This window comes from Paroedura picta, chromosome 3 (assembly GCF_049243985.1).
Source record: "Paroedura picta isolate Pp20150507F chromosome 3, Ppicta_v3.0, whole genome shotgun sequence".
Classification (NCBI taxonomy): domain Eukaryota; kingdom Metazoa; phylum Chordata; class Lepidosauria; order Squamata; family Gekkonidae; genus Paroedura; species Paroedura picta.
Window position 1 is genome coordinate 81,959,724 of NC_135371.1, and position 219,950 is coordinate 82,179,673.

The 219,950-nt window shown below is 45.0% G+C and overlaps 3 protein-coding genes across 5 annotated transcripts; 2 read left to right on the top strand and 1 right to left on the bottom strand.

Moving 5' to 3' along the window:
* Nucleotides 1-77,861: 77,861 nt before the first annotated feature.
* On the top strand, nucleotides 77,862-87,173 carry RPS14 (ribosomal protein S14). The gene is made up of 5 exons (XM_077326573.1): nucleotides 77,862-78,075; nucleotides 82,466-82,616; nucleotides 83,438-83,599; nucleotides 86,314-86,390; nucleotides 87,067-87,173. The coding sequence occupies exons 2-5, from the start codon at nucleotides 82,468-82,470 to the stop codon at nucleotides 87,132-87,134; spliced, it is 456 nt and encodes a 151-aa protein (XP_077182688.1). The 5' UTR covers nucleotides 77,862-78,075; nucleotides 82,466-82,467; the 3' UTR covers nucleotides 87,135-87,173.
* A 6,831-nt stretch (nucleotides 87,174-94,004) lies between these two features.
* Nucleotides 94,005-116,700, top strand: CD74 (CD74 molecule). Of its 2 annotated transcripts, XM_077326574.1 has the most exons (9): nucleotides 94,005-94,268; nucleotides 100,375-100,550; nucleotides 101,350-101,432; nucleotides 104,905-104,958; nucleotides 107,497-107,592; nucleotides 108,639-108,720; nucleotides 112,513-112,701; nucleotides 113,384-113,451; nucleotides 115,626-116,700. In XM_077326574.1, the coding sequence occupies exons 1-8, from the start codon at nucleotides 94,177-94,179 to the stop codon at nucleotides 113,449-113,451; spliced, it is 840 nt and encodes a 279-aa protein (XP_077182689.1). In that variant the 5' UTR covers nucleotides 94,005-94,176; the 3' UTR covers nucleotides 115,626-116,700. The 2 variants fall into 2 exon arrangements, with proteins under 2 accessions (XP_077182689.1, XP_077182690.1); XM_077326575.1 differs by lacking the exon at nucleotides 113,384-113,451 and having other exon boundaries at nucleotides 94,006-94,268.
* Nucleotides 116,701-123,849: 7,149 nt separating this feature from the next.
* TCOF1 (treacle ribosome biogenesis factor 1) lies at nucleotides 123,850-188,147 on the bottom strand. 2 transcript variants are annotated; one of them, XM_077326577.1, is made up of 20 exons: nucleotides 187,840-188,147; nucleotides 183,941-183,996; nucleotides 171,763-171,893; nucleotides 169,062-169,159; nucleotides 167,601-167,961; nucleotides 162,695-162,780; nucleotides 161,879-162,137; nucleotides 160,838-160,929; nucleotides 159,926-160,150; nucleotides 159,087-159,329; nucleotides 148,714-148,894; nucleotides 141,726-141,859; nucleotides 138,938-139,159; nucleotides 138,010-138,304; nucleotides 136,976-137,058; nucleotides 132,954-133,188; nucleotides 130,087-130,554; nucleotides 125,636-125,718; nucleotides 125,179-125,212; nucleotides 123,850-124,412 (listed from the first exon to the last, which is right to left on the bottom strand). In XM_077326577.1, exons 1-19 carry the CDS (start codon nucleotides 188,014-188,016, stop codon nucleotides 125,183-125,185), a joined length of 3,459 nt encoding a protein of 1,152 aa, XP_077182692.1. In that variant the 5' UTR covers nucleotides 188,017-188,147; the 3' UTR covers nucleotides 123,850-124,412; nucleotides 125,179-125,182. The 2 variants fall into 2 exon arrangements, with proteins under 2 accessions (XP_077182692.1, XP_077182691.1); XM_077326576.1 differs by having other exon boundaries at nucleotides 138,010-138,307.
* Between the last annotated feature and the right edge of the window lie 31,803 nt (nucleotides 188,148-219,950).

Below are 219,950 nucleotides of genomic sequence, written 5' to 3' on the forward strand. Positions count from 1 at the left end.
TCTCAGAAAGCAAAAGAACCCATCAATAATACACAAGAAAATAAAGAAGCCTTCCCACACTGCACAGCTTCATTCATCAAGATTTCTGCAAACCACCTTAGCATCCCTGAGCATTATCAGCAGCGAATGCAACATTAAGGCTATTAAAACAAAGCAGAATTCTGTTCATACTACTTGACTGGCAGGCACTGTAACAAGAGACAGACGGCACAAGGGATCCACAAAAGGTTTTCCCTGTACTTCATTTTTCTTGACAGTTTCTCATTATGTTTTTTTCCCCCTTTGATTCTGGAGGGGAGAGCCACAATGGAAGTCACAGTTAATCATGTCAAAGAATAACTAGTTTATTCTCTCCCACACCCTCCTGTACAATTTCATAGATTAGAATAATATCAGATCAACACAGGAGCAGGCTTAGCATGAGCCCATGATAGTTCACCATCCATTAAGCAGAGAGACATTATTAATTCTTCTGTAGGAGGATGTGGGGAAGCTAATTTGACCCTACAACCAAATGTTTGCAAACTATGAACTCCATACGGAGTGGTTTTCAGAGAAAGGAGAGAGAATTTTTAAAACCAAACGGATCAATTTGCTTCCACATCATACTAGTGTTTGAACCCCTGCAGGGGGAAAGTGAACAGGAATTTGAGTCGAATCCTCTCCCCCCCCCCTCCACTGGCTTGCTACAGTATCCCATTCAACTTGCTGCTATTATTAGCCCCTTTTATTTTCAGTGGTGTCAGCCTTAAAGCCAGAGATATACAAGAGTCACAGCCCTAACTTCTCCATGTGTTTTCACCTTTGCAGCAGTCCACTAATACCCTTCCCTTAGGCAAGCAAATTACAGTATCTTCAACCTGGTAGCCTGTGAGGAAAATAAGGATCAGACCCAATAGAAGTAGGCATCCAACAGAAAGACATGTACGAAAACCATTGTAGTGTAGTAGGCGATATTGACTGCTGACCTTCCAAGCCTGTTATGCACTGCATTTGTTGTCTCATATCAAAAGACCATCTAAGCACGATTGTTTGTGTCTCCCTAACTTTGCACCTGCCCATAACTTTTCTAAGAGCCTCTTGTGGCGCAGGGTGGTAAAGCGGCAGAAATGCTCTCTGAAACTGTCTGCCCATGAGGCTGGGAGTTCAATCCCAGCAGCTGGCTCAAGGTTGACTCAGCCTTCCACCCTTCCGAGGTCGGTAAAATGAGTACCCAGCTTGCTGGGGGGTAAATGGTAATGACTGGGGAAGGCACTGGCAAACCACCCCGTATTGAGTCTGCCATGAAAACGCTAGAGGGCGTCACCCCAAGGGTCAGACATAACCTGGTGCTTGCACAGGGGATACCTTTATAACTTTTCTGGTATCTCAAGTGGATATAATATATTTGGGGGGGGGGGATCTCAGGTACCCAACATATGGGACAAATCAAATTTAGGTTAAGCTTGGATAGGTGGAAAAGTTGCCCTAACAACAATATTTTACCTCTGACAAGGAATACATACTTAATGACAAGAATACATACTTATATTGGTATTTTCCAATTCATCATTATTTGAAGACATTTCAGGACATAAAGCAATAGGACTTAATTTGAGAAACAGTTTATTGCTTAAAGAAAGCTTTGTGGGTTGCAAAGCTATGGTCTATAATGCTTTTAATGCAGCATTATAGCAAATGGCAAATAGAGTTGTCTTGAGTATACAAAACATAGAAATAACTGAACAGCAGTATTCTTTATGCTATTACTATCAGTTAACTTTGATACTTTATAGAGAAATTATAGAGAAGCATTATATAGAAATTTTACAACCTTACTGAAAAGAAGTCTAAGTTTATGCTAAGAAAACAAAGGATATATGTAGATATAAAATAGCCTGCTCGCATATAAACGTGCTGAATGCCAAAGATCCTTTGACCAAAGCCTTGCTCTGCACACACTACCTTCTGAAGTTACATGGATGGTTACCACAGATAGGGCTTTTTCTATTGTGGTGCCTAAGCAACTCCTTCCTTGCAATTGTTCATCATCAGCATCTATATTTTAGACTTTTAGGCACCAGATAAATATGCTTTCATTTTCCCAAGCCTTTCGCACAATTAGCAAGGGGTTTTTTTTCTTCCCTTTTCTGTTTTTAAATCTTTTGTTGCTGCAGTACCAAACTTTTGTTGTGTATGAATAAACCCAGGACTGGTAATTCACTTTTCTAAAAAGTATTTTTTGGGAAAAGCCTTAAGAACTATGTTATGCAACTCCACTATAATGCATACACACACATAAAGTGATATAAACATTAACTCTTTGGGGTTAGAAATTATGAAAGTAGTAAACAAAAGGAACTGAGATGGAATTTAGCTGGTTAATCTTATATCAATTTAAAAAGAAACCTACAATTAATCCTAGAGCAGATTTTTGAACATTTTGGGTACATTAACTTTCAGAATCAAAGTGGGAGGCTTTTCCCTCTTCCACGTAAGAAATAAGTATTTTATGATGGTTTCTGTTGCTACCTATGTACATCACCTAAGCAAACAAAAAGGTGATTTTCCTCAGAATTACTGTATTTCTGAAGAAACAAATGTACATGTAAAGCAACTAGAGTAATACAGTTAATTGACTTTCATTTCTTTAATTGGGTGACAGACTTTGAAAAATTAGTACTATACCCAAATATAGACTTATTAAGTTGCTCTGATAAATCCCTTTACTCTAGTTTGGCTCAAGCCTGTCAGGCCGAGGGAGATCAGCAGGGCTGGACAGAGCCAGTACTTGGATGGGAGACCACCAAGGTAGACCAGGGTTGCTATGCAGAGGAAGGCAACGGCCAATCACCTCTACTTAGCTCCTGCTTGGAATGCCTCCCTGAAGGGGTCGCTGTGAGTCTGCTCTGACTTGATGGCACATTCTTCTTCTGTATACATAAGAACACTAACAAACAGATTGCTACAAGAATTATGAACACTGGGAATGGGAAGCATATACAAACACCAGCAGTTGGGTTGCAAACATATGGGAGGTCGCAGTGAGGATGATGCTTTCCATCCAAGTCAAAGAAAGAAGGAATAAATACTTTGAGTTTTGTAATGCCAAAAGGATGATTAATGTTAATTACATAATTATTTTATTAGATAACATGATACGGCTCTCAAAATACATTTCAGATAGAATAGGCTTTCTGCATATTCATGGTATCTGGATAATAAACGCAACATTAATTAACCTCTGGATGAATTTATTATGAAACACTTAGGAGTACTGCAATACTCCAGGGCATATTGGGAATGCTCTCCAAGCTGTGGACATCAATTTAGATTCTAAATGGTCTCTGACCAGAGAGCAAGGAGCACTTTGTCACCTAACTATATCACCATATAGAATTAAATACCGAAAGCAACAACAAACGTTTGAGGACTTTCTGCTCTTATTTTGTACTCAGAAGACTATGCCAACCTGTTTGTGGCAACTCATATCTCATTACTTATTTTCTTATTTCACACTCTTGCTGAATGAGAAGAGAGATAAAACAGTCAACATTATGGGTACAAATCTATGCAAGGCTGTTCTAAAGCAGGGTAGACATGTGTGACAAGATAGCTTGAGTATAGAGAATTCTGAGCTCTTCCCAGTTAATCAGAGCAAATTAATGTTGTGTCTGACACAGAAACACATACCATAACAGCCACTCCAATATGCTCCAAGCAAACCAGGCTGCTTCCTCTACACACCTTCCCCATGAGAATCAAAATAAATTTTTACCACACAAAGAAATGCCAGTCAAACTGTTGGCTTTTCTCTGCTGATGAAAAGTCAAGGGCACATATGAGACATCCAATTTAGGAATGCCTTAAAGGGGAAGGGCTGCCGCTGACAGGAATGAAATAAAGCATAGCAAGGTTACCAATGAAAATTCATTGTTTCAAAAGTACATCAACCTCAGATCATTTACTTATGGTTCTTTAAATAAACAGCCTAAATAAGTGCTGTAGGAGGGACTAACAGACAAACTCAAAGAAGATGCTAATTTCCCATTCTCTGGTTACCTTTTGATCAGGGAAGCATGGGGAGGGGAAGAGGGGATTAAAGAGAATGTTGTCACAGTGTGCTCTCTAAGAACGAATCCCAATAATCAAGGAAAGGAATGGAAAGAACTACTATTCCTGGACAATAAAAGCACTCCCTCACAATAGATAAGAGACCATTCCCATGAATATTTTCCCATCAAATTTATGCTACTCATTCACAGTTAAGCAACAGTTCAAAACAAAGAGAGCGGGGAAGTAAATCCCCTTCAAGGGGCTGGGAGAAGATCAAAATAAAGATGGAATATAGGTGTAAATTACAAAGGCCATGGGAACATGTAACATATGTGCACAGGGATTTCCAGGCTGTAGGTTTCATAAAGTAGTAGAGGTAGCCCTATTCCCCTGGAGTGGGGGTGTGGGGAGGAACATAATTCAATTACAAGCTTCCATGGAATCTTGACTGTCCTACACAGTCTCCGTTTTTCAAAAGGGGAAAAAAACTACAGTCCAATATGGTCTCTGTTTCTCAAGAGGATCGGCAACTGTACTATGGAGCTGAGAGCAAGTCATGCATCAAACACTGGATCCATCGTCATTCCATCGATTCATCCTCTAAGGAATGATCTTCCCATAAATAACTGTGGCTTTCACCAGAAGAACACAGACGTTGCTGCAGGCAACTCATAGATGTTTTCCAACTGCTCTAACAAGGACTAGGCAAGGCAACAAGCCAGTTGAGAAAGGGTGGGCATATAAAAACCTTAAGTACCTCCGCAGTCTTCCATCCTCTCTTCCCTTTATATGGCTGCTTCTCATTTGCAATACACTAACTACGCTTTCAGAAACAATGTTTTGGAAACAGAGCTCACATGAACAGATAGCCACAGAAAACACATTTCTCCTGTAGCCAGCCCTCTATCTTGTCTTTCTACCTCCTCACTCATTATCTCAGTCTAAATAGGTAAAGGTAAAGGTATCCCCTGTGCAAGCACCGGGTCATGTCTGACCCTTGGGGTGACGCCCTCTAGCGTTTTCATGGCAGACTCAATACGGGGTGGTTTGCCAGTGCCTTCCCCAGTCATTACCGTTTACCCCCCAGCAAGCTGGGTACTCATTTTACCGACCTCGGAAGGATGGAAGGCTGAGTCAACCTTGAGCCGGCTGCTGGGATTGAACTCCCAGCCTCATGGGCAGAGCTTTCAGACTGCATATCTGCTGCCTTACCACTCTGCGCCACAAGAGGCTCAGTCTAAATACATACTGCAAATAAAGGCTAATATCACTGTGCTGTTTTCTACACAACACTGAGAACGCCATCATCACAAACATTTAGCTTCTAAGTCAAGAGATAGCACAAAGTACATTACATCACTTGTAAGTAGTCCTTCATGGTAATAAAATTCTTGTCTTGGGAGTTTGCATAGTATTATCCTCTGCTGGCAATCCTGTTAACCTCAGGAAATAAGAAAGATAGGCACACAAATACAGTGCATTGTAGTTTTGAAAGCGTGTGCACACCTTGTGTGGTGAGTTTAGCAAAGGTTTTCAGATAAGCCAGGTCTTTCTTAGCTGGTAAATTCTGTCCGATTTAAGAGAGAAGAAGAAAAACCCACTAAAGGACAGAACGCCTGCCAGGGATTAAGAATTAGGCTGGTCTGGCAGACCATTGCTCAGTGTTTCGTAGTCTGGCACCGTGTCTGGAATATGCTGCTATAGTAAGAAGCCAAAAACTGTCAAAGGAAGAAAACAAAAAAGCAACAACTAAAAACAAAGCTTTGTACACAGAAAATCTCAGTACTCTATAAAAGTGTAATGTGTAACTTGATCAAGAGAGAAAGAATCGAGTGGATTAATAACAAAATGCAAAAACAAACAACCCACTGGAAATATACACAACTTGCCCACTTTTTGAGCCACTATCTATCTTCTACAAAGCACTCAATAGGAATGCCTTGTGTACATCTTCATCTAATAATCATATCTACCTCCACAAGAAGCTAAAGCTTTTTAAGACAACTTTTACAGTGAGAAAGAACTAAACTATGGTTCATGGGCCATAATAGTATATGGAGGAGGTAGCATAGAAAGTGATCAATCATTCCATTAAAAAACAGCTAGAATCAACTACTTTCTGACACTGGTCACTGCTAAACATTAGAACGACTATGGAGTACACAGCAAGACAAAGTTTAAATTAAATAAATATTAACTACCTTTCTTGAGCTTATGCCAGCCTTGCAGGAGGAGTCCAAGATAGTTACTAGCTCCAACTCTTTCCCAATCTACAAAACTCACCGAGTTCCACAGGGTCTGTAAAACAGAGCTGTTCCATCAGGCCTATGGTCAGTAAACAGTTAACATCTAGAACAGCCTCCCTCCTGCATCACACCCTACCTATAGCCTTAGATGTCTGGTTTTAGACTTTTAGATTTTGAAAAAATTAGCAAGATTTTATTACAATGGATTGTATTATGTTTATGTTGCTCACCTCCCTGAGTCTGTCTAATGTGGAGAAGGTGGGTTATAAATTTAAATAAATACGTAAATGTTCTTTGATAAGATATCCCCTCCAGAGACCCACTCACTACAGTAGTAACCATTAAAGTGGCTATATACAAGCCTGGTTTATGTTATCAGAGCCTATGTGGAAATGAGTTTACAACTTCTAACTGTTCAAGAGATTGCTGATAGGTAAAATTACAGTGCTTGAAAGGTCATGGGAAAAGGAGGAATAAGAAGACAGGGCCACATCAGGAAAACACATTCAACACAGGAAGCATAAAAGTTCAACAACTGCATAATGCAGTCAAAGGAAGGGAGATGGGAACACTATGCTACAAAAAACAAAACAAAAAAAACAATGTATTCCAGGAGTACTGCCACATACAGAATATAGTTAAAATGAAACGCCCAAGCATGTGCACTCCTTCTTTCACACACATCCCACTTGGTCAAGTAAGACTAGAACAAACTGAAAAATCAGCCCTTACGCTGAAGACAGCAAACAGTGGCTCTGATCAAGATCTATGCATGTACAGCATGCTCTGTCTCAACTGCAGAAGTGTGGTTTTGTTCTCTTCCCCCGCCCCCTTTCAATGTACTCTTTGGGAACAGACAGATTTGCACTGAACACACTTGCTCAAATGCACAAGAAAAAGCCTACCAATATCAGAAAGCATGATTTCCACTGATTTTAAAATAATAAAACTGCATATTTTCTGTACAGTTTATTTAAAAATCTCAAACCCACAAGAGAACCCTACTAGCCAATACATCACAAAGGGGTGTGAGAAACCAGATAAGATATATAAGTAAACTCTAGAGCAAGGCAAAATATTATTTGTTTATTTGTTTATTTATTTATTTGATTTCTAGACTGCCACTCCCAAAAGACTCATGGCAGATTACAAAATATAGATATATAAAATTCCCAATAAAATTACCCCTAAAAATTTATTTAAAGTATTCACATAATCAACAAAAGTCCAAGATGTACTGCGACGAAGAAAGCCAACTAAAAACATCCCATACTATCACCTCCGGGGGTAGACATAGGGGGATATCAACAAGATGGCCCAGAAGTATAAGAATTAACAGTTTAAATTCTTCTTTGAACTGTGCTTGTCAGGATATATCTATCCACTCATGCTGCCCCACCATAGAATTCTTACTGAGATACTGAGAGCCCTGCCAAACTGCAAACGACCTCTGATTACCTGCTATAGCTTCTGCTGTGAGGGACAGAGAGAGACAAACTGCAAAGGAGCCCCAAACTGCCAAAGACCCTTGCTGCCCTGCTACGAAGGTGTCCCCTGGGTCCTAGCACCCATTGCATTCCTGGTTGCAATGGGCTTTCTTGCTAGTGTAAAAGGTAAAGGTATCCCCTGTGCAAGCACCAGGTCATGTCTGACCCTTGGGGTGACGCCCTCTAGCGTTTTCATGGCAGACTCAATACGGGGTGGTTTGCCAGTGCCTTCCCCAGTCATTACCGTTTACCCCCCAGCAAGCTGGGTACTCATTTTACCGACCTCGGAAGGATGGAAGGCTGAGTCAACCTTGAGCTGGCTGCTGGGATTGAACTCCCAGCCTCATGGGCAAAGCTTTCAGACGGCTGCCTTACCACTCTGCGCCACAAGAGGCTCTTGCTAGTGTAATAATCTTTAAACCGCTCCCGCGAAGCAGCTCCTGATTGGCCCCTCCGAGTGTCACTCCACGGCCAAACGGCCAGGCTGCTTGGCCCGTCCTCGGCTGGCCCAGCCAGGGAGTTGCCACGCCAAGGAAAGAGGCTTCCCCGCAGGTAAGTCCACCGGCCGGGTTCCCTTCACGCTGGGGAAATGAGCAGGAACACCGCGTCGAAGACGTGGCGGCCCTGCTCCTTTCCTGCTGGCCACACAGCCGGCTTGGCCCTGCTCCTTTCCCGCCCATGGGCTGCCACGTAACACTGGGGACGCGAGGCCTTCACCACGGTACGAAGACCGGGCCTGCCGCGTCCCCGACTCATCGGCCATGGTCTTCTCCCCGCGCCGAGCGCCGCCCTGAATTGATCTCCTGGTCAGTACTTAGATCAAAACTGATTTTGCCTATCTAAGGCTACACTCTCAAGAAGACCTTCCTAGGAAAAAAGCTCCAATGAATATAAAAGACCTGCTTTCTATTGTTCTCTAAAGCTGCCTTTTATCAACCAACCATCCATTGTGGAATATATAATCCTGTTCTTCATTTTAACCTCAACCAGAATAAATTAAGAACCATATTCTTAGCAGAGGATGAAGCAAACAAATGTGTAGTATAAAATACTGCCAGGTTACATGGAGATTCAGTTTTCAAACAAAAATACTAACAAGCCACGGAGTGCATAAAGGAGCAATTTTTCCTGCTTTCCAGACATTAAAATAGTAAGAATATTACTAGCCAGATGTTTTCCTCTCTTCCAAACCTAAACATTCACTTCTCAGTGTTTTGATTTTTACATGCAAAAGGTACGTATCTTCTATATAAACTGGCAGAACCCCCTAACAAAATATACATCATTCTGATTAACCATGCCCAACATTTAGAGAGCTCGCCTTCTGATGCCTTCTGCCTCTGTATTGTTCTAAAACTGCAGAAAGCCATCTCCAACAGAAAAAAAAATTAAAATACAATAGTAATGTAATCAAAGGATTATTATTGTTTATTAGAACATATTAAAATGGCACAGTTATGAGCAATTTTTTAAAGTTTCCAAGAATTCTCCTTCAGGCCAGATGTTCAGTTTAAGCAGTGAGGGGAGAAGAGAAAAGAACCAACATTATTGGGCATGACATAGAAACACATTAATTTGCAGATGGCAGCAGTTTTTTAGATGGAGTACAGGGAGTGTTAAAATGACTGAAGTCATGCTTGGTGCAAAAAAGGGAGCTATCAGGTTGCACCAAGGCTACTGGGACATAGACGTATTGGCAACTCTCCCTTTGAAAAAATAGAAACCAGTGGTAATTATGCTCTGATTCCAGCAGCAGTCAGAATACATAGATTCTTACTCAGGGAAAGAAAAGTTTTAAGAGTCCTTACATTAACAAAATTGGACATTGATGTTATGTATTACATTATTTGTTGAATCAATAAAGCTGAACTGGAGAATGTCACCTGGCAGACAAATGCATATTAAGTCCCATAAGCAGAGTCCTAACATGAGAAAGCAAAAGCAGACAATCACAGATGATCTCTGTAGGCAGCATGGCCCAGGTGGGTCAGCACTGCTGTTGGATTTAACAGCAGCGTTTAATACTGTCAATCATGGACTATTAGCCCACCGCCTAGCCATGGTGCTGCCCTTAAATGGCTGCAATCTTTTCTCCAAGGTCAGGGAAAGAAACTGACACTAGGGGAGAGATCTTCAGAGCACTATGCAATAACAGGTGGGGTTCCACAGGGCGCTATTCCCTCCCCGATGTTATTTACCATAATAATTGTCATCTTTATTCTTATACTAGAAATATAGCCCATTGCAGATTGAAATGCAATGGGCGCTAGCAGTGAGAGTGGGTATGGGGGGGGGGACTACCTGCAGTCTTTCGGCGGGTCTTGCGGCGGCGGCGAGCGGGCGGCGAGCGGCTGCATGTGTCCCTGGAGTCCTGGGGTTGTGGCGGCGGAGTCCTACACTTGATCTTAGCCAAAAGGCCGAGAAGCAGCGGCGGAGTCCTGTTTCTTGGAGCAGTCCTGGGGTTGCGGTGGCGGCAGCCTGACGCGGCGAGAGGCGCTTCGCGCCTCTGGCCGCATCAGGCCACCGGGCAGGGAGCCCCCGGCAGCCGCGCTCTGCGCGACTGCCAGGGGCTCCCTCAGGCGGCGGCCTGACACGGCGAGAGGCGCAAAGCGCCTCTCACCGCATCAGGCTGGGAGCAACTGCGAGCTGCGCTGCGCGCGGCTCACAGTTCCTGGGGCTGGGAATCAGAGGGACCAATCGGCAGGTGCTTCGCACCTGCCGATTAGTCCCTCCGATTGTCTGTCATGAGGAAGGGTCCAATCTGGACCCTTCCTCATCCCGGACACATCCCGCCCCAGAACCCCTTACGGTTTTATTTAGTCCGTGGCGCCACGGGCGGTTTACAGATGCTGCCCTTCCTGTCTGGCTTTGGGTGGCTCGTAGCAATCTAAAACAATTAATACAGATGCTAATCTGTAACCGCTCCTGGGGAGGAGTTAGGCGGGACCAGTCCAGGATAAAAACTCGGAAGGGTCGAATCAGGAGCCGCTTTACAGCTCCTGATTGGGCCCCTCCAAGTGCCACTCGGGGCCAAATGGCCAATTGGCCGAGTGCCACTCGGGGCCCAGTGGCGCGCCTCCCTATTGGACATTCCACAGTCATGGCTTGCAGGTTGCAGTTCCAACAGACTTAAAGTGGAATCTGGTATGCCAAAAAAGCACCTCTTGCAACTGCACCCGGTTCTCTGGTCATACAGCCAAATTCATAAACTTTATTTAATCTAGCTAGCCATGTTGCCTTAATAACAATAGCCATTGGGCAGTTTCTGGTTTGGAGAAAGCTACTAAGTTACTACCTCTGTCCAAGACATATACTATCTCTATGCCAGCTGTGTATCCATGTATATTTACTTCAAGAACACATAAGCCAAAAGAAAACTTGCTCTTCTTATATAAACACAAACAACACACCTAAATATATTAGAAAAATAAATGGCTGCCATTGCAAATTAGGAATTGAAACGAAACTGGAATAACTGTTAACACCATAGGATTACACAACCTAAGATAGAGCTAGATTTTGTAACTAGTGTTTATCCAAACTGCAATTATATCCCATTTTGGATGGATGTCAGTTTCAGCCAAGAAATCAGTGTGAAAAAATGAAAGAGAAACAAACTATGTTGTGGCCAGGAAACTCACCTAGGGCAGGGACAGGAGATCAAAAAATGCTTTGGAGAACTGTGCCAGCACAAATAACTGTCAGAAGATATGGAAAGAAACCATTTCTACAAGGAGGTGGAAAATGCAAGAGGAAGATGAATGGCCCCTAGCAGGACCAAGAGTGTGCAGGTCAGAAAAATAAGAAATACAAGATAAACAAGAAAAGTAAGGCAAGCCTACAAGGTGTGAACTAGAAGCAATCAGCAACTCCTAGATAACAAGGAAAGCAATTAGGCAGCCAAAATATTTATTAGATCACTTCCTGTTAAGCCTTAATATAGCTTCAAATGGAAAAGCGCGATGAGTCAGCAATTAGGATAGGAGTAGAATGGCCTTCTGGCACCAACATTACTGATCTAGTTACCGGACAGTTCCCTGTCGCACTGTAGCAATTCCAGATCAAATCACTTATAGACCAACAAGATTTTTATAGCCACCTGCTATAAAGATTAAATACACTAGAAAAGGGTGGGCAGAAGATAGTCTGTCTAAACCAGCCTTTCTCAACTTTTTTACTGTTGTGAAATCCCTGAAACATTCTTCAGGCTTTGCGAAACCCCAAAAGTTTCAAAAACATGCAGAATGTTTGGGAAGCATAGCTGTGTACATGCCCACTCAGCGCCCCACTAATTTTCTCTCTCTCAACTCCGCCCACCCATTCAGAAAACCCTTCCATGGTTGTCAAGAAACCCTAGGCTCTAGCTGCCTCCGCCACCTCTCCATTCCCCCTACAGCAAGAGTGACAGTGGCGTCTGCACACGCGCGCTGCCAGGTGAGCGTGCACCCCGCCGCCACCCCACCCCTGCTGTAGGGGTCGCAAGGCGGTGGAGAACCGCTGCTCTAGAAACTATTACTGGCATGTAGGCAGCTCCCTGATCATGCAGAAGCTTTCAGTTTTACAAAGAAATTAGATGCTTGTGTGGATGAAGAGAGGGAGCACAATTCCATTTTAGGAGCAATCTAAAATGACAGGAAGAACATGTGTTCTGGGCCCTACACTCACTTTTTAAAAAGAACATAAAGGATGAGATAGCAGGAAAACAACTACTAGCTACCATTTAAGAAATTAAAATGTTTTTGCAAGCATTGTTCCCTTGTTTGTGACCATGGTAATGAAGTTGGTGTTACAAAAGGTTTTGCTGTCCATACCTTCTCTGAGATAGCTTTATTGCAATTTTTAAAATCTTTTCTGGTGTCCTTATTTGGCCATCAGGATCACTTTAAAAAGTTTTTCCTTTGAGAACAATTCTTAAACAGACATGAGAATCACTTTGATTAGTTTGCACCTTTGAACTTGTGAAGCTGCTTTATACTGAATCAGACTATTTGTCAATCCATGTCAGTATTGTCTACTCAGGCTGGCAGCAGTTCTCCAGGGTCTCAGGCAGAGATCCCTCACATCACCTACTACCTGATCCTTTTAACTGGAGGTGGTGGGGATTGAACCTGGGGCCTTCTGCCTGCCAAGCAGATATTCCACCAATGAGCCAGAGTCTCCTTTTTAAGTTTTAGATGTGACAATCATTTGTAAGACTACAACAGTCCTACCACAAAGAAGTTAACAGTGGAAAACTGAAGACACAATCAAACTTGAACAAGAAGTTGGCTATGTGCTACAACACAATTATGCAACAGCAAAGATGAATCACATCAACAGCACTGTCACCCCATATAGTGCACTGAACCAGGATTTTTAGATTCATGTCCATCCATATTAATCATCCAATCTAGTCAGAAATGCATCCTTGTTTTTTCATGGTGCAAATGATGATCAGGTTTACCAGGATTCAAGATACTATTACTACTGAAGTATAGCTAAATTGGCTGAGATCCAGGAACACCAGTTTAACCAGTCTGGGATTCAGCTGAGCTCCAAGCATTCTTATCTTTGATAGCTAGAAATTGAGTGAACAGTGCACTTCTATTTGTTCCACTAAAATTATATCATCTTGGCCAAAAGTAAGAAAAGAAAAAGAAATTATTCAGAGATAAATGGACCTCTTGTACAACAAAACATTAACAGATAAAAGGAATTCCATTTGTTGTGTATGACAATAAGCATAGTCTGAGGAAGAGTGCTTGCAGTCAAAAGCTCACATCTTGAATAAATCTTTGTTGGTCTTAAAGGTGCCACTGGACTCTGATTTTGTTTTGTTGAATAAACATCCCAGATTACTACAGCTTTATAATTGTATTCCCATTTAACAGCTGTTCTAAAGGAAACAATATTTTTAAAGGGCCTCACTACTAAATATTCACAATATTAGATTTTGAAAAATGCAAAAAAATTGTCTCAAGGTCAGTTCCAAAAGCAAACATTTTATTGAATCATTAACATACTCACTTTAGCAAGTAAACCATGTTGCAAACACTTTCTAATCTTCTGCAAACAATGCAAGTTGGTTACTGAGATGCCGAAGCATGTCTACATCCCCATCGTTCTAGGGAAGCTGTAACAATTACACTGTTATTTAGTACACTGAATGTGTTTCTTCTGCAGAATAGACATACACATACTTCCTTAGGTTTAATTCCCTTCTTGTACAGCCCTTGCAGTGCTCATTCAGCAGCAACAAGCTTATTGTGACTGTTGAATACTCCTTCTTTGGGAGGGAAAAAGAGAATAATCTTGAAAACAATGGCTGGTTTTCCAGGCTGCTGAAATACACAAGGATGGCATTGTTGGTTTTCATGTTTGTGATTCAGCCTCTGTAAAGTCTGTAAAGCTCATGGAACATTTTTTGTTTGTTTTTTGTTTGAAACAACAGGAATTATACTCCAAATAACTGTGTCACCAAGCTTGTTTCCGACATCCATTTTAGGACTTTTTTTGGAATTCACAGAGATTTCCCACTAAAATCTGAATTCTGATATTAAAAAGTTCAGTGAAAAAATATTACTGGCAATTGTTAGAGTTTGCCTAGTTTCTGACACTTCATATAACAAGACAGAGATGACAAAACAACCACCATACAGCCATCACAAACATTATGTTCTGGACATCTAATGTGGCTCCTTAGATTGTCACATGACCTCCCCTTCCTTAATGTTTTAACCATTATGATCTACTATACGAACTGTATAGGTCAGAGCAGTAGGTCCTCATTCAGACATTATGATGCCAAATCATGTCAGCATAGGTGATTGTCAGCATAGAGGCACATTCGCTGGATTAGACACACTTCTTTCTTCCTCCTTAGGGCTAACATATAGCCAAAAAAACTGTACAAACACACTACTACTGTTTTGTTCCCCCAAAAAATTATTCCCTAAATTCTTACATGGCTCAGTAATTATTCTCCCTATTTTACCATACATGGTGGATAAAAGGACTCAGACTCAATTCTTCAAGATCAACTCTAATACAATAGATCATATACTTCTGGAAAAAATAAGAGGAACCTGAACACCAATGAAGCAATACTAAAGCACATCACTTTGTCTAAAAATAAATTTAAGGAGACTATGTTGTTGTTGTTATGTGCGAAGTCGTGTCCGACCCATCGCGACCCCATGGACAATGATCCTCCAGGCCTTCCTGTCCTCTACCATTCCCTGGAGTCCTTTTAAGTTTGCACCTACTGCTTCAGTGACTCCATCCATCCACCTCATTCTCTGTCGTCCCCTTCTTCTTTTGCCCTCGATCACTCCCAGCATTAGGCTCTTCTCCAGGGAGTCCTTCCTTCTCATGAGGTGGCCAAAGTATTTGAGTTTCATCTTCAGGATCTGGCCTTCTAAAGAGCAGTCAGGGCTGATCTCCTCTAGGACTGACCGGTTTGTTCGCCTTGCAGTCCAAGGGACTCGCAAGAGTCTTCTCCAGCACCAGAGTTCAAAAGCCTCAATTCTTTGACGCTCGGCCTTCCTTATGGTCCAACTTTCGCAGCCATACATTGCAACTGGGAATACCATAGCCTTGACTAAACGCACTTTTGTTGGTAGGGTGATGTCTCTGCTTTTTAGGATGCTGTCTAGATTTGCCATAGCTTTCCTCCCTAGGAGCAACCTCCAATATGTATCTGTAGGGTAAGTGGGTATTTATCAACAATCATCCATGCCTTATATTCCAATCAAATATTGGTGGTTATCATGTATCCAAACTTGGTGGCTGTGTGTTAAAAAGATAAGCTTAAAATCTGGCCCAAGAACTGTGACCAAGAGAAAAAGCTTAACAATTTGTTGTAAGGAGGACATACAGATTTGTTTGTTGTTGTTGTTTTTTTAACAATAATGCAATCAATGGCTAAAAGCTATTAGTATACTGCAATTCAGAAACAAAGAAGGCCCCTAGGATTATGAAGTACTCTGTTTAAGACAGCACTACAAAGACTTGAAATAGTAGGTAGCATGGAATGTTAAGCCAATTCACTCCTGCAAGTGCTGATTTTCTTTAATCTTTAATTTTAATTAACAGTTTTCTCTCTCTCTCCCCCCCCCCTTTTCCGGGCAATGACATTTCAAGAGGATCTTATCCACAGGTCTTTCCATCAGCGTACGGCTAGAACAGTATGCCTTGGTTTCTTGAACGTCAGCCTATTTATTAGCTTTGTGGCAGCTACCTGAAGGCTCTGATCAATGGTGGAGAGACGGCTCTAGCTCTACTGATGCAACAATCTGCAATGTTAAATATATTTCACATTTATGCTTGCATATATTATACAATGCTAGCTTTTTCTTTCTCATAAATCCTAGGACAACACCTTTAAAACAAGAAGAACTGAAAACCACAAGGGGATTATGGCTTTGTGGAGCCAGCAGATCTCTAAGCAAGCTTTTCATCCTAAACAGTGGAGGCAAGGGCCTTCCAGGCTTCAGTCACTTCAAGGAATAGTGTGCTTCTGAGGATGTACCAGACAATCAGCAGTAACAGCATGCAAGACAGCACAAAATTCAGCAGCCCTAGTCATGATCCCTGACCTTGCTTCCCGCTTTCTACAAAACATCTCTTTCTAGGAGAACTGAACCAACCAGCAGCCATCCAACCCTCAGCTTCAGCCAAGAATCTCTGGGATACCCGGAGTAATTCAAGAGCAGCAGCAGCAGGAGGTTCTCTGGCACAGCTCTTGCTCCCAGGCTCAAATGCCAGCACAGAGAAAATGCAACAGATGCCCTCTTTTGAAGAAACTCTGAGTTCTGCATATGCTATTTGAAAAGAAGACTAAAATGCATAACAACAGTGGCTAATTTCTGATTGCCTACATTCCAAACCATCAAGGAAAGTGACTTTAAAATTAACAGAAAGTATATGGTAATGGCCTAGAAATCCGGATTCAAAATGTTATACTTAGGTAACATAATGACAGTCTTAAGAGGTGTACAAATGTAGCCAGACAATTACACATTCAGAGAACACACCTCGCTGAGCTTAATGCCTGGTCAGATACTTTGCAGTGGTTACATGCTAAATAGTACGTTTTGTTTTAATTTTTTCACTTATATGGTAGGCAAGAGACACTTCATTTTTTTATTCACACAACAGCCCTCCATGTAAAATTGGTCAGCTTGAGAGTCAGGCCCAAGGTCACACAGCAAGCTTCCACAGGCAAAATGGGAATTCAGACTGGGTTTCCAGCTCCTAGCCTGACATTCTAACCACTACATCATGCTGGCTTAAGCTGTGAAGTCTCTTTGTTATTATCCCCAGTTATTGCATGGCAATGTTTAGTACTTTAATCCAGTTGGTACCTTTACAGTACTCCTGAATGAGTAAAAGCAACAGGGATTTTGTACATGAAGTTTTTATCAGCAGTATATTTATTGTATATTTTTATGTGCCTTTATACTATTGTTAGCAAACCCCTATGTTTGCAACTAAATTTTAATTGGCCTATCCTAGCCATGAGTTCAGAGCCTCTTGTGGCGCAGAGTGGTAAAGCAGCAGACATGCTGTCTGAACCTCTGCCCATGAGGCTGGGAGTTCAATCCCAGCAACCGGCTCAAGGTTGACTCAGCCTTCCATCCTTCCGAGGTCGGTAAAATGAGTACCCAGCTTGCTGGGAGGTAAACAGTAATGACTGGGGAAGGCACTGGCAAACCACCCCGTATTGAGTCTGCCATGAAAACGCTAGAGGGTGTCACCCCAAGGGTCAGACATAACTCGGTGCTTGCACAGGGGATACCTTTACCTTTAGCCATGAGTTCATCAGGCTGGACATTCCAGACGACATTCCCAGTCGTATTTATTTCACATCTGGGGTAACATTTTGCATTTAAACAATTAAAATGCCAAAAAACCCTATCAAGGTGAGATACATATAATTGTTGCAACAGCAATACCATTTCCAATGAGGCCTCTCAGTAGTTGGTATAACAGAAGCTTGTATACAAAGCAGCAAATTAGGAAGTGCTATGAGCCTCTTGTGGTGCAGAGTGGTAAGGCAGCAATATGCTGTCTGAAACTGTCTGCCCATGAGGTTGGGAGTTCGATCCCAGCAGCCAGCTCAAGGTTGACTCAGCCTTCCATCCTTCCGAGGTCGGTAAAATGAGTACCCAACTTGCTGGGGGGTAAATGGTAATGACGGGAAGGCACTGGCAAACCACCCCGTATTGAGTCTGACATGAAAACGCTAGAGGGCGTCACCCCAAGGGTCAGACATGACCTGGTACTTGCACAGGGGATACCTTTACCTTTATAGGTAACACCCCTCTTTTCTCCATAGCCAGATATTAGCTAATAAGTCATTGTGAGGTATAAATAGTACTCCATATTAACTTAGATTCTGTAACTATCTGATATAAATATACCAGACAGTCAGAAGTAAAAAAGAAATTTTATAGTTTATTCATTTTTAAGAGAAAGGGAAGCAGTTTAATCTCTCTGTTCCTTTATGGACAAGAGTTTCTTCCCTTTGACATCAGATCTAAAAACATCCATGATCTGAAGGCATAAAGTTTAACAGAACATTCCTGGCTGTATTCCATCACCTGTCTGCATGGCCTCTTTGCCATTTCCCTCTAATCTTCAGCACTGGGGGGACACAGCCTCCACTGGCATTAAAAAAACTGCAGGCCTGAGCTTACCCAAGAAGAACAAAGCAACAGTCCTGAACACAAGACAGCATTAGGAAGAGCCCCCTTTGATATTCTGCATAAATCATTCCAGGTTAAGCTGCCATCCAAGGGATGTTGAGAGGATCAGTTAATGAGTGTGAAAGCACTTTGAAGATGAAAAGCAATCTAAGCACCAAGTATTATTTCAAATTGATATTTATGTATGCTGCATTTTCATACTTTAAGATGTGCCTTGGCAAGCTAAAGGGCTCTTTTTATCAGACCGTCTCCAGAGCAATTGGTAGAGAAAGAATTCGTTAAAGACACAAACAACATTTATGTATTACTGGTTGGTGGATGGGAAGAGATATTTACTGGGAATACCACTACCACCACTTTGGCAGCTTTTAAAACAGTGGCGCTAGGAATGGGATGCGATAAGGGCCACTTCACGCTGCCCAGTTTTCCAGGACCGCTCTTCAACCCCCCCCCCCCATAACCACATGGGTCCCAACAATGTACTGTGGGAAACAAAAGTTTTGCCCGTTCTTAGAAATGGGGGGATGGGGAGGCAAAGAAAGAGGGGAAAAACCTCTCCAGTAACTGTAGCTACAAGGGTTCCCCTCCTGCTCCCATAAGTATAGGAATATATATCTTCCCCCCCCCCCTTCTTTTCTTTAATTTCAGCCTAGGACTGCGACCATGAGTAAAGACGGGAAGGTAGCCAAAACCACGAAGGAAAGCTGAGGGGAGGACAGAAAGAGAGAGGGAGGCTTTTGCTCCTGTAGGCCCTTCCTTCATCTCCCCCTCACTAGCCCTTTACTCTCGGGTTGCACCGAGCTAACAGTTCGCCTACACACACCCCCTCCTTTGTCCACAGCCCCCTCCCCCCATGCCAGGCAGGTTGGCCTCCCGCGCCCGAGCGCGCGCCCCCGATTCCCGCCACCCACCCCCTCCCTCCGTAAAGAGCGCAGCCCGAGTAGAAATCCGGGGCTGGAGCTCCAGCGGGGCCTGCACGCGCCTCCCCCGCCCTCCTTCATTAAGCCGGCGAGAGCAGCCCGTCGCTTCCCCGCCGCGGTGGCGGCGGCAGCAGCAGTCCTCCGTACCTGTTGTGTGCAAGCTCCGAGGCGAGCCCGGCGCAGCACCTGAGGAGCCGGCGAGGGCGGGTGGCAGCGCGGCCGGGCTCTGCCTGTCCTCACCCGCCGGGCGGCCGCGGCTCCGCAGGCGGCGCTGAGCGAAGCGAGGAAGGCTCCCGGTCCCGGGCTCTCCGCCGTGCCTGTCTCGCGGGCGAGGGCGGGCTGCTGCTGGATGCGTTCACAGCGTCTCCTCAGAGGCCACAACACGCTCTGCAGGGAGCACCGACAAGGAGCTGGTGCCGCCGCAATTAACCCTTCCCGGCCCGGAGCCGCTTGAGCGAGCCGGCCGCCCGACCGCCTGCTTCTCCGCCCTGCTCCCATCAGATTTGATCCGCCCCTTCCCTCCCCCGTCTGAATCTCCACCCACCCAGGCCAAGGTTGTTTTTCTTTCCGTCGCTTTCTTCCTTTTTAAAAAATCAAGGCGGCGATGTGGAAAGCCTTTCTTCTGTTGACAGAGGTCTACTCTAGAGAAAGTGGTCGTGATCCATCAGCAAGAATTTGCCTGAGAGGATGTTTGTTGTAACCCTATGACCGTTTATGCACTGGAGGTTTCATGCTGAGCTGCAGGCTGGAGTTTTATTTGTTGCAGGTTGTCCCACCTCTTCCTGCATCCTGCTGGACAATCACCTGCATCATTCCTTTCTCCAAGTCTGCTTGTGTGCCAGCTTTTGCATTAAAGTCGCCCATTATGTAAATTAAATCCTTCTTGGATACTTGTTTTAAGGTGTCTTGAATGGCAGTATGAAAGTATTCAATTTCTGCCTCTGTTGCATCAGTTGTCAGAGCATATACTGCTGCGATATTCATTGGCTTGGCACAAATTCAGATTGTCATGATTCGATCATTGATCATCGGAAAGCTTTTCACTGCATGAGAAATTTTTTTGATTAAAATGAAAACCACGCTGTTCCTTCTTATGGAGTTGTGTCCTGAATAGTAGATGGTGAAATCCTCCAGTTGACAGAAACCATTCTCTGTCCAGTGAGGTCAATATTCAACCTAACCATTTCTCTTTGGCCAATTTGTAATGTTCCTTGAGTCAATCCTCTAACATTCCAAATAGTTATTCGGTGCATCTTCATAAAGTGCAGACCCTTGCTTACACCATTGGCAGCATCAGCACCTGAGACTCCTGCTGGATTTGCCCCAGGCACATAATAAAATCCAGGGCTACTTGCTGCAGGTCCCTGCTGTGCCTCAGTCACTTGCTGGATTCCTTCTGGTCTCAGGGGCTCACCATTGGTCACCATATCAAAATCATTTGAGAGCTGTACCATAGGATTTTCTTGGCAGAATTTTTACAAGGTAGGTTGCCAGATCTTTCCTTAACCCTCCCCAAACTTTATATATATCCATACTCAAAGAGTCCATACTCAAAGGGTTCTAGAATGCAACCTTATACACCATCCCTATAACTCTTAATCACATTTTATTTTAAGATGCATAAATCATTTAAATCAGACATATTTCCTGGCAGGTATTATATCCTTACCATTGGATTCTAGACACAGGAAGTCAAAGCAGTTTTCATCAGGTTTGCATATGATCTTTCATTCAAGTAGCTTACATACATACTTAGCTTCATCAAATCAAAAATAACTTTTGATACCTGAAGACCAATGGCCATTTTGGAGTCCCTTTGCAGGAGGAACAGGTTATAGTTAGACCTTACTTCATCAGAAGCTGAAATATTACCTTCATCAATAAAACTATGTTGTACCTTTAGACCATTTTCTGAGCTCAGTGAGGCTCCCTGGCAAATAATACATTAATTTTGCCACTCAGTAAATATATTTAGAACTGGGATGTTAATATCACTTTTCAAGATAGAAGTGAGTCCTGAAGGCAACACAAGGTAGAAAATCAGGAGGGCATCCATTTACCACCCAGGGCAGAAACCCCCCCCCCCCACACTTCGGATTGAACCCTGGTCCCTAGATTCACATTGCCTTAAATGATTATAAATGGTTTAGACTGTCATCAGTTTGGGGTCAGAAAGGCCTTTGGAAGAACTACTGTAAGCTGCTCTGAGCTAATGGGACAGAGTGGGGTATACAATAAATACAAACAAAAATGTACAAGATCATAGATCAGAGCATTTACATTGTAACTTCTTTTAGCAAGGACTGGTCAGTTTTAAACGCAACCAGTTCAGGGTGTTTAGTTGTGGACCTGGATGGGAAGGGGAAGATCATGTCAAATGGCAATTAAAAAGAGATTCTGAGCAGCTGTTCCTCACAATCATAAAAAAATGGCCGAGATTATGACTCATCTCCTCCTGAACTTATCCACATTTCAAGAATTTCCAGGACATAATAAGTCATTCACTATTTCAAAATCTGCCAGCAAAGTCAGTTTCCCCATATATTCATATATGAACTGGACCTCAAATGGCAATATCAAATACCAGTTGAAAAAAAAACATATTTTGTTGGTTAGAGAGCTCCTTTGCTGTCAACTGGATAAAATGTCTTCCACCCTCCTCAGGGCATTTAGTTATTTCTGAACAATGAATGTAGCCAGCAACTTTGAAACACATGTACCTGTCTGCATGCAGGCATTCATGCAAGGGATTCTAGCCAAGTCATCATGAGATAGTGTTGAACAAAACATGGGGCCGTTCCGCACAGATTCTTTGTAGCAGGACTGTGGCAAATTGTAATCGCTACTAAAATGCAGTTATGTACAACGTCGTAGACAATCTGCCACACTCCTGAAACCGATCCGCAAAAAGCACTTTGTTGTAGCGCTTCCAGGGAAATCCCAAAAAGTGGATTCACCCTCTGGAAAGCGCTACTCTCTTGCAACCAATCTGCAACACTAGCGGAAAAGTTCTGTGCGTTACCATTGTTGCAGTTTCAGCAAAGTCCTTTCCCCTGGCTCTCTCCTCTGATCTTCCGGCAAAGCGATCACCATTTTTTTTTCTCGGAGCGAGCGGAGAGCAACAAACCAGCGAGCCTTCATTCACCCAGTGAGGCTTCCCCAGCTGCAGTCCCTCTGTTTTAAGTCACCAAGCACCACACAGCCCCGTTTGCTGGTTTATTTTCCCTTTATTTTTCCCTTTATTTTCAGCTGAAATTTTCCCTTTATTTTCAGCTGAAACGCCCGGGCACGGGGTGGGGGGGTGGATTTTTTTTTCACTTGGGGGAGCATGGCAACGATGAAACGGCAGCTCACACGCCACCTGCTAGCTAGATGGGTCTCTCAGTTGCAACGAATCAATGCAGATTCGTTGCAACGTGTTTTTTTTTTTAACCTGCCTTAAAGGGAAAGGGGCTTTTCGGGAGCATGATAACAGCCGCCCATTGACTGCTCGTTTGATTGACGGCCAGGGGCGGGAGAAAGCTCAGCAAATATCGCTTCCTTCCTAGCAATTTTTGCCGAGACCGGAAACCTGTGGGAAACTATAGAAACGCAACTGGATTCCACTACAAAGGCAGGTGTGCATAACGACAAATTCCACTATTTAAAATGGTGTTTTTTCGTTCAGAAACCGATTTGCAACATTGATCCTGGTGCGGAATGGACCATGGTGTTTTGCAAAGCAATGTAAACAGAAACAAGTCAGCTCTGGGCAACAAGAAATTTTCAGTCTCTATTTCTACACTAAGAGTCAGGAGAGAGGAAAGAGAGAAACAAGGGATGAATAGCTAGGGATGAATGTGAGCAGATACAGAGCCACATGCATCAGCATATAGACCAATCCTGTACATGTTTAGTTCGAAATAAGCCAGAGCTTGTTCACTGGGGCTTACTCCTAGGTGAGTTAGGACTGAAACTTTATTTTCAACTGGAAAGCAGGACTCACAGAATTGGTAGAGGGAAAGTGTTCAAATATGCTAGATCTGTAGGGTGCATGATTCAAAAGGATATGAAGAATATCCTACAAGGGGAGGTGTGTAGTTAGCATATTTAGATCAGGAACTTCCTGGTATTTTTCTTTAATCTCCTCCTGTGTCCTGATTGCCTCAATAGCAGACTTCTGGCTCCTTTGAGCATACTTCCTCCCTGCTTGCCTCCAGAACAGAATAAATGAACAAGAGAACAGAGTTCTGCATAGCAGGATAGGCATGACACCAGGATGTTCCAGTCAGGGCAAGCAGTAGTCAGGAGCATAGTCAGAATACAGTCTAAGATCAGGCCAGGCAACAGTCAGTCTCCAATACAGTACAGTACAGCATCCAGGAGTGTGAACAGAGGCTAGGCTGAACATCAGGACAGGCAGAGGGTCAAGGCATTGCCTAGAAGCTGTGCAAATGTTTTAGAACAGGCCAGATGGTTCTTGTGCAAAGCTGAGCCAGTATTCACACATATTGCACCCATACTGACTTGCTGTTGCAAACCACTTATATAGGGCATGGCAATCCCCATTCCTGATCATGGAATTACTTCCAGCAACTGGGTCCCTACATTCAGACCTCATCCTGGGAAGATCTCCCTTCTTCCCCTTCCCTGTGGTACTGAGCCTGTAGACAAGCAGTCTTCTCTATTTCAATTCTTATCTACGCTGGTGGCTCCTTTCCCTAAAGGTGTATGGCTTAGGGGAGCTGGGTACTTGTTTTTCTGACACTGCTCATGGCTCACGTGTGCGAGGTATGTTATCACTAAACATTATAAAGTTGAATTTGTGTGCGGCCAAATCCCTATGATTGGGTATGCCACCAATAGGGAAAGTATAAAAGAGGGCTGGCCAAATGGAATAATCCAAACTGAAAAAAAATCATCCAATTGGCTGGTACAAAAATGTGATCTTTTTGGTTATACTATTCCATTTTATATTGTAGATATTGCCTTCATATCTTTAATGTGCAAATATAAACCAAAACGGGTTCCGGTTAAACACATTCCCCCCCCCCTTTTTCAATGGCCCATTTTCAAGGATGTTGTCTTCCTCAGTGGTTTGTAAATAGTCCCTGAATAGTCCCTCAGGCTCAACATTTTTCTGGAGGTGACTGCTGCTGCTCTACCACAACCTCTCCCCGCCTTCTTTCCAAAGGCGTCTGTGGACTTCATTCCTGCCACCTGCCTCTCCCAGGAGATTCGCCTTGAAAAGAACATCCCCCCCCCCCCCCAGTTCTGCCATACCCTCTGCCGGGCTTGAAAACCCACTGAGGAAGAGAACAACCTTGAAAATGGGCCATTGAAAAAGAAAAAAAATGTGTTTTTCTGGAACTTGTTTTGGTGTATGTTTCGCATGTTATAGATATGAAAGCAATATCTACAAAATAAACTGGAATAAGTATAACCAAAAAGATCACATGTTTGTATCAGCCAATTGGTTGAATTTGTTCAGTTTGGACCAATAGGGAGAGAGCACTCTGCCACTGAGGGTCAATCAATTCAAATTGCATGCTGGCAGCCAGGAAAAGCCTCTATCCCAGGGAATGTGTACTTATGAGTAAGTTATGGCTCCTGCCCTGGGAATGTTTACTCACAAGTAAGTAATGGCCCTCAACCAGGATAGCATAGTCCCAATAAGGAAAAGCTAATAATAATCTGAAAAGGGAAGAATGCTTTGAGGGTAGCCACCATAGGCAATTGCAGCGGGGAAAATAATGCTGAAGTGGGTGGGACTGGGAAGATGTAGACTGTCCCTTTCCATATGGATGCCACCTTGGTCTTGCTGCAATCTTCCCAAGACCATCACAATAAAGCTAATTTGAGGTCAATGACATGGAAGATGGGGAAAGTATAGACAGGGCACAGAAACACCATGAGGCTGTGGGGATGTGTGGAGAGAGGAGACACTGTTTCCCCGTAACATCAAGAGTTAATTTTTATAGTCTCCTTTTCACTTCCCAAAGGAGAGTGGCTTCCCTTCCTCACCCCACACCCTGTGAGGTAGGTGAGGCTGAGAAAGCTCTGAGAGGAATTGCTCTGTGAAAACAGTTTCTAACAGGACTGTGACTATCCCAAGACCACCCAGCATGTGGAGGAGGAGGGAATCAAATCCAACTCACTGTCAGGACCAGTCCTCTGCTCTCTGCCATGACTGTGCCAGGCTAACCAGAGAGACTCCATCTTTGTGTGTGTGTGTAACCTCTTAGTGCTCTTCACTCTGTGTAACCATTTGTGCCTATGACTCTGTAGCATTCCTTTGAACCTCTATCCTTCCAAAGCTTTTCACACTGCATGTTCCCCTGTTGTGATACTTTGTTGCAAGTACCCCTGTAAACAGCATATCTACAACCTGAGACGCCGAGCAGACCAAAGCCGCGGCAACAGAGACACTTTGGCAGGAAGCCCAGGATGGCACCTGGTAGGGGGGAACTAACCCTCCTATGGGAACAGGGCCAGTTTGGGCGGAAGAATTGTATTGATAACTGCTTGCTTTCCCGATATCGAACAGTCTTGACTTCAGATGTTTGAGTATTCAGATCTACTTCCAATTAAAGCTTTCTTTCATAGAAGCCTTGTTGTGAGTTCTGTCTGCCTCTGACAGTAAGTCAAGACTCACAACTCCCTTCCTCTGGACTGATGGCTGAGTTTGGTGGGGGTCTATCTCTTATTGACCTCCTGGACAATGAGGAAAAAGGTACAGGCACCCAAGGTGGGGGTACCAAGCCCGCCGACCAAGGGGTCCTGGTTGTCACCCCCTTGGGGCATGAACCCGGATGGCCACCCAGACCCTGTACAGGTCCGGGATGGCACGGGCACTGGATGGCTACAGCCCAGCGCCCCAGTTTTTCCGGGGGAGGCATGTCATGGAATGGCGCCGAGTGTCCATGTTCGATGACCCTACGGTCATGACTGAGTGGGACCTGGCCTTGCGGAGAGGAGTACCCGACCAAGAGGCGGCTACCATGATGGAGGTCCTAGATCTCCGCAACTGTGTGAGCCGGCTGGGAGAATGGTTGACGACAGTGACGGGCGAGTTGGGTGAGGAATCCCAGACGGGAGGCCGCATTGTGGACTGCCGCCATCAGGAGATGGAGCAGGTCCCCGGGAGCCGAGAGGACCAGTGCAGCCCATGGGGGCAGCCGGAGATGGGCAGCCCGACGGCCAGTCAGCTGGACCACAGGTGCCGCCGCAACTCCGAGGGGCCGAGGTCCGCCAGCTGTACCATTTCAAAACCTGTTTTGATGGGGACCCCGACGCGTTTCCCGGGTTTCTGGTCCACCTCCAGGCCTACATGATGGAAGTGGGGCACACCTTCTAAGATGACAGCGAGCACATTCGTTTCACTGGTGATTGCATGGACGGAGAGGCCGCTAAATGGTTCATTGACCTTTCTCGCTACGTCCCGGCAGAGGTCCAAAGCTATGATCATTTCATGCGCTGAATGAGGGAGTGTTTCGAGGACCTGTTTGAAGTCAAAATAGTGGTGGCCAGCCTGCGGGCTCTGAAACAGGGAGCCATGAACGTCAGCCAGTTCACCAGGGAGTTCCAGAAGTTGGTGGCAGCCATCCCGCGCTAGGGGAAGGACCAGCGCATCTGTGCCTACCGTGAGGGTTTGCACGGGGATCTGGCACAGAAATACCTGCACCCGGATGACCCCAAGACTATGATAGGTTGGGTGCATCTGGCTGGAGAAGTGGAGAAGCACCTATTCGTGGCAGCCGAACTAGGGGGCAATAAGCCAAACCCCCCCACCCAAGACCTCTACCCCAAAAAAGGGGGCTGGCCACGAAGACGCCCAGGACGGATGTGGCAGAGCGCAGTCGGCACCAGGAGAATGCTCTTTTCCTGGGTTGTGGCGGACAAGGGCACTTCCTCGGCCAGTACCCCTCCAAGAAACCATCGCCTTCGTCTAGAGAGAAGCCGACCAGCAACCCCGCGGCTGCCAAGCCAACCGTGTCTGCTGCCAAAAGGAAGGCACCTGCAAAGAAGATGGCCCTTACCTTGCTCGCCCCCCTCGTGGAGCCTGCAGCGTTTGAGCCAACTTCCGACAGTGGGGCAGAGGAGGAAAGTGCCTCGGGCAAGCCATCGGGAAATGAGGACGACCTGCTCGGAAGAAGCCCCACCAGCAGGGCCCCGGCAGGGGCAAGTGATCGGTGAGTGCCCCCCCCCTTGTCTTCCTCCCAGTGACTTTGACTGTACCCAAAACGGTGAAGACAGTGGGGGTCCAGAGCATCATGGATTCAGGGTGTACTAAGACTTTGATAACCCTCCGCTGGCTAAGACGTTGGGGGTGGGTGAGGAGCCGTTGGCCAAGCTGCTCTGCTTTACCCAGATGGATGTGAAGAGCATCCCGGGGGATGAGGCGGTGAGCAGGACACTCCCGTTAGAAATTGACGTAGCCGAGCAGTGGGAGAAAATTCAACCGGTGGTGGCTCCTAGTTCAGCATTTCCGTTTATGTTGGGGCTAGACTGGCTGCGCAAGCATGACCCAAGCATCCAGTGGTGCACGGGAAAAGTGAGGTTCATGGACCTGGGTTGCGAGGAACACCGCCACCCAGAAAGGCAGGGGGCTCCAGCGAGGAAGGGGGCTGAAGTAGCTGCGTTAGCTTGAGTGGGTCCCGAGGGTTTGCCTAAAGAATACTGGGACCTCCAGGATGTTTTTGCAGAGAGGGAGTGCGACCAGCTGCCCCCCCCATAAGATGGATTGCGCAATTGAACTGAAGCCAGGGGGACCCCTTCCTCGGGCCAAGTTGTACTCCATGAGCCCGCGGGAGATGCAGGAACTGCGTGCGTTCCTTGATAAAAACCTGGCCCGTGGTTTTATTCGCCCCACTACCTCCCCCATGGCTGCACCAGTTTTGTTTGTGAAAAAGAAAGATGGGACCCTGTGGTTGTGCACAGACTACAGGGGATTGAATGCTGTCTCTACTTCCAATGCCTACCCCTTGCCTTTGATAAAAGATTTATTGAGCCACCTGTGGCAGGCGCGCATTTTCACTAAGCTGGATTTGTAGGAGGCTTACTACCGGGTCCGGATTAAGGAGGGGCACGAATATTTGACTGCTTTTAACACCCCATTAGGGCAGTCTGAGTACATGAACATGCCGTTCGGCCTGGCCGGCGCTCTGGGTGTGTTCATGAATGTGATTAACAAGGTGATGCATGACCTGTTGTACAAAGGGGCCCTGGTTTATTTCAATGACTAGTAAAAAAGCCCACTGCAGTCAAAATGCAGTGGGCGCTAGGAGGGCAGGCCATGAGGGCGGCGGGGCTCTGCGGGCTCGCTTGGCAAGGCCAGGTTTGCGCTGTGGGGCCGGGGGCTCGCGGCCTACCTGGAGTGCGGTAGGCTGGCAGGGCGTGGTGGAGGGCGGCGGCACCGGCGCTGGGGGCTCCTTAACCGTGTTGCTGGCGGCGGCAGTCCCGAAGCGTCCTCCGGTGGGCGGCAGTGGCTGGGCGGGCCGAGGGGGCGATGTCTTGTTGTGGCGGCGCTTCCGGAAGCGACAGAAGAGCCAACGGTGCTCTGACGGGCCCGAGACAGGCAGGCCGAGCGTGGCAATGGCGGGCGCCGCAACAACCCCAAGAGCTTTTCAGAGCAGCAACGGCCGACTGCCGCCACGCCCCCACCGCGCCCTGGCGGCAGCTCGACCGAGCGGCCTTACTGAGGAGGCGGGTAGGGAGCGAGCATTGAGGCCGCCGCCCGAGGGAGCCCCCGTCAGCCGCGCTCTGCCGCCCAGTCATGGGAAAATTGTAATCTGGGTGGTAGTGGACGCGTTTACCAAACAAGCTCACTTCATCCCGAGCCCGGGGTTGTTGTCTGCACTCAAGTTGGCCTCCCTGTTCGTGGAACACATGTACCGCCTACATGGGATCCCGGGGAGGGTCCTGACAGATAGGGGCTCCCAGTTCGTTGCCAAGTTCTGAAGCTGCTGGGGGTGGAACAAGCCCTCACATCTGGTTATCACCCTGAAACTAATGGCCAGACTGAGCGGGTGAATCAAATTCTGGAACAATACTTGTGGTATTCTCATAAATCACCAGCAGTCAGACTGGGTCTCCCTCCTGCCCCTCGCCGAGTTTGCCTACAACAATGGGGTCCACTCGTCTACGGGAGTGTCCGCTTTCAGGGTAGTCTATGGGGCCGACCTGACGGCGGTACCCACCTGGAAGCTTACTTCACCGGCTACCCCAGATGTACAGAAATGGACCGGTGGGATTTCATGAGCGTGGCCTGAAATTATTAAGTAACTGAAGTAGGCCAAGCGATCCTACAAGGCTCAAGCGGACAAAAAGAGAGCCACCACTCCAGCCTGGGTAGTAGGGGACCTGGCTTACTTGTCTACCAAGAACCTACACTGCCAGCAGCCCTCGCGCAAATTGGGGCCGAAATTCGTAGGGCCATTTCCAGTGAAAAGACTAATTAACTCTTCTACCTATAGACATGTGCATCCCGTTTTTCATTCCAGCTTGCTGAAGCAGGCCCCGCCTCTGGACGACTGGCACCCGGCAACTGCTGCACCCATCTCTGTTTCGTAGATAAGGACACTCGATACAAAGTGAACAATATCTTGGACTCTCATTGGCATAAAGGGAAATTGCAATACCTAGTGGACTGGAAGGAGTTCCCCATGAGGGACAGGGAGTGGGTGGAAGCGGGGCATGTTCGAGCACCTAAGCTGCTGAGGGAGTTTCACCGCAAGTTCCTGTATTGCCGACGACCCATTGACGGGGGTTGACGGGTGGGGGAAGGGGCTCTTGGGACGGCGGAATGTCAGGATCAGTCCCCTGCTCTCTGCTGTGCCAGGCTAACCAGAGAGACTCCATCTTTGTGTGTGTGTGTAACCTCTTAGTGCTCTTCACTCTGTGTAACCATTTGTGCCTATGACTCTGTAGCATTCCTTTGAACCTCTATCCTCCCTTTGATGCCCTTGAGCTTTTCACACTGCATGTTCCCCTGCTGTGATACTTTGTTGCAAGTACCCCTGTAAACAGCTTATCTAAAACCTGAGGCGGCGAGTAGACCAAGGCCACGGCAACATAGACACTTCGGCAGGAAGCCCAAGATGGCACCTGGCAGTGGGGAACTACCCCACCCATGGGAACAGGGCCGGTTTGGGCAAAAGAATTGTATTGATAACTACTTGCTTTCCCGATATCGAACAGTCTTGACTTCAGATGTTGTGAGTTCAGCCTTGTTGTGAGTTCTGTCTGCCTCTGACACTCACCACATTAGAATCCGCTGGTCTTTACCAGGTGAAAATCTGGTTAATAACGTTTGCAATTTGAGAAGAGATTAATACTTTTGTCTTCTGTTTTCGTTCTCTCTCTCTCTCTCCAGCCCTCTGATCTCTGCAGTCTGAAGAAGAGCTTTCATTCTGTGGGTTCTCCACATCCCACCTGGATGCTGACACTCCTGACCAGTGGTGGGGATGCCAGCCTCCAACTGGAACCTGAAGATTCCGCTTCTGGGGTTTCTCAAAACCTGAAGAATATGGTTAAAATGTTGAGAAAAGCTGACATAGCGGCAGTAATGGAGAAACCCTCTTTAAGTTCTTTGCCAACCAGTGTTTTCATGTTTGATTGTAACGTACAATTGTTTTTTGATTTACTCTGATATTGAACTAAACTGAAGAATGTACTGACTGAAGTGTGTTCAGTTCCTTAAGCAAATTTTGCTATCAATTAAATATTTTCATTGAAGGAAGAAACTGTGACAAATGTATGAATTATTTGATGTTTATTTTTATTAGCAATTACTATCTCCCAGCATTTCTCTTTGTTTCCCACCTGGAGCATGGCATCCCTGCACCTATATGGGATCCAAAGCAAGGCTTTTCTCCAGGAGGACTGATCTCTGTTGCCTGGAAATGACCTGGAATTCCATCAAATCCCCAGGCCCCAACCTCTCCCATCCTGCAACCTCTCTGTCACAGAGTTCCCCCCTCCCAAGCAAGTCCTTTCATCAAGAGCCTGGAGAGGAGCTGTCATTGTAAAGTCCCCCCTCCAAAACAGCCATTTTCCCCTGGGGAACTGATCTCTATAGTCCAAATCCAGGAGATTTCCCAGCCGTAGCTGGAGGTTGGTGCCCCTGGGTCAGGAATGTTCCTTGACGTTTGGAGGCGGGGCCTCAAGAGTCCAAGGGTGGGCAGGAGCTTTTGCCATGTAGCCAGCCCCCAGGAAGGCCACAGTGCAGGTGTGCATCCTAGCACCCGTTGTATTCCTGGGTACAACGGGCTTTGCCTCTAGTCAGAAGATAAACCTTCTGTAGAGTCTCTCTCCAGACTGTGCTTCAGGGTGTTTGCTGGTTATGTCTCAATCCAAATTGATAGAGCCTGATTCCTTGTCTCACAAGCTGTTGTCCTGAGTTGACTCATGACAATTAGGAATCTCTCTCCCTTTTTATAAAAACAAAATCTCTGCGGAAGTCCAATGGCACCTTCAAGACAAAGTTTTATTCTAGGTATTCTTTGTGTGCATGCACATAAAAGCTCACATCTGGAATAAAACTTGCTGGTCTTAATGGTGTCATTGAACTCAGATTTTGTTCTGCTACTTCAGACCAACATGGCTATGCACCTGAACCTTTCTATACAAAGCTTCTCTTCAAAATAAAACTATTTTATTCTTTTAAGGAGCTTGGTGTTGTACTGCTTTTTGGAAATTTAAACTCTGTCAACACAGAAAAAGGTTCTGATGTCTTCAAATAGTATCTTCTTTTCTGTATAAATCACTACAATCATTTTCAAAATGATTCAGGATATGAAGATGATGTTCTGACAAAAATGAACCAAGCCTGCCCCTTAAAAGGTATGGCATCTATAGCCCATACCACTGTATCTGTTCCCCCCACCCCCCAGAACTGCTGCATGGCACTGAACCAGGGAGAGAGGGAGCACAGCTGTGCTGATCTAGGAAACAAAAGTAACATTTTGTAGTGAGATTTACATGGGCAAGCAGCTTAGCAGAAGAGATTTGCCCAGCACATGGTTCTTACTATCACTTCACTTGTGTAAACTGAAGTGCCATTCTTTGCATATATCTGTGCATTCTAATGTTAACCATTCAATATTGACCTGATTAAGATTTTATCATGCTTACAAGATGAATTTGCAAATAACATTTTTTTTAAATGTTAGTAACAGATGACTGAATTAACTAGTTCTAAGCATTCATTCAAGGCAATAAGCACAGTTCCATAGATCTGATCAGTGTCTGTGCCCTATACAAACAGTGTGGAGACATGTTAGGGAAACATGTTGTTTGCAACTTGTAGATGTTCCATGGCACATTTGTGAATGGGTGTGTGGATCCTGTGCAGTTAGTTCTTGAAAACCACTGCTTAAAACAACAAAATTAGGGTTGCTAGCTCTGGCTTAAGAAATATTTGGAGAGGGGGACATGCTTGGGGAGGTAGCTCAGCAAGGATATGTTGTAGAGTCTCCCCTCCAAAGCTGCCACTTTCTGAGAAATTATTCTCTGTTCAGTACTTACCACTGACAAACACAATGGGAAGGCATTGCAAAAGAGTAGGAAGGTCATCACCAGATCTTGGACTCTCAATAAATAAGCCAACTGTATCTAGGCATGCTTGGTTACAAGGTTCTTGTGTGCTTAGCAACTCACACCTTTCTTTCTGCTAGCCTCTTTGACAGGTAGATGAAAGTAGTCAAGGTGGTAACTTTTATTAATCTAATACAGCCTTTCTTAACATTTTTACCATTGAGAGCCCCCTGAAACATTCTTTAGGCTTCAAGAAACCCCAGAAGTGGTACAATCATGCAGGATAGGGTTGGGAAGCCTAGCTGTGTGCACGCCCACCCAGGCCTCATCCCTTTTCCACCTCCTCCAGGATGATCATTGGTCATGGGGCTGGGGGTGGGGGCAGGGCAACATGACCATATATGGTCATATAATCTGATAAATTTTTAACAATTTTTAAAATATATTTAAAAGCTAATTAACTCCCACCCATTCAGGAAACCCTTCCAGGGCCATCAAGAAACCCGAGGGTTTTATGATACCCTGGTTGAAAAAGCCTGGCCTAAAGACTGTGGGCAGGAGTATGTAAACTCAGGAAGGTTGTTAAAGGGTCATTAAGATGGCACAGGTCCATACCAAGAAATCAATTTATTGTGAGACAAATATTTCTTACAGGGATATTTCCCCTACTTCTTTGGTGGATACGTATAATTTTCAAAGCACACCATCTCCTAGTTATTGGTAAGTGTAATTTTAAAAGCATTAACAGAGAGAATGATGCTAATTGCAGAAACTGCTGCTTTCTACAAGATTAAAGTCCTTCCCAGAAGCCATTCAAAACACCATACTGGAGCATATGCCATGGACTCAGGAGCAGTCTAGATTTCTATGCATGCCCTCTGCACTGTCTTTTGCTTAAAATTAAGCTGAACTCCTCTCAGCATGTACAGTGTTTCTTTCTCCCCAGGATTTTTAAAGCCTGGGGGCAAAGTGTTCCTAAATACATGCAGAGTGCCTTTCCCTGAATGAACTGTCTCCTTACTCACTTCACATGGTTGAATATGGTGTCCTATGTCTCAACCTTAGTCTGGTGAGACAGATGGACAAGTCTGGCGTGCTGGTTTGTTTGTCCACATCTAGGCAACTAATACACATGAGTTCATTTCATTTGTATTTATTTGTTCATTAAACATAAGTATATATTTACTAAAATATGTATATCCTAGTTTTGTATAAAATGTCCAAGATGGCTTGCCAGATACATTCTATAGAACAGTGGTCCCCAACGCCTGGTTTGGAGACCAGTACCAGTCTGTGGATCAGTCAGTACCGGGTTGCGGCGGCTCCTCGCCCTCCTCCCCGGCTGCTGCCTCGGGGGCTGCCCTGCCACTCTGCCGCCGGTTCACATTTGGTGCTATCCAGCAGCCACCATGGCTGGGGCTCCCCCTCGGTGAGGCACTGCGCAGCTACTGCTGGCAGCGCCCGCAGCTGGCGGTGGGAAGTCAAGGGCACCGGTGGGAAAGCAAGCAGAGCAGGGGCTCAGGCGGCAGTGACGTCTCTCGGCAAAAGATTACCCCACCCCGGGCCTCAGTAAAATTGTCAAGGGTTGACCAGTGCTATAGAAGGATATCAGCCATTCTCCTATTGAGGGACATAACTCTATAAAGCTGCATTTTCTGTATGCATTTGCATTCATAGCACATAACTTCCATGGCTCATTCATGTACACTTTTATACTATAAATATCATACCATGTGATGCCTTAGGCCATGTATATTAACTATAGCAATGTACTAAGCCCACTGATCACAAAAATGACTGGAGTGAAACTTTTTGTGACTGTTCAGCCTACAGTTGTGGCAGGTTGCTAGGAGGGTTATATTTTGTCTCGCTGGCAAGCAAGATTCGTGCCAATCTAGGAGAACAGGTTCCATTATATTGTATCTGAGGAAGTGTGCATGCACATGAAAGCTCATACCTTGAATAAAATTCTGTTGGTATTAAAGGTGACCCTGGACTCTAAATTTGTTCTGCTGCTTCTGACCAACACGGCTACCCATTTGAATCAGGTTTGTTTCATTCTTCCTTCCAGTGTCCCTATTTGTGTTCAGAGTCCTGCAGAGTTGCAGTATATGGCCAGTACATTCTTGAATTGGGATTGGAGGGGAAAGAATCTATCTGGAAAGACACCCTGACCCTTGCAGGAGACCTTTCTTCTGTGTTCATCTCAGTACCTCAGAACATGCATGAAGGATTGTGGGACATTAGTTTTGGATAGATTATCATGAGTTATGTGATAATCTTTCAGCAAAAGGATTCCCCCAACACTACAATTAGTGTTTGATGCTCTGTTCTGTGATATCTATTTCCATGAAGTTCCATCTCCCGCAAGTATTTGAGAGGCAAACATGGTGGGATGTTTTGGAGGACCAGATGAAGTGGCATGCTTTTGGAGTAATTGGTATGTCTGGCTGATGTTTTTTTCTGGGAAGAATCCTTTTATTATGCAATTGGTATGTGCTTGTGTGTCCTCATGCATGTCAGATTTTTTTAAGCCAATTAACTCTGAGGTTTCCCCACCACCTAACCAGGAACTGAGAAGAAGCTGCTGGCTCATCAAATGATTTCAACTTTTCACGCTTCAGTTGAGAGATGAGGTACAGATCAGCTTCAGCAGCCAGCTGCATGTTGGACTTTGCCTAGCTACCAACTCTGCTTGAGCCTGCAAAGAATTCCCTTCATTCCTTGGCTGGGAGGGGGGAGAGGGGAAAGAGGCACAGATTAGTCCCAGTTCAACATTTTCTCTCTTCCCCTTCCTTCCTGCCTGGGGGCTCCTAAGGAGAGCTAAATCATATCCAGACAAAGGCAGAAAAATCGTAATGGTACTTGAAGTCACCTTTGATAGCAGCCATTTATAGATAGATCTCCTAAATGTCAGGCCAGATTACATTCCAAATATAAAGAATGACTAAGGATATATTCCCTTTATTGTCAAAACCAAACAACAAACAACCCTAATTGAACTACCCCGCCCCCATTTGGTCACCACCCTCCTGTCAGAAATTAAGGAAGGCCTGGAACCACTGATTACAAAGGTCCATGGAGTAAGTAAGAAATTTTGCCCTTTCTTAAACAATAAAAAGACAAAAATAATAACCACTGTAAAAACAGACAAGTCACAATGACAATTGATGGTGAAGAGATGGAATGCATTCAAAATTCATTTTTCTTGCAGCACAAATTGATGGGAGTGGCAATCGCAGTATGGAAATAAAATGTCGAATTGCTCTGGGTCGATCAGCAATGATGAGCTTGAACTGAACATGGAAAAGCAAGGACATAAGCCTGACTACCAAATGCAGATTAGTTAGATCTATTGTCTTTCCAATAGCCACTTGCGCCTGTGGAAGTTGGATGATGAAAAAATCAGCCAAGAGAAGAATAGATTCATTTGAACTCTAGTGTTGGAAATGGCTTCTGCAGATTCTATGGGCAGCAAAAGTCACAAACAAGGAAATACTACAGCATATAAAGTCTGATATATCATTGGTAGGCAAATCACGAAACTCTGGCTCACTTACTTTGGCCATATCATGCAATCCAACTTGATGGAGAAAGCAATTATGCTAGGATTGGTCAGTGATAAAAGGAAACCAGGCAGACAAAGAACACAGTGGTTATACATGATCAAAGTGAACATTGGCCAGAACATTGCATGGCTGAGGGAGGCGGTGCGGGATCAGGGATCATGGCGACAGCTGTGCCATGGGATTAGGGATATGCGATTCGGGTTCAGAAACGTCTGAATTGCCAGAATCGGACGTTTCCGAATCAGAAACGGTCCGAATCGGGCCTCCAGCTCCTCCTGGCGGTCCAAATTGCCTAGATTTGGCGATTCAGACAGCCAAATCGATTCGGATTCCAATTGATTCGGCCGAGTCGGAGGCCAGGCAGCCGTTGCCTGAAGCCTCTGGCTCCCCGCCTTTTTTTTCTTTTCTTTTCCCGCCGAAAATGGTGGCGGGGGGAGGGGGGAGTGAGTGGCCAACCAGAATGCCTGTAGCCACTCATAGAAGACTTTTTATTTTTTAAATCCCCTTGCATTGTAGCCTGCCCAGGAGGAGGCTACTTAAAGCAAGGGGCTGCTTGCTGGAGCTTACTTCAGCTCTGGCTGGCTGGCTGGCTGTGCTGCTCCCAAGCTCCCTGTGTGGTAGAGCGGCCTGCCTGCCTGCCTGCCTCCTGGACCTGGCCTGTGGACAACTGGACATCGCTGGAGAAGACATCCAATAGTTTGTTTTAGGGTTTTTTTCTCTCTTCTTTCCTATTTTTCTCTTTTTTCCCTCCCCCTTCTCCCTCTCTCTCCCTTCTCTTTTCCAACGTTTTTTGCCTTTGGGTTTCTGTGGGTAGGGGCCTGGGGGGACTTTTGGGGAATTGTGTTTGCTGTTTTATTAAACTTGTGTTGTTTGCTGTTTTACTTTAACAGTATTTTGAGGGTGGGGGTTGGGGCTTGTATTAAGTTGTACTGTTACTGGTTGTTTTTGGGGGGGTTGTATGATTGTTTTGTTTTTGTAACCCCAGGTTTTCTCAGTTGCCACCTTTGGGGGAGTGCCCTGGGTGGCTGCTGGTCGTTTACTAGTTGTAGGAGTTTTTTGGTGGGGGCTAGTTTCAGTTTGGGGGGGGTTGTGTTTGTTTTCTGGTTGGTTTAGCTGTTAGGGCCTTGCAGGGCCAGTTTTTCTGGATTGCAAGCCACCTTTGGGGGAGTGCCCTGGGTGGCTGCTGGTAAGGTTGTTTGTTTGTTGAAGCCATTTCTTTGGTTAGCCTAGGCAGAGTTAGCTTGTTTGGTTAGCTGTTAGGGCCTTGCAGGGCAGGTGTTTCTTGGTAGGCACTTTTGGGGGAGTGCCCTGGGTAGCTGGCAGCTGGTTGGTGCTTTAGAGATTGTTTCCTGGGGTGAATTTCTGCATTCTTCTTGGGGTGCCCAATTAGTGACCCTTTAAATAGGCAGTAAAATCCATAGTTTCAGAAAAAAAATTAAAGTGCTACTAATTATTTAGAATAGATAGGATTGCATTTTTATAAGATCTAGGCTAAAAAGAACTTCCTTGGTAGTTTAAAAAACTTTAAACCAGCAGGGGCTGTGCCTTATTGAAGGCCAGCTTTCCTGGTAGAGACAGGAATTGATTTAGAGGCCAACAGGTTTAGGGGTTCTTCTTAGGAGATCAGGTGGGGGCTTGGTGCACAAATCTGCTCCAGCCTTCCTTCTAGCTAGTAACACTCAGCTAGCTTAAAACACTTTAAAAGTGTAAAAAGGTTTTTTCTAATTTTTCCCTGCTGTAGATTAGGTAGGACCAGTTAAACTTAGCTAGGCCCAGACAGGTTCCTTAAATTTTAAAAAAATCCAAGAGAGAGAAGGACAGGAAAACTCCATAGAAGTTAGGTCACCTTTGGCTCTATCTAAAAAAAATAAACAGGTAGCTGGTGGGAGGTTTTATAAGTTGCAAGGTTTCCTTAGAAACAGGTGTTAGGGCAGTTAGTGGTAGAGCCTCAAATTTCCCTGTCTCTTAGATTAGAACTAGAAACAGTTTGTCCAAGGGAACATGCGTGGCAAGAAGGAAGGTCAGGCTAGGGGCCCTGGGGGAAAGGCCCTACAGAAAACTAGAGGGGTGGAGGGGAGTGAGAGGGGGAAGGAAGCGTCCTTCCCCCCACCTGAGAAGAGGCCTGTCTTGGGTCGACCTTCTACCACTCCGACCTCTGGCCGGAGTGGTGCAATAAAGAGTGTCCGCAAGGGTCTCTTTATTGAGGCGGCTGCCGGGGCGCCCCTTTCTAAGGTGTGTCAGGCAGGGGTCTTTGCTGGAACTTCTGCGGGGCCTGCTGATCAGGCAGCCCCTCGTGTCGCTCCTTTTGCTAGTGAGGCATGGGGGCGTCAGAAGGAGTTGCCTGATCTCTCCCTTGGGGTGAGCCTTGGGGACATGAGTGGCTTGTCCTTCATGTCCCCAGGCATCACCTCGGGGGTGCAGAGAACCCTGGAGGAGATGGGTGAGGGACTGGCCCGCCAGTCTACTCCCCTTTCTCCTCCAGGATCCAGCAGGCTTCAGTTGGGGGGGGGAACAAGAGCAGATGGATGAGGTGGTGCAAGAGGGAGAGATGGAGGTGGCACCCCCTGCCCCACTGTCTCGACCCCTTCCCCCTCTCTCACCTCCTTCTGTCCCCACCTAAGGACATGGTGTGTCCGGCCCGAGCTCCTCACAGGAGGCAGCTCAGAGGACTTCGCAGGCTGCGAGCAGCCTGCATTGTCCAAAGGCTCCAAAGTCTGGAATTACTTCCAGACAGTGGAGGGAACCCACCTAGCAGAGTGCCAGCTCTGTAGGCAGAGGGTTAGTCGTGGAAGACAAGAGCGTCACTACATGATTAGCGGCCTTATGAACCACCTGAAGAGGCACCACCAGGCTGTCCTGCTTCAGGGGGAGAGGCAGTGGGGTGCCTGCACAGGCACAACCTACCAGCACGGGGCTGGAGAGTCTACCTGGGACCTCCACCTCGAGAGCTCTCCCTAAGAGTTCTGCTCAGGGGGCGGGTGGAGTTAGACGGAGGCAAGCGACCATGGTGGAGATGCTTGCCCGGGCTGGCAGTGGCATGCCAAAAGGGGGGTTTGAGGCAGGGTGTAGGGCCGCAAACCATGACCTAGCTGCGCTCATGGCCGTGGGTGGGTACCCCTTTCGTCTGGCCGACGACGTGTACTTCCGCCGACTATGCCGTCGCATATCCACCTGCTACACGCCTCCTAGTCGTACCATGATTAGCAGGTCAGTGTTGCCCTCTCTTTATAGGGCAGCCAGGTGCCGCATGGAGGTAGAGATGTCCCAAGCTTCAGGGACTGTACAGTTCACGTCGGACATATGGACGTCATGTCATGCGCAGGACGAGGATGTTTATGCCTGGGGAGTGGCTCACCCACCGAGAGTGGGAGATCATTTCTCAGACCGTGGAAGTTCTTGGGCCCTTCAAGACTTTCATGGAGATGCTCTTGTCTGACATGGCAAGTTTGGGTCTGGTCGTGCCCATGGTCCACAAGGCCCGTGTGGTGCTGGCCCCCTTCCTGGACCCGGCTCGAGGACATGCAGACACTGTTCCAGCCGTGCGCGCGCTTGCGAGGAGGCTTCTGAGAGGGCTTGAGAGCCGCTTTGAGCCCCTCTGCATGTCAGTGACATACAGGCTCACCGCCATGTGTGATCCGCACATCAAGGGCAGCTTAGCAGAGAAGGAGAGGAGCCTTCCTGAATGGCGCGAGCTGCTCATTCAGAGGCTTGCCTGGTGGAAGTCCAAGGAGGCTGAGGTTTCAGGCCAGGCAGGGGAGGAAGGAGCCAGCACGTCCACTGCTCCTTCCCCCCCAGCCTCAGCTGGCACATCAGCCACTGCGGGCCACCCTAGCGAGAAGGCTGAGCAGGGCAACTTCTTGCTGGGGTTCCTCCAGCCCACTCCTTCTCTTGAGGGCAGCGGGTGCCCGAGGGAGGACAGTGCGTCTGGGATGGTGAGGGCTTACCTCGGTGAGCCCCAGGAGTCCGAGAACGCCTGTCCCTTGAGATACTGGGCCAGGATGGAGGCGGTCTGGACGGCCCTCTCCTGCCTGGCCCGTGTTTACCTTTCGTGCCTGCCAACGAGCGTCCAGAGCGAGCGGGCATTTTCTCATGCGAGTAGCACTGTCTGTAAGTATGGCTCCCACCTGGCGCCCACAAGAGTCCAGCAATTGGTCTTCCTCAAGGTCAACTTGCCGGCTCTTGGCCATCCAAAACTATTTTTGGAGGAGGACTGAGGTGAGCACAGAATTGCTGTGACTGCATCCCCTCTGAGTCTGTTCTGAGTGGCGGGGATGAAAAACGCTTGCCCAAGGTAAAAATTCAGACAGGAGCAGTGCCCTGGCCAATCTAAATTGCCCCCCCACCCCACACACAGAAATTCTGCAGTCACCAGAGGGCCAGAGATTAAATCTGGGTCCCTCAGTCATGCCACCCATTTGGAAAACTTTCCCAGTCCCAAAGTGAGCCTTAGAGCTCATGTTAAACCCAAGAAGTAACTGAGCATTTCTCAGTGGGTGCCCAGGAGGAGTTTGTTGTTGTGCGTGCGCCGATTTGTCTTTCTTCTGCTGCCAGGGCTGTTCTCCCAGAACAGCTCTGTCAGGGCTCTCTCAGGATGTGGCCTGGGTAGAGCAGTTGGATTAGAGGTGGTTTAAGGTGGTGGCCTGTTAGGTTGTTGGATTCCCCACCTGTGTTCACTGCGCCATGTGTGGACTTCTGGTGGGGGGGCAATGTGTCTTTCTGCTGCTGCCAGGACTGTTCTCCCAGAACAGCTCTGTCAGGGCTCTCTCAGGATGTGGCCTGAGTAGAGCAGTTGGATTTGTGGCATTTGAGGGCGGTGGCCCAAGTGTAGGAAGGGAAAGGTGACTGGAAGCTGCTTTGATAACCTTTGGGTTGTGAAAAGCAAGTCTTCCTCTTGCTCTGTATTTGTTAGAGGGGAGGAGGCTGGATGGGAGAGCCAGTGAGGAGTCTACAGCATGGATGGAGCATCCAGATTCGCCTCTGAGCTCCTCCATTTGCTTTCTGAGGCTCTCCCGGGTTAGTGCTTTAAAGCTTCACTGGGGGTTTGGGGGGGGATCTCCAGGTACTTGGGAACCCCCAGGATGGGACCCCCTGGTGCAATCTTCCTGAAAATTTCAGGGGACTCAGGGAAGACCCTCCCTGAGCTCCCCAAGAAGTTTCAGGGGTGCAACTGACACTCCTCCCCCCCCAGCCCCCGGGAAAGGCGGGGGAAGGATTTCTAATGCAAGTCAATGGAGCCATTGACTTGCATTGGCCCCGAATCGATTTGGGAGGCTTTCCAATGCAAATTAATGGCCCTGAATCGGGCTGATTTGGATCTGAAACGGTCCGAATCGGGGCGATTCGGATCTGAAACGATCCAAATCGGGGCCTCCCTGCACAACCCTACATGGGATTGCCAAGAGTCTGACACAACTGAATGGCTGACAACAATAGCGATTTGGTTTATCTGACTAAAAATAAATTTCCTTTTCATCCAGTTAGATTGCACTGAGCCTATTTTGACCAGTAAATGGCCCCCCTGGGTGGCCTCTGCATCTCCTATGGCTGCTGGTCAAAGAAGCTTTGTGGATTGTGATGGAGTTCTACCATCTCCCCTTCATTGTAAAGGACAACATGAGTTACTAAAATATGTCTGGTCTACTAACCATTGGCGTGGACCCATCCCAATTGACAGCAGGAGGAGCTTGCCTGGCAGCTGCATTCCTTTGGACACAACATTCCCTTCTGACAACAGGAAAGCTGATTTTTGGGATTGTGGGACCCATGTGAATGAGCCATGTAGGCTGAAGAAGCTGGGGTGAGGAGGGGGGGAGGGGCACAAGCACCCCTCACCTATGTTCTGCAAACTCAGCTCCCCTGACAAAAAGAGGATGGGCAATTTCACCCTTTTCCATTCCTCACTGCAAGCCTCTCACCTATTAAGTACACATGGATCCCACAAGCCTGGATCACAACTTTCCCAATATTGCAAGGAACTGATGTGTGGAAAGGAGAACAGGGCAAATATGCACATCTGCTAACAGATTTTGTGATCTTAACAGCAAAAGAAACTATGGGTGAGTGGCAGAGTATCTGATGTAGGTTCAATGCCAGAAACATCCAGTGAAAATATGCTAGGGAAAAACCCTTCTCAGATTGGGACCCTGGATGGGTACAGCCACTCAGAGTGGACAGCACTGGGCTAGATTAATTTGTTATAAGGGAGCTTCATATTTCCAGATCTTCTGCCTTCTGCGTATGTAGTGACAGCTCTATTTTGTTGCAGGGATAGTATTTATTTGTTTGTTTGTTTATTATTAATTATTAATTGTTTATTATTAATTTAACTTTCTGACCTGCCTGGCTGACAATTTCATTTATCAAATGGTAGATGAACCCACAAGAGGTTCAGCCATACTGGACTTAAAACTGACCAACAGGCAAGAGTTGGTGGATGAGGTGAAGGAGGTGGGGACCCTAGGGGGAAGTGACCATGTCCTCATAGAATTCCTTTTGAGATGGGGGGGGGAGCAAGGAAACTCGTAGCCAGACACAGATGTTGGATTTTCATAGGGCAAACTTTAATAAACTCAGAGACATGATGAGTGTCATACCATGGACGAGAATGTTGGAAGGGAAGGGAGCATGTGAAGGGTGGGCACTACTCAAACAAGAGCTATTGCATGCTCAATCAATGACTATCCCAGAAAGACGAAAACACTGCAGGAGCTCTAAGAAGCCTATTTGGATGAACAGAGAACTTTAAGAGGAACTAAGAAAGAAAAGGGAAATGGAGGGAAGGACAGAGCTCTAAAGAAGAGTACCTACAGGTTACTAGGCACTGTAGATCAATCATCAGAAAGGCCAAAGCTGAGAGTGAGCTAAGATTGGCCAGGGAAGCCCATTGTAACAAGAAAAGATTTTTCAGTTATGTGAGGAGCAAACGTAAAGTAAAGGAGGCAATAGGCCCACTGTTGGGTGCGGATGGACAAACTCTAACGGAAGATGCAGAGAAAGCAGAAAGTCTTAGTGCCTATTTTACATCTGTTTTTTCCCACAGGTCAAAGTGTTTAGGCACATCTAGAGATGGCCGTAGCCAAAGGATAGTGTCTGGGTGGCAGGTTAACATGGTTAGAGAGGTTGTCGAGAGGCATTTAGCTGCACTGGATGAGTTCAAATCCCCTGGTCCGGATGAAATGCACCCGAGAGTACTCAAAGAACTTTCCAGAGAACTTGCACAGCCCTTGTCCATCATCTTCGGAACCTCTTTAAGGACTGGAGATGTCCCGGAGGACTGGAAGAGAGCAAACGTTATTCCAATCTTCAAAAAAGGGAGGAAGGATGACCCGGGAAACTACAGACCAGTGAGTCTGACCTCTGTTGTGGGGAAGATAATGGAGCAGATATTAAAGGGAGTGATCTGCAAACACGTGGAGGACAATTTGGTGATCCAAGGAAGTCAGCATGGATTTGTCTCCTGCCAGACCAACCTAGTTTCCTTTTTTGACCAAGTAACAGGTTTGCTGGATCGGGGAAATTCGGTTGATGTCATTTACTTGGATTTTAGTAAAGCTTTTGACAAGGTTCCCTATGATGTTCTGATGGATAAGTTGAAGGACTGCAATCTGGATTTTCAGATAGTTAGGTGGATAGGGAATTGGTTAGAGAACCGCACTCAAAGAGTTGTTGTCAATGGTGTTTCATCAGACTGGAGAGAGGTGAGTAGCGGGGTACCTCAGGGCTCGGTGCTCGGCCTGGTACTTTTTAACATATTTATTAATGATCTAGATGAGGGGGTGGAGGGACTACTCATCAAGTTTGCAGATGACACCAAATTGGGAGGACTGGCAAATACTCCGGAAGATAGAGACAGAGTTCAATGAGATCTGAACACAATGGAAAAATGGGCAAATGAGAACAAGATACAATTTAATAAAGATAAGTGTAAAGTTCTGCATCTGGGTCAGAAAAATGAAAAGCATGCCTACTGGATGGGGGATACGCTTCTAGGTAACACTGTGTGTGAACGAGACCTTGGGGTACTTGTGGATTGTAAACTAAACATGAGCAGGCAGTGTGATGCAGCGGTAAAAAAGGCAAATGCCATTTTGGGCTGTATCAACAGAGGCATCACATCAAAATCACAAGATGTCATAGTCCCATTGTATACGGCACTGGTCAGACCACACCTGGAGTACTGTGTGCAGTTCTGGAGGCCTCACTTCAAGAAGGACGTAGATAAAATTGAAAGGGTTCAGAGGAGAGCGACGAAGATGATCTGGGGCCAAGGGACCAAGCCCTATGAAGATAGGTTGAGGGATTTGGGAATGTTCAGCCTGGAGAAAAGGAGGTTGAGAGGGGACATGATAGCCGTCTTTAAGTATTTGAAAGGTTGTCACTTGGAGGAGGGCAGGATGCTGTTTCTGTTGGCTGCAGAGGAGAGGACACGCAGTAATGCGTTTAAACTTCAAGTACAACGATATAGGCTAGATATCAGGAAAAAAATTTTCACAGTCAGAGTAGTTCAGCAGTGGAATAGGCTGCCTAAGGAGGTGGTGAGCTCCCCCTCACTGGCAGTCTTCAAGCAAAGGTTGGATACACACTTTTCTTGGATGCTTTAGGATGCTTTGGGCTGATCCTGCGTAGAGCAGGGGTTTGGACTAGATGGCCTGTATGGCCCCTTCCAACTCCATAATTCTATGATTCTATGATTCTAATTCAATAATTTCTATACTGCTGTTCCTACCCAGCTAGCCTGCAGCAACTTACAACAAACAACAAACAAATGCAAGTAATACTGCTTATTTTTTGACTGCCTCGTTTGCTCCCTTCCAACAGTCCCACGACTGCCCCATCCATGTGCCAGCACCCTCTGTGTATTGAGGCTGTGTGCCACTTTTAAGTGCCCCTTACCCTGATTCACTTGTTCCCTATCTCTTACTGCCTTCTTTTGCCATGTCAGTGGTGGGATTTCTCTTGTTCTGGTTTTGTTTTCCCTGAATGAATAACTTTGTTATTGTGCAAGTAGATACCAAGCAGAGAAAAACAGTGCCCAGCAGCAAAGCAGGATAAACTATCATTCTTTGAGTCTGACATACACATATTTTGACCAAATGAACTCTTTCAAGAAAACCATAGACAAATAGATTATTTCAATCATCCACCATCAAAAGCACTTTAACATAAAACATGCCATTTTAAAAGCAGTGGGTTTCATATATATCCAAATGTTCATATGTGCCACCAACCTGAATGCATTGCTTATATAAAGTTCCAATTTTAAGAGTTATACCGAGGGCCAATTCACAAGTTACAAAGTCCCTGACATGGCTGCCCTGGATCCTGGAAACCAGACATTTTCCATGAGTTTCATACTGAGAATTCAATTTCCAGAGTTGTTTTCAATTGTGGAGAACAGCCTAGGGAGAGAGGGCTTAGGTCTCCTCCAGCTGCACTGTTTTCCTGAACAGAAGCCCCCAATGGTCCTGCTGGGGGATACACATGTACTGACGGGAGAAACATTAGTTCCATGGGGGGTCTTTCAAATTAGGAAAAGTTCTGTGGAAGGGAAGGATTAGGACCCTTCTCCCTGTATGCCAAATTTCCAATCCTTATCAGGGTGTAGTCTAGCTTGGGGCTTTTTACCCCTAATCCGAATAAATCCCAGCCGTTAACACTGAATTTGATTTCCATTTTGATTTGGGCTGCTTTAAATTTTCCCTCTGCAACATGCATGATTGATCCAGAGTGATCCACCCAGAAGTGGATGTAATCCTCAATATTTGAAAAATCGGCATCAGGAACTGTGCAGATACCTGCTTTGTGCAAATAAACTCCCTTATCCGTACCTTGTAGCAAAACAGTTTTTCCTGATTGGCCAGAGAGTCAGTTCAAAGATTTCCTGGTTCCCTGTTGCAAAGCTTGACTTAAAGTGACTGCGCTTCAGAAGCCCTAACTCAGTGGTTCTCAACCTTCCTAATGCCATGACCTAATGCAGTTCCTCATGTTGTGGTGATCCCCAACCATAAAATTATGCAAGTGTTCTTTCACAGAAATTAAACCGAAACTCACAAATGGCGTGAAGATCCATTGTTCATGATTGTATATATATTGGGGTTTTTTATGCCTCTTGTCCAACCATGCCAATCTCACTCTTTTCCACTGCTCCAGACAGACAAATGCTCTATCTCAATCTACTCCACAAGGCTGTGGTGTGGATGGCACCCCCCCTGGCCAAGCTGTTTGCCTTGCAGCGACCCCTATGAAAGGGTCATTCGACCCCCAACAGGGTCCCGAACCCCAGGTTGAAAACCACCGCCCTAATTTCTCTTGGCAGAGATTTGCCTTATTTCCCCTCCTCTGCTGTCTTTTGGCAGCTGGGTCCAGCATCCGGGAAGCGCAGGCCGGACAACCAGTTCCTGTGTCTTGGACAGTGCCGCCCAGATGTCCATTTCCCAAATATTGAGAGGAACTGTGGTAAGGATAGTGGTAGGAACAACAAACAAGGTACAGTGGAAAGTGGAAATACATGTTTGTAAATGTTCAGTTGACATGTTAGGGAGTTGACATGTTAGGGTAGCAATCAGCTTGCTTAGTCTGGGGGTATATACAGGATTCTTGGAGTTTTGAGACCTACCACTTGCTTGTATGACCTTTGCCCCTCCTGGCTGTTTAAATCTCCTGTGGGGTGGGGGGAGTCCTAGTCGACTGGAGACCTAAATGCCTCCCTGAGGGAGTGGTAGATTGCTTCTGCCTTGAAGCAGGCAGTGGTGCATCCAGTCCTCAAGAAGCTGAGTGCCAACAGAACGACAGCAATTCAACCATGCCTGGCTGGAAAACAAAGATGCTTCTTCCTGTATTGTCTTTTACATGATGGGCAATCACCAAGCATTAACATATTTTGGATGTTAAGTGCCCGGTGACAGTCTGGAACCTCTGATTCAAACTGTCCTGTTGTCCCCCACCCCCATACATGCTGAATGTATGACTCAGGTTTTGTAATCCTGATCAGTTCTCTTCCTGTTGTTCTTCCCTCGTGCCATTTAGTCAGTTTTATCATTTTCTCCTGATAAATTGTCCTGTCTCAGAAAGAACCTACTTTGTTCTATGGGCCAAACTCAGGATAACTTGATAGGCTTGAGAAGTGGGCTAAATAAAATGAAGTTCAATAGGGACAAATGTAAAGTTATGCATTTAGGTAGGAAAAACCAAATACACCAATATAAGATGGGGGAGACTTGTCTTGGCAGTAGCATGTGTGAAAAGGATCTAGGAGTCTCAGTAGATCATACATTGAACATGAGTCAGCAGTGTGACTCAGTGGCTATAAAGGCAAATGGGATTTTGGGCTGTATCAAACAGAGTATTATGTCCAGATCACAGGAAGTGGTGCTACTGCTGTACTCTGCTCTGGTTCGGCCTCACTTGGAGTACTGTGTTCAGTTTTGGGCACCCCAGTTGAAGAGGGATGTTGACAAACTGGAACGTGTCCAGAGGAGGGCAACAAAGATGGTGAGGGGTTTGGAGACCAAGAAATATGAAGAAAGGTTGGTGGAGCTTGGTCTGTTTAGCCTAGAGAGGAGACGATTGAGAGGGGATCTGATAACCATTTTCAAGTATTTAAAAGGCTGCCATATGGAAGATGGAGCAGAATTGTTCTCTCTTGCCCAGAGGGGCAGACCAGAATGAATGGGATGAAATTAATTCAAAAGGAATTCCATCTAAACATCTGGAAGAAGTTCCTGACAGTTAGAGCGGTTTCTCAGTGGAACAGGCTTCCTTGGAAGGTGGTGGGTTCTCCATCTTTGGAAATTTTTAAACAGAGGTTAGATAGCCATCTGACGGAGAGGCTGACTCTGTGAAGGCTCAAGGGGGTGGCAGGTTACAGTAGATGAGCGATTGGAATGTGAGTGTCCTGCATAGTGCAGGGGGTTGGACTAGATGACCCATGAGGTCCCTTCCAACTCTATGATTCTATGATTCTATGATTCTAACTTTGGCTTTAGAACCATTCATTGGAGTCTGAGTCTGGGTGCCAACTGACCAGGAACAGAGGCTCATAACACATACTGGAACCCTTTAATTTCTTTGCAGAGCACAACAGAATCTGTCCCCCTTTTCAAACCACACTTGCACCACGCTTTACCTCTCTCTGCTCTTGAACCTTGCACATCTGGAACACTAGACACCTTTCCCAGCTGATGTGATTTCTCCTCTGTCTTATTCCCCATTTCCCCACATGTACACCTTCAGGTAACTTCTGCTCCAAACTGGAATAGCTCTGTGGAAAGTTTGGTGGTCATTGCTATATTAGTTAATATCAGGAATGTGCCTGTGATTTGATTAAGTACCTCTTTGCTTAGGATAAGTTCTGACACACACACACATACACAAACATTCTATATTCCTTTAAAATCAGGTTTCTGTCATTTCTCCCCTTACTAAAATGTGCTACTAACAGCCATCTCTAGATAAAAGATTTTGGTTTTCTGTGCCCTGCACAAACACACAAGTTAATTCTCCAAGTTAACTCTGAATACATACATGTTTGTGGGGGTGTGATAACAGTTTAATAACTATCTCCCAGTCTCAAATGTACCATTCTTGAGCAAAGTGATTGAAAAAAATGGTAGCCGGGCAACTTCAGAGATTCCTGAATGCAGATAGCTTGGATCAATGCCAACCTATTTTCAGGCCTGGTTATGGGATTGGAATGACCTTGGTCACCTTGGTAGATAAGCTACTCCTGAAGAAGCAGGTTCATATCTTGGTTGTACTGCTGGATCTTGAATTCCTTTTGGATGAACAGGTGGCAGAGGTGGACAGGGGCACCTTTCACCAACACTGGGGTGAGCCAACTGCAGCTGTTCCTGGGCATAATATCTTATCACTGTGGTGCATGTAATGGTAACATATAGATTAGATTACTGCAATGTGTTCTGTGTACAAGAGCCCTTGAAGACTGTCCAGAAGTGACAGTTGCTAGAAAATGCTGCAACCAGAATGTTGATTGGGTAGGACATAGAGACCATATCTAGATTTGCCACGTCTGTCCGATCAGCCAGTGGGGGATAGGCATGAACTTATCAGGAGCATGGAGAGAAGAAGCCAGAAATAAACACAATGTGCCTATGTCATCAGGAAGTGACATAGGCATGTTGGGAACGTCAAGGGGGATGCTCTGGTTTGTGGGCAAAACTTCTATGATGGAATTAGCTTCTTATCATAGAACATTGCTTCAGAACCAGAACATCTCCCCTCCCAATGTCATTGATGTTCCTATGTAACTTCCATGTAATATAGGCATGTTGCGCTTATTTCCAGCTTCTTCTCTGTTTGGGAGGGGGTATTTCCCCATTGGCCAGTTGGCCCATGGTGGAGAGGAATACCCCAAACCAGAGGACTTCTGCTCACATCAGGGGATATGGCATCCCTAACCATATCACTGCAGTCTTGCCCTATTGACATTGGTTTCCAATCTGCCTTCAGGCTCAGTTCAAGGTGGTGGTACTCACATTTAAAGCCCTATCTGGCTTGAGGCCAGCATACTTGAATGATTGCCTTCCGCTATGTCAGCCTATCTCCCCTCCCCAATGTCTTCAGAAGCCCTGTTTCAGCAATCTGAGAAAGGACCTTCTCGATCATGGCACTGAAACTATGGAATTCCATGGAAATTTGTTTGTCTTCCTCTATTGCCTTCCTCCAGCAACTGAAGAGTTTTCTTGTTTCCTTTGGCTTATCCCCAGTGTCTCTTGCTGGCCTTCCTCCCTGGTTGTGATGTTATGTGTGTTCATGTGTATACAAACTTCTATTTAATTATTTTAACTATTTTATATATGTGTTCCTTATTTTAAGGGCCATTTAAATCTTTTAAAGTGTTGATGTTCACTATCTTGGGAACCCTGTTTGCATGGAAGGGCAGCACAGAAATGCTTTAAATAAATAGATAAAGCCTTTCCACTGTTTGTCTCTGTCTTTTTACAAACACATATTTCTGGTTTATATCTTTCAGTGCATGGCATCAATGTTCATGCAGCAAGTGCTTATTATGTAAAGATTGATCCTTCCCAAAATCATTCTGTCACCCACCCCAGAATACAATTATCAGTGCTAATAATAAAGATCCCCAAATTCCTTGTCTTTTCACTTAGGCCTCTTTAAAAAAAAAAGATTCTTTAATTTTAAGACAACATTCTACTTGCAGCAGAATTGCCACCTATGTTTGAACACAGAGATATGTATCACAATGAACTTTTACATATATGACAGGAATAACTTCGCTTACTCAACTGAAGTTAGAGACACAAGAAAAGGGTCAGTCAAACCTACTTTTCAGATCAACCATGGAACATTATGGCTATTGCTCATTGTTATGAATCTTCAGAAATTCCAGTTATAAATAAGAAAGCTGGAATCTGATCTATAAATATTTGATCTGAAAATTCTAGCTCTTCATCAGAATCTTGAAAGGCCAGAGACAAATTCCCAGTGTTTTTTGTGTCTCCGTGGCTGGATCTGAAATATCCCCAAAGTCTCCAGAACATGCAATGAAGCCAAAGCAGTCCTACCTAAGAAAGGTAATCACAATACACATTCCAGTTTTCCATCACTGACCCAGCTTCTGTGCCTCCATTTCTGTTTCCCAGATCTGTGATTCATTTGTGGTTTCACACACTAAACTTAGAATATTTAATAACATAGGAAAAGAGATCTGCAATATTTTGTGTGCTAGACTAGATAGGGATGAAGTGGACTGTATGATCTCTGGAATTTGTCCTCTGGCATGGATAGCTGGAATAATTTCCCATTCACAAATAGACAAAGAAGCAATTTAAATAAAAACCACCAGCTACCTCTTTCTACGAAAAGCAAGATAACAACAGAAAGGAGAAGAGCGGAGCCACAATGTTTCTAATAGGATGTAAAGGATAAATTCTACAACCAAATTGTTCCCATTTTTAAAAGAGTTTGGTTTTTAAACTCCTTTTGGAGTTGTTGCCTTCATACCTTCTTTCTAAAGATATTTGCTTCTCTCTCTTCCTTATAAATTCAAATACTTCCGTTATCAAGAAAGAGCAGAATGATTTTCTAAAATGTGGTCAGTTAAGTAAAAAGAATGATTTTGGTGAGAACTAAAATGGTTCGCAAGCTCAGCTAAAATTGTTCCAAGAAAAACTTCATGTATTTTAATATATTTGAACTCTTGTGAGAGCTTTGGAAGGGGAATTCACACAGAAATCTTCATGCCTGACAAACAAATCCCCCTCCCCCAAGTAATATGAGTAATAACTAGCCTTGGAGCTAAAGTTCATAAAGTCCAGTGGAAAAAGAACATTCTCACTGATTAATTTTTCTTCTGGGGGAAGGAATTTGCTAAGAATTCAGTCTGGCACTTCTAAACAACTGTCAGCCCACACAATAACCATGTAACCCTTAAAGAGGTTCAGAAGGACATTTGTCAATTTGTGTCTTTCGATCATCAGTCAAATAAAATGGACCAGGCCTTTTAGAGTAAGAGAAAAGATAAACAGATTAGATCTCAAAACATAATTGTGCAATTTCATGATCATCACTTGGTGGGAATGGGCAGACCACACAAGAAGAATGGATCAGCCTTGTACTGAAGAATTTCTTGACTGAGTTTATTTTAAAAAGTCAGCTAGCAAATTAGCTAGCAAAGGTTTACAGCCTTTGTATAGCAAAGAAGGGCTCAGGATGACTGTATTCTTTTGACCAGATATTCTTGAATTATCTCATGAACTTCAGAGGTGCTTCTCTAGAGCAAACTAGATTCAGGATTAGTGTTGTATACACATGTATAAAAAGCAATCCGAAGGAGATCAACCCAGGACTCTATTCAGGTCTTAATCCCATGAAGTATTATTCTTACAAACATATTGCTACTACTAATATCTAGTAATATACCAAATAGACAGAGATATCTATAATACTAACTACCGCACCATTGCACTCATTTCTCAGTTTATGCTAGCAAAGTTATGCTCAAAATCCTACAAGCTAGGCTCCAGCAATATGTGGACTGAGAACTTCCAGAAGTGCAGGCAGGATTTCGAAGAGGCAGAGGAACTAGAGATCAAATTGCCAACATACACTGGATCATGGAGAAAGCTAGGGAGTTCCAGAAGAACATTTACTTCTGTTTCATTGACTATGCCTTTGATTGTGTGGAGCACAACAAATTGTGGCAAGTTCTTAAAGAGATGGGAATACCAGAGCATCTTATTAAGCTTGTGCGATTCGGCCACTTCAGCGGCCGAATCGCACAAGCCTACATCTTATCTGTCTTTTGAGAAACCTATATGTAGGTCAAGAAGCAACAGTGAGAACCGGGCATGGAATCACTGATCGGTTCAAAATTGAGAAAGGAGTTCGACAAGGCTGTATACTGTCGCCTTGCCTATTTAACTTGTATGCGGAGCACATCATGAGAAAGGCGGGGTTAGATGAGTCACAAATTGGGATCAAGATTGCAGGGAGAAATATCAACAACCTCAGATATGCAGATGGTACCACTCAAATGGCAGAAAGCTAAGAGGAACTAAAGAGCCTGTTGATGCGGATGAAGGAGGAGAGTGCAAAAGTTGGCTAGAAACTCAACATCAGGAAAATGAAGATCATGGCATGCGGCCCTCTCAATTCCTGGCAAATAGATGGGGAAGAAATGGAGGTAGTGACAGATTTTATTTTCTTGGGCTCCAAGATCACTGCGGATGGGGACTGCATCAAAGAAATTAAAAGATGCTTGCTCCTGGGGAGGAAAGCTATGGCAAATCTAGACAGCATCCTAAAAAGCAGAGACGTCATCCTGCCAACAAAAGTGCGCCTAGTCAAGGCTATGCTCTTCCCAGTTGCAATGTATGCCTGTGAAAGTTGGACCCTAAGGAAGGCCAAGTGTCAAAGAATTGAGGCTTTTGAACTCTGGTCCTGGAGAAGACTCTTGCGAGTCCCTTGGACTTCAAGGCGAACAAACCAGTCAGTCCTAGAGGAGATCAGCGCTGACTGATCCTTAGGAGGCCAGATCCTGAAGATGAAACTCAAATACTTTGGCTACCTCATGAGAAGGAAGGACACCCTGGAGAAGAGCCTAATGCAGGGAGCGATCGAGGGCAAAAGAAGAAGGGGACGACAGAGAATGAGGTGGCTGGATGGAGTCACTGAAGCAGTAGGTGCAAACTTAAATGGACTTCAAGGAATGGTAGAGGACAGGAAAGCCTGGAGGATCATTGTCCATGGGGTCGCGATGGATCAGACACAACTTTGCACCTAACAACAACAACAATCTTTTTTTCTTGGTATTCAGTTCAAAGCAGTTCCTTGGATTTGCTTCCTCTGCTGGTGTTTTGATGCCATTTCTCTCCCTGCTCCCAAGTGATCCTAGCCAATCAGGGATCACATAATAAAAGGAACGATATCATCACATTACATAATCAATCAGATGTTATTACGTGACAACATCACTTCGTGAAAATGAAGCCAATTGCTTGCCTTTATTCTAAAGTAGTATGTAGAAGAAAAATATTCCGGCTGCCAGGGCAACCAGGCTAATGATCCCTATCTTGCAGCCATTTAATTGGCCATCACCTCAACCTTTTGGAGTGAAGGTCAGTCCAGAAAACATTCCCATTTGCTTTCTAGCTGAGCTGCAGAGAAGGGGGAGACAAGGGATATACAATTCCAGGTGGGAGGCAGGTTACCTTGGAGGCCTTCCCAGGGAGTTGGGCAAGGTTCCACTGGAGAAACAGAAGACCTTTTCTAATCAACCATCTTGTATGTACTCTTTTGAACATGAAAGAGACACTGAGGAATCCTTGCAGCCCTGCTTATAGAATCATAGAATCATAGAGTTGGAAGAGACCTCGTGGGTCATCTAGTCCAATCCCCTGCACTATGCAGGACAAAATCATAATCATATGCAGCTCAAAATCATAAAAGGTGTGATACATTTCACAGTGGATGGAAGAATGGTTGAAAAGCTCCTACCAGTTTTGGCTCTGCAAGCAGACCTTTGATATGGCTGATCTCTCTGAGTGCAACTCCCCTCATTTCTTTCCCTCTGCCACCACCTATGAAAGTAACACAAATTCTATTCACTGGTTGTTTTTTTTAAAGATCTGTTATTTTCCAGTCTACTACCTTGAATCCATTTGTATTTTTCATAATTATTTTTAATGTGCTCTTGTATTTAATTAGTTTTACCTAAAGAGCCTGAGCACCAGAGCTGAGGAGGAAGAAAGCACTGTAGAAAATTACATGTAGGCAGCATATAATTTGTTCTTGAATTTGAAAACTTGTACTAAAGAGCTACAAACTGAGTGGCTTTGTGACCGTGTTCAATACCATCTATTGCAATTTGCAAAACTTGGTGGTACAATTTGGGAAGAAACTATTTTATAGCAGAAGGAAGGAAGGAAGGAAGAAAGGAAGAAAGGAAGAAAGGAAGAAAGGAAGAAAGGAAGAACATGAGCCAAGGTCATGTGCTGAGAGGGGTGGTTTTATAGATCCAATCAATTAATAAATCAAAGGTCAGGAAGTAACAGAGGCAGGACTGCAGGCAGAAGGGAGGCCTAAATGTCAGGCACAAATAGAATTGTGAATCAGGCATCAAGTGAGTGGTTTTAGTAGTGTATTTGGCACATAATAGCCAGAAATGGAGTGCATGTGCTTTGTGGAATTCAGGAGAAGTGGCAACAAGAGTGGCAGAGAGCATCATTCATGAGTGGGGAACACCAGTGAGAGGGCAGTAAAAGCAATTAGAGGAGTATTTCATGAAAGATGTAGTCAGGTTGATGAAGGAGGGGGATATAGATCACACGACTTCCCACATGAGAGTTTGTGATTCTTAGCTGGACTTGCTAGCGCCCTACTGACTGCAATCCAGTAACACCAGTGACAAGGATCTATAAATCATCCTCTGTGCCTTTTTGTTTCCAATATGATCACATGCATCAGCTGATTCAGAATCTCCCAGCTCAAGAGGTTAGTGGAATTCAGATGTCACTCCGTTCATGTGCCTTCCCATGGTTAGGGTAGGATCTCAATGTGGGTGGCCCGTTGCAACCAGACAACACAGGAAAGGTAAATGAAGTGGGATATTAATTTATTCCAGAACTGCTAGATGAGAAAGGAAACATGTGTATGGAAGAAGGGGCTGAGTAGATTACAGACAGAATTAGCATCCAAGAGGATACAGCCTTCCTAAATGAATAGTTGGAAACAGATGTTGTGGGAGGTGGTACATATTTGTTTTACAGTGTCAGCCAGAAGGGTTCCTGCTAGAGCAGACAAACAACTGCTAGCTCCATGTCTCCCCATGACTTGGGGAGCCCTTGTCCAAGGAGCCTCCAGAGGGCTCCCTCCTCTTAGCCTGGACAGTAGCAGATACTGACTGATACTCCTCCTCCTCCTCACTGCAAGAGGAAAAGGCTGGATGGGTTTGTTAGCCAAGAAGGGAACAGCAGTTCTTTCTCCCACAGAAGAGTTCGTGGCAGGAAAGCAAGGGGGGGGGGGAGAGAAAGAGGCTGAAGGCTTTTGAATACCCCCTCTCACTCCAGTGCTGCTTTCCCAAGTATTGATCTGCCATTTAATTGCCTGATGTCTTCCTTGCTCTGCTTGCTATCTGCAAATGTCCCAGACTGTAGGTCTTTCTGGGCAGAAGACAGATAAGGAGTATAGAGGGATGGCATAAGCTTCTTCCTTCCCTAACCTGCCTGCACATACAGCTCTTCTCCTTCTGGTAGGGAAGAGGGGGAGGTGCCGTTGCTGGAGATGCACAGTTGCTCTGTTTGGGCTACATAGTGGCTTCAAAAAGCAGCAGAGCCCACTGCGGCAGAGCAGGAAAGCCATGCTTCCACTTAGAAACATTGGATCAACCCTCCGGACACACTGAGCATGCCGTTATTGTGCTGTTTGTGAGTGGCAAGCTTAGCTGCAGACTGCGCTTCTGCATCACTTCTTTCTTACTAATTCCATACTGGTTCTGGAGACTCTATAATCAGTTGTGGATTCCAGCCATGCTGATTGCTGATGCTGGGCTTCCTGATAATAGTCTGAGGTTTCTAATACAGCAGGAAGGCCGCAGTGTTACTTTTATATGCTGTGTCTGAAGACTGTCTTCTCCGCTCCCTTTTTCCTGGATCAGAAATTACAAGTATGTGTGTCTGTGTGTGTGCGTGTGTGCCAATTATATAGGCAACCAAAGGTGCACCATGTCAATAGCAAAAGGGATGCAGCTTTGTCCAGCAGCCTGGTCAATGCAATCAATGTGAGAGCCTTTCCTGACTGACATAAAAGGCTCTGTCACAAGTTAAGGATAATTTAATTTTCAGCATTTCATTCCAAGGAAGTCACAAATGCAAAAGTTGCACAAACCTTTATATTAGGATAAACAACAACAGGCCTTGTTCAGGTGTGGTCAGGTGCATCCCTTTGATATACAATTCCAACCTCACCTGTTTTTGACCAACAGCCTCCTAAAACTGTGTTCATAATTCATGGCTCTTTGCTGGTGAAAGGCTTTCGTTCATTCGTTAATTAATTAATTAATTCATTCATTCATTCATTCATTCATTCATTTTTAAATTTGTTCCCCACCTCTCACGACAATGTCGCCTCGAGGTTGCTTACAGAATTAAATTATAAAAACAATATATTCCATAAAATCCCATTTAAAACAGCAATAGCATTAAACACAATATCCCACAGTCATAAAATGGCGGTAACAATGATCTCCCAAACCCAACTCTGCTGATCCTGACCAGAACCAGTGTTATTTATGATCTTAATTATAATCCTTGGATGCTTAGATAGGGTGGGACCCTCCAATCAAAACTCCGGTCAACAACCATCAACCAAACACCTGGTGGAAGAGCTCCATCTTGCAGGCCCTGCGGAACCCAGACAGCTCCGTCAGGGCCCTTATCTCTTCCAGAAGCTTGTTCCACCAGATTGGGACCAAGGTCAAAAAGGCCCTGGCACTGGTTGGGGCAAGGCAGATATCTTGGGGGCCCAGGACAAGCAACAGATTCCTACCCGCAGAACGGATAGCCCTGCCGGGGGCATAAGCAGATAAGCGGTCCCTCAGATAGGTAGGACCCAGGCTGATAATAGTCCCAGGCTATAGAGATCAGACAGTCCACTTCATACCTATCCGGTATCCAGTGTAGTTGTCGCAATACTGGCTGAATGTGGGCCCTCCAAGGAATCCTAGTAAGGACCCTGGGTGCTGCATTCTGTAGCAGCTGAAGTTTCCAGGTCAAAGAGAAGGGTAGGCCAGCATAGAGCGAGTTACAGAAGTCTAATCTGGAAGTGACCACTGCGTGGAGCACTGTGGCCAGGTGTTCTGAAGACAGGTAGGGCACTAGTAGCCAAGCTTGGCGTAGGTATTAAAATGCTGTATGGGCTACCTTTGTGATCTGAACCTCCATGGTAAATGAGGCATCAAAGATCATCCCCAAGTTCCTGGCGGTTCGTGCAGGTGTTAGTTGCTCCATGTTTGTTCCATGGTAGTACTGTAGTTATCTATTAGGAGACATTGAGCCTTCGACTCAATTGATAGGGAGAGGCTTTGGCAGAAACCAGACAGGACAACTTTGGATAAGCGCCTTTTGTACCTTTTGTGCCAATTACATACTGACACATTGGCAAAAATTAAAGTGGGACCATCAGGATCTCTAACAAAGGATATTCCAATCAGAAAAGGAGTCAAGCAAAGATGTGTCATGGCTCTTTTGCTCTTTAATTTATTTACTAACAATATAGTGCAGAGACTAGCCAGCACACAATTTGTGGCACCTTCTATAGGCCAGCAGAAAATCTCAGTCCTGCTGTATGCAGATGATATGGCCTTTTTCTCTCTGACCAGAGTTGGACTAAGTAGGCTGCTGGATAGATTGGGTGATTACTGTAGAGAGGAAGCTCTAACCATTAACTATCAAAACAAAAGTCATCGTCTTTAAAAGAAAACCAAAAAGATCAGCTTGGAGCATACAGGGCACCCAAATCGAGCAATGCAAATCATTTAAGTACATAGGTGTGACATTCTCTGAGACCCAGTCATGGAATGCCCACATAGCATCCCTAAAAGCATCAGCAATAAAGACCTTGGGGGCAATCATGAGATTTTACCAGACAAAGGGGGGACACCTCATAGACCCAGCTGTCAAACTGTTTACAGCTAAAATCATCCCCCGCTCACTGTATGGCATCGAACTTTGGGGCCAGAGGGAACAAGCACAGTGGTCTAGAATCCATCCAGAACACCTTCATGAGATGTGTCTTAGCTCTTCCCAAAGGGGCCCCAGCTGCCTTGATGACGGCAGAGCTTGGACTTCCCTCTTTTAGAGCTCACGCTCATTTAGCCCTGCTAAAATGGTGGAAAAAGAATACACTGTCTACTGCAAATTCCTTTAGCCATCAGTGCTTCAACTCTGCCACAGAAGCTAAAGGGTCACTTTCTGCCTGCACCAATGGTAGTATTTCACATTACACTGTCCCAGATGATTTACTAGCAGAATCAGGAAAAAAACAAAGACCTAAGAGAATGGGTTTTCTCCCAGGACACAAAAATCGACAGATCTTTAATTGTGCAGTCCAGGTGTGCACCATGGTTTAAGACCTTTAAAAAAGATCACAGCAGAGCCCCATATCTTGGTAATATAAATGTGAGCAAGCTAAGAGTAGCGTTTTCAGCCCTGAGATTTCAGACAATGCCCTCTTCTGATCTGAAAGGGAGATATGCTCAAATTCCTCTGTTACGTCTCTGTATTTGTGGGAACCCAGTAGTTGAAGATTTGCTACACTATATACTGGAATGCCCACTGGATACAGATCCAAGGAGGAAATTTTTAAATAAAATCATTCCAGGGGCATTTTCTTCAGCTCATGATAGATTAGGGTATTTGCTCTCCGATACAGACCCATTTGTGTCACAAAGGGTTGCCACCTTTGTTTTGGCCACAAGAAAGATTCGAGCTGGCCTTGCGGCAAATACTTATACGTTTGTGTGGGGCACTCTTTCACCCCTTTTGGGGAAGTCTCTTTCTCTGCCGTTTCCTCAAAGACAACTGCACACAGCCAGCCAGACTTTTCCAACAGCTAGTTTATTCTCGACACTGCAACTGGTACAGACTGCGTGCTTCTCCCGTCCTTCACCAACCACCCTACCTCGTGCTACCCACCATCCTTATATCCCCAGTTTAAGCTCCTCCCCCGTTACATATACGCCCAGCCTCCCACTTCCGGGTTCACCCATCCGAAGACTCGATGTTTCTTCTCCCCGCCAGGTAAGTGTTCTTTCCTAGGTTCCACAGCTGCCGTTGTCTTGGACCTGCCCTTCCCTGCGGCTGGCGAGTGGAGACTGTTAAGGTGTATCGCTCTCCCTCCATGCCTCTCTCGCCCCTTCTACTGATCCTGCTATCAACTGCCGCACGTTCCAGGTAAGTCTTTCCCTCAGCTGTCCTATTTCCCCTTTCTCCCCACACGCCTAAACTCCCCTGGCTCTCTGCCTTAAGTCCGGGTGGGCTTTTCTGCCCTGTCTCCTCTACCGACAAACCGCTGATGCCTATTTCTCTCTCCTTCCTGCCGTAGTCGTCAACCCCGCTGTCTGGCCTACCCCCGACGTCTGCTCTGTTCTTTTCTCTCACGTCTCTGTCTTCTATGCTGCCTCTGTCTAGCCCATCGAACCCCTTAGACCACGGCCCACCCGGACAGTTTGAATACAACAGCAAGGAAAAGGAAAGAGAAGAGGGTGGAGGAGATATAGGAAAAGTTGCAACAACTGGAATACCCACACCAACAACGCCGAACAAGAAGATTAGCAAAGCAGATCAAATTACTGAGAATACAGAGAGATAATTTGGAGGTAGAAGAGATGCGGAGGAAACTGGATTATCTCAAACAAAAAAACTTTGAGTGTGCAGACAAACCAGGGAAATGGTTGGCTAATAAACTGAGGAAGAACGTTCAAAAACATAATATAAATAAACTAAAATGTGATGGAATAAATTACAGAATTACATGTCTGGCTACATTTTTCCAAAATATCTATAAAAAAACAGGACAAAATTTGGATCCCAGTCCATATTGTCAAGGAACATCAATTAACAAATTCACAGATAACCACAGGAAAATTTTAAATCAAAGAATTACTATGCAAGAGATAAATGATGCTATAACCGCAGTAAAAGTAAAAAAAAACTCCTGGACCTGATGGGTTAAGTGCAATTTATTATAACAAAATGGAACAAATAATCTCTTCTTATTTTTTACAAGTATTAAATGAGGTAATGGATAAATCTGATAAATCTTTTCCAAAGTCGTGGCAACAAGCATCAATTGCATTGATTCATAAAGAAGGAGGAGACACGACTTCACCTTACTCATATAGACCAATCTCTTTGTTGAATGTGGATTATAAAATTTTGGTGAAATTTTTGGCGGAAAGACTGAAAAGATGCATTGGCGATATAGTACATCAGGATCAAATAGTTTTCATGCCAAGAAGATTAATGAGGAGTAACATGCGATTTCTTTTGAATGTGTCAGATTATGTGTCCAAAAAAAAGTTGAAAGCTGCCTTCATATTCCTGGATGCAGAGAAAGCTTCTGATAATGTTTTTTGGGACTTCCTATTTGAAACTCTAAAAACACTAGAATGTGGGGGCTTCTTTTCGGATTTGATTAGGTGCATATATTCGGAACAAGAAGCAAGAATTTTAGTGAATGGTATGCTCACAAATCAATCTATTATCATAAATAAAGGGACTAGGCAAGGATACCCACTATCTCCATTATTATTTAATTTGGTACTGGAAATATTGGCAACTAAAATCCGAGAAACAAAAGAGATCACCGGAGTCAAGATTGAAGGTGAAGAATGTAAATTGAAATGTTACACAGATGACGTAGTCTGCACTATGACAAACCTAACAACTTCAATTCCAGCACTCCTGGATCTGCTGAGAGACTTTGGGCTTTATTCTGGATATAAAATAAATAAAGCCAAAACCAAAATTATGTTACAAGGAGTTCTTCAAAAAAAGGAGGAAGGATGACCCGGGAAACTACAGACCAGTGAGTCTGACCTCTGTTGTGGGGAAGATAATGGAGCAGATATTAAAGGGAGCGATCTGCAAACATCTGGAGGACAATTTGGTGATCCAAGGAAGTCAGCATGGATTTGACTCCAACAGGTCCTGCCAGACCAACCTGGTTTCCTTTTTTGACCAAGTAACAGGTTTGCTGGATCGGGGAAATTCGGTTGATGTCATTTACTTGGATTGATAAGGTTCCCCATGATGTTCTGATGGATAAATTGAAGGACTGCAATCTGGATTTTCAGATAGTCAGGTGGATAGGGCATTGGTTAGAGAACTGCACTCAAAGAGTTGTTGTTAATGTTGTTTCATCAGACTGGAGAGAGGTGAGTAGAGGGGTACCTCAGGGCTCGGTGCTTGGCCCAGTACTTTTTAACATATTCATTAATGATCTAGATGAGGGGATGGAGGGACTACTCATCAAGTTTGCAGATGACACCAAATTGGGAGGACTGGCAAATACTCCGGAAGATAGAGACAGAGTTCAACGAGATCTGAACACAATGGAAAAATGGGCAAATGAGAACAAGATGCAATTTAATAAAGATAAGTGTAAAGTTCTGCATCTGGGTCAGAAAAATGAAAAGCATGCCTACTGGATGGGGGATACGCTTCTAGGTAACACTGTGCGTGAATGAGACCTTGGGATACTTGTGGATTGTAAACTAAACATGAGCAGGCAGTGTGATGCAGCAGTAAAAAAGGCAAATGCCATTTTGGGCTGTATCAACAGAGGCATCACATCAAAATCACAAGATGTCATAGTCCCATTGTATACGGCACTGTTCAGACCACACTTGGAGTACTGTGTGCAGTTCTGGAGGCCTCACTTCAAGAAGGACGTAGAAAAAATTGAAAGGGTACAGAGGAGAGCGACGAGGATGATCTGGGGCCAAGGGACCAAGCCCTATGAAGATAGGTTGAGGGACTTGGGAATGTTCAGCCTGGAGAAAAGGAGGTTGAGAGGGGACATGATAGCCCTCTTTAAGTATTTGAAAGGTTGTCACTTGGAGGAGGGTAGGATGCTGTTTCTGTTGGCTGCAGAGGAGAGGACACGCAGTAATGGGTTTAAACTTCAAGTACAACGATATAGGCTAGATATCAGGAAAAAAAATTTCACAGTCAGAGTAGTTCAGCAGTGGAATAGGCTGCCTAAGGAGGTGGTGAGCTCCCCCTCACTGGCAGTCTTCAAGCAAAGGTTGGATACACACTTTTCTTGGATGCTTTAGGATGCTTAGGGCTAATCCTGCGTTGAGCAGGGGGTTGGACTAGATGGCCTGTATGGCCCCTTCCAACTCTATGATTCTATGATTCTATGAGTTACAGACTCGGAGATACAAGCCATCAAAGGAAATATTGGTTGTGAAATTAACCCAAAAGGGGTAAAATATCTTGGGATTTATTTGGATAATGACCTTCAGGAACTTTTTGTTGGTAATTATGATAAACTTTGGAACGATATTCAATTGGGTATCAAAAGATAGAATGACATGAAATTGTCTTGGTCAGCATGGATAGCAACAGTTAAAATGAATATACTGCCAAAGTTCAACTTTTTATTCTAAATGTTACCATTGGATATCGCGGAAAGAACCTTCAAGAAATGGCAATTGGCAATCAATAAATGTATCTGGAGTGGAAAAAGACCTAGAATCGCTTATAAAATATTACAAGATGAGAAAAAGAGAGGAGGACAAGCTGTGCCGAACCTAAAGTTATATCACCACGCAGCAGCACTTACATACATAGCAGATTGGATACGGGAACCACAAGCAAGAGAAATGATTTTTGAAAAAGAGACAATGGGAAATAGCTTTCATGAAAGGCTGTGGCCATCAGGAAAACAAAAACAAGAAGCAATTAAAAACTCTTGGATTGTCGGACTATTGAATGTGTGGGCAAAGTACAGAAGAAGGCTATCTCCAGCACCATCGTTATTAAAATCGCCAATTGAAGCATATTTCAGAAAAGCTCAACAAAAAAGACTGTCTTGCCTCCAATATAAAGATTTGTTATCCAAATCTGGTGTGTTCAAAAAAAGACAGGTGTTAGAAAAAGAAGGTGTAGATATCCAATGGCTGTATATAACCAACTTTTATCACAGTTTAAAGCGGAGTTTCAACAACCTGTAGACTTGGGGGTTTCTATACCAGAATTTGAAAACTTACTGATCAAAGAGAAATCTCATTTACAAGGGCAAATATATAAAATGTTACTGAACTATGAAACTGAAATGGAACGGTTAAACCATGTATGATTAAATGGATGCAGAATTTAGAGATGAATGTAACAATAGAACAGTGGGAATATGTATGGTCTAGCTGACTAATAGTAATATACTCAGAGAAAACTGGTATAAAATGTTTTATAGGTGGTATGTAACACCAAAAGTAATAGCCAGAATTGCAAAAAAATGTGATGTTGGAAATGTGTAGAAAAGGTGGGTTCTTTTTATCATATGTGGTGGAAATGTGAAAAAGTATATAAATATTGGGCTAAAGTGCACAGTATAATTCAGAAAATGTGGGGTTTAAGATTCCCATTGAAACCTGAGAACATGTTATTAACATACCACTGCAGTGCCTCCCAACGCAAAGTAGAAGCCTGTTCTTCCACGCGACGACTGCAGCAAGGCTAGCTTTGGCTAGAAAATGGAAGATGCAAGATCTACCTTCGATAGAGGACTGGTTGACCAGGTTGGCAGACCTGGCCAAAATGGCTAAACTGACACTGTTAGTCAACAGAAAGACAGAAGAAGATTTTCAAGAACAATGGGGCTCCTACTTAAACTATCTGAGAAGATAAATTAAACGGGGATAAAATAATTCATTTTGTATTAATGCGATACAAGAGTATAACTTGTATAATGTATAACAATTTATTCTTTATATATATACTCTGTTTTTTCTATAAATGAAAAATAAAAATCTATATTAAAAAAAGAAAAAAAAGAAAGGTGATTTGTTAGGGAACATGTCATATACAAACACATATACAAATATCCCTTTTGTCCATAAAATTTGTTAGAGAACATTAGGCACAGCCCTTCTCATTAATGACTAAAGATATGATAGCAGGACTTTAACAACAGGCAGTGTTAATGGGCAAGTAACCCACCAGGTTGAATTCCTGGAATCTGAATCACTATAGGCCGTTAAGGTCTATAAATGATTCTAGAGTCTCAAATGATGGATAAAGAGCAAGTTCCCATGAGTCCATTTCCCCCTTGAACTCTAGAAATCTATGCCACTGCTCAATGAATGCTTGTTGCTTGGGGACCTACTATCACATCTAAATACAGAGCAAGAAAGTAGCTAGGGCATTTTTAAAGGAGTCCAGTTGGTGTCCTTTATTTCGGGCCACCTGGCTCTTTCCCTTGCAGGCTTTTGATCTGAGGCAACGGACCCTCCATAACATGAATGAATTCACATATGCAAATACACAATTTTTCCCCAAGGGAGAAGCTTTCACATTAATGATGATACAGCCATAAGAAATTCCTGCCTGCCAGTAGAAAAGATTGTAAAACAATCCTGTCATCTCTGAAATTGTTGGCTTTGATTTTTTTAAGTGTCATTTCTGAACTATCAGTCAGTGACCAATATTACAATCCTGATTCCATTCCTCTTCAAAAGTCTATGCATTGTTGCCCTAAGCAAATTTGCTCTGAATCCTACTTGAGGGACCCATAAATAATGTAAAAAATAAATAAATAAAACCCAGGTCCCAATACTTTAGCATTAAGGGCTGTGCTTGCTCATTTACCCTGTGGTTGTATCTCTTAAAACAGGACACACATCCTTCCCCTATATCTTGTGTATGTCTTGGGCAATTTGGGCAAGGAAATAAAGAAAACCCAATAAACAAAAGAGGCTAAGCACTTATTTTCATTTCATTTCACCATTTATTTTCATTTCACAGGCTTCCTTGGGAGGTGGTGGGTTCTCCATCTTTGGAGATTTTAAACAGAGGCTGGATAGCCATCTGACAGAGAGGCTGATTCTGTGAAGATTCAAGGGGGTGTCAGGTTACAGTGGATGAATGATAGGGTTGTGAGTGTCCTGCATAGTGCAGGGGGTTGGACTAGATGACCCATGAGGTCCCTTCCAACTCTATTATTCTATAATTCTAGTAACTGTAAATGGCCAAAACCATTCATTTTAGGGAAATTACGCACAGCTCACAGATACTTTGAACTTATACCATCCTACGGTTGATTCCTGGCATTTCTAATTATAAAGAACATTTAGGTTGCCAATCCAAGAAATAACTTCCCCCACTACAAGCAAAGCAGCTAGCCTCCCCTACCCCCATTCCATTTTTTCCAGCTGAACTTTCCTAGAGTTCTTTCCTCTGCCTGTTCAAGTATTCTGTGAGCCAATATGACCGTGCTTCATCTTCTTTCTTCCGTTCCTTTTAACCAGGAAATAAAGAATAGGGATAAATGGACAGTTTTCGCAATGGAGGACAATAAACAGTGGGGTCCCACAAGGACTGGCATTCATAAATAATGTGGAACTTGGGGTGAGTACTGTAATGGCCAAGCTTGTAGATGACAAAATTATTCAGGATGGTAAAAGCCAAGACTCACTGGGAAGAGCTTCAAGAAGACCTCCACCAACTGGGTGAGTGGGAAAAAATGAGGCAAATGAAATTCAGAGTTGGTTAGTGTAAGGAGATGTGTATTGGGACAAAAAAAATTTCCCAACTTCAAGAATAGGCTAATGGGGTCTGAACCAATAGGAAAAAAGATATTGGGGTTGTAGCAGATCTCTCAGTGGAAGTGTCACCCCAGTGTGCTGCAGCAGTGAAAAATGCAAATTCTGTGTTAGGGGTTATTAGGAAAGAGACTGAGCTTAAAGCGACCAATATTGTCATTATTAAGTCTGCGGGTTCAGTGATCACAGACTCCAAGTCTTCAAAACAGCACTTTTTATTTAGCAACTCCAGCAGCAGACTACAACTACTGAACAGAGAAAAAAAGGCAAACTCATGCACTTTTATACCTTTCAGGCAGCCAGCTGCTGCCTCTGATTGGCTCTAAGCAGAGCAATCTGATTGGCCCTTGCGGAGCAATCCGAGCAATCTGATTGGCCCTTAAGCAGAGCAATCCAATTGGCTCTAGCAGAGCAATCCGATTGGCCCACAGCACAGCAATCCAATTGGCCCTAAACAGAGCAATCGGATTGGCTCTGGCAGAGTGATCAGGTTCCTTGATTGGTTAGTTCCTTGGCTAGCAGAGAACCCTCATTTGCATCATACCGCTCCCCCTTAAGATAGGCACCCACCAAGTTACAAACAAAGTCCCCCAGGTATTTGGGTGTAGTACATTGCCTGGTAGAGCGCCTCAGTTCAGGAGTGGCTGGGGGAGGCATCGGAACTGCCTCTTCTTGGGGTGATGTAGGAGGTGGCGTGGACGGTGTCTCTGGTGCCTTCTGGGATGTCTCCACCTCTGGTTTCGGGTTGCTTCCCATGGGGCTGTCATTTGGCTCACTGTCATCCGGCTCAGCCGGCACGTTGGTGAGTTGAGGTAAAGCCGTGTTGAGGGCAGGAAGGCGGTCCCGTAGCTGGTTGATGTGGCGACGTAGCAGGCTTCCATCCTCGGTCTGTAGTTCATATGACACCAGTCCGGTTTTCCACAGAATCGTAGCTGGAATCCAGCAGGGACACCCCATGTAGTTGTGGACATAGACCTCGGCTCCACTGGCAAAGGAGCGCGGGGTCTGATCGACCTCTCTGCTGGGAGGTCGGGTCATGGTGAGGTCTGGGTTCAGACGGTCCAGGATAGAAGTAAGGCGATGTCCCATTAAGAGTTCAACTGGGCTTCGGCTGGTGGCTGATGATGGGGTGCTGTGCTGGTGAAACAGCCACTCCGCTAGTCTCTGATGCCAGCTACCCTGCACTATCCTTCTGAGTGCATCTTTGATTGATCGCACCATCCGTTCAGCCTGTCCATTGGTGGATGGATGGAATGGAGCGGAAGTAACGTGCCTGATCAGCAGGCTCGTGGTGAAGGCATGGAATTCCTCAGAGACAAACTGAGCCCCGTTATCTGATACCAGTGTGTCCGGCAGTCCATGTGTTGCAAAAAGAGATCTCAGGACGCTGGTGACAGTCTTGGAAGTCATCGAGGACATGGGGGCCACTTCAAGCCACTTTGAATATGAGTCCACGACTAACAGGAATGTTTGACCCTGGAAGGGGCTGGCAAAATCCAGGTGAACCCATGACCAAGGAGTTCTAGTCGATTCCCACAGCTGTATTGGTGCCTGTGGCATCTCTGGGCGATTTTCCTGGCATGTGCCGCAGCGCTTAACCCAGTTCTCTATGTCCTTGTCAATGCCTGGCCACCACACATAGCTGTGTGCCAAAGCCTTCATGTGGATAATTCTGGAGTGGCTGATGTGCAAAGCTGCCAACACCCAAGATTGCAGCTTAGGGGGCACCATTACGCGATTCCCCCACAGTATGCAGCCCTTGTGGGCAGACAGTTTGTGCTGCCTTGTGGTAAATGGGTCAAAAACAGCCAAAGGCTTTTCCTTCGGCCACCCCTCCATACCCAGTTCAAAACACGGCTGACAATCTTGTCTCAACCAGACAGAGCAGCGATGTCAGAGGCATGAAGGGGGGATCAGGTAGCTCCTCCAGCAACAGGATGCAATGCGCAGGTGAGGGGTCAGCGCCGATCTCCGAGAGTGGCAGGCGACTGAGGGCATCCGCATGGCCCATGGACTTGCCCGGATGGTGCTGCAGTGTGAAGTTGTATCCACTCAAGAAGATAGACCACCTCAGCATCCTAGGTGACAGGATTTGAGGCATCTGCTTGTCTGGGGTGAAGAGCCCCCAAGGTGGTTTATGGTCCGTAAAGACAAGGAACGGCCTGCCAAACAAAAAATCATGGATTTTTTCACCCCAACCACGATGGCCAGGGCCTCCTTGTCAATCTGTACATAGTTGCGCTCAGGAGCTGATAATGTGCGGGAATAGAAGGCAATGGGTGCTTCTTGGTCGTAAGGGTACTGATGACTTAGAACGGCTCCAATGCTGTAGGGCAGTGGTCCCCAACCCCCGGTCTGGAGACCGGTACCGGTCTGTGGATCAGTTGGTACCGGGCCGCGGCTCCTCCTCGTCTTCCTCACAGGCTGCTGCCTCGGAGGCTGCCCTGCCACTCTGCCAACAGATCACCTTTGGTGCTCTCCAGCGGCCGCCATGGCTAGGGTTCCCCCTCAGTGTGGCCCTGTGTAGCTGCTGCTGGCAGCACCCCCCAGCAGGCGGCGGGAAGTCAGGAGCACTGGCAGGAAAGCAAGTTGAGCAGGGGCTCAGGAGGCGGCAGCGACGTCCCTCGGCAAAAGACTACCCCCCCCTGGCCTCAGTTGTCAAGCATTGACCGGTCCCCGGCGATAAAAAGGTTGGGGACCACTGCCGTAGGGTGAGGTATCGCATGCCAAGGTCAGCGGCAGGGCCTCTGAGTAGTGCACCAAGATGCTGTCTGATTGCCTGGACTTTGGATGGTGTGTGCTGGATACCTGATGCGTCCACGAGAAACCCCAGGAATTCAACTGCAGGAACACCCAGGTGACATTTCTCCTTCTTGACTCGGAGACCTGCACCATGGAACTTGGACAGGACGGATCGGAGCCAGGAAGCTAGCTCTTCTTCCGACGACCCACAGATCAGCACATCATCAAAATATGGATCCACCCAGGCAGGCCTTGCAGGAGGTCCTCAATCAAATTTTGGAAAATGGCGGGGTCTGTGCTGACTCCGAATTGTAACCGCTTGACCCAGAATGCGCCCTGATGCGTCACAATAGTTTGTGCGTCTGCAGCAATCTCGCTAACTGGAAGTTGCTGGTATGCCTGGGCAAGGTCAAGCTTTATGAAGATCTTGCCTCCTGCAAGTGATGCCAACAGGTGACTGACCACAGGAACTGGGTACGCATGTTGTTGTAGGGCCTTGTTGATGGTGCATTTGTAATCTGCAGAAATGCAGATGCTCCCATCAGCCTTGAGCGGCATCATGATAGGAGTTTCCCATTTGGCATGCGGCACTGGTTCCAGAATGCCTTGGTTAATTAGGTGGTCCAACTGCTCATCTATACGTGGCTTGAGAGCGAAGGCCACTCGACGTGCCTTTAGACGAATCGGCTTGACTGCCGGGTCGAGATCGAAGGAGATCGGCTGGCCCATGTAGCAGCCAAGTGTGCCGTCGAATACAGCCCCGAACTCCGCACAGATGGCCTCACGTGGTGAGGGCTGTAGGCGATGGATACCGGAGATGACGATGCCCATTGGGACAAACCACTCAAAACCCAGCAGCCTGGTGTGGCGGCCATCAATGATGACCAGACGTAAGGCCTTGGTGATGGACTTGAGTTGCACCCGGAAGGTGCCGTTGCCAATGACAGGGACGCAGTTCCCCTGGAAGTCAGTCAATCGCAGTCTGTGGGGTCGCAGGTGTGGGACTCGCCAGAGACTAAACTTATCGAGGGTCTCCTTTGAGATGATGGAGAAGGAAGACCCAGAGTCCAGTTCCATACTACAGGGAGCTCCTTCTATTTTGACTGTCACACGGATCTTCCGTTGCATACTGTCAGTTGATTGGATTGTGGTGGGTTGCAATCCTTGGTGAATAGCATTCAAGTCTGAGTCTGAGCCTGCTGGGTTGAACCGGCAAGCCCTGGCGATGTGGCCATGTTTGACACAGAGCTTGCACTGTGCCTCGCGGAAACGGCAGGCAGTTGGCTGTTGTTTCTCAAATGAGGAGGGTCGAACCTCTTCAATTTCCTCTTCGGATGTGTTGGCCTCACAGTTGGTGTCATTGGTGTGGACTGGGGCTGTTCTCGGGCGGAGTCCAGCAGATGTGTGAGCCCGGTGAACAACCTTGGTGTTGGCTGTGGCCGCCTCAGCTGCAAGTGCCTCATCGAGGGCTTTATGGAATGTCAAGTCCCGCTGTGAGAACAGGCGCCTTTGAGTCCGCTCATCTCACAGGCCACACACAAGACAATCTCTCAGCATCTGCTCGACATTCTCAAAGGCACAGTGGTGCGCGGCCAGTCGCAGGCCTGCCACGAACTCGGTAACAGATTCTCCATCGAGCTGGTAGAAGGTGTCACGATGGGCGATCTCTGCCGGCTGAGGGTCAAAATGGTCTTGGAGCTTCTTGACAATTACCTCGTATGTGGCATCTCTTGGCCTGACCGGAGCAAGCAGGTCCTGGGTGTGGGCAAACGTTGCCTTTCCACATAAGCTGAGGAGCGTGCTGCGCTTCTTTGCGGGATCAATGATGTTGTTGGCTTCGAAGAAGCAGTCTAATCTGGCAACATAAGACTCCCAGTCCTCGGCATCATCCCCTAGGAAGGGCTCAAACCAAATGGGGAAAAAAAACTTTTTGTAGATGAAGAACCAACCACAATTCTTTTTCAAACCCTAAGAGACAAGATCATATTCATCGAGCTATGCCATTTAACTTCTTGTTGCCACAGACCATATGGTATTTTAGGTTTGCCAGTGTTGAAGAGATTTTGTGTTTGTTTCCATCCTGTGTTATCAGATGCACCCTCTAGTGGGAATAATAAAAATAACACCATTCACCTGTTGGTTTTAAAGCCTGGGTTGGCATGGAAGATGAGAGAAACACCTTTCAAAAAAGTATATAAAAATCTAAATAAATAAATTAATTAACAAGCAAGCAAGCAAATAAATAAATAAATAAATCTTTAAACCGCCCGTGGCGCCACGGACTAAATAATCGGTTAAGGGGCCTTGAGGTGGGCTTTGTCCGTGATGATCCGGACCCTTCCTCACGACAGACAATCAGAGGGACCAATCGGCAGGCGATTCCCAGCCCCCGCGGCTGCTGGGGGTTCCCTGCCTGGCGGCCTGACGCGGCGAGAGCCGTGAAGCGCCTCTCACCGCATCAGGCCACCGCCACCGAAAGAAGCCCGCCGCCGCCGAAAGAAGCCCGCCGCCGCCTAAACAAGCTCACCGCCGCCGACCAAGCCGCCGCCGACCAGCCCGCCGCCGCCGGCTCACCCACAGTAAGTGCCTAGCGCCCGCTGCATTTAGCTGCAGCGGGCTTGGTCACTAGTAAATAAATATTTCTCTTAATCAAAGACCTGTGAGGTTAGGAAATGGCCTGTAGGTTGTCTTATTGTGCAATCCTGAACAGAACTACACTGTTCTATGACCATTAAAGTTAATCACTAAACACTATAAAGTTGAACTTGCATGCAGCCAACTCGCTCCCTACCTGATTGGTCCTCCCTTGGGGTATGCCGTCAACAGGGAGAGAGCACTCTGCCAATGCGGGCCAATCAGTTCAAATTGCACTCTGCCAATGAGGGCCAATCAGGTCAAATTGCATACAGACAGCCAGGAAAAACCTCTACATTGGGAATATCTACTCATTAGTAAGTTATGGCTCCTGCCCTGGGGATGTTTACTCACAAGTACGTCATGGCCCTCAGCCAGGATAGGTTAACCCCAATCAGGAGGGCCCTCAGCCAGGAAAGGCTAATAAGGGTTAAGCTCTCCATCTCCAGTTTGTTTTTGATTTACTCTGATATTGAATTGAACTGAAGAATGTACTGAGTCAAAGGTTTTCGGTTCTTTAAGCAAATTTTGCTATCAATTAAATGTTTTATGTGAAGGAAGAAACTGTGACAAGTTTATTAATTATTTGATGTTTATTATTGTTAGCAATTACTGTCACCCAGCATTTCTCTTTGTTTCCCACCTCCATGGGATCCAAAGCCAGGGTTTTTCTCTTGGAAATGACCTGCAATTTCAGCAAATCCCCAGGTCCCAACCTCTCCCATATTGAAACTTCTCTGCCACAGAGTTCCCCCACTCCCAAAGAAGCCCTTTCATCTCCAGGAGCCTGGAGAGGAGTTGTCATTGCACAGTTTCCCCTCCAAAGCGGCCATTTTTCCCTGGGGAGCTGATCTTTATAGTCCAATTCCAGGAGATTTCCTGGCCGCAGCTGAAGGTTTGGAGGCGGGGCCTCAAGAGTCCAAGGGTGGGCAGGAGCATGTCGCCAGCCCCCAGGAAGTCCACAGTGCAGGTGTGCATCCTATCAGCCTTTGTATTCCTGGGTACAATGGGCTTTGTCTCTAGTGGTTGTAGAAAGATAAAACTCTGCTGATGACTGTACTATTAGTATAAAACTTTATATAGAGAGATGACTATGTGGGAAAATGATAGAGATTTGTAAAATTATGTGTGGTGTGGAGAAAGCTGAAAAAGAGAATGTTCTCTCTCTCTCTCTCTCTCTCTCTCTGTGTATATATACACACACACACACAGGCACATAAAAAGCTCTATTCTACTAGAACCAAAGAAGTCTACCCATAGTAACTGCTTAAGGAAAAATCAATGGCAGTCCCAGATCTGTCATTCTCGTCACAAAATCTGTGCCATTCAGAGCAATAGCCTTATGTCCCCACAGAGAGATGTGTGGATTAAAATCTTCACCAATTAGATCCTAAAGAGAAAATGTTCTGTAGAATTATTGCATACATTAAAATCCCCACATACTGTTTCATAATTCTTGAATACCTCCAACACATATAAATTTCCATAAGAAGGCTATAGCTGTGTTATGAGTTGTCTCCTCGGGGCTTCATTTAATATTAATTGTATTATATTCCTATTTTTTTAATGAAAATCTTTTAACACTAAGAGACATACACCTTTGGGGAAGGTTAGCCGCAAAGATTGCTGCTTAGAAGACATTTTAAGTGTAAGAAGAGCAATGTGTGTTTGGAAATTGTTTTAAGTGTGCAATTTCTGCAGTGTGCACTCAGCTGACAGATCAGCCTGTACCTGCTGCTTCACTACTAAGCTGCCAACAAATGCACTCTACATAGAGCTGCCAGCTCTGGGTTGAAACATTTTGGGGTGAACCTGGGGAGGGCACAATTTGGGGAGGGGTCTCAATGTCATTGAGCCCTTCCACCTTCCAAAGCAGCAGTTTTCTCCAAGGAACTGATCCCTGCCACCTGGAGATCTCTTGCCATAGTAGAAGGTCTCCTGCTACCACCTGGAGGTTGGCAAACCTGCCTCTATAACATGTCCTGAACTGATGTACTCAGTATGTACATTTATCCTTGTAGATCAGCAAAAATGACTAACGGCTTAATGTTATACACACCTTGTTTGGAATCAGTTCGTGACCATGGTAGAACTCACTTCTGCTTAAATATGCATTCAATTGACCATTAGGTCGCCTATTACAGACCTTGCTGCCCCTTACATCAGCCTTAAATTCTTTCCGCAAGATCCAGTGATTCCAGCTTTGGGACAGGTTTGCGGAAGTCTTCTATGATGCACAAGCAGGATTTGGAACACAGCCAATAAAAAGAGAAAAGTCAAGGTACTGATTGTTGTTAGATCAAGAGCTGACTTGGTTTTGATTCATTCTTTCAGCCCAACTTACCTCTTCAGTTGTTAGTTACAAGGATGGAGGAAATAATGACTTTATTCATTTATAACCTGCTTTTCTTTGTGATGGTGACCCAAAGTGGATTACAGCAATTCCCCTTTGTATCCTCACAATACCCTATCAGGTTGGTTATTTTGAGAGACAGCAACTGGCCCAGGATCACCTGCTAAGTTTCCATGTCAGAATGAAGATTCAAACCAGTATACTGTTATAAGTGGCTTTGGATCACCATTACGGAGAAAAGCAATATTTAAATATCCTGATTTTTTTAAAGCTCTGTTTTGTTTTCAAGATAAACAACTTAATCCCATTCAACCAGTTTGACTGAGTCATTTATGACCACATTAAAACTGATCTTAGTTTAAAAGAACTAGCCCCGCAATATTTTGTTGTTGTTTGCTTTTCCCCCCTAGCCCCCATCCAATATTAAATGACAGATGGAGTGCTAAATTACGACTACTTCGTTGTCAGAAAAATGGGGAAAGGAAGAGTGCCCATTTATATCCACCAATCAGTGTTTCCTTGTATCAGCATGGCTTCTCACTTATATATCCGCCCAGGACTGTCAAGCTGTGACAACCTGAATGAAAGGAACATCACACACTGCAGGGATATTTTAAAGGTCCTTTTGAAATGTTTGGCAAATCTCTGTCTTAAAATTAGAGGAAACTAATGAAGAAGCTTTGTTCCAGATGAATCAGAGGTGTCAATGCAATCATTCCTTCCTGCTGTAAAATCTCCTGGCAAAGCTTCTCAAAAGATAAATGACATGTAATACATTGTCTTGATAAAATCAGAGTCCAGTAGCACCTTTAAGACCAACAAAGATTTAATCAGGGTGTGAGCTTTTGAGTGCAAGCACTTTACAGTCATATTATCACAAATAAAATACATAGTGAGGAATATGGATACACAAGTTGAACAAGGTTAGCATGAATAAAAAATGCCTTTGTCTCTATTGAGTCCTGGGTATGTCATAGTCTCTATTGAGACAATAGTCTCTATTGACTCTCTATTGAGGCTGAGATCCTATGGCTGATGAGTGAGCAAATGGCAGCTGAAGGAGATCCAATTAAAGAGTGATTGGGAAGATCTTGAGTCAAGAAGTGACATCCTGTGCTATGCAGATAGCTGTTAGTAGTACCTCGTGAGATTACCACCTTGCTTCCTGAGGCTTTAAGATCCCAATTATTCTTATTTAATATGATCATGCACAACTCAGTATCCTGCTGCAGCATTAGAAAGACCTTGAGGTATTTTGCTAAAACAACATCTTATTCCTCAACTCTGCATCTGTGAGTGGTTTCAATGCATGAAACACATCATGTCATTTTTTGTTATGCATTGCAAACACTCAATAGAGACAAAGGCTTTTTTAAGTCATGCTAACCTTAAAATCAGAGTCCAGTAGCACCTTTAAGACCAACAAAGATTTAATCAAGCGTGAGCTTTCGAGTGCAAGCACCCTTCATCAGACTATGATCTTCTACTCGAAAGCTCACGCCTTGATTAAATCTTTGTTGGTCTTAAAGGTGCTACTGGACTCTGATTTTATTGTGCTATTTCAGACCAACACAGCTACTCATTTGAATTCATGCTATCCTTGTTCAACTTGTGTATCCATATTCCCCACTATGTATTTTATTTGTGATAATATGACTGATAGATATGGCATTGTAATGGAATTTTGAGTTTGACTCCCTGTCCTTGGGAAGTGACCAGCAATTCCCTGGGAGGAATGTCTCACAGTTGTATGGAGCAAGCAACATATGGAGAGGTGATAGCCTTTGATCTCTCTACCAGCAACACTTTGGTTTCTCTTTGGAAAGTACACTGAATTCATTGGCTGTTTTGACAAAGGATTATCATTGGCTGTATCTGGTTGTGACACAGATGTAACAGAACTGATTTTTGCTATATATTCCCTGTCATGTAAGATCATAGTCTGACGAAGGGTGCTTGCACTGGAAAACTCATGCCTTGATTAAATCTTTGTTGGTCTTAAAGGTGCTACTGGACTCTGATTTTATTGTGCTACTTCAGACCAACACGGCTACTCATTTGAATTTACATTGTCTTGAGTAAATGGAACAGGGTAATAAAGAGACTGGAACTGACTACAGATTTATTCTGCTGTACATTTTGTTTCTTGGCCAAACTCCTGCTTGCTCCATTTTCTGCATCTGGAATAATTGAAAACACCTTTAAACTCAATCGAATGCCATATTTATGAAGTTTGGTGGGTTATTTTTTTTTGGGGGGGAGGTTGTAGTAGCTGAATGTTATGGTGCCTCTGATGGATTTAATAAATCTTCCACCAACTGTAGAGGAAACAGGTACATTTGGGATTGTTCTGAGGTACATTTGGGATTGTTCATAGATGATACTTCATTTACAGCCACAACTCAATGACATTCAGTCTTTTCTATCATGTAGGAACCGTGTAGAACCTGTGTGTTTTCCAGTTGGGAAACAGGAGCTCCAGAAAGGCTAGGTGATGTTACTAATGAAAAGAAATATTGGAGAAATAATTTAAAAACAAAAATAAGCTTGCCCCTGAGCTACAATTAGATTTAAATTCACTCAATCATTCCTACTTACACATCTTGGAAAGTTGGAGACTTGTTCTCAGGTCTCCTTGGTGTCAAATTTACTTTATCTCCAAGATCCTAATCAATCCTGTTGAAATGCATGCTCATAATTTTAAGAGCTAAACTCTTTTAATTTAGTACTTTGCAATTGATACGATATTACAATATGTGTTTAAATTGTTATGCATATAAAGGTGATACTACCATCACAGTATGAGCCTCTTGTGGCGCAGAGTGGTAAGGCAGCCGTCTGAAAGCTTTGCCCATGAGGCTGGGAGTTCAATCCCAGCAGCCGGCTCAAGGTTGACTCAGCCTTCCATCCTTCCGAGGTCGGTAAAATGAGTACCCAGCTTGCTGGGGGGTAAACGGTAATGACTGGGGAAGGCACTGGCAAACCACCCCGTATTGAGTCTGCCAGGAAAACGCTGGAGGGCGTCACCCCAAGGGTCAGACATGACTCGGTGCTTGCACAGGGGATACCTTTACCTTTACCATCACAGTATTTCATCTATAGTATGAAAGTGTTTAGGATTGGCTTTTGTCAGAGGCAAAAGATGTTTTTGCTTAGCAGATTTGCTGGAGTCAGAAAAGCGTTTCTGGGGCAGGCAGAATTCAAAAGCCAGGCATATTTCTTTTAAAATCGGGCATACTGTTAGCCAGTTCCTTAAGTACCACGCTTTCCCCTTCCCCTGACAATCCTCAAACAGACCCGTCAGGGGCATGTGCACAACGATACGGATTGTAGAATTACGCAGAAATAAACCCGAAAATGTTCGGTGTTGCTGACTGTCATATAGGGTAGGTTTACTTTGATGCTGTTAACCCACGCTGTCTGCAAATGAACTGTTTTATGTTCATTTTTGAAATTTTACATTGCATACTAGAGCTCGGCCGCTGTTCTTTCAGGTGGGGAAGGAGCTCCGCCCTTCACTCCGTCACAGCGAAGTCACCCTAACTATACTGCAAACGATTCATGCGGGTACAAAGCTGCCATCTTTGAGCAGGGCAGAAGTATTGCCTTCAGTCCCCATGTTTAGGTCTGGCACCCGAAACTTAGACAGCGCCAACTGCGCAGGAGTGGCACGCATTAATAATGACGGATAAGAAGACCACTGTTTTATGCTGAAAGGCAAAGCCATGCGAATAGGTACGGATGTTTGGCTGGCTCGGGATCTCGTTGCTCGTCCGCAGGCATGGCCATCACCGCCATCTTTAGAGAGGGCTTTTGTGGCTCCCGGCGCCATCTTTGGAAGGGTCGCGTCTTTTTTTTTACCCCGTTGCTGATCCCTCCCATTTCTGTCCCTCGAGCTCTGCTTCAAATTTCAAGCCGCTTGAGATCGGCCGGTGACGAAACTAAACATTAGCCTCACGTGGAGAACGTGACCTTCCCCCCAGAAGAACCGCTTCCGGGTGAAGCGAGGCGACCTTCGGCCCCGTGACGCCGACCTCTTCCTTTCCGGTGCTGGTCGCTGCCTGCAGGGACGCTCCAGTAAGTGGCGGGGGAGCCTCCATCTGTCTCCATCCTCGCCCACCGGCCTCCCTCCGGGCGCTCCCCGGGCCCCGATGGCGAGAGAGGGGGCGGGAGGGGGCGGCGGGGGCCCTGGGGGCAACAAGCGATGCAAACGGGCCTTACTTCGGCCGCGACTTACCGATTGGCCACTTCCCCTCCCTGCATCTTCCTGGAGAGGCCAACCGTGATCGGGGGGGGGGGGGGGTATGGCCTCATGCAATGTGAATAAACAAAAATATAAAGATATATAAGGAGACAGTGGCCTCAGCTTGTGACGGAGCTTGCTGCCCACTAGGCTCGCTTGGCCTTTTGTGGTAAGGGAGTGCTTGGAGGAGTTGAGAAGGGAACCGCTTTATTTGGCTCGTTGGGTACGAAGAATCATAACGCTTCGGCCCGAGAAAGTAATCTCTCCCCCCCCCCCCAAAAAAAAAGATTAATCTGGTAGGATTTTTTTATGTCACTTCTTTTTAAAAGTTGTGCACATGGTGGAGTCTGTTGCATGTGTAAGGCTAGGCGCTGCATGTAAGGGGGGAGTCAAAACTCCTTGGGAGGCAGCAGAGTGTAAGTAGCTTGTGTGCAAATTTACAGCCCTCATCACAGAACTTCAGTTTATGTCTCCAGATTCCTAAGAATTCTGCACTTGACAAAAAAGAGAAATAATTATTTTATTTCTGTTGCCATTTGTATGCTGCCAAAGGGGGCTTAGAGTGAACACAACAATCATATCAAACAACACATAAAGTAATATAAGTTTGTTGTGCAACTAGATACTTTTTTTCAGAAAACAGTTAATATGTTTTCACTTTATCCCATGCAGCTATATGGGCAAAAGGAGTGTAGTGTGTTGCATTTCACATCAAATATTAGATTTCAGGTTGTTTAGATGTCATTCCCATTCTGGTCTTTGTAGATCCTGACTTTAATCTTTCTTATTTTTTGCAGTTTAGAACTCAGTGAGTAGGTAGTCTAATGTGCTAAATAGATAAGGAGCAAATGTGCTGTGAAATCTGTGTTGCTCTTAATGCATAAACTCCTAAACCTCTCTACATGGCTGTTAATTGGTGTCTGTGTCAGGCCACTATAGTCAATGCAGGGATCCATTCAGCCCCTTCACATTTTGGAGAACCAGGCTTCTTTAAAAAAAAAAAAACCTCCTCCTTGTTTCCTTGGGTTATAAAGCATAAGGTAAAGGTAAAGGTATCCCCTGTGCAAGCACCGAGTCATGTCTGACCCTTGGGGTGACGCCCTCTAGCGTTTTCATGGCAGACTCAATACGGGGTGGTTTGCCAGTGCCTTCCCCAGTCATTACCGTTTACCCCCCAGCAAGCTGGGTACTCATTTTACCGACCTCGGAAGGATGGAAGGCTGAGTCAACCTTGAGCCGGCTGCTGGGATTGAACTCCCAACCTCATGGGCAGACAGATTCAGACAGCATGTCGCTGCCTTACCACTCTGCGCCACAAGAGGCTCTTTATAAAGCATAGGGTGGTGGTATAAAGTCTTTGAGGTGGCTCTCATGATATAAGCTTCACGAAGAGCAAGAACACTGTTGCAGGAGTTGTATAAAAACAATGATTTAAAAGGTAAATTAGTTAAATAATACTTCAGCAGCAAACATCTAAAGTCACAGGAGAAGCCTGGCTCTTGAATTTAAGCTAGTTTCAAGTTGTAATTTAAATTCTCTTGAACTCTTGAGGTTACAAACTGGTTTTCATTGCCTAGTGGCCATGTTGGATTCTAACTTACACCTGCACCAGTCTGCCCCTTCCCAAGAATCAGACTGTTCATCACCAAAGACAGGAGTCACAACTGGATGCTCTGTCCTTTCCCACAGATAGGGTTAAACTGCTCTACCATGTTTCCAGGGAGAGCTACCCTTTAAAATGCATACTGTCTTGCTGAGGCAGACCCAAACAAGACAATACAAATTGGTACAGTCCTGTTGAAGAAACCCAGGTTTTGCTTGTTGACTAGTCTTGTGGAGGTGCTCCTGTGTGTTGAACTTAAAATATATTACATATATGCCATAATCAAGGGTAGGACTTTTCCAAGTTACACAGTGAGCAAATATCATTTATTATCTTCCCTCAAGAGTACTAGTTCCGGCATATTAGTGGGTGCTTCAGAGGAAGGCATGGGTTTGTTTCTTGACTTCTGGGCAGGCTGAGCATGAATTCAGTATCTTAATTAATGTGGCAAATTGTGGTTAATGAATCTATCATCTGCATATTTTGCTTACCCATGTTTTTAACAAATACTGTACAATGAAGAAGCAAATGCAAAATGCAAATCTGGTCTTTGGCAGAGACCTCTGAAGGAAGGCTAGAATGTTCTCTGTGCAGGTAATATTAAATATAAAACTACCTGAATCATGATTTTCTCATTCTGTCTGACAAGGAAAAAGCTGAGATGATTTAATTCTGGATAGTGGGTAAAGAAGGGTACAGGTTGCTGGCAATATGAGTGATGCATGAAAAAAGTGGACGATTCCAAAATTGTAACAAGGGAGAGACAGAATCTGTCCAGTGACTTAATTAAGTATAAGAAGATAAAAAGTCTCTTATCTCATTTATTTAGACTTTGACTCTGCCAAAACGGTCTCTAAATTCATTTGTTTTCCGTTTTCAGTCTGGCTTTCGTCAGTGGCAATGAATCCTACATAAACAAATGTCCTTATTAGTATAACATATAACAAATAACAAATAATAATTGGAAATATACAAAAATATCCATACCCCCACATAGTTGAATTAAATACGTGATTTTTTATAACCAACTCTGGGTAACCTCTGTCTTAAAGCATTTTCTAGACTGTTGCATGCCTGTTCACAAGTAGTAGTTTTATAATTGATCCGTTTATTGTCCATAAGGCAAATTGTTTTTTAAATGGAGAGGGTAGAAGCTATCATAATGTAAGAGTGTACTTCGATCTGTAGGTTTTTTATAAGTGGATGCTAGTAATCTGCCTTCCTCATTAATTGTTATTAGAGTATCCAAAAATGGAATTTGCACTTTATAGTGGTCACCTGTAAACTTGATTGATGGGTGCATGGAATTTGCCCAGACAAGGAAATCCTTGACTAATTCTTCCCTCAAAAAACCCATAAAAATATCATCCAAAAATTGTGCGTAAAAAAATATGCACGCAGCGAATGGATTTACTTCTTGATTGTATAACCATTGGTTTTCAATGTCTATCATAAACAAATTTGCGATGGTAGGGGCCACGGCTAATCCCACACCATGAATCTGCAAATAAAGCTTATCTTGAAATTCAAAACAGTTATTCTCAAAAACAATATCCATTAAGTCTAAAAGAAAATGAGAAGGTGGTGATTTAAACTTTCTACTCTCTAGCAAGAGCCTCTTGTGGCGCAGTGGTAAGGCAGCAGAAATGTCGTCTGAAAGCTCTGCCCATGAGGCTGGGAGTTCAATCCCAGCAGCCGGCTCAAGGTTGACTCAGCCTTCCATCTTTCCGAGGTCGGTAAAATGAGTACCCAGCTTGCTGGTGGGTAAACGGTCATGACTGGGGAAGGCACTGGCAAGGCCACCCTGTATTGAGTCTGCCATGAAAACGCTAGAGGGCGTCACCCCAAGGGTCAGACATGACTCGGTGCTTGCACAGGGGATACCTTTACCTATACTCTCTAGCAAATTTTGAACTGACATCCTAGCTTCATCTAAAGGTATGTTGGTATTGAGGGCTGTAACATCCATTGTGAGTAAAATGGAATCTTTTGGCACAACACATTCCTCAATGAGGTTTATGAAATAAGTAGTATCTTTAATAAGTAGTATCTTTAATTAGTTGGAAAATTAGTTTGTATGTGATAATCCAAAAATTTTGAAATTGGTTCTAAAAATGAATTGCATTGAGAAACTATAGGTCTGCCTGTAGGAGGCAATATGAGTGAGACAGGTTAAAAAGGGATTTCTCATCTCCAGGTGCTTGTACATTCCCTTTCTGAACTGCAGAGAAAGAATTCTTGCTTCCTTAAGCAGCTGCAAATCTACCCCTTGTAGCTGCTTTCAAAGTGGTTGCTATGCAGCTATATTCAGCCTGAATTATTTACTTCCATCAGCATGGTATGCTGCTTCTCAGATCACTTTAATTTCATGTAATACATTTTAAGTTGCTGTTTTTGATGCTCTGTATAAGCTAGGCCTATTGGAACCTTAAGAGATGAAAAAATGGGGGGAAGGGCATAAGCTTTTGAGAGTCAAAGCTCCTTTTGTCAGGCTCTCGAAAGGTTGTACCCCAAAGGTCTTGTTGGCCTCTATAGAGCTACTGGACTGGAATCTAGCTGTTCTCCTGCAGTCTAACATAGCTACCCTCTGAAAATATCTGTACAACCTTTTCTTTTCACAGAAATGGCACCTCGTAAGGGTAAGGAAAAGAAGGAAGAACAGGTGATCAGCTTGGGACCACAGGTTGCTGAAGGGGAGAATGTGTTTGGAGTCTGCCACATTTTTGCTTCCTTCAATGACACCTTTGTCCATGTGACTGACCTGTCTGGCAAGTGAGTAGCAGATGCTGCTGAAGTCCTCAAATGATGTTTAAAAATGGAAAATATTTGTATGTTCAGGATGTAGGGTAAGCCTGTCTACATATATTTCTGTGACTACCTCATATGTGCTTGCTTTCTTGGCTCTTCCAGGCCAAATAAGGTTCTACCTTGAATAGATAGTAGGTGGATATGGGGTTTTGGAGGAAATAGGGCTTTCTGACATGATTCTTATAGTAGCCTGCATAGTTTGTGACTCAAAGGGCAGCTGATCAGCCATTTAAACCTCTTGCTCCGGTTACATTCCAGAGACCACCTGTAGTGGAGATTGACAAGCACCTTGGTCAGTCACAGATAGTACAATCTTGCTTTATAGCATTTGACAATCTTTGCCACCTCAGACCTAAATATACCTTGTTAGGCTGCTTGAATACTGCTTGCCACAGTACATAACACAGCATTAATATCATGGAGAGACTCTGGATATTGTAAAGAAACTCAGACGCGGCTGCAGCCTCCTTGTTAAGCATCCACTAAGTGTCCCAGGCACTCTAGATGGTGGGAAGATGCTAGCTTCAAACATATTATGGTAACATATAGGGAGCTTTCCTGGGAGATTCAGATGGCTCATTGATGTGGTAGCTGTAGCCGAACCATAGTCACTATTCAATGAGAGCAGCCAATAAGTTTTTGAAATGGGTATCTGTCTTCTGTAAACAGTTTGGCAAGGAAAACAACTACAGTTCATGCAGTAATAGTGTACTTTGTGTTTTCTGTGGAAACAAGACTAAGCATGGATTCCTTCACCAATGGATTGATTGCTTCTGTCTTCTTAGGGAAACCATCTGTCGAGTAACCGGTGGCATGAAAGTCAAGGCTGACAGAGATGAGTCTTCTCCTTACGCTGCTATGTTGGCTGCACAGGATGTGGCTCAGAGATGTAAAGAGCTGGGCATCACTGCTCTTCACATTAAGCTGCGGGCTACAGGTGGAAATAGGTATGCATCTCTTTTGTATACATATAATACTCAACAGAAAACTGACCCAAAGTGCACACCAACGGTTCCTACATTTTGTAGATATTTTAAAGGCAGCCAGTGGTTGTCTCAAATAGACTTCAGTATATAGGTGTATTGTTTTGCACTCTTGAGAAAGTGCTCGAGAGTGCTCAAAGAACTTTCCAGAGAACTTGTATAACCCTTGTCCATCATCTTCGGGACCTCCTTAAGGACTGGAGATGTCCCGGAGGACTGGAAGAGAGCAAACGTTATTCTGATCTTCAAAAAAGGGAGGAAGGATGACCCAGGAAACTATAGACCAGTGAGTCTGACCTCTGTTGCGGGGAAGATAATGGAGCAGATATTAAAGGAAGTGATCTGCAAACATCTGGAGGACAATTTGGTGATCCAAGGAAGTCAGCATGGATTTGTCTCCAACAGGTCCTGTCAGACCAACCTGGTTTCCTTTTTTGACCAAGTAACAGGTTTGCTGGATCGTGGAAATTTGGTTGATGTCGTTTACTTGGATTTTAGTAAAGCTTTTGATAAGGTTCCCCATGATGTTCTGATGGATAAGTTGAAGGACTGCAATCTGGATTTTCAGATAGGTGGATAGGGAATTGGTTAGAGAACCACACTCAAAGAGTTGTTGTTAATGGTGTTTCATCAGACTGGAGAGAGGTGAGTAGCGGGGTACCTCAGGGCTCGCTGCTCGGCCCGGTACTTTTTAACATGTTTATTAATGAGCTAGATGAGGGGGTGGAGGGACTACTCATCAAGTTTGCAGATGACACCAAATTGGGAGGATTGGCAAATACTCTGGAAGATAGAGACAGAGTTCACCGAGATCTGAACACAATGGAAAAATGGGCAAATGAGAACAAGATGCAATTTAATAAAGATAAGTGTAAAGTTCTGCATATGTGTCAGAAAAATGAAAAGCATGCCTACTGGATGGGGGATACGCTTCTAGGTAACACTGTGTGTGAACGAGACCTTGGGGTACTTGTGGATTGTAAACTAAACATAAGCAGGCAGTGTGATGCAGCGGTAAAATAGGCAAATGCCATTTTGGGCTGTATCAACAGGGGCATCACATCAAAATCACAAGATGTCATAGCCCCATTGTATACGGCACTGGTCAGACCACACCTGGAGTACTGTGTGCAGTTCTGGAGGCCTCACTTCAAGAAGGACGTAGATAAAATTGAAAGGGCACAGAGGAGAGCGACGAAGATGATGTGGGACCAAGGGACCAAGCCCTATGAAGATAGGTTGAGGGACTTGGGAATGTTCAGCCTGGAGAAAAGGAGGTTGAGGGGGGACATGATAGCCCTCTTTAAGTATTTGAAAGGTTGTCAACGATATAGGCTAGATATCAGGAAAAAAATTTTCACAGTCAGTAGTTCAGCAGTGGAATAGGCTGCCTAAGGAGGTGGTGAACTCCCCCTCACTGGCAGTCTTCAAGCAAAGGTTGGATACACACTTTTCTTGGATGCTTTAGGATGCTTAGGGCTGATCCTGCGTTGAGCAGGGGGTTGGACTAGATGGCCTGTATGGCCCCTTCCAACTCTATGATTCTATGAAATTAGAGCTTCTAAAGCCTTTTGTGGAATTACTGTGTAGCATGATGCCTGAAAATCTCAGCTAGTGAGGAAAATAGTCTTTCACAGAGGGTAACAGTTCTTTTTAGTCCAGTGCTTTAACTGCTGCAGTTGAGCAAGGCTGAGACCAGTACCCCATGCTCCCACTCCATAACTGCCTAGACAGAGACAGTAGCCAACCTTCCTTCCTCCCCTTCCCAAAACCATCTCCCGCATAATGGTGGTTTTCGTCATTGTTGATCCCCTGAAGGATCGACTGGTAATCTTCAGAGGCCCCCACCATGAGCCCTTGGGGAAGGGCAGCATATAAATCCTTATCCATGGTTCCTCTTAATATTTGTGAAACCGGCCAGGAGGTGGAGTGTGTTCACGGTGTCCAAGTTGGAATAGGGCCAATCAGGCTGTGGCCAGCTTTGCTGGTCACACCACTTGGCGCTCCTGCCCTTGCCGTCCACTTGCCCCTTATCTCGTATACACCGCAAACACAGGATGACATATGATGGTGCCACCGGCCACCAGCCTGCCAACTGCTCCCTGGGACTCTGCAAGGTGACAGGGAGGGAGGGGGGAATGGCCGCCACCTCCCCCTGCTCCCAAAGCCCTGCCGCTGCCTCTGCGCCACTCCACAGGGCTCTAGAGTGAGGGGGAAATGGCCACTGCCTGCTCCCGCTCCGCGCCTGCCTCTGCAGCACTCCACGGAGCTCTCAAGTGTTGCAGGAATGGAGGGCGGAATGTCTGCTGCCTCCCCCTCTCAAAGCCCCGCTCCTGCCTCTGTGCCACCATGCGGGGCTCTACAGAGGGCCAGAGATGGAGCAGGGAATGGACGCTTCCTTCCCCCAACATCCCGTGGCCATCTGTGCGATCTTTGCACTGCCTCCGCTGTGGAGGGGGGGGGGGCTAGAGCCTGTTGTATTTGACATACAACAGGCTTATCTGCTAGCTGGATAAATAAATCTGAGACTACACTGGTAACAACCTGAGAATAGATATTTTTAAATAATTCTAGAATCTTCCCTGGGCATTTATCTCTGTAGGTTGTAACAAGGAACAGCTGGATTTCACAGGAGGTTGGTAAATGCTAATCTGGTCCATGTATTCTGTATCTTGCAGAACAAAAACTCCTGGACCTGGAGCACAGTCTGCCCTCAGGGCTCTGGCTCGATCTGGCATGAAGATTGGGCGCATTGGTGAGTCATCTATTGGGAATGGATTTTTAAATCTGGCAAATAAATTCAGTGGCCCATGTGGGTTCAAAAAGGGGACCTTGAGAGCCAGCATGGTGTAATGGTTATGAGTGGCAGACTCTAATCTGGACAACCGGGTTTGATTCTCCCCTCCTTCACATGCAGCCAGCTGGGTGACCCTGGGCAAGTCATAGTTCTTATAGAGCTTTTCTTGCAGAACAGTTCTTTTAGGGGTCTCTCTGTCCCACCTATCTCACAGAGTATCTGTTGTGAGGAGAGGAAGGAAAAAGTGTTAGTAAGCTGCTTAAGTACTCCTTTGTGTAATGAAAAGCAGGGTATAAAAAAAGCTCTTCTGTGCTTAACTGTATTTCCATAACACTAATAATGCACCTCTAAGAATCTTGTTGGCACACATACTCTAGGCTCTTCCTGGTATTTGTGATTAAGTGGAATGAAGTTCCTGAAGTTGCTGCTGCAGCATCTTTCACATCCTCAGTTGTCAAAGCTAAAATGGAGAAGTAGCATAAGCCACATTCACTTAATGTCAAGGTTATAAATGCCAACTTCTGTATTTTTAAAAACTATTTGCCCATTGACTTCTGGGGCTTCATGACTGATTGTTGGCATTGTGTGTACTAAACTTGAATCTGAACGTGAAATGTTTCCTCTCCCTCCTCAGAGGATGTGACCCCCATCCCATCGGACAGCACCCGCAGAAAGGGCGGTCGCCGTGGTCGTCGTCTGTAAACAGTAGCTGATCTTTCATCATTAAAGCTTTCAGATATACCTTTGTTCTCCTGTGTTCTTTCATACTAGTTAATGTGTTTTGATGTTCCATGCTATTACTTGCCTGAAAACCATTCTCTGGTGAGTGTTTCCTCTGTGCCAGTAGCTCCCACATGCATTTCTGTTTTGTCACTTTTCAAGTTGTTTTTTCTGTGAAGTTGTTTCACACTAAAGACAAAAATGCCTTGATACAGGCTGAGGATGCTGTTTATAATAGTGTGGTATTGAAGAGGGAAAGATAATGGTGGAAAATAGATGTAGATGTGGAAAGTACCAAAATCTCTTATGATCTTACAAATAGCTTCTGGACCTCAGAATTAGGGAGGTTAATGCCCAGCTCTAACACTGTGTCCTTAAGCCTGGGATTGTCCAGCAGGGTCCACATATTTCAGAGGTCCCAAATACAAGTAATATTCTGAATATTTGCCCCTTTGCACGTATTTATATTTATATTTATACGTGCCCCTTTGCACATATTTATATTAATCAATTTCTGGTGAAGTTTGCTTTGGAAATTTACATTACAGTCATACAAATTTAGTAATGAAATGGGTACACACCATCGGTTGCGGGTGATCAGTAGGTTTAAGGCTATTGGTTCTGAAAGATGGCTTTGCCTAGGAAAAACTTAAAAGATAACTGAGATTTGGATGAGGACGTTCTTTGATCTTCATTAGAACTTTTTTTGGGGGAGGGGGTCATCATCTAGATGTAATACCGCTTTGTAAGAAGCAATATCCATGTGGCAGGTGTCATCCTTAAAATGCAGTTGGGTGCACTAAGCCATACCAGTGTTAATCTTACTCAGAGCTCACTTGTGTGCTAATTCTGCATGAATATGGGCTGGTGAATTTGCTTATTCTACTTTTAAAACATTGGAGTTTGTATCATCAGTCTTGCTGTCTAGATCCAGACTTGAATAAGAGGTTGCTACTTTGATACCACAACCAAAGTAGCTTTTTCTCAGTTTTTTTAAAAATTAAAATCAACTGGCCTGTTAGAGGCAGCAGGTATCTTGGATTGCACTTAGCTTTGGCGTACTTCTCTGTGCAGTTAATACGATACAGTACAATATTTAATAATACAGACTTGGCTACTCTGAATTCCAGAAGCTCCTTTGAAACTTTCTTGTTTTGTTAATGTAGTTTTAATGGTGGGCTAGTTGGTGGCTGCAGAATTATCGTGGGATCTCCCTGGCCTTTGAAAAAATGAGAGATGGAGTGTAACTCGAGTCTGGTTTTGTATTCAGGTTTGATTGCAGTATGCGAAAGGGAAAAGCATCTCTGGTGGCTCATTTCCCCCACACACAAACATATCTGTTGAGACTGACATCCGATACATAATAGTCATTTGTATTCAGTTATTTTTGTGGGAAAGGCTTTTGTGAAATAAAAGTTCCTTTCTTGTTTTCGGTTGTGTTTTTGTGTGGAGGCAAAGTTCCCTGTTGAGAAAATGGTGGTCATGTGCTGGTCAGTGAGAAACTAGCTACTTCCTGATGCTGTTACTAGGTAGAAGATACTGCAAAAACCCCCAAAACAAACAGTTTAATAGATCTGGAGGCATTTTATAGCATAGGTAATATAGATAAAGTAAAACAGCTGGGTTCTACCATTTATTGACCCTTCTTTTCAGTCCCCTAATTCAGTTTTTTTACTTGTAAGAAAACATATTTTAATAACATCAGGTCTGATAATTAAGAAGAACAGAAATGACTGACACCTCTTGAGACTAATGTGGAGCCAACAGCGCCAAAGAGGAAAAGAAATGCCCTGGGTGCTAAGACTTCCAGGAATTTGATTCAGATGGAAAGCTGTGTTGGACTGAACCAGCAGAATAAAGTTTGAGTAAAGATACCAATGGACTCAAACTTGGTTTTCCTGTAATAAAATCTGTTAGAATTAAAATATTGAATTAAATAGAATTAAAATAGAATTAAAATATTGTTCAATGCACCATTATTCCTATTTCAGTCTATAATTTGTCTACCTTACCTGATATGAGCCTCTTGTGGCGCAGAGTGGTAAGGCAGCCATCTGAAAGTTTTGCCCATGAGGCTGGGAGTTCAATCCCAGCAGCCGGCTCAAGGTTGACTCAGCCTTCCATCCTTCCGAGGTCGGTAAAATGAGTACCCAGCTTGCTGGGGGGTAACGACTGGGGAAGGCACTGGCAAACCACCCCGTATTAAGTCTGCCATGAAAATGCTGGAGGGTGTCACCCCAAAGGTAAGACATGACTCAGTGCTTGCACAGGGGATACCTTTACCTTTTACCTTACCTTGGAAGCAGTGACAGAATTCATTTCCCTGGCCTCCATGATCACTGCAGATGGGGACTGCAGCAAAGAAATTAAAAGACGCTCTTGGGGAGGAAAGCTATGGCAAATCTAGACAGCATCCTAAAAAGCAGAGACATCACCCTGCCAACAAAAGTGCGTTTAGTCAAGGCTATGGTATTACCAGTTGCAATGTATGGCTGTGAAAGTTGGACCATAAGGAAGGCCGAGCGTCAAAGAATTGAGGCTTTTGAACTCTGGTGCTGGAGAAGACTCTTGCGAGTCCCTTGGACTGCAAGGCGAACAAACCGGCCAGTACTAGAGGAGATCAGCCCTGACTGCTCCTTAGAAGGCCAGTTCCTGAAGATGGAACTCAAATACTTTGGCCACCTCATGAGAAGGAAGGACTCCCTGGAGAAGAGCCTAATGCTGGGAGTGATCGAGAGCAGAAGAAGAAGGGGACGACAGAGAATGAGGTGGCAGGATGGAGTCACTGAAGCACTGAAAAAGTTCTCAACGCTGCCATTCATGTTGAACCTCTTAATATCCTTTGAAAGGGGGAGATTGGTAAACTATTTTGTGATCATATATTTTAGAAGAAGGTGGTAAAGAGTTGGTTTTTATACCCCACTTTTCACTACTCGAAGGAGTCTCAATTGCTTTCCCTTCCTCTCCCCACAGCAGACAACCTGTCAGGTAAGTGGGCCTGAGAGTTGGCTGCATATGGAGGAGTTGAGAATCAAACCCAGCTGCCCAGATTAGAGGCCATCACACTTAACCACTATAGTTTTATATAACTGCTGATATATCTCAATCTCATATTTCTGACACCCTTGCAGGTTTTATAATGGATCATTAATGGCAGATAAACAAATTCAATTGCACTTATAAAAATTTGGGGAACCAAGATAACCGAATCCTACCCATTTATTTGGAAGAAAAACACATTTAGAAATGTTTTAAATAAATAAATGCATATATTCAGATATTATTTTACTCTCAGGAGAATGCTCCCGTGATTGATTTTTGCTAAGTATACTGAATTTTAAATTAGTCTACAGAGATGTCTTGCTGATTGACTGTACTTTTTCTGCACTTGTTCTATAAAGTTTGAATAATTTTGATTTAGTTCTGTTCTACTCCATCCATGTGATGAGTTCTGTTCAGTTGGGGGCAGGGTGGAAGCAGAGTGTAGCTAGGGACTTTTCAGACTTCCCTGCTGGAAACAGTCAAAATATAAGCAATGAGGAAACCATGATCATGTTCCAGCCAAAGAAAAATTAGCCATTTCCTGACGCTGGCAGTCACCAAGCAAACATCTATGAAACCAGGCTAAAGCAGCAATTCTTCATTTTGTAAACATAGCTGAGAGTGTTGCAGATACAGCACAACTGTTTTGTTGGCTGTTCTTTCCATGGCGTGTTCTGTTAATATAGGCCATAATTCAATTATAGATGGTTAAATAAAGATGATTCCTTTCTTGTTTCTCCTGTAAGATCAATCAGCAGGTCTGTGAATCCTTTGTAAAAACCATTATTTCCCAGGAACTGGTCAAGCAGTGTGAATTATACAAATTGAGCCAATGTATTCATAGTTTCTTATTTTAGAGTTGCTAGCCCTCCAGGTGTCCTTTAGAGCAGTGGTCCCCAACCTTTTTATCACCGGGGACCACTCAACGCTTGACAATTTTACTGAGGCCTGGTGGAGGGGGGGTTGTTTACTCCTCTACTCTCAACCACTGCCCTAACGCTCTCTGATCGCTATGGTAATGTTTAAACATCCCTTCAAACTAAGATACAGACACACCACAACAATGAACATAAGGAACATTTTATTTTCATGGAAATTTTAACTCATGACAATGGCAAATCAATGGGAACCCTGAGCTTGTTTCTCTGCAACGAGATGGTCCCATCTGGGAGTGATGGGAGACAATGACACCCGAAGTGTGTTGTAAAGGGCCAGGGGGGATGAAGTAAAGGGCCGGGGGCGGGGGGAGAAGGAGTCCTTCAGGGCCCACCTCCAATTAGTCGAAGGACTACATGTGGTCCGCGGCCCACAGGTTGGGGATTGCTAGTTTAGAGCAGTGGTCCAGAACCTTTTTCAGGCTGCGGACCGGTGGGGAGGAGGGTGATCTGGGTGGTGTGCATGCGCGGCAGCAGATCCGTACATGCATGCTTGCACCAATGTGCAGCCACAAATGTGCATGTGTGGCCACAACGCGCATACACGACACTTTCGCGCATGTGTGCGACTGCCGCACATGCACATTTGCGGCCACGCATGGCACAAACACGCATGCCTGGAACTGCCGCGCATGCACGTTTGTGCCGGCGGCCGCGCTTCCCTCTCTCCTTTCCCTCCCACAAAAAGAAGCTTGCCGGGCCGCAAGCTAATTGGCCTCTTTGGCAGCTGATTTGCTTGCGGCCTGGGAAGTTTCTCACTGCGGGGGGGGGGCGGGGAGAGGGAGCTGCAGCCCGGTGGTTGGGGACCACTGCTTTAGAGGTTTCCCAGAATTACAACTTATCTCTAGACAACAGGGGTCAGTTCCTCTGGAGAAAATAGCTAATTTGGACCGTTTCTTTATGCCCTGTTGCGGTCCCTTCCATCTCCAAATCCTGTCCTCCACCCCCAAATCTCCAGGAATTTCCCCACTCCAGAGTTGGCAACCTTACATATTTTGTATTTGGATATTGCCAGCTATGGGGATGGGATGAGGAGTTATACAGGCCACCCCCCTCTCCTTTGCCTTTGAATCCTGCAAATCTCTTTTCAGACAGCCTCGCACAGCTTTTGACAGTTTATACAGCAGTGTTTTTATTCCCACCATTAGTTTGATCAGCTTTCAACTTCTACCACATTCTTCAACATGTGGCTGTCTGAAATTCAGACATTAAGTTCTCTCTTGGGCTCATGCGTTTACTCTGGGGTGTTTCCTCAGGGTAGTATCACATATAAGCATTCCAGGATATGGGTTTGGTGGTGGTCATCCAGTAAATTTTAGTAGCAAAGTGATTAATAAAAGTTATATGCTTTGTGTAGTGGTTAGGAGTGTGGACTTCTAATCTGGTGAGCCAAGTTTGATTCCCTGCTCCCCTGCATGCAGCCAGCTGGGTGACCTTGGGCTCGCCACAGCACTGATAAAGCTGTTCTGACGAAGCAGACTCCTTTGGGTAGAGAAAAGCAGCATATAAGAACCAACCTCCTCCTCCTTCTTCCAAATACATTATTTTCAGGCATCTCAAGCAGATCTCACTTTTTATAAACAACCATTTTACTGATTAATACTACTGTTCTGTCTTTTATATTTTTCCATAACTATTTTTTAACTAAAACTACTAAATATCTTGGAATGGGAGGGTATAGGCCATTATTTTAAAAGATTGTTTCAAATATACCATCCCCTGGTCACAAGGGAACCATGCTTTAAAATCTCCTCTCAAGGGAAATAGCAGGATGAGAACCTATTTTTATATTGAGAATCAGAGCTTTGCATAAATTCAGCTCTATTTCTCATTTGTGATAACCAGCATATAGTCAGCAGTACCCACATTGCAGCCCAGGTCCAATAGCTTCTCCCATGAGAGAATTAATTCCCACAAAGTTATCAGGAACGGCAACCTAGACCATTGCTCATGTCTGGTCAGGAGAGCATTTAGAATTAATGCATGTGGATAACCAATTCAGCAATATTTTTAGAAATCCATCCACAGGCAAAGTGCACTCAGGGAGGCAATGCTGGGTAATGATAGAATAAAGATGGGAGGAACTAGAGGACAGTATTAATGCAGCAAAACTACAAGTTTTTCTAATGCAGGCAGACTTTTTATTTCAAGTTCCTTGTAAATGAATGCTGACATCTATTACTAGATGGTCTAACACAGTGGTCCCCAACCCCCGGTCCAGGGACTGGGACCGGTTCATGGCTCAGTCGGTAACGGGCCACGGCTCCTCCTCATCCTCCTCCCTGGCTGCTGCCTCGGGGGCTGCCCTGCCACTCTGCCACCGGCTCACCTTTGGTGCTCTCTGGCGGCCGTCATGGCTGGGGCTCCCCCTCGGCCTAGAACTGCACAGCTGCTGCTGGTAGCGCCCCCCTGCGGGCGGTGGGAAGTCAAGGAAAGCAAGTGGAGCAGGGGCTCAGGCAGCAGCAGCGGTGTCCCTCGGCAAAATACCATCCCCGGGCGTCAGTAAAATTGTCAAGCGTTGACCGGTCCCCGGTGGTAAAAAGGTTGGACACCACTAGTCTAACACTTCTTTAAAATAATTAAGAATATAACAAAGCAGCTCTGGAGTTCCTTCTGTCATTAGTAACCACCACAATTAACAGTTTAGAAGGGACCCCCCCCCCCAACAGCATTGTGGATGAAAGCTGCCAGCCAGTTAGTATTTCAACTCAAACTATGTGATAAAAGGAATTCTTGAAGAAGTCTGCCTGGCACCCAATGATGTCATCTAAGCAACCAATAGGAAGTTAAAAAATTAAACCAGTGATAAGATAGCCCACTGGCAGCCCTGTATATGAAACTGGTGTGGGAGGGGGAAGGGAGGGGTATTTCCAGTTGGTAAAATCCTGCAGCTTTCACTTCTGCCAACATTCTGAGGAACAGAACAGAGTATCTCAAAAAAGAAAAAAGAAAACCTCTTTAGAGCCAGTGCTGAGGCAAGGAAGAGCATTCCACTTGCAGCCAGCCATCACAGCAGCAGGTCACCTCCAGAGGAAATCACCGGCACCATGAATAATGACAGAAGCAACCTTCTCGCCAATCAACGGACACCCTCTGAGACAACCGTATATGCTGATACTGTGCAGAACCAGCAGCAAGGGTATTTATCTCCCCCCTTAATTGTTTTGTATCTTATTTGCACAAGATAGATCTTTGCTGTGTTTGCCCAGTATGAATTGTCTGTCCCATGGAAAGGCACCAGTGGGTGGGAGATGCTGGGCCATTATTTTGGGGAAAATGGCTGCTTTGGAGAGTGGACTCTGTTTGGACATTGATTAATAAAGTAGTCAATGTCAGCATAGGGAGACAGAAGTTGGGGATTTAATAGAGCCTTGTTGTGTGGGCAGAAAGTATTGTGGGATGTGGTCCTTGTCTTCCATTCTCAAATTAGCAAAAAAGAAAAGAAAAAAAGGGGGGATTATGGGAGGCCTTTGAAATGGGATGTGAGGGGAACCAAAAGTAAAAACTTGCAAAACAGGAGAACTTAAGGTAGGATGTTCTGTCCCATTCACCCAGTGTTTCTTCCTTTGAAAGTACTGACCATGCATCACTTTTGTCTGAAACTTCCCCTGTCCGGCTAGGGCAGTTTTATCACATATGTTGGTTCCAGATATGTAATTCCCTCCATGCAGACGGGAATCCTGTCAAGTCTTTTGGGGCTTTTCAAAACATGGAGGCTGTAACAAAATTGCTTTCTGTATCTCCTTGAACTGAATTTCAAACTTCCTTGCTCCCGATTCCATAGCAACGTTTTCTCAGCAATCTTGTGCAAAATTTACTCCAGTCTAAACTCAGTAAAATCTGCTGGTATAAGACTGAACTGAACAGTTGGGTTGCTTTTTCATCACTGACAGACAATTGTGAGTCTGCTCACCCCCACTTCCCCACGCAGGGTGATTCTTATTTTATACAGTGCTCTTACTATCCCAGTTTCAGCTCTGTGATTTTGGATACTCAGTTTAATGCCTCATTTATATCTCTGTCTCCCCCAAAGACATTCATCTCCAAATCAGAAACATTCTGATAGAACTATCCTCACAACAAGCATTAATCAGTCTAAAATCTCTTCCATTAAAAATAGTATTATTGGGCTAAACTGCAATAGAGTAACTTCCTGGATGAGATGCTTATTTATTTGTTACATTTGATCTTAACTTTCCTGCAAGAAACTCAGTACAATATTTCAGGCTCACAACAACCCTATGATTTCTTAATAATAGTCACCATTACAAAGGATCCCATTGCTCTGATGCTGGCAACAGGCAATATGTGACGAACTAAACAAATACAGCCAATGAGAAATTAGGTACTGGATAACATCATATGTTACTAGGGAGAAGGGTGTTCAAAAGGCTCACATTCATGCTTCAGCTTCTTTACAGAGTTCCTGACCAGCCTGAATCCAATCGTGGTGTTTATCTGAAAATACATCATAGTACAAATGGAGTTTAAAACACAAAAATATGTTCTATTAATGGTTTAGCTCTAGAAAATTTTTGACTGAAGAATTATCTCAGTTTATGAATTCTAGTCTTGAATTAATGTGAGGAGAAAAATACAGACATGAGATCTATTAAGGCAATTGTGAGTGCCTCGCTGGGGAATGTCAGGGACCAGGAAAGAAAGAAAGAAACAATATTGAATACATACTTGGTAACAAAACTGTAGACAGTTAAGGTAGACTCATGGTAACCTTGCAGAGAACATTGAAAGGGAGATGACTGCGTGTTTGAGATCACTGTGAACCCAGTTGCCTTTGATGTGGGGAGAAGGAATATTTAAAAGCCAGAAGTCATCAGAGGGAAGAAGATTTATTCGTGTATTATTAAACCAGGCTTCAAAGCCCGTCCATAAGGACGGGCTTTGAAGGGGGCAGGACAGACCCCCCTGCCCCACGTCTCCGGTGAAGCCTCCCCCAGCCGCCCCCTCCCCCGCCAGTCCCCGGTTTCAGCGCTGCCCTCAGAGCAGGCCCGCCGTAGGGCTGTGCAGAAGCCTCCCCTGGCCACCCCCCTCCCCCACGAGTCCCCGGATTTGTGCAGAAGTCTCCCCCGCTCGGCCGCCCTCCTCCCCCGCAAATTCCTGGCTTCGGCACAACCCCCCACCCAGCCCCCTTCCTGCGGGCCTCAGAGCGTGCTCCAAGGCCTGGGGAAAGCCTTCCCTCGCCAGTGTTCCCCTGGCTTCCATGCGGACCTTGGAGCTCCAAGGCCCGCACGGAAGGCTCTGCCACCTGGATGCCTACCCCGGCAGTGGATTGAAGGCAGGGAACATTGTGGGGTGCGGGTGTGTGGGGTGTGTAGGTAGGTCAGGAGGTGCGCTGGTCAGTCCAGGGCCAATCGTTGCCCCCCCCCATCCTGGACTGAGCCCACCCCCACACCCCTTAGCACCTCTTTGTGAACAGGCTCGGGGTGGTTTACAACTGTGGTCCCCAACCCTCGATCCAGGGACCAGTACCAGTCCATGGATCAGTCAGTACCAGTCCGCGGCTCCTCCTCGTCCTCCTCCCCAGCTGCTGCCTCGGGGGCTGCCCTGCCACTCTGCCGCCGGCTCACCTTTGGTGCTCTCCAGTAGCTGCCATGGCTGGGGCTCCCCCTCGGCGTGGCACTGTGCAGCTGCTGCTGGCAGCGCCCCCAGTGGGCAGGGGGAAGTCAGGGGCGCCGGCGGAAAAGCAAGTGGAGAAGGGGCTCAGGCGATGGCAGTCACGTCCCTTGACAAAAGACTCCCCCCCCCCGCCAGCCTCAGTAAAGTTGTCAAGCGTTGACTGGTCCCCGGTGATAAAAAGGTTGGGGAGCACTGGTTTCCATGTTAAAATTTTGTTTAAAATACAAGGTGGGTATGCCCAGTGTGGAGGAAGGTGTTAGAGCTGCATTCAGATTCTAACTCTTGCACTCCTCTCTCTATTCATACAGAGCTCTAACTGAAGAAGGTGAAAGAAACTACTACTTGTGTATTTTCTGAACTGGTTGCTTTATTGAGGCTAAACCTCAGTTCAGCCCTTAGAATCCCAGTTTACAGACAAAAAACAAGCCACAATTAAAGTGCTTAATGCAAATGTCACACTGGATTGTGGTTTCTTTGTGCTTAAGGGAAGGAGTGGAGGAAGCTCATGAACCCAAGAATGGATCAGGCTGATTCTCATGATGCACAAGCCAGAGTTTGTACAAGACAACTGACTATAATCCAAGAAAGCGGGGGAGTAGAATATAATTTTACCAAAGTTGAGAACTCTGAGTAACTGCAACATTTATTTATTTTTGCATTTATATACCACCCTCTCTTGCGGTTCAGAGTGGTTTATAGGGAATGTGATTTGTGTAATGGTACCATATAAATTCAGTAGCTATATGTATATTTTGAGTATTAATCAAGATAATGTGGTGCACTCTATGATATATAATAGGTTTTCCTGCACATGCTATTGTTATTATTAGTGTACATGTAGATAAAAAAAACTGTTTAGAAGTCAATACTGAAATCATATACATTTAGCTGATGGTTCCATTGTAAGAAAAACAGGTCAACAGCTCACCATTTTCACAAGTTTTTGTTCTTTTCTGGAGTTCTGCCTGCCTAGCAATGAGTGATATCAGAAGCACAGTAGATCATGATTGGCTACAGTTTGGGAGTTTCCCAGTCTACTTTCTTTTAACAGTGAAGAGAAGTGCTGAATATGTACAGTGATTTGATTATGAAACATTGACGGCTTGAAAAGGACACAGATCCTAAAAGGGGGGGGAATATCTAGACAAGTACACTTTAGCTCAGTGGTCCCCAACCTTTTTATCACTGGGGACTGGTCAATGCTTGACAATTTTATTGAGGCCCGGGGGGGGGTAGTCTTTTGCCGAGGGACGTTGCCACCACCGCCTGAACCCTTGGTCCACTTGGTTTCCCGCCGGCGCCCTTGAGTTCCTGCCGCCCACTGGGGGGTGCTGCCAGCAGCAGCTGCTCAGTGCCATAATGAGGGGGAACCCCAGCCATGGCAGCCACTGGAGAGGACTAAAGGTGAGCCAGCGGCAGAGTGGCAGGGCAGCCCCCGAGGCAGCAGCTGAGGAGGAGGACGAGTAGGAGCCGCAGCCCGATACTGACTGATCCACGAACCGGTATCAGTCCCCGGCCTGGGTGTTGGGGACCACTGCTTTAGCTGACTTCACGGCTTTCTTTCTTGTCACGAAAGGTTAGGTGTCCACAAAATATAAACAAGCAAATTATATTAACATTTATTATGGACACCTCAACCTTTGTTGTTTCTTGTAACTCCTTCCTTCCTTCCTTCCTTCCTTCCTTCCTTCCTTCCTTCCTTCCTTCATCTCTATTTTCCTCCCTCCCAAGTATAATTTTGAAAATTCTGCACAAAAAGAAGAGCCAACTCTCAATTTACAAAAACTTTGTCCCTTGTGATACTTTTCCTTGTGTACTACAGGCTGGTTTGCAAGATGGATCTATAAAGATTACATAGATAAACAAGAGGTTCAGAATTGATGCCATGGAGATTTCTATGTTGTTGTTGTTAGGTGTGAAGTTGTGTCCAACCCATCGCGACCCCATGGACAATGATCCTCCAGGCCTTCCTGTCCTCTACCATTCCCCAGAGTCCATTTAAGTTTGCACCTACTGCTTCAGTGACTCCATCCAGCCACCTCATTCTCTGTCGTCCCCTTCTTCTTTTGCCCTCGATTGCTCCCAGCATTAGGGAGTCCTTCCTTCTCTTGAGGTGGCCAAAGTATTTGAGTTTCATCTTCAGGATCTGGCCTTCTAAGGAGCAGGCAGGGCTGATCTCCTCTGGGGCTGACCGGAGATTTCTATACATCAACAAAACTGTCCTCTGAGCTTTACTAATGTTGCTTTCTAGTGCTTGCAAAAATGGCTTTAATGTTGAGAAATGGCTAAGTTATCAAAGCCATCTGTAGTACTGGTTTGCAATTAACCACAGGGAATATAACCATTTAGTCCAATGCCTGGTAGATAGAAGTGCCTTGAATACATAAACATATTTAGAGCAGCAGTTCCCAGGCTCTCAAGCTTCAGCAAACCCTTTCCATATTTATTTCTCTGCTGAGTAGGGTTACCAGCTCTGGTTTGGGGTATACCTGAAGATTTGGGGGGGGGGGGTAGAGTCTGGGGCAGATGGTGCTTGAGGATGTGGGGACCTTAGTGGGGTATAATGCCATTTTCTCCTGGGGAACTTATCTTGGCCATCTAGAATCAATTGCAAAAGCAAGCGATCATCTACAGTTGCCGCATGGAGGTTGGCAACCCTACTGCTGAGGAGTGCCTGTCCCTGTGCCATAGAATCCCTACATGCTGCTGATCATTTGGGGAAGTATTGTAGGTCTCACTCTGAGTTCCTGGAGCAGGCTGACTAGGCCTGTTGGTCCCAATCATTGCTCTTTATGAACTGACCGAGCGTCAAAGAAGGCCGAGCGTCAAAGAACTGAGGCTTTTGAACTCTGGTGCTGGAGAAGACTCTTGCGAGTCCCTTGGACTGCAAGGCGAACAAACCCGTCAGTCCTAGAGGAGATCAGCCCTGACTGCTCCTTAGAAGGCCAGATCCTGAAGATGAAACTCAAATACTTTGGCCACCTCATGAGAAGGAAGGACTCCCTGGAGAAGAGCCTAATGCTGGGAGCGATTGAGGGCAAAAGAAGAAGGGGACGACAGAGAATGAGGTGGCTGGATGGAGTCACTGAAGCAGTAGGTGCGAACTTAAATGGACTCCGGGGAATGGTAGAGGACAGGAAGGCCTGGAGGATCATTGTCCATGGGGTCGCGATGGGTCGGTCAAGACTTCGCACCTAACAACAACAAAGTTGCCCAAATTCAAGTGGGGCCTTGAAAGATTTTAGAATTATAGCTGATCTCCAGACTAGACAGATCAGTTCCTCTGGAGAAAATGGCTGGATAGACTCCATCTTACATCCCCGTTGAGGTCCATCTCAAACCCCACCCTCCAGAGGCTCTACCCTCAAATATTCAGGAATTTTCAACCTAATTTCTCAGGTACCAGCTCATATCATCTCACTTTCGCCTCTTGTAGCAGTGCAAGTAGAGTATTCACGTGAGCTCTTTTGAAGCAATCTATGCTTGTACATTAGTCATTTGGATGTAGCAAAATGAATTTTCTTTCAGACTGACACCAATTATATGAGGAAGAGACAAGGAAACTGTTGGGATGACTGGGCACTGACATTCTCTCTTGAACCTTACAGGAGTTCTTCTAGCCGTAGAGCTGCCTACACTGTCTTTACCACACTGGCCGTCTTGCTGTTTGCAGGCCAGGCAGTCACTATTTATTTCGTGTATCAACATGACAACAAGATTTCCAAGCTGACCAACACTGCCCAAAACCTGCAGATGGAAGCACTGGCCAGGAATCTCCCTCACAGTTAGTAGTTCCCTCTTAACCCTCTAAACCTTCTTACCTCATCACAATGGTCTGTTTCTTTATGGTGCCCTGCCCCTCTGCAGAGATTCAAGAAGGCTCTTACATGAGTTGCTAGAAGTCAAGCACATTAGCTATAGCAGCTTGGGATATTTTATTGCTGATTGCTGTTTCCTCTTGCATGTAAATCCTCCTTGGCCAGGGAAACCGAATTGTAATTGTTTCATCTATACATTCACAACAGTTATGTGCAGAAATGGCTGTTTGGAGTACATGGCTTCAGACTGCCTAACTGCATGTTTAAACAGCCCTGCACCTACTATGTCATGAAGAAATGTTGTATACAAGGCTTTACACTAGGGTTGCCAACTCTGGGTGTAGAAATTCCTTGGCATTTGGGGTGAATCCTGAGAAGGGTGGTGTTTGGGAGGGGGAGGAATTTACCTGGGGTATAATACCAGACAGCCTGCCCTTCAAAGCCATTTTCTCCAGAGGAACTGATCTCTGTAGTCTGGAGAGCAGATGTAATTCTGTGAAATCTTTAGTCCCCCACCTGGAAGTTGGTAGCACTATGTCACACTGATGTGTTCATTTTCTACAAGCAGAGGTGTTTTTTTTTTAATATAGCGAACATTCAGCCTCCCATGATAATGTTTAGTAATTTTGGTATTCATTTTATTGTTGCTAGTTTTAATAATTGTGCACTATTTCAGGCAAAAGCACTATTTCAGGCAAAAGCAGAAATCCTTGCTGGATGCACACTTTGGAACCCACCTACATGTTTTACTCTTTCCTCTGACAGAATCCAAGTCTGCTGACCAGATGAAAATGCCAATGGTCAATATCATGCCACTGCCCATGAGGGACTTTTCCAATACCACAGAGGTAAACATGACAGGAAAGGATGGGTACTGCTTAACTTCTTCAAAAGGAAATTAATATCATATTTAATCTTCACATTTTGGTCCCTAAAACCAGCCTCTGGATCCTGAGAACTGTAAGAGAGGCCATTAGCTCGGATTTAAACTAGCATTTTCACAGGTATGAACCTTTGCCCCAGTGGAGTATGGTTTTCCTGCCTTCCTCCCCTGCTGCAGCCTGAGTCCTGCCAAAAACCTATTCCAGGGGCCATTCTGCACCAGGATCTATGTGGCAAATTGGTTGCAGAATGAAAAAACGCCATTTTAAATAGTGGAATTCGTCGTTACGCATACCGGGCTTTGTAGTAGAATCCAGTTGCGTTTCTATCGTTTCCCACAGGTTTCCGGTCTCGGCAAAAATCGCTAGCCAGGAAGCTTTGGCCCGCCCCTGGCCACCAAGCAGCCAATAGGTGGCCATTATCATGCTCCCAAAAAGCCCCTTTCCTTTAAGGAAGGTTTTTTAAAAAAACACACACACACACACACGTTGCAACGAATCTGCGTTGATTCGTTGCAACGGAGAGACCCATCTAGCTAGCAGGTGGTGTTTGAGCTGCCATTTCATCGTTGCCATGCTCCCCCTGAGTGAAAAAAAAAATACCCCCCCTCCCTGCACGGGCACGATTTTCGGCCGAAAATACAGTGAAAAATGAAGGGAAAATAAACCAGCAAACGGGGCTGTGTGTTGTTTCGTGCTTGGTGACTTAAAACAGCTCTGGGGAGGGACTGCAGCTGGGGAAGCCTCACTGGGTAAACGGAGGCTCGCCGGTGCGTTGATCTCTGCTCGCTCCAAGAAAAAAAAAATGGTGATCGCTTTGCTGGAAGATCAGAGGAGAGAGCTAGGGGGAGGGACTGCAACAATGGTAACGCACAGAACTTTCCCGCTAGTGTTGCAGATTGGTTGCAAGAGTGTAGCGCTTTCCGGAGGGTGAATCCACTTTTTGGGATTTCCCTGAAAGCGCTACAACGAAGCGCTTTTTGCAGATCGGTTTCAGGAGTGATTGTCAACGACGTTGTGCATAACAGCAAAACAGTAGCGATTTCAATTTGTAACCATTGTGCTATTTTGGACGAGTGCGGAATGGCCCCAGAATTTCATGATATTTCAGGTTGGGAACTGCAGGTTCTGCAGGTACAAGGATTTGTGAGGATTAAATTATTTCCCATAGGTTCTGAGGGACAATTCCTGCAGGGAGGACACAAAGCAATGCTGATGCCTGGTTTTTAGTCTGGGGCTAGTCACCGCCGAGTCTTCCCATGACTGCACGGGATAGCATTTTGTTCACTTCCACCTGTCTACCCCAGATATTTACTACTGCATGATGTAGCTGGTGGCCAGGAAGTGGAAACTTTCCACCGTTCATTTAGGTGGTCAATTATTGTGATGTGGCAAGAACTCCCCAATCATCTTCCAGTGCCATTTTAGGGCTACTCACCAAGTCCAAAATAATATTTTTTTAAAGAAGAAATTTCCAGGATTGCACTATAATATAAAACTGTCACAACACACACAAGGGGATAAAAAAGGGCTGTTTTATTGTGCCATTCGCCCCCCACATACAAACATACACGATGACTGTCCTAGATCTCACCAGCTTGGTGTAGTGGTTAGGAGTGTGGACTTCTAATCTGGCATGCTGGGTTCGATTCTGCACTCCCCCACATGCAGCCAGCTGGGTGACCTTGGGTTCATCACGGCACTGATACAGCTGTTTTGACCAAGCAGTAATATTGGGGCTCTCTCAGCCTCATCCACCTCACAGGGTGTCTGTTGTGGGGAGAGGAAAGGGAAGGTGACTGTAAGCCGCTTTGAGCCTTCTTTGGGTAGAGAAAAGCGGCATATAAGAACCAACTCTCCTCCTCCTCCTCCTTCTCCTCCTCCACTACTACCACTACTACTACTACTACCACTACTACCACTACCACCACCACCACCACCACCACCACCAAGAAAACCAAATTCTGCTGTTTTGTTACCTTGGAATCATGTTGTAACATGACTGGACTTGTTCTTTGTTTTTAAGGTTGCAAGGGTAGATGATGGAAGTGAGGCTTCGGGGGAAGGGTAGGAGCAATGCCCTGACTGGGGATGGGCCAGATTTCCAGCAGACATGCTGCCCAGGCCTGACATATGCCCTGCTGAAGCCCGGGGGGGGGGGAAGGGAACATGGATTTATCTGCTTTCCCTTGCTGCGGGCCTGAGGCTGCCTCAGATCAGGCCTGCTTCCATCTGGAAGTGAGAATTAGCCCTGATGCCCAACAGACGATGAGGCCAGCCAAATCCCTTGTGCGGAAGTGGACTGGGGAATCAAACCATCCTAACTAATGCATTGTGTACATATTTTTATGGGACTGTCACTTGAACTGTAAATCTGAGTGCTCTGTATTCCAATGTTAATCATTTTGCCAGTTCTCTTTGAAAACTTCGGCTTCTGGAGTGTTAGGGCTTATATATTCTGCAAAGTTTTATGTTTCATATCAGTTAATTTCAATGGCTTCCTTCAAAGAAACTTGGGAACTGAAATTTGATAAAGGTGCCAAGCATTCTTAGTTAACATCCTCCCAATGCAACAAGTTTCTTAATTGGTCATTGCTTGCTCCTATTCTTGCATTGAAGTCCCCCACCAAACAAAAAGGCAAGGCGGGAAAACTGGAACCAAGCCCTTTTAAGTAGACAGTCAAAGAATTGCAGTGAGATTTAAGAGTATCTGCACAAGAAGTGGGAGGAAGATAAATGTTCACTAATATGAGCTGGAAATTTTTTTATTTTAAAAATAAGGCTTGAGCAAGTGGGGGGTATGGGCCAAGGTACTGGGTATTCGGTTTGAGAGAGTTAACTAATCATACAGCACAAATCAGCTCTGGGTTGGCCCCTTCTACTCATTTTAAAAGCGGGTACCGCATAAGAAGAACTCATCAAAAGTAAAGTCATCCAGCATCCAAGTTCCTTGTAAGCAGATGATAGCAAATAAATTTAGAAAGGCAGATAAGTCTGAGTTGCCTCTTTTATTCCCCCAACCTGTGATATTCCAAGAAATTAGTTGGAGGGGAAGGGATTCAGGTCTGTCTTGAGGGTCTCCTGCAGAAGCTAGTCAAGCCATAGTAGGCACCGAGGGCTCCACCAGAGAGAGTGCGATGTTACTTGAAGCAGCTGGGGCACCAGGAGGAGAAACAGACTCCGTTCCACTGGGATCATCCTGGAGGGAAGCTGTGACAGACATTGAGCTATTTGGAAAATACGTGTCAGAAGGCAGTCGTTCTCCCCCCAAAGATGGTTTGCTATTACAGGCTGGGTCAGACCCTGTGGAATGCAATGGAGAGGAGCTCAGGATTTCTTCCAAGGCTCAGGATAGCTGTCCTGAAAGCAGTACTGTAAATTCTTCTAGTTCTCTCACCATCTCCAGTTTTTTACTTCCTCATTGTTATCTATTCTGCAGGATGAAACTCAGCTGAGCAATAAGACTGAAGATGTGGTTAAACATTTGCTCCTGGTAAGAGTCCTGTCCCTGTCGCCCAAATCGCAAGGTTTGGTAACTCACCACAAAACTGATGCTTCTCTATTTGAAGCTCAATCTGCTAGAGAGAAAGATTTGCCTTGGCTAGACCCTTGGCCTAATACAGCACAGTAATTTTTATTTTTCTTAGAATTGTTCAGCTGCCTCTGCTTTCCAGTGAAATTTAATTGGTTATCAGTGAAATTTAATTGGCACTGCTGGCTATCATTGTACATAGGCAGGGACCCAAGAAGAGATCCATGTGCTTGGTTTGTCTCATTGAAGAACTATACTTTAGTTCTGTAATTACCCTTTGTATAGACCACTTCGCTGTGTCATTCAAGCCATATAGAACACCAACAACTTAATGTCCTGATCGAAAAATAACTTCAGTAAAATAAAACAGGACAAGTCAACCAAAAGCCTTACTTATGCCATTGACTGGAAAACAGCCTCACCCCCTTCAGTTCATTTGTTTGTCTGTTCCATCGGCTTGGAGCTGCCACAGAAAAAGCCTTTATTTGAGCTGGTACAGATCTAACCTCCCTCAACAAATGGATCGCAAGTTAACCGTACTGTGAGAACCGGAGTTCATAGAGTCCAGGAAATATATGTGTCTTAGGCTGTACTGGGCTTTAAAGGTCAACACCAGCACCTTGCAGTGTATCTGGAACCAAACTACTAGTCTGGATTTGTTACTTCGGGTGCTGCACTTTGACATAGTGTATGGATTAACAGAAGGTTGTTGGGTTGTTTTAGACTATGGAAACTTTCTGCATCAAAAGTAATAAGGCAAACTCTAACTATGTGGATACTTCTTTCCTAACTGTGCAAAAAATCTCTTTTGATCTGGACTATAGAGTCTAACCTAAGTGCCCATAATATTACTCAATATCTCACCCTCAGCCAGGAACTCTGGGGTCATCCTGGATACCTCCCTTTTTATGGAGGCCCAGGTCATGGGAGTAGTGCACACAGCATTTCTCCACCTATGCCAAGCAAAGCTACTAGTGCTCTTCTTGTGAGATTGCTTGGCCACAGTGATCCATGCAATGGTCCCCTCAAGACTGGACTTCTGTAACTCACTCTGCACTAGCCTATCCTTGTCCCTGACCTGGAAATTGCAGCTGCTAGGGCCATCACAGGAACATCTTGGAGGGCCACATCCAGCCGGTGCTGAGGCAGCTGCATTGGTTGCCAGTTGCAGCCCGGATCAGGTTCAAAGTTGGTGTGGGCCCTCGTATCTGTGGGACTACCTATCTCATTATGCCCCCTGCAGGGCTCTTCACTCTGCAAGTACGAACTTGTTGGAGGTCCCCGTCCTGAAGGAGGTTTGCCTGGCCTCAACCAGGGACAGGGCCTTTTCAGTCCTGGTCCCTACCTGGTGGAATGAGCTCCGGGGAGAGCTGAGGGCCCTGACGGAGCTTTCTCAGCTCCACAGGGCCTGCAAGATGGAGCTCTTCCACCAGGTCTTTGGTTGAGGCCATGGCATGTTAGACCTGGGCCCCTTCCTGGCTAGCCAGGTCATCAGGCACCCCCCGAGGCACTGTGCTATCATAGAGTCTGTTATAATGGGGGGAGAATCTTTTGCTGCTGGGGGGGGTGAATTTTTATAGGGATTTTATTATTGTTTTAGGATGATTTTAATGTATATGATTGTAACCTGCCACAAGCCATATTATAGGCTTGGCGGGAGATAAATAAAATGATAGATAAATGATGAGAAGGGCACAAGCAGTTAAATGGATGTTCGAACCCTCCTTACCACAAATAAGTCAATAGTGCATAAATTAATTCTTCCAAATTACCTCAGAGGGGGGAGCATGCCAAACATTTGGACAATCATGTTTAGATAAATTAGGGAGAGCTTGTTGCATGGCATTAGTCTGACAATGATGGCTTAAAATAATAAGTAATTCTAAATAACGAAAACTCATACAGTAGGAGCTGTGGTATATTTAAAATGTTTCATTTTGACATATTCAGAAAGGCAAAAGGCAGTTGATTAGCTTCAGCTTTGCTTGCTGTTTCAGGTGTCATAAACTGATGGCAGTCTTAATGCCCATGTGTTAGAATGTGTGAGTTGTTCCATTTTCACTGGAAACTGTGGGAGGGTTCATTTGCTGTGCAGAAGAGACAACCAGAGGTGGTGCTAAACTCTCTCAGTCGTTTCCCCAGAGAGGTCCATCTCTTTCAAAGGATGTTTCCAGTCTCAGTGCTCCACCAGAAGTAAGTGGGGAGGAAAAGAGATGGGTGAAGGATTTTGCTTTTTAAATCACCCTTTCATCTGATCTGCTACTTTGTGGTGATACGTGATGACCCAACATACAAGCCTGCCACCAACCCATCTATTTAGACCGCTGTTCTCATTTGCCTCACTGAACTGCTGAAATCAGGCTGTCTTTTCTGTTTGCTGTCAAGCCATGCACTCTCCTGTCATCTGAGAATGGGATAACTCTTACTTGAAAAATATTAGTCTGTGCTTGGTAATTGTTTTCTCTCTCTCATGCAATTTCTTTGTGACCCTCTCTACAGATGGGAAACCCCACCAGAAAGTTTCCTAAACTGGATAAAGCCTTCATGGACAATATGATTCAGCTGAAGAAAACCATGGATTACCGTGACTGGAATGTAGGTGCTTCTGCCATCCCAGAATCCCAGTAAACTATTTTGAAGCCACTCCTGTCTTAAGAGCCATCAAAATGAATGTACAATTCAGTGGGGAGATCTTGTGTAGTGGAAGTGGACTCTTTTGAACAGAAAAACCCTGAAGTAGCTCTTATGTGTAGATGTGTTTTGGAGGATTTTTTAATTTTTATAATGAGCTTCAATCCTATTTCTTTTTTTGTCTGGGAGAAATCCTGAGCAGGTATACTCAGAAGTAAATCCTATGTTATTCAATTGGACTTATTCCTCAGAAAATGCCCTTAGGATTGCTAGGGGGAAAACTGGGGTGGGTGGGAAGATGATGCAAAATATGACGCTTGCCATCCTAGGCATGATAAAATTGTGATTCCATAAGCTAGGAGAAAAAATGAAAACAACAGCATTTAAAAAGAAAATAACTGTAAAGCAACAAAATATTATAATCAGACAGAATTTGAGAGTGTTTGTCCAATTTATAAATAATTAAGGTTAAGTTTTTCATTTATTTTAACTCAGTGATGCAGAAAATGTTTCATAACAATACATTTCAGAGCTTTACCCTATACAAGTGACTGTAGGGTGAACATATCTTTTGCAACATGGAATGCCTTTTCATTTCTTTAAGAATCTATTTAGGGCATTGATTTTTTATTTTCTGTGAGGTTTTGTATAGGGTCTGAGATGTGCTTGTTAACTATCTGGAAATCTAAGACAGGTTTTGGGAACAATCTGGAAACATGTGTTCTCATGCAGGGAGTACAATTCTGGACATCTGATTTTTAACTATGCCAATGAAATTTCAGACTCACTAGTTTAAGGGTAAAATTATCCAAACCACATGGCATGACTTCACAGAATGTTGTATTTAAATATGCAGATGATGTCCACAATGTCAGCGGAACATGGAGCAAATCAACAAATGGTTTGAAAGCTGGGCCAATGTGTTTTTTCCACTGTAAGAAAAAGCTGTACTTTTTTCTTAACATAATTGATAAGATTGCTATTTATTAACATTATTTGGTCTTTTGCAGTCTTTTGAAACCTGGATGCACAAGTGGCTGCTCTTCCAAATGGCCCAAACTAAAGACCCAAAAGAAATTGCAGCAGTAAAAGGTATGCTGGATCTGTAGGATTGAAATTAATACTGTTGGTCTGAAAGGCAGATTCTAGGTATTTCTGGGGAAGGCTTTGTTGCATTCAAGCCAGATCTCAATAATTATTCCATCTTTCTGCATGAAATAATGTGGAAAAAATCATAATGTGCTACAAACTGTGCTCTGATAGGAATCTCTGTGAGGGAACTAATTGCTAAGGTGATTCACATTAGAAGTAGGAACTCTGAAGGTCTCAGGGGTGCCTCTGGAAATGGCAGCCCTGTGCCAACTTTCCCATCTCTTCCATGTAAAATCATAATCTCAGTGCGCCTGTGTAATATGACATCACTGTATGTTTCATGGCCTTGCCAGAAGCAGCCAAAAATGAGGTAAGTGGGGGGAAATATCATAACATGGAGTAAGAGCAAAAAGCATAGTGTTGGCAGTTTGGGCAGCAGCCCCACGTCCTATGTTAATGTGTCATTCTGCCCTCAAGCAAGCTAAAGCTTAGATCACTTGAAAGCAATACTCTCCCTCTCACCTTTTCCATCTGGGTTCTATTATAAATGCAAATATCATCTAAGCATTGTTGCTAATTTCATCCTTTTGGGTATAAGGATGAGACCACTATTCCCAGCACTAAAGCAAGTAAACATTCATACCATTTGCCCTTCCTTCAGCTGGAGAGTTTACAACTCTCTTTAGCTCTGATGGTTCAGGTTCAAGAGACTCGCTGAGGAAATAACTACAGCCATAAAAGACGCTAAGTCCATTCCGTACAGCGTTAATGTTGCTGAAGTCTTACCATTGTGTAACGCTATTTTTTAACCTTATGCACAACATCGTACACAATCCGCAGCACTCCCGCAACACTCCCACTTCGTTGCTTCGTTGTAGTGCTTTTCGGGGAATCCACAAAAGTGGAATCCACAAAAGTGGATTCGCCCTAAAAAAAACCGTTTGACTCCTGAGAACAACATGCAATGCATCCTAAAAAGACATGTGCATTCTCAATATAGCAGTAGTAAGAATGTCCCTCCCTAAGCTTTCACACCTGAGCTTCCGGTGTCGTGATCACTATCCCCCCCTTTAACTGGCAAAATCAACGAATAAGCGAGGCTTCTTTGGCTGAAATCCCCCCACAAGCAATTCAGAAGTGCTTAACAGTATAACAAAACTCTCTTCCGCAATCGTCTTTAATGTTTCCAAGCACAATACAGCCCCTCGTTCGACACTGCCCGTAATTTCAGCCAGAAATTGCACCCATGGGGGGGGGGGGTTACTTAAGAGTGTGTAAATGATTAAGCACCAGCTCCTATGCCAGCAAAAAAGGTCTTTCTGATATATCGAATGAACAAATATGTGTTGCTACAGGTGTTTTCGGGTTTTTAAAAAACAGTTTTTAAAGGGAAGCATGAACACAACAGTTCATTGGCTGTTCTGTTCGATTGACGGCCAGGGGCGGGAGGAAGCACAGAAAACAATTGCCTCCTTTGTTGCGATTCTGGCGAGACCAGAAATTTGTGCGTTATGAAAACAGCGATAGTGAGAGAGCCTTTTTTCCGACAGAAATGGCTGTGTGCGTTACCGAGACCTGCCGCTATTAATTGCAGTGCTTTACGATAGTGCTCAGATTTAGCTACATTGGTGGTTGTGTGGAATGGCCCTTAGTATTTGGGGTCAAGGATCTGACTCTTATCAGATGTCCTTTTAGGCAAAATTATAGTAGCCATAATAAGACAACAAGCCCACTACTATACTGTTCATGAATCTGGGAAGGTTTACATTGGAACAGATATTTATTATGCAGATAAACATTTTGGCAGTGTTTTGAAAAAGCTATGCTGTTCAGGGGATAGAGCTAGTTTCCTTGATTCACTATTTGTCTCACCTTCCTTGGTCTGTCATGTTGTCTTGATGGCATGCTTTTACAGTATGTATCAACTCGCTACTATGCCACATCAGGTGCAAAATACTGCAAATAATGAACGATCTCAGCCACTGAATGGAAATAATATTGCATGCAATATAAGCAAACCTATGCAAAATAGGCATATGTGGGTTCAATTGCCCAGCAGAGAGTATTTTAAACATGCAGCATTTGAAGTCCCACTGGTTTAAATGTAGTTAAAAATGTGCTTAAGCCTCATTCCTTGCAATCAACAGGTCTTTAAAGTGCTTAACTTTTGATCAGCTGGGCCCACAGTATTGATTTCCTAATGTGGTAGAAAGCTTTATATTTTGGCTCATCTGCATTGGCCACCTGTATCTTTCATGAGATGATTTAAGTGGATGGTTAAAGCCCTACATGGTCTGAATCCAGTGCAAGGACATCTCCTCCCATGTCAGCCTCCATGTATTGCTTGGATTCCTTCTCTATCCATATTAAGACATTGTAAGACCGAGATTAGGGCCTTCTAAGGTGTAGCCTCGCATCTCTGGCATTTTAATTTCTTATCCAAATGCAAAATATATTTACATTGCTGTTGGCTTATTGTATTTTGCTTTATGGAGTAATTGTACATCACTTTGGGTGACTGGGCAATTACTTTATGAATATTTTAAAGGACATTTTTTAAGGCTGGGGGTGGAGGGAAACCACATGAATTGCCCTTTTAATATGTAAGATTGATAATTTAGCAACATGCTTAATGTGGAGAGCAGCTTGAGCCCAAAACAACTTGCTGTCTTTTAAAAAAACAAAGCTGCAAATGGGTATTTTGGCAACTTGCTATCTGGCTTTGAATTGCAACCCTTCATGCTCTGGGGCCACTTGCTTTTATGTCCCTCTTCATTGATCACAACACATTGGGAGAAAAACATGGCCTGCCCAGCAGAAAGTCACAAACCTGAGCAACATGTGCAAAGCAACCGACAGAGAGCCATTCATTTAAAACTGAAATTATCTAAGCCAAATGATGCACCCAAGAGGAGGGGAGCCCTGTTTTTTTCAGTTAAGGCCCATCATAACCCCTCCCCCCCCCGACTGAACCATCTTAAATATCTGAATGGTTCCCTCCCCCAGGGGTTTACAACATACTATCCTGAACTTTGACACCAGTATGAACTGCAACTTTTCTATACATCAATGCCAACAGAATATATATTTTAAAAGAATACACATTTCTTTTGGAATTTCAGCAGCTTTTGAAATAAAAAGCCCAAAGATGAGAATCTCATACTAATTAGCCACTCAGCAGTGGTCGGACACATCCCCATTAGCAGAATTTATATTAATACTGCCTCCATTAAGCAGGACATTGCAGCATTTGCTCTCATTAGGCTAAATGGGTTTCCTGGGAGCCATCCCAATAAAGAAGATGTCCTAATTAAATTGGCATATTGTTACAAAAAGTGTTCTTTTCTGACTCTTCTCTGCCCCCTCCCCCCAGTGCAGCCACAATGAACCGATCAATTTTTTTAATGGATTAAAAGATGATTCATCCAGAGCAAAAGACCAAGTGTTTCTTGGACTGACCATTTCAGGCTGCTGGTGGGTGTATGCAAGAGAGAGTGTTGTGTGTTGGAATGCTCCTTATTTTAAAATACACTGTACACAGGCCTGAAAAGTAGAGAAAAGACTCCTCCCTGAGATGCTAAACATGTAATCTCATGTTGCTGCTTTTAAGGGCTTGCTAAAATGCAGTCAAGTTTTACCACTGGATTCTCTACTGTGTAAACAGTTTCTCTGCATGCATCACACACACACACACACACACACACACACACACACACACACAGACATCCTATGTGACTTAAAGCTACACACCTGAAGACCACAGATACTCATAATATGCTCATTTTTTTAAAGTGCAAACCAAGTGCCAGGCAGAAGCAAGTTTTGTGGGCATCTATCCAGGAAAGTTCCATCCCCAGTGTGATGAAAACGGCGATTACCTACCTAAGCAGTGCAATCACAGCACTGGGTATTGCTGGTGTGCCTACAAAAATGGGACTGAAATCGAGGGTACCCAAAGACGTGGACAGGTGGACTGCACTGGTAAAGAGCTTGTATTTGCTGCATACTGTTGGGGGGGGGGAGCTAATAAATAAGCACGTGTTTTTATGTACCTATGTATACTGGTTTATCAATAGTTAGGAAGCCATGTCTTATGATCCTATTCCAAGGAGCCATAAACATTGCTAGGGCTTCAACCCAAGCCATGTCTATATTTCAGACTTGATGCTATTAAAGAATGGCTCCTCTTCTTTTTATAAAGCATAGATATAGCTGCCTGAGAGATGCATGGCTAAAAAAGAGGCAAGGTTGACAGAGAGGTGAGAATACCTGACTGTGGAGCCTGGAGCAGTAAAAATTCAGGCATCTCAACATGCATGTAGGTCTTTCATGTGCCCCAAACATTCCAGTTCCCAGAACTTCTTTGAATTTGTATAACATTCAATGCACAGTTTTCTGGAGCATGGACCAAAGAGTCAAAGCCTGTCTGGCAGTTTGCAAATGACCCTCCCCCCCGAGTTTCCCACAATGAATATTTAAATAATAATGCTTGCATACTATTAAAGAGGAGAATTGAATGGATTTTTTTAAAAAATTAAAAAGAAAAAGAAAGGTTACTGAACATGGATTAGCGGTGGTTCCTAGAAAGATTCTTAGAAATGGCAATAAGAAGTTCTCAGGACACTGGAAAAAATGGAAGCATATTTATTATTGTTTTCTGCAGGAATGCCACAGATTTTGGATCCTGAGAATGTGGCATACTCAGGGCAGGATCTTCTGCATCTGAACTAAGTAAGAGATTGGATTGACTTGGGATAGTTTATCATTGGGTCTTGGAGGCAGCATTCTGTGTTCAGTTCTGTCTTTATGCTCCCAGCCAAAGAGGACTGGAAAAAAAGAGAGCAAAATTTGTAGTCTCAAAAATGGGATTCGTCATCCCAGTGATCATGCCCTTTCCTGCTCTGTGTAGAGACGGGCGACCAATGGTGAAGCAATAGAGGATGTGAAATGCAGTGGCTGAAAGTGCCCCTTGTGTGCATTGGTTGCCGGCACAAAGCTGGCCAATAGAGGAAACCAGCCAGGGAAGGGGTACAGTCAGCTGGTGACATAATGGCATCGCTGACATCTCCTCCAGTGTGACTAGAAATGATGCCACCATGTTGCTGGCAAAATTAAGCCAAAATTTGGTAGCATCCTGTGATAATTACATCATCACACCATACTGTTGTTGATCCTCCCTGTTTTAAAATTGCTGTCTGAGTGGCAGAGGGAAGGCCCCCTGGCCACACACCCCTCTTCATTCAGTGCCATCATGCAGAAGTTCCTAGCTCATTAAACATGAAACATTTGGAGAATGGGATTGGTTTAAAGGGCCTATGCGTGAGAATGCCATGAAGGAATGCCCTCCCTCCCAGCAGATCAGAAATACTTTGGGAAACGTGCTTGTTTTGTTAAAACTTCCTTAAATTGCATTCTTTAGTCTGAAATGAAATGTTCTAGTTTTTGCATTATTTGGGATTTTTATTATTTATTTTATCACTTTAGATTTCTTTGCTGCCACTCCCGGGATCACCGGCTTGTGGAAGCTTACAACATTTTAAAATACACAATAAAACAGTAACACTAAAGCGACTAATAAAATGGCTCAACAGCATCATCATACAGGATTAAATGCAATATTAATAACGAGGGGAAAAGCCCATTTATGAAAATGGGCAGAGGTCGGGCGTTGGGGGACGGCCTCTCCCCGTGCGTAGGCGGGGGTAGGCGGTCTCGTGGTGGCTGGCAGCTGTGTGTGTAAGGCAGGAAGTGGTGCAGCTTGAGCTGGGGGGTGGCGCGGGTTTCGGGGACGGGCAGCACGCATACGTGGGATTCCGCCCATGCGTGCTGTAGCGTGGGGGCGGGGCTGTGTTGGTCTGGGGAACCAGGCATGTGCGTGAGTCTGGGTGCGCGGCCTAGGGGCGGCGCTGGTGAAAGGGAAGGAAAGGGATGATGGTGGGAAGGTGAGTAGGGGCTCCTGGGAGTGGGGATCGGCTGGGAAGGGTGGGAACGGCAGCGGGGTGAGCGGCGTCCGGTGAGTGTGGGGGCATCGTGGCGGCGGTGCGGGAAGGGGTCTGGGGAGGGTGGGGGTGAGCGCGCGGCAGGTGGGTGCGTGAGAGTGTGTGTGTGTGGCTGCTTGTTGCGTGGGAAGCTGCAGCGGCTCGGGAAGGGTCTGGGGAGGGTGGGGGTGTTAGGATGTGTGGTTGGGTGTGTGAGTGTGTGTGTGGCTGTTTGTAGAGTGGGAAGCAATGGCAGCAGCTCAGGAAGAGGTCTGGGGAGGGTGGGGCGTTAGGAGGCAGCGGATGGGTGCATTAGTGTGTGTGGCTGTTTGCAGCGTGGGAATCGGCGGCTCGGGAAGGGGTCTGGGGAGGCTGGGGGGGTTAGCAGGTGGCGGGTGGGTGCATGAGTGTGTATGTGCGTGGCAGTTTGTTGCGTCGGAAGCGGTGACGGGGCAGGAAGGGGTCTGGGGAGGCTGGGGGGGGGTAGTTGGGTTTGGGTGATTGCGTGGCAGTTGTCGGGGGCGAACTTGCCCCTCTGAGTTTTTATCACGGACAGGGCCCGCCCTAATTCCTCCCCATTAGCCCTTAGGGCTTTATTTTATCCGTTCCACTGGAGCGGTTAAAGATATTAAACATTATTATTAGTTCTGGCTGAGATCTTCTGTTTATTTGTTAGAAAAGTGTATGAAGTGGCAACGTACGGCTAAATATGACTAGGCCACATCTATCAAGGGGCGTTCAATCACGTGAACTGCAATTTGCAACAGCAAGACATCCCCGTTTTTACATGAAACATCATTAGTTTTGCATTGCCAAAACTGTTGTGTTTGTGCTCTTAAGTTTGTCCGTTCCTGTCCCAAGATTAGCTGAACACACTTTTGAGACTAAAGTTGTATTATTAATCTACTCTTTTTCTTCTCGCCTTAGAAAATGCCGAGTAATGGAGGAAGGGGAGGCCAGCCACATCAGTTTGCAAAGTTCAACTGTTCTCCAGCTTACTGTTGGTTTTGCTTGTTTTTGCCTTGCTTCTGGATTATTATTATTTTGTGTGTGTGTGTGGGGGGGGGTAGGGGTGCGGGGAAGGATGAGCCATTTACAAACTTACACTTGGGCATTTTCCTTCATGTGGTGGGAGCAAGTTGATTGAGTAGCACCGGTTGCCGAATTCAATCCTGAATGATCTTCTTGCAGAAATTAACCCTGCACAAGGACAGCAATTGGCTTTAAAATGAAGAAGGGGTCTTAATTTACCATTCACCTCACATGGAAAGTGAGAGGGGACCTTTATTTTGTGCTAAATAAAGCCTGCACTGATTTTTGTAGCCTAATCAGCCTATGAGTAGAGTTGGAGTCACTGCAGGTATCTGGAAAATAATGGGGTTAGCGCAGCACAACAGCTTCTGAATGCAGGCCAGAGCCTTTGACCTACAACACACTGAATGCAAGGAGCAACATTAAAGATATCCTTGAAAGTTTTATTACTTTGTCCTCCATTAGATGTCTGGCTTTAGCTATGGAACCTGAATTCACTTCATGAGTGGAGCTGAGATGCCCTCTAGAGGGAAGGAGGTATTGCTGAATGTAAAGGTTCAATACAATATTAAAGGAAAAATTATGTGAATCTTAGAAATAATGCCCTGTATCTAGCAGATCAGGCTGGATGTCCTTTAACAGTGCCTTTTTAGCCGATAAGCTGCTTTTGAGAAGTATCTAGAAAATGAATAGTGGAATTATAGGTAGGAATATAGCTAATATGTACGCTAAAGAACAAGCTTCCTCTCTCTCATCCAGAGCAGGCATGATTCAGTTTGTTTTTCTTTAATCACATAAGTAAGCAAAGTAGTGTTTTATCTCTCAGCAGTATATAAGATTTTTAAGTGTTCACATGTCTATGGCATGGTAATTATGTGTTTTGAAATTATGATCAGTCCTTTGTGAATATTTTTAACAATGATGATTTTAGTAACAAGCATTTGAAAAATAAAAATAACCACTAATGAGAGTCTGCTGTCTTGTTCATTCCAGTAGCCAATTGACCCTTTATTACACCAGCAATATGGCAGCATCCTTTGCAAAATTACCAGTTGCTACAAGAGACATTGTTGCAAATTTGTTCATTCCTGTCCCTAAATTAGTTCAGAGCATGTTTATGTTCCACTTACTTGTTGCAGTTCTATGCCTGCTTCCATGGTTTCCATTTGGTCTTGCATAACACTAAAATCTGTAAGCCGTGACTTCTTTGGGCTTAACTCTAAAATCAGAGGAGACGTGCAGACCTAGCAGATTCAGAGATTAATTATGCTTTCCTTTTCAACCACAACAGGTGGTGGAGAAATGGGATGGGGTGGGGTTCAAACTGCATCTACATCTAATCCAGGCAGGTTTACTCTTTTGGACTGTGCACTGGATGCAGCCTTCAGACAGAGTGCTAAGGAAAGGACATGCATTAGAGACTAGGCAAATTGGACCCTTACCCTTGCATAAAGTGCTGTACCATAAATAAAGCAGGACAGGGATGGTGGGAGGAGTTGGGACTCATCACCTACCTGACTGGGCCCTTGGGGAGTCACTCTCCCTGGAGCACTAATCAGGCAGGGGATGCCCCACCCCAAACTGCCTCCACCTCTCTGCTTGGCCTGCAGGGCCAACCCCCAGAAGAACAATCAGGTAGGGGATGCTCTGTCCCTGACTCCACCCCCCTTCCAGCTGCACGAAGAAGCAGCAGTCAGGTAAGGTGGCCCCCAACACAAGCAGCCCCATTGCAGCATTGCCAGAGATGCCCATATTTTCTTTTTAGGAGGGGGGGAGGTTAGAGCCCATTGTGACTTTTGTAATTTTTTAAATGTATAAATTAACTAACCTGAGGAGAAGTCAGGATGACAGAGTGGCTTTCTGCTCACCCGTCAGGTCTGCAGTGCCCTTGTTGAGTATGGAAAAGGAATATTCTCCCCCATTGACTCCTCCCAATTCCCCCCTCTCAGAATTTCTTCTCAGACTCCTGATGGCAGAAAATAGCTGGAGGAAGACTGTTGCAAGCAAAGGGATTCAGCTCAGTCTGCTCTCCAAAGCAGACATTTTCTCCAGGGAAACTTCTCTCTGTAGTCTGGAAATGAGCTGTAATTCCAGGGGATCTCCAGGTCCCACTTTAGAGTCTGGCACCCCTAGCTAAGAGCTACTAAACCTGGATCCAGGACTGTGCACAGCCTTTCTCCCCAGGTTTCCCTTTGCCCTGGCAGCCATTTCTTACCCTGGGAAAATATATTCTCAGGCCTTGCTAGCATTGCGAACCTCCTGGTGGTTCCTTGGAGATCTCCCAAAGTTACAAATGATCCCCAAATTACACAGATAGTTTCCCCTGAGAATTGCTGCTTTGCATGGTGGGCTTTATGACAGCTGAGATTAATGCTTCCTTGTTTATCAAGGGTTTTATTAGTGAAGCCATGCACACTGTAAACATGTGACTTCCACGGGCATGGCAAGGAGGTCTGGCTAGCTGGCATAACTTCCAGGGTTACTTGAAGACTGAGGAACATTTCAGGGGTTACTCCAGTCAAAAGGCTGCAACAGGCTGGATAAGAATGTCATCAGAAGAACTGCGCTTGACCAAACCAATGGTCCATGTGTTCCAGCATCCTGCTTCACAAAGCAGTTGCAAAAATATTTCCCTTTGAGGGTCAAACACATAGGGCATAAAGGCTAAGAACTTCTCCCTTGATGCTGCCTCCAAGCATGGTATTCAGAAATCTGCTGCCTCCATACATGGTGGTTCCTCAACATGGCTAGTAGTGATTGATAGCTCTCTCCTCTGTGAATCTAATTCCCTTCTAAAACCACCCATGCTGGCAGCGTATTCCACACCTTAATTACTCATTAAATAAGGAAGAAATTCCTTTTGTTTGTCTTGAACCTATTGCCCATCAACTCTTCATTTGGAGTCCTCAAATTTTAGCATTATGGAAGAGGGAGATGGCACCGAGTCCAGCAGCGTGTCAGGCTCTCTGGCTAGATCCAAGGTTCCAGAGTTGGCAAAGTGGCTTGCCAGAACAGGGCCTTTTATACCCTGTTGGAGGGTGGTGTGTGCTGGAGACTGCAGGTACACCGGGTGGGCCATTTTGGGGTTGAGACAATAGGTAAATGGGTGCTAATGGCTCAGGATATGGGTGCAGATGGTGCTTGATAGCTCTATCATATTACAATGGGAAGGTTGTAAACTGCTTGAGGCGGCTGTGGCCTGGGTGCTGTTGTTCCCCAAACTGATTGTTTTGGGTGGCTTCAACATCCATGCAGATAAGCCTGGCTCAGGAAAAGATTTGGACCGGGTGTCAAGCCATGGCTACACTAGGCCTCTTGCAGATTGTTGCCGGCTTCACCCCACCCATAAAACAGACCACACCCTGGATTTAATCTTCCCTGCTGGGGTGGAGGTGGATCTGGCAATGATCAGTGCTATGCCAGGGTTGGACCACTTTGCCCTGAAGGCAAATTAGGGTTCCACCTCCCCCCTGCATAGGCGGGGGGTGCATTTATACCTGCCCGCAGAGAGCTATGGATCCTGATGGATTCCTGAATGCTCTGTGGAAGCCAACACCTCCTAATGACTCATTGGATGCACTGGTTGATGACTGGAATAGTCAGATGTTGGTCACATCGATGAGATCACTTCCCAATGTCTTCTTCACCCCTGTCTCAAAAAGGGATGATCAAAAATGGGAGGTGAGATGGCTCGGGCGTTTGGAGGAATACTTGTGACAAAGGAATGAGAACTTCTTACAGGACACCCATGAGAACTTATGAGATGTTGGTGAAGGTAGCAAAGAGAGACTAGTTCACCACCACCATTGCCCCTGGCAGAATTGTTTAGAGCAATTTGATTGCTTATGGCCCTCAAAGGATGCTCAAAGGTAAGGGAATGGGATATTAGCTGTGAGACTTTTCCAGATAAAATCTCATCACTCTGCCATGACCTACCCCCAGCATTTAATACAGAAAGTGAACCGGAGGTCCCTTGGCCACAGGTGCCTGTCCCAGGACAAAGTGGATAGGTTGCTAGCTGCAGTAAGGCTAACCTTGCCCATTGGACTCCTGACCCTCATGGCTCCTAAAAACAGCTGATGAGTGGTTGAGAGGTCCTCTCCGAAAGATAATCAATCTCTGTCCTTGGGGCAATTTCAGGGGTGGTTGAAGGGAGCTGTGGTTCGGCCTCTCCTGAAAAAACCATCACTAGACCTGCAGGATTGCACCGACTGCCATCCCATCTTGCATTTAACGTTCTTAGGAAAGGTAGCTGAATGGGCTGCCGCAGACTCTCTTCTGGGGTATCTAGAAGCAGCTATGATCCTGGACCCCTTTCAGCCGTTTCTGACCTGATCACAGGATGCTGGTCGCCCTGATGACCTTTGGAGACAGCTGGACCAAGGCAGATCAACGCTGCTCTTGATGTTAGATCTTAAGGCAGTGTTCGATGTTGTTGATCACAAACTATTATCTCTCTGCCTTGTTGATGCTGGGATTTGGGGGACAGCACTAAAGTGGCTAATCTCCTTTCTCCAGGGTTGAAGACAGAGGGGTGCAGTCAGGGAGGACCAATCTCATTGCTGGATGCTCCACTGTGGTCTCCCACAGGGGGTGGTCCTTTCTCTGATGCTATTTAATATGCATCGTCTTGCACTGCTGGTACAAATGTTTGGGCTTGGGTGTCACCAATATGCTGATGACACCCAGCTCTACCGACGGGTGACCGACTGAGTTTGCCTCCAGAACAACTGACAAGGTGTCTGGAGGTCGTGGCTGAAGATGAACCCTTTAAAGACGGAGGTGATGTGGCTGGGTAGGAAGGGACCAGCGGAGAAAGCAAATTTACCCAGACTGAATGGTATATGACTCACTGCTGCACAGGCCTCCAGGAATCTGGGGCTGATACTTGATGCCTCCATTCCTATGGAGAGGGTGCAAGTCACCAAAGCAGCTCAGCAGGCTTTGTTCTGACCCCAGATCTCCATGCAATGGTCACCTCCACACTGGATTTTTGTAACTCGCTCTCTGCGGACCTTTCCTTTTCCCTACTCCAGAAATGACAGCTGGTCACAAATGCAGCTGTCAAAGCCCTCACCAGAACATAGCGGACTCATAGATGCCCTGTGCTTAGGCAGCTGCATTGGCTCCCAATAGAGTTCCATATTAGGTTCAGGTTGCTGGTTTAGACCTTTATGGCCATGCATGGTCCAGGTCCTATTTCCCACTCTAAGGATCCTCGCTTGCCTCAGCACTTAGGTTCCTTTGCATGGATCTCCTTTACTGCCTTACTCTCATTCTGAAGTTCTGGGCTATGTCAATTTTCCCAACATGGTTTATCAAACCATCCCTTTGGGATCAGTAATGCCATACCAGAGGCTCCCTGCTAGCTTTCTCCCAGGAGTTTGTTTAAAGGCTACTCACCTTTTGGATACTCAATACTGGTTCCCTTTTGGCTTTAAAGGAAGCCTGTCTCTTTTCAGCATTTTTAGCTTGTCTCAGAAAGTTTCTCCGTGCCTAGCCAATCTAAACCTGTCTTCCTAGTACCAGTTTCTCATCCATGCCCTGATACCTTACTGTATGCCTCTATGGCTGGCCCTGTGTGTGGAACAGGAACCTATTCTGAGAACGCTGACTCTGGAGTCCTCTAACCCAGTGGTCCCCAACCTTTATTAGGCTGGGGACCGGCAGGGCATCGGGTCGCGCCCGCAGGGACCGCGCCCGTGCGGGCCACGCCCATGCTTCGGGCCGCGCCCGCGGGCCGCACCCGCGGATCGGGCAGTGTCCGCGAGCCGCGCCCGGCCGCACCCGCGAGCCGCGCCCGCGGGCCGCACCCGCGGATCGGGCCGAGCGGGCGCGGCCTGCACGGGCGCGGCCCGGCCCTGATTCCCTCTCCCCGCCCTCCTGCAGTAAGTAGCTTCCCGGGCCGCAAGCTTGCAACCTGGGAAGTTTTTTACTGCAGGGGGGGGGCGGGGAGAGGGAGCCGCGGCCCGGCGCCATGGCCTTTGCGGCCCGGCGCCGGGCCGCGGCCCGCAGGTTGGGGACCACTGCTCTAACCGTCTGCTAGTAGCCTACATGTTTCTTCCAGGACCATCCAGCTACATTTTCCAATGTTATAGGTGTCAACACGAGCCATAATTATTGATGCCTCCCCTGTTCTATCAGTCTGTGATGCTGTCAGCCTTTACACCAAATTAGGCAAGTTACCATGTGGTCAAAACACTCAGGGATCCAGATCTCAATATTCCTTATGATTATCTCCCCACAAATACAGAGGGGTATTCCTGTATTATCCGTTCCATGTGCAAGGAAGGGGCCCTTTCTAAGGGATTATTTCTTCCTTCCTCAGCCTTGATGCCCGCCAGCTTTGAGACCTGCTGAGGAGCTGTCAGTACAGGCATAGGATAATCCTGGAAATTCCCAGAAGGCCTTGTCCACATACCTCTCTGGCCCTTTTAGCTCCTCCAAGTTAGCAATCCAGGCCTCAAGGGTACACATCCCTGAGAGCCCAGAGTTCTACACCCAGCACCAGCTGGCATTCTACCCCTCTAACTGTCCACAAATCAGCTAAGCCAAATAGTGATGGTGCAGTGGTTATGTTACTAGTAGTATGGCAGTTCTGAAATGGCAAAGAAACCATAATGCATGAAAACAGCAGAGTGATTTTGCGACTGGTAGAAGACACCCTGTTCCTGAAATATGACAGACAAGGATCCCATTCAGTTGGAGGATGTTGCCAACTGCCCTAGAAGAAAATTGCACTTAGCAGCTTGTTTTGTGTGCGTGTTTTTAAGTAGACAGGAACAGAAAGTACAGAATAAGATGACCTTATTCTGCGCACTGCTTTCAAAACAAGCTACTGTAAAGAAGGGCTGTGTTTTTTATATCCTGCTTTCCTCTCTTGATAACAGACACTCTGTGAGGAAGGTGGAGCTGAGAGCTCTGAGCAAATTGCTCTGTGAAAATAACTCTAAGAGAACTGTGACTAGTCCAAGGTCACCGAGATGGCTATATGAAGAGTGGCTCTGCATCTGGAGAATCTCCACTTTCAATTCAAAGAACAGTAAGTTTCTAGCTAATTTTGTTGCAAAAATAAGATCAAAAGCATGTAGGCAATGTCTAGTTAAGTCTTAGGAGACAATGCTAAGCCAAAGTCCTTGAAAACAGTGGCCAGAGCTTCAGCATCCTGCATTACTCCGTCTGCTCATCCTGCTCACCTGTTCTAAAGAGTATTCTGTCCAAGAAATATTGGTAGAAAAATCACAGAAATGGCAGAATACAACTTTTGGGGGGGAACAGGGTTACCTTGGCATAACTTTTTTTTTTTTTAAATACAGATTAAGATGGAGATTTTGTTGTTGTAGAAACTGAGTATTTCAGTAGAATTTTCTAAGGGAAAAGAGAGACGTAGTGCAATACAGAGAGGGAGCCACCAGGAGAAGCACGCAATAATATAAAGCACAGCTCCAAATCCTCAGTCATCTCACCATGACTTCTAGGCTTCACAATGAATGTTAACCTTTTAAGAAAGAAATAGCATGCATGCTTCCACAGTCCTCCCCTTGCAAGCAAGACCACTGAAAACAAACACACAATGATCCAGTGCACAGTACACAGCTGAAGAGTGCAATTGATCTAGATTCTGTTGAAATATTCGGGTAATAGTCCCTCAATTAACAGAGTGCACAAAGGCTAAACTGCAGCAGAAGCCATGCGTTCCTTTGTGTGTGCAACAAACGAGTAAGCAAACTAAAAATCCTTCATTCTAATACTACTTTATTGTAGGAAATCCATTTTTAGATGGGCCGTGGGATGAGAGAGTTCTAATCTATTCTAACTAAGTAGGACAAAGCAGGATGCATCCTGCCCTCATGTTGCCATGCGGAAGTGTGAGATTGGGAATAAAAGAAAGAGGAAGTTTGGTCCCTAAGATTATCGGTCTACACATCTTAGGGCTAGCCATGAAGTAGAGACAGAGAGGATGCTGGGGCTCTGACCTGCCTCTCTCTAAAATTCAAAGTCCCCACTGAAATCTGAGGCTAAGAGGTGTCCCAATGTCCTCCTCTTCTAACAAATTCTTCAGAGAAGTTTAGTTATGGCTGAGAGATTTTGGTCATTGAACTTGTAAAGAATTGGCACATTTCCTTTTTGTCCAAACATAATGTTTTATTGTGTTCTATAAAAAAAAAGACAAAAGCCAGCCTAGGGACAACGAAGTTTTGTACATTTTAAACACAAGTCCAGAAAAGAAGGCTGCAGAGCATAATCCGAGAACATCCTCCCTTAAAAGTTAAGATTACTTTAGCTTATTGGAAAGTGAGTTGTACAAACACCAGTGATATTCTTAAAAATATAACTTGTAAGGTCTAGAAATGGGGGGGGGGGGAGAGAACAGAGGAAGTGGAGATTGTGAGAAAGAAAATGACTGCATTAACGATTCTGCCATAGCGGACTTCCTGTTTCCTAAAGTCCACTTTAGTTACAAGTGTCTGACACCTTGGCAAGGTCACAAGAGTATTCCCAAACTCCCATCTAGGGCTGCTGCTAGCTCTAAAAGTCACAGTTAAAAATAGTTATAAATTAACATTTAAGTTCAGCTTTTGACATCTGTCCTCTTTTGTTTTTAAAAATATATAAGTCTACTGCTCCTTTCTGTTGAAGATTTCCCAGTTATATATTCATTTCACTTCTCGTGGCAAGTTACTGCAAAGAGAGATAGAGAAGAAGTGTTACTAGAATCCCAATCAGTATTGTCACAGCAAGTGATCTGTTTAGGGAAGAGCTGTGATTACCACCCATTCCTAATCTAAAATTTTAAAAGCAGTCGTAACTCTTACTGCTGCCAACAACCCAAAAGGCCAAGGAACCAGTTCTTCTTACAGTTTCTCAACTTACCCTGAAAGAGACTGCAGGGGACAATGCAGGACCTCTCCAGAGTAAGACTCCAGTAAGGCTTTTAAGGCCTTGCATTCCGGTTTTCTAAACTGACCAATCAGAGAGGCACACAGCTGTCTCAGAGAGACCTCTGAAAATATCCAGCTTCCATTAAAGCGGGAAAAACTGGATAAAAATTGGATAAAAGGTATTTGTGTTTTCAGCCCAACTTCAGCATCAAGCTCAATTCTAAAACAGTCAGCTTATAAAATGGCACTGCAGCCTGCTACAGAAATTTCCACACGTGGAAAGACAACGAGCAAAAGGCTTGGTTGGACTTGCCCTGGAAGAGGGAGCAAGAGAGAGCCAATTTTTAAAGGAATGGAGCTGACACCAGCACAGCACATTAATTCTGCAGAACTAGAAGACATCCTAAGATACAAAATGCAAAGCAGGAGTGGACCTTGCCCATCTGTTCAATAAATAGTTTTTTCCCCTTAGCATCCAAGTTTTAGCTAGAGAAGGAAGACATAGGGTTTAATCTGCCAAAGTGAACATGAAATAATTAGCATTCAGAATTCTCAGTGATACTTACTTGCTCACACTGCTCCTTCAACATCACTAGTTTTCTGTGGGAATAAAAGTGGAAGTTGCTCAGATTAAAGAAAATAATACAAACAGTAAGAATTGGCACTGCCTCTGACACCTCTGGCTCATTCCATCAGCAGACAGAACACAGACTCCATTTCAGATGGTGAACTAGGGCCTTCCAGTTCTTCTTAGTCACCCACGTAACCAAATTGTAAGCCAAATCAGTTGTACTTGGCATTGAGAAACAGTCAGCACTGTTGTAAAAGTCCTAGGTCATGGCAGATAGTCCCACCAGCCCAAAAGGGGGTGGAGTATGACTTCCACTGATTCCCATTCCCATCCCCACTTAGGATCTACGACAGTAAAGGCAAGTAAATTAGCCTCTTTGCACACTACGCAGCTTCAACACAAATCAGTCACAGATCTGCCCATCAAGAAAGCTCCTCTGAAAGTTCTCTTACCTTCTTTTTCTTCTTCTTCTTCTTCTTCAACAAAAGTGACCCATCAGAAATAGCAGAAGCAAGCATTTTGTTCTTCCTTTTCTCTGCAAAAGGAGGGCATATGAAAAAGAGATCGCATTCGATATGGAACTTTACCCCCCCCCCCCCCAATCACTGTTACAATCTCCAGCTTCTAAGACTTTAAGTGCAGAACTTTCCTAGCCAGGAAGCCACAGATGCATGTGGGGCTTAGCCAGTATGGAGCACTCCGAATTACAACCACTACCCCATTCACCTATTATGGAACTTTTAGGAAATGATCTCTTTGAAATTAATAGATTGAGATATAATTGTAAGTTGTGTGGTGATTTCATCAAATATATTTACCTCAGGGATTGAATAAAAGTGCTTTGTACAAGGACTTAGTCAGAGGGACTTCACAGAGTACTCTTCTTAGTCCCAAAGGCCTGTGATGGGTGTCCCTGCAAAGGACCTGCTACATTTCTAGTCTGGTTCAATGTGCTCCTGTTGCATGACAAAGTTTAGACTACCTGTCTAAACCCCCTTAAGGAGCAGAGAAAGGGAACCCTGGCCAATTTCTGGTGTTAACCATCCTCTACAGCAGCCTTTCTCAACTGTGTGATTGTGCAGAAAGCAGTTAGAAAGCACTGCTGTGTACATGCCCACCGTGAGACCCTCCCCTTCCCACCCCCTCCATATATGGTCATATCATCCGATAAATGTTCCAAGGAGACAGCCAACAAGCTGCAAGGGCAGAATCCAGCCAACTAAAGTCAAAGAGATATCCCAAGCCGGGTGGGATTTAAATGTACATTCATGAGTCTGAAATGTCTCAAAACACATTTCAAACAGCTTCCACCCCATCTGGAATACACACATGCCTGTTCTCTCTTATGAGGAGGCAAAGTGTTAAGGCTTCCTAAAGGTGGCAGTGCAAGTAAGGAAGTCTGCAGAATGAAATCACAGCTCCACTAAGACAATTTCTCACGATAATTAATGTTTGAAAGAGCAAATCGACTTACTATGTGGGCAGGCTCCCTAAAGAAGATGCTGTAAATTCAGCTAACAGGGAAAAGTCGCACACGAGGAATGTTAATGTCCTACTGAGGCCTTGAAGTGGCAACTGTCTATTGGAGGGCAAGCAAATAACGAATGAGAACGAGCCCCAACTTCTGTGAAGACTGAGACAGGCAGGGCAGCTAGAGGAAGCACAATTTAAGAAGTATAGCCCAAAGCAAGTTCATGGGAATGATTGCGTGCTGGGAGAAAAGGAAACCAGAGGAGACCCAACAAGGTAAGATCTTGTCGAGTTCCAGTATCGACTCTAAAGAGAGGTACGTTATGTTGCTTCCTTGGAAGTTGGAAGGAAGGAAACAGCAGCTAAGGAAACAGCAGCAGCAGCCAACCGTATTTCTCCACCGAGTCTGGAGACAACAAACAGGGCAATTACTTTTCTATAGTATGTAGTGTCCCTTGAGGAACACACTACAATATCCCACTAGCCTATGGCACATTTCAGTTCCTTCCCACAACTGGATTCAACAGTGTTCCAGTCCACTAAAGCACTGTGAGGGGCTTTAGCTCAGTAATAGAGTATCTGCTTGGCCTACAGAACGTCTCAGGTTCAATCCCTCGTATCGCCAGTTAAAAGATCTGGGAGTAGGTAATGTGAAAGGCCTTTGCCAGTCTGAGTAGACAGTACCGACTTGGATAGACCAAGGGTTTGATTCATATAAGGTCGGTGTGATGGAACCCAGAAATCAGGTTAAAAGGAAACCCAGAAAAATAAAAATAAATCCAAAGTTGGTTTGTTTCAATGAAGATCCCAGCCCATAAATGGTGAATGCCAGGCAGAGTCAGTGTACTGAACTGACAGGCTAAGAAGGGTCAGGGCAAGAGTGGGGGGGGGGGGGGGAAGAGAGGAGACTGAAGCCAGATTGAAGCTAGTCTCAAAGGAGTCTCAGGGAAGTCAGTCAAGCAAGAGAGCCTGAGGGGGGGGGGAAATCTGAATTCAGTGGAGAACAGTTGTGTTCTAGGTTCAGCTCAGAAGAACAAATAAAAGGCAGGCTTGAAAGGAGTTTGGGGGAAGAAACCCAAACTCTGGTGCCCTGTGGGGGGAGGCACATTCCTAACCCAGGTTCAAGGAGAGCTGGGCAGCTGAATTCAGGGGACACATTCTCTGTTTTGTGAGCAACACAACCACCTCAGAGAACAGGACATATTCCCTCTCATGGGGGCGAGCAAGATCCACAGTCCTGCAACAACAGTGCACTTTCTTTTATTGGATCATAACCCTCAAGTAACCGAAGGCATTGCAAAATTCCTTCACAGGATTTTCTCCAAGTGATCTGGGATCTGAACCACCTTGTCTTTTATATAGATGTTCTATTATGACTATGCCAATAAAGGTATTTGATTTGATTTTTTGAATCTACTAAAAAAAACCCTGATTTGGAGGCATTATATCTGCAAGAACCAGACTCTGTTCGCTGCATGTATTTGTTTGACAATGGCTATTGAGTTCCATCAGAACCCTCCCTCTTCCTCCCCTTCTATTTTCCCTCCCCATCTTTTGTTGAGAGATAGCTGTGACCTCCTCTCACTCTATAAACTGGCGCTGCAAGAGATGACTCTTTGCAGAACTGCACTAGGAAGAACAATGTACAGCATAGGAGAGCTACCTCTGCTATTTCAAAACGGAGAGCGATGAACAGCAGTCCGTACAGCTCAATCACTCACTCACTCACTCTGTCAAACAGTCCTCCCAGTCTGATGGCAGCCATAAAGCCACTGAGTCATCTACCGTGATATTCATGACTTGTCCACTTAATGCCCAATGTAACAAAAAACTGGCAGCCCTTTTTCGCGTAAGCATGCTTCCTTGCTTGGTCTACGATGGCTGCCTACCCATGCCTGCAGAGATCATCTCTGTTTCAATTTTAAGTTGGAACCCAGTGAAAGAAAACAACATTGCCCAAATGACCTGCTATAAGGAACAATAACTTAGTGCCATCGGATCACAACCAAACCCCCTCAGCAAGAGATAAGCAGAAGTGGTTTGCCATTGCCTGCCTCATCATAGCAATCCCAGGCCTCCCTGGGGGTCTCCCATCCAAATATGAACCATGACCAGCCCTGTTTGTCTTCCATGTTCTGATGACCTCAGGTTGGTCTGGACTGTTCAGCCTGCTAAATGTCCTTCTGCTCACTCACACTTCTTCTTCTCACTAGTCCAGGCTTCCTCAACCAGGGTTTCATGAAACTCTGGGGTTTCTTGACAGCCCTGGAAGGGTTTCCTGAATAGGTGGGAGTTAGTTAATTGTTACATATGTTTTAAATTTGTTAAAACTTTATTAGGTGATATGGCCATATATGGCCATGTCAACCCACCCACCCCTCTCACAAATGCCGATGGGCCTGGAGGGGGTGGGGAGGGGAGGGCCCCTGGGTGGACGTGTACACAGCTATGCTCCCCAACCATATTCTGCACCATCATGCCACTTCTGTGGTTTCTGAAAGCCTGAAGAATATTTCAGGGGATTCTCAGTGGTAAAAAGGCTGAGAAAGACTGCTCTAGCCCTTGTCCACTGCATTTGCAGTGATCATGTGAACACATCCTCAATATGCAATCAATGTGTTGTTTTAGAAGGTAGATCTACATGGGAGATAATGGGCTGGACCCAATTAGTTTCTGCCTGCCACTATGAACACCCCCACAAACGAAAGGGACCCACTAAAACAGGTTATCCGAGAAACATGAGTACTGGCCGCAGACTGGTGTAAGAGGGACAAAAGGGAAGGAAGTGGCAGGTCTCCATGTTACTGGAGACAGCCCCATGAGTGGCACAGAGTCAGGCATGGCAAGGAAAGTGCCCACAGTGAATGTGAATGGAGACTTAAGAGAACAGGATAGGAGACACCAGGAGAGAAGCTAAGGCTGAGTCAGACTTCATGTTCGGGAGGAACTGGCTTCAGGCAAGGGTGCAGATGAGAAAATAGTGGGCTGCTTCTCTTTGGGAACTTGAACAGGTTTATTAATACTGCAAATGGAATTAGAGAATTGGGTCTTAAGCAGAAAGGCACCCAATAAAGTAGGAAGGGGTGATGGCTCACAGCCTGGGGGGCAACTCTATTCCACTCTTCCTCTGGCACCCATTTCACGTTCTGGGCTCCCAAGGGTGTACTCAAGATGAACACAAAGGCTGGGGCTAGAACTGCAGGCCAGACATTCTTTATCAGAGTTCAACATAAGATACAACACAAACAGACAGCTCACAGCCTTTCCTGAGATTACTACCCCAAAGGAGGCTTAAGTTTTGTTGCTACTAAGCAATGACACACAAGCCCATCTGAGGGCAGCAAAGTGTGCTGAATGGAGAAAAACAGGGCAGGGGGAAATCTTTTTGCATGGAGCTCATAGGAGGGAGTGCCAAAAATGCACTTGCTCTTACTGGATTTTTTTTCCTTGCCATCTTTTTTCTTTGGCAGCTTCGTGCTGCTTGAAGACTTGGATTTCTTCTTTTTCTTCACCACCTCTGAGCCAGACTGCTCTTTCTGCTTTTTACTTTTCGGTTCCTCGAGACCAGCATCTCCAGCCGCAAGTTTCCGTTTCTTCTTCTTCTGCTTCTCTTTGACTCCAGCCTTGGATGGCTTCCCTGCTTGGGAAGTCTTAGCTGCCACAACAGGGGTGGTTTGTGTGTCGCCCTGGGCTCCTGCCTTCGCTCCACTCCCAGAGAGAGGGGAGAGGGTCGGCAACTGTACGGCTGCATTTCCTCGGACTTTGCCATTCTTCTGAGGTTTGGACGTGGCTTCCTTTGCGGGCGAGGCCTTAGAAGCAATGCTCTCTGGCCCGCTTTTCCCCGCGGTGGCACCTTTGCCCATCTTAGCCACAACGGCTTCCATTGCCGAAAGCTGCACAGCTGTAAGAAACAAACTGAAATAAGATGACTCAAACTTTACCGCCCAAGCAGCTATTGAGATGCATATGCCTCTCCAGCGCCTCCAACTCCTACTCTCAAGCAGCTCAGTTCACAGGTAAATCATCTCATGCACTGAATTAGTAACAAAGATTATGAGAAGCATTTTTAAAAAGGCTAGAATTATGCACGCACAAACTGCAAGAAAGCTTTCGTTCCTGCACTGAAGGGGGAGGGGCCCTGGAGGTGCACTTAGTCTGCCGAAGCCCACAGCCTCGGGAAATGGCATGCTGCTCTCCCAGCACTAGCACAGGCACAGGACCATGCTGTGGGTTGCATGCACCCATGGGCTGCAGTTTGGTCACATGGTATTTTAAAGCCAGGCTATGAAAACGGCTGCTTCAGCCGTGCACTCATCACACAGGGTGGGGAGCACCACATGCGCTGGGGAAAGGTCAGATCCTTAGAAAGTACTTAAGAAGATTTTTTTAATGAAGGGGGAAAAAATCTTCACCTTTCCTAAGTAATTTACCTCATTCAAAAAGGACATGGACAAAATTGAGAGGGTTCAGAGGAGATGAGAATGACGAGCATGATCCAAGCACGGAGGAAATGCTGAGGGTCTTGGGAATGTTCAGCCTGGTGAAGAGCAGGCTGAGAGGGGACACGATTGCTCTCTAAGTATTTGAAAGGCTGTCACTTGGAGGAGGGAGGGAAAGGTTCCTGTTGGCAGCAGAGGAGACGACCCACAGTAATGGGTTTAAACTACATGTAGAATGGTACCCGCTAGATATCAGGAAAACGTTTTTCACACAGCGGTGAGCTTCCCCTCACTGGCAGTCTTCAAGTAGTGGCTGGAGAGATCATGGATGCTTCAGGCTGATCCTGTACTGAGCAGGGGGTTGGGACTAGATCCTGTATGGTCCCTTCCAACTCTAGGCTTCTATGAATTATTGTGCTCCAGTTTTTGGAATTATTGGCAAACATAAAAGAGTACAAATATATTACTTAGCCTATACTTCTGCTCCAGTCCTCAGAAACAGGGGGAAAATGCCTTGATGATATCAATATGTCTAAAAATATTCCACAAGGTGGGTGTCCTTTCATCTAAATGTCACACATCAACTGAAGGCAGATCAGTCCTCATTTTACCAGATGAGTCAATAGCCTCAAAGTGTAGGGAAACCAGTTCCCCTCATGCCACATTTCTCCAGCTTTTAGCAAGAAATAAATGTAAAGGTATCCCCTGTGCAAGCACTGAGTCATGTCTGACTCTTGGGGTGACGCCCTCTAGTGTTTTCATGGCAGACTCAATACGGGGTGGTTTGCCAGTGCCTTCCCCAGTCATTACCGTTTACACCCCAGCAAGCTGGGTACTCATTTTACCAACCTCGGAAGGATGGAAGGCTGAGTCAAACCTCAGAAATATTTCTGAGTCAATCTCAGAAATAAATAGCAAGAAATAGTGAAGTCTTTTTTCCCATTATTTTACAGGGCCAAAGCCTCACAACATGTTCCTCTTGCTAGCTCCCAAATTGTGCAAACAGGCGACAGGAAAGGGAAATTTAACATGAACTTGTGTCAACCACTTGCACTGTTCCACAGGGGAGTAATGCTGATCCGTTGTTCCCTGCAGGCATTCAGCGGAAGGGATGCAGGAGAGTTTGATGCTTCTGAGGAGAGCCAGCAGGTGGCACCAGCAGCTTTATCAGTGAGGTTGACCACTGGGCCTTATTTTAAGTATATTACTCTTGATTCCAGAACCCTGAAACCTGCACGGACTCATGTGGATACTCTTTACCAATGCAGACTGTATAAATGGAAGCATTCCATTTCAGGCAGCAGAGATTGAAAGTGCTATGTACTTCTAAAATTTTGTTTGGGCAACCTCAGCTATGGGCCAGCATCATCAATGATCAATATTCTAATAGGGAAGACATAGAAGAAAACATTCAGTTCACTGCCCTCCAAGCTTAGGAATACACAAAAGGTGGGTGTTAGATGTGCGATATTAATATGCCACTCCCTTTAAAAAATAAAGATAACTCTCCCATAGCTGGGTAGATGCCTTAGCTACCACTAAGCCAAAAATACGGCTTCCTAGCACGTTTTCCATCCCAAGAGCAAAAACGCTGCTGTGGTGGGCAATGACAGAGCCATCACAGTTCTGCAGAGCCTGTAAGATGGCACGCCTCCCCCAGGCCTATGACTGAGGCCACACGAGAACTCTCACTCACTCACTCACTCACTCACTCACTCACTCACTCACTCACTCACTCACTCACTCACTCACTCACTCACTCACTCACTCACTCACTCACTCACTCCAATTTCAAAATCTGATGCAGTCCCCACTCCTCTTTTCTACAGCATTGTCTAAGAACTTCTTCCCCGAGACTAACCTCCCTTCGGTCCAGCTGGTGTTTCCTCAGCATCTGAATCAGAGTCACTGCTGTCACTTGAGGAGATGTCGGCTGGGCCAACTTTCTCAGGAGACTTTGCAAGGGCCTTGAATGCAGGAGTGCCAATAGTGGATGCTATTTTCCCAGAGCCTTGTTTGGATGCCTTAGGTGCAGTGCTCGTCGGTGCAGTGGCTGTCGGGGTTTTGAAAAGACCTGGATAACCTGCTAAGAGAGACTACAGAGAAGACATGCAGGCAAGGTTAAAAAGAGATCATTACCAAGCTAGGCCATCTCTGCTCTTGTTCTACATGTTATGCTCCTAGCAGTGAAGCTTAATATCACATTAGCCTTCTTAGATGCCATATCACACTGCTGGCTCATATTCAACTTATTGTCCATCAGAACTCCCAAGTCCCTTTCACATGTCCTACTATCAAACCAGATATCCCCCATCTTATATTTATGCATCATATTTTCATTACCCATAACACTTCTCCTTATTACAATACTGTAACCTTTAGCAAGCTATGGAGCACAGATGGTCAACCTAGGGACAGGAACCAATTTATCTCTTGTAGTTGCTTAGTTTATTTCATGTAACCTGGAAGAGCGAGGCTAGCCTGATTTTGCCAGATCTTAGAAGTGAAGTCAGGTCAGCCCTGATCAGTCTTCAGATGTGTGTGTGGGGGGTAGGGTTGTAATTCCAGGAAACATTATTATTATTATTATTATTATTATTATTATTATTATTATATTTATTATTATTATATTTATTATTATTATATTTATTTATTTATTTATTTCCCGTCACTCCCTAGATGGCTTGTGGCGGGTCACAATGTCTAAAGAAACCCCCCCATTAAAACTTTAAAATACTCCCAACATGGCAGAAAAACACCATTCCTAACCTCTATTGCTAAGGGGTGTGTGTGTGTGGAGAAGGAGGTCCGACAATGTTCATTCTGAGCCTGGAGGCCCGGGGGGCAGCAGATCTACCTCGCCGACCCCAGCCTCAACCATAGACCTGGTGGAAGAGCTCCGTTTTACAGGCCCTGCAAAACCTGACAAAACCTGCAGGGACCGCAGCTCACCCGGGAGCTCATTCCACCAGGTAGGGGCCAGGACCGAAAAGGCCCTGGCCCTGGTTGAGGCTAGGCGCGCTTCCCTATGGCCGGGAACGACCAAAAGATTGTCACCCGCATAGCGTAAGGCCCTGTGGGGGGCATAGGGCGATAGGCGGTCCCTCAGGTATGTGGGTCCCAACCCGCATAAGGCCTTAAAAGGTTAAAACCAAAACCTTGAACCGGATCCGGGCAGCAATTGGCAACCAATGCAGCTGCCTCAGCACCGGCTGGATGTGGGCCCTCCAAGGTGTGCCAGTGAGGACCCTAGCAGCTGCGTTTTGCACTAGCTGAAGTTTCCGGATCAAGGACAAGAGTAGGCCCACGTACAGCGAGTTACAGAAATCTAGTCTGGAGGTGACCATTGCATGGATCACTGTGGCTAAGTGTTCGGGGGACAGGTAGGACGCTAGTAGTCGGGCCTGGTGAAGATGGAAAAATGCCTGGCCAGCTACCCTCTTGACCTGCACCTCCATAGTCAGGTAGGCGTTGATGGTCACGTCCAAATTCCTGGCCTGGGATGCAATGTTAAATTGCGCCCCCGCCAGGGTGGGCAAATGCACTTCCTGATCCCGCCCCCTGCCTCCCAGCCACAGGACCTCCGCCTTGGAGGGGTTGAGTTTCAGCCGACTCTGCTCGAACCATTCTGTCACCGCTTCCAAACATCTGGCAAATGCTTCTGGGGGAGAGTCCGGGCGGCTGTCCATGAGGAGATAGAGCTGGGTGTCATCAGCGTACTGGTGGCAACCCAGCCCAAAACTCCACACCAGCTGGGCCAGAGGACACATAAAGATGTTGAATAATGTGGGGAACCGCGCCCTGAGGGACCCCACAAGGGAAGCCACCTTCATTTTCGCATGACTCAGGCCGTACTGCATCAGTATTGTTAAATTTGTCACCAAGGGACAGGTTTGTTCAACTGTCCTAGTGCTGCTATCTGATTGCTGCATTCTGGTTATGATCTGAAGGAAGCTTGTGGACATAAGGATTGCATATATGACCCATGTAAGCCATGCAACTGACTTTCCTGGCTTCTGGGAGTTTATGACGGCAACCCAAAAGTGCTCTTTTGTAGGAAGAAGCATGGAATCTTCCTGTAGGTTGCCAGCAATGTAGCTGGAGAAAGGCATGGTGAAAAAGCAGCCAAATGCTTACGTTTTTCCTATGGTAGGAAACAGCATTCAGGCTAGCGTTTTATGGGTTCATGGTATATGCAATAAATTTGCTTCTCTGTTCTCTCCCTGTTAAGCAGACACAGGAGAGGTTGCTGACTATTAGCGTATGCTCAGGCGTGCATGCAAGCCTAATATGCCACAGATGTATGGCGCATACAGACATAGCTTATAAAGAAGTTTATAGCTTGGACAGGGCTTATATTACAAATAAAAACTGCTGCTTGCTGTAATGTACAACACAGCTCCACTTGTTGAACTATTTCGCAACACTGCAGTTTCTCCCCTGGGCCTACCCTTCATTTGGGTTCAGCAGGTTAGAAGAAGGTCAGGCAAATGCAGTCACAAGCTTAAGGAGGGTGTGCCGGTCATGTTGTAAACTATAGAAGCAGGTGCAATTAATAACCAGGCCTGCAACAAGCTCACTCCAATAATTCCACATTTCTGCAGACATTTTAGTATAAACTATGCAACACATGTCTAATCTCCTATGCATTAGAAAAAAACATTTTCAGTTATATGCATATAAATCAATAACTCTTCCCACCCCTCCTTCTCCATGAACATACCCTACAATAAAAGGTGCCTTTGGGTATGATTTTTTTTGAAATGAAGGTAATGGGGGGTGTCTGGAAAAATGATGTATGCTAAGGGTACTAGGAGTCTAAATGATTCCAACGTGAATATTAAAAAACAAAAATAAGCAAAAATAAACAAATACAACTTTACTGTAAATCAGTCACTGAGATAAGATATAAGGGTTTAAAAAAATTCACACCAGAGGATTAAAGGAATCAGTTCATTCTTATCTCCTCCATTGTACCTTTACAACCACTACTGTGAGATACGTTAGGCTATACACATGTGTGTCTGGCCCAAAGTCACCCGCCTGGTGGAATGAGCTCCCAAGAGAGTTGAGAGCCCTGACAGAGCTAGCTCAGTTCTTCCACAGGGCCTGCAAGATGGAGCTCTTCCGCCAGGCCCTTGGCTGAGGCCAGAGCAAGGTGGATCTGGGCCCTTCCTGGAGCCAGCCATTCTGTCTGGCTATCCTTTCCCTCCCTGAGGCATTTTTCAAAAGTCCGTCAAGTGGAGGATGATTTGTTGCTGTCTAGGGTGGCTTTAATGGGGTTTTAGACTGTTTTAATGGGATTTTACTGTGTGGACAGATGCTGCTTGCCATGAGCCACTGCATGGGTGTGGCAGGACAGAAATTTAAAAATAAACAAATAGAAGTTTCCGTAGCAGAGAGGGGACCTGGACCTGGATCTTCCAGATCCTAGCCTAACCCCCCTCAGCACTTTGCCAGACTGGGTCTTAGTCAGAGCTGGGTTAAGAGAGCTGCTCACTAACCAATCTGCAGGTGTACTATTATCACATGTCTACTTTTTTGTGTTTACAAACAAGTGTTTTAAACACTAGCTACACTGTGATGTGGCCATTACTGACTCTTCAGGAGCAGGGGCTGCTTTTGTGAGGTTATGGGAACGGACTCCCTCACAGACTCACTAGTGGCAATGAGACAGCTTCTATAGGACCAACATCCAATAGATGTTCACAATGCAGCTGTCACCAGTCATGCAAGGCTAGTGCTGTATTGTTAAGGAGAATCCATTAAAAAAAACTCTTAATGCCAGCACACAACTAGATCAGGGAAGGCACACACCCAAAACATCCTGGTGGAGAGCCTGCTTTTTTCTCAAAACATAATATCTAAGTTAAGAAGCAGTACCTGGGAAGGCTCCAGCTCTTCATCGCTGGACTCTTCAGATGAGCTGTCTGCTTCCTCTGCTGCTCCTTGTTTTTGGACTATGCCTGTTAAAGACAAGAACCGCCCTCTGACAGTCTTGCACCATTGCAAAGACCAGGAGAAGCCAAAGAACCTGGGGGATTTTTCACTACCAATTCTGCCATTAGGAGTCAAAGACTCTCAATAAAAATCTGCCTAAGAACAACGGCAGAGATGTTCCCCTCTTAGGTGGGCTGTGAAACACTCACTGGCACAACAGGTATGGTATCAGGAAGCAAAGGAGAGAGGGAGATGACTATCTAGACTACGTTGCCTTGGTCCTCATACTGCCTTGATTCTTCTAATTCTTGCTGTCTCCTGGCACTGACAGCTATTTCCTCTAAGCGGAAATGCCAGTTGCCAAGTTCTGCAGATCCCACAGTGCATGGATTCCACATTTTGCCTGCCAAACAGGTTTGCCCACATACTGTTTTTCCTGATGGCAAATTTTCAATTCTGTTTGTTAGACAGAAATCTTACTGTGCGGTGGCGGCGGGGGGAGACCATGAAATTATTTCCTGCTCTCATAAACTCCTCACATATGTGTCAAAATGATACAGCCAAGGAACACCCATTGAAGTTATTTCAGCCTCTAACACTTTCTACTTGGGGCTGCTTATCTATTTCACTTCATATATCTGAATACCTGAAACGGAAATTCATTTGAGACAAGGCTGAGCCCTGAAGCCTTTACATCAATGCTAAGCTTCAGTCTAGGCTTCTATGGTATATGCCAGATCATGTACAGAATCTCTTTTCTTTCTCATTTAATGTCAGGATGTAGACGCACTTTCAGCTGTAAGGGCTGTGATTCTGGGGAAGACTTGAGCAACTTCCTTTTTTACTACATTCAAATACATTGGTATTCCGCTCCTCTCCAGTGCAAGCCTCTCTTGTATGGGTGATGCTGACAGCATTGGCTAGATTTCAGATACTATTAGAAAGTTTCCCCAGGGTCAACTCCCCTGGACTCTTACCAGGCTGTGGGATCTGTTTGGAAGCTGCTGGGCTTGCTGCTTTCACCACCTTCTCTTCCTCCTCCTCACTGTCTGAGGAGCTGCTACGGCTTGGATTTTCCTTGTGCTTGAGAATCCCAGCAGGCTTAGTATGGAGAGTCTGGCTCTGAGCCTTTACAGAAGAGCTTAGCTCCACTTTTTCCCTTGTTGTAGTAGGGGTTTTTCCATGGCCCTTGTTGGAAACAGAATTGGGTGTCGCAGCATTGACTGGCACACCCTTCCCAGAAGGACGGGCTGCTTTATTGGAAGATATTTCCTGCTTAAAAAACAACAACAGTGAATTGGGGGGGGGGGGGCTTGAAAAGGAGGAAGAGAGAAAAATGCACAATACCCATTAAATCAAAGTAGGGGCAGAGTTCATAACCATCCGCAGAATTAAAATTGTATTATGATTAAGGATGGCATTCTCATTTCTAGATTGTTATCTATTAGCTTATCAGATAAATAAAAGCAATGCAATCCCACAGTACTATCTTTGTTTGCCATAACCAGCTTCTTCACAGAAAACAATACTGAAGATCAATTCATTCACATACTTTTTTATTTTTAAAGGAATTTGACGTTAACTGAAAGATGCTACAGAAGAGCAGTGCTGACCCTACAGAGGGAAATATGAAAAGGTGGGAGACAGGGAAGTCAGTGCCAAGGGAGAAGAAGTGCAGCATTGCCAAAATGCACCACAAGAACTTAGGCAGTGGGGAAGACTGGTGAAGTCCCACGTACACTGATAGCTACTGTGTTTTGAATGCCACTACCACAGGAAGATCTGACTCCTATCAGCCAGGGCTCTCACACCAGAAGTTATAACCGGTGAGCTTGGCTTGCAGGCCCACAGATTCCTTCCTTCCTATTGCATCAGTGAGTGCTTCAAGAACTGGTTCTCCCTTACCTGTTTTGCTGGCTTCCCATCTTCTTCACTCTCTGAGGAGCTGTCTGTCTCTGAACTCTCTGAATCCTTCTGAAGAGAGCCTGTTGCCAAATTCTGCAGCTTGGCTGGGCTTTTCCCTGCTGATTGTGCACTGCCTGCTTTGCCAGTTGTAGCACCTGCAGCCTTTGTAGTCAGAGCTTTGACAGGAGTGAGCAAGGGCTTCTGTGTCACTGGAGTTGGTTTCTAGGAATGGAAGAATATATTATTATTAGACTGTGGCAAGGATAGAGGCTGCAGTGCATAAAGACTCCTGATTTGAGGGAATTAATTCAGCACGCAAGCTGGCCCACTCAGCATCACCAGCTAGAAGTTTCCACCACTATGTGGTATGTTAACCAGCCTGGAAATCAGATGATGGTAGCATTCGACAGGCCCTGACCTGGATGGCCCAAGGTAGCCTCAGATCTCAGAAGCTAAGCAGGGTCTGCCCTGGTTAGTATTTGGATGGGAGACCACCTAAGGAGGCCAGGGTCATGGCGCAGAGGCAGACAATGGCAAGATCTCTCTTGCCCTGAAAACCCTACAAGGTCACCATAAATTGGCTGTGACTAGATGGCTCCTCCCAAGACCAGCAGCACTACATATGCCAATTGGATTAGCCTCTGAAATGAGGAGACACGTGGGCTGGCTGTCCCTGTCCCTTCCCTCCACTTCTCATATGGCATGCTGTGTCAGGCTTCCTCCTGGCCATATTTTTGTCTCAGTGGTCCATCTGTAAAACGTGACCTTTCTAAGAGAATACAAGCGTAAGAGTAACTCATACAGTTAAAATCTCAACTTTGTTTTTTAAAGAACACCACCTCCACAAAGAATCTTTTCCAAATTCTATTCCTTTTTGATAATTAAGAAATACATAAATAACATCTGTTTGCTTCCTGAAAACCAAACAGATGGGAGGCTAGTGACCAACCACTGCTTATTTGAAATTTGCTGTGATATCAGAGTGCAGTCAGAACCTGTGCTGGCATGATTGCAGAATTCAAGACTGAGCAGATGAACAGAGAAGCAGGATTTACAAGGGCCTTCCTGCCACGTTCTTTGCCCAGCTTCATCACTAGCCAAACAGAAAATAGGTAGTGATTGATATATGCTAGATTCAGCTTTGCTTGATGCAGAATTTTCTTTCACAACATGAAGCTCTGCCATCAACAATTGACTAGATCTTCCAAGTAGAAATTACCATAGATGGCATAAGATCTGCATACTATTTCCTCAAATATTCATTTTTGGCACAGACCCATCTTTGCAGTGACAAGAAGAAAATCTCACTGTAACAAAATGAAATTTAAAACAAGCAACATTTAACCACTGCTTTTGCTTGAAAAAGAGCCTCTTGTGGCGCAGTGGTAAGGCAGCAGTCATGCAGTCTGAAAGTTCTGTCCATGAAGCTGGGAGTTTGATCCCAGCAGCCGGCTCAAGGTTGACTCAGCCTTCCATCCTTCCGAGGTCGGTAAAATGAGTACCCAGCTTGCTGGGGGGTAAACGGTAATGACTGGGGAAGGTACTGGCAAACCACCCCGTATTGAGTCTGCCATGAAAACCCTAGAGGGCGTCACCCCAAGGGTCAGACATGACCCGGTACTTGCACAGGGGATACCTTTACCTTTACTTGAAAATAAGTCCAGGCACTTCTTCCAGATGGAAGGATAGCACCCAAGAGAATATACATGGAAAAAATGCTCCCAGTGCAAAAGGGTTTTTTGGGGGATCCTTTAACTGTAAGGTTACAAAAGGCCAGAGACTAAGTCAGCTACCTGCCTCTCCCAGACGGCCACAGACTGGAGCTCTTTGGGTTCTCACTTGTTTTTCATATGCCAAACCTGGCACAAAAATATAAACCGTATTTTTTAAATGGATCCAACATATATTTCAAGAATTTTCAGCTGTGATTTGAGCTCTGTTGACATTAACAAAAACAAGATTAAAAAGAGATTTTTTATCTGGATGCCAGATTTGACAGCTGTGCAATATAAAAACCTCTTAACTATCCATCATTAAAAATTGTCTGGGTAAGTCCTATGTTGTTTCTAAAACAGACTTCTGTTTTCAGTCTTTCATGAAGTAAAATCTTTTGAGCAGGGATGCTGCTGCAACCAGGAGCTGTGCTCAGAAGCAGATTTCTCAAACCTGGAGTCTAAAATGTGGGCCAGGGAACACTTCTAAATGAAGCAGTCTAATTCAGTTGCCTAGAAACACCCCAAGATCATAAGGGACTCCGCAAAGTCACAGCAGAAATTCCCCTCCACCACCATGCACTATACAACGCACACCCTGTTCCAATCAGCAAAGCAAGTGAATAAACACAAGCCCTCCAATCCAGCTCTGGGGCCACATGAACATGAAGAGAGCTTTACAGCACAGGTGAAGAACTGTGTAGGTAATTTAGTCCTGCACACATTCTTATATCCAGTCAAAAACCCAGAACTGCACAAGCAAGGCCCATTTTGAGAAGGTAAAAGCCACAAACTCTCTCTCTCTCTCTCTCTCTCTCTGTGTGTGTCTGTGTAGTAGGGGGAGGGAGAATAGTGGCTGGTTTCAGTTCTTCCTGTTCTGTCCTTCTGATAAACAGTCACTACATAGAATTTTAGTTCTTGCCGTCTCTGTACACAGCATCAGAAGCTCCAAATATGTGGGCTTTCTAGCCTTGTAAAAGTGCTCCTATAGATTGCCTACTAGCTTGTTAAGCCTAACTGTACAGATGAGAGGCTTCCTCCCCAACCCCATTCCACCAAGACTGTCACACAATAACCTGAGTGAATACTGTCTCTTCCTCCAAATCAGACTCATTGCTTGAATCTTGGCTGCTGTCTTCACTCTGTTGGGCTGGTGGAGGACAGGGTTTCTTGGCATGCAGGAGTTGAGCTGCAGCATTTGATTTGGTTGCTAAAAGAAAGCAGAGGCATGGAAAGGGTCAAAGAAGCTAATATGGCAGGAAAGAACGCATATACTTAAGGCTCCTGGCCATAGCTGTTTCTTATTGTCTGAAAAAGGAATAGGAGAGGAAAGAACAACTAACAAGTGACAATCTGAAGACAGTCTGATGACTTTAAACATTTGCCTGCTACTCCCTGGTCTGCTCTCAAGCAGTACTTCTGGGTGAAGGAAAGAGGGGCTTCATAGCTAATCTTCCCCTCCAACAAATGAAGACAGGAGAAATCAGCTGGAATCCAACTTGCAGCAGGGATGTCTAGGCACCATCACAAGTCACTTTACAACTGCTTCACATTATCCTGAGACATTTAGTATTCTCCTCACTCCAAAGCCAGCCAAACCTACACCAAGGGGCTTCCTAGTTGCTGGCATGAAAAGAACTGTGTACAGGAAGGTTCCTGTAGTGATTTACAGCACAAGCTTAACCACAAAAGAAAAACACCCCTCCTACCAAGCTACACAGCTCAGCACAGCATCATCTTAGCGATGTTAACTGTACAGTGCTGACTGATTCAAGCAAATGACAGAAAGGCCTGCTGTAGGTCTTTGGAAACCCAAATCCCATACCACTTCTGAACTGTACGTCACATTTCAGGTTGCAATATTTGTCTTTTCCATAAACAGGTGACAGAAGGCAAGACAAAAATATGCAGGATGTTGGCCACGGTAAGCAGGGCAAGGACTAAACAAAGGAAGTTATAAAATCATGTGCATTAGGGGGAAAACATCACTAAGAAGCCCTGCTTGAATAGTTTGTTCTGCAAGCACAGTCTCTAGAAATGTATATTATGAAAGATTGTCGATAACCCTCCCACACACAAATGTTGTAATCTGTGCATACACATAGCATACATATAAATGTAGCGCATTCATCCATATTGTAGATGCACTATTACAAGATGACCGATGTAGGCGTCTCTCATTTTACTTTACTCAATGAGTTTCACGGCTAACAGCAGACTGTTCACTGTCCTAGATCAAACCTTCTGCCTTCTACACTAAATTGGCGCTCACTAAGATTTGAAAGACACAAACCAGCATACCATCTTCCCCTTCACTGACTTTTGACTCCTGAACATTTTAAGAACATCCTATGCATTGCAATTAACAGTCTGATTCACACTGAAACAAAACATCTTATTTCAGAGGCAATATTTGATGGATGAACCATCGGCAGGATTTTCACAGACCCCCCCCCCCCTCAGGAGTTTTCCTGTTTCATTTTTGCTTAAATTCCAGGAATACTTTTGGGCCGCTCATGCATATTTAACATGCAGCCCCCAGCAATTCATGGCTCTTGGTGCTGGTTACTGTTATAAAACTCACAGGAAGAACCCCTTTTTCTCCAGCAGACAATTTAGAGAATGCCAGATAAAAGGGCCCTAGTCTCATGACATTATTCAGTATTCCAAGTTCAAATCACCAGAGCAACATTTCCACAGCCCTGTAGAAAACAGGACACAATGAAGAGAAAAGCAAATGTTAGAAAGGGCGAGCACTAGCAGCATTCTCCTGCTTCAAAGTTAAATATATTAGGACTAGTCTGCTAGATGCCCACCAATAAATCAGGGCCTAATACGTATTTATTAAACATTTATATCCCATATGATTAAAAAACATCACATTAAAAAAGCTCAACCCATCAGTTATCCATAGCTCAGAAGTTTCTTTTTTTGATACCAAGGCTTAGTAAGTGCAACAGAAGAAAGAACAAGAATGTAAGATCTACAGTAGCAGTTCTCAACCTTCTCGCCACCGCACCCCCCACCATGGCAGCGGTAATGGTGGTTACCCAAAGGGGGTCATAGCATTGTGTGCTCTGGCGCACTGGCGATCATGGAAAGACAAGGCAGACAGGGCCACGGTGTGGCTTGAGCGCCAGATGGAGCCCACACGCAGGCGCAGTGCTGGCCGCCCCTCCACCCTGGTTCTTCCCCTCCAGTGCAGCATGGCCCCTGGCCAGGGAGGCTCCATTCCTCCCTAAGGGCTAGGACGCGTTATATTGGAGCTGCAGCTTTGCCCCACTCCCTCCCGCCACAGTCCCAAAGCGGTGGTGGGAGCTGTGGGGTGAAGCTGTCTGCAGCTGCTGGGCTCCACATGACGCCGTGGCCGGAATCAGAAGATGCCCACTGGGGCGAGGGAGAGCACAGCGGTGGAGGAGGAGTGGCAACGGGCGGAGGCTGGACATGTGTGCGGTTGGCCTACTGCCTCCTAGCATGGCCCTGGGCAGCCGGATCCCTTCCCAAAGGCGGGCAGCCAGACAGCTCCACATGATGGCCAGAGTCGGAAGACGCCCATCAGGGTGAGGGAGAGCATGGCAGCGGCGGAGGAATGGTGATGAGTGGAGGCCACCAGCTCTCCGAGGGCACGCCAGGCGGCTGGCCATGTGTGCATCTGGCCCGCTACCTCATCGCATGGCCCTGGGCAGCCAGCTCCCTTCCCGAATGTGGGAGGTTGTTCAGCGGCAGTGGCGGCACTGGGCCAGCAGCAGGGGTGGCCCCTGCTCCTCCTGCTCCTCCTCTTCCTGCCACTAGCTCAGCTGTGCACAGCACAGCCGGGCCCCTCCACGCTGCGGTGCTGGCCACCTCGGCTATCCATGGTCGCCAGCACACACACAACCCTACAACCCCCTTTGGGTCACCTCCACTGCATGTAAAGCAGCCGTTCTCAACTTTCCCCTTTGGGTTACCAAGGCCGATGCCACCACGCCGGTGGCCTCGGTGACTCCCCTGAAAGGGTCGTGGCCCCATGGTTGCTGATCTACAGGAACTTATGTCTGAAATGACTAGAATGTAGAATTATAGTATACAACTGAAATCAGAAGGAAATGTTACAGTTGGATACTAGAAGCAATAAGCCTATCATCAATATGTGTAAATTTCAACATGGTTCTGATCTGTGGATATGTAGTGTAGTGATCAGAGCAACAGCCTAGGATTTGGGGACCTTAATCCCAACCAATTCCTTCATGAATGGTGGAATTGGGCCAGTCACTTAGCCTAAACTTCTTCTCACTTAATGAGGATAAAAAGCAGGAGAAAAGAATGACATAAACTGTTTTGAGTCTCCTTGCGGAGAAAGAGGGGTATATTTGAAGTAAATACATAATAAAAATAGCTGAAGGTGGGGGGACAGATAAAAAGAAGGTGGGCAGACAAGAACAAAGTAGGGGGCTGCTATAAAAAAAGATATAGTATGGGGAGAGGGAGATGGTGGAGGGAAACATGATCCCCATGACTCCTTACAGGTTCCCTGCTTTTACTTATTGAGTCAGCAGAATTAGCTCTGGGGTCAAATGGAATCAGGAAACCCAGGAACGCAGTCTTGCACCCACAATGCTGGTGGGCTCGGAGAGACATACACAAAGTGTCAGTGCAAGGCAAACGTTCCTCAGACAATCATTCTGGATACGAATTATAGTCAAGTAAGTCATAAGGAAGTTCAAATTTTCACAAAAGTGTGATGGATTCAGAGGAGTCATTGGATGATCGCACCTAGCAATGACCTAAATAGTGCCTAAAGATAGGATACCATTTATCAGTTTTCTGGTCTTTCTGCAGACTGAAGAACGAAGTTCTAGAGGGGAAAAACAGAGTCCCAAATATTTTGTCACCAGCCTTTACACAACCCCAGCTTAGCAGCATGTCAGTTATTGAGGCCAGAGCCGGACGACTTTTCTTGCTAATGATTCTGCTGATCAACACCTCCCCCCTTCATAGAAAGCTGCAATATTCTAAGATGGATCACTGGTCCGTCTACCTCAGCATAGCTAATAGTTAAATGCTTAAGTCTTGCCCACCCTTCATAAACCCAGACAGAGTTGCTGGGAATAGAACTGGGGACCATATGCAACTTGTAGCAGTTATGCAAGCAAAGCCTATGCTCTCCTACTGAGTCAGGAGCCCTTTACATCCATTCTCTTCAAATGCAAGGAATAAGGGCCTTATAGGAAGGCGGCATAAAAATATAATCAATCCACCCAATCCATCCATCCATAAATATCAATCCTTAAACACGTAAAGCCATTAAGTCTCCTGGAAGCCCCACATATCTTATATCCGTGTAGTCTCTTCCTTCCACTGACTAATGTCCCTGAATGCTGTACTGTTCTCTATTACTGCCACAAGCAGACCTCCTTTAAGAAAAAAATGATAGTTCTGCTATGTGCTCCAAATATTCCAGATAGGAACCTTCTGGAATTCTCCATTAACTGGTTTTCAACCTGATGCCTACAGGATAATTCAACATTTATAGTGTTGCTTTATTTAAAAGCCCACTCCCTTTTTCATCTGTGATAGTAACTTGAAAGGAGAAAGCAAAGGCCCTGCAAAAAAACCCCCCAAAACCCTGGGCTCTGTCTAGCCCTGCCAGTGGCAACGAGGCTCTTCACTACTGTCTCATTCCAGAAGTAAAGGTGTGTATGTCGAATATTGAGTCCCTCCATCTCACACAAGAGGGAAAGCAGAGAAAGTCCTGGGCTAAATTTTATAACTTTTCCTTAAAGGAGAATAACCCAGTGAGTATGTTGGGTAGAGTCCCGTAGTCAGAAAGACTTAAAGAGATGGGAGTCCAAGAGGGCTGGGAGTTTCTTAAAAGTGAAATACTGAAGGCTCAATCACAAACAATTCCCTTGAGAAGAAAAGATGGAAGGAGCCTAAGGAAGCCAAGGTGGCTCCATAAGCAGTTGTCAAATGATTTTGAGGAATAAAAAAAAAGTCATTTAGGAAATGGAAGTAAGGCCTTATTACCAAGGATGAGTATAAACAAATAACCAATAATTGTAGGGAGAATGTTAGAGCTCAATATGAGCCCTAGCAAGAAATGCTAAACATAGCAAAAAAGGCTTCTTTAGTTATATTTCAAGCAAGAAAAAGAATAAGGACACAGTAGGACCACTGCGAGGACAAGAAAGTGAAATTATAACAGATGATGAAGAGAGGGATGAACTGCTTAACTCCTGTTTCTCCCCAGTCTTCTCTTGTGAGGGAAATAGTGATCAATGTGGCAAGTTGCCCCCATCTTCAAGAAAGGGAAAAAAGAGGATCCAGGTAACTATTGACCTGTCAGCTTGACATCTGTAGCTGGCAAAATTTTGGAACAAATCATCAAACAGTTGGTCCTTGAGCAGCTGGAACTGAGACCTGTCATTTCTAAGGTTCAGCATGAGTTTTGCAAGAACAAGTCATGTCAGACCAACCTTATTTCTTTTTTCGAGAAAGTGACTACCTTGCTGGATCAGAGGAATGCCGTGGACATAATTTATCTGGATTTCAGTAAAGCTTTTGATAAGGTTCCACATGATATTCTTGTTGACAAGTTGGTAATATGCGGAATGGAGCCTAATTCTGTCAGGTGGATCAATAACTGGTTGACAGATCGTACCCAGAGGATACTTGTTAATGGTTCACTCTTGGAAAAGAGTAACAAGTGGAGTACCCCAAGGATCTGTCCTGGGGCCTGTGTTGTTCAACATATTAATAAATTATTTGGATGAGGGATTAGAGGGGATACTTATTAAATTTGCAGACAATACTAAACTGGGAGGGGTAGCAAACACAACAGAAGACAGAATCAGAATACAGGATGATCTTGAAAGGCTTGAGAAGTAGGCTAAACTCAATGAAATGAAGTTCAGTGGGGATAAATGTAAAGTTCTGCATTTAGGTAGGAAAAACCAAATACACCAATATAAGATGGGGGAGACTTCTTGGCAGTAGTATGTGTAAAAAGGATCTAGGAGTCTTAGTAGAACATGAGTCAGCAGTGTGACTCTGTGGCTAAGAAGGCAAATGGGATTTTGGGCTGTATCAAGCAGAGTATCGTGTCCAGATCATGGGAGGTGAGGGAACCGCTGCACTCTGCTCTGGTTCGGCCTCACTTAGGAGTACTGTTTTCAGTTTTGGGCACCCCAGTTTAAAAGGAATGTAGACAAACTGGAGTGTGTCCAGAAGAGGGCAACAAATGTGGTGAAGGGTTTGGAGACCAAGACATATGAAGAAAGGCTGGGGGAGGTTGGTCTGTTTAGCCTGGAGAGGAGATGACTGAGAGGGGATTTGATAACCATCTTTGGGTATTTAAAAGGGTGCCATATAGAGGATGGAGCAGAGTTGTTCTCTCTTGCCCCAGAGGGATGGACCAGAACCAATGGGATGAAATTAATTCAAAAGAAATTCAATCTAAACATCCGGAAGAAGTTCCTGACTGTTAGAGCGGTTTCTCCGTGGAACAGTCTTCCTTGGGAGGTGGTGGGTTCTCCATCTTTGGAAATTTTAAACAGAGGCTGGAAAGCCTTCTGATGAAGAGGCTGATTCTGTGAAGGCAAAGGGGTGTCAGGTTACAGTAGATGAGCGATTGGGATGTGAGTGTCCTGCATAGTGCAGGAGGCTGGACTAGATGACCCATGAGGTCCCAACTCTATGATTCTATGAGTATAATTTAGTTTACTGGCTATTTTTTGGACTCCCTAGGACAGCTTAGTTTACTGGGCATTGCAATGCAATAAGGAGTTGGCAACAGTCTCTCCTCCCCTCCCCCCATTTCTTTAGCTATATTTGGAAGGATATTTGGAAATAAGATGAGCACAGAACTGAGCAACCGTAACACGTCTGTCCAATCCATGTGTCAGAATAACTGGCATCTGCTCCCATGTTCTTCAGCACTTCAGAGTGCACTGTGTGCGCGCCTTCAGGGAGCCTGCTTGTTACTCATGTTCCCCATCTCAATGATGTTCAACTAAAGAAACAGAAACGTAAGAAAAGCTGCAGACAAAAGCCCCTGAACACCAGTGAGAATGGAAGGCATCTTACCAGATGGAGGCGACAGGTTTTGTGTGGCTGGGACCGCTTCCTCCTCACTGTCAGATGAGCTGCTGCTCTCGCTCTCAGTTGCCTTCCTTTTCAGAGCACTCAATGGAGCTTCCACTGGGGGGCCAGGTTTAGCAGCCGGATTTTGTTTGACTCTGGGGGGAGGCTGAGGCGTCTGCAATTTCTGCATCATTTGGGAGGTGGGGGGGGGGGGTGGATGACAAAACAAGAACACAAAACTACAGTGAATTCTTTATTTTCCATGGCGGAGAGGTCTTGCATTCATTATCAATCTACCATTTCCTGACAGAACCAGAAAGGCATATTGCCAGCATCGGACATAATCCTCACACGAGATGAAATGCAGTTGGCATGAAGAGGCTATTTGTATTACATAACCTTCGGCCCAGAACCACAGGAAAACTTCAGTGTGAAGGAGTTTAATGTGAGGAGAGAAAAGGAAAGAAGGCTATCAGAGAGTGGCCTTGTGGCAGGAAGGTCCTGGAGAACAAACACAAACATGCTTACACATGGACACATTTCTTTTACAAGTGCCCTGGTTGTCTCTCACTTTAAGGGTACTGATTTTTCACATTTCTACAAGAAATTCAGGTTGCCATACATTGTCCTCTGTATCATACTTTTTCCTCACAAGAATACTAATGGGTAGAATAAGGGGAAAGACTTAATCAATGTTATCCATTGATGGCAAGAACAAATCATTTTGTGAAAGTGCTGTGAAACTCTTAAAGATGGAGCAATGGAACTACACTCTTCACCTTATTTCTCACTAGAATAAATGTAAAGGGTGTTGCAGTGTCATAACAAATGAGGCAACAGCTCATTGCCTTTCAGCATTTCTCTCTCACTAAAAGGGAATGTTCCTTAAAAAAAAAGAGAAAGAGAGAAAGAAGAGTTGTTTTATATGCTACTTTTCACTGTCCAAAGTAGTCTCAAAGCAGCTTACAATCAAAAGTCAAAGTACCTTTTGGCATAACAAGGCTCACCTTCCCTTCCTCTTCTCACAAAAGGCACCCTATGAGATCGGTGGGGCTGAAAGAGCTCTGACAGAACTGTTCTGTGAGAAAAGCTCTAACAGGACTGTGACTAGCCCAAGATCGCCCAGCTGCCTCCATATGGATAGGGAAATCAAACCCTGCTCTCCAGATTAGAAACCACTGCTCTTAATCACAATACCAAACTGAGTGCTTACTGAGTTACGCACAGGAAAAAATTTTTTTTTTACAAATTTGGGTCTGCCAAGCTGCTTTCTGAATCCCTCAGAAGTACAACACTTGGCTCAGAGTTCTCAACAACCAGTCACAGTGGGGTATCCGCACACTTGAATTTTGTACTTTTGTTGAGAAGCACAAATTATTTGGGTAAAAAATGAAGAGTTTTTGTTTAAACTCAGACCTGTTTTCTTAGACTGAACATAAAGTATCCTATAGAGCAGTGATCCCCAACCTTTTTATCACCGGGGACAAGTCAACACTTGACAATTTTACTGAGGCCCGGGGGGGGGGGTAGTCTTTTGCCGAGGGCTGCTGCCACCGCCTGAGCCCCTGCTCCACTTGCTTTCCCGCTGGCGCCCCTGACTTCCCACCACCCTCTGGGGGGCGTTGCTAGCACAGCTGCGCAGTGCCATGCCGAGGGGGAGCCCCAGACTTGGCAGCTGCTGGAGAGCACCAAAAGCGAGCTGGCGGCAGAGTGGCAGGGCAGCCCCCGAGGCAACAGCCGGGGAGGATGAGGAGGAGCTGCGGCCCGATACCGACTGATCCACGGACCGGTACCGGTCCCCGGACCGGTGGTTGGGGACCACTGCTATAGAGCACAGCCAGCTGGAAAACAGAAGTTGTTTCAGCACTAGAAGTTATCTTTGTTGTGCTTTTAATCAAGCTGTACAGGGGATAAGTTTAGAGAATAACCTAAATAGTACAATTTAATATGTTACAACCTCCATGCCACAAAACGAGAATGAAGTCCTGATCCTTCTAGAGTTTCTCTCCTTATCCTAGAAGCTCTCTAACCCTGATATACAATCTGGAAAGGCAGCCCACAAGTAGCCACATTCTCATCTCCTCTTTCAGAGAGATTAAGTTGTCATCATTTTAGGATGCAGCGACTTCAAACCATGCCACACACCAGCAGGGCATGCTGCTACCCCATTTACAGCAGATAAAAACAGCAGTGCACAAGAAATGTAGAGCACAGGTGTTAATCCAGTTCCATTTAACAGAATTGGTTGCCATTAATGGACATTCAGGATCAATGCTCATACTAAAAGCACCCCTGTGAAGATGAAACAGAGATTAGGAGAGGGGAAACAGAAGGAGGAAGAACCTTTTGATCACCAGCCAAATCTGTCCTGCTGAAAAGCTTCAGCTGCAGCGTCTAGTGTAAACCTCAGCACAAAAAAACAAGCTTACTCAAGCCTGCCAAGCCACCCCGGCAACTGGTGAATTAGGCTTCTGAGCATTTGCTTGTTTCAGTCAGGCATTTTCGCCTATTTTCAGACAAGGATATCTCATTACTCAGAGAAAGGTAACACATCCCTCCAAGAAGGAACGAAAGAAATGGAGCTTGGTACAGTGTCAGACTAGGTCTGCCTGGAAGGATAAGGGTTCAAATCTCGACTCAGCCATGATGTTCTTGGACTGTAGGCTAATCTACTCATTCCCTCTCGAAAACTAATTTGCCTCACAGACCTGATTGAGAGGTTACCTCTTACAGTGCTCTCAGCACCCTGAAGAAGACATGCAATACATTTTGAGGGCAGGAAAAATCTTGTCCATCTTTAGATGTAACTGAATGAGCTACTACTGAATGAGCTCAGACAACTGAGAGCATGTGGAGAGAGCTACTGGGGAGAGTTGCTGCTGACCAGGTGAGGCTATTGTTCTGCCTGGGTGAGGTGATTGCTGGGTAATTGTTGGGAGGATTAAAAAGGGCTGCTCCTCGCCAGAGGCGAGAGACAAAGGGCTCTTGGCCTGTGGCTCTTAGCCTGGGGTTCTTGGCCGAGCAATTAGAATCAGTAGATTATATCAGTAGATTATATTTCCCTAGTACTTGCACTGCCTAGACATTACAATGGACCTCCAGGACACTCATCCCATCATCTGCAGTGAGTGTGACATGATTGCCTTCCTCCCAGGAGACAAGATGGACTACAGCTGCCCCAAGTGTAAGCTGGTAAAACTTTTGGAGGAAAAGATTAGGGGATTAGAATACAGAATTATTACTCTGACCCAAAGTAAGAAAGGGGAGGAGTTCATAGACCAGAGCCCTGCAACTCGGAATAAAGAGAATACAACCAGTTCTGAAGAGGATAAGGAGATTGACCACAATAGGGAGCCTCTGCAGACAGTTCGGAAAAAGACTCAACGGCGAAGAGCGAGACAGTTCTCGGGGCCTTTGGAGCTCCAGAATAGATTTCAGGCCCTTGCAGAGGAGGTGCAAGGGTCAACAAGGGAAGAGGTCCCAAAACAAAGTCTAAGACTAAGGGAAGAGGCCACGGGGACAGAAGGAAATGGAGTTGAGAAAAAAAAAAAAAAAGGAGAGTACTGGTAATTGGAGACTCTCTGCTAAGAGGAATGGATCGCCATGTGGCTGGGCCCGACCCCCTAACCCAAGAGGTGTGTTGCTTGCCAGGGGCGAAAATTAAAGATGTTTCAGAACGGCTGCCCAAACTCCTCAAATCTACGGATCGCTACCCATTTGTGATGGTCCATGTGGGAACGAATGACATGTCCCTGAATACCATTGCTCCTATTAAAAAAGACTATCAAAATCTGGGGAGGAAGCTCGAGCAAATGGGGGCACAAGTGGTATTCTCTTCAATCTTGCCTGTCAAGGGTAGAGGAAGATAATGGAGGTGAATCAGTGGCTGCATAGTTGGTGCCAGCAGGAGAGATTTGGTTTGTGGGACCATGGGATAGGCTTTCTTGAGGAAGGCCTACTAGCACCTGATGGACTGCACTTATCGAAACTGGGGAAGAATGTGTTTGGCAGGAACCTGGGGAGATTCATCAGGAGAGCTTTAAACTAAAGCCACTAGGGGAAGGAGACGATCAACATAGGGAGTGTATGGAAGGAAAACGATCGGAGGCAGGCCAACCGGCAAGGCCAGCTCATAGGGAACCAAAAGTAAAAGGATTCAGATGTCTTTATACTAACGCCCAAAGCATGGGCGATAAGAAGGAAGAGCTGGAACTTCTCATGTTGATGGAAAGGTATGATCTAGTAGGCATCACAGAAACTTGGTGGAATGATTCTCATGACTGGAATGTAAGGGTGGATGGATATGAACTGTTCAGAAAAAACAGAATAGATCGAAGAGGTGGAGGAGCGGCACTGTATGTGAGGAAAGGGCTTACCTGACAGGAAATTCTAGTGAAGGAGAACATATCTACAGTGGAAAGCATCTGGGTGAAAATAAGCGAGGGGAAAACAAACAGTGTGGTGGTTGGTGTCTGCTACCGACCGCCTGACCAACGAGAGGATGTGGATTTTGCACTTTGTGAGCAGCTTGAGAAAATATCCAAGCGGCAGGACCTTGTCATCATGGGTGACTTCAATTTCCCAGATGTGTGCTGGGAAACAAACTCTGCAAAGCGTCCTCAGTCATGCAACTTTCTGACCTGCCTGGCTGACAATTTCATTTATCAAATGGTAGATGAACCCACAAGAGGTTCAGCCATACTGGACTTAATACTGACCAACAGGCAAGAGTTGGTGGATGAGGTGAAGGAGGTGGGGACCCTAGGGGGAAGTGACCATGTCCTCATAAAATTCCTTTTGAGATGGGGAGCCAAGGAAGCTTGTAGCCAGACGCGGATGTTGGATTTTCGTAGGGCAAACTTTAATAAACTCAGAGACATGATGAGTGTCATACCATGGACGAGAATGCTGGAAGGGAAGGGAGCATGTGAAGGGTGGGCGCTACTCAAACAAGAGCTATTGCATGCTCAATCAATGACTATCCCAGAAAGACGAAAACATTGCAGGAGCTCTAAGAAGCCTATTTGGATGAACAGAGACCTTTAAGAGGAACTAAGAAAGAAAAGGAAAATGTTCAGGAAATGGAGGGAAGAACAGAGCTCTAAAGAAGAGTACCTACAGGTTACCAGGCACTGTAGATCAATCATCAGAAAGGCCAGAGCTGAGAGTGAGCTAAGATTGGCCAGGGAAGCCCAATGTAACAAGAATTTTTTTTTTCCAGTTAGGTGAGGAGCAAACGTAAAGTAAAGGAGGCAATAGGCCCACTGTTGGGTGCGGATGGACAAACTCTAACGGAAGATGCAGAGAAAGCAGAAAGGCTTAGTGCCTTTTTTACATCTGTTTTTTTCCCACAGGTCAAAGTGTTTAGGCACATCTAGAGATGGCCATAGCGAAAGGATAGTGTCTGGGTGGCAGGTTAACATGGATAGAGAGGTTGTCGAGAGGCATTTAGCTGCACTGGATGAGTTCAAATCCCCTGGTCCGGATGAAATGCACCAGAGAGTACTCAAAGAACTTTCCAGAGAACTTGCACACCCCATGTCCATCATCTTCGAAACCTCTTTAAGGACTGGAGATGTCCCGGAGGACTGGAAGAGAGCAAACGTTATTCCGATCTTCAAAAAAGGGAGGAAGGATGACCCGGGTAACTACAGACCAGTGAGTCTGACCTCTGTTGTGGGGAAGATAATGGAGCAGATATTAAAGGGAGCGATCTGCAAACATCTGGAGGACAATTTGGTGATCCAAGGAAGTCAGCATGGATTTGTCTCCAACAGGTCCTGCCAGACCAACCTAGTTTCCTTTTTTGACCAAGTAACAGGTTTGCTGGATCGGGGAAATTCGGTTGACGTCATTTACTTGGATTTTAGTAAAGCTTTTGACAAGGTTCCCCATGATGTTCTGATGGATAAGTTGAAGGACTGCAATCTGGATTTTCAGATAGTTAGGTGGATAGGGAATTGGTTAGAGAACCGCACTCAAAGAGTTGTTGTCAATGGTGTTTCATCAGACTGGAGAGAGGTGAGTAGCGGGGTACCTCAGGGCTCGGTGCTCGGCCCAGTACTTTTTAACATATTTATTAATGATCTAGATGAGGGGGTGGAGGGACTACTCATCAAGTTTGCAGATGACACCAAATTGGGAGGACTGGCAAATACTCCGGAAGATAGAGACAGAGTTCAACGAGAACTGAACACAATGTAAAAATGGGCAAATGAGAACAAGATGCAATTTAATAAAGATAAGTGTAACGTTCTGCATCTGGGTCAGAAAAATGAAAAGCATGCCTACTGGATGGGGGATACGCTTCTAGGTAACACTGTGTATGAACGAGACCTTGGGGTACTTGTGGATTGTAAACTAAACATGAGCAGGCAGTGTGATGCAGCGGTAAAAAAGGCAAATGCCATTTTGGGCTGTATCAACTGAGGCATCACATCAAAATCACAAGATGTCATTGTCCCATTGTATACGGCACTGGTCAGACCACACCTGGAGTACTGTGTGCAATTCTGGAGGCCTCACTTCAAGAAGGACGTAGATAAAATTGAAAGGGTACAGAGGAGAGCGACGAAGATGATCTGGAGCCAAGGGACCAAGCCCTATGAAGAAAGGTTGAGGGATTTGGGAATGTTCAGCCTGGAGAAAAGGAGGTTGAGGGGGGACATGATAGCCCTCTTTAAGTATTTGAAAGGTTGTCACTTGGAGGAGGGCAGGATGCTGTTTCTGTTGGCTGCAGAGGAGAGGACACGCAGTAATGGGTTTAAACTACAAGTATAACGATATAGGCTAGATATCAGGAAAAAATTTTTCACAGTCAGAGTAATTCAGCAGTGGAATAGGCTGCCTAAGGAGGTGGTGAGCTCCCCCTCACTGGCAGTCTTCAAGCAAAGGTTGGATACACACTTTTCTTGAATGCTTTAGGATGCTTAGGGCTAATCCTGTGTTGAGCAGGGGGTTGGACTAGATGGCCTGTATGGCCCCTTCCAACTCTATGATTCTATGATTCTATGATTCTACTAGTTTGCAGAGCTTCACAATTCAGATTTCTTTTACTCCCCCAGAGATTATGAGGAAACAAGAAATAAGCATGGCTTATACACAAATTGGTAAATAGTGACAGAATCCTGGTGTGGTAGAAAAGATGGCAAGTGAAAGACTGTGTATCTTGAATTCCTCCATATTAATAGTTCCCTATAAACAGAAAACCAGAACTGTATACGAAGGGAAAATAAAACAGAAATTTAATGGTTACGACGGGGTCAAGCTGAAGCCCTTCTTGTTGATGCTCTTTTCTTTATGTTTGCAGGGAATTTTACGTGCAGGAGGAATAAATATATAACTCCACCCCTCCCCACACACACACCTGCAGTCTGAAGTGCAACAGTCCATTCTACTACCTCATACTGCTGCATATCTAACCCAAGGTCTTATTAAGAACCTGTTCAAAGCCATGCCACTTTCCAGGCCCTTGAATGCAATGTAATCTTGCATCAATATTGAAGAAGAAAAAAGACAACCTGTTATCTGACTGGCACAAACAGGACCAACCTTTACTGCATTTCCACAGCAGTTCTATCCAACCCCAGGGAAGTTGCTTCTGAGGACTCCCACATGGACTAACAAAAAAAGGGCCAGAGTGGACTGCACTGAGGATTATAGGCGAGTGTTCCTCTCTAGGAACAAATCTGCTGAAGGAAGGGCAATTTCATCCCTTTCCCCTCACCTGTGCAGCCCCCACCCAGGGCTATTAGTTCCTCGATCCTTAGAACCAACTTCCCTAGTACTGGAAAGGATTAGAATGCGGTGAAGATCTGGACCTGGAAGGCAGATCAGTTTCCCCTCAGCTTAACCCTACAAAAATGATGTAGAGATTAGGACCTGGGTTTATGGAGCTGGCACTGTAAAGGAATAAAATTTAAAGTACCTCCATTATCTTTGTGATGTTTGTTTCTGGCTTGTGAATAGAAGGGGATACAGGCCCCCTGGTTCTGGTGGCATCATGGATCCCTAGTTGTCATGATTCATAAATTGCAGGGTACAAATCTTTTTGAGTGTGTCACTGTGTTCAGAATTTGATGCATCTCTGGTAATGCTGATAATGGATACCCCACACAAGAGACCAAGGTAAGGGACTTCTGGCTGTTTCAGTAGTATGCACAGAAATGAATTTAAGCTACATCCAGGAGGCTACAACTTTCTGCTTCCTCATACATAGTGTATCAGTGTCTACTTCTTTTCAACTGCGGCACGGTATTTAGTGCGCACAGAGACTGCTTTTTATCTGCACATCCAGTAACAGCTGCAGGTATGCAAAGATGTTGTCCAGGGTAGAACCAGGAATGTTTAATGAGAACTAAATGCCTACATGATTCAAGGTTAGGTTTGTTTGCTTTCCTACTTCAAGAGGAAATTTGCAAATACTTCATCAGCTGGATAAATATCCAAAATGTTAAAGTCAATTTAGACACCATTCCCACTTCAGTTGTGCCCATCTGCGCTCCCCTCCCCCAAAGAAATGAAGCTTCCAGTTTTCTGGGATGGGTTGAGGCTGGCTTAATTAGAGATACAAAGTACTCTCTGCACTCCATATGCAAACAAACATTCTAAGGAGGACTGGGTATTGAAAGGAGGTTATTGCAGAGCAAGCAACGGACATAAGCACCCATCAGGATCGGCCACCCTGCAAAACACAGAACTCCAAACCCGCAATGAGCAGCATCTCCTAAGCAGCATCTGCATACTCAGCCTTGAGGAATCAAACCATTTTTGTTTCTGTAGCTCACTCGTCCTGGGCCTACTGCATTTAGCAAAACAAAGCCCTCCTTTGTTAAGACATGGAATGGGGATTAGAGCCAGGAGGAGGAAGAGTGGGAATAATCTGGCTCTCTGGTTTTAGCCTTTGTACTGAGCCATCATCATGCCTAGGCTGAAGTTTGGAGCCACTAACTGGGATACTGCCTGTAAGCTTTTACAACATGCCCTTACTGTAAGGATGGGACTATGATAGGTCCCACAATTTCTAGAGAAAAATTATTTAAATATACAACAAAGTAAGGAATTCGCACATCAACATTATCAAACTTAAGACTGTAAGACCAAAAGTATTTTAAAAAGGTAAAGGTATCCCCTGTGCAAGCACCGAGTCATGTCTGACCCTTGGGGTGATGCCCTCTAGCGTTTTCATGGCAGACTCAATACGGGGTGGTTTGCCAGTGCCTTCCCCAGTCATTACCGTTTACCCCCCAGCAAGCTGGGTACTCATTTTACCGACCTTGGAAGGATGGAAGGCTGAGTCAACCTTGAGCCGGCTGCTGGGATTGAACTCCCAGCCTCATGGGCAAAGCTTTCAGACGGCTGCCTTACCACTCTGCGCCACAAGAGGCTCTTTAAAAGTATTTTAGCTGCTTTCAATTGTTGCAGCCCAGCCTAAACTTCCATGACTTGAACTCCAGCTGAGAAAGCGCATGAGGAAGCAATGTTTTCTAAAAGCATGACAGAGACTCATGACAGAAAAGTTGGCATTTCAAATGAAGTTCACTAAGACAACCCTTAGAGACTTACTATAAGCTTCCTGTAAGAAATTTAATTTTCAATAATTTATGCCAAAATATGATGCGGAACCATCTTTCTGCATGCAAAAATTGCACGGCTAAGACACTTAACTGAATGACTCTGAAGAGGGAAAAGTGCACCAGTCCACATTTGTGTTTGTGGTACTGGGCAGTCTGAGTGGCCGTTTGAGTGGGCAGAAGCTTCAGCAAAGAGCTAGCTCAAACACTGAATAGAAACAACTGTCACATCATTCCATGGCCTCATACCAGCTTCCTGCTCCTTTGCTTGGAGCACATTCTCACTGGTTCCTCCTTTCCCACAAGTTCCCATTCTCCCTTTGCAGACTGTGGCACTTCATGGATTCCTCACACCCCCATGCCCTCTGCCACCCCCGTGAAGCCCACTTCCCAGGTAGGTACTACTTGTCTGGACTGCCCCCTCCCCCAATAGCTCTTTCAGGCCCTTTGTAAGGATCAAAATATTCATTATTCTCATAGGCCGCACAAAAATCCCAGAAGCCACTATACGAAGCATAAGTAAATGAAAGTTCATAACATAGTGGAATGAAAGTCCCTAACTAGCCAATGGCTGATGTAGTCATTCAACTTTTCCTGTCAGTCTACTCTGCAAACCTATTAAAACCTTACCACCTGAGCCTACTAACCCCACCTTCTCTGTCACTGTCACTTCCCAGCCTAACTGCCTTACAGAACTCTTATGGGCCCCTGAAGTTACGAACAATTTGTAACACCACTTCAGTCACACGGAGGAAAAGCCAGGATAAATTCTGTTATTTCAGGCAAAAGCAATAACCCTCCAACCTTCTGGCTCACTGGAACTGGAGGAGCTTCATTCTCACTCTCAGATGATGACTCACTGCTCTCTGCACTCCCAACAGCCTTGGCAGGAGGCAGGAGGGCAGGTTTCCCCAAGCTCCGTGCCGAGGGCTTTGGCGTCTGCTTCGAAGGAGCTGGAGTAGAAGCTGCCTTGCTTGACAACAGGTTTGGCAGCACACTTCTCGCTGATGCTGTGGAGGCCTTTAGTGTTTTTTCAGATGATTTCACCTGGCATTAAGAAATGTACAGAATAAATAAAAATCACCATAAACCTCCTCTGGTTCACATTTCAAACTTTGACAACTACAGGTGAGTTTTGGGGAGACCTGATTCCGAAGTCTAGGAAGCTTATTCAGGGGACACAGGGGTGGTACCGTGTCGTAGACATCTCCAATGGATGCCATTTCAGTATTTTTTAAACTCAGGGCTCTTAACATGTATGTTCAATGTTTATGGGATTTTGAACTGGCAACGAAAAGTGTTTTGGACTTTACGTTCCCATTCAATGTTGATGCCCATGGAAAAATGTCCTTTTTGAGCCACCAAGCATTTCCCATCAAGCACAGCCATCAGCTGATTACACCCTCTCCCAGGGTGCTTCATTCTGTCAGCATACAGCACTGATGAAGGAGCCTCTTATGCCAACGGCTTACACCTTGAGCTGACACACACACACATTCTCTCTGCCCTTTGCTGAGATGTATGAAAAGATACCGCCCGTGATATCTACTAAACTATGTTCCATTTGTTCCCTATTCATATGCCTGGAGGGCTTCAGACCTTATAGACAGGAAAACCGGGTAAAAGCTTCCAAAGAATCTCACCTGTGCTACTGAGGAGGGCTCCTTGTCCTCACTGTCTGAGGAGTCAGTGGTATCTGAGCTGTGTGCTGGTTCTTTGCTTTCAGTTGCAAGTCCAACTCCTGCTTTAATTTGGCTCACTTTTGTCTTTGCTGGAGATGCCTTTACTGTGGACCCTTTAGATGGAATGGCAGGAGAGCTTTTCCCTGAAGTTGCACTGATCAGTGGATTTTGCACAGCTGGCTTTATCTAGAGAAGAGAAAAGCTGATTTTTTATACCCCACTTTTCACTACTTGAAGGAATCCCAAAGTGGCTTATAAACACCTTTCCTTTCCTTTCCTCTCCTCACAAAAGACACCCTGTGAAGTAAGTGGGGCTGAGGGGGCTCTAAGAGAACAGCTGAAAGAGAACTGTGAATAGCCCAAGGTCAGCCAGCTGGCAGCAGGTAGAGAAGTAGGGAATCAAACTTGGTTCTCCAGATTTGAGTCTGCTGCTCTTAATCACTACACCATGCTGGCTTTAAAGCAAAGTATGTTCAGAATCAGAACATGGTAGATTCTTTGGAAAAAAAGGACCTGAATTTCCTTTCTGAAATTTAATCTTCCAATTAAAAAAAACAGGGAGATAATTCAAAAATGTGGATGTGAAAGTTGGTTAGTTGGGTGGCTATACTGTAACTTTGCCTCTGAGCAACTTCGGTCTCCACATTATTAGTTTCACCATTTTGGCATCAAAACGTTGCATCAAGTAAACCAACAGCTGACAATGCGTCCCACCTCTATCCCCACCCCAAAGTGAAGTTTTCAGAGTGGATTCCAATGTTAAGTATGTGATGCAGAACTCCTTGGACTGCACCACATTTACAGTGCAAGTGGAAGATGACTTGTTTGATTCCAATTATGAACAACCTTGCAGGATTCTTTCAATGGAGCTACCTGAACAGTTGCTGCTTTTGTTGTTTCTTCTTCAGAGTCAGAATCCTCACTGGAGTCCTCACTGCTGCTCTCCGGTTTCTTTAAAGCTAAAACTGGAAGAGAGAAGGCATTCATTCTGAACTCTTATACAACATAGTGGCATTTAATAGACTCCAATATTTAAGACCAAGACCAAAAAGAAATAAAACCCCCTCAGAGTAGATCCCTTAAGAGTCCTCTTATCTCTGCCTATCAGTGTTTAAAGGCCCCTGTAATAAACTTTTGCTTCTGTTAATCCTGGTCTGCACACCCCCACAGGCCTGGTACAGCGTTCTGGAAATGAGAGAACTGCTCAAGCCGCAGCACTCTGCTTTTATCATCAGCTCTATCGCTTGCTTACTAATTCAGGAAAACAAATGTTCAGTATCATGCGTTCAATTACACCAGCCAAACAAGCACAGTATCCTTCAACTGACACATGTTTCTTCAATCAAAGCCATCTTCATTTTAAGGCTTATGGGGGAACATGAACTATTCACAGCAAGTCGCCAATTGCCATGTTTATCCTCCCAGAGTTGACAGCAGCAATTTTAAGAAACTGCATTCAAACCCTAATATCCAAAATTCCTAAGAATGATTTTATTCAAAGCATTGATTTTATAGGGGGGCAAAAAGAGGCAAGCTCTAAAAATGGAAATTCAAAACCCAAGAAGAAACCAATTTCAAACCACTCAAGAATTGTTATGATTCTAACAATCAGCAGCTTGTTGTGCAGTACCAGTGCTAGAATGTGCGCGCATGTATACACACACACTTAACTATAAACCTTGTCCCTAAAGAATTTGAGGGCAGTCCATCAGCATGCAACTGACGAGAGCGTTACGAGTTTATTTCTGCCTTCTGTCTCCAGTGAGAACAGCTTTCGTTGATAAATATCCAAGAACTGATCTGGTTTACAGTGTTATCTGAAATGCTGTACACGCTGATCTCACTGTCAGCCAAGAGAGGAGATGCAGCTCGTGAAGGCTCCACAGAGATGCCACACATTACAAACCTTCTTACCTGGCTTAAGAATTGAAGCTTTCACTGCTGTTGCTGTCTTTTCTTTTACTGCTGTTGACGTATTTTCCTCTTCACTCTCAGACGAGTCGCTACTGCTTTCAGAATCGGCTGCCTTCTGCGCCACACTTACTGGGGCAGTACGCTGTCTTTTCAGAACCTGAGGTGCCTTTACTGTGGACCCTTTAGAAGGTGTGACAGTGGCGGGGGAGCTTTTCAACGGAGTTGCACTGATTGGTGGACTTTGCACAGTAGGCTTTACCTAGAGTGATGTTCGGAATTAGTGCATGGCAATTTCTTTTGAGGACAGGAAGGAACTGAATTTCATTTCTGGAATTTAACCTTCAAAAACCTGGCGAGGAATTGAAAGTCCACAATAGAAATCTCATCCCTGTTCTTTTGGGGAACCATGAAAAAGAGAAAGGAAAAGTTCCCAAGGGTAATTAAAGGGAAGGGAGCCAAATGAGTCGGCTACTAGAAGTCAGGAGGCTGAATGAAAAATAGGGAGAGAACACAAAACTTTGGATGTGAAAGTTCGCTAGTTGGGTGGCTTTACTATGCTTGCCTCTGAACAACTTCGGTCTCCTCATTATTACAGTTTCACCATTTTGGCATCAAAAAATTGCATGAAGTAAACCAACAGCTGACAATGTGTCCCACCTCTATCCCCACCCCAAAGTGAAGTTTTCAGAGTGGATTCCAATGTTAAGTATGTGATGCAGAACTCCTTGGACTGCACCACGTTTACAGTGCAAGTGGAAGATGACTTGTTTGATTGCAATTATGAACAACCTTGCAGGATTCTTTTAATGGAGCTACCTGAACAGTTGCTGCTTTTGTTGTTTCTTCTTCAGATTCAGAATCCTCACTGGAGTCCTCACTGCTGCTCTCCGGTTTCTTTAAAGCTAAAATTGGAAGAAAGAAGGCATTCATTCTGAACTCTTAAAACATAACGGTATTTAACAGACTTCAATGTTTAAGACCCAGAACAAAAAGGAAAAACCTCAGGGTAGAGTCTTCTCAACTCTACCTACCAATGTGTAAAGTACTTATACACCTCAGCTTAAGTGGTCCCCACAACAAACTGAAGGATCACTTATTTGATCTGTACCCTCCACGTACCTGCTATGCAGTTTTGGAAATGGACTGCTCAAGCCAGTATTGTGCTTTTATCACCAACTAAATTGCTTGTAAACTGATTTTGGAACCAGTAAGCATTTTCAGAACATGCCAGTAACATCATCATCTACAAGAGAGAAACAGAATCTATCCAGTGGCTTAATAAAGCTTGAAAAGATAAATCATGATTCTCCATGATACAGGAGCGTTTGCCTAATTATACTCAAATATTAACAAGGACGGACTCACTGCCACTGACGAAAGATTGAAAACGGAAAACAAATCTAGAGACCGTTCTGGCAGAGTCGAAGCCTGAATAAATAACACAAGAGACTCTTTATCTTTTCAAGCTTTATTAAGCCACTGGATAGATTCTGTTTCTCTCTTGTCACTAATTTGGAATCGTCCATTTTTTTCGTGCAACAGTAACATCATCATCATCATCATCATCATCTGATTTATTCCCCACCACTTCCAAAGCCGGCTCGTGGTGGGTTACAAAGTCTCATAAAAACCCATGAAACCCCCTTAAAAGACGTAAAAATCACAACATGGTGGAAACCTCCCCCATCCCCCACTAGTAGAAGGGTGAGGAAGGAGGTCAAACAATGTACTGCTCATACCGGGGTGGTGGTGGGGGGAGGTTGATGTACCTCACCAGCACCAGCCTCAACCATAGGCCTGGTGGAAGAGCTCCGTTTTGCAGGCCCTGCGGAATGACAAAAGCTCCCATAGGGCCCACAGCTCACCCGGGAGCTCATTCCACCAGGTTGGGGCCAGGACCAAAAAGGCCGTGACCCTGGTTGAGGCTAGGCATGCTTCCCTGGGGCCAGGAACGACCAGTAAATTTTCACCCACAGAGCGTAAGGCCTAGGGCGATAGGCGGTCCCTCAGGTATGTGGGTCCCAACCCGCATAAGGCCTTAAAGGTTAAACCAAAACCTTGAACCAGATCCGGACAGCAACTGGCAACCAGTGCAGCTGCCTCAGCACAGGCTGGATATGGGCCCTCCAAGGTGTACCAGTGAGGACCCTTGTGGCTGCATTTTGCATCCGCTGAAGTCTGGGACCAGGGTAGGCCTGCGTAGAGCGAGTTACAGAACTCTATTCTGGAAGTGACCATCGCATGGAGAAGAAGAAAAAGAAGAAGAGTTGGTTCTTATATGCCGCTTTTCTCTACCTGAAGGAGGCTCAAAGTGGCATACAGTCGCCTTCCCATTCCTCTCCCCACAACAGATACCCTGTGAGGTGGGTGAGGCTGAGAGAGCCCTGATATCACTGCTCGGTCAGAACAGCTTTATCAGTGCCATGGCAAGCCCAAGGTCACCCAACTGGCTACATGTGGGGGAGTGCAGAATTGTACCCGGCATGCCAGATTAGAAGTCTGCACTCTTAACCACTACACCAAACTGGCTCTTTAACTGGATAATTGTGGCCAAGTGTTCAGGAGACAGGTAGGGCACCAGTAGTCGAGCCTGGCAAAGGTGGAAAAATGCCTGGCTGGCTACTTTCTTGACCTGCGCCTCCATGGTCAATGAGGCATCAATGGTCACTCCCAAATTCCTGGTCTGGGCTGCGATCGTAAGTTGCGTCCCTGCCAAGGTGAATAAGCGCACTTCCTGATTCTGCCCCCTACCTCCCAACCACAGGACCTCTGTCTTTTAGGGGTTGAATTTTCAGGCGAACCATTCTGTCACTGCTTCCAATCATCTGGCAAATGGTTCTGGGAGAGAATCCGGGAGGCCATTCATGAGGAGATAGAGCTGGGTATCAGCATACTGATGGCAACCCAACCCAAAGTTCTGTACTAGCTGGGCCAGAGGGCACATGAAGATGTTAAACAGAGTGGGGGTGAGAACTGTGCCCTGAGGAACCCCACAAGGGAGGCTGTAGGAGTGCGAGAACTCATCCCCTATCGCAACCCTCTGGGTCCGGTTCTGGAGAAAGGAGCATATTCAGCAAAGAGCTGTGCCCTGTATCTCCATGCCGGCGAGGCAGTGGACCAACAGTTTGTGGTCAACAATGTCAAAAGCAGATGACAGATCTAAAAGTACCAGCATGGCCAATCCGCCCCTATCCAGCTGGTGACGGAAATCATCCAACAGGGTGGCCAACAGGCGTCCAGTTCATTTACTGTATTAACCACGTTGGGAAAGTCGTGGTGGACAAGACTTTATCCGCAAAATAGCTCGCTAATGCCTCACAGCCGAGTTCCAATTGACAAGAATTTTGGCGCCCCACTTCAAGGGCGGTAAGAGACCTAACTACCCTAAATAATTGGGCCGGGCGAGAGCTTGCAGACATAATTTCCATGGCAAAAAACTCATGCTTTGCCACTTTCACTACCATCTCATACGCCCTCATAAGCATGCGGTAAGATGTTCTTGCAGCTTCGTCGTGAGTCTTCCGCCACACTCACTCTAGTGATCTCACTTCTTTTCTTCTCCTGGAGCACCCTGGAATACCAAGGGACCCATTTAAGCTGAAGGCAGAGAGGAAGTTTAGGGGCGATCTTATCTATGGCAGCCGTCAGGCGGGACTGCCAGTCCTGCACCAAGGCTGTCAATGAGTCGCCAGGAGGCATCGGGTCCTGCAGAGCATTTCGGAAACCATGTGAATCCATGAGTCTCTGCGGGCCACCCAATTGGGGAGGGGGTGTTATCCTGAGCTGGGCCTGCAGGGCATAGTGGTCTGACCACGGCACAGCCAAAGCTGCAGCCAGACCCACCTCTACCCCAGCACCGAAGATCAAGACGAGTGTGTGGCTGGCATGATGAGTGGGCCATAAAACAAATTGCGAGAGCTCTAGTGTCGCCATGGATGACACCAGGTCCACGCCAAGTACTGAAGATGGTGCATTCACATGGACGTTGAAGTCACCCAGGATCAGAAGCCTGGGATACTGCAACGTCCAGGCGGCCGCTGCCTCCATCAGGCCTCCATCTGGCAGCGCATTGGGCTGGCGGTATACCAGTCAGATGGCCAAGCTCTCGAACGAGTCCCAACTGATACTGACACACTCTACCCCACCATTTTCCTCTGATATGTATTAGATTGCACCAACCTCAGCTGCATCCTTCCTCTGATATTTCCGTTCAGTTCATCAGTTTGCAACTGAAGTGCAGAACTGAACTGATCTGGCTTACAGTGTTATCTCTGTCAGTACCCTGTTAAATTTCCAGTAAGCAGGCTCTTGGTGCAAAAGAAATATCTTTATTGATTAAATATGCAAAACAGGTGAATTAAACTTTCCTTGCTGAAGTTGAGTTACTACAAAGGCAGCATCCCAATATGGACACTGCCAATCCTTCCCCCCTGAACTCGAGACTTGGCACACAAATGTCAGGTGCATTACATTAACCTCATGCCTACACTAACAGGGCCTGCAAAACGGAGCTCTTCCACCAGGTCTATGGTTGAGGCTGGGGTCAGCGAGGGACATCAACTGCCCCCCCCCGGGCTCCTTGAACATCGCTGGCTCCCTTCTTCTGCCCCCCCCTTAGCAATGGGGGTAGGAAGGGGTTCTTTTCGCATCCGCCATGTTGTGATGGTTTTAAGTCTTTTAATGGGAGTTTTAAGACATTGTGACCTTCCACGAGCTGTTTAGGGAGTGGCGGGAAATAAATCGAATAATAATAATAATAACCTGCATTAACAGGTACTAGTGAAAACATTACAGGCTAGTTACACCAATCCTTCAATGCCTGCACAAAGAGATAAGAAATAGCAGGGAAGAGAGTTCTGTGGACATATACCGTATATAGTGGCTTATAAGCCGAGGCACCTAATTTCACCACAAAATGCTGGAAAACCTTAATTCACTGACATATAAGCCGAGACTGGTGTTTGGATAGTGGATTTCCCCCCTCCCCTTCCCTTTTGGGCAGGATCTTTTTTTTTTCCTTTTCTTCCCATCCCCCTCCTTCCTCCTCCCTCTTTCCCTCTGAACAGTCTTGCCTTTTGATATCCAATCCTGTGATGCTTTCCTTCTATTCCCTTCACTTTACATTCTTTCCTCTAGGGGCATTTCCTCCTTCTGCTCTCTGCTCTCCCTCTGAGGCAGGCTTCAGAGCTTCCTGCAGCAGCAGCAGCAGCAGCAGCAGCAGCAGCAGCAGCAGCAGCAGCCGCAGCAGCCTCGTGCTAGCCTCGTTAAGGCAGTGAGGGTGGGGAGGCGAAGACCCCTCCCACTGTCCTTCCCGGGCTTGCTGCATCTCTTCCTGCCTTTGCTTCTCCATGTCTAGTGTGGCAGATTTTTTTTTAAACCCGCATATAAGCTGAGGGAGACTTTTTCAGCTTTAAAAAGGGCTGAAATACTCGGCTTATATGCGAATATATACGGTACTACCAAAGTAATTGGGGTCAACAGGCTAAGTGATCTCCAGAGCAGCATGACAGGGCCAGAAAAACAGGCCAAAGGAACCATGCAAATAAACAGGGCAGAGAAACCTAACCACACACTCCAAAATATAGATTAAAACACATCTCATGGCAAGAACAGGTGAACTTGAGAACAGGGTCTTGACAATCTAAAATGCTGCACACACCAAAAGAAGAGATGAAGTTCATAAATGGACTGCAGAGAGAACACACATTATACACTTTCTTACCTGGTTTGAGAATTGGGGTTTTTACAGTGGTTTTTACAGCTGGGGTCTTTTCTTCCTCACTCTCAGACGAGCTGCTACTGTTTACATTGTCCGCTGCTCTCTGTGCTACACTTCCTGGTGCCGTACTCTGTCCTTTGAGGACCTGAGATGGAGGAGCAGCTTCTGGTTTGCCAGAAAGAACTTTGTTCTGTCCGGCTTTGGCCACAACTAAAGGAGATGGCTTGTTCAAAATAGCTTTGTTTGGCATCTTCTTTGCTTGGACAGCAGCTATAGCTACCCCTTTCCCTGGGACAGAATTAGCTTTTTGAGCTGCAAGCTGCAGAAAATTAGCTGTTCTGTTTCCTGTCACAGTAGTCTTCATCTAAAAAAGAAAAGTGAAAAAGATCCGTTACAATTGTCAAGTTAGTCTGTTATACAAAGGTGATGCAAGTTCTGCTCCCAAGACTCTTGGCTCACATGGGCTTGCATTAGCTGTAAAATCCACATTTGCATTAAAGAGAACTGGAGAACTCTACGATGTACAAAGGGATTTTATTTTCTAATGACCTCTGCATTTCAGACAGGCTTAAGTTACCTTTATAGTCTCTGCTGGCTTCCTCGGAAGTGAACCAGAGTATGAATAAACCCATTTATTATGATCGCTTTACCTAGCATGACATAAACAGTTTCCATTGCAGTAGACGTATCTGAAATGCTGCAAAAACAATGCTACTGCATTTCATTCCCTCAAATCTCAGCCTGAAGTTCCCAATTACACTAACCTTCCACACAAATCCACTTTCTACCGCTGACTTCAAATTGTAACACTGCAGATTGCAACAGCACAATCTGGCAGGGAAGACATTATCAGGGAAAGGAGGCAGGGAAAGCCTCTTGCATGTGGCAGATCCTATTAAGCAGGGATACTAGAAGAAAAGCCCCACTGCACACATGCACATACATACACACAGAGTGTAATATATCAATTTAGTCCAGGCATGCCCAATCCCATTATATCTTAGAAGTGAAACAGGGCTGACCCTAAGCTAGGATTTGAATGGGAGACCTCCAAGGATTTGGATGTAGTTATTCCAAAGAATACTAGGGGTCATGATGCAGAACCAGGAAATGGCAAGCCACCTCCAAATGTCCCTTGGCTGACTGCCAGACAATTTTAGGATCTCTTGGCTACAGTACACGCACCATACAATAAATATATTAATTTGTGTCTGGCTGCAGAGTATCTGTAAACCGCTCAAGGAGCAGTATAAATAATTCGCTAAGGCTAAGGGGGTGGGCTGAGTCCAGGATAGGAACTGATAATCGGAGGGGCCCCAAACTGACAATCGGAGGAGCCAAGCGGAAGGCAAAACTTTAAGCAAAACTAGACTATAAACCAAACGGAGGTGGCACACTGACAATTCACTTCGCAAAGAACATACACCTTTCCCTGCAGAAGCAAAAAGATAAATGGCTGTTTACCATCCTTCCAGAAACTTCTTCCTCTTCAGAGGATGAATCTTCATCTTCACTACTGCTCTCTGCCTTAGCTGCAGAGCTATTATTCACAGGCAGGTTGGCTAAAACACAGGAGGAGAAAGATACAATTAACAGAAGTTTCTAGAATAGTAGAGGTTGCATTAAAACACTTCATTCTTCTCAAGGTCACTAAGAATTGTAGCAGTATTTTATAAAGTTCCCAGCACCCCATACAGCAACTCCCCTTTCCTCACCAACTATCTGAAATAGCAAGATGACTCCTAGGTTGTATTACTCCTTTTCTCATCATCGGGGCGTTCCCAGCAACCCAACCTGGCTTTAAAAAGAGCCTCTCGCCAAGGGCTAAGTCACATGTTCAGATTAATTTCTAGTAGGACAGAGTTAGAAAACATCTGCAGCAGAAGGAAAAGGGGGCACCTTGGGCAAGCATTGTAGGAAGACTGTGTTATTGTATTCTGCATAACTCCCTGCCCTCTTCATAACACCATGTCCCCCCATTCCTACCTAACCACCCCCATTGTCTTTGATGTCGACCAACTGCAGTCAGACCTTACAGAATTTACACAATTTACTGGCAGCAGTAACACCCCTGGTCTTCCTGGATATTTCACGGTTGGAAGCAACAGCTGCTCTTTGTCATTTACTCTGAAATGCTTCACTCCAGGCCTGGTTTAAGGATTCATGGAGCCTGTAGCACGAGGGCCAGAGCGGAGCCCTTGTTAGTTGTTGTTGTTAGATTCCATCAAGTCATTTTTGCTTCATGGTGACTTTATGAACTAAGGCCCACCATCCTGCTCTGTCTGCAGTCGTTTCTTTAAGTTTTGTAAGGTCAACTCACTTACGACTTCAAAACCAACAACCTTATCCACACTAACTTGGCAGTAGGCACCACAGTATGTACGGGCAAATGTGCTTAGGTATGACACTACATCCTTCAACAAAGCCATGTGGCAAAACAAGCTAGGTCAAAGAAACTTTGAGTCCAGTACTACCTTTAAGACCAACAAAATTTTATTCAGGTAGAAGCTTTTGCGAGTTTGCACGCTTTGTCAGATACAGAAAAAAATGATTCACTTTGAAATGTGCCATCAAATTTGCTGTGAATGAAGCTAAACCCTACCACTCTTTTTCTGCTTCAGAGGGAAGCAAAATCTCCCTTAAACAAAATCCTCCAAACAAACATTGATCCTCTAAACTAGCAATCCCCAACCTGTGGGCCGCGGACCACATGTGGTCCTTCGACTAATTGGAGGTGGGCCCTGAAGGACTCCTTCTCCCCCCCCCCCCCGACCCTTTACAACACACTTCGGGTGTCATTGTCTCCCATCACTCCCAGATGGGACTATCTCGTTGCAGAGAAACAAGCTCAGGGTTCCCATTGATTTGTCATTGTCATGAGTTAAAATAGTGAATATTTTCATGAGTGAAAATAAAATGTTCCTTATGTTCATTGTTGTGGCGTGTCTGTATCTTATTTTGAAGGGATGTTTAAATATTACCATAGCGATCAGAGAGCGTTAGGGCAGTGGTTGAGAGTAGGGGAGTAAACTACCCCTCCCCCACCGGGCCTCAGTAAAAGGCATTGAGTGGTCCCCGGTGATAAAAAGGTCTAAACCAGTGGTCCCCAACCCCCGGTCCGGAGACCGGGACCGGTCCATGGATCAGTCGGTACCGGGCTGCGGCTCCTCCTCACCCTTCTCCCCAGCTGCTGCCCTGCCACTCTGCCGCCGGCTCACCTTTGGTGCTCTCTGGCGGTCGCCATGGCTGGGGCTCCCCCTCAGCGTGGCACTGCGCAGCTGCTGCTGGCAGCGCCCCCCAGCGGGCAGTGGGAAATCAAGGGCATTAGTGGGAAAGCAAGTAGAGCAGGGGCTCAGACGGCGGCGGTGGCGTCCCTCAGCAAAAGACTACCCCCCCCCCCGCCTCAGTAAAATTGTCAAGCGTTGACCAGTCCCCGGTGATAAAAAGGTTGGGGACCACTGCTCTAAACAAATGCCTTGGGGGGGGGGGCTTTTGTCCTGCCCCCACAATCCCCAGCACTTGAACGTATCACTCTTGCTCAGTCCCTACTCCCTAGATGCAATGTAGCCACTATATAACGCTGGAATAGAGCAGAGCACTGAAGGAAATAAGACAAGATAGTAGCATCTGACGAAAGATGCTTGCTCCTGAGGAGACCTCTAGACTGCTTGCTTCCCAAGCCAGAACAGAGGCTTCCAGCAGCAAGGAAGGCATCTGGCTTGTGGGTGGCCATCTTGGGGCTCTTGTTATTTCTTACCACGGCATCACAAATCATAAGTGTGTGTGTATGCATGCTACTCTGTTTTCAAGCAGGCAGGACCTGGGAAGGCAAAGGGTGTATATTGGAGGAACTGAAATCGCCTATGCACAGCAACAAGGAGGCCGAGAATACCTGCCCCCTCCAACATACAATCAGAAGCAGAAGGTAGTAAGGTAGGTCAGGCTGTCTGTATTAACTTCTATCAACCACTGTAGAAATTAGTTTGAAGAGGGGTGCAGGTCCACAGGTTTCTTTTATCCAGCCAGTAAATGGCCTGGGGGGAGGGGAGGGTGAAGGTACCACACGGGGACCCTGAAAGTGCAGGGCCTGTAGCATGTGCTACAAGTACAATGTGGTTAAACCAGCTATGCTTCACTCTACTTTTTAGGTAACATTTGTTCTTACTTTTTATAGGGTTTTCCACTTCCTCTTCCTCTGAGGTCTCTGAGCTGCTCTTGGGGTCAGGAATTCTGATCTTCGCTTGAGTGCCTTCCTTGTTATCATCTCCCTTTTGCGTCTGGGCTTGGATAGAAGTTCTGTCAGAGAAATATTAAAAGCAAGTTGAAAAAGATTTTGAAAGGGAAAGTGGTTCAACGAATGCACTTTGGAAACACCTTTCCTTTCTACAGAAAACTAAGAACCTGGCTGACAGGCCTGGCTTGTCCTATGAAAAACTTAGTATTTGGGCTCTCATTAAGACACTGTACTCAAAATGGACTTCAAAATTAATTAAAAGTAATGAGAGTAAGGCAATACACTGGTAATGTGAAACTAAGAATGCAAAACTTAACCACACAGTTGTTTACAATCTAACTACATGGTTGTTTTAAATCTGGAACAGCTCTAGATTTGCAGTTTTAATCCTTTGACTGTCAAAATAAAATAATTTTGACTCTTGATGTATTCAAGCAGAAGACATGTGGGCTTGGCAAGAGTCATCCCACATAGAGGTGGGAGAAGAGAGGAAGATTAGGGTGACATTTCCCTCGCATAGAAGAGCCATATTTCGCTCACATAGAAGGGCACTGCTGCATTAATAGGTCTTTTTTAAAATGGATTTTTAAAGTTATAGGATACAATAGAAAAGACAAAAAAGGATAAAAGAAAAAGAAAAAACAAAGAATAGACATCATATATCTTTAACTTATAGTTACATTACTTGAATATATTATTTTCATCTCTAATCATTTTAAATCTCATCAACTCTCTATCATTAGACCCTTTTCAGTACAATTATAATATACATACTTAAAAATCTACAATCTTCAAATCTACAGATTATCAAACCATTTCCTCCCTAAGAATCAAAAGAAAAAAATCATCAAAACATTCTAGTATATTATAGATTTTAATTTTCTCTAACCAAAATAAGCTTTAACGATTTCAGCCAGTTCTAAGAACTTAACAAACCAGTCTTCTTTTATAAGTAAGTTTGTATTTTTCCTCAGTACTCTATATATAATTTTCTCACAACCATTATCTAGGCAAAATACCATGTTTGTTTTCCAATTAATTATCCATCAAAGCCAATCAAATATTCTTTCTCTTTACCCCCCCCCAGGAGGGGATCCATTTGTATTTCACATTCAAAATATATAATCTACTAGAAATTAAGCCCGCTGTACAAAAAATACAGTGGCCGCTAGCGGGGTGGGTGGGTGGAAAGAAGGAAGAAAGGAAGAAAAAGGAAGGAAGGAAGGAAGGAAGGAAGGAAGGAAGGAAGGAAGGAAGGAAGGAAGGAAGGAAGGAAGGAAGGAAGGAAGGAAGGAAGGAAGGAAGGAAGGAAGGAAGGAAGGAAGGAAGGAAGGAAGGAAGGAAGGAAGGAAGGAAGGAAGGAAGAGAACAATGAGAGGGAGACAAAGAGGCAGAAAGGAGAGAGAGAATTTGAGGAAGGAAGGAAGGAAGGAAGGAAGGAAGGAAGGAAGGAAGGAAGGAAGGAAGGAAGGAAGGAAGGAAGGAAGGAAGGAAGGAAATTGAATTCTGGGAGGAAGGATGGAAGGAGAAATGGAATGCTGGGAGGAAGGAAGGTAGAAGAAATTGAATTCTGGGAGGAAGGAAGGCAGGCAGGTGCCATGAAAGGGGATGGGGCAGGGGTGGTAGGAAGGGTCCGCTAGGCATTTGTGGGGGGGAGTCACGAGGGGGTCGGAGGAGAAGGGTGGGTGTCTGGGTGTTTGGGTGTGGGGCGGCAGCGGAGCACGGGGTTGAGTGGCAAGGGGGGGAAGAGTTAAGGGTTGAGAAGGGTCGGTGGCTGGGTGTTTGGGGGTAGAGAAGTGGCAGTGGCAGAGCATGGGGTTGAGTGGCGAGGGGGGGAAGAGTTGCGGTTGAGAAGGGTGGGTGGGTGTTTGGGGGTGGGGAAGCGGCAGCAGCAGAGCGCAGGGTTGAGTGGCGAGGGAGGGCAGGGGGAAAAGGGGGGGTTGAGAAGGGTGTGTTCCTACCTGCCATGTCGGCGGGCAGCCGCGTAATGATGGCTGTTGGCCGAAGGGGCCAATCGTTGCCCTCCCTATCCCGAACCAAGCTCTCCCCGACACCCCTTACTGCTTAATTTATACCGCTCCCACAGAGTGGTGTAAAGATATTCAGGTCTCAGTAGAAACAAAGTCACTTTTCTCACCCTTATTGCTTTTCCATTGGTCTTTCTTTGAAGCTGTTATGTTTATTTATTAGACTTTTGTACCACCCATTCCAGCAAACTGGTTCAGGGCGGTATAAAACGTAAGGTAAAATACATAAGAATAAAATTTCAAAATTAAATTAAAAAAGGTAAAGGTAAAGGCATCCCCTGTGCAAGCACTGGGTCATGTCTGACCCTTGGGATGACGCCCTCTAGCGTTTTCATGGCAGACTCAATACGGTTTGCCAGTGCCTTCCCCAGTCATTACCGTTTACCCCCCAGCAAGCTGGGTACTCATTTTACCGATCTCGGAAGGATGGAAGGCTAAGTCAACCTTGAGCCGGCTGCTGGGATTGAACTCCCAGCCTCATGGGCAGAGCTTTCAGACTGTATGTCTGCTGCCTTACCACTCTGCGCCACAAGAGGCTCTAAAATTAAATTAAAACAGTTAAATTAATGGTAAACAAGTTCTGGTTAAAAATACTCAGTATCATGCTCATGATGTGATGGTTGGGGAATTTCTAAAACATTCCACTTTGTTTTATATCTTTCAACCAATTCATTTGCTTTGGAGACTGAATTAAGTTTGACCCTGTTCTTGAAATATAAAGATGACACCCTAATTTGTCACATCAAAATGTAATTTGTTTCTGTTCTAGTTCATCTGTCAGGAAGACTATCTTTTGTGTAAAATTTTTGGAACTCTTTTCAAAATTATCACTTCTTTACTGTCAGTCTTAAATTTCATCTTGGAATATTGTAGTATTCTGTCTCCAGCAGATTTCTTCATAAAGAGTATTACTTGGAGTTTTATTCCTCGTTGCATAACTAGAATTCATTCTGTAAACAGAATCCACTTCTATTTGCATATCTTCTGGAAGTTTAAAGAGATCTGCAAGCGCATTAACCGCTCTTTGTCTTATATGTTCTCCCCTTATACTTGTAATATATCTCAATCTCAGGAAATGTTCCTTCTGTTTAAGCTCCAAAAGAGCAAAGTTGTCCAGGCTTGATTCAAGTTGTATGTTGGCCCCATCGATCTTTGTTTCTAGCATTAAGTGTTTCTCTTTAGTCAATTGAATTTCCTCTAAAAATGATTTATAAAGTTCTCAAGTTTCTTAGTATCTTCCTAGACTTTAAGTTGAACAGTTTTAAAGGATTCTTCTAAGGACGATTGTTTATTCATTGAAGACTGATATTCAATTTACATAGTCTCTGATCCAATTTCTAGACCATTTGTATTAAAAATTTTTGAAATATGTCCACATTTGGTTATTCAGATGTTTGTTCAGTCTTTTTGGAAGGCATCTTTCTTTTTCTACTTGCAATATCTCCAGCTGCCACTGACAGTATTGGTATTATTGTATCACAAATGGATTTAGCTCCGTGGCAGCCCACCAGTGAAAAGCAAGGTATCTTTGTTTACATTCCAAAGTATGTAGCAGCGACTTTTCCCAGGGTAGTTATTACAGTGTCTAATTTTAAATTACTTTGTTAATGAGAATAATTATCCTTCCAAATATTTTAAGATTTAGCAAAAGACAACTTTTCTTTTTACATTAATATGGTCTGTCTCTCACCTTTTATGACTTTTTAAAGCAGAGGTTGATTTTGAACTTTCTGTGTCTCAAAGTAAGTCCAGCTGGTTGGAGAAGTAATTTCAAATTCCTTTATTTTTAAAGTGTCTGATTAAAGCAGCTGCAATTATATCTGCCTCAGCTGTGAGCGTATTCTTCAGAGTTTAAGGAATAGCCTCAAATTCAGCCATCATATTTTCAGCTGCAGGAACTTAAAAACTATTCTTCACAGCAAAGTGGAAGAAGGCTCTTCATTTCCCCCCTTATCGGGGCAAATAAACAGCTGAAAACCCTTAGATATTGGGTTTTCCAGTTATACCAGCCAGAGACATGCAGGATTTCATCCTGCAATCCATCGCCCTGACTGGGCTGACTGGACAGGAATGGAGAACAAAACTTAATGGTCTCCCTAGAAGGGAGAAGCAACAACAACAAAAAAGAGGCAAAGAGAAAAGAAAATACTTGAAGTATGTAGCCCTTAGTCACAAAACTGATAAGATTGCCTTATTTAAACACGGTGCTGTATGGAGTTCACTCTCAGACATAACAAAGAAAGAGACAGAAAGATCCCAGGAAGGTCAAAAGTCACAGGGCTGAAAAGGAATCAGCATGTTAAAGTAGCATATGAATTAATGTCTCATTTCCTTTTGAATAAAGGAACAGAGCATATTTGAATAAAGGAATGGGACATATATCTTTGGTTTTCTGAAACCTTCAAGTACATTTGCTGTACCAGATACGCCAGTAGCAGTATAAAAGCAGGAACGAAAACCAAATTAATTGCATGCTTCAAGCAGAGAGCCCAATATCACAAATACATATCATTTTATTAATGGGAACAGCACAATAATGATGTGCGAAATTAGAGATGAAAAGCAGTTTTTTTCTGTGAAAAAAATGTTCCATTTCTAAATATTCAATATTTCATAAAATTAACAAGAGCAAATGAATACTATTGCCAATACAATATTAAACAAGCCTGGGAGTTTGAAAGGTGTAATTCATATTTTTCAAGTGACTATCCATATGAATTATATAACAAAGTATGTTTTATTGATTTGTCAAACGGGAGGGGGAGAATAAAGCCACAAATATCATATAGCCAAGTAAAAAACTCAAATGATACAAGTAATTGGCTTTGAAGGTAAAACCAAAGTTTTAACATTTTTATTTATATGCTTCCTCCCCTGTGGTAGAAGAGATATTGCTGTCACTCATTTGATAAGAAGCAAGTAATGTAAATGATGATGGGAACAGCTGTGGCTCAGCAGTAGACCATCAATCCCAGGCATCTCCACAGTTAAGGATCAGGTACTGACTGATACCAAAGCCTGAGGCCCTGGAGTCTGAGCCAGTCTGACAAGACAATGCTGAGCTTCATAGACCAATGGTCTGATTCAGAAGAAGGTAGCTTCATATGTTCATATATATGCCCTAGGTACTTTCATGGAAAAAAAAATCTAATTTTGCCAAAACAGATGAGTGGACAACCAGGTACATGGTATATCACATATACCTCTTGGGGCACATTAAAATGAGACTGGCAAGAGTTATTGGTGCCTTTGCCTCTTAAATTTAAAATATATAAAGAAAATGCATGTATGACAGATAACTCTTTGCACACCCATGCTTAGGTAAATATTTCCTCCAAAATAAAGCCCCCTGTCTCACCCTGTCACTGTTGAATCTTTTTGGTTTTGTTCAGCTCTGGGAGTACATGGGAAGGAGTACAGCTGTCTTTACTTAACATACCGTTTGCCAGAATGGCACGGAGGCATTTTTACAAACAAAGATCTTATTTATACAGAGGAAAAGGTTTTTGGAATGGAGGAATCACTTTTATAAACACAGATCAGTTAGTTCACAGATTTTTCTTACTGAGAATATGAATTCTTATTTTAACAGAGGGTTTTCTTTTTTATTTATCCCAATTCATGTTCACTTTTTTTTTTTATCCTGGTGAGTTCTACTGAACCACACTCTTAGAAAGGGGGCACACTGAGCTTGTGCCACAACTTCCTTCCTGGACAAACCACACCTTTCTCCCTTTCAGGGGAAAATACAGCTCTACCTCACTCGCACATATCTTGAGAAAGACACTCCTGATTTCCCCTTTCAACTAGGCAGGGTTCCGCCTTCTCTTCCTTTGATTCTTTGGCTTAATTTGGGAGCAAACACCTATCTACCTAAATTCTCTCTGCCAAATGACTGCCCTAGTTGGACCAGACTTTGTGTGAATTAGCTCTATCAATCGAAAATCCAGTATTCTCAAGATGGGTTTTCCTCAGAGAAGTGTTCCAGTTAAGGATCTATCAGACTACTTTCTGACCAGGTTCAGACTCGATTGTCTTCCCAATTATAGCACTCCTAACCACTACACCAAGCTGGCTAAAGACTGCCTCTTTCAAAAACCAGCACTAAAATGAGCCCTAGAATGAGCAGGTGGCAGGAATTTTTCTGCAAGTCAGGGACATTTGACTATTCTACTTCACCAAGTACAAGACTATTCTCTTCAGCAAGAAGATATTCCAAGTTCAATAATCTTAGCTGAGGATTTACAATGCTTTCAGAGACCACTGTAGTTTTTAAACTGATATTTGCACCTACCCTTACGACCCAGTGACTTTCCAAGGGTTTCAAAAAAACAAACTATTCTGAATATAGGTTGTTGTTTTATTCCAAAGGAATTATCTCCCAGTGTCAAAGAAATTTATTTCCATGCAACAACGGTGGCGAGATTGCTCATTTCTCTGTACTGGAAGCAAGCCAGACCACTGAAAGTGACAGAGTGGCTTGACAAAGTTGGGGCTGCATGTGGCCTGTGGGCCACCTGCAGCCCCAAACCTCTTTCTGTGTGGCCATCCAATCTTGTGTGCTGCTATCACCCTCAGGGCATTTTCCCTCAGATGCATATTGTTCTTCCTGCCTCAAGAGGCACCATCTACTACTGTTCATCCTGTCCCTTTCTTGCAAAAAAGACAATAGTAACATTGTTTTGGTCTCCATGGTTCCTTCTGTCAGCTCCCTCTTGTTCTTATCCTCCATAATAGCATTATGGCCTTTCTAGGTGCTTTGCTAGCCAGCAAAGCTTAGGCACCCATACCACTCAGTTTTTTAACCCCACTCTCCATGAATCACCATGTTGAAGCTATGTATGTTTATAAAGAAAGTCACTGTGTGAATGGGTTCAGGAGATGTCAGGTTTGCTTCAGCAAAACAAGGTGGAAAAAGGACAGTAAAAGGCCTGATAAGGGATACAAAGTTCTGCACAATGAACATTTCTAGAGGCTCCACACCTATCAAAGCAATGTTACTGGTGAGGTTGCTGCTGCAAGCAAAAGCATTATCATAGAATCATAGAGTTGGAAGGGGCCATACAGGCCATCTAGTCCAACCCCCTGCTCAACGCAGGATCAGCCCTAAGCTTCCTAAAGCATCCAAGAAAAGTGTGTATCCAACCTTTGCTTGAAGACTGCCATTCCTCCTTCCACAACAAGAGCTGGTTGCTCTGACTTCTGGCCTTGCTTGCTTCTGCCTCCCCTCCCCTCCTCCCTCCAGCTAGGAGTCTTCTTATACATCTGTGATTGCAGGAGCTAGTGAGTGGCCCCTTGAGCAGGGAAGCTTATGGCATTCCTCTTCTCACATCTTCCTCCAGCCAAGTTCCCCTCCCTCCAGCTGCCATTTTACTTCTCATGATTGAGTCTTGGCTGGCAAACATTGATGTATATGTGCAACCTGCATATAATTTGAAGCCAACTTAATGGCATTTCCTCTGTTTCAGGTGGAAGACTGCCATCATTCACTCTTTTTGTCTACTTGCCCTTTTTTTGGAGGGCCCCCAATTTTTAATATATTAAAATTAAAACACATTAGCAGGTGTATATTTAAACTTCAAGGGACTGTGTTTATTAATAAATAAATCTCACAGTATTCAATGTACTTTGAATTGAAATTCTACCATCTGGTAGGACAGATTCACAATCCATTTTGTAAAAGACTTTTCTATTGTGTGTATATAGCCCAGTGCTTCTGAGAACTGTAGTGCATAGAGGGGAGCAGGAGTCTCCCCTTCTTTGCCATGTTTTTTTAATATATATATTTTTATTTTTATTGTATATAAAGTGCTTACAAAGGTATAAAGAGAAAAAGAAACAACCAGCTGAGAGAATAATTGTGGTTACATGTAAAAGTATAGTCTGTTATTATCTTAAAGAAGAAAAAACATATAGTTCCCATCGCATGTTAGTCCTAATCTAAAAGCTACTGTTGTCTTTCTTAGCCAAGAAATACTTATAAGGATACAATCTATTATTATCCCAAATAATATATAGTCAGTTCCCATCGTATATTGGCCCTAACCTAAAGGTTACTGCTGCCTTTCCTAAGAGAGACCAAGTAATTGCTCCACTGTTCATCACATTCTTCAGGTGGTCGCAAAAGGTGGAATTGTGCTCTTTTCCATGATGTATCTGCTGGCAGGTCTTGAAGTATTTGTGCTTCTTCCTTGTTGTCAGGTCGCACAAAGATATCTCTTGATTGCTTCCTGCGTGCGGTCGCCTTTGAGTAGACTCTGTATATTTTGTCAATCCGAACCTCCTCTAAATAGTCTTCCAGGCTTTCGGTGCTTTCCTTCCTTAAATCTGTTTTCCCAAATTCTTCCAACATGCTTTTGATTTTTACGTTCCTAGCTCTCTTCCACTCCTGTTGATTAACTTCCAGACATTGAATCTCGTTTGGCGTATTGCTGGCTGAGTTGTGTTTTCATCAGCTGTTTTTTTCAAACCGTCGATTCTGTCTGAGAGCTCTTTCTTGGTGTCTTGGATTTCCTTTTCAACCTTTTTGACTGCTTTAAGTATCTCTGACTTCCCTTCGGATAACAAATGAAGGAACTGTGCCTTAGTTAATTTTTCCATAGTTCTAAGCAGTCACAGATTATAAGCAGAAAGTCTCGCGAGGTCTCGCGGGAGTTCGGGCGATCAAAAATTATCAGTTTGTCAATTTCCGTATCAAGTCAGCGTCCCCCACTGAACTCTCTCCAATAAATCTTTAAACTCTCTTTTCTTTAAGCTCTTTCTTTGTTTGTTTAACGAGTGTATTTAGCTGGCTTGCCTCCCATCCAAAGAAAGGATTCCCTTGTAAATTGGTTAGGAGGGAAGGAGGGGGGCTGGTGCCTGGCTCCAAAGAATAAGAAAACAGACAGAAAATTCACAGTCTTTACGCCGCCGACCTTCCCAGACTTCGGCTCCTGTCAGTCTGGTAAGAGATAATCTGGGTAGAATGCAGGATCAGCTGGTCGTTTCAAGCTTAGAAATTTGTTTACGACAAGGACACCATCGTGACCTTGAGCACAGGCAGCAGAGATCTGGAGAACTCAGTCTCCGCGGATCTGTAGGACCCTCAGGATGCCGTTCCCAGTTCCTGGGGCGACCGGCAAGCAAGATTTGCGCATCTGCTCAGGTCTGCCAGGTGCATTTGCTCCTGACCCTCTGCTTGGCTCAAGAGCTCGTCACGGACCGAGCTAGCACGGCGCCATCTTCAGTCGTTCCAGTGGCTCTTCTTTGCCATGGTTGAACTGAAAATCCCCAGCTAATAGCAGCTAGAGGGAGTGGATTTAATGAGAAAGGGAGGACTTAGGCCCCTAAAATTATACTACTCATTTTTATTTATTCAAGGATAACATTGAAACTCTGCAACTGCTGTTCTGCTAAAAACCCTGTAAGATGTCAGCTAAAGGAAGTTCTGTTTCAAAGAAACAAAAAATTGCAGATGAGTACCGTGTCTTTAATGACAAATGGCCTGAATACTTTTTTTGTTTTAAACAAGGATAAAGCAGTTTGCCTGACATGTCTTGTAACTGTCTCAGTATTAAAGGAGCACAATATTAAAAGGCACTTTGAATCCTGTCCCAAGAGCTACTCAATATATCAGAGAAGTACGAGTGAATAAGATAAACTCTCTTTTAAAAAGCACACTTCTCATGCAATTTCGTTGTATCAACCATCTGCCTAGCCTTGTGTAGTAAGATTCTTCAGTGGGAAAGCATGATGTGTATTGGTATATACAGAATTAATTACATCAAGCACCATGGCCTTGCTCATCGTCAGTTTCAAAATTTTCTCTCAGAGATAGATGCAGAATATTGGGATGTATTGTACCATACAGATGTCAGGTGGCTTAGCAGAGGCAAAGTCCTCAAACTTTTTTTTCAGTCTTCATCATGAAATTGACGTCTTTCTTAAGGAGAAAGGAAAAGGTCAAGAAGCACTTTCTGACCCTGAATGATTTGGCTTTCTCAATGGATATCACAAAACATCTGAACACATTGAATCTAAGGTTGCAAGGGAAAGGAAAGCTTGTGTGTGACATGTATATTGAATTGAAAACTTTTGAAGCAAAACGAAACATTTTTGTGGGGCAAGTTAGTGAAGGTAATTTTTCAAGCTTCTCATGCTGCAATGGACTAAAATTTGAGAAGAATGAGAATTTACAATTCAATACTAAAAGAAAACATCAAAGCACTGAGCCTACTGCAGGTGGATTTCAGAACAGATTCACTGATTGCCACAAGCATGGAAAGGAAACAAGAATATTTCAGAATCCATTTGAAGTATGACCAGAAGATTCAAGTAACTTTTTTTCAGATGGAACTAATTGACTTGAAAGCCAGTGATCATCTCAGAAACATTTACAAAGAAAATAGTCTGTTAGATTTCTATTCTGGTCTACCTGATATAATTATCAACCCAAAGAAATTTGCTGCAGGCATGTTCACAGTCTCTGGCACCAAATACATCTGTGAACAAACCTTTTCCAAGATGAAAATTGTGAAATCGAAGTGTAAGTCAAGGCTGACAGGTGAACATTTACATGACATTTCAAGAGTCACAAACCTTGACTTGGACATCAATGCCTTGACTAACAGAAAATATCACACTGACTAGGTAAGCATCTGTAGCTAAATAAAAGGATTCCACAGCAAAATATTGTTCCAAAATGCAATCCATTTTGGAACATTCTTGGAACAGTTAGCATTTCTTCATTTACCTTTGAATGCTCAATTTTGATCTAAATAAGTAGGTAAATAATTTTGTTAAATTTTGGTTTAAGAGATTGGGCATGCTAATGCGGCCCTCATGTGCCAAAGGCTGGGGACCCCTGATGTAGAGTATATGAGCAAGTAATTGTATAATTGTGTTTGGTTAGAGGAACAACTGAACAAAGCAGTAATTCTTTGTAATATTCCTATCCTGTACTTAATTTTCTTTTCTTTCCTTTGTTTCTATATGAATGCTGAAAACAATAAATACTTTATTTTTAAAAAAAGATAAAGGAAAAACAGGTAACAGAAAATATGTTAAGACTCTGAACATGGATCTCTAGTTGTGAACAGTGGTCTGCCCTCCTGGGACTCCTGAATCGGCACCCGGATGAGGTTGTGCCTTCTGCTGGAAGGGAGGCACTGGCTGGAAGGCCTTGGGAGCCCATCGGAGGAGGTGCAGAGGAATGACAGCAACCCGTCAAGCTACAGCAAGAGACCCTGGTCAGCCACTATGCCAGTGCCAACAGCCCCAAAGAGCGGGGTGGCTGAGGCAGGAATTTCACCAGGCTTCAGGAGGAGGTAGCAGGAATCAGTGGGCATCGGCATCCCAGTCCCAGGCAGGCCCAGGAACAGGCTCACAGCTCGTGGCTGGTGGCGCTGCAGGGCTCGAAATGCAGGAGGCAGGTGGGGTTGATATAACCTTGGGTGAGACTAATGAGGGTGCAGGAAAAGGAAGGACCGGGAAGGATGGCAGAATGTGGAAGGTGGAGGTGGCAAGAGAGAGAAAGAGGAGAGTAGGGAGAACAGAGAGAAAGTGGAGCAGCAAGAAGAATGAGGTGATACAAGTCAGAAAGGGAAAGGTCCTTCTGGCTGGCAACATGCCAACGAGGCAGTAAGGTGGAGCCTACCTTAGATGTGGAGGAACATTGGTGAATCCTCAGGGACACTGACAGTGGGGAAGAGGGCTCAAGCAAGTCCTCAGGGGATTCCACTGGGAGAGTGAAGGAATGCCCCCTCAGACATTCATTCCCTTGTCTTCTGCACCTCGAACGACATATGAAATAAACTTTTGTGGCACACAAAGGGCACCAACACTCTCTTTGCCTCAGAGTCATCCTTTTGGAGAAGAGTCCGAGGGTGTCCACCTCCAGGGTGCTGCACTGACCCGTGACAAACACGTTATCCAGACTTGAGTTTTATATTTGCCCTGTGATAATATTTCCATAAAGGAAAGTCAAGTGATTAAAGTACACAAATGATAACAATAAAAAATATGGCTTTCGGGTAGTATTAGAGATTAACCTTTTCAGTATGAGTTTCCTAAAAAAAAAAAAAAAAACCAAAAAGCTTACTTACATCTTCCACTGAGTGATGATATCCTCAAGAGGGACTGAGGGAGATGGAAAAATTTTCTGTACAAAGAAAGGGCAAAATTAGTTTTTGCTTTTATTTAAAACAGGAATACAAAAGAAGTCTACAGCTCCATGGTCAAGCTATTGTCACACTGAGCTTACAGTTTGGGTATCATTTCCCAGGAGAAAGTTAACAAGAAATCAGAGTTCTTGGTGACATGAAGAGTGCTTCTAATACTGCATGCCTTCCAATGCTTTGTGGGAATCACAATGAATTCAGCAGAACTCATGCTGAAGGAAACTTGCTGAGGTACTGGACTCTGGCAGCTGGAAGTCCTAAACTCAGGGATGGAGTTTAAACACATGTCTCAAGGTGTTTTGGAACACACTTACCGTAACCTGGACTCAATCTAACTAAAAGAGGATGCTTCCACACAGGCGTTCTGTTTCTCCTTGGTGACAAAAGGAGCATTTGCCTGTTCATTGTGAATTTCTACAGAGTCATCCTTATTGGCATCCACTTTCCAGGTTTCTCCATTTTGATGCAGTCTTTACCAAACATGGTTTGATATGATGATCCTTTGGGAAGACTGCAATCAAAGAACCTTTGCACATTGTAGGGAGAATTAGATATGCATTTATTCAGGCACTGAGACCATTTTCCTTGCCTTCTCCCCCTGCTACCACTTTTCCCAACATCTACAAAAAATTTTTTCAAAAGTCAGCAACTGCTAGATTGCTACAAAATATAATTGCTACAACATTAGAATGCTCAATTACAATAATATAGCAGAGCCTATGAATTTCTAGTCTTCACTTAAAAAAAGAAGCACTATTCTGAACAGGGAGAAGGGATGGGATTGTTAAGAATGACTCTGGTATCACAGGGCCACACCCCTGTAGGTGGAGTATTGAAACTCCAATCATAAAACTCGTGACAGAGTCAGACCCCAAATTCTCCTTTATCATTTCAAAGCCAATTAATATGGTAGCATGTCTGCAAAGCCAGCTCAAAGTCTGAACAGGCATTTTCCCCCTGGAATGAAACAGGCAAGTTGAACCATTGACCCATTTGACAGAAACACTTGTCTCGAACTTTTAAACTCATGTTTCTAAGAAACATCTGAGTACTCCTACTTGTAGTTCTGGCATGTATGCAGGGGGAGTGGGCACCTTAGCAAAAAGACAAGCATTGCAAAGCTTGTCTCTCCCGACTCTCAAAAAGTTGGAAATTCAGAAGAACGACAATACTTTATCACTGTAGAATGTTACCGCACTACATCCATCTACTACCTTTTCTTTAAAGTCTTCATACACATGTATGGAGCATCATTTGGTATCTTGCATGTGAAACAGCCTCAAGGTTCAGACAATGTACAGAGAGATTTGATATAAAATGTAAATCACAGTGTTATTCCCCCTCCCCTTATCTACATTGTTCAGATGAAAAAGATCTGCAGGATCGGACAAAGGGCTCCATTCTGTATCCTACACTGGCCATTTAGACACCTCTGGGAAGCTCATCAGTGGGGCAAAAAGGCCTTTCCCATAGTGCTCCTACCAACTGGCAATCAGCAAGCTGCCTCTGAACATGGAGGCTCCAGTTAGCAAATCTCGTCTAGTTACATCTAAAGCTGCCTCTGCTGGATGCTACATCTTGTGGCAGTGAGTTGTGTATGCTTATGATATAACTGTGTGAAAAACCACTTCCTTACGTCTACCCTGAATCTAGTGTCCATCATCTTCATTGGATGATCCCAAGATTACACATCATGTGTGCATCCACAGATGAGTCAGTCCTGCTTTTACAAAGTCAAAATAATAAAGGCAGCTTCAACACACTAACAAATTTTCCCCAAAAAACCATCTACTACTAAGGCACCCAGATAACAAACTCAAGAGCATCCCCACCAGCTATGCCAAACAAACATGAGCATCTTATGAGTAACTGGTGGGGGGAAAAGACAGGGCATAAAATTTCATAAACTAGCACTTACCAGAAGAGAAAAATTCTTGAACAAAAATGCCTCAACTATTACCAGGGATGCCTGGACTAGTTATTCTCTCATCTGATGAAATAAGCATTACTCTATAAATGTTTATGACACAGTTAATAGTCTTTAGGAAGCTGCAATGCTCATTTATGTTTCACTCTCAGAAATAGATGATGAAGAAGAATAGTTGGTTCTTATATGCTGCTTTTCTCTACCTGAAGGAGGCTGAAAGCGGCTTACAGTCACCTTCCCTTTCCTCTCCCCACAACAGACACCCTGTAAGGTGGGTGAGGCTGAGAGAGCCCTGATATTCCTGCTCGGTCAGAACAGCTTTATCAGTGCTGTGGTGAGCCCAAGGTCACCCAGCTTGGCTGCATGTGGGGGAGCACAGAATCAAACCCAGCTTGCCAGATTAGAAGTCTGCACTCCTAACTGTTATATCAAGCTGGCTGCAAACCAAGGCTCCTCCAAATCTCTAATATATTAACACTGTTAGTGAACTATGTCTACCAGGATGAGTAACCACGTTGGTCTGAAGCAACAGAACAAAGTTTGAGTCCAGTGGCATGTTTAAGACAACAAAGTTTTATTCAAGGTATGTATATGCTTTCATGAGCTATGTTCATTATGTAAGGTGACCAGATTTTAACATTGGTAAAGCGGGACACCATTGACCAGGGGGAGGTTCTTGATTAAAAATTTGGTCTACATGGAGCAACAAAAATTTTCATAGAACGCATAGAATGCAAAAATAATATTGTAATGTATATATTTTTAATTTCAACATAAGTACAATTTGCCAGGTGCCCCCAGATGTCCCTCCAAAAGTGGGACAATTTGGTCACCTTATCATTATGGAAAAGCTACAATCATTCTGGTTCTATGATGACTATTATGGTATAGATCCCAAACAGAAACATATAAAGAAAATGGGGGAAGGGAAATCACATTACCATTAATAGCCAGTTTGATGGTAAGTAAAAGATAACTGAGTTTGGCTTTATAGGAGGATAATTCTCAAGTGCCAGGTAACTGCAAAGTTGTTAACACTGCATATAGGCAACAGCTTACCCTCAAACTGATTTTTCAGTATAAAGCGAAATTGCAAAAGAGGAAGGGGGCAAAGATCCCTAAAGGAAGGCGTCCCAACCAACATAGCAGCTTCTACAGATAGTGACTGCAAGACAGTAAATATAAATCTACTGGCTACAACTATATAACTCTTCTGATTAGGTCTGACACCCAACTTCCAGTTGGGGCTGTAGAAAAGAGCAAGAATCCAATAGCATCTTAGAGACTAGCAACATTTGTGGCAGGGTATGATCTTCCAAGAATCATTGTGAGCAGTCATTCGTGAAAGCTCATACCCAGCCACAAATGTTGTTAGTCATTACGGTACTCCACAGACTCCTGTTCTTTTCCACTCCTACAGACTAACACAGCTGTCCACCTTGATCTATCTACTAACAGCAATGCATGGAAAACCGGCAAAGTTCCCATGTGGTTTGCAGGAGCCAGCTAAGCTCATTAAGTTTAGAAAAATTTCAAATGATACCCCTACAAGTGAGCAAGAGAAAACAAGCCAAAGTCTGCCCAAGGTCCCACACTTTGTATATCTCAGAAACGTCCAGCTCTACAGGTCTACTTAAGCCATTCCAATTGTGCCGATACGGTACATGTTCAAAGCATTTAGCTTCCTAATTCTTACAACAGTCTTGTAAAGCAGACCAGCACGAGTATCCCAGCAGCACAGAGAAGACGCAGAAAAGGCTGCTCACAAGCTTCCTGATCTGCAAGGGCGCGCTGCCGGCCACGCGTTGGTCTCAATCACGTGGGAAATGAGGGCGCTGGGCCAGCCTGGCCTCAGCCCCGGTCCCCCCCCAAGCCACGTGGGAGACGTAGCCGTTACCTGACCGCTCTGTCGCAGCAGCTCCTTTGCCGCTTTCTGATAGCCGATCTGGACCAAGTGCTGGTGTATAAGCGCCAGTAGCTCCTCCTGCCCACGACCGGCTGCTGCTGCTGCTGCTGCTGCTGCTGCTGCTGCTGCTGCTGCTGCTGCTGGCGCCGCCACCACGCCGCCCTTCATCCTGGTTTGGTCAGCGCCTGCTAGGCTCACGACAGGCCGCGGGGGGTGAGGGTCAGCAGCAGGTAGCGACGGGGCCACATGGCCCTAACCTCCTGCTCCTGTGCCCTCTGACCGACGTCTGCTTCACTTCCTGTTCTCAAATCTCGCCCCCACGGGCTTCTGGGAAATGTAGTCCTATCGCACCCCCCCCCCCCCCCCGTGTTTGCTGTGCTCCGTCGGCCAGCCCGCCTTAACTCCAGGAGTAGTTGGAGGTTCAAGGCCATGATAGCAGGATTAGTGACGCGGCTGCTTATGTTGCAGCGTTGGTTTTGTCTGCAAGGATGCTTAAAGACGATGGGCGCCTCGACTCACATGTGACCAAACAAGGATTTCATAAAGTGAAATCCCCAGACGATTATGAGCATTTTGCCAATGTGATACTACCACTACTACTGTGACAGTATATTGGAAGAGAAGACTACTATGTGCCTCGTGATTTCCTTTCTTCTTCTGGGTAGAGAGATCAAAGGCTATCACCTCTCCATATGTTGCTTGCTCCATACAACTGTGAGACATTCCTCCCAGGGAATTGCTGGTCACTTCCCAAGGACAGGGAGTCAAACTCAAAATTCCATTACAATGCCATATCTATCAGTCATATTATCACAAATAAAATACATAGTGAGGAATATGGATACACAAGTTGAACAAGGTTAGCACGAATAAAAAAAGCCTTCGTCTCTATTGAGTCCTGGGTATGTCATAGTATAGATTTTTGTAATAACAGTCACATAATTCCAATTAAAATAAATTGTGAGGAATGTGGAAACAAAAGTTACATAAGGTTAGCATGCATAGTGAGATAAAAAACCTTTGTCCTTGTTGAGTCCAGGGTATGTCAAAGTATTGAGTGTTGTAATAACTTTCATTTCTGCAATCTCCCTTTCTAGCCTGTTCTTGAAGTTTCTTTGTAATACAACAGCTACTTTTAAGTCCCTTATAGAATGTCCTGGAAGGTTGAAGTGTTCTCCTACAAGTTTTTCAGCCATAGTTTCACAACAGAGGAAACGAGGAAAAGAAATCTGTTTTGGACTGTGTGGCATAGCTGGTTGGTTTGACTGTGGAGAGAAAAGAAACTTCCCACACGAATGAAGCAAGAATATGTCTCCACAGTGATGTATGCAACGGTCACCTCTAGGCTGGATTGCTGTAACTTGCACTATGCAGGCCTTCCCTTATCCCTGCTCTGGAAATTACAACTGGTCCATAATACAGGTGCCTGCATCCTTGCCTGAACACCATGGAGAATCCACATTATCCCAATCCTTCTGCAGCTGCACTGGCTACCAGTTGAGTACCAGATCAGATTTAAGGTACTGGTATTCATCTTCAAGGCCATGTGTGGTCTGGGTCCTGCATGCCTCACGGACTGTGGTATCTATTGGAGATGCCTGGTGGAATGCTCTGCTACATGAGATCAGAGCCATGTGGGACCTTAAATAGTTCTTTAGAGCCTGTGTTACGTATGATGACAGACCTCATCACTGGACTGGCACACTGTGCCCAGTGACCCATGGCATCCATCCTCCATTTAGGCTTAAGCAAGCCAGACACCATGGCATTTTTGTCAGCCAGGACATAAGCCTGCGTACAAAAGAGGGCTTGCTGAATAGAATGATCCAAACTAAAAAAATTCAACCAAAACAGTTTCCAGATAAACACAATTTTATTGTAGAGAAGCAGATACCTCCAGGAAAGGTTGAGCCTGAGGAACTATTCATATGATAAAACAAACCACTGAGGAAGTGAACAACCTTGAAAACAGGCCATTGAAAAAAAGAGAGAAAAGAAATGTACTTATCCGGAACTCGTTTTGGTTTATGTTTGCATTGGTTTATGTTGACATGTGAAAGATATGAAAGCAATATCTACAAAATAAATTACCATAAGGATTACAGTTTTGTATTAGCCAACTGGTTGAATTTTTTTAGTTTAGGACACAGGCCTGGTCAGATGTCCATTTTCTGTGCACCTCAACTTGACCAAAGCCACTGGGTGAAGCCTGAATAGCTGCAGTGACTTTGACTTGAGCCTGGCTCTCCTCTTCCCTCCATTCCATTGTATTGCTGATTAGAATAATAGAACCATAGAGTTGGAAGGGGCCACACAGGCCATCTAGTCCAACCCCCTGCTCCACGCAGGATCAGCCCTAAGCATCCTAAAGCATCCAAGGAAAGTGTGTATCCAACCGTTGCTTGAAGACTGCCCGTGAGGGGGAGCTCACCACCTCCTTAGGCAGCCTATTCCATTGCTGAACTACTTTGACTGTGAAATTTTTTTTCCTGATATCTTGCCTATATCGTTGTACTTGTAGTTTAAACCCATTACTGCACATCCTTTCCTCTGCAGCAAACGGAAACTGCATTCTGCCCTCCTCCAAGTGACAACCTTTCAAATACTGAAAGAGGGCTATCATGTCCCCTCTCAGCCTCCTTTTCTCCAGGCTGAATATTCCCAAGTCCCTAAACCTATCTTCATAGAGCTTGGTCCCTTGGACCCAGGTCATCCTCGTCGCTCTCTTCTGTACCCTTTCAATTTTATCTACATCCTTCTTGAAGTGAGGCCTCCAGAACTGCACACAGTACTCCAGGTGAGGTCTGACCAGTGCCGTATACAATGGGACTATGACATCTTGTGATTTTGATGTGATGCCCCTGTTAATACAGCCCACAATGGCATTTGCCTTTTTTACCGCTGCATCACACTGCCTGCTCATATTTAGCTTACAATCCACAAGTACCCCAAGGTCTCGTTCACACACAGTGTTACCTAGAAGCGTATCCCCCATCCGGTAGGCATGCTTTTCGTTTTTCTGACCCAGATGCAGAACTTTATTAAATTGCATCTTGTTCTCATTTGCCCATTTTTACATTGTGTTCAGATCTCGTTGAACTCTGTCTCTATCTTCTGGAGTATTTGCCACTCCTCCCACTTTGGTGTCATCTGCAAACTTGATGAGTAGTCCTTCCACCCCCTCATCTAGATCATTAATAAATATGTTAAAAAGTACCGGACCGAGCACCAAGCCCTGAGGTACCCTGCTACTCACCTCCCTCCAGTCTGATGAAACACCATTAACAACAACTCTTTGAGTGCGGTTCTCTAACCAATTACCTATCCACCTAATTATCTGAAAATCCAGATTGCAGTCCTTCACTTTATCCATCAGAACGTCATGGGGAACCTTATCAAAAGCTTTACTAAAATCCAAGTAAACGACATCAACCGAATTTCCACAATCCAGCAAACCTGTTACTTGGTCAAAAAAGGAAACCAGGTTGGTCTGACAGGACCTGTTGGAGACAAATCCATGCCGACTTCCTTGGATCACCAAATTGTCCTCCAGATGTTTGCAGATTGCTCCCTTTAATATCTGCTCCATTATCTTCCCCACAACAGAGGTCAGACTCACTGGTCTGTAGTTTCCCGGGTCATCCTTCCTCTCTTTTTTAGTGGCTGGCAGAGTCTGTTTGCTTTAGGGCTTCCATGCTCAAGTTCTTTGTCTCTCATATATGACTCATGCTAGCTAATTTGAAACTCAGATACTTTGGCCATCTCATGAGAAAGAAGGACTGGGGAAGAGCCTAATGCTGGGAGCGATTGAGGGCAAAAGAAGAAGGGGACGACAGAGAATGAGGTGGCTGGATGGAGTCCCTGAAGCAGTCAGTGTGAGCTTAAATGGATTCTGGGGATTGGTAGAGGACAGGAAGGCCTGGAGGATCATTGTCCATGGGGTCGTCATGGGTTGGACACGACTTCGAACTAACAACAAGAACAAAGCTAATCTGCCAGGAAGGAATCTTTCACCATCCAGATAGCTAGTCCCAGGAGGCCCCTGGGATTTGTCTCATTGTACCCCAATGGTTTATTTTCTTCTGAGCCATCATAACACATCATGTGCCATCTCCTAAACCCATCAAGATCCATCTCCATTTTGTCTTGGCTTCCAAACCAGAACCTGAGTACTGAAATTTTCCATCATGTACCCTCCCTCCAAGGAGGGTATAAAAATCCTTATGTGGCCAGCCCACATACTTCCTGGCTGCCCACTGCCTGCCCACCGCTTCTCTGGAACCTCTGATCTGTCCAGGCTGCCCATCACCTTTCTAGTTATTGTGTTATTCTGTCTCTCCACATCTTCAGGACTGGTAAATATCTCCTCCAGGACTCTATTCATTTCCATGCTTTGTTTCACCATCTGTTAGCTTTATTTATTTATTTACTTACTTACTTACTTACTTACTTACTTACTTATTTATTTAGAATCATAGAGTTGGAAGGGATTTCCAGGGTCATGTAGTTCAACTACCTGGCCACCCACAGTGACCCCAATTCCATTACCAGGAAATGCCCCCCCCCCCAGTCGGGCCTGGAGGAAATTTGCCTTGACTCCAAAGTGGCGATTGGCATTTCCCTAGGCATGCAAGAGAGGGCCACAAGAGCCAATCATGGACACACAATCTCTTCTGCCCACTCATTCACAATCTGCCTAAATTCACAGGATCAGCACTTCTTTGTGGTGGCTATCTAGCCTCTGCTTAAAAACTGCCAAGGAAATTTTATTTATTATATATATATATTTATATACTTAGTGACAGATTTTATTTTCCTGGGCTCCAAGATCACTGCAGATGGGGACTCCAGCAAAGAAATTAAAAGACGCTTGCTCCTGGGGAGGAAAGCTATGGCAAATCTAGAGAGCATCCTAAAAAGCAGAGACATCACCCTGCCAACAAAAGTGCGTTTAGTCAAGGCTATGGTCTTCCCAGTTGCAATGTATGGCTGCGAAAGTTGGACCATAAGGAAGGCCGAGCGTCAAAGAATTGAGGCTTTTGAACTCTGGTGCTGGAGAAGACTCTTGCGAGTCCCTTGGACTGCAAGGCGAAGAAACCGGTCAGTCCTAGAGGAGATTAGCCCTGACTGCTCTTTAGAAGGCCAGATCCTGAAGATGAAACTCAAATATTTTGGCCACCTCATGAGAAGGAAGGACTCCCTGGAGAAGAGCCTAATGCTGGGAGCGATCGAGGGCAAAAGAAGAAGGGGACGACAGAGAATGAGGTGGCTGGATGGAGTCACTGAAGCAGTAGGTGCAAACTTAAATGGACTCCGGGGAATGGTAGAGGACAGGAAGGCCTGGAGGATCATTGTCCATGGGGTCGCGATGGGTCGGACACGACTTCGCACATAACAACAACAACAACAACAACAAATTTATATACTGCCCTCCCTTGAGGCTCAGAGTGGTTTACATTGGAACTTTCATAAACAGTACAGTATAACAGACATCCTGATTTGAATATATAACATTCTTTACAGACTTGTATCAGAAAATTAATTCTTTTCTGTGGGTGCAATTGTTAATGGGAGAGACCTCTAGGCTCTGGTTTGTGGTTAGTTCATTTGTCTTGACTGAAAGCCTGGTGGAAGAAGAGCTCCATTTTTCAGGTCCTGAGGAATTGTTTTAGCTCTGGCAAGGCCCTGATGTCATCTGGGAGCTCATTCCACCAAGTGGGGCCAGCCGAGGTCAGATGAGCCTCCCTGGGGCCAGTTGTGGTGCGGCACAGTTTCAAAGAGGCATTTCGCCTTCAGAATCCTGATTTTTTTAACTACCAGTCATTCCATTCCCCACGGATAGATTTGTAGTTAGAAAGAGGAAAGTCCTTCTTGATTATGAGGATTTCTCTTGTACATCTACAACATCCTGTAGTATAGACCTAAATGAGAGACCTGGGCAGAGTCTGCACTTACTTTCTTTATTCCATTGTCAATCCTGTTGAATTCAGATCGCTTTGAACTCGGGTCTTCTTCTCCCCCCCCCCCATTGAAACAAGAAAGGCTTCTGCACGTGGTTAGGGAGGCTCAGAAGGGGGGGGGAGGGAGGCAAGCCCTTTTCTTGAAGGGTGGGGGGAGAGGAGCCAGGCAGGGAGCCTCTTTCTTTTCTTGGAGGGGAGGGGGAGAGGATCGAAAAAGGCAGAGGAGGGAGGAAAAATCCAGGACCGACAGAAGTTGAGAGAAATTAGGGGCTTCTCCTTTAAGACAAGCGTGTCACATGACCAGGTGTAGCCCATCAGAGGTTCTCTACCACGGAGCTTTCTTTCCCAAATGGATACTGAGGATTAAAAGCAGTCTGAGATATCACAAAATAAAGGTAGGGTCACTCCAGATCAATCCTTCATGCTGCAGAAGGAAAATTTAAATCGCCCAAAATCCAAACGGAAATCGCATTCTGTGTAGAGGGCAGGGACTGAATCGATCTGGGGTTGGAATAAAAGCTCCGTGCAGTTTATACCCTGGAGGAATCTCCACCACATCTTCCTTGACAAGACACTTAGCTAAGGGAAAGGGAGACTCTTCAGAGAATACAGCTCCTAATGTGAAGTGAAAGCTAGGACAACAATACTAGGATGCTTGGAAAAGAACCTATGAATGGTTCTCTTATGATGTGGCAGCAAAGAATATTGTGGTATCTGTCACTTGGCAGTAAATGACATGAAGGTTCCTCTTCCAAACACATCAAGAGACAAAGGTGTACGTGAAGCTTTTATTGAAAATGGCTTCCCAGACTGGAAGAAGGCACTGTTGAGATTCCATAGCCATCAGAATTCAAACTGGCACCATGCAGCTGTCCAAGCTATAGCCTCAGTTAAAGCAGGAGTAAATGTACCCAGCAACTTTTCAGAAGGCCAGCAGAAGGAAATGCAAGATGCTAGAAATGCATTTTTGAAAATTTTATCATCAGTAAGGTACCTTGCCTGTCAGGGCAGTGCAATGCGCAGCCATGAGGTAGAATCTAACCTGAAACAGCTTTTGCTGCTTCTTGCTGAAGATATTCCACAGCTGAAATCATGGTTGAATTGTACAAACTACAAGTGGATTTCACATACCATTGTGAATGAAATACTTGAGATCATGAGTCACAATGTTCTATGTACAGTAGTGAGAGAGATTAAAGAAGCTGATTATTACAATGTAATTACTAATGAGACCACAGATATTACCACACAAGAACAGGTTTCATTTTGCGTCCACATTGTTACAGAAGATTTGTTTGTGGAGCAATTCTTCTTTGGATTTTCTGAAACTGAATCCATGACTGCTAAAACTCTCTTTTCTATTTTGAAAGATGTACTCTGTTGTTTTGTATTAAGTCTCCGGGTTTGGTAAACATAGACTCCAATTCTTTGAAACAGCTCTTTTTATTTAGCATCTCCAACATCACACTCCAAATACTGAACAGAGAAAAACAGGCATGCTCAGGCACTTTTATACATTTTAGACAGCCCGTCAAAACCGCTGATTTCTTCCAAGCGGGGCAGTCTGATTGGACCTTAACAGGTTCACTGGATTGGTTAGTTCCCAGGCTACGAGAAGCCTTCATTTGCATCTGCTGTCAAATGTCTGCAGACATAACCCCCCTCCACCCTAAGACAGGCACACACCAAGTTGTAGACAAAGTCCCCTAGGTATTTGTTTGCAGTTCGTTGCTTACAGGAGTGCCTCAGCTCTGGAGCCACTGAGGGAGGAGTTGGGACTGCTTTGTCTTGCGGCGTGGTTGGGAGTGTGTGACCGGTGCCTCTGGCGCAGCTAGCGGGGTCTGCACCTTGGTCACCAGTTTTGTGTTGCTGCCCCAGGATGTTGTCATTGGGCTTGCCATCACTCATCGTTTCTGCCAGCAAGCTAGCTTGCTTGTTGAGGTGAGGCTGCATTATGGTCAAGGAGATGGCCCTGCAGTTGGTCGATGTGGCGGCACAGCAAATTGCCACCCAAAGTCTGCACTTTGTAGGATACCAAGCCCGTACTTCAGAGAACCAAAGGTGGAATCCAGCAGGGCCCCCTTGCATAGTTGTGGGTGTAGACCTCAGCTCCGATAGCAAAGGAGGACAGGTCATGGTGAGGTCAGGTGGTCCAATATAGAGGTTAGGTGGTGCCCCATTAAAAGTTCTACTGGGCTTTGGCCAGTGCCGAAGATGAGGTGCTGTGCTGGTGGAACAGCCACACAGCTAACTTCTCATGCCAGTTTCCATGCACTATTTGTTTGGTTGATTGCACCATCCTTTCGGCTTGTCCATTGGTGGATGGATGGAATGGAGTGGAGGTGACAAGCCAGATTCTTGGAGACAAATTGTGTCCCGTTGTCCAGCAATCCATGTGTGGAAAAAAGTGACCAAAGGACCTTGATAATGGTTTTAGAAGTCATTGATGACACAGGGGCCTCCTCAAGCCACTTTGAATATGAGTCCATGGCTAAAAGGAATGTTTTAGCCATGGACTCAAATGCCTGGTCTATGGCCAGGGCTTACTTTTGTTGAGCAAACAATGCAGCGGCTCGACCACAGACACCTTGTTTGGCAGGAATGCATGATAAATGTTCATGAGGCCGAGAAATGGCTGTAGCTTCATTCGTGAACAAAATGCGGGAGCTTGCTTGATGGCTTGGACCTTGGATGGTGTGACTTGGATTCCTGATGCATCCACAAGGAACACCCAGTTGGCATTTTTCCTTCTTGACTCAGAGGCCTGCATCATGGAATTTTGACAGGACAGACTGGAGTCGGGAAACCAGCTCTTCTTCTGAAGACCTGCAGATCAAGACATCATCAAATTATGGCACCACCCTGGGCAGCCCTCGCAGGAGGTCTTCCATTAAGTTTTGGAAAATGCCAGGTACTGTGCTGACCCCGAACTGTAAACGCTTGACGTGGAATATGCCCCAATGCAACACAATAGTTTGTGGTTCTGCAGCAGCATTGCCGACTGGGAGTTGTTGAGATGCCTGTGGCAAGGTCGAGTTTTGCAAAGACCTTACCCTTTGTGAACGATGCCAGGAGATGGCTGACTACAGGAACCGGATATGCATGTTGTTGCAGAGCTTTGTTGATGGTACATTTGTAATCTGCACAAATGCAGATGCTCCCATTGGCCTTTAGCAGTGTCACAATAGGGGTTTCCCATTTCGCATGTGGCACTGGCTTCAGAATGTCCTGGGCTATCAGCTGGTTACTGACCTGGAGCCAGACATCCTGGAATGTGAAGTCAAATGGGCCTTAGGAAGTCCGAGCAACAATAAAGCTAGTGGTGGTGACAGCATTCCAGTTGAACTATTCAAAATCTTAAATGCAGTAAAAATGCAGTAAAAGTGCTACACTCAATATGCTAGTAAATTTGGAAAACTCAACAATGGCCACAGGATTGGAAAAGGTCAGTTTACATTCCAATCCCAAAGAAGGGCAATGCCAAAGAATGTTCAAACTACCGCACCATTGCACTCATTTCTCATGCTAGCAAAGTTATGCTCAAAATCCTACAAACTAGGCTGCAGCAATATGTGGACCGAGAACTTCCAGAAGTACAGGCAGGATTTCGAAGAGGCAGAGGAACTAGAGATCAAATTGCTAACACAAGCTGGATCATGGAGAAAGCAAAAGTTGGCTTGAAACTCAACATCAAGAAAATGAAGATCAGAGCATCTGGCCTTCTCAAATCCTCGCAAATAGATGGGGAAGAAATTGAGGTAGTGACAGATTTTATTTTCCTGGGCTCCAAGATCACTGCAGATGGGGGCTGCAGCAAAGAAATTAAAAGACGCTTGCTCCTGGGGAGGAAAGCTATGGCAAATCTAGACAGCATCCTAAAAAGCAGAGACATCACCCTGCCAACAAAAGTGTGTCTAGTCAAGGCTATGGTCTTTCCAGTTGCAATGTATGGCTGTGAAAGTTGGACCATATGGAAGGCTGAGCATCAAAGAATTGAGGCTTTTGAACTCTGGTCCTGGAGAAGACTCTTGCGAGTCCCGGCAAACAAACCGGTCAGTCCTAGAGGAGATCAGCCCGGACTGCTCCTTAGAAGGCTAGATCCGGAAGATGAAACTCAAATACCTTATGAGAAGGAAGGATTCCCTGGTGAAGAGACTAATGCTGGGAGCAATTGAGGACAAAAGAAGAAGGGGACGACAGAGAATGAGGTGGCTGGATGGAGTTACTGAAGGAGTAGGTGCGAACTTAAATGGACTCCGGGGAATGGTAGAGGACAGGAAGGCCTGAAGGATCATTGTCCATGGGGTCGCGATGGGTCAGACATGACTTCGCACCTAACAAGAACAAATCAACTGGCCCAGTTTTGCATTAATTCATGGCTTGAGAGCAAAAGCACTCAGGCATCTCAGCTTTACTGCTGGGTCGAGATCAAAGGAGATCAGCAGGCCTGTGTAGCAGCAATGTGTGCCATCAAATACAGCCCTGAACTCTGTGCAGACTGCATCAGATGGTGATGGCTGTAGGCGATAGATGCCGGAGATTATGATGCTGCGTGGGGCGAACCACTCTAGGCCCAGCAGGCTGGTGCAGTGACCTTCAATGATGACAAGCCACAAGGCCTTGGAGAAGGATTTGTTTCACACCCAGGAGGTGGCGATGCCGAAGATTGGAACACGGTTCCTCTGGAAATCTGTCAATCACAGACCAAGGGGTTGCAGGCATGGAACTCACCAAAGGTGGAGCTTATCAAGGGTCTTCTTAGAAATGATGATGGAAAAGGAGGCTCCTGAGTCCAGTTCCATGCAACAGCGAGTTCCTTTGATCTTGACCGTCACATGGATCGTCTTTTGCGTGCTGTCAGTTGATTGGATTGTGACAGGCAGCGATCTCTGGTGGATGGCATTTGTTGTTGGGTCTGTGCTATGATGCCTGTTGTTGCACCTGACTACGGTGTGGTTAGATGGGGGGGGGGAGGGCTTTGCTATTGTTCCTGGCGGCCCTATAACTCAATCATGTATGCACTGCTTTTTGGCATCACCACATCCAATAATATCTTTATTCAATTGCACATAATATCCATGGCCCCAGATGGCACCCGGAAAGTAATTAATTCATAACTCCTGTGCCACACAGTGCAAAAGGACATTTACAAACCATGAATCATAATGGATCCTGAGGATACTTGGATTTGGTCACCCTGTATTTACTGGATCTGTGATCATCATCATCATCATCATCATCATCAATTAGATTTATTACTCACATCTCCCTGAAGGCTTGAGGTGAGTCACAACATTTAAAACCCCAATAAAAACCCATAAAAAATGAAAATATAAAAATATATACTACCCATAATAAAACAAGATGTGGCGGAAAAAATACAACCCTCATCTAGACTACCCCTAGATGACCCATTATACAGGGGAGGGAGACAGAGGGCGCTGTTGGCATTCACTACTGCTACTAGTTTATTTCTGTAGGGAGGGGGGGGGGCTGATCTTCCTTGCAGCCCAGCCTCAACCAACAACCTGATGGAAGAGCTCCATTTTACAGGCCCTGCAGAACGCCGAAAGCTCCCTCAGGGCCTGCAGCTCCTCTGGGAGCTCATTCCACCAGGTTGGGGCCAGGACCAAAAAGGCCCTTGCCCTGGTCAAGGCCAGGCATGCCTCTCTGGGAATGGGGATGACCAATAGATCCGTACCTGCAGAGCGTAAGGTGTATGCTGTAGCTATTGAAGAGGTGATCTTAAGGTGAGTTTGGGGTGACTGATTGCAAAACCCCCGAGGATCTGTATTTTGGAACCATCTTTTGCTCCCTGGTATTGCCACAAAGACAATCCATGATTTTTTGTGATATATGCTGTAGCTATCAATAGAATAGGTGATCTTACAGTGAGTTGGGGGGGGCAGATGCAAAAACCCTGAGGATCCATGAGGATCTGTACTTTGGAACCATGTTTTTACTCCGTGAAATGGTCATGAAGGCGTAGATCTGTGATTTTTGTGGTGTATTTATTTATTTATTTGATTTCTATACCACCCTTCCATATGGCTCAGGGCGGTTTACATATAACATGGGGGATACATGGAACGAATTAGTACATAACATAAACAAATACAACAACAAAAACCCAATAATGCAATTTCAGTGATAAACAATACAACACGAATGGAACCCAGCCAAGGCCCTCGAGACTGGTTCAGGCCATGGAGGGATGTCTGAGGGGGGACCTGTTGACAGTCTCAGGCAAATGCCTGGTGGAGGAGCTCCCTTTTGCAGACCCTGGGCAATTTCGGGAGTTCGGACAGGGCCCTGATCTCTTCAGAGACCTCGTTCCACCAGGAGAGTGTTAAGTGTGGCAGGGCCCCCCTGCCTCATTGACAGGCACACTGTCTTCTATAACCAATGGCACCACACAATAGTCTAGGCTTAAGCTAAAGCCAAGACAACACTGCTAGGATCGGCCAAGCCAGGCCAGACTCCATCTCTGCCTTAGGTTTGGAATGACAGCCTTTGCCTGACCCAGAGGTGCCTCTGGACTCAAGCTTGCATCCACTCCCCCCCCCCCCCATTGTATTTCTAAGCGAGTGGACTGGCTTCCTCCTGTTTGCCTAAGGGCTCATAGGAAAATCCTTTGTCTTGCAACATTTTTCACACTTGGCCCCTCTGCCAGGGGAAATCTCTTCCCCACATCCTGCCAGCTAGACCTGATGGCTCTCTTCCTCAGAGCCATTAATACCTTTATCGAAATCCATTTAAGGCCATCCCCCCACTTGGCCAGGTATTGTCCTAATCTCCGGGGACCCTGGAAACTTCTAGCACATGCTTACCTGAGCCTTGTCACGTAGCCCCCTTCCCAAAAACCCCATAAAAACTGTGGCTTCACACAGCCACTCAGAGTGTCTTCCAACCCGGGACCTCCCACGCTGGTTCGTGCTCCTTCCTCTGACCCACCACTCCTTGGACAGGTAACTATCAAGCCTTCCACTCTTCCTCTCCCTTCTCTATATGACTGCTTGTATGTGTGTTAGCTATTTGTGTGTCTTTTTGTTATTTTCCTTTTAATAAAAGCTTATATTAATATTTTACCTTTAAATCTGTGTTTGCCTTGAGTTCCTATGGGTGGAATTGACCCTCGTAGACAAAGGTAACGATCCGATAACGCTAAGTTACCCCCCTCTCGCAGCATTTGAGCTAATATTCCCCACGAGCTCAAAGATACGTGTTTTTAGGACACGTGTCCAAGCAATTTGGGTAACAGATTATGGTGGATCTCGCGGGCAATTGCCCCAGGCTTACTCGGGAGTAAAGTGGACGCACGGCACTCTGCAGTAACCTGGACGTAAGGGGAAAAGCCCGTTTGAACTCTTGGCATAAGTGTGTGAATGTGCTCTTGGAAGTGTGCTTTCTAAAAGGGTTGGCCTCTCTCTCTCTTTTCTACCCTTTTGCTATTGTTTTGCTCCTGCTGGAGATTAGTTTCCTTTAAGGCTAGGAACACCGAGGCAAGGTTTTCTTAGGCTTAGACGGGCGGGTGGACGACACGCACCCAACAACAGTTTTCTTTAAGGCTAGGAACACCGAGGCAAGGTTTTCTTAGGCTTTTAGACGGGCGGGTGGACGACACGCACCCAACAACTAGGGATTTGCCAAGCGTAGGAAGGCGTTAGGCAAAATTCCTCTTAGCTGTAGGAAGGACCAGGAAAATCCCCCTACTGCTAAAATCTGTGCAAGCAGAGTCGCTCTCTGTAGCACAAAACTGCCCTGCGGCCGCAGGAGTTGGAGTTTCGAGTGTCGGGAGTGGCACGAGAACTCAAGCGGGCTTTGCGAAGCTCAGATGATCCAGGTTTTGGTAATTTTCCCCGTGTTCAGGAAAGCCAGGGCGATCCTAACCGAATAAATTAGCCGGTACCCTCAGGTTTTCTTGGTAGTTTTGTCCCTGAATCGAGAGAGCCCCGGCCATCTCGGTATAAAATAAGAAAACTAGCCAAACCCCGTAAGGACGTGCCTTGACGGGAGCCCTTCCCCTTTTCCCCTTGCCGCTTTGAAGGATATAGAAGCCGCAAGAAAATCCCCCAGTGATCTCTTCCCTAAAAATACCTTCAGGTTTTCGGTGGTTTTCCCGAGGATCAAGTGCGCTCCGGCAACCTTGATTGGAAAAATCAGCCATCTGCTTGGTTTTTGGTAGTTTTTGCCCTGAACTGAGAAGAGCCCCGGCCATTCTCAGCCAAAAACAAACTAGCCACACCCGTGAGAGGTTAAACTCCACGGGATCCTTTTCCCTCTCTCCCCTGCTGTTCAAGAGACGAGCAGCGGCTGCCCCTAAACTCATCCCCTCTGTGCTTGCTTGCCCAGCGACAAGAAGCCAGAAAACCAAGCCCCGTCCCCTTTAAGATCTTGGAAATTAATAGGAAGAAATGACATCCAGATTCAATCTGACTAGCCTGATTGCCCGTAAGGAACCGGCAGACAGATTGACACTCTGGGTGACCAAGAAGGGCGGCCGGAACCCCTGGCGCCCGGGAGCTTTCAAAAGCTCCAACCCCCTGGAAACCCTTACCGAGGCTTTCCAAGAATGGTGTAACACCAGAAAGCTCGGGGGTGGCAGTAAGGACTCTTATGCCACTTGGGGTATGTTTGTTGCCCTTCAGGACAGTGTAGCCCAGATTGCTGAGCTGCAACATGCCCTAGAGAAGGATGCCCTAGTGAAGGAGCAGGTAGCTCAGCTGACTGACCGTCTCGAACAACGGGAGGCCCAGTTAGCTGATCTCCTGGAACAGCGTGAGGCTCATATCATCCACCTCTCCGAGAGGGAGGACATGAGGACTGAGCGCTTGAGTGCACGGGTGGAGAAGGCTCATCAGCTTCAGACCATCCAGGAACTAGAAAGTCAGCTCCAAGCCACAAGGCAAAGAGCTGAGGTAGCAGAGGCTCGCATTCTTGAGCTAGAAGCAGAGCTAGTTAAGATCAAGGGAGCTGCACAGTTCCTAGGGGAGAACAGTGTGGCCAAGCATGCTCAAGTAAGCCATGAGGCATGCCATAGAAAAATGCAGGAACTTGAAAAGCAGTTAGAGCTCCAAAGGGCTCTAGTTGCCACAATTCATACAGAGACTCTTCCCCTTCTACCTTCTGAGCCTCTGCCAGAAGAAATAACCCCCAAAATGTTCATAGAACCCCAAGGGGAAAATTCAGCTCCCTTCCACCCAGTTCTAGTTACAACCCCTGCAGATAGAACTGAGAGGCAGGAAATCCAGAAACAGCTGCCCATTGCAGGCCAGCTTAGAGAATCAGGTTCTCTTGAATTTCCCACTAACCAGGACTCCAAAAATTTAAACATTCAGGCAAACAGTGGTCTCCACTCTCAGTACAGGATCAAGAGGGAGAACCGCTTAAATCAGAATCACCCCAATTCTAATAGGAATAGAGACAATCGCTCCCTGCAGCCACCTAATGGCTGGAGCAAACAAAAGCCAGGAGAAAGGAGTAAGCCACAAAATGCTTTCCCTTCAAATAATTTCCCCCCAAATACTCTCAAACCTAAATACTTTCAGAATAGAAATTCTGCCCCTCAGCAGCAGAATAAAATTAGTGACCGGATTTTTCTGTGGCGGGAACTTAGAAATGCTGGAGCAGACATGTCCCAGTATCATGACCAACCAACATCTGTACTCATGTTTGGTTTTGTAAAGGCCATTAGAGAGAAAAGGAACAGAGACATACTTAGATGTGAGCTACAGAAAACTAGCCCCCTAGAAATTTCTTCTGAATCCCCTAAGGATTGGCAGAAGGAAATAGAGAAATTTAAAACTCTTACCCAGAAGCAAGATTTAGAAATTAAGGATCTTAATAAGAAAAACAAGGAATTCAAGGGTGAACTTTTTAAAGTAAAAACACATTTGCAAAATGTACTGGATTTCCAAAGCCACACAGATAATAAATTGAAAAGAAAATACAGCAGATCCAGTAACCCAGCTTCACCTCTTGTCTTTAAAGAAGAGGAAATATTCTCAGTTCCCCCATCACAGATTCAGGAAGTAAATCTTGCCTCTGAACCTGTACAGAGTTCCAAAATCCAAGTTCACAATAATGGTTCAACATGCGTGCTTCAATTTTTACTTTAAAATTTTCAAATTTTAAATTTGGCTGCAAATGGTAGAGCCTCCAGCTACAGTTGCAGTCACACTGAAACAGCCACTATTTTGCAATCTTAAAACAGACTCTCTTTGTCTAACTGCCTTCCTAGGCACTCAGCCCCATGACTCATGCCTTGCTCTCCCCCATCCAGGCAACTAATCCACATAACAAAGGACTGAATGTATTTTCTTCCCAAATCAGGAAGGGAAGAAGTTTTGTTTCTTTAAAGACTGACCCCTACCTCAGAGAGAATCTAGGGGGGGGGGGAGAGTACAGTAAAATAGTTATGTTCTAAAATATGTTTTGTTTTAGTTTTTATTTTAAGACAATTTTGGTTGCTTTTAATATTTGAAATATTTTCTCTTTGAGAAAAAGCATTCCCTCCATAGCTTTTCCCTCTAACATTTTTACTTCCTATTTCAAATTTTAATTGGCAGTTAACACTTTTTTTTCTTTTTTTCATAAGAAAAATCTGTTTTTGCAATTTTGTTTTTGTTTTGAATATGTTTAGAAAGCTTCATACAGACCTTTCATTTGGGTACTCAGGCTTCCACTCAGCCTGACTCCTATGAAAAGGCACTCTGTGTATGTACAGAGGAACAGTCTTTCCTCCTTAAAAACACAATTCTTTTGACACACTATTGTGTAATGGGACTTCATCTTCATGTTCTTCTCATTCATTCTTTCCCACTCATATTCTCAGCAGTACTCCAGTGTAACTTTTAAAAGAAGCAATTGACATCTAATCAGCCTGGCCTACCAGCAGGCAGATCTCAATCTGAAAAACAAGTTTCTATACCTCAACCTTTAAATTTTCTTTGAAGTTATTGGTTTTATTCATTTTTATAAGAAACCTTTGCTTTTAGATTTGTGCTTATGTGCTCTAACTGTTTAGATTGTTTATGTCAATCCACAATATTTTGCAAATTCTTTTGCCATGTTTTTGAGTCCTCTTTTAATTAGGAGTCCTCTCTTGTGCTCTTTATTGCAAGATTTTTATAGATCACAATCAAAGTTTTGTTTTTGAAGCTTTCTTTTTGTGTTTTGATTTATCTTATGTTCCTTATAGAGAAAAATCTGTAGTATACTTTTAACCTATTGCATATCAGAGCATCTATTTCTTTTTGTGCTTATTAACTAGGAAGCAATTGACCAGATTCTATCTAGCAATTCTTCTTTTCTTCCCCCTCATATATATATTTGTACTTGAGCTGCTAATCTATTCATTCACAGACCATGTGCTACATGTTTGCAGGAACTTTTCTGAATGCTTCTTTTTACACAACAGTGCAGCGGGCATGCACATGTCCAGTAGACCTAGCCTCCAAAAACTATCTTCTTCTTCCAGGACTTCCAGGACTTTCTCTCCTCTTGTGTATTTCTACAAAGCATCTTGCTTTAGTCACCCATAGTAATCTATCAGTTTTCTCTCAAATTCCCAAACTCACCAGGAGTTTGGCAACCTCCTTCCCTTGTCTTATGATTGCACTCTAATTTCCATCTCCCTCCCTGGAGATGGCATCTAGCTCCTCTTAAATTCTATTTTCAGTCTCTGTAAGGTCATGGTGGGCAACCACCACAGTGGATCTTTTTGACAGTCACTTATGGGGGCACCCCTCTGCTCCAATCTTTCATTTTGAGTTCATTGTCTTCAAAGCTCTAAATTTTTTGAGTATTTTCCCTAATCTGTATATCCATCAGGCTGGGTGCCTACTTGAGCCCAGCCTCAACAGACTTTGCAGCATCACTCTTTGCAGCTGCACACACTTCTCCAGTGAACTTTTGTCAATCTTTGTCCCTCTCTCAATTGGGTGTCTCCCCTTTGAGCTCTTCAGCTCCACTGTGCTGTTGATGCCCTGGGCGACTCAAATATTCTTGCCACCCACATCTGCCAAGCCTGCCCTAAGGAGGCTCCAGGCCTGTGCATCACAACCAATTCCTGATGGTCCTGCCTGCATGCTGTATCCTGCTCGCCAACCTCCAGACCTGACCTGGTCAAGATGACAACGGTCCTCTGCCTGCGTTTGCTATGGATGTGTCCTGTGACCTGCTGTTCTGCACTTTCTGCCCCAGCCTACTTGTGGTGAACTACTGATGCTTGCTGTTTACCCCAGCTCCTGCTGTATGAAGCCTTGCTGCCCAGCCTGCCTGCTGCTTCTTCTGTATGCTAACTCTGACCCTGCATACCCTCTGACGCCCTGGATTAGTGCCTTTACTGCCTCTTCCCCTGCCATTTCAGTCACGAGGGGGGGAAGAAGATCAACTTGCAAGCTAACACAGACCTGCACACATCTCCAGCTATTTGCTTGTTGCCACAACCTCTTGCCAGTGGCTCTCTCATAAAATGGATCCTCGCCAAAGTTGCTTTTTACCCCCATGGAGGAACCTCCTTCACCATTCTATGTGTTTGCAAACATCACCCAGCAATGTCTTATATATATATGCATATATATATATCAACATCTTCAACTGCTGAACCAGTTGCTCATCTTCATCAATCCTCACGTTCAACTATTCAAGGAATCTCCAGCTTCACTCCCACCTTTACCAATTGGACAAGGGGGGGAGGAAGTTTTTCAAACTGTATTGTCTGTATTCCAAATTGTATTGTGCCCTGTATTTCAACTCACTGTCTATTGCATTGTGCCTGTATCAGTTTTAAATAGTTTGCTAGTTTATGTATATAAGTTTTGCTAAATTGCTTAGCTTTATCATGTTCTTATTGCATTGCTTATTAGAAGCCATTGCTTAGTTCATTGCCTAACTTTTTAGTTTCTACCACTTTCTGCCTGCTTCATAGTAATTGCTTGATATTCATTGCCAGCATTTTTAGGATTGCCTAGTGTTTGCATTCTAAAATATTGCTCAGGTACTGCCCACAGTTTCCTGCCTGCCTAGAATTCGGTTTTCACTGCATTTGCTTTTTGTCTATTGTTTGCTAGATTGCCTTGCTCGACGTATTAGTTTGCATTGGTTCATTGCTTTATTCATATGGTGGAGACCTCACGCTTAGCTAGTTCATAGTTCATGTATGTTACATTTAGTTTTGAGTGGTAGTGGTAAAGAGGAACTGCAACTTCACAGCTTTCCTTAAGTCACCCAAACCCCTCCTAAATGTGTTTTGTTTTAATTTGGCTTAAGTTTTTGTAGTTTTTGTAGTGGCAGAAGATGGCCCCACTTTTCTCTCTGAATTTCTAGTCTGAATTTCAATCTTTGCCGCCACTAACGCATTATACATTGGTCTGTAGTGAATAAATTGGACATATAATTCACTACAGAAGGGGGGGAATGTTACGCATGGCAGGATCCCTGCCTTATGCCTTGGCACACTGTACTCCTTAACCAATAGCGCAGCGCAACAGTCTAGACTTGGGAGCAAGCTAGACACAGGACAGACCAAGTCACTCTGGCAGGGCAATGTCAGAGCAGACTCCATCTTAGGAAACAGGACAAGCCCAGGCTTGATCTCAGCTACTGGTTTGGAAATCCAGGTGCCTCCATGCCCTACTCTCGACCCCCCCCCCCATTGTATTTCTAAGTGAGTGGACTGGCTTCCTCCTGTTTGCCTAAGGGCTTCTAGGAAAATCCTTTGTCTTGCAACATTTTTCACACTTGGCCCCTCTGCCAGGGGAAATCTCCTCCCCACATCCTGCCAGCTAGACCTGATGGCTCTCTTCCCCAGAGCTATTAATACCTTTATCCAAATCCATTTACGGCCATCACCCCCCACTTGGCCAGGTATTGTCCCAATCTCTGGGGACCCTGGAAACTTCCAGCACATGCTTACCTGAGCCTTGTCACATAGCCCCCTTCCCAAAATCCTATAAAAACTGTGGCTTCACACAGCCACTCTGAGTGTCTTCCAACCCGGGACCTCCCACGCTGGTTCGTGCTCCTTCCTCTGACCCACCACTCCTTGGACAGGTAACTATCAAGCCTTCCACTCTTCCTCTCCCTTCTCTATATGACTGCTTGTATGTGTGTTAGCTATTTGTGTGTCTTTTTGTTATTTTCCTTTTAATAAAAGCTTATATTAATATTTTACCTTTAAATCTGTGTTTGCCTTGAGTTCCTACGGGTGGAATTGACCCTCGTAGACAAAGGTAACGATCCGATAACGCTAAGTTACCCCCCTCTCGCAGCATTTGAGCTAATATTCCCCACGAGCTCAAAGATACGTGTTTTTAGGACACGTGTCCAAGCAATTTGGGTAACAGATTATCGCTAAGTTACCCCCCTCTCGCAGCATTTGAGCTAATATTCCCCACGAGCTCAAAGATACGTGTTTTTAGGACACGTGTCCAAGCAATTTGGGTAACAAGAGGGCCAGGACAGAAAAAGTTCTGACCCTCGTTGAAGACCGACATACTTCTTTGGGGCCAGGGATCACTAGCCAGTTGGCGGTGGCAGAGTGTAATGCTCTTTTGGGGGGATAGGCAGAGAGACGGTCTCTTAGGTACACTGGGCCCAGACTGCGTATGGCCTTGAAGGTAAGAACCAAAACCTTAAGCCTGATCCGGAATTCAATTGGGAGCCAGTTGAGTTGTTGAAGTACAGGCCGGATGTGAGATCTCCATGGTGTATTGGTGAGAATACTGGCCGTTGCATTCTGGACCAACTGCATTTTCCAGATCAAGGATAAGGCCAGGCCTGCGTAGAGCGAGTTGCAGAAGTCTAGTCTAGAGGTGACCATCACATGGATCACTGTGGCTAGGTGTTCTGGTGCCAAGTAGGGTGCTAGTAGCTTGGCTTGTCGTAGGTGGCAGAAGGCCTGCCATGCTATTCTTGTGACCTCTGCCTCCATGGAAAGGGAGGCATCGAGGATCACTCCCAGGTTTCTGGTGGAGTGGGCTACTGTTAGACGCACTCCATCCAGGTTGGGTAGGCGCACTTCCTCATTTGGTCCCTTCTTACCCAGCCACAAGACCTCCATCTTTGAAGGGTTGAGCTTCAGACGACTCTGCTTGAGCCATTTTGTCGCTTCTTCCAGGCATCTGGCTAAGGTTTCTGGGGAGGAATCAGGGCGGTCATCCATTAGGAGGAAGAGCTGGGTGTCATCTGCATATTGGTGGCAACCCAGCCCAAACCTCCATACCAGCTGAGCAAGAGGGCGCATGAAGATGTTAAATAAAATAGGAGAGAGGACTGCACCCTGTGGGACTCCACATTTGAGCTGTTGACGGTTGGATACTCTCCTGTTTCAACCCTCTGTCCACGACCCCGGAGGAAGGAGATCAGCCATTTGAGAGCTGTCTCCCGTATCGGCAAGCCGGTGAGCTAGGAGCTCATGATCTACAGTGTCAAACGCTGCTGAAAGATCTAATAGTATGAGCAGCGCTGACCTGCCTCGGTCTAGCTGGCAACGGAGGTCATCCATCAGGGCGACTAGCACCGTTTCCACCCCATGGCCAGGCCGGAAACCCAACTGAAATGGGTCAAGGGCTGAAGTTTCCTCCGGGGTGTAAACTGCACGGAGCTTTTATTCCAACCCCAGGTCGATTCAGTCCCTGCCTTCTACACAGATTTCCGTTTGGATTTGGGGTGATTTAAATTTTCCTTCTGCAGCAAGAACGATTGATCTGGAGTGACCCTACCTTTATTGTGCGATGTCTTAGAGTGCTTTTAAAGCTCAATATTTCAAGATTCGGATTAGAGAAACCAGGCTGTTTTGAATCTGGGCTCTCCTCCGTGGTAGAGGACCCGCGATTGGCCACAGGTGGTCATGTGACAGACTTACCTTAAAGGAGAAGCCCCTAATTCCTCTCAACTTCTGTCGGTCCTGGATTTTTTCTCCCTTCTCCGCGACTGATGGAGGACAGAGAACCCAGCAGGGGCCAGCTCTTTGAGAGCGACTGTTTTGCCATTTCTGGACCAAGTTTCCGTCACGCATGCCAGGTCTACCCCCTGCTCTGCAAAGTAAGCTTGCAGAGTGGAGGCTTTGTTATTAATCGACCTGGCATTGCACAGCATCCATGTTGGAGGTGGGTTGTTCACCCTTGCCTCCACCCTAGTGGCTTGTGAGATGGGGCGGAGGTTGGAAGGGGCCCGATCTTGATTGTATCTCAAGCCCCTTCTATTGTCCAACCTCTTCCCACCGCTGTCTCTGCCTCTTCCCCTTATTATTGGGATCCCTGACCCCCTTGGGTCCCCTGTTGATGTTGTGACTATGATTATGCCCGATGTTTGTGGGCCATCCATGTCTGAAGTTTTCCTGGCTCCTCTTGGGTAGCTTTTGGTTGGGTAGCTAATGGTTTAATTTCTAGGGAGCCTTAACCTTAATCCCTGGCTTTCTTGCTTAGTTTCTTGAAATTTGGATTAACTGGGGGATTTGCGTGGTGTGGTTGGATTAGGTGAGCTTTTTCCAGGGGGGTGGCCCCGATCATCTTCTGTGACCTCTCAGGGCTGCCCAGCCTGGTGTTCTTTTCTTTGGGAGGGGGGAATGTATTTTTGTGTTGTGTGCTAAGTCATATCCAGGGAGGGGTGTGGAGGGAGGGAGGGATAGAGGGTTATGGTGTTTAATTTAGATTCGTTTTCATTCCAAGGTTGAGTAAACTAATTTGGAAGTTTGGGCTATTTTTTAGTTTGATTAGGGTTTATTAATTTAGTTAGTTGATTAAAGGGTTATTAATCTATTGGGGTTTGATTGATCAGTTCAGTTGTGGGTAGTCATTTGATATGGGGTTGGTTGATTGGACATGGTGTTTTCCTTCCCTTTCCTCCCTTCTTCTCCTTGTTAGACAGACTTTTCTCTTCCTTCCCTTCCTCTTTCTCTCCACGAAAGTTATTTAACAGGCTCGCTTTTGATTTTCCAGTTCCTCCTCTCTCTTCTCGGTATTGGGCAGGTTCTTTTTCTTGATAAGATTTTCTCTCCCTCCCCCCTTCCCGCCTCGTGGAAGCCAAAAGAAGGGCAGGAGCTAAGAAGACAGCCCAGACCCCACCCATATTACTCCCACAACCAACCCCCCCCCTTTGATTTTTACACCCATAGCCTACTAATTGAGCCCTCCAGGTAGAGATGGCCAATTCCCTAACTTTTGGCCAAATTCGATGCGACTGGAGGGAAAAGGCTGCAGACCCCCTCTGGAACACCTGAGGACACCCAGGAGTCCACGAATCCCTGGTTGGGAATCCATGGCCTACAGAGTGAAGGTGGTTTTATTTCGTTCCAATGTAAAAATCATATGAATTCATGAGGAAATCATCTGAATCCAAATTTTACCCACACCCCTTCCTAATGATAACAGAAAAGAACTTTGTGGATTAGGCTGAACACTGCATTGGGCTTGTATACATACCAAGGTAAAAAGTAATATAAATATTATTCCTATACAAATATATAGGTGTGTTCTAATTGAGCAAGTGCAAAATGCCAAGTGCCTTGCTGCTAAGTGTAGCTGAAAACGGATACCCCTGAGAGGAAGGGAAAATAATTCCTCACAGCGGGAGCTTTTCGGATCTCCCAGATCAATAGGGAATGCAGCTTGCAAGATTGTTTCCTTCAAAGTTACATAAAAACGTTTCACTATGGGTGGTTTTGTAATTTGCAGTTCGCATGGCTTTCTTTTACCATTTGAGCACATTCATATGTTGTCATGGAAATTCCCAATACAAAGATCCATGAGCAAGTGCTCAGAACGCTACTGGTAGCAATGGGGAAAAATTAGTGCTCATTTCCCACTTCCTCCACATGAGTGAAGCAAAGTGTAGATTGGCACAGAAGCAAATTAAATAGCCCCAGGCCTTCTAGGTCAGCTTTATGTTCTCTGGCAGCAGCTCTCCCTCGTCTCAGGCAGAGGTTTTTTCCAGCTTCTGTTACCCTCTAACACGGGATACTGGGGCTGAAAGCATGTATCTTGGAGGTGAATTTTAAAAGGAGATGCATAAGAAATGCCTTAACTGTCACTTGATAATTGTCAACCCAAAGTGATCACTGCTGAACCCTCTTCCAGATCCAAAATTATTTTATAGACTAGCTTCAAAGCCCGTTCCTAAGAACGGGCCTTGAAAGGGCCCCCTCCCCTGGCCCCCAGCCGGGCAGCTGAAGATGCCTTTGGGCTGCAGTGCGCAGCCGGATCAAGTGGGGCAGGCGGGGGCTGGGCAGTTCATTAGTAGGCCCAGGACAGAGCTCCGTAGCAGGCAGTCAGCAGGCCGGGAGACCCTCGTGAGCAGGCCCAGCCTAGCAAGCCAAGAGGCCCTTGTTAGCAAGCCCTCTACCACGACCCTTTGCTCAGGTCTCTCTCCCTTTACCTGCTGCTGGCTCCGGGCACTGAGGCATGTCTGAGAACAAAGAGGCTAGAGTCCAGGGATGGAGGGTGGGAGCTGCAGGGGCAGGGCCAATCAGGGAGGATAAGGATTTGATACCAATTCTTAATTTGACCAAAGGATGACCAGCACTTATAGCACCATTCTGTCCGTGAATGCACAGTTGTAACTATGTAGTCATCTCTTCTCCACTGAATAGACCCGAGAAGATCCCAGTGGATTTCAGTGAGCACAGGCAGCTGAACTCTGCTTAGTATGTCTCTGTAAATCACCCAGAGATATCAGGATTTTTCTTAACATCTCATTTGAAACACATGCATACCTACACATAGGTAAGTATAAGCCCTTTACATTCTTCCTAAATTGATGGTTGTTGGGTACAAACCCAGGAAACCATTCATTTGTAAATATACCCATTAGATGTGTGGTAATGAAAATGTAAATCTAAACCATTAAAAAAAATACCCAGGTATAGAATGCACCCCCATTTAGTTGTTACATAAATATTGTTCTATGTAAATAGTACTTCCCATTTCTCCAAATATGTGTTTATAACAAAATTCTGGACACCTACCAAACTATCTGGATAAATGAGCTGTTTTGCAAGCAGGTGGTTTTAGAGGGTTTAAAAAATGTTATTGACGAGCTGTACTCCTGATCTGGGCAGCTGCTGTCATTTAGTCTGTGCTATCAGATTTAAATATGAGAAGTTATACATAGGCACAGAGCAGTTAAATGAGGTGAACAGGAGCCACAACTCCCAGAGTTGATACTTTTTAGGGGAAAAAATGGGATCTGCTTCCTTTTGGCAGAGAGATATCTCTATTTTTAAATGAGCTAATAATGTCCATCCAGGGGAGGCTTTTGTTATTCTTGAAATAGAGAACCCTTATTTCTATTTACTGGAGATTAAAAATTAAACTGCCCCCAATTCAGGAGGCTTTACAGATTTAAAACAGGTGGCCATGCAGTTACATGTAAAACCATAGTTAACATGGCCACATTTGCAGATAGTTAAATCTGCGTCCTGGAACAAACCAGACAGATCTTTCTACAAAGAAAGAGTTTTACAGAAGAATCTGAAATCCAAAACAACAATAACCACCACCTAGAAGGGTGTTAAAACTCCTCAAAAAATAATCATAAAATCTGTGAGAATCTGGCCATTGCTGGTGGCTGCTGCAGCAAGGGCCGCCCGAGGGATAGGGGAGGCAGTGGCTGGCCTGGTCCAGTGGTGAGCTCTGCTCACGCCACCTCTGCCACCCGTCAGGAGTGGAGGTGGATGGGATGAGCAGATGGCCATTCCTGTCAGCAAGCCCTGCTTGTTTGGCTGCTTTCTTTGCCACAGGTGCCACTGCCATGGGTGCTGCCTTCTCCACTGTCTTTGCCACCACCACCACCACAGGTGCAGCTATGGCCACTGCCTCCACTTGCTGCCTCTCTGTCTTTTATGCTGCACTCAGGGAGGGGGTAGGTCAGACTGATGTAGCACCTGTTATAATTTCTGTTATACTCCAGCCCAAGCACAGCGTAAGATGTGTTCCACATCAATAATAGAAGCAGCACCTGTAACTTTTAAAAAAACATTGCAGCCATATTTACCCTGGTGTGAGGGAGAACAAACAGCAATGCTCCCAAGTCCCTGCAGTGCATTTGGATGTCATGGGCAATTGAAGTGTTTTAAATTAGACTTTGTAGAAAGGAAAGGGGAGGAGGAAGAGAAGCATGTAGGCATGATGAGCAAGCTGTTCTCAAGCTTGGTGCACCAAACTGAAATTTAATTGAGGCCACAATACATTCTGCAGAGGGCTGCCCTTTGAAGACAACCCAAAATCGACAACTCGTCCAGAATGTGGAAGCCTGACTGCTGTCAGGAGATAGCCTCTGGGAACATACTGCTGCCCATTTTAAAACAGTTACACAGGTTACCAATCTGTTTCCAGGTTCAAGGTACTGGTTATGATCTTTAAAACACTTCACACCCCAGGACACCCCATATTTGAAGGTCCATGTTTTTCTATATGTCCCTGCGCACCAGCTACAGTGATCAGGCAGCTATCTGTTGACTATCCCATTACTTCAGGTGATTCACCTGGCATTGATGAGAGCCCAGGCCATGTCCGTTGTGGCTCCAGATCTGTGGAATAGGCTCCCAAAGGAAGTGAGGAGATCTCCAGGAGGTACTGCAAGGCCTTCCTGTTTTCCAGAACTTTTTTTAAGGGAAGGAGGGGGAGGGATTTGGGGCTTGCTTTTTAATTTTGGTTTTAATAGAAATGTTTTATTAAACTATTATTATAAACCTTGAACCATGAGGAAAGGTGGGATATAAATAAATCAGCATGGCTAAACGTGTGGAATCCTTGTGATACTGATCAGTTGTCACTAGATGGCAATGTAGTGCCTTTTCACAGGACAACCCTTAGCTCAGGTCAGCCCGGGAGACTTCCCTTGGAACACCACTCATCTTTCCTCTGTTCTATGTGGTAGGGAGGGGAAGAAAACTTCTCCAATACCAGCAATTCTGGTTACATATGAGAATCAAATATCTCTGTACAATATCTTTTATGTTTTTGCATGAAGCATATGAGACTTTGCACAAACCAGCATCATAAGGAAAAAGTGGATCAGCTGCAGGAGCATACCTTTCTAGGGAAAAACTGCAGCAGGGGTGGTACGTGGCTAGAAAGTCTCCATCAAGAAGACAAGCAGAAAAATGTAGATGGCTTGGGGGGGGAAGGTAACCCCCCCCCTTCTCTGTCCGTCTCAACCCAAGCTGGTTTGCTCTGCCAAAGAGAGTTCCATCTAAGAATGTACCCTTGTTGCAGAATACCTGCCAGTGGTGTGTGGAAATGAGATTGTGTTCTTAGATGGGGAAGTGGGATCAAAAGGGCTGACTTTTTCAAAAGAGAACAGAAGGAGAGAACCAAGGAAGTAGGTTTGCTATGAAGGTCAATTAGTATGCCCGGGGCTGCTGCTCCATAAGATGAGCAGGAGAAATCACTGTGGGGCGGGGTGGCCATTCTGCTCCTTGGATTTACCAGAGAATAAGTGGCATGCACTATGGCTGTGAGACCAAGAGGTACAGTGCAGAGCAGGTTAAGGTTGGGGTCTTCCTTGCTTTCTCTTCAAAACAGTTCTCAACAAATCCAGTATGCATTTGACTGTATATCATCCTTATTTTGAACAAACTGACAATTACACAGGCACAGTAGAGCCTGAAGAAAGAGAGCTGCGATATGAGTGTATTTTGAGGGTGGGATTGTTTAAAATAGCGATCCCCAACCTGTGGGCTGCGGACCACATGTGGTCCTTCGACTAATTGGAGGTGGGCCCCAAAAGGACGCCTTCTCCTCCCCCCCCGGGCCCTTTACTTCACCCCCCTCCCCAACCCTTTACAACAGTGGTCCCCAACCTTTTTTATCACCGGTTACCACTCAATGCCTTTTACTGAGGCCCGGTGGGGGTGGTGGTGGTGGTTTACTCCTCTACTCTCAACCACTGCCCTAACGCTCTCTGATCGCTATGGTAATGTTTAAATATCCCTTCAAAATAAGATACAGATACGCCACAACAATGAACATAAGGATCATTTTATTTTCATGGAAATTTTAACTCATGACAATGACAAATCAATGGGAACCCTGAGCTTGTTTCTCTGCAACGAGATAGTCCCATCTGGGAGTGATGGGAGACAATACCCGAAGTAAAGGGCCGGGGGGGGGATGAAGTAAAGGGCCGGGGGGGGGGAGAAGGCGTCCTTCGGGGCCCACCTTCAATTAGTCGAAGGACCACATGTGGTCTGCGGCCCACAGGTTGGGGATCGCTACTTTACAGCACACATCGGGTGTCATTGTCTCCCATCACTCCCAGATGGGACTATCTCATTGCAGAAAAACAATAAATATGCAGATAATACCCAGCTGTATCTGTTGATGGACAGCCATCTGCTGACAGCCCCAAATTAGTTGGTCAGTTGCTTAGAGGCCATGACGAACGGGCTCAAACTGTATCAGCTGAAGCTAAATCCAGCTAAGATAGATGTCCGCTGTCTAACAACTTTAGCCACCATCAGGAGCCTGGGTGTGACCCTGGACTCCTCCTTACTGATGGAGGCCCTGATCACAAATGTTGCTTGCCAGACTTCCTACCAGTTTTACCAAGTGCAGCAGCTAGCACCTGGTGATCAGAGAAAAGCACACAGGAAATTTGTGCACTGCCATATATGCACACAAGAAAAATACCCACATGGAAAACTGCTCACATGAAAAAATGGCCACACAGAAAAATATGAATACCAGAAATACAGGGTTTTTTAAATCAACCAATTTATATGTAAGGAAAAAACAATAACCATAGAAATTAAAAAAAATAATATAAGCAAAATAACAGTATCTTATTAGTTATTTAACTATAAAGTGTATTATTTTAAGGAAATAAAAATGAACAGTGGAAAAACAATCACAGAAATTAAAAAATAAATAATATATACAAGACAAAGATATCTTATTAGATATTTACCAATTTTGCTGTTTTTATATTTCAAAAGTCTTTCAGCTGAAGACCAGAGCCAACATGGTAACAGGGATGAAACAGCTGTGGGGCCTGTTGAGGGCCATGGGGCTGGATGGTGGGCGGCATAGTAGACAGCCACAGCCAGCTGGGGGCCATAGGAGACAGCTGATATTGGCAGGGTGGCCGAGGCTGACCGTAGAAGCTGAGGTGGCCACAGAGATCGCAACAGACAGGGTGGGCAGGCGCAGCCATTTGGGAGCTGAAGGCCAGAGCTGATAGACAGCCAGGGGACCAGCTGAAGATCACAGGAGCCAAATGGAAGGTGATAGGCATTTTAACATTTATACTTTTAAACACTAAATTGCCCTGAATTACATGCTAGAAGTGAAGTTCAAAAATGCAGTATTCTTAATTACATAAAAGTATTCTATGTTTTAAAAATAAAGTATAATCAATTGGATGTCTGTTGGGCCCAGGATCGACCCATGAGCAGAGGGGACAGTCTGCAAGCTGACATACTTTGAAGACAGTGTCCTGCTTAACAGTCTGGACAAGCTCCATGAAGATAGCTGTGAAATTAGACCTTCGCTTCTTCTTAAGGCTTATTCTAAAGAAACAGCCGTTTACAGGTCGTCTGTACTTGAAGGTCATGTAAGTCCAAAAGCTCACAAGCTCCATTCATGAACATCAGCAAACTGTGTGTGTGTGTGGGGGGGGCAGATTACGGCAACAGAACCCACTTAAGTGGATGAATCCCAGAGTTTTCTCTTCATTCCATAGTTACAGGCACGGAAGGCATTTGAGTGGTTTTGTACACATGGCAAATAATAAATAGAGCTATTCAGCTGAGCAAACATTTGCATCATTATAAATAGGGGAAAACTGCTGTGACCAAACTTCGGTACGGAAGGAACAACGCCAGGCAATTATTAAAAGGTGAGGTTCTCATTCATGTCATTTCAACTGGAGGTGGAACTATTTTGCCCACTGTATTTTTAGGAAGGTGGAACGCCCCTGTTGAATTTCAAAAGGCCAACCCTTCAGGTATGCAATTTCAGCACCAGTAGGATCTGGATTCCTGAAGGGAATTGTAGGAAGCCATTGCTAAGCTGGAGGTCAAGGAAGGACAGGAGGGCAGATAGAAGTGTAGTCATTTTGATGCCAGGTTTTTATGTGAATATTCAAGAGTCTCACCTGTATCCCTTATCTTCGGGGCCGGCTTTTTTTGCTGAGTACATTTGAAAAGCATTTGTGTACCAGCGTCTCCAGTTCTCACAGTCATTAATTATTCACCTTTGCCCTCTTTTGAAGCTGTATCCACCTGAGCAAGCATCTGGTTAAGAATATGTCAGGACTAGTAAGCTCTTTTTGAAAGTGCATTATCCAGTGTGTGTGAAAAGCCATAATTCCTTTTCCATGATCCATGGCAATTAGTATCTCCTAATGATGTCCACACAAGATGGGGAGTCAAGCTTGGGATTATTTCATATTTTTATGTATTTCATACTGGGCTAATGCATATATTAAGGCCTGAACAATTTGATTCTAACTTACCTTTAAAAGTTTTATTGCTTTGAGACACATATCTGTATGCTTAGGATTACTTTGGGGCATTAAAATAACAAAGGATTTGGGACACCTTAAAGGCTACAGCATGTCTTTGGGAATTAATTTTTATAAACTGGAGTCCACTTTGTCAGATGACAAGTTATCAGTTTTAGTGTGCAAACTGTTTTCCAAATTCAGTGAGGCAGGCTGCTGTTGTTTCCACTTTAAACTACAAATCATTGCTTAGCCAAGGCTGTAAAGTGTCTTTTCAATAAGTCTGAATTTGAATCTTGTCCTGTCAAATTCATTAAGCACTGTCCTATACAGTGAGGCTTCTCAAATATTCATGTTTTGGGGTAAATGACCAGCTGCTTCGAGTGCTGTAACCCTAATATTACACCCTGATAATACACCCTAATCAGAAGTTTTTTTTTCCAAATCATCACTTGGACTTGTAATTAATTGCAAACTTTTCTGTTTCAACAAGAGTGGTTCTGTGCATATTCCTATTGATTTATTCTTACTCATGAGTAGCAAAAACTAAACTCTGAGAGGTTGGATCGTACTTCAAGGCATATAAACACACAGTGGCAGTAACTGGATTTTGGAGGGGAAATACTTGCAGACATAGATACTCTCAGGCACCACTGTATCTTAGGATCAAATCAGAAAAATTCCTGAGCCTCAGCTCAAAGGAAACATCAGATTTAGACGCTTGTTTTTATACAGCATTTGATACGTTTCACAACTCGGTCTTATTTTCAGAGGGTCGCCATTGCTGGTCTGCTGTAAAGCAGTTAGATTCGAGTTCAATAACATATTACAGACCAACATAAGTTGCTAGGTCAGGGTGGGAATTAATTTTATATGTATATATATGTGTGTGTATATGTATATATGTATATGTATATGTGTATATACACAAGAGCCTCTTGTGGTGCAGCGTGGTAAGGCAGCTGACATGCTGTCTGAAGCTGTCTGCCCATGAGGCTGGGAGTTCAATCCCAGCAGCTGGCTCAAGGTTGACTCAGCCTTCCATCCTTCCGAGGTCGGTAAAATGAGTACCCAGCTTGCTGGGGGGTAAACGGTAATGACTGGGGAAGGTACTGGCAAACCACCCCATATTGAGTCTGCCATGAAAACGCGAGCATCAGCAGAGAGACAGGGGTGCCAGCCTTTTTGGTATGACCGGCCCGTTCTGCTCTGCGGGAAGCAGGGGTGCTCCGGCCCGCCCCTTGTCTACGCAGAGCTCGCACATGCGCACTTGTGCACTAGTGCCGGTCACAGGGAGATGCAGGGGCGGGGCGGGTACATAACAAACTCTATATTTTGAGTGGAAATGATGGGCCTGGAGGGGGTGGGAAGGGGAGGGGCCCTGGGTGGGCATGTAAGCAGCTATACTCCCTAACCATATTCTGAATGATTGTGCCACTTCTGAGGTTTCTTGAAGCCTGAAGAATATTTCAGGGGTTTCTCAGTGGTAAAAACAAATTAAGAAAGGCTGTTCTAGGCATAAGATTTCAAGGGTCAAAGCTCCCTTTCCTTCCTGTAGCTGTTGCCCCCATTCTTTCCAGCAGAGCTCTGTATCTTTAAGGGAGAGAGTAGGGGTTATGTGGGCATGGCTTGGCCCTGCATGGGCCCACTCCCCTGCCCACACCTATCCCTGGGATGGCTCCATGTGATTGGTTG

Bases quoted from the DNA above. Each gene is read 5' to 3' on its own strand.
- RPS14 (XM_077326573.1), top strand. From the start codon at position 82,468: ATGGCACCTCGTAAGGGTAAGGAAAAGAAGGAAGAACAGGTGATCAGC. The intron at 82,617-83,437 runs GTGAGTAGCAGA...CTGTCTTCTTAG, and splicing joins GTGACTGACCTGTCTGGCAA to GGAAACCATCTGTCGAGTAA. The intron at 86,391-87,066 runs GTGAGTCATCTA...CTCCCTCCTCAG, and splicing joins CATGAAGATTGGGCGCATTG to AGGATGTGACCCCCATCCCA.
- CD74 (XM_077326574.1), top strand. From the start codon at position 94,177: ATGAATAATGACAGAAGCAACCTTCTCGCCAATCAACGGACACCCTCT. The intron at 94,269-100,374 runs GTATTTATCTCC...TGAACCTTACAG, and splicing joins GTGCAGAACCAGCAGCAAGG to GAGTTCTTCTAGCCGTAGAG. The intron at 100,551-101,349 runs GTTAGTAGTTCC...TTCCTCTGACAG, and splicing joins GGCCAGGAATCTCCCTCACA to AATCCAAGTCTGCTGACCAG.
- TCOF1 (XM_077326576.1), bottom strand. From the start codon at position 188,016: ATGAAGGGCGGCGTGGTGGCGGCGCCAGCAGCAGCAGCAGCAGCAGCA. The intron at 171,894-183,940 runs GTAAGTAAGCTT...TTTCTCTGACAG, and splicing joins ATCATCACTCAGTGGAAGAT to AACTTCTATCCAAGCCCAGA. The intron at 160,930-161,878 runs GTAAGAAGGTTT...TCTCTCTTCCAG, and splicing joins AGCTTCAATTCTTAAGCCAG to TTTTAGCTTTAAAGAAACCG.